At 41.7% G+C, this 232,258-nt stretch overlaps 1 protein-coding gene and 1 long non-coding RNA gene across 4 annotated transcripts; one reads left to right on the top strand and one right to left on the bottom strand.

Moving 5' to 3' along the window:
• Positions 1–630: 630 nt before the first annotated feature.
• On the bottom strand, positions 631–62,452 carry ACVR2A (activin A receptor type 2A). 2 transcript variants are annotated; one of them, XM_013189235.3, is made up of 12 exons: positions 60,742–62,452; positions 29,624–29,831; positions 27,392–27,501; positions 25,861–26,015; positions 18,257–18,280; positions 13,268–13,411; positions 11,854–11,997; positions 10,383–10,528; positions 9,822–9,936; positions 7,983–8,121; positions 5,508–5,638; positions 631–4,488 (listed from the first exon to the last, which is right to left on the bottom strand). In XM_013189235.3, the coding sequence occupies exons 1-12, from the start codon at positions 60,794–60,796 to the stop codon at positions 4,294–4,296; spliced, it is 1,566 nt and encodes a 521-aa protein (XP_013044689.1). In that variant the 5' UTR covers positions 60,797–62,452; the 3' UTR covers positions 631–4,293. The 2 variants fall into 2 exon arrangements, with proteins under 2 accessions (XP_013044689.1, XP_013044690.1); XM_013189236.3 differs by lacking the exon at positions 18,257–18,280 and having other exon boundaries at positions 60,742–62,450.
• A 976-nt stretch (positions 62,453–63,428) lies between these two features.
• LOC136791127 (uncharacterized) lies at positions 63,429–169,925 on the top strand. Of its 2 annotated transcripts, none has more exons than XR_010832473.1 (3): positions 63,429–64,368; positions 65,872–65,964; positions 165,623–169,925. It is a non-coding gene; the product is annotated as an uncharacterized lncRNA (long non-coding RNA). The 2 variants fall into 2 exon arrangements; XR_010832472.1 differs by lacking the exon at positions 165,623–169,925 and adding an exon at positions 94,583–95,423.
• Positions 169,926–232,258: the final 62,333 nt, after the last annotated feature.

Here is a 232,258-nt window from a genome sequence, read left to right as displayed (position 1 = left end):
CTGTGTAGCAGAGCAGCATTTACATCATCTCCACAGCTTTTTTAAAGGCCTGGCTGATGAAGTTTGATGTTTTTAAGAGGGAGAGCAGTGACTGACTTCGAGTTCAAGCCGAAGGCCAGAAGCTTGGTAACGTCCTCAGCCGGGAAGCCAACGCTTCTGAGCGTGTGGTCAGCAGCACGCCCTGCAGACACAAACCCTTGCACTCGAGCAGAGGCAGCCGCATGCTCGTGGCGGCCCTGCGGCAGGAACGGGGACACAAAGGGACACGGCCCTGCGAGCGGGTCCTCGGCGCGTCTCTGGCTGCTGCGCTGGGCTGCAGGTAAGAGATGACCCTCGAGCCTCTCCCTGAAGGTGCCCTGGCGCTGCTGGAAGTCAGCTCAGCCCCTTCCATGCCCACCACTGCTGAAAAGCTGCAGCCAGGAGCGGGGAAGGCCCCCGTTCTGAGACATGAGGCAGGTTCTGCCTCTGTTTCACTACCTGCATTTCAACTACAACATCTTTCCCTTTTTTATTTTTTTCCTTTTTGCCAGAAAACGTGGCACGTCGCTTAAAAATTACCCCATATGTAGAAATAGGTACGTGTCTCTCCTCCCCAGGTGTTACAACTTGAAGAAAGGCATATGCAAGTCATAGTAGTCACATTTTTTATTTTAACTTTTTGGGGAAGTAGGGGGAGAAAGAGCATACATTTTTATTTGTACAATATTTAACAATCACTTTATTGAGGGTGGGGAGGGGTTGGTTTGTTTTTAGTACTTGCAGGAAAACAGCAAGTACGTTTTGACAGTAGTACAACAACCTGTGCCCAAAACACTGACGAATACAAAGAGTAAAGTTAAAATAATTGCTTACCAAAATCTCGAGAGGTAACGAATAGTATATGGACTGAAACTGCATTTAAAAGTTTAAAAAAAAAAAAAAAAAAAGTACTGCTGGTTGAGTATCTGAGGTAAATGATGTTCCATCAAGGATGCTACTTGAATCATTTTGCCCATGAGCCTATGTTACAGCTTTCTGCTTTTTGTACCAAGTGTTCCTAATAAAAGTAAACATTAAAAGAGGTTTAAAAGAGAAGCTGGAAAAAAAGAGCAAACTGGTAATCTACTGATTCCGTCAAATGCTAATATGACCAGGAAGTGTCTTATTACCCTCTGATTAAACCTCAGGTAGCACACCAACAGTCGGTACTTGAACCTACGCTGACTTTTACAAACCTCAACTAGCAGGTCCACGGCGGTGACTTCCCATCCTAAGGTGTAGTTTCAGACCACCACAACTCCAACAACTACGAGGCACAGGCTCTGCTCCGAAATGCTGCGGTGCACATAGCAGTGAGTACAAAGCCATGCAGTATGGGATAGAAAAACTCCTTGCCTACCAACACAAGGGGGAAAGTGGCGTGGGGCTTAAACTTTGGGTGAGGCTGAGCCCTGGCTCCTTTGTCAGCCCTGGGGCCCGCCCAGCGGTGGCATTGCAGCAGCCCTCAGCTGAAAGCGTGGCACAGAGGACGGGGTTTTCTTCCTGAGCTCATGCACGGGGTGCCCCTCTGGAGTGCACACCCCCTGGCTGCACTGCTAGCGACCGTAAGGGCCGCTGGTCACTGGCTGCTAGTAAATAATGCCAAAGAGGGCCACTAGCATCAGTCTCACCAAACCTGCTGCTGCTTTCACTTGTAAAACGCTGGCTCAGGCCCTTTTTCAACTTGTATACCCAATGCTCTGGAAGCAAAGCCAAATGCCCTGTGAGAGCAGCAGTACTAGAACAGCTCAGGGGATGGTAGTTGTTTTTAACCAATTAAATAGCATTTATGCTATGAACAGCCTTCCTTTTTGTATCCGTACTACGTTATGCTGTTGAAAAAAATCAGGAGCCTCAGCGTAGTACAGTGCTTAAGCCCTCGGAGACACCCAGCTGCAGTTCCAAACCACGCAGGTAAGCCAGCTCAGTTTCCCTGAGCGCCCGCGCAGCCTGCACTGCCCTGTGTATTTTGGCACCCCCAGCGCCTTGCTGCCAGAGCCCGCAGTAGCTGAACTTTAAAAGGATCCAAGAGAGGTGATGCACATTTTACACAGGACCAATTTTTGCATCAGATCTTGAGTAAGAGATTATTAAATCAGCCGCATTTATTCCACGTTTGCCAGTAATGGGGTTACAATGCCATGGGAGCACAGAGGTCTTCGGTAAAGAGTGACGGGATCCTGCTTTGTTCAGAACTCAGCAGCTACGATTGTGCCTTGCTGTGTGCGTAAAATAGCATCCCTGGCTTAAAAATGGAAGCAAAATGAAGCTGTCAGTTAAAGAAGTGGCCACAAGCTACTTTTTTTTCTTTTTATAACCAAGCAGACCACCACCAAGTTGCACCCTGCGGTGCCAGTCACCCTTCAGAGCAGGGTTCCTCTGGCTCTGTGAAGCCTTAGGCAGAAACACGACGAACACCAGGACAGGGGGCGGTGGGTGGATGTTACACGAGCACCACTACGACACCTTTCCTTCCCTCCCTACCAGGAGCGTGCTGACCTAGGTCTTGTTTTATCTGTAACGGCTCTTATTGTTCCCAGAGGTTAAGTTCATGCACACGTAAACCAGAGCGTCCTGTGGCTGGAGGCTCAGCTTCTCAAGATGACATTCACAGCAAGCTCCTACTCGCAACATTCAAAGCTTCTTTCGAAAGCCCCTGACTGCGTGGTGCAAAACCAAACAAAACACAAGGGTAAAAGCACACAGCATACACTAACCAAGGGTGGTTCTGTACTCTAGAGGTTTATAAAATTTATTTTACTTGGAAATTAGTGTAAAAGATCAAATCAATGTAGTGAAACAGTACTTCGGAGAAGCACTTTGGCACCTATCTACCAGTCAATTTGGAACTTAAATATAAGGCATGACTTCCTACACTTGAAAATAACATGGGAGTTGTGAAAGCAATTTCAATGTTTTTCCATATTTTTTTGTGAGTCTGTGGTACGGAGATCGGTATTCGTTACCTCTTACTTGTCATTGCATATTTTACATGTAACTAAATTATCCCTGAAATTTTTAAGCATTTGTAATCTGAAAACTCTGGCTCTAATTTTTTATTACAATTCTGGGATAAACCTCTGTATCACAGACATGAAGTACATCTGATCAGATGGCACCGAGCTTTAAGTATAGTGAAGTTGCAGAGAGTAAAGAGTTTGGGGTTATTGAGCTTCCTGAGGTGATCCTGAAACAGTGATACAGAACCCACTGCATACTGTTTAGTGAAACAGAAAACACACTAGGCAGACCTTGTCACAAACATAAATAGGAGAAAGACTTTAAAAAAAAAAGAAAAGATTCAGAGCTTTCCAGTGTCATAGCTCACAGAAAATTAAAAAAGTCATGCTTAAGTTTTCAAATATTCCTCAGACACAGCAAACCTAAATAGTATTCCATTAAATAAATGTATGAGATATTCTGGGAAATGGAGGTAAGAGAAAAGCTTTAAACTAAAACAAGAAGGAAAATTTTGTTTCAATAAACAGCACTTTTTTTTTTATACACAACAAGCTAGTACAAGAAAAGGCTAAAAACACTGCTTTAGGAATGGCCATTTACTGTTGGCATGAAGCATAGCTTACCCTTTTTAAATAACACAGTGAATTTGAAATACATCATTTACAAAACATGGATCAATTTATTATTCAAATTTTGTTAGTGTTGTCAATCTCATAATTTAGCAGAGGTGGAACTGAGGTATACCTTGTTGAGGGAGGTTAAGTAATACTTGGAAGCCTCTTTGCTATATCCCACTTGATTACTTTTGTTTATGTACACTGAACAGCAGCACACTAAACATTCACAAGCTGTGTCATATTGGCATTACAATAGTCATTTTTATAAACAACAGCAAATGCAATAAAAACAAGTTACCCTTTTTTAAATCTGAAATGAAATGTTTGATTTAAAAAAAATAACAGTAGTTCATTTAAGGAATTAGTCTCTTCCGACAGGTATTAAGAAATCTGATGTCAGTTTTTAAAACAGGTGATTAGCCAGTACAGGTCCATATTCTTCATTTAAGTTCCTTAACAGCGTGTTATCGTTCCTCAGTCCCGTGTCCTTCAGGTGTAAGCAGGGAATGCAAAAAGTCTCATGGATTCCTGTTTGGGAGGAGGAAGGGGAAAATAAAGGAAAACCACCTCTTGATGATGTTCCAGAGAGACTTATCATTCGGTTCACACAGAAAACAGTGACGACGTGAGCAGTCCCGTCAGCTTTAGCAGCTCCAGTGAAGAGTCCTGTTGGTCAGTGACATGACCAGTGCAACTATCATAGACTGGATTCTTTGGGAGGAAAGTCAACATTTGTCACCATTGTGACCACCGTCACAATGTCCTCTGTCGTTATAATGTTAGTTAGTTTTTGCATCTGGATAATCCGTTCTTCTACGCATCCCGCTGACAACCTGGCTTCTGCGTCGTGATCCCAGCACTCCTCGATGGTTTCACAAAGCATCGCCATGCCCTGCAGCAAACACAAGCCCAACAGTGAAGGAAGAGTCACGGCGCGCAGTGATAGCAGGTATCAGGTCAGGTTATCACAGATAGCTTTAGGCAGGTGAGGTCGCCCAGCAATTCCCGTTAGCAGACCATGTTTTAGGGTGTACCTGCCCAGTTCTAGCCCTTGTGCTAAGTGGGAAGTTGTGCCGTGTTTGTTCTGAAACCTGGCAAGCCATGGGACCTTGCGCCTTATTTGTTTTTTACCATTTAAACCATGTATGCAACAGTGAGTGAACGCTTTTCGCTACACGGTGCTGCAGTCTGCTAGTGAAGTCACGGTGATATTTTAACAGATCTCACTCTAAGAGAGGGTGAGCTCTTCAGTGACTGAATGGAACTGCACTGAAAATCAGGGAGCACAAAAGGGGATTTCTATCTGACAGCAGCGAACTTCTCTCCAAGTAACTGAGCTAATACAGCAATATGCTCATCGCAAGGAGCAGAGGGTGGCATGCACTCATTTTTCTTGCAGAATGTCATCTATTGTTTCCAATAACCCATTTTTTGGAAAAAAAAAACACAAAACAAACAGACCAAACCAATAAAACCAACAGTGCTAGAATACGCAGCGTGATATCAGTGCAAGTCTCCATCCATAAAGCAAATCAGACAGGCAGCTATCCTCCCCTAAAAGATCCTAGAAATGTCTTGTATGACACTGCTTACCCTGTTACTGCATTCAGTTAGTAGCTCTCCTTGAGTAAATCACGACAAGTATTTCTTAAACATATTATTTGTAACGTGCATTTTAGTTTTAGAAATAAAGCTCAAGAACCAGTTCTTTAACCAAAATCGTACTTTCAAATCACTCAAGGTGAAAGAACATTTTACGATGGAAGAACATACTAGTTCATAGCCCATTTAATTCTTACTACAGTTAAATTGTTCCTAAAAGGCAGTAACATGAACACAACACAGGATTAACAAAATCTGAAATTCAAATCATGGCAGAACTTTGAAGAACTTGGTTGCATAACTACTTACAGAATGTTTTTGCCAGCACTCTCTTAAAACAGGTCTCTTCTTTTTATGAACTACAACTTCCTGCATGTCTTCAAGGGAGGGATGCTGGCCAATTTCTTCTTCAAATGGCAACATGTACTCATCCACTGGGCCTGCAGATAAAAAAAGAAGTTAAAGCACAAGTTCTGCTTAAAGGAAAAAAGACTGGTATCTTAGAATCATCATCCTTAGTCAAAAGCTTACAGCATAGTTTACTTTCTGCTGCCATTAAAAGCTCATCCTGTGACAGGTTAGCAGCACGCAGTGACTCAGACTTTAATTAAGCAGCAGTGGCAGCTGCAGCAGCTACAAATGTTTGCTCTCCTGAACATGGCAGCCAAGTGCAGCTCCCAGCCCAGCTCCCCCATAACTGGAAGCTTAAAACACGCGGGTGGAGGGAGGCTCTGGGACCCAGTTCTCCCAACAAACCAGAGCCAAACGAGCATCATTCTTTCAGCTCTGCTGGCTCTCTCGGTATTTGAGCACCAGACAGGCACCTGACAGCCAGGTGTGGGTGTTTCCAATACCACCTTCCCTCTAAAGGGCAGAAACTCGCAGCAGCAACTGCTGCAGCCTCCGAGAGTGTTACATCCTTCCTCCTCCAATCCGGACAGCCTGGAACAGAAGTACCCGTGTTGAAGGCCAAGCACCAGGTATCGTCCGTCACAGAATCAGAGTGGCAAGCTCTAAGGTGAACAACTGATCAGGCAGCTACAGGTAATGTGCTGCTGCAGCATGTATGTTGTACTCCCAGATCAGAAGCCTGAAGACAGGTATGTGCACAGGAAAAAGAAAGGGGAAGACAGGAGAACTGTGCAGCAGGGTACGCACGAGCCTGCTGAGGCTCAGTGAAACACGAGGTACCTGCTGAAAAACTCTACTTGCAGAGATAAAAACGGCAGCTGTGACTGGAGAGCTGCACAAAGCTGCGAGGCAGGAGAGCTGCTGCCTGTTTTGCTGCCTCCCTTATTTCTGGAATAACCACCCTTGCCAAAGAGACCTACAACATACTTCTAGTACGATTTAGGTAAATATATTTTACAGTACAGCAAGGCACGAAAAATCAAGAGGGAACGTGAGTCTGCCTCAAAAATTTGTGCAAGAGCGCGCTGATCCTGTTAGTAAACAGCTTAACATTTTTCAAAGGGTAAAGTCTCCCTGGTGGCGTCTGCTCCATGAGGAATGTTTGGAGCAGGAGAGCAGCGTGTGGCGATGTGCTCATCTCCAATACATCTCGGCTTTTTAAATCAACGTCTTTCAGCTGCATTGGTCTAGGAGAGCTTCATGGCAAGCAAGATCACTAGCCCTGAAACCTCCACGTTTACTTAGCTGAATTGAAGACTGTGCCAAAAACTTTCTCCCAAGCATTTTTGAGACTGGTCTCTTGTCTTGTCCTCCATTAAGTCCAACTTATTCTGCACACCCTACAACTTCTGTTTACAGAATTTAAGAACGCTATTCACGCTTGAAATAAAGCATCCGAAATCTTTTACGGAAAAGTAAGTGTGACAAACCCATAGCTGACAGTGTCAGAGTGCTGCAGGTTTCTCTGACAGGACTGCATTTTCAGTCTGTAAGCTATCAGCAATTCATCAGATATTCCTCTGAAATCCTGAGCTCTATCTGAGGTGAACTAACACTACGCTAGTGATAGTGAAGAAATGGAGATGATAGAGAGGCCCCGAACTTCCATTGCACAGTCTCACTCTGGCACCTGTCGTTAAACCAGGTTTTAAACCAGAGACTTTTCTATTTCTCATCACTGGCAACTGATTTCTTGATGCACTGGAGAGCAGTTCACAGCGATTCAGGAAGGGCCAGGGTGGTATCCTGTATGTGTTTGGGAGCAGCTAGAAATTAACATCTGCGTCAATGCTCTGTGTAACAAAATGTATGCTGACCGATGAAAATTACTCATGTCTTTTAGCCACGTATTTCCCAACTACACTGGTGTTAGTAATCGCCAACACACCTTCCACAGGCAGCACTAAAACACAGGGCACGCTGTCCAGGTGCTAAGCTCTACAGCAGCAGACACCGGCTTCCCAGCAGGTGCTGGTGGGTTGGTTTTGTTAGGAAGACTAATCTAATCCCAACTTCTGTTGATGAAAAGAAACTGTACTTAAAGATAAATCGGCTGGCACCAAGAACGTCAGGCTGAACTCAGAAGAAATCAAACACAGAGTTAGGAGTTCCACAGGAATCCTCTCTTCCTTACCATGACCAGGAGAAAACACGCAACAGATAGTTGTGTATCAGAAAATGCGTACCTGGAACGTCAAACACTAAAGAGATCCAATTACGATGTGACTACGTGGTGCTGGTGGTTCCTTCATTTGCTCACAAGACTACCATCCTCGTAAGTGTTGTTATATACATAGAATCTACCTGACAATTTCTTGTTTTAAAGTGCACTCTCACAAATTTAACCAAGCATAGATCGGGTGTTCTGCTCACCATCTGAGGCAGTACAGCGTGACGCCAGCTCCCAGAGGACCAGTCCCATGGCGTACATGTCTATTCTCAAAAACGCATCCCTTTGGAAGTTGATAGCACCTTCTAGTACCTCAGGAGCCATATACCTTCGTGTGCCAACCTTGAAAGACACAAACGTAACAAACATAAACAACTGTACGCAAAGAATCAGCATGACCACAATTACCATTCTATCTAGCTGATTCTAACCGTACTGTAGGGCAGTGCTAATCTTTGACAAAGATTAAAAGCCAGCTTTGTTATCTTTGATTGGGACTAAATCTCGGAAGTGTCTTGTACTGCTGTAACATACAAGGTAAGAATTAGAAACAGAATTTTTGGACTAGGTCCTAGAAAGGATACTTATGAAGGAGGAAAATCTGTATATATTTTAAAACAAGACATTTCTGTGAACAATTCAATGTATTTGTCACCACTGTTCCTTATATTCTTCCACGTTACAAGAAGGCCATTGTTCTTATTTTTTCACGTCAAAAGAATTATTACAGTTCCACATAAAGACATGGAACCTGCTCATGTTTCTCCCCATGACAGAAGTAACAGAATACCAAAGGAAAGCCAGCTACTGAAGTGCAATTTATACTTAGAAAGTTATTTGAAATCACTTACACAAAACTAGACGTTAAATGAAAACTCTGGGGCTACCCATTCGTTCTGACCACAATTAACGATGCATTATGTAATCTGAATAGATCAGAGCTTATACGATGTCCGGACAAGATCTACTCCACTACTTAAACCTTCACAATAATAGCTATGTTTCTCTTAAACACTGTAATTGAGGTTTTATAATCCTAACATACGGATTTTATTTTTGTCCTTCAACCAGAAGCTGAAATTCTGCCTAAAACTAAATATATTTAGTTTTCCAGGAACCATAATGCTCTAGGCTCAAGCTTGTTATTTAAAAAGTACATGATACTAAAACAGTTCCCTGTTCCAGGGCAAGTACTGAATTAGTATTGTTTTCATTTCAGGAAAATGACTGTTGCACTCCTAGGTCAGAAAGTTAGAAACTGGCTGCCAGCATCAGCACTCAACTTCTGAAGAGCAGCTCAGAACGATTAATAAAAATCCAAGAGCTCTGTGTTGTCTGAGTTCTCCAGGAAAGAATGAAATCAAGGGGCACGGGGCCGTACTGGGCTCAGATGGCAGGGATGGGTAGCAGGGGTCTACGGCAGATCTCCACGCTGCGGCCCATGGAGAGGAGCAGCGGAGACAAAGCGTCAGGGACTGACCGCAGCCCCCATTACCCGTCCCTGTGCTGCTCGAGGGGAGGACACAGAAGAGGGTGAATAGGGAGCAGGTGGTTTTTAGGGGAGAAGGTGGATTTGATTTGCTTTTGATTCTCACTGCTCTAGTTTGTTACCAATAGGCAATAAATTACACGAATCTCCCAGTGCCGAGTCTGTTTTGCCCGTGACAGTAACTGTTGAGTGATCTCCCTGTCCTTATCTCACCCCTCAGCCCCTTCCATCGGATTTTCTCCCCATTTGCCTTTGAGCTGGGGGAATGAGAGAGTGGTGTGCTGCAGCTCTTTGGTGTGAAACCACTACAGGGGGAGAGGGGGCCACATAGTGAGATAGTTGGCCAGCAGAGGAAAGACATACCTATAATTATTAAACAAACTGATTAATATTAACTGACTCTGTGAGAAGAAAGATAGAATTTCCATCTTCCTTAAAGGTCAGAAAATATGGCTGACGACACAGTATCCTTTGGATGAAAAACGCACAGACTACCGATTCCTGTTCACATGCAGTCAACAGTTCATCATTTACACAATAAGTTGGTCTTTACCTGTCCATGTGTATCCCCTGCAGACTTTCCAGCCTCAAACTTTAAAGCTAGACCGAAATCAGCGATACAAGCTGTAAGGTTATTTTTCAGCAGCACATTCTTGCTTTTGATGTCCCTTTCAAGTTAAGGAGAAGAATTATGAATGTAAAACGTGAAATACCACGTAAAGTTATACGATATGAAGAAATATCATACAAAGACATCATTTACAATAAGTGTTTCTGTGTGAAGGCATTCAGTATTACTTAAAAGTTATATAAAGTGTTGGAGATGTTTCAAATAGCTATAATATCAATTATCTTATATACCTCATAGGGTCCTTATATAATTAACTGGGTAAAAAAGGTTAGTTAACCACAGTCACCAACCAAACTGCATCCTATAGAACAGCAGCTAGCTTTCTGCTTAGGCTGAGCAGATTTTTCTTATTAGGCTCTTGATTACTACGGAAAGATACCACAGAGCAGTTTTTTGAACGCTTTGTATCTATCAATATTTCATGTCCCTTAGCTCAAAGATAAATATTAACGATGGTCTGCAGGTATCGTCCATATACTGTACCTATGCGAGATGGCAGGCTTATGTCCATCTTTCAGCCCTGGTATGTCCTCGTGAAGATAAGCCAAGCCTCTAGCCATGGTCTGAGCAATGTGACATAGCTCATTCCAGGAAACCACATTAGCCTTGAGAAAGTCGGTTAACGAACCCTGCACAGCAAAAAAGAAAAACAATTGTAAGATAAATTTCTCTCTCATCTAACCATAAAGAAAACTTTAAATAGCCTCCATCCTAAAAGGACACGATATGCTCCTCTGCCTTTCTCTGCCTTCTGATAGACTCTGTAATTATAGAACTGCATAAACAACCTTCTGCTGGCTTAAAACAACAACAAAAAATTAACCTTTGCTTCACCTCTGTCCATGAACAGAATCAAGATGCGCCTAATGTCACCTCGATAACCCAGCAGCGTAATTAACTCAAGGTCAGCAGCACACATGCCAACGAACTGCACTTAACTGGGGATGTCAGAAAGGGGAGCTAGGCTTACAGATGTTTGAGTTCTTTATAAAGACAACCCTGCTTTAACCAGGGGGATTTGTATCCTTCCAGGCGCAGGAAACTGCAGGTCAGATTCACCTTCAGGAATCCTGCTGAATGGGGTATGCTCATTCCGAGACCTTTCATTGATAGGCTTTATTCTCTTGTGGACTAATGACAGTGAATCCCAGCTTTGCAGCAGTTTCAGAGTGAAATACTTTGCATAAAGAGACAACGTGAAGTAAAATCTAGCCAACATGAAGCACTTGTCTCAAACTCCCTTCTATACCCCACTCCATACACACGTTCCCATGGATTTACAAATGCTCCAGTTTGACGTGTCACCGTGTCATGGTACTTAAGCCAAGAGAAAAGGGAATAATGAACAGAAAAGGGAATAATGAACACAGTGCTGTTAAAACGTAGCGACTGCATTTTAAAAATTCCTACTTTCCAGTCATCTCAGATACTATCTTTCTAACAAGCTTAAAGCACTCAAAAAATTGGCACTATATTTTCAGAAAGGCAAATTTGTTTGCTATTATCTACTTGACTGTGAAGAGCTGTCAAAAATGTAAATATTTGGATAGTTTTAATCTAAGTGATTAAAGAATAGGTATAAATGGGACAAAAATACCAGAATTGAAAACACAGCACCACAACCTTTGCAAAATGGAGACTGTTTAATCCAGGCAGACTTAGAATGGGGACATGCAAAAATGTACATGTTCTAAGAAGCAAAAGGCAGAAAAAAAATTCTTCATTTGTTTTGTAAAACTTCTCTATTAAGATTAATGACAATTTTATCAGGTGGCTGAAAAATTTAAAAAAATTCATATCCATGAGAAGAGTCAAGCTAATAAGTGAAAGCTATTTTAAATTTTATTTCTTAACTGCCTAATATTCACATTTGCAACAGATTTTTAAGGCTATTCTTCCTCCACCATAATGATGATTTAAAAAAAAAAGATGCTACTTTGAGAGTTAAACATACCTTTTCGTGAAATGCTGTAATTAACCAGAGATCGACATCAATGCTAGTGCCTCGTTTCTCTGCACCAATGAACTGTAGAATATTGTCATGCTTCATTCCAGGTAAACTGTAAATTTCATATTCATTCTGCCAAGACTGTTTGTCCTTTAAAGAAAAACAACAACAAAAACACAACACGCCAAGTTAATACCACAATTATGAGCATAAGAGGTACTTTCTCTGTCAGACATTTCCTCCTGCAATTTACTGTGCATTGAAAAATGGTCTGTCGATATGATTAAAACCTAATTTTTGGTCAAATCAGGATTTACTACCAAAAGGAAAGCAAGCATGGTATATGCTATTAACATTATGAGACTGATTATTTTAAAATTATGAATGTTTAGATTAGTAGCAGTATTTGTGCTACAAAATACTGACCTAAAATATATTACACATTCACACTTCCCAGAGAAGTGTCTGAAAAATTAAATATGTTGTATTATCTGAAAACACCACCAACTATCAGAGATATGAACCATGGAAACACAGAAAGCTGTAGACAGGAATAGAGTCTGCATACTGGAAATCATTGCAATGCTTTTGTTTTATGAGATTGGTTCCACCTTAAAAAGACCAAAACAGACCCTCTAAGAATTAGAAACACGTTTTCCTTTGTTAAAAATAGCAAAGTAAAAGTCTCAGTTTTAATGTATGTTGTATTGATGACTTAAACCATCATATATGTGCCATTTCTCCTGGAAGGCAAGGAACCCGCAGATGTGTTTCTTCAACAATTTAACCACTGGAAAGTAAAGGTACATTTCTTCACCTCAACTAGCATTGGCTGTTTTTAATTAATGTAACATCTATCCTAGTATCGTTGTATGCAATCATTCTGGATTCTAACTAAACCAGATTTTAAAATTATGAGCACAATCTATTTTGAAATACGGCTTTCAGAGCCATATGCTGGGAAGTCAGCATTATTACCTTTAATTGAGGCATGTTTAACTGGAACCTTACAACAGGTTTGCATTTCAGGGCATCTATTTATCAGCTTACATTCGTTCCAAGTACATTTTAAGTTGAAAAATATCAACAGATTCTTCTCAAACGATGGAGACGTGTGAGAGCTGCAAACAGTATTTACGTGCTTCAGACTATTCATGTCAAGCAAGTATCTTTATGATTAGAAACATACGCTGTCTTAGGTATGTTTCAATGATACGTTTGCTTCGTTAAGGTAAAAACCCTACCTGCACGTTCTCTGGCTGAAGATACTTCCTATATTTGAGAATGTGTGTGGGGTATCTAGGTTTGTAGTATATATCATAAAAATTCTCTAAAATAAAAGCCTCTTACTGTGACTGGAAGACATGGTTTACATTGCAGTACTTTAAACAACACAGGACACTTCAGAACTTGTGCCTACCTGAATGGGGAATATTTTGACCGCAACGTATTCGTTCAGGAGCTGAGCTTTCCACACGCAGCCAAACCTTCCCCTAGCTTTGATCTCTAGCAACTGCAATGGCTTCAAACCCATCAGTGGTGACGGCGGTGGTGGGCCGGGATCCTGAAAGCAGGTTAACACCATCAGTTAACTCAGCCATCATGCGCGTGATCTGTGATGACAGCACTAGAAATAAAGGCTCGTAAACCGAGACTTGGCATCGTGTACCCACCCTCTCGCAACCAATTCCCCCAAACAAACCAGAAACAAAACAGCAACCCTCGTCCACAGGAAGGAAAAAAAGATTGTGAAACATGCTCAGAATTATGTGCAAGCGACAGCATGACAACAGTTACAGTAAAAATCTACCCAGTATAAAAGCACAGCACAAAATAAGGGATAGAGATGATCAAGCGCTACTTGTTGCTTTTCAAAATGACAGAATTAAACCGAGCACCTTCGATACCGAGGGGGTTTTTGTTCGTTTCACACACACGTGATGTGCCCATGTAGGCCATGGGCGAACAGCCCGGCCACGAAGCACGCTCCCGCCCTGACACCCATGCTCATCGGTGCCCCAGCGGGATGCAGAAGACCCCTGGTGGAGCCGGGTGGCTCGGGGAGCCACACAGAGCTGCACCAAGTTCCCTCGCATGCCCGTGAGCTGGGCCAGGAGCTGCACCACAGGCAGGAGGCCGTGAGGCGCTGCGCAGGCAGGCCGTGCCGTGCACGAGCCGGCCCTCCTGGCCAACAGTACAAGCACTGGGCCGCAGTGGAGCTTTGGAGGACGTCCTGCTCTTCGTTATCCCCCAGTGCTTGCACTTCACTGGTCGGCTAGGGAAATAAAAAGCCCAGCACTGGCTTTTCAAGTACAACACGACCAGCTGGGAAGCACAACTGCGCGAGACGGAGCTCCCACACAGTTATCCCCATGACCACAGATGTTAACGTGGTTTTGAACAACTTCCCTTTCTGGCAGAAAAAAGAAGTGACACCATGGGCTATCTTGTATTTTACATTTTGTATCGCTTACATATTCTGTGTGGTACACGGCACCTGAATGTAACAAGTAGATTTTCAACTGTGGGGATGGCGAAATTGGGCCACAGGTCTTATCTTACACATGAAGGCAAGAACCTACAACTGATAGACTGGTATTGGTTTTAAGTGACACCCACCCTGCAGAACGCGATGAAAAAAACCAAAGTGTACTGTTCAAATCCACCAAAACATACGCTTGCCTTTCCTGCTTTGTTTTGTTTTGTCCCCCAGCCAGTCACAGCTGTAATGCTGTTTTAAAGAGAGGGAATGGAAAACCCTGGAGTAGTTGCTTGAATGCAACCAGCGAGCACTCAACAGTTAGGTGTCTGAGCACTCCAGCTAGTGCCATAAAGATCTTGTGCATGTTAAAGACATTTGCTGAACAGCCGTGGTTGTAAGCGCACTTCGCTGCTGGGAGAATGGAGACAAGTGCTGCTGCAGCCACTACAGGCTCTGTGCACTTTAAGCACAGGAACGAATATCCATTCTCTGTTTCTTATTAAAAATACATATACCCTTCAGAAAGAACCAGCTTCACAGATAAAGAGATTTGTATCAATTCAAAGGAACTGTAATCTAACTCCACAGAAATGAATACCTGTAGAAATACAACTTTAGTTAGAGGCATTGCAACACTATCCTCAAAAAAATATGGGGCTCTTCTGTGAACACAGGTGAGATGCTTAAATAAAGCTGTTACATCAACATCACTGGGTTCAAAGTGGATAAACAACGAAAGAAAATGAAGTTTCAGAACTAAAAGTTGCTTCTAACACAGGATCAGATTCTTGTTCTCAGAACCGCCGATACTTCTCACTTCTCACTCCCGTGCTGCCTGTCATTCCGCGCCCAAGCCCTCTGTGAGTATTTCAGGCAGCAGGGCGATCGCTGTCCTCAAATTGCCATAGTTACGGAAATGGCAAAAAAAGACATGCAAAAGTAGAAACACGATGCCCAAATTTACTCACAAGACTATCTTAAGTAGTAAAAGCCTGGTATTTTTAAGAACCCTGAGCACTGTGTAGCTGGGGATTGAGCATCAGGCAGTTGGAGGACTTGCTGAAGTTCTGAACCCAGGGACTTGCCTGCAGTGAGAGCGCGATCTGTGGGAAGGAAACCCAAACCTCACCTCGCTCTAGTGGCTGAACAACCCCGTCCTTTCTCTACCCTCTGTCCAAAAAACCTACCAGTATTTTGAAGGATACTGTGTCATTTTTTTCCTTGACCATCAAGCAAAAGACCACTGACACTTCTCAGAGATCTGATGAAAACAGATGGATTACAGCATCTGCCACGAGAGAAGGCATCACTCCTGAGTAAAAACCAGCCAAAAAAACCAGTGCTGCTAACTCTCACATTAGACCAATGGGATACTTTTCATACACCTGAATCTTGCTTTTCCTAGAAAATCCTGGCATTTCAAAATATTTCCCCGCTGCATTACACAGCAACCTCCTGCGGTTCCCTGTGTGTTTCTTTGGGTGTTGAAACATTTCTGTGAAGTCAGAACTTCCTGCTTGGAATGAAGAAGTTAACACACCCACACACAGAGATCAAAACAAATCCTGATTTAAAATGGAAAGTATAATTGTCTTCTGTTAATGTAAATAAAGTTTTTACACTTTTTTCTATTTTTTTTCCTAAACAATTTTGCTGAAACCAACAGCCATTTGCTCTAAAATTACCGATCCTGATTTAGGCAGAGCCATTCCTTGACAGTATTTTCAACCTGCTCTACTTCTAAGCAGAAATATTTACTGTGCCACAGGCGTAATTACTTTTGCATGGCTTTCGAAAACCATATCTCTGTGGCGCCAAGGCAGATGCTATAATGTGAGCTGCGGTATAATGGGGCTGTATCAGCCCAACAGCCTGCCCCAGCTGTCCGAATGCGAGGACGCAGCCTCCCTCCCGCTGCCCAGCCTTCCCCGGCCCTTCCTCCCTCGGACTGACTCTGCTTGCTGCACGGCAACTCAAGGCAAGATGCTGTGTTGTCAGAAAGCCTTTTTTCCCCCCTTCTAATCACATTATTTTTCTAATAGTTGAGCAAATTGCATCTGCTTGCTACAAGGTCCACGTTAATAGAAGAAGCTCTGGAAGGCAGAGGGAAGCAGGACTCTCTTCGAGAGTGGCGAGCCAAAGGTCCCCGTTCACCATAGGCAAGTGGCATGGTGAGCACCACTGAGCGATCCTCTGCCAGATAAAAACAGCCTCAGGATGCAGAAGAGGCCGCTACGCTTTCTTCTTCCTGTAGCTCAAAGCCTCTGGCCATTAAAATCATAAATTCAGGTCATATGGCGATCTCAAAACCACGCACACCTCGCTGCGCTGTGCCACACTGTACGGCGTTTGAAGGTCAAACTTTTTGGTTCTGATTTTTACAGGTGGGAGTTGCAGGCAGCTGTAGATCACGTGCCAGATTTTTTTTTTTAAACAAAGGAAAAAATAATGATTAAAGTTTAAGAATGGTATCTTAACAGGTTTCCCTCTGTGACTCAAGAATGGTTGTCAAGCTCAGAGAGAAGCTTAACTGTGAAACCACGCTTCCATTAAGGATGTGCTAAATGGGACAGGGCGTCCAGAGACTGCCCCAACACAGGCCGCCAACACCTGAGTTCACCTCCAGCCATTTCTCTCATACGGCAATTGAATCAGGCGATTTATCCCATATAAAGGGACTGATTATCCAAATGGGGTTGTACGCAGACACGTTTCCTTTTCCTGACTCCAAAATATAAGCAAGTCCTTAAAACTTCCAGAGCCCATGCAAGTTCTCTTTGTTAGATTTTGCTTTGTTTCCCCTTGGTTACATTTATACTACAGTTTATACAGTGAATATGGGCAACGAGTTCCCCTTTAAAGGTCATGCTCCTCCCTTTCAAGTTTGGGCTTGGTTCATTTTCAATCAGATGATGGGTGAAGTTGAGACAAGAATAAAAGGGGTCAGAATTTGTAAATTCTGTAATCTAGTCTAAAATTGACTCTATGACATGTATCCAACTTTCAACCTTTAATTCCGTTTTTCTCTGAATGGTGACAATTCTTCTCTCATTTGCCCCACAAATTCCCCTGTATTTCTCAGTACATACATTACATACTCCCCTAATTAATATAAAACAAGGTAGTTGCTTGTAGTCAGAATGCTTCTTCCCTAATAGAAATTAAGTCACTTGAAGCAAGACAGCAATGGGAATAGAAAGCCCTCTGACAACTCTTTACAGGTGCAGGATACTCTGAATATTGACAGAGCAACATTCTATTGTCTTCTAAATTACAGTTACAAAGCATCCCAGCTATTAATTAGAAACCAACATGGACAACATAGAGACAACAAAAACCTGAGCATTCATACCGCAACTCAAATCTCGACTTTTTCAGTATTTATGTAAAAAGCCTACCAGTAATGACCAGTTTCTGAACGAACAGTTCTCAGTTACTTGTAGTTTCAGGCGAAGAATCAGTAACCTAACAGAAGTAAAAACCACTCCTGGCCAGTGAGAAGGTCACGGCAGAGACTTAAGAAGAAGAAGAGCCCTTCTCTCCAGGGAGTGTTTCTCAGACAGGAGGGAGCCGGGCAGGACACGCTGCTGCCTTCGGGGCCATCACCTACATGGGAGGGCCCCTGCCCCTGCTCATGCGATGCAGCACGAGGGTGGGAGTGACACCGGCTGCTCTGAGCTCGTTTGTAGCTGAAGAACCACAAACCAGCGATGCCTGGCGGATTTCTTCATCAATCCCTGCAGACGCAGCTCCACAGCCTGAGAAATTGTAGTCAACTTTAAGAAAAGACTACAGCTGCATTTTCAAACCCCGCATGCTGACAAATTTCTGGTCCACATTATTGGAAGAACGGAATTCATACCAAAACAACTTCTTACAAGTCCACAGAAAGTTCCATAACCATGAACAAACATCAATGCATCTTACCTCAATCATTATATGAAAGGCGTGCTTGTAGAGAGGGGAAAAAACACAGGCAAAAGAAATTACTGTTTAGATCAAGAATGGGATGAAAAAACAGCTTATAAGAAAAGAGACCAAATAAATTGCTTGCGAATCAACAACAAAAATAGTCATGGGGATAGCAATACTTTCCGTGCTAATAACAGATCATTTAAAATAAATAAAAAAGTCATTGATATGTTAGCAAAGAAAAATGGGCAAAAATAAAGATTTTAATACAGACCATTAGCTGAATTGATCATTGATAATTAAAAACTGACTCGTCCATTATAGGTGCCTAAACAGTCACATTAGTACAAAGCAGTATACAAACACATGCAGAATGTTATACGTACACAAGTTGTGCAAAGGCATCTCGTTATGCTCACCACTGTACAGCAGAGGGCAGCGTTGTATTTTTTAAGTTAAGACTATAGAGTATTTAGTAACTAGCTGTGGAAAATGAAAACTTTTAAGCGTCTGAGTTACAACTAAACGTCACAAACAAATAGGTCTTCATATATTGGATCTTCAGTGCTCAATTTCATCGATAAATCTGGCATGCTTGAGCTGGAACTAGAACAAGTGAACTTACACACTATATCCAGCATACGTACGATTACAGTATTTAAGACTATTTCACCCAAATCACGAATTTACAGACTGTCAAGTGAGATCTATTACTCGAATATGAGTCCCAGAGCACAACTGCTGAAACTTAAAACACATTTCTATGAGACGAGCCTGTTCGTGCTGCTTCAAAGCAGGGCAGCTCAGACACCTGCACTGCTTCTCCGTACTTCTGCCTCAGCCATTGTCTTTTATAATTCGATCAGATAGCTGGTGCAACAGCAGGAAATTCAGGCGCTTGAAGCGCTCAGCTGCCACATAATGGCAATCATCCCTTTCCTCACCCCTTTGTCTTTACGTTCTTAGGATTCGACAGCGCAGAGCCAGCAGCCTTCTCTCTGCGCTTGAGAACCGTCTAGCACACACTTAGCGTTATCTGAATAATTAATAATAGAAGGGCTGAAGTAGTTGTTGAAGGCTAGGCTGGTTGCAGTCGGATTTACAGCTTGCTGTCGGAGCACTGAGCAGACTCCCCGGCAGCCAGGGCCACCGGGATGGGGCCAGCGCCCAGCCCAAGACTCTGGGGCAGATTCTGGCAGCGCTCATCCAGCCTGCAAGTATCTTTGGAAGGGGAAACAGAAGTCATAGAAAACCCCAAACCTTGAACTGATTTCCATTCTGTGACCTGGTGGTTCCAGAACAATGACAGCCACTCTGAGAGTACTTTAACCCCCCCCCCCAGAAGTAAGCCACAGCAGCACAAACTCCACAGCGCACAAGCACAGAGGTTCCTCCTGCAAGCCTCCCGTGTTCCTTTGCCTGGAAGAGCAGCCAAGGAAAACAGGAGTGTTGCTCAACCTGGGAGCCCGGCGGGGAATGGCTGCTGAGCAGGGCGATAGGTACATCTCTGCGTGCCCAGAGCTACTGAAGCAGCAGCAGAACAAACAAGAACTGTTGGAGGAACTTAAAACCACTGAAACAGCTGTTCAGAAAACTTCGTTCCTAAGGCTGTAAAAAAAAAAAAGTATTAGAATAATTTTACAGGTCTGTTTGCTATTAATATTCTCCGTTTACTAAGAATTCATTAAATTCCTTAAAAACAAGTAAAAAAAAAAAAAAATACAGACTTCTTGTTCCTGTGATAATGGGAAACCACAAATCAGAAACTCTGAGAAGTTGGGGTCCTGCTCCAGTCCCCTCACTGATCCGAAGGGGATCAGCTCCCCCCCAGCGCTAATACACCAGGCACACACGATAATTTTCAAAAAGAGATGTATGCATATCACAGACCTTCTAATTTTAAGATCGCTGCCCTTCCTTTCAGGCTACAAACCGCCATCCCAGGCTTTTCATTAGAAATCCAAGTATCAACAGGTTAAGCAGTGTCTGGCTATTAAGGAAAGCCAATATACTTATTTCAGGGATCAACACAACTCTTTTATAAAAGCTGGGAGTAATTCCCACAAAATAGCCATCATCTAACGCAAACATACGTAAACACACTAACTTACTGTTTATACTGCCTGAAAACTACTTCTAAAGGTTTTATCTGGGGTTAGGGAAACGGCTGCAAAATTTGTAACGACCTAGGACAAAAAATACTGTCAGTGTGATCTCTCCCTAAATCTGGGCTATCCAGAAAACCCATTCTGAACTTTAAATGTATCACAGATCTTCATAAACATGGTGCTCAAAATTATTGTATTTCAAAGGTATTGCACCGATTCATTCGCTTGTTCCTAACCAGTGCCTAAAACATGATACCTGCCTGTCCATTCACAGTCCCTTGATCTCTTCAGAGAATGCGAAGTAAAATGCATTATTTTTGTACACCTTGTGAAGGGTGAATCTCCTACTAGCGATGTAAAAGATTCCCTGAAAGATGTCAGCCTCAAACATTCAGGAGAGCACATCTGAGGATCCGCAAACTGGACTTTAAGGAAAATGGTTAAAAAGCTCCTGAAGCTCAAGTACGTGGCCGCACACCTGCAGAAATCAGCGCTCCAGCCCTCCGTGGCTGTTCCTAGCACAAAGACCATCGCCGCTGAAGAACCACACCAGAGCTGGGCACCACAGCACCAGGACCCAACGACGGCACCAGCTCTTTCCCCTGTGTCATTCCAGCTGCTGACTGGAATCGATGCTAGGAGAAATTCTTATTAGTCCTGAGGATATAAATGCATCATTACAGAACGTGAAGTCATGCACACTTCCAGCAGTCCAAATTTAGAGCTCATTCACTTTTTCCTTTTTAATACGAACATTGCCACTCATTGTATGTTAATGATTCATTAACCACTGATACATACCCAACCTTAACTCCTTCCGAGCTGGCCACAAGCCCTAACTGTTTTCACCTATCTTTCAAAAAAAACAAAAATTCTTCCTACTTCCAATCTCTAGCCACAAAAAATTATCCATTAGTAACTACTTTCATGATTTTTTTAAAACAAATCGTTCAAGTTACACACACACTTACCAAAAACCTTGGCACAGGCTTAGTGGCCTACACCAGATGTCTGAAGTCAAAAACTGCTGCAAAGAGCAGTGCATGGTTAGGTACGTATGTTCCCGCCCTATTAGTTTCCAGCACAGAATTTATTTTTCCACTGGTACCCGTGCAGTTGCACTACGGGCAGTTCAGAACGTCTTGCTTCTGCCACTGCTACAGATTTTTCTCCTTCATTGCTATTCATCCCATGTTATGTGAAACTGCTTTCAATTCTGACTTCTTACAGCTGAAACTGAAATATCGAAGTCATGATGTAGCTACAAAGGGCTATTTGTATTTAGGTGTCCTCAGGAAGAGTTGAGCCGAAGAAAGAGTATCATGGTCTGGTGGGGATGGGAGCCACCATCCATCAACCGTAACTGCACAGAGCGCCTTTTTGATGCTTGAAGTTTTGAGACCAGGGGTATGATCTCTCTGTGTTTGATGTATGTGCTTCAGTTAAGACTAATTCCTGGTTTATCTAGCACATGACTGTGAACAGTCAACATGCCCTCCATCAGCAGGACCAATGAAGTTACATACGAAGGAAAAAAACCATACAGGACTACAGTGCTGAGTATAGGGAGTAGTGGGTGAAAAGCTACAGGAAGTGATATATGGGCTAAAAGCACGAGACGTGGTCCTGTGTGATCCTCCTCCCTGAGGAGGAGAGGAAGAAATGGTAATTCCCAGGAACCAAGCTTGCTTTAATGGATGCATATGGAAGCAAGAAGCTTTTATGCTACTGTTTAGCACATAGCAGCAGTTTAAGGAGATGTTTAAATAGATCTGTCCATTAGGAGCCTTTAAATTCCTGGTAACCCCAAACAGGCCTGGATCAGGGCTTTCTTGTGCTTAGTGATTAAACACACGAACAATCTTTGACCCAAGTCGTTTCAAACGTTTCAGAAGAAAGCACAAAAATAGGTTAAGAGAACTGACATTATGTGAATCTGCAAAGCTTTTTTCAACCCTCTCAACAGATGACTCTTATTTTAAAAACACCACAAAACAAAAAAAGCAACTCTGCGATCCAGTAAGATATTCATAACTCGGGCACTTCACAGAAAGTACAAGAGGTTAATTTGCCTTTGCACACTACGGATGCAAAGTGTTGGGAGCCGCAGCTCTGCGAACTGATTAAAAAAAACCAAAGTGTTACTTGTGTCAGTTATGCTATAAAATAGGTTATGGTCCCATCTATCAGATGACAGAGTGGTAACACTACAGGAGCAATTAGCATTGACTGACAACCCTGGCCCAAGCTCAAGAGATGTAAAAAAGAAATGAGCATAGCAGATCAGCTCCCTGCCATCCACAGCCTTACTTCTACCAGGAATGTCTGTAGGGTGCTGCAGGGGAAACCGACGTGCACCTGATTTTGAGAGTGGAAGCCTTTGTCCACAAAGACCGTAGTGTGTCATCTTCTGCATACTCAGTGCTTGTAATGGAAATTAAGTGAGCACGAGTAACTCTAAATAAAAATATACCCAGATATTTTAAATGCTAAGCCATTATTCTGGTAGATTTGACCAGACATATGGAATATATGGTTGCCGCGTGATACGATCAAACCTAACTAAGGGGATTAAATAGTTCTGTCAAACTGTTTCACATAAACACACACATATTTAGCGAACCTACACTTGCTAATAACTCACTGAACAATCTGAAGAGTGCTAGATGTTTGCAAAACCTGACAGTCAGCTTTAACTGGGCTCGAGCAGGAGGCAAGGCAGAAACTACCGGCAGGGATGTGGGCTGGAGGGGCGCTCGGGTACCGGGGGGCAGCATCATGGTGCTACCAAGCCCCGACCTCTCCACCCAGCACCTGAAAGAAAACGGGGATGGAACATGCACGGATTAAGCAAGAATCGCTGCTGCTTTCCAAACTTAACCCAAATATTCGAATGACTTCTACTGCGTGATATTAGACTGATTACCTGTGCCTTCCGAGGGGATACAGAATTATGGGAATCCACATAGCTGTGAACTGCGCTCAGCTTGTGCAGGAACTGCCTGCTATATACACATACCGTCCAAGTTTTCCTTTCAAAAAATATGAAGTTGTGTGCATTTTCTCAGATGTTTGTCCTTTATCTTTCATTTCAAACATTTCTAGCATTTTATTTTTATGTATCTTCCAATTTCTTTCCCTGTATCATGACTTAAAAGATTAAGTTTTTATTTACTCCATCTTTCTTCTCCTAATTATTCCAAAATTTCTTATTCTTCAGGGTTTCCTCATTTTTATCTTTTGCCATTTCTCATCTGTTTTAATTTCTGCTGAAAGAAAAATTACTGCCAGGACACTGCACCTCAGCACTCCCATCACCTTCCAGGAACAAGGTGAGTAAAATGACATAACCTTTTATTAAGTATCTCATACAGAAATCAGTGCATTCTAGTGAATATTGATCCACATCTGATTAATCCATTCTATCAATCACTACAGCAAGACTTCAAAGAACCCATTTGCCTACAGACTCTACTCAGGCCCTAATATTTAATATATTAAAATATTTAAATATTTATTCCATGGTTATAAAATTACTAATACTCTTCCCTCTCTTCCTGCTTCCCCTGCCTCCCATTGAAATCAGCTGTAATCAAATTTTAAGTGGGAAACACTGCTCTGCTGCATATGGGAGAATATTTATACGTCCCATTTCCATAATAATTTCATTTAGTTTTTCAGGCAGAAGTAGCTTTTCCTGACTTTCCACATCAAGCCTTAATGCCTATTCACCACAAGATAAGAAAATGTTATTACACCATAACTAGCTCATGCACCAACATATACTTATCCCAACAGATACAATCTAGGCATTAACAAACAGGTTATTACCCTATTTATTAAAAATTTATGACGTGTCCACTCCTGTACCGAACACAAACCATGCAAGAAAAGAGCTACAATGAAAAGAAGGACGAAAACCAGAACTGAAGTTTTGACATACAGCAAGTATTGTAACATTTGCTTTTCAGTCACTTGATCCAGTGCTTGCTTTCTTTAATTTCTTTAAGTCTAGAAGAGGAAATACCCACTAAAATTATGCACACAACTAGCAATTATGAATTTAAGCTTACAATGAGGACTGCTAGGATGACACAAAGCCCCAAAGACAGAAAAGCTGACATGGATGCAGGAGTTATGCTAATGGATCTACATGAAGCTGGTGCATCTGCAACGCTTTCTGCAAGGTCAGGAAATACACTTTTTTTTTTTCCTCTGAACTATCTTCTTTTCATTTGTCCAGTAGTTATGTCCACCGCCTCCCCCCAGATTTTCTTACCTCTTACTACGAAACTGAAACCAAACCCATTTTACGTATCAACCACAGGTAATAACGCTTCCTCGAGCACCCTGAAGTCAAGCACTAACACTGAAAATGTCAGAGCAGCTGGCAGCACAGGTCTAACCCACGTAACCCCTTTTAAATGCAATGCTACCAAAACCAGCGAGTGTTAAGAGTTTTCTTTAATCCTGAGCAGCATCGTCACTGTCCAAAGGGGGATGTATTCCAGCTGAGTGGTCACTGCACTGACCAGAGCTCAAGTTCAAACCTGACCCCAAAAAGCCCGGTGTTGTGGGACCCTGGGCAAGTCGTTTCTCTCTCCATTTCCACTCCTGCACTTTGTTCATCTTTCCTACTTCAGTTCTGAGGATTTTGTTGTCTTAACTCTTCACAAACAACCTCCTAATCTCAACTGAATCTCTAGCCACAACTGAATACAAGAAAAGGAATTCTGAGTTACTTCTACAGGATCAGCTGGAGCCTGACGGCAGCAGGCACTGTGCATTCGCAGCCAGAGAAGGTTGTTTTGATGCCACCCAGCCAGTTTACATTTCAAATTTCAAGACAACAATCTCAAGGTAGTTCCCAGGCAGAACAGAAACACCGGTAGAACTGAAACACATTTTAAGACAAAACAGAAAATGCACAGACAAGTAAGAGGAAACAGATGACAGGAACAAGAGTGAGTGTTTCAATTGAAGATTTTCTATACATTCCCTTTAGCTGATACCTGGAGTTCAGTTCTGTGTTTGTTTGCTTTTTTCAAACACAGCTGTGCTTTTCCTAGTTGCTATTTCCTATCCACTGCAAACTGCCATTATGAATTAGCCTCTCTCCTTCATTTCTGTCCTAGGCTAAGCATCAGGCAAAGCTCAGGCTCTGTACGTGAGAGCAGCTGTACACACCTCGTGCCCAGGGAGCAGGACGCTTTTGCCACCTGATGTTTGCTGGTTTTGGTGTCCCCCTCCCACCCCCCAAAAAATCCACAGATGTGTACAAATATTTAGTAGCTCCTCACATATTCAACAATGGTCAATTAATTAAGGACGTAAGGCTGTTAAAGTAAAAGCTTTGTTTTCTGCTTTTGCTGACAGCAAGCATTCGCACCTTTAAAGCAGGAAGGTAACAGAAGACTTCAGCCACCCGACAAATGCATGCTGCCTTCTCCCCTCTCTGCCTCAGGCATGGCTGTACCATTCAGAAAAATAAATCACAGAGCAGCAACTTACTTGGGTTGGAACAAGCACAGGAGGATATGCTAGCTTGTGATGTCTGTACATCCAAAATGAAAAGAGCACGATCACTGCAATTCCCATTATAGGCACCAATGAATATAGCAAGGTATTGAACAGAGGTGGCTTCGGTGTAACTGGGTTGGAAGTTGCTGAAAGAAGAAAAAATACCTTTTATGAAACAAAACATAAGACATAACTTCTAAGAAACAAAACCGATCCAGTTCTGGAAACATCTGTCATCCTGAATTACTAAAAACCCTTGCAATCAGCACAACAGGCTAGAAATACTTGATTAAGCAGCATACTCTAATAAACAGATACATATTTAAAAGATAACATTTTTGAAAGTATGGGGGTAACTCAGATTTCTGTATCAGCACATCTTTCTTGTGCTTCTATCCTCACTCTATCTAATGTGGGTGAGACGTGCTTGTATTGCAGAAGGATTGCCAGAATGCCACCATTTAATGAATGAAAAAAGGATCAATACAGAGGTTTAATCTTTAGAATGTAAATAGTACGATGTCATTAGTAAGCAGCACAGGCCAGAATAATCTGCCAATGTTTCTATGCCCTGTTGATTTGCTGAAAGTAAAAATTCTCTAGCAGTAGCTGCTTCTGTAAGGACCTCAGGAAGGGCTCTGGAGAAACCCTGTTTCGGGGAAGGCTGGTGCAGGAGCAGCCACAGACCTCTGGGGCAACCGAGGTTTAATGAGAGCAATGCAGAATGTCAATTATTGCGTTAGCAGTATCACTGACAAACCTGACAGGCGTATGTCATGGGCCGACAAAGAAGTGTTACTTAAATTCAAGCACAACTTCCTCTGGCTATTTGGTACACAAGACATTTGGTGTTTTCACTCCAGTTATTACCATTATTCAGTTTTCCAACAGAGATTAGATTCCTGACTGGAAAAAGATACTGAAGAATAACCTAATAATCTTTTTAGTTATCATTTTGTACCATTACTTGCCAAGTCTGACTAACTGATTTTTCTTTGTAACTTGGGAAGAAATCCTTTCGCACCTTTTAAAGGTTACTGTGTTGATATGCAGGAAACTCAAAGGTCCAATTAGTTTAAAGAAATACTGAAGCATGTGCAGGCTTATACATGCATATAAAGATAACACTGCTTATAGCCCAATAATTTATCAACACTTACGGAAGCTTAACTACACAATTAAGGTAAGATTTGACAATAACTCCTGTATCTTGAAACGTCCAATTATTTCAGATTATCCTTTCTTTTTACCCCTAGAGAACAGCTGAAGTACGTTTTATCCATTTAAATTACTTTTTCTAGTATAGAGAGCTTTCAAAATTGAAGGAACGAACGTGTAATTTTCTAGGTTCTATATATGGATGCACACAGCTCTCTGTCATTCAGGAAAGGAACCAGAGGCCTCCTAGCAGGGAAAACTGACCAGAACATTCTGAGAAGTCTCAGCTCCTGAATATGTACAATATTCAGCGTTTTGGAATTCTGTTATGCAGTTTCTTCATAAATGCATAAGACCTACTTACGTTGTGTGACCTCCATCTCTGGGAAATAGAAAAAGCGTTCATTGCACATGTTGCCTTCACAACAACAGAAGAACACTTCAGGGCTGTCTTTTTTCTCTATGCAGTCATTCCTATAAGAGATAATAATAAAAAACCTTATTAATCTTATGTTGTCTATTTTGCTCAAGAGAAAACATATGCTCCAATTTAAAGAGAACTTCAGCAAATTATCCAGGATAGCATACTACCCTAATAAGAGTTAATGTGAAGAAACAAATTAATATTTTATTAATTTATATTGCAAAGAAATACCATTAATATTTAAACTGAAACAGCACATTTTACTATTTCCAAAACAAAGTTCAAGAAAATCAACAACAGAAAGTTAAAATTGTTTGATTTCCCCTGCATACGTTATGCTCAGGGGCAGGTTTTGTTCCACACAGTGACTTCATGGCACGTAAGGAGTTGTATTAACTAATGAGCTGAACTACTAAAGTACGGAGAGTAAAAAAAAAACAGCAGTCATGCACAGAAGGAGACAACTTGACAGCGGATAAAGAAGAATTTGAGATTTTTCCTGCAGAAATCATTGAGGAATTTATCTATCACTAAAGATTTCCAAAAAAGTTTTGTATTCTTCTTTAAAAATAATGTTACTTTACCGAAGCAGCTATTACAGTTAGACTGTGCTGCAACTTCCATGACACATTTATTCTTTGGCACTCGTAATCTGCTGCAGTTTGGAGTTGAGCATACTGTAACTCCCTGTTTACTAAACTGCTCTCCACTCCCAAGATAAGATTTTGTTTAATGGCTATTTTAGACAAACAGGGCAGCAGGCGTTCTTATGACAAGTTAATGAGGTCTCAGAGCCAGACAAGCTCAACTATTTCCTTACTGCCCTTCCTGCATTTTATTCCTTCTTCCAGTTTATTTTCTTAGCTCAAGGGAGAACTTAATGCCTCATTTTTTTAAGTTCAATGTTATATGTGGGACTAGTGGGACAACAATGGTACAGAACCTAATTCTGTTTCCAACTGGAAAAATTTCCATCCTAAAAGTTCAAAATGTAGCATAAACAGTATCAGTTCAGGAATTGTAAATACTCCCACTTCTTCTGCAAAGCTACATCTAAGAAGATGGTAAAATAATCAAAGTACTTTCCCCATCCTGGGTGACTTACTGTTCCTAGATACTAGTAGTAACAAATAACATTTCTTCAGAAATTGCCCTTTGTCTTCCAGCGTAGCAGAATGTCAATTATGCCGTGCAAGCAAATTTGCAGATGCTTTGCTACTTCTCTGAGAAACAGATAATCAGAAGTACCATTCAACCTAGCTTTAAACTATCAGTAAAGGGAGAAAACATCCCAGTCTGTGGGAAAACTTTTTATTTGGTAGAAATGTCTACAATGATTTCTTCTACTCATACAACATTTGAGAAACACAACAGGAAAGTTTTTCAAAATATGGCTAAAAATAATTTCCAAATACGTTTTAGTGGTATCTATTATGCATTTATTTAATTCTCTTAGTTCTCCCCATTTCCAAAGAAAAGCTGTTTTGGACAAATAAAGGTTAGTACAGCACTTCAAAGAACTATTAATACTATTTCTTTAGAGCTGTAATACTATTTCTTAAAAGAGTCACGACCTCTATTCAGCCAATAGCTAACAAAACTCAAGTCCTGCTGTTAATGCTCACAGGTACTTGCTTGACCATCTGTTATACAAAAATGACTGGAATTTTAAAATAGTCAGTGCCTCTTAGAACTGTCACTGAGGTGAGCTTTACAATAAATACACAAAATGCTTCCATGTTCAGGTAGGGAACCCACACGATGCGTTGACTCTCCTAAAGACTTTGGAAAAGTGAACTGTAGATATCTGCAGTGTGGTTTCAATAACTATATTTGCATCATTCAACAATAACAAGTTGTTGGGAAAAAAACCTATTATTAATGACCTCAACAAGTAAAAATTAAACACCCATTTTTAGTACATAGCAAGTAAATATGAGAAGGCAGCACGTGCTACTCTGTAAACAACTCAAACTACTTAGATGAACTTGGGTCCTTACGTGAGCAAGAAAATTGTGTGCACACGTGGCTAAAAACAAGATTACAACTATTTATAGGCTACTGTACTCATCTTTTGTCCCAGGTACTGCTGGCAGAGGTGATATAAATTATGGACAAGCAAAAGAGTTATGTTTACAAGTAAACTTAAGGTTTCTAGGAAAACTTCCATACCTGTCATAACAATTGATGTCATCTAGCCAGCAGCCTTGTTTCACAATTTCAATTGATCCGGAAATATTCTTCCACGTAGCAAAACAGTGTCGTCTTTTATCTTTATCGCCATAACAAGGTTCAATGCCACTGCGATTTGTTTTATCTTTTTCCCAATTAGCGTTGTAGTAGATACACTCTTGTGTTTCTGATCTGCCGAGTATGGCACCTTAGGGGAACAAAAGGAACACCACAGTCAGAGAGCACCGAGCACGGGGCACACCCCAACAGTCAAACCTGGGATACACCCGAGTATCGTACAGCACTTGTATTGATACAGCTTCTTCCCTCTTCCCCCACCCAAAGAAAGTGAGCTGAAAGCTCACACGCATTCCAGCTAAGTTTTGAAACATAAACCAAAGATCTTCTGTTAAGTCAAACGCTGACTTGGGCACGTTATCAAGATTTGAGGAAACAAAGAACAAGTTACGGCAACGCTTTTCCCTGAAGAGCAACAGCAGAGAAGTCTGAACGTACTGAACAGCAGAGCTATAGGTATACTACTAGCCAAACAAGAAGTATTAGCTAACCGAATTTACCAAAAGGCTTTTTTTCCCCCCTTATGTTGTTACACATGCCAAAACGGAGCGCGTATGTCTTAGGAACCTAACCCCGACTGGTGACTGAAGTTCTCCACCACCACCATTCTTTCCCCCAGCTTTCCTCTGCAACGTAGCTTCTTCCCCCAGGGCCCTGAAGTACAAGAAGCACTGTGCTAAAGCTCCATCTTCTATCTCACGAAGATTTGCCAAGTGAGCCATGGAAGTGAAACCAGCAGGTGGGAGGCAGCGGCCCCTCACCTCTACGGGCAGAGCTGGCTTTTGCTGCGCGGTCCCACCCAGCGCACTGGCTGCAAGGCGGCAGGCATTGGGACTTTGCCACGACCCAACATCCAAGCCCTTCCTCCCCCTCTCCCGTCCCACAGCACGTGCCCTGGGTGCAGCGGGATCAGCCACCGAGGGCAATAAAAGCCAGGAAGGTTTCGAGGCTGAAGTGCTGGGGGAGCCTGTGCGAAACACACGGTGCCCTGAAGGGGCTAGCACACCGGTAACTTCTCTTAACAGCAGGTGGTTATTTTTTTTCCTACCACCCTAGTTTTCTTAAAAATAAACATTTCTGCACTTCTGATTGAAGTTTGTCTTTTAAATTACCAGTATAATGGATCCCATGATGCCTACTGACAGCCTACCATAAAAATCAAAGCATTAACAGACCGAGGCACCTCTAAGTGGAGCTAACCTCGTCATTTTATGGTGATCTGAAGCACCACCCTGGTTTCTGCAAAGGTACAGGGCTGCCAGGATGTAAAAGCACCCACAGATAACCAGGTAACAGAGAGCTGACAGCTTACAGTTTGAGACGTTTCCAGTGGATACTGCATTTGCATGTATCTGAAAGCACCGATGCACTTAGCTGAGACAACAACTGGCTTTTATTTCTGTTTTTATCTTGCAAACACTGCCAAGAAGGTGTCATTAATCTTCGTCCAAACTTCAACATTTAATGTATTGAAAAACATAGAAAAACAGAGAAGGCTACAGAGGAGCTACAGAGTCAGAGCTCAAAACCGAGGCACGGCCAGAAGCTGACAAGGCACGTTTACTCTGCTGGCACCATCCAGACGGGCAGTTACTGAAGATCTGATGTTACCAGATGTTCTCCACAGCAGTGTCAGTCAGTCAGATCCACGCACGTTTACCTGTACCTCTCCTCACCTCATCACACATACTCAAAACAAGCTGGATACCCGGCCATCACCCTGTAGCTGCACCAAACTCACCCCTTCCCCGTGCCCTGCAGGACAGGGCGGCTGCAGCCCCGACCCCAAGACGAAGCCCTTGGTGCCCAGCTCTCCCCAGCACCACCTTTCTCCCAGGCGTTCCACATTTCCACCTTCACCAAGTTCTGACTTTGACACGTTCCCAAAATAGGCAGAGGATGCTGCTTATGCTTTTTGGGACAGAGCCTGGATGTTCGACGGGAGAAGCGCGCTAGCCAGCTGGTGACACCGCGAGATGCAGCATGCGAACTATTACGTTCTTTGTGCTGCAACCGCCTGACCTTTACAACTCCCTGCTATGGCAAGAAACAGATGAGGCAACAGATTGAACAATTTGGTTCTGTCAGTGCAATAAAGCAGAAGTCCTGGATGTATCTCATACGTGCCATTCCTTTTCTTCCGTTGCCAAGCCTTGCTCGGAAGGACCACGGACAAGCTGAATTTGATGAAATCCTGAAACTGCAGTAAAATTAACTTTGCGCAAGTATTTTCCTTCCATGTCTTCTCTACAGCCAGGTTTTCTTATTTCTTAATGCTGTGAATTGGTTCAATCTGACTGACCTGCAACTGAGGCACTAGGTTAGTGACTTGGGATCTGACCGGTGTGCCTAACCAGAGCGCCTTCTCCAGGGGCTTTGTGGCCGTTTGCAACACACTGCAGGGATGTACGGACACGCTAGGGCACTCCTGACTTATCATTCAAAGTAGAGAAGCGGGAACAAGGTGAAAGCAAGGGAAGAGGAGGAGAAATGACACAAAGAAGGCAGCCCTGCGACCACAGTGCAAGGAAAGCATCTGCTTGTAACAGCCCTGCCGCCCCTCTGCAGGAACCAGCTCCTGGAGGAGAAGGGCAGCTGGCGCTGAGATCAGAAGCAAACCTCTTCGGGTCCCAGCTGAGGCCCAGTGTGCCCATAAGGAAACTCCTGGGCCCATCCTGAGCACTGAAAAATTGTTTTCTCATGAAATTGTCAGGTCCTTGGGAAATCTCTTACTGCACCTCAAAATGGACGAAGCCATGAGCAGAGCTCTAGGATGATCTTACAGGCTGAACTTAAAGCCTGAAAGCTTGTGAGAGGAAAAAACATTAAAAAAAAGAATATTCAGATACATTAGAGTTTAGTTTCAGTATGTTAAAAGAATATATTGAACATCGTTACAGTGCAGTTCGCATGCTGCTGTGCCAATGGACACTTGTGTCCAAACACATCAGCTGCAGGAAGAAAAAAGAACCAGCGTTGGGTAGTGAACTTCTGAACTGCTGTTAATAGAGGATACACTGGAATTGTCAGCGGTACAGAAAACAACTTTATTAGAGCGTACAGGAGCAGTCTGGAAAATTTCACCTTTGTAGGGACTGGAAGGACTGACTTCCATTTTTTCAAGCAGGACTGTATGAATTCCTGAAAGAAATTATCACCGGTTTGTGGACAGAACTGGAAATTTGTTTTCCATCTAGTACTCCTGTGGTGCACCTACCCAAGGCCAACATGGAAATGGCAACGGTGCAGTCTGGAAAGAGTAATCCCACCTCTATCTCATGGCTGTGTGACCTGGCTAAATCCATTAATTATGCCGTACTTGCAGGTGATTCTACTGTAAGCACTAACGACACTGCTGGTAAGGATTTATATGCAGGAATACCCGTGTGAGAGAGAAGGAATTTCTTGGGACTGCTCACTGGAGAACCTGGTGTATGAAAAAAGGGAAGAGTTGACCTATACTTACTGTAGGAAGGTTATTTACTATGTGTTACGGGCTATGTTTGAGGTGAATCTGAACTCGTCGTGGAGGTGCACCACGAGCTCAGCAGGACGGCCAGCAGCACCACAGAGCTGGGGTGCAGCAGCGTTCCGGGCGAATTAAAAAAGGGCAGAAAACCTAATGCAGCCAGAGACAGCATCCTGAGATGACTTGGGTTACTGTACAGGTACCTCGTCAAGTACCTGTCCGCATGCATTATTCTAGTTGTTTCCACAGCCATCTCACGAATGCCCTCTAGACCCACAGACAGCTGGGACCAGACTACAGAGCAGCGTGACCAAGGGCCCGCTTTGATGTGTCCGCAACCAGGAAGCAAGTTTTTATCACGCTGTACTTCTGATAACACCCAAGGCAACGTTTCTCAGCGGAAAAATAAAGAGGTTATTTTCAACCTAACACAGCAAACTGAGTTACAATGCAGACGATCTGCTCTGTCCTCCTTACGCTCGATGAGATGCCCCAAAAATATTTTGTGGCTCCTTTGCACAAGCATTACACCTATTATCGCCGTTGTTCTCAACGCTCGCAGGTCAGACTAACTTCTATAAGCTGTGCCAAAGTACATTCATTAACTCCACGCACAGCAGCAATTAACTTCAGCAGGGCAACGATCAGGAAAAAGATAAACAAGCCAGGAAAGTAACCGGCCACCTGACCTGCTGCCATGCTGCCTTGGACAGAAGATGCCAGATCTTTTCAGGCAAGAATTTTTCTTCAACCTCCTCCTTTTCACCACATTCTACCACGCCTGGGTTGCAGTTATCAGAAAGTTACTGGTGGTGTTTCTGCATTGCTCCCCGAAGTGCTGCACCTCAGCACAGAAACCCATCAGACTTCAGATCGGTTTTTTTCCTGAACACTTCAGTTTTACAGTGAAGTTTCACTCACTATTTCCAGGCTCAGCATTGTTCTAGTAGGAAAGGGTTGGCAGAGCTGAGGACTACCCGCAGGTGACCACAACAATGCGAACTGAGATAGGATCAGAGGAAAGGATTAAGGTTTGGGAATCCGTAGCCGAGGTGACCTTAACCATGCTGAACATCCCAGTCAGGAGGAACTCTTCGCTTGTCGATCCCCGCGCAGAACCAGCCACTTGACCTTTCGACGTTCAAGCCCCAGTAAGTAGCCGTGCTGAAGGAACCTCTGCATCCACAGAAGCGAGCTCACTGCTGACTCTTCCAGCGGAGTGTTTCGGAGAGGCTATTAACCTTTCGGTTAATTTAAACAAAGAGCTGCAGCTCTCAGAGACCTGGGATTTAGGAAAGGCGGCAGAACTAATAGAAAGCCTCTCTTACGGGTGAAGCCGCGGTCCAAGGAAAAGATGCAAGTGAAGGTGAGGAACCTCTAGGCTCACTTGGGAGAGCCCCCAGAGCCACCTGAAGGCAGGTCTCCACGTGCGTCCCTAAAGGAGAGGGGATTACAGGGCAGCTGCTGTAACGCACTGTACCCGCAAATCTGCTGCAGGAGGTGTAACAGAGGTACCCGAAGCTCTCTAGGCTCTTACTCAAAGGGAAAAAAAAAAGCTGAACTTACTTCTGCCATGTGTTCCTCCAAGCAGCCAGACCTACTATTAGAAAATATTAGGAAGTCGTACCAGGACTTTGGAGAGAACTTCTGTTTTCTGCCCTGTGCTTCCGAATCCCTTACTTAGGACTTGATGTAAGGAAGCGGAGAAGAAAAGCTGCGGTGTCCAAGCCCAGGCAACACCTCTGTTCTTCAGGTAGCGTTCGAGGTGCCAGCGATGGCTGCTCAAGGGACACCACTGGTGTCTATAGCACCTGCAGCCTCACCGACACAAAGACCGACATCCTCTGGGAATCTCTAGAAATTTCAAGTTAAGAAGTGTGAAAAGTAGCACTTCTCTTGACTTCAAGGGAACACACCAAAACAGAGGCTGATGTTTTCAAGTTCAAACATGCCGCTCCTGTCACCGCAAGGTACGAGCAGCACAAAACAGAAAAGCCCTCTCATCTACCCTCTAACGATTCTGTAGGGGAGAAAAGGCTTGAAAGACTCTGCGAGCTGTTTGGGTTTTTGAAGTGTGGCTTTGGGACCAGACTCACCTCATCCACGCTGGTAGCTGGCACAGACATCCCCAGTCAAACGGTCCTCCCCCCAAACAACCCAGAAGGTATTATAAGCTGATAAAAAAAAAAAACTATCAAAGAATGACACTGGGCACAGCACTCAGAAGTTTAAATCCACAAGATTCAGAGGCTGAAAAAAAACAGATCAGGGACAAACACTCCTTCCCTTGGCACAGCCCCCCAAACACACCCACGAGCAGTCCCTAGGAACTAACCACAGGAGCTGCCCTCAAAGGAAAAGCTCTTCGGACTCAGCCCCGGTTTACAAGTGAGAAAAAGGAACGTGCCACGCATGGAAGGGATGGGGCTGGCTTTAAGGGGTCCCTTCCCATACTGTATGCAGGTTTGAACGGATAAAAAACCTCACGTAAAAACTCAACTTTGTACTTGAGGTTAGAGCAGTGACCACCTGGGGCTGAGGCGCACCCTGTTGGTTCGGGTGCTACCACCCACAGGTGTCTCCAGCTGAAGGTCGGGACGCAGCCAGGGATGCTTTCCCACTGCCAACACGCTTGTGGTACCGTTTCCACGCAGAGCCTTACATTTATTTATTTATTTTTTTTACACTATCAGCCATGTTCTTTTGCTTACGCCTGCTCCAGAGACCTCCCAGCCTGCCGAGCTCCGGCCAGGCTCGGCCAGCAGCCGAGGAGCAGCGCGTGGAGGCCAGCAGCCCCAGACCGGCACAGCTGTGTCCAGACGGCAGCCGATCGGCAGGAAGGCAGGCTGCGCACCTGTGCAAACACGGGAGGCAGTACCTCCGACACGCACGCAAGCAGCAGGGTGGTGGGGAAAAGGCAGGGTCCAGTACTGGAAAATTCAAGCCCTTAGTGGTTCACCAGAGCTAGAAACCCTTCTTTATTCCTCCTCATTATTTCATGTCTCCCAACGTATTTATGGAGAATCAGCTTCAGTCCTCATTTCACACAGTCGATGATACGGGTTTCTCCTGTATTTTCCTTCTCATCCTCCTTTTCATTTCACCACCTCATCACAACACAAGGCCTTTCCAAGCTCATCTTCCTCGAACAGGCTGCCCACAATCACTATTTGCGATGAAACACTTCCCAAGACTTGTATCCTATCAATGTTTCTGTTTGCTACTCCCTCAGAAGCCTTTTAGGATTGCATGCATCACAGCCAAATCCCATCGGTAGCTCACGGTACCTGGTATAATACAAGAGCACAGTCTGAAATACATTTCTTAGTTGTAGTGGAATCAGAAAAAGCAGACTCTGCTGTACAGCCTCCCGAACAGCTGAACTGGCACAAGCGACTGGAAGTAATTCCTTCCTTCAGCCACTAAACTTAAATAAATGTCAAACTGCAGCGTTACACACCTGAGTAAATACCTATCAGCATAAAATGCTAATAGGTTTGACTGCTCAACCCTTGTCCTAAAGCAAAAAACTGTGCAACCTTGAACTTTGCTGTAGTTGTTTAATTTCATTTCTACTGTCCATCCCTATATATAAATTATACATATTATGTTATTTATATTTTATTATAATATATATAAATTCCATTTACATTTTTCCTTTATGTTCCAAACTTGCTGTAGATTATATTAAAAAACCACAGCAAAACCGCCCCTCTACCTCTAGCTGAACTGGCTGTCACCTGGAGTGGATTTTGCTTGTGCCCTCTCAGGCTGCCTCATTTTTCTCACTGTATCAGACTGTGAACCTGCAGATTATGTAAAGGTTCCCCTTTCATATAGTTTGAAGTGACCTGTGTTTGTACGGACAGGAACACTGCTGATGTGGCTAGCACGTACTCAAGCTTTCAAGCTCCAAAGTCAACCCCATCTCCAAGCCATGGGGTGCAAGCTCCCAGCTCGAGGTGGGTGGCTGTGGCCATACAAACCTGGGCTGCAGCTCGGCCCCAACACCGCTCTTCCACCAAGATTGATCAGGGAACTGAAGGGGGAAGACACGAGTGCTCTGCTGGAAGCACCTAGTCCTGCAGCTATTTTCTTCCCTGAGAAAATCAGGGAAATCCAGAACCCAGCTATCAGAGTATTAATTAAGTAAACATTTTCACCATATGCAATGCTCACCATTTAAATACCCTAATTACTTCTAACACCCATCATCACCTTCCCATGCTCTGAAGGGAGCAGATCAAGCTGAGCTTTCCCACAGGAAGCGCGAGCTGACAGGATCTCAATACAGATCATCATTATACCGGTTTTTATGTAGAATAAATTCTGATGTGAGTGATTGAAAAACTGTCAAGAACTTCAGGTATTTGAGATTCGCAGCAAGATTAAAAAAGAAATGGAACAACAAAGCAGTTCCCTAATGTATCTCAGTATTAGGCTATTTCTCTGCTCCTTTTTTTGGGAAGCTCTGTGTATTCTCATTAAGCGGGTTTTTCTCCTATCCACTGGTCAGTTTTTAATATTATTACTGAATAAAGCCAGAAAAGCGTAACTGACAACCAGAAGAACAAAAGGAAGTATTTCAAAGACCAGAATTAGGTTATTAACATCAGGGTACTAAACACTAAAGCTTCACCAACCCATTACGTTGGGTCTGTCTGCAAAGCTTTAGCAATAACCGAGTGGGAAGGGCACAGTTTAGAACTGCTTTCCCAAGTTGGCGCTCTGCAGCTGAGCTCCGTGGCAGTGACTTCATGAACACGCTGCGCGTTGGAGAGCCGGCACGCTTCTTGCCATTACAACTGCTGCCACAGCTGTCTGAAATAAATCACCGCTGATCTAGCATGAGAATCCAATCAATACAGAAGTAATCCAAGACAGTGGCTTTTGTTTTCCTCACCTGCCCAGAAGCACTTACAAATGGTCTACATTTTCATGCTGAGTGGTTTTCTTAAAGCAAAAAGCAGAACAAGATGCCACGCCAACTTCTTCTAATGCTGTTTGACATTCGGCGTGAAGCAGGGCAAGCAGACATCTGGAAAAATTCTCAGAACTCAGTAATATATGAGTTAATACCAAATAAATGTATCAAAGTTCCTAAAACCTAAAACTAAAAAACCTAAAACAAAAACCTAACTATGCACACGCTTCTAAGTTTGGCCCTGTTAGAGTGGCAAAAGAAATATTAATGTCTCCAGAAAGTTTTCTCAAAAGGAATCCCAATGGGGATGAAAATTGCCATGATGCTGCCACCAACAGAAAAGTGCTTCTGAATCACTGTAACTTAACCTGTATGGTGGAAAAACCAGAAGATCAGGACGGAATCACCACCCTTTTCCCTTTTGAGTGAACACTGATAAAATACTTGTCAGCTGGAAATCATCTCCCTATTCCCCACAACAGACCAAAATCAAGTTATTTGAAAGATCAATTTAATAACATCAAGTAATTCAGAAAAAAATCCAACTCAGGAAGAATGCTGTGGTCTTTTTTCTTCCTATTTGTGACTATGCCTGACCAACAAAAGTTGACACTTCCCCCTGATCTAATACCTTTGAGAAATTCATGATTATTGTTGGAATCATCTTCAAGTATGAAGGTACTGAAGGTGTGTTATAAAGGTTTTAAAAATCTAAACACCTAATTATTAAGACATCAAATCAAGTTCCCATTCAGAACCATGCACATATGCTTAGTAAAAGCGAAGTCAACAGGACCGTGCTTCACTGTGTCTGTGATGAAAAGTATTCAAAATCACAAAAAAATCCTTACTATTGGATTTGTTTTAGCAAATCATGTTTGATGACATATGAGTGAGGCGAATTTTGGTAATACGTACCCTGACTGTACAGCGCATACCTGACATGGTACAGTAATCCTAAGCTATCTGAAGAGGTTTATAGCATGCAAATTAATGAAAAAATGACTTAAAGAAAGAGTTCAATTAAGCCAGTTTTGCTTCATTTAACTTCCTAAGAAAGTCTTAAAAATCCATTTGTCACAAAATGTTGCATAAAATTTTTAGTATTAACTTTTCAATATGTTAATTCAGAGTATTAAGGTAAATTACCAGAATTTTATTAAGAAATTACTCTCAGAAAGGTTGGTCTGCATACGAGAGCCCCGCAGAGTTCTCAGCTACGGAGCTAGAACGGCAACTCCGGTTCAGCCGGTAAACCAATTAAGCACTGGGTAATGCTTTTAAAATAGGGGGAAATGGAGATTTGCTGTGCCAGACTCGTATTCAAATCTTTTAATTAATTTTCCCCTGATCATTACGTCAGCTGCAATCTTCTTGCTTTGAGCTTTCGGGGTACTCCCGAGTTGCAGCAACACCCCGCAGTCCCGCCTGGGTAGGGAGGAAATCCTCTCCTGCCCCTCCGAAGCGGGGCTGAGCAGGTCGGCCTCTCCTTCACCCACCTGGCTCCCGATGCCATCCCCTGCACCTATCCTGCTGCCTCTGCTCACCTTCCTTCGTGCACCTCGTGTCCTAGAAAAGCCTCCCAGCTGAGCGTGCCCGTCTGCTCCTGCAGAAGAACTACGCTCCCTGGAAGCCTCTAGCTGACTAACAGGAAAATAGCATACAAATAATTTTAATATTTAGTGTATAATGTGCAAATATTTTGTCTTGATACAGAATTTTAAATAATCGTACGTCACTGCAGATGATGCAACAAATCCTGAGCTGTTCTGGCATTTTATAGTCAGAGATTGAGAAAAAAATCGGTTAATAGCAAAATCCAGAGCAGCACACAACTCAGTGCCTCCTGCCATGTTCTTACAGGAGTCTTATGGGTTAAGGGTTATTTAACTCATTACCCAGTTACTTCTCCATTCATTTGGTGCACTTAAAAAGCAAATTGTAACGGAGCCATGTTCCCATAGTAGATTTAAGACACCACTGTGGTCTAGAAACTACAACACACAGACATTTCGTAACCAGCTTCAACCAACAGACTTACATAAAGCACTCGGTGGCAACAACAGAAGTTGTAATGCAAAAATAAACCCCATCTGCTTTAATATTTAATGGAACTACCCAAAATGTTTTACTAACTCACCGTCAAATAATTTATTAGTTTATTTATTAAGAGGATTCATTTAAAACTTCCCCATACAACAAAAGGTATCAAGTTCCCAACCCAGTCCTGTACTTCACTCGATAAATAAGCACGGAAAACAAACAAAAGAGAACCGCTTGGGAAGTTTAATGATCTGAATCTTGAAAAAACACATATCCAGGTAGAGAGCATGCAGAGGTGAAGAGCTGACCATCCCACAGCAGCAGCAGGAACACGTCCTAAGCGTGCTGCTGTCCTGTCCACCACGCAGCTCCGCTCCCCTCGCCTGTACAGCCCGAAGCTGCCGGGTTCAGCCTTCCGTGGGCACTGGTTCGGAAAAAACTCGGTGTTTTAGCAGAACAAAGCGGGTGTCAGAGAGCACCGGGATACCAGGCAGGCCACAGCAAGACAACTGCAGAGTGAGGGCCACAGCGGGCGCCCCCCAGCTCCGCACCCCGACGCACCGGGGGTAAGCCCACACTCGGAGCCTCGACCCGCTTCACTCCCTGCACATCGAACATCGTGGTCAGCACTGGCCGGATCTGAAGTACGGCAAGTGACAGTTTCAAGGCTTTCAGGATAAAAACATCTGGTTTTGCTACCTGCTGAACGTATCCGAGTATATAACTTCTACCGTCCTCAAGCAGAGATACCCCGTATCTTTCTCCGTAAACATATATACATACAAGAACAGTTAAGATACTCTCTGGTGTTCAAAAAAGGCAGATGATAAATGTGATACAACCGGTTTTAATCAAGATCAAAGCTGGAGGAGAATGCAGACAGACAGTCTAGACTGCTCTACTTCTGAAAGCCTAAGCATATAAAGCAACATCTGCAGAGAGCATTAATCACATTTAGTCTCCCATCTTATCACCTCCCAAGCAAGCAGAAACAACTTTTACTTAAACATCATATGCTTATATATGACAAGCATTTTTAATTATCTTTAAATTAGATATTTATCACTGATTACAAAGCTGTTACACTGACTTTGAAATATGCTAAGGCAATCTTAAAAATACTTGCATGGTTCCCGGGATAAAGGGTATGGGGGCGGACAGGACAGAAGAAGTGCTGGGAAGGGAACTTACTGAGCAGCAGCAGAATTATTTTCACACTCCGGGTAGGAAAAGGGAATTTTCCAAACATAGAATCAAGTTCTGATTTGCTCACCTGCATTTAGGACCGTAACTCAGCAGGCAGCAATGAAGTGTAAGATGTTTTCTATACGCAGTTTTCTTAGCTAGCTCTGGGAAACGATCTGGGAATACGGATTATCAGCTCAGCTCCTTTTTGATTTTTGTCTATAAAAAAAGATCAGCTTGCCGATACAATTACGAGGGGAACTAAAAATCAGGGAGGTGGTGCATATACAGATAAGGAATATCTGTGTGATTTGATACGCGCCCCTTAATATAAAGATTATCTATTCCTTGTGCACCTTCGTTTACTCTGCCTACATTCCGCTCCGTTCTCACTTATGGTTTTGTACACTCACTAGTAACCATTTCATTTCTTTTATTAGGGCCTTGCATCAAAAGTTTTTCCTTCTGCCAGCATTTTCCCATACTCCCTGCTCCAATTAACCTTCCATTTAGGCCAGTATTTGTCATCAAAAGTGCTAGGAAATTCTTATTAGTGCTACCTAGAAAACTCCCTTTAATCTTGCAGGCCAGTCTCCAGCTTAATTATGCGAGTTCAAACTTTTTGGAGCCGAACAGATTACCTGCCTTTCAACAAGAGCTTGGGAGAGACCTGTCCACAAAAAAAGCATCAAATTATCAATCTGTGACAACGGCTGTGAAGATCTACAACATTTTAAAGCCAGAGGAACGAGGAACCGCAACCAAGCTCAAGTTTTTAAACAACCACACAGCCCAGGGAAGTCTAATATAATACAGCAACCAATTCAAAATTTATGAGTTTTACTCAAAATCTCAAGTCTTAAATTTCTCAGTTAAAAATAGACACTGTCTGTGATCTCCACTTCTTCCAGATTGACTGAAAATACTGATTTTTAATACTGTTTCTAAGACTTCTGATGCCAGAAACCCCTTCTCCTTGTAGATACCTGCTGGTCATCACGCTGCTTCTTAAACATTTTGCTTAAGATCGAGATTGGATCGAGATTTCTTAGCCCCTCATTAACAAGATTTGCAGATGAAAACATTCTGGGAGGTTTTTCCAAATCCTTCCCCATCTGTCTACTTCACTTCCAAAGTCAAAGCTTCAAACCGGACGTTTTCTAGCAATAACCTCACCGATACTCCAGGAACATACTCCCACACCGAAGCAGTTGACATTTCATCGAAGGGAACATCGCAAGCATCAGAGCTTTATTCTTCCTGCACATACAGGAGCAGCAGCAGCCTGAAGCTCTGCAGCATTGGAGGAGAGTTGTAACTCATCTGCCCCTGATCTATTTGAAGAATTACCTATCTTTAGCGCTAACTCTGACCTCCTAACCATGCAGTGTAACAGAGGGATCCTCTGCACGCCTTTTGAGGCACCTTCCCCTGGGGAGAACAGGGTGCTCTGAGAAACGTCCTAATACACCGTGGGTTGAGTTTAGCCCTTCCCCTGGAGGAGATGACAGTCAGCAGGACGTCCTGCAAGGCTGCCAAGGCAGCAGCTGGGTGGAAAAAAGCAGCAAGAACAGCAGATCAGAGCAGCACTTAACAGATCAGGGTGGCACATGCAATGGGCGTGCAGAACAGAAAGCCATGTGGGATGCTGTTACTTCACCTGCCCACCTCACAGCACCACACCAAGGCAATCTCATCCTGCTCAGCTGTTTCACTTGCCTATGTGATGTGTTCCACCACAACAATGTCAGGAAAAAGAGAAGTATTCATGTAAAGCAGGAAATTGTACACACTGACAGAGCACTGCCGAGGCGCTCTCAGAGCTCAGCTACTCATCTTCAAAAACACGGAACTGGTTTTGGCTGCAGAAGTTCTCACCGTGCCTAATTTTAATTAGATAAACTCGACAATAATTAGAACTAGACAGACCACTTTTGGGTTGTATCTAGAAGAGAAAATTTAGTTTCTATCATACTGCAACCATATAGAATCCAATTTCTATTAGCTGGTCAATATTTTTTCATGTCAGAACAATACGGCTATGCCACTGACATTTACCCCTACGAGTCTCAGGAGCATCTTAACCTCCACACGTTCCTGGGAAGAAAGAAAAGCTCATTCCTACTGGGAACAGCACCCGATGCCCTCCCGGGGAAGCACGAATAGCCCCGGTGCAGCAGGCGGCGATCCCCCCAGGCGGCCCACCGCACCGCTACCCGCCAGCCACCCATCTAGCTGGGTTCATTCACAAGTAACAATTACCTTTTTTTTTTCCTTCTTTCCAGTGGAATAAGGAACGAACCACCTGCCCTAAAAGCAGTAACACCACGGCTACATAAAGAAAACTCGCAAGTTTTGACACTTATCATCAAGCTGCAAATGGAAAAAAGAAATCCAGAAATCTGTGTTTGAATCAGGCACGTACGTGGCGGAAGAAAACACCACCACACCACTAAAGGCTTCCAGCTGGAAGCACCAGAAGTGCTACTAGAAGTTAATTCCTCTTCTAAATTAACAATTAAGGAAATGACATCTCTTGACCTGAAATCCTGAAGGCACTTTAGGATATGATTTTGACCTTATTCTTCTTATTCAAGCACCCAGCGAAAGCCAGAACATGAATGTTGCCACTACATTAAAACTCTTCCTTCCACACTTTGACAGGTCAGAGTCTTAAACTTGGCCATCAAACACCAAGTTCCACACTCGGAAAAGACTCGAGCAGGATTCCTTGAACATGTTTTCCGTACAAACTCCCCCTGCCCAGTCCCTCCGGTGCATCACAGACAGGAGGACAAAGACACTAGTGGGTATATGCCACGGGTTTACTTCTGGGAGCATCTACCTGGCAGATCATCTGCTAAGAGGTCTTCAACTGCACTTGTGAGAGGTTACAAGAAAGTCAGACACTTCCAGCTGGAGAGGAAAAAGACAGTTCTGAAATTATTCTGCACAAAGGGATACAAAAAGAAGTTTAAATTGTAATTCTGCCTATTAATGCCATCTTCTAGGAAGCACAAATTCAGTAGGACTTCCCAATCTCTACCTTAAGCCATGGTAGGAGTTACATCATTGCTTGCAAATAATAATTTCCCTCAAACTTCCTTAAAAATAGCATTCCACCCACTGCTGATGGAGGCAGAGAAGTATCTCTTTACGGACTACACCGTGAGCTAATGCTAAGTAACTGTAAGGGTTTCTGGTTCCATGGCATTTGGGAAAATAAAGACTCGCCAAGACCACTGTGCATCAGCCACGGCTTTGACCAAGCTGGCAGCAGAGCTCCTCCTTGACCTCAGGAGTTACACCAGCACACAGGATGAAGACCCTATCTCTATGCATTAAGTAATTTTAACCTATTTCACTCAGACTATATTGGCAATAAAGAACCAGCAGAGGCAGAGGATTCAGCATGTTAAAGGAATCTAAAAAGAACCCAGGACGTAGCTATTTTGGATTACCCTGTATCATTTGCAATGTCTTCGCTGCCACCGTGACTGAAGTCACCTCAAAGCAGCAAGCTAAGAGCAAGCAGCACACTCACTGGATATTCTGATGGTGTTTCAGACACACAGAGTCTGAAGACCATTCAGACACCACCCCTGCCAGGATCTCCAGCACACCCACAGGCCAGGCGAGCTGCCCAGCACCAGCCCTACATCCACCCTCGGTCCCCTCCGTGCCCCGAAGGCCCCTTCACAACGCCACAGCCGAGCCCCAGACGAAGCACGAGCTACAGTTTAACTTCTGCCAACACCCAAAGGGAGGCAGGGTGAACTTTGCACAAGGCCCTGGCTGCTGACCCAACTGCTGCAGCCACAGGGCCCGGCCCGAGGCCGGCAGGATGAGGAGGAAGAGGAGGATGACTACTCCCCTTCAGCAGAAGGCCCGTTTATACGGCACCTGTTGGGAGGTGGAACTGAACCTCAAAGCAAGGAGGGGGATGTTTCAAAAGCATCGGGCAGCCTTAACTGGAGGATTACCCAAAGGCTTTGGGAAGGAGTCTTCAAGGATCTGGAGTTACTTCACCTGGAGGCTGCCTCCAAGACCACGTTTCAGTACCTCAGAACAAACCACCCTCCATCAATTTGTCCATCCCTGAATCATTTTCGACTTCCGTATGTTCTGAAGCAACTTCTGGAGTTTAATTACCCATAGTTAATAAATACATGGTTTTTTGCATACAGGATCTTCACTGAACACTTCACTGGAAGCGAGGTGAAGCAGCTGGCCAGCAGGCTGAACAGGAACAAGAGCCAAGCTCTCACGGTGCTTGGCCCCCAAAGCACCCCGAAACACAGTTACGTAGTTATCGGATTTCTGGTTGTTTACATTTAATTTGGATTGGTTTATACGTGTATATACACACACAGGCTTAACTTGCTGTTCCTAGATGGTATGTTTGTTTTAGAAAACAAAGAGAACACATTTCCTTCACAGTAAAACAGAGGCTCTGCAGGTACTGAGGGGCAGGAGGATGCATTTCGGGTGCAGTGCTTCCTTTGAGGTAGCCAGCAATCCCTGTCACACCGGTGCTTACCTTCTTAAGAGACCTACACTTCCAAAGCCGTGTTAGGAGTACCTTAAAGGAAAAGGGAAGCCATAAGCAGTAGTTTAAGGGCTTATAGTGCCAGATGCTCTTTGATGGAGCAGTTCGTCTGTTCAGGCAAGAACAGGTGTTTCTCTTGTCTCAAGTAAGGAATTCATTCAGCAGTAAATTCTCCTGGCAGTCCAGAAGAACATCAAAGCCTCACAACTGCCAAAAAGGTTACGGGAGAGCTCTCCTGCCTTGCCTGCTCAAGCTGTTTCTTCTGCAGTAGTGGAGGAGTACTTAGTGAGATGGTTTCTTAGGCACTTGGTTATGACTGACAGGAGAGTAGCCTTTTTGAATGAGAACAAGAGCAGTTAGGTTTTTCTTTTTGGTTTTACAGGATAATGATTACCTGCAGCTAGTCAGCACAGTCAACAGATACTTGGTAAATCAGTAGCTGAACAGTAACAGCAACTACTCTTCTGCGTAACGCTCTTCACCAAGGAGAGACTGACACCTACCTTCCTCTTGAATGTGTTGACTGGTGAGGTAACAGTAAGACAGACGCGACATTCAGACCGCCTTTGTTTCTTCTCTGGCATTATTTGATCATTTATGCAGAGATACCGAGATGGAGCCTTTCTGCTGGAGGTCAGAAAACGATCTCAGTCTGGTGTGTTGTTGTTCAGAGCGAGACCATGGGGGCCTGGGGCCGAGAAGTGCCGTGGCAGCGTACCATTACAGCTTTGAAGGTTCCCAAATATCCTCTGTAACGCGATTTAATGCCATGAACTTAGGTATCCGAGTTCCCGGTACAGTCAGCAGAGGAACATGGCACTCTTAACTGCAGAGCGCTGCCCTGAGCAAATCAACAGACAACTTAGAGCACGAACACAAGTTCCTGCCAACAACAGCTGAATTCCTAGGCCTGATACCTCCATCCCCTCCATCCTTTCCAAGCTTAAGGCCATCCCCTTGAATTATCATGTTTTTTTTTTTGTTCTTTGAGGGAAAGCACATACTAGAGAAGAGTTCACCCTCCAGGGGAAGACACGTGAAAGCTCTGGAAATTGTGCATAAAAGCTTACTGTTTGAGAGCTCAGCAGCTCAGAAAAAGGGGGCCCAGGCATTCATCACCTCACCAGCCTCAGAGCAGTCAGATTCCACATGAGGCTAATTATTTGACCATGGAAATTTACAGTCACGCATCTCCATTTGTCTCAACCTCTGTGTCTGTAGGTGCAACCCTCTGGCAGCCTGCAATCAATCTGCCTCCTTTCTTGCACAAAAGAGACTGCTTCACTGTCCCAAGCTGGCTGAAGACCAGTGTAAGTAAGGAGGTAAAGCATTGCCTGCCCATTTAATGTTCCGAGTCTGCTTGGAAAAGGATCTCACCAGTGCCTTGTCTGTCTGTGCTTCCAGTGCCATTATCTCGTCCTTCCTCCAGAACTTACCAGCACCATCCGTAGCTCCCCAAATTCCAGAAAACCCCAGCAACAAACACTGCTCAAAGGGACAGGGGCAATCCACAGAGATGAATACAAAGGTATAAATAAGATTATGCTCCCAGGACCAGGAGAATAGAGGGAAGGTGAACAGAAAACATACACTGAGGCTTTCACTTTATGGTGGCAGAAGTCCTTATGTTAGCTCAGATGTGCTTAGCAGAAGCCATCACCTCAGGAGAGAAAGGGGTTAAAAATTCTGCTTCACACAAGCAGAAACTTAAACTTCACTGTCAGTTGGAAACAGGCAAAGGAACAGATGTGGACAGTAATGGCCTGGGCTCAGGACATCAGCTTCATCCTTCCCTAAAAGGAAGGCTGGTTTTGGGCTCAGCTGGAAGAGACCACAGATGGGGAAAAATCCCACAAAGATGTCAGGTTTCAGATCATACCTAAGGTAAGATTCCTCCATGCTTCTGAAAGTGACAGGGACTTCTAGTCATGCTTTATTCAGAAATTGAGAACACCGCTACTGGAGGCCAGTTTATCTCTTACATCTGCTGCTGATACTTGGATTACAATATGGGAAAAGTCATCACGTGGCCTTCCAGAGAAGGTTAAAAGCCACATGATGCTGAACAGCCATAGAAAAGCCTGACAGTTATTCTCCCAGACAGAGAAACAAAAGGCTGAACAGTTCAGGTAGCTGCCTCAAAGCCTCGGTGAGCAGCTGAACTGCAAGTATCTGTGTCTCCCCACCACCCTGACTTCTCATGGGGCCACATCTGTCCCTTGAAGGACGTGTGCCCTGCTGCCTAAAGATTTCCCTGCTTTATGGCTTTTGCCAGCTCAGTTACAGCTGCTTTGCATGCCCGATCACCCTGGGGTTGGCGTGTTCATCTGCCTCAGGGACGCTCCGGGTCAAACAGTACCAGCACCTTGCTTCTGACGAGCGGCCCCATGCTTATGGAAGCTGGGAGATGCTCACAGGTCGGGTGGTTACGGCCAGGATCTCCACGTCCTTAGTCCGACAGGACTCGCTGAGTGTCAGGGCTGCTTAGCTGGCATGAAGAAAAATAAGTCACCAGATGAGCTATTCTTCTCTAAGTGCGATTACTGTGCTTAGTGTTTTGAACTGCGTGCATTCAGTCATTATAGCAAACGAGATGCAACACTTTAAGGACCTCTACTGTATTTTTCCCCATCCTTTGCGGATCTTTGAGGGCTGTCCGTTCTCTGCTTGAAGCCAATCTTTACCAGACTTCTTGCATAAAGTTTGTGCCTGCCTGCTGAGGGTACGTGTCTAGGACAACTTGTAGACAAAATTCAAGGAGCACAAACTAACACTAAACACTAACACTAACTGAACGCTGCTAAGATTGTGTGGCAAACAGGCTTTCAGAACTGTTTGCCTAAACTTGAGCTATAACTAGATTTTAGAGCTCACTGTAGCCTGCACCTCTTACTTGGTTCCTACCTCGCTGTTACCTGTGAACCTGGGAGATGGAAGTGAATTTTATCACCAGTTCCTTCAGCTCATGTTGCCCAGAGGCAGGCTCCAGCTCCACCAGTTTGCACCACTCTGGAAGCACGGGAACGGTGCCCTCCACTACCTGTGAAATGCCTGCCAGAGCGATGGAAGAGAGCACAGCTCATTTGAAGGACGACCGTGAGAGCGTACACTGCTCCAGTCCTGCCTGCTCTCATACGCAAGCCTAACTCGTCCACACAAGGGAGGAGAAAATCCTGCGACAACAGCCATGCACTGTGGTTCGCAGAACCACTCCAAAAAAGTGAAGCAAGTTCTTTTTAAAGTTGTTATTAGCAAAGATAATTATTTTTGTCATTTTTCCTTTCTTGCCCAGTCTGTATAGAGAACAGTCCTATTGAACCCTCACATCATGTCCCTGGACAACTCATTTCCTAGGTCGATTCGTGCCGAGTCACTGCCAGCCCTCGTCCCACCCATCTCCTTCCACACTCCTCTTTTACCCCAGCTCTGGTCCTCATTTCATACTGCTTGCAGAAAGCCATTTACAATTCTTCCAGGTCACTTCTGATGGTTCAATGAATTTCATCAGCCCAGCACAACGTCAGAGAGCGATGAGGGCTGAACCAACAGCAAAGCGCTCCGCCACACAGCAGGTACGTGGCTGAGGAAGAGGACCTGTTGCTCTCCCAGTCCTCTGATCCATTTTCAGTCCACGTCCTACATAAATCGAAGCTGACTACCACAAGACTCCAACACTGAAAGGACTTACCATGTGATATTTTTTCATTACGTAAAATTCGTGAAGTCTTGACGCTATGTCAAATAGAGAAGCTAGCTAAAGCTAGAAATGTAATTTGGGAGTGCCACACAATAGAAATTAAGTAATGACACTTCAGAGATGCCTGGGAAAAGAAAACATTTAACTTCTCATATATAACTTCGTACCACACTGAGCAACATGGTCTTCTCAGAGGCAAGAAAAAATATCCAAATTGATTTTGATTAAAAAAGGACAAGTGAGCCTGAATGGCTACATGAAGAGATACTGGCTGTCAGCACTAACAGTTGGAGCAACTGGAACAAGCCTTTTGGACAAGCAGAACCTAATTAGCTGCTTTATAGAGCTGACTGAACTACTGGAGGAGCAATTAAAAAGCATCTACTTTGTTGGCTTGCTTTTGCAACTCGTTCCATTACCGAGCCTCTGCTTCCAAATGACTTTTTCTACTTGGCTGTCCTGCCTAATGACGGCCCGAACAAGTGAAGTCTGACACATGGGAGGCTCGACTTATCTGCAACAAGGGTTTGCAGTTTATTAGCAACGTTCCAAGAGTTCTCCAAGTCTACAACAGACTGCATGGTCAACGTGTCCAGCCGTACTTCATAATGGTTTTCTTAGACAAGCACTGAGTTGCAAACAAGCTGCTCTCTTGGCCAAGTGTTGGGCTGACTGTGGCTAGAAAGATGACACAGGGAAGGAGAGCATGAAGTTCAGATGACCAACTCAAGCTCCTCTACAACACACCTTGTCAGCACGTAAATATCCTGAAGGTCCTTCAAAACCAAACTCACAAGATGATTACACTGAAGTGAAAACTACAGATCAGTTTTCTGCACAGATACCATTCCTTGTTTCCACTGCAAATGAAAGAGCTTCCAACACCAAAATATTTACAATAATGGAGAGGGCAAAGCTTCTGGGATTACTACATTTCAGAATAACTGGCAAAGCAAGGTTCTAGAAAATCTCCATCAATCAGCCACCCAACTAAAAAAAGCTCATCGCAATCTATTAGGCATCAATCTCCTTCCAAAACTGTAGGATTACATGTTCCACCAAATTCTAACATTTACTCATCACCGATTACATAAAATCCAAGGATTATTCCATTTCTGTTCTCGCAGATCCTTCGAGTAACATCAATACCACCATTTAGCACTTTGGGTACATATTCTCAGCGCTCGAGATGAAAAAAGAACACAAAAACCGAATCTGTTTTTATAGCTGAATCCTCCTGACAGGCTGCTGAAGATGGTTCTCCTCAGGATATGCCACAGATGATTTTCCTTCTGATCATAACTGTTCCCAACTCGAGGAGCAGGATTACTGATTTAAATCTATTTTTTCGTAAATTATGTATGTACAGCCTCTGTGTAGATAGTCTCAAAAGCACAGTATGGGGATGCTAGGTATGAACAAAAGCTTCTGCCCTCACATTCTGGTGGGACACAAGAGGACAAGGACTAACTAAATCCTTCTTCCTTCCTCAGACAAAAGCTCCTGAACATTCGTCACCAGATATCCCAACAGCATTCAGATGTGTTTTCTGAATCACTGCAACTATCTTATTAAAAAAATATCATTAAATCAGCTTTAAAAATCAGTAGTTGACAGGAGTCATTATCCATCTCATAAAGTGGACAAAAAGGGGATTTAAGTTCAACCTGTCAAAAGCACGACTCCCGCTTTGACTGGCCAGAAGCCAACTGAAACGAGTTCTGCTTTATTGCCATCCACCGGAGCGTTTCCAAACCACAGGGCAAGGCCGTTTGCACGCTGAAGGGTCGCATTTTCGACGATGGACCCGCTCCGGTCCCCGTGGAAGAGGAAGCGAGACCTGAGCGCTCTCGGCTTCCCTGAAAGCCTCTGACCTAGCAGGGCGCGGACTCGGGGTTTTGCCACGTGAGCGGGGACAGATGACTTTGGGCAAACCGCCCCACACCTCGGGAGGCTGTCCCACGGGTGCAGGCTGGTTGTTCCGTTTGGGAGAGGGGCTGGGGGACAAGGGCAGGGCTGGGAGCAACAACAGCTTCTGGTTTTACTAACCACCCTGCAGGTTATTCGTGGTTTCAGATCCTTCTTGTAGTACATAAGAGCTAATCAGGATCTATATGGGTAAGGTTAAATGAGGCTCAATTTTTTTTTTCCTTCAGCCCAGTATATGCCACAACCTGCCGTTAAACAAAAGTTAATCAAGCCGTAACATTTTCAAAAGCCTTTTAAAAGCAGCTTTTTGACAGGCTTTGTGCTAAATGAAAGGATATACAGCAATACCTAAGGATAACTCACAAAACAGACTCCCTCACTTTAAAGAGCAGATTAAAATAAAAATATTTGAGCAATGGTCTTCTCTAGGCTACTTCTAAAGTAGCCTGATGAACAAGTGAAAAATAGCTGGTCTAATTTCGTATAAAAAGCGCACTGATTCAAACAACTGCATGCAATTTAAAACTATAGCAACTTTCACAGCCTTATTTTTTTTTTCAACCCTGAAACATGGAAATATTTGAAGAAAAAACTTCCATCGTGTAATTGCTCTGAGCTGGAGAGAACTATCTGTACCATCTCCTGACAAACACTACCAAAAATGTCTAAAATTAACAGTTACTGCAAAGTTTAATTTTGTCTCATACACTTAACAGCATAGCTGAACAACAAAACTCAGCCCCGTCCCTGTTTATGAGCAACTTTCCCGTTCCTCGAAGGAAAGCTTCGCATGTTAACAGGCCTGATAAAGAGACCAGTTATATTTAAACACTGCTTTTAAAGACTGATTCAAATTCATCTTAAATGCTGATATTGAAATCTGAGTATTCAAAATACAACAGACCAGCTGAAGACCGCTGCTATCATTTAGGTGGTATTTAGAGACTAGAGATTAGTGCTACGGAGATGAGATTAAAACTCTGGACCTGAAAAAGTAAGAAATAAGGTCGTGCTGTCGCAGCTTCACCTACCAAAAACCACCTCCTCACCATCAGGCTGTAAGCCGCCACACAGAAGGAAACTGCTGCAGTGAATTTAAAATCAGCTACGCAAGCTAGTAAATGAAGGTCAAGGTCCAGCTATAGCGTGTGCTTGGAGCAGAAGGGACGCACCCGGAGCGGGAGGCCAAACACCGAAACACCCAGAGGCAGCCCCCAGGGCCCACGCAGCACCCACGGGTGCTCGGCAGCAGCGATGTCCCCTCGGCAGCCTGCAGGGGTGGCCAAGCATGAGCCCTGTGAAATGCAACAAGGACAAAGGCGAAGAGCAGAGCCCGGGGACACAGCCCCCTCAGAAAGGGGCCTGCAGGTTCGGTGGACAAGGCACTGCTTTGAGCAGGATGCTGGAGGTGACCCCCAAGGACCCAAGTTAACCCACACCCCTAGGATTTTTCTGAAGTTATTTCAAAGAGGAAGCTCCCGTTTCCATTCAGAGCCACTGTGATGAAATTACCTTAAAAACAACACTAAACATGGCTCTGTGAGTGTTCTTCTGGCCTCAAAGCGCACGGGCTTGCGTTGTGCCCCCCGTTACATTTGCTAAGCAGGACTGTGGCTCAGTTTGAACACTGACAGTGATCTGGGGTTTGTGCTCGCTCTGCAGCCCCATGCACTAACAGGTTCAGAAACAGTCACCAGACAAGTCGCAGACCGTCTCTAAAACGCTCTTCAGGGCTGCCGCCAATCACAGTGAAATCACCACGTTGCCTCCCCTGCTCCATTTTTTCCAGGATACAAGCTGCACGTTTACCCATCCTCAGAAAAAGCTTGGTACCTTTCAGAAAACACAGAAATCATACCACAAACACTTTGACCACCTTTTTTCCCCCCCTTTTCTATTTCTAAAAAGGATGGAGATACCCACCCAACTTCCAACTCCAGCTGGCACAAGGAACCGTGCAGCTGCAGGTTCAAAGACCAACTCCTTCCTGGTGAAAGGGCAGCAATACACCGAACGCATACCACTTTGCGATGGAAAACAGAGCGTTAGAGCTAGAGAAAAGCAACCAAATTCTGAGCGAAGATTCTGATCCCGTTTAAATAAAGTCAGACGTTTTCTGAAAACAAAACCTTCAAACGAAACTGGATGTCTCAAGTCACTTCTCAGGCATCAGCCTCAGAGTGCATCCGAGTTAAAAATTAAACCAGCGAAACGCAACTCACCTGCTGTCAGCACTCTGGGGACAGTGGAATTTTCCCAGCTGAGAGAGCCTCACTTGGGCACGCAACAAAACGAGATCAGAGCACGATACCTAGCTCTTGTAAGTGCCAAATGCCACGTTCGTTTTCAGCCCAACTGCTGACCATCTCAAAGCTAGGGGAACAGAAGAATTTGGGAAATGTTCTTCTGCCTAATTTTACCCAAGACCTAGCATTCCTAAAGCACTGACTCTTCCCAACTACCCTGCCCTTCAGTCAGTCGAATTCCCTAACTAGAGACAATGTTTCCCTCGTGTAATGAAACACTAATAAAAGCATTTTGATGTGTTTTGGAACTTCTCACATGCCCATCACCGTTAAAAGTGTACATGGGGTTTCTTTTACAATTACAGCATTCCCAACTGAATTACCACCTAAGTACAGCTTCATACAAATCCTTAGAATTTAAGCTAGAAATTATACCTTAACGAAAAGTGATACAAGTGATAGGACGATAGGGAGGGGAAATGGCCTCAAGTTGCACCAGGGGAGGTTCAGGTTGGATATTAGGAGAAATTTCTTCACTGAAAGGGTTGTGCAGCAATGGAATGGGCTGCCCAGGGAGGTGCTTGAGGCACCAGCCCTGGAGGTCTTCAGGAAACGTGTAGGTGTTGAATTTATTAGCATGGTTTAGTGGTGGACTTGTCAGTACTAGGTTAAAGATTGGACTAGGTGATCCTAGAGGCCTTTTCCAACCTGGATGATTGTATGATTCTGTGGAAATAAGGAAGGTGATAAGCAGCTACTTAAATTACTTCAAGGACGTGTGACCTTCTTTCCTACTAAAGGTACTCAGCATGGTATGAAGGCCAAGTCAGTGAAGTTTAACAGTTCCTAGCAAACCTTCTCTGTGAAGAACTCAAGAGTAACACTGAAATTAGTGCTACACTGTGAAGTCACCAGGTCTTTAGGTTACACAGCCGTCACTCACACCGTGGCTGGCATCAATACAATCTCAAGTACGTCACTTGCTCATTTTTTCCGTAACAGAGCTTCTACCTGAGAGCAACAGTGGCCCGCTGCATTGAAAGGGTCAGCACAGAGAGCCGCAAAAGCAGAGTTGAAGGCTGCCATCCTGCTCATCCTTCCTTCACCGTGACTCTGGAAATGGAATTAATTTGGCAGAACCACGGAACAGAAGAAGATAAAAACAGAACATGCGTTCTTTCACCAAACTCTTTAACATAACTCAGCTTTTTTGACAGCACCCAAGTAGAGGTGGGCACGGAGACGTTCCTCACACCTCCAACACCCAGCCTCAGCAGATCCCACCCTAATAACAACACCAGGGCTACCTCAAACTGCTTCTGGCCGCAGCAACAGGCAGCCTTCCCACAGCTGCTTCTTGCATTTCCACGTGTTTTTCAAATACCTCTAACCACATAACCAAAGATTTATGCCTCCAGTTAGTAAGCGAATTGTCTTTTTCTCTCCCTAGCCAGACTCCTTGCTTCCAGTTCCTACTCTAACTAAAAATTCAGAAGAAAACCATGAACGCTGACCTTCCTCACGAAGAGCTACTTCACCGTGGAAGCATTAAGGAACGGTGCCTTAGCAGTAATTACTGCAGCAGAGAAACCCTTCTCCTCTGCTCTTTCCATGAGCGATTCAAGTATTTGGTGCATCTAACATACGTTTGGGAGTCCTAGCCACAAAGACATGACTGTAAACAGTATGGCAGTAAATATTCATCCTCTGTGGGATTACGCCTAAATACGCTCTGCTGCTTGGCGCTGTAGTTGCAAACTGTTTCTAAGAAAAAACACCACCACCACCCAGACACTGTAGGGGAGAGAAGAGATGCCACATAAAGTCACTGGCATCCAGTAACACTTCAATTTCCATATGGAAATCAGAGGAAATAAGATGTGCTGAATTTTAAGCACCAAGGCAACAAAAACACATTAAGATTTCATCACACAAGAACTTGGCTGTAAAATTTGCAATTTTCCTGATCTTTTTTAAAGAGTTCTCATTTTCAGGAACATCAGATAGCTAACAGACCATGCATTCCACCAACCAGCTAAAGCAGGCATTTGCATTAATCTGCTTTCTGTTAATTAAGCGGTAGAAATGCATCCCCCTTCACCCAGGAATCTCTCCTACAACCAAGTTCCTTGTCAACCTCTATCTTTTTACAGCCTGCCTTGTAACAATTATTCTCTAGATGATTCCCAAGGATAAATGCCGTGGACTTGCTAAGCCTCTGAATCACAGGTCTCCAAAATACTTACTTTTACATATTGTATCCATCTCATTTGTCTGTATTGTAACAAAAACGTTACTACCACCTCTTAAGATATCTAGGGACTATACATACAAACTTGGCAACGATGACTTGAAAGAGATGTGAATTCCAATTTCAAAGAGAAATAGGCTATGGGAATTGGAAGCCAAGCACCATCAAAACCAGAAGCATAAGAGGCAAAGGCTGGAAGAGAAGGTGGAATCACCAAGAACAAAAAACATTGGAGTTGCTGCTATTTTTTCCCCTACCTTAAACTAAATCAGGATATGATAAAAATGCACTGCTATAGTTAAACAGGGAAAAAAAAAAGTTATTTTTCTATCCTTGTTTACAATCTGAACATATCACTCTAAGGGCTTTTGCCCCTAAATTGTGGCAAGATAGGGGAAAAAAAAGGCATTCAAATACTGTCCATTAAAACCAACTGAAAACTATTATTCACAACAGCAATAATTACTTTCTTGCACTCCTATTTAAGATAAAACAGCCTTTCCCTCACACATAAACCTCTCTCCCTCCCCTCACATTTACACAGCACCTAGCATTAAATAAGCATTAGCTTATTATTTACTTCTCTATGAAAAGAAGGTTTGTATCTGAAGGATAAGCGTGTTAGTAAAACCAAGACAGCAGCACCTCTCTTGAAACATTTGTCAAGTGGAGTTCTACTAGAACCATGTTTATATGTTCCAAGGCAAAATTAACACCATCACACGTATTTTTCATAACCTAGAAGGTTTAGGGTTTGTAAACTGTTAACCATTGGCAGATTATACAGCATTGGTTATAGATCAAAATTCTGTTACTCAAGGTCTAATATCAACCTGGAGCCAAAACGTTTTGTGGACAGCATTACGTTCACATCCATGGAAATGGATCCACGCGTGGAAGCAGCATTAAGCAGACTTACAAGTCCTGCTCTGAACAGGAGCATCAAGGCTGTTGTCGCTGGGAATACGCCAGCACACTTGATACAAAAAAAAAAAAGAAAGCACACACTGATTAAAAAAGGCAACTTGAGCAGGACTTTGTTTTACAAGTCGTACTAAGTCTGAAGTGTTTTATTGCCCTGCCTTGCAGTCAGGTTAGAGTCCAACCGCGCTCACGCACGGCTTGCAGAGAACCTACCAGCAGAGACAACTCCACAAACACTACTGCTAACCTTTGGGCAGGATTTTCAAGTGCTGTGAAGCTAGCAATGAAGTGAATGTAAAAAAAACATTACAGTAGTAAAATTCAGCAATGGAAGTCCCATCTCCCACCCCTCGATTCCTCCCGAGTACCTGAGCACTCGGCTTCCGAGCCTGTCGCGGTATCTTTGGCTCCAGGAGTGCCAGCTAGATGCCTGGGGAAAGGAGTAATTTCCCCTACTAACAGCTGGTGTTAGACAGGGAGAATAAAAGGAAAATCAAAGAATAAAATGTTCCCCATGCAGTGAAAACACCACTTTAGCTACAAAGGTACCTCTGATTTGTCATTTCCTCTAGAAAAACTGCTCAAGGCCCTCTGAGAGGCTCGAGGCTGACCTGGTGTTGGGGGGATAGGAGCAGGATGTTTCTGAAGCATTTCCTTCAGCTTCAGCGACTGCTAGCACGAGCCCCGCTTACATGAGTTTTAACAAACTGAGGTCTGGTCCCCTGGAGGAGACTTAAAGCTGGCAAACTGCTCCGCTGACGGCCTCCCAGGCCCCCCAGACAGAGCAGGACACTCAAACAGAGGAGAGGAGGTTTAGGAGATACGAGGTGTAAGAGCAACAAAGAACCAGGAGGAATTCACAACTGGAGCGCCCACAACAGCAGACCTGGGGTAAGGACAACCCACTGCTCCCACCTCGCCCAGCATTTTCAATACACAGGCTGGACAGTCCGAAACAGCATGGAAAGCTGCCGAGGCACACACACACACTCTATTCCCAAAGTTCATAACGAACAGCTCAGCGATCACGGAGGGCAGGACACGGCAACACACTTCCTCGGGGTGGGGAGAGCCCAGGCAGCATGTGAAGGGAAGCGTTCCTCACCAAACACCACTTCATTTACTGGGTTTCTTCTCAGCTCACCTACTGCCTTGCCTCAGCAGAGGCACAGGAAGCACATTCAGTCGTTCAAAAGTATTTTATTACTTCAGAGTTGCTTTTTCATTGTCAAAAATATAGAGAGATATAAAAGGTATATGAGGGGATGCACAGGGAACCGATGCACAGGGGCACTTTGGTGTTTACTCACTGCGCGTTCATCTCACTCTCTTCAGTTAGCACAAAGGCGTGCAACCCTACGTCCACGTTTATGGCATTTGTAGATACCTGGATAAACTCCCGTAACGTCATACAGGTGCTCTTTAGCAGTATTTCCCCTTTCTGACTATGATATTTAAAACTTTCTCAGCAAAGATTATCAGATGTAATTCCCTGGGCATTCCTATACATTTGAAAGACATTCACAGCGTTTCATGTAGGAGTTTATAGGTAATAAAATAAAATGCCTTCAAACTGAGGCCCACTTCCACGCCCACCATAAAGAACAGACCGTTTTCACCCAGTTAAAGAACACGGGTATTCACGGGCTGGGGAATCAACCGCAGAAGATAGCTGCGGCACACGCAGCGAACAGGTCAGGGCAGAAGCCCAGCCCCGGGCCCCGAGCACCCAACACGCACACGGCAAAGCAGCTGGAGGAAGAACCGGACCCCTTCACACCTGAACTCCTGGAGTTCTTCCACCACTGACAATGCTCTTACATAAACAATTCGAGATTTTTTTTTTTTCTTCCAGGAAACTTAATTCTTCCGATCACGATGTTAGAGTGAATCGATCGGATGTGATTTTGAACCTCACCGAGTCACAGTGACCAGAAGAAACACTACTCCAAGCGCCTGTGCTTCACGTTAAAAGCTTACATAATCTTATGATTGTGATCGCAAAAACAACAGCTCCCCGGGAACTTATTCATGTTTACACCTACGGCAGGACTGCAGAAACTAACACTCCAAGTATTAGAGGAGAAAGCAGTTTAACAATTATTAAATACTGGAATACTTGGCGTGTAACACTGGAGCAGCCACCAAAACAATGTCATTAATAGGAAAATCGCAGTTCGAATTGCAGCCAGTTCCTTGGTCATTTAGCAACGATTATTTCTATCTTCACAGGCAAGAGAAACAATCGCTTTGTCTTACCAAGATGAGCAAGAAATCCTAAAGAAAAGCCAGGCTTTGTTGCTTAACAGCTCTTTTTAATACGGCAATGTCAACAAGATCGCTATTCTATGCTCTAGGCAAAAGGATCTTAATAGAAGGATGTGGAAGGGAGAGAGACGTGAAGAACAGATGGCACCAAGCCTTTCAGAAACTGTCACTGAGACGAAGAAAAGTTTCCCTGTAGAGGATATTCCTGATTTAAGAGGAGTGATGTTATTTAAGTTACTTAAAAACAAGGTAAAGGGAAACGTGAAAGTAAAGGGAAACATGAAAGATGTCTTCTAGGGTAGAACAAAATTGTCAGAAGTCATGTTTTGTCTCACAAAAGCAATAAATGGTATGCCCTAACCAAAAAAGAGCTGTGTCCTTCACCTGTTCTGCTATTTCTCTGTCAAAACAGAAAGGATTTGGGGGGTTATTTCTGGCAGCGATCGCCATTTCACAGCACATTTAAGCCCACACGGAATTGATCAATAACACTACAGACATAAGACTAGACTATCCATTTACTAACCACAAGAAAATGTACCGTTCAGCAGAATCCTGCACATTATAACGCTGAAATTTTAAAAGCTATTGTTACACAGATCTCATTACTCCCTGAGACCAGTTACATCGAAAACCTGAGTACTTGTCTGGCAGCTGGCGGACTGATCAACAAGTACACCTTCAAACGCCACCGAGAAAGCCAAAAAAAAAGTGTAAACACACAGACGACTCCAGGGACATTCAAAATGTAAGCAGAAAGTAGCAGGTTTGCCATCTAAACAAACATTAAGGCCGTTACAAGGCTCACAGCAGGTTTTCTGTGAAACTGACGAGCTCTGAGTGGAAATACACCAGCAGTTCCTCCAGCCACTGGTTGCTACCAGGATTTCCCTCCTCAACAAGCGGGCGGGAGCTCTCACCCCACGCTTGGTAGCTACCAGGCGGCATCTGAAACCCAACTTTCACACCCGAAGACAGCGAAATATCGAACAGCGAGATAAAAGCGTTACAAATCACTGCTTTGAAACTGCAAGCGTGCCTTTTCAGCCTCTTTCTCTGCACGCACCTATACATGTGCACACCCCTTGCTATCAGCGAAGGACGAGCGAATGCTTTCACAACAGTGGCTATCCTAAACTAAGGAAGCAGTAACGAAGGTGGCCATCCACCACTGAACAGTCCAGAACAAGAGCTCTAAATTAAGGGGTAAGAGTATTTCAGCTTGGTTATCCTCATTTTGGAAAAAAAAAAAAAGAAACTAATAACCGCATTGCCAGGTTACCAGATGTGACACTAGGTGGTTATGTCTCCACGTTTGTTGCTGACGATTTCTCTGAAATCCCAGCGCTGCACACGTCTGAAGTGTGCTCGTTAGACATTTTTAAGAACCGCGACGAAAACAGCTGCTGCCTTCACAGTTACTGCCATCCCCAAACATTTGCCGTTCGGAAAAGTGATTTCTCCCACCGCATCCTAACCAACAAAATCACCTCTGGCTTTCCAGTGCTGACCCCAAAGCCTTAAATTTAAAGCGACAAAAACAACTTTTACTTACCTGAAGAACAAGAGATAAGAAAAACAGCAAACGCCAACTTAGTAGCAGCTCCCATTTTCCAATGCTGTTAAAACATTTAAGTGACTTTAAGTATCCAGTTTCCTGGGTCCAGCAAGCTGGAAAATCCCCCCTTCTTGCTGAACAGTTGTAAAGCAATCTACAGCAACATCTCTAAAGAGGATAATGTTCACGAAACAGTAAAATCAGGTTTATGTAGAGACTGACGATCTCCCTCCGGCTCTTTCGAGCGAGAATCCGGGTTCAGGGCTGGATATATTTGGAACCGTGTTTCAAAACACACGTGTCATTTGGCTTCTGTACAAACAGTGGCAAAATTTAATTCATAAAAGTATGTTACGAATCCACTAAGAAAAAGAAGTCAGCAATTAAGCCGCCGGACAAGACGAAGTCTCCGAAGAGGCTCCAACTCTGTTCCACATCAAGCTCCGTAAAGCATCCCCGGTGGGTGCCGAGCGCCGGGAGTCGTACCGAGACCAGCACACGGGTCGGGGCTTTCGTCCTGGCTCCCGTTACGCAACATGTAGTGTTTGGGAGAAGAAGAGCAGCTCCATTTCGCCTTCCAACGTCCAAAGCCTCCGAGGAAGAGACGGGTCGGGAGTCCTGCGGGAGGAGGCCGGCGGCTGCACGTGGGCCAGGCTGGGGTCGGGTGGCGGTGCTGCTGAGGGTGCCGAGGGTGCCGAGCAGCACCAGGGCTGGGGCTGGCACCGGCAGAGGGGCAGCCCCGGGGCTGGCACCGGCCCCGACACCGGCTCCCCGCGTCCCCAGCCGCTCAGCCCGAGCTCATCGCCCCCCTCCGGGCCGGCCTTCAGCCCGGGCTGCGGAATGGGGAATTTTTCCTAAGACACCTCCATCCCCTTCCCCCGGGGGCGGCGGGGGGGGGCTGTATTTGGTATTTAAACGAGGAGAGGGCGAAAAAAAAAATAAAAATTAAATTAAATTAAAAACACGCCGCGAAAAGCACGCAGCGCCCGGCCGCCGGGGAGGAGGGCGGCGAGTCCCGGGGAAGCTCCTGAGGGAGGAAAGGGGCTGGGGGGGGGCACACGGGGCTGGGGCAGCCCTGTCCCCCTGTCCTGTCCCCCTGTCCTGTCCCCCCGGCCGTCTGTCGTGCCCTGTCCCCCTGTCCCTGCCGCCCCCCGGCCGTGTGCTCGCCAACCCCTCACGGCCGCCTCTCCTCCTCCCCTCGCCCTACCACAACGGCGGCTGTCTCCCCCTCGATCCAGTCAGGATTTTTTGAGGAAAAAAAGAAAAAAAAAGAAAAAGATTAAAAAATATATATATTAAAAAGGGAAAGAAAGAGGTCGCCGGGGCGGCGCGGAACAGCCCCGAGCCCCCGGCCGGGCTCCCCTGGGCCCTGCCCTAGCCCTGGCCCCGGCCCCGGCCCGCTCCCGGCTCGGCCCCCGACCGCGACCCCCTCGGCTCCCGGGCGGCGGCGGCGGCGGCGCGGCGGAGCCCAACTTTGTCGGTCCAGGAGCGCGGCTCGGGGCTCGCCGAGGCGGAAAGGCCGAGCCCGGGGGTTCCCTGCGGGCGGCGGCGGCCGCCTCTAGAGCCTGCCGAGGGCGGGCGGCAGCTCGGAGCAGCCCTCGGAGCGCTGCTGCTGCCGCCGCTCCCCTGTGGCTCTCTCATAGCGACCCATTCACCGCGCGGCGTGCGGAGCCGGCCCAAGATGGCGGCGCCCGGCCGATTGTTTTTGTTCCCTCTCCTCCTCCCCTCCTCCCCCCCCCCAGCCCCCCGCCGCGCCAGGCCCCTCGCGCGACGCCGGCCGAGCGCGCGCCGCCCCGGATTGACAGCTGCGCGGGCCACTCGCCGGACGCCGCCCGCCCGGCAGGCCCCGCCCACCCCCTCCCCTCCCCTCCCCTCCTCCGCTCTCCTCTCCCGGGGATGGGCGGAGCGCCGGCGGCGGCGCGCTCCCTCCGCCCCTACCTGCGCGCGTGCGCGCGGCCCGCTCGCGTGCCGCCGCGCCCGTGCGCGTTCCCGCCCCGCCTCAGGGCGCGGCCGTTGGGCGCCGCCCGCCCCCTCAGCGCCCCTCAGCGACCGCCGTGAGGGGCCGGCGGTGGCGGCGGCCGCTCCGTGGCGCCTCTCCGCCCGGTACCGCCGCCAGGTGTGAGGGCAGGGCCCCGCCGGCACCTGCTTCTTGTGCCCGGTTGTGCCCCGGCCGTGTGCGTTCACGAACTGGTGTGAGCACACAGCGCACCTCCCGGCGCTTGTGTGAGGTGTGAGCGCGCAGCACGCCTCACAGCACCCGTGTTAGGTGTATCTGCACAACACATCTCACAGCACTTGTGTTAGGTATACCTACACGCCATATCTCACAGCACTTGCGTTAGGTGTTCCTACGCACCATATCTCACAGCATTTGTGCGTTAGGTGTACGCGCCATACACGCATTTGTGCGTATCTCACATCTCACAGCATTTGTGCGTTAGGTGTACCTACACGCCGTATCTCATCGTTAGGTGTACACAGCATCTTTTGTGCGTTAGGTGAGATGCATCTCTCCCACAGAACTAGCTGCTTCCTGCCGCTGGCAGCTTGCTCGGCCTCCCCCCCCCCCATCGCAGCAAACTTCTGTTTCCTATCGTTGTGCGCCCGCTGGCCGCCGCAGCACAGCGGCCTGCGTTGCTTTTTTGTAGTGAGGCAGCCTTCACAAGTCCCCGAGATGAGCACAGCGCTACCTGGTTTTGTGTCCTGTGCAGGAGCAGAACAAGCTGTCCGTGCTCCAAAACGTGAGCATAAAGGAGCAACACCTGTGCCCTGCTCAGAATAGATGAAGGAGAGAACAAGAAGAGTGAATAAATCCCAGTTTTCTCACCTTTGGGGGGAAGATGTGTGTGTATTGGTGCCACTCAAGATACGACACTCTCTCAGTAAATTATCACCCTTAAGGACAGCAGTTCTGTGAAAGTGCCTACTTATTTTTTTTCCATCTTTTTAAATGTATACCGTAAAATATGTTGCCTGTTTCTGAGTGAAAAGGAATACACGTTTCGTTCAGATCTGTTGAACAATGTGGGAAAGCATAAGGGCCTCATAAACACCTGTGCTGGTGAAAGCAAGAAGTACCAAGCTCCCCAAAAGCTGGTACGTTGTTTGCTAACCTCAGACGTGTATTGAATCGCTTCAGATACCTTCCTTTTCAGACTGATGGCATGGCTTAAGGTTTTTGGTGATACTGCGTGGTACTAAATTGGAAGGAATGTTTTTCACATACGTGAATTTGCAACCACGTTAAGACTGAGTAGCACTGCCGAGCTGTGTGAGCTCTACTGAGCCGCAGATCAGCAGAGGTGTTTGGTAATTAGACCTGGTGAGCCACCATTAGCACCTGGATTCAGAGATGAAGAGATGTAGATACTTCAGTCTATTCATATTGAGGTACCTGCTGGGGTTCTTGACCAGGATTCGGGCATCCTTGGCGTTTCTCTGCCGTGTTCAAACACCTACCAACACAAAGTTCATCCTCCAGTGACATTTTTGATTTCAAACATCCAAAGAGTAAAACGAGATGCATGGGACTGTGCACATCTAGAAGCATCAAGACATGTGGCAACGCTTTTTATGCCATCTTTTATCCAGGTAGTTCAGAATGATTTACAAGCATTAATTAATGTAAGTATTACAACACTCCTACTTAATCTGTAGTTTTTAATATTCTTCAATAGCAGAATATTTAAACGTGACCTGTTCTGCAGGTTGTATTTTCCCTTGGCTCAGCTTCTTCAGAATGCTCGTCATGTTGCCACATGAGCAGGAAATTATAGCTAAAAATATTGCTATTGTATGTATGTGTGTGTGTACATATTTTTTTCCATTATAGGCATTAGGTTCACTTTTTTTTTTTTTACTGACAGAATGTAATTTATGTCCCATATTCGCATTTTACTGTTTATATTTAATGCAAAATAACCTAAATGTGTCATCTATATAACATCATTTGCATGAGTGTCATAGTAAGGAAGGAGGTGTCTCTTTCTCAAGTAGCTTATTATTTGTAAGCATGGGTGGTTATTTTGCTTGCAGGATCAGTTCAGCAGAGCAAAGCCTTCTGGCCATCCAGTAAATACTACAAAAGTGGTGACCTTCCGTGTACGGTTGGTCTTGGCAATCGCATGTTTATCAGGTTTGTAGGAACCGCAAATGAAGCGTGTGCTTCTTTCTTTTCCTTCCCCGTTTTGAGGCCTAATGGGACCATGTCAAGTTGTATATGGATTACGATGACTGGTGGTGACTAGGGTCAAGGAGCCCATTCAGACTTTCATACCAGTCCAGGAGCATTATTATAGGTGTTGGTCTGTTCTCAACTCCACTGGTGCTGCATGTAGGCCTTGCATCCTTTGCAGAGCTACCCACTGCAGTATAAGAAAAGAAACAAGTAAGGAGAGGCACAAATATGCTCATTTTTGGTATGCAAACAATAGAAAACATTTTTGTTGCATGGATGCAACACCTTTCCATGGGTTCAGTTACATTGTTAGAAGCACAATATCGATAGGGCTGTATCTTTATTTGCTTCCACTGAATTATATATATTTAAAATAAATTAGGTAGTTTGGTGCAAATAACGTACACACCTTAGCAGAAATTGCTTACCATTTTTGTGAGGTACTTGATGCAAAATGCTTTAAAGGCTTTGTGCTTTTTCTAGGCTCTTGCTTTTATTGCTAGTAAAAGGCTGAGTTTTATCCCAAGTAGACATATTAAATGTCAATACGGTTGCCATCTCCTCTTTCTTTTTAAATGTCTTTTTGCTTGCCTTTCTCATGTGAATTTCAGGGGTGTTTCTCTTTTCTACCTTTTGACTTTTCATTTCTATTTCCCTTTTCCCTTAAACTCCAGATCTTTTTTCCCTCTTCTAAGATCACTCTGTCTATGCATTTTTAATGAATCATTTACTGTGACGTACGAGCACTGAAGATACAATATCAGGGACGTACGCATCTGCAGAGAGCCTGCAAGCAGGAGTAGCAGCAAGATGAAATGGATGTGATCATAGTTCCGTTCTTTTGTTCATATGGGATGGTGCTTGGCCTAGAGGCAGCACAAATATAACTTTCCTTCTAGGGAATAATGAGAAGAATTAAAAAGCTGCAATCTCTCATTTTTCTTTTTCAGAGCACTGCTAGGAATAGAGGATTTCATCTGTGCCTTCGCTGTTCTCACACTTACCACTGAATCGATGCTGTTTACACAGAAGCAGCATTATAGGTAAGAGTCTATTGTGCAAGACTCATTCATAGTCTCCATACAAGCAGTTTAAAATCACAGAATGGGAAACATGGGGTTTATAATATCAGCAGTAACGTTAACAGATACAACCTTTGTCATTACCTCATTAATCTTCCCACACAGTCTAAGTAATTCTTCCTTTAAAACTGGGAAGCAAGAGAGAAGGGTGTTTCAGACACTGACCTTATTATAACCAAAACAAAAATGACCAGAACAGCAAGAAATTAATCTCACTTGCAGGGATCTCCTCCTTACCATTTTTCCTGCTTTTCCAGGCTGTGGGAAAAAGTGCAGATACCGGAGGACAGCTTCATTAAAAAAAAAAAAAAAAAAGTAAATAGCTGCCTCAAAGTTCTTCTTAATTTCATATGAGTATGCATAATTTATGTAAAACTCAGTCTATTTTAAAAGAGTTTTAATACAAATTTTCAGTTTTAGTGGACTGATCAATGAAATCACTATGAATTATTCATTATTTTGCATTTTTTACTGTTCCAGTTGAGATACTTTACAGTTACATAGGTAGCACAGCTTTAAAACACGAGAAAATGTAGAATTAATCAATATTTTAAAATGCATAAAATCAAAAGCTCGCCTATGGTTTGTTTTAGGCTTGTGTCACGGTGTATACATCCATCAAAATTTTCTCCTTATAATCAAACTTAAAAATTTTACGTGTAGCTCTTCAGCCAAGCTGATATCTACAAAGACAAAATAAAATGCATGTTGAAACCGTAGCCCTGTTTGGGATTCAGGTATTTTGGTGTTTAGCTATAGCGAACTCGTTTTATTCGTGTGAGCAGTACTAATAACTACAAATGAATAGGATTTAGCCTGTTGTGTGTTATGTAAAACTATTTACATAGCGAGTTTGTGGGTGAGACAAATTCCCTTTTTAATGTAATCAGATGCAGCCTGTAGACCTACACTAAGATGGATGTTTCCCTGCTTCTAGTTTCAAAACAAACATGTAGATAGAAGATTTTACAGAAATTAACGCTTTAATACAATCTCCATCAAATCACCTTACCAAAAGCTGCACTTATACCAATTAATATATATATATATTTTAATCTGGTATCCAGGGTTTTGTTTCCATTCAATACTTTTGTCGAGATTCAAAAATATCTAACCTATTTTCTTGGAAGACCCAGTGATATTCCTTTCTAGGATTTGCACTATCTTGTCAGAAAAGATCATCTGACCAGAGCTTCCTGTTGCTTTCAGACACTACAATGTCTGTTAGAGTCAGTTTCTTGTTTCACAAGTTTTTATTACTATGGCATGTATCATGCATGATTTCATACTAATTTCGTAGCATAATGACTTTTTTCTAAATATCGTACTATATTCCTCAATTATACTGTGCGATCGTTTATTCAAAATGCCAGTAAGAGTCCGAGATGAATTCTTAAAACCCTAACCTGTATTATGAGAACAAGGTTCTTTGGATCTGTGTAGAAATTTTCCTTGTCAGAATATGGTATCATAGTTTTTACGCCCCTTGGTAAAGAAGAATCTCTGTTCATCGTAGAAACCAAAAGTGCTACAACATTGTAATGTTTTCACTATTATTTTAGATGAACTCTTAAAATGTGTTGCAACTTTTTTCTTTGCTACAGTGACCTGACAGTGGTACCAGATTTTTAAGAGTATCTCTATTGTACATACTTAGTGCTTGTATAATATGAATTAATAATTGCATATTTTAGACTGACAATTTGTAATTAAAAACTCATAAGAAAGTGCCCCTGCTATTTAGAGTATTAAATTGTGTGCTGCTTTTTCACATTATTTTGATAATACGACTTCTGTTTCTTTTGAAACAAGGGCAATGCTTGAATAACTGTAATTACTCAGGGTGTCAAACCGTACAGAAGCTGCCTATGATGACTGAGAAGTGGGCAAGATCAGGACAGTTGGCTAATTTTCCAAGCTGTGATGTGGGATTTAACTTGAGTTTAACTGCAAGTAGGATATGTTTTGGGTTTGCTAAACAATACTAGAGGAGTGTAAATGCACTGTCACAGGCAATGATGCAAGTAACTATATAATGTATATATATTTTCATAAGTCAAAGGCGTTTTATCGAAAGGATACCTGGCATTTTCATCTATGTCTTAGCATCAGAAACAATCTACAGCATCCTGATGAAAAGTGTGGTGCTGGTGTTCAGGTATAGTACCTGGTTCTAAAGAAAATTGGATCAGTTTAGCTCATGAAACCAAAATTAAACACACCAAAAAGTGTCCCCGGGAGCAGGGGAGAGAGAAGAACTATAAGAGTGGGCTAATTATCAGAGCTGTGGTGTGCAGCTGGGATTCAAGGTTTAGCAACAAATTGAATAAATGCACAGGGTTTCTTTTGTTGTTGTTGCTGGATTTTTTATTTTCTTTAGAGAACTGACAATGGAACTTGTCCTTTGAGTTCTCATTTCAGCCTAGAATCTTAGAGTTCTTTTATAGCAGGAAATCTTACTGGATATTAATAGTTGTCAAACTTCAAATAAAAAGACGGGGAAAAAAAGTTACAAAGATTGAGCTGAAAACCTTCAAAGTATGGCTTCTGTAACTCTCATGTGGAACAACGAATGTATGAAGGTCTTGATAGGTTAGTAAACTGAGTTGTGATGCTTGCAGTTATTCCTCATAGCTTCTGAACAGTGTTGGGGTAGATTCATCTACAAACTTTTTTATAATAATTACAATTCAATCACTGATTAAATAATATTTTCATGTCTGAGATGAAAAAATTGCATTTACTCAATATAGTGAGAAGTAACTTTGGTTCAGGCTATTTTAAAATCAATAAAAGCTAACCTTTTTCCATTTAACTGTAAAGTTTTGTAAATAGCAGTCAACCTTTTTAATACAAAAGTTCATTTTTTTCCCCTTCTAATTCCTTGGGCAATGACAGCATACTTCTAAAGTGTTTTCTTTTTTTAGTGACACCTAGTGAATGCACCCTGTTTTAGGGACATCAACTAATTAAGTTCCATGATACGCCAGAGAGGACAATATCTTTGAAATCAATATCTAATGAAAGTGGGGCCTTTTTGGATTCTTACACAAACTGGGGTTGCCTCATCCAGGAGACCTTTCTTCCTCTGTTTATCATGGCTACTAATGAACTAATTAATGGCAGAGCCAGTAGAGCTGGCAGTCTGTTGTAGAGGCTCCTCTTTCTGTGCTGCTTCCCTAATATTGTCTTTTTTTTTTTTTTTCAAGAGAGATTTGTTTCACCATTATTGTAGTCTGTTCTTTCCTTTGTTTGTTTGTTTGTTTTTCTTTTTTCAAAGCTCATGAGAGATTTTTCACTTCCAGTAAGGTGTTTCTTGAGGGCCACAAGCACAGTAGTGAAAAAGTTCAGCTAGCCCTGTTAGAATCTTCAGACAGCCTGTTAGAATCTACCTTGAGAGAACAGAAACTCAGACGACTCTTGACCAGCTATTTGGAAGTCAGAAGATGGGTGCCAGACTGTCTAGCATTTCAATATCAAGGTGGATTAAGAGCATTAAGGAAGCTTAAACAGCTCTCGGGAGAGAGATTCCCATGGTTTTGAAGGCTCATTCTACCAGAACAGTGGTTTGGCTGCAATTTGGATTGAAAGATCTCATGACTTTTCTCCTGGAGTTGTGCATGGCACTACCAAGTTTTACTTCATTGTTAAACACAGCCAAAGTTTGAGCATTTGGGTCATACCGAGTGCTTCACAATTACTGAAGACCAAACACTACTTGCCAAGTTTAATGGGCATTGCCATAGAAGTTTCCAGGCACTGGCTAAGGCAAGTCTCAATCTATATTGGTGTCGAAGTTTTACTGTCATTAAAATATAACTTTATCCACTGAGCCATGTAAACGGCTTTGCTGTTGGAGGGAAGAATGAGCAGGTTTCCTCTGTATTAGCTAGCGTGGAAGAATTTTATCGAACCACGTTGCCTTTTGTAGCACTCATGGGAGAAAAAGTAGAATTTCAGACGGAACACTCCCCCCTCACTCTCCATCTAGTATGGAAGTATTCAGTTAATCATAGCTTCTGAAGCAGTTTTAGTGAAATTAATGTAACTGGGCTGCAGTAACTTTGTTCAACTGGAGCAATTTTCAGCTCATTGTATAATATACGTAGTAAGCTGTTATTGTTTGCTTTTTTTTTTTTTCTTCATAATTTTATAATGGAAATGATCCAGGTATATGTAGGAATTGTATAAATAACTGATTTAGTTATGAATCTTCTTAGCATCACCATCATTACACTTAATCTTCTAGCAGCTTAATACCAGTTATGTATCATCGCTGAAAAACTGCTTTCATGCACAAGTTTTGCTTTCAGGAGCAAGTGAAGGCTTATTCTCAAATATGTAGCAAACAAGCTTCAAAATATTGAAATAACCTTTTTTTTTTTTAGTATTATTTGTAAATAACAACATGCTGTTATCTTTAAGCCCTATTGGCTGATCCCCACCTGAGAAAAACTTCTCTGGATGTGCACAATATGTAATACATGTCTGTATGTATGTTAGCAGGTAATTAATCTTCTACATTACTGCTTTGCTTAAATTCTAATTAAGACATATACTGGAAAAAAATATGGGCTTTTTCTGTGAAGATATTATTTAGGTAGAATCTAATTGCAACCTTTCTATCAAAAGAAGTCATACGCTGATCTGTCTAAGCGTATTCAGGTTGTTTGTGGCTACGAGTATTAACAATGAAGTAGTTACAGAAAAATTGGAGCGTCATCTCCGTCTCGATTCTGCTCTTAGCCCAGCTGGATCCTCTGTTACCTTTGGAGCATTCCTGGAGATGTTAAGAAGCACCGAAAGGCTGAAAAGTGGCCGTGTTATAGATCAAGAAGGTTGCAGGCTGCAGCCCGTTTTGAAGAGGGCCTAACGATGGCAGGATAGGGTAGGGTTAGAGAGGTGGGAAGACTGCAGTAGGGAAGTCAGCGAGCAGCATTCTCACAGAAGCCACGATGGGAAAGCCTGCTGAGTGCATTTGTCATGTTATCATTGATCATACAATTGATGTTTGATCTAAGTGGCTTGGGAATCAAATTTTTGTCCTTGCTATCCAGCTACCTCAAAAGGTGTGTGTTTTTCTGGCTGTTACAGCAATTTCTAAGCTTTCCTCTGTTAGGCCCCTACATGAGGCACATGGCGAGGCCATTTATATGCTTTAACTATTCCTGTGTTCTGGAATGGCATGTGTGGATTATTAGGAGTGTTAGGCTATAGCAGATCTTTGGTTACACTCGTGCTGTACTTCCACAAACACTTTAAGCCAGCATAAGCCAAAAGATGCTGCCCTGCCCTGCACAAATGTTCTCGCAGCTGCACACTTAACTGATCGTGGAACTGGTTTGGGTTAAAAGTAGCCCAGCAAACAAACCAAAACAAAACATTAGCTTTCAGCTAGTTCTGAACCCAGCTCATTCCTAGCCTCACAAATATTTATGTTGGCTTGCAGGTCCTCACCTTGGTGGTGTTAAGACCAGAACAAGTGTGTGAAGAAAACCGGGAGCCACTTTTTCATTGCAAGGGCTTGTTTAAAGGGCTTGTGGAATTGTAGTTGAAGCTGTGGCTCCTTCCTAAAGGAGCCAGACATTCTAAAGGCGGCCCAAGAGACAGCCTTTACTCCCTGGCTCCCAAATCAAACACTCAGATAGAGCCCAGGGCGTGGCCTTGGACTAATTCTGTCTTTATCACCTGCCTTTATGTAACCATTTTTCTCTAAAGAACTTCAAGTCCTCTCTTCTGTGATCCAAACTGTCTAACCAAAACACATTTCCACACCCACTGAAATATTTTTCTGCTCTCTTATGACTTCTCACAGCTGATACTTTCTCTGTTGGGTTTCATATTTATGCAACATCTTTTCACATTTCATATTTATGCAACAAAACAATGGGAGAAAAATACGGGACTTAGATGAATTATGCCTGTTGATCTTACTATCTGATGGTTTAAGTAGCTCATCTCTTTCCTCCAAAACTGTGCTGCTCTTGCAGGATAATTTATGTATTTCAGAAGTCTTTATATCTTTGTATTACAAAGAATTGAGTATTCAAAGTTTCATTCATCCCAAATTACATACTAGAAAACACATTCACGTCTCACTTACTACATCATTGGACATGAGAATAAAACTACGGGTCATGGTTAGTTGCATCAACTCCTTTATCTAGTCTTACAGGTCTTGCACAGTACTTCTGCATACTTCTGTATTGCTTGGAATTCCTCAAACAATTACAGCTCGATAAATGTTAAATTCCTTTTTTTTGAGAGAAATTCCTTCTCCCTTTAAGTAATCATTTTGTACAACGCAAATACTAGTTATGTTATTTTTTACCATCTTGCCTCTATAAGCCTGCCAAATTTAGTGCATTATGTGCAAGAGTTATTCATGTAAGTCCCAATTTGTATTTGCCTGCTTGGCACTTTTATCTAATCATTGCAAGGCTGCACCACAGCTGCTGCTTCTCACTGACCCCAGATGCTTGAAGCAAAGGCTGGGAAGAGGCAGTGATGCTGCATGGCCGTTGGGTATAGCAAAACGTGGTCCTTTGCTCTGTGGAGCTCCACTGCGAGGTCTTTTAATTCCCAGCTTCATTCTTGCTTCAGAGGTTCTGTTGGGTGACCTGATCAGTATAGAATTTTATTCTATTTTTTAACATTATGACATGGGTAGGAAGAGTTGCACTGCACAGCTGAGTGGTGGTTTTGTTTGTTTTAACTGTTAACTTGCACATCTGGTCAAGGATCAATAGATTATTCTGAGTTGCCTGAGTAAAGCACATCATGTCTGGAACTGCAGAAACGCTACAGAAATCATTCATTTCTTCAGCTGATGTTGAGGAATCTACAGTCTGCAGAGCACAGTTCAAAAATGTAGCTTGCCATGGGAAATTTAGAAGTGACAGAAAAAGACTAACAGAGGTTGACTGCCAATTCTGTTAAAAGTGTAACTTTCCTCCTCTTCTTGAGAGTAACTGGGACACTGCATTATACAAACAGTCTTAAACATTGCATGGGGGGATGGCTGTTAGTAAGCTCTTAATGTGCTTTAAGTTATTGCTGTTTTTATCAGTCACTGGTTTATTTCGGATCGCGCTTTGTCTTCGAACAACCAAACTTTTTTTTGAAATTTTCTTAAGTGTCATTTCATTACGTAGTAGAAGTTGAACAGTAATGGAAAGATTTATAATCTTGAAAATATTTGAAAGAAAGGAAAGAGTTCTTGAACTGTATGAATTTCCAATCCATTCTGATTGTTCTAGAGTTTGGGCTTTTCTTTCTCTAAGAATTTGCAATCAAAGAGCTGCTTTCAGTTATAAAAGCCAATAAAATCATTGACTAATCCTCAGGTGTAAGTTCCATTAAAAACAAAGAAAAAAGGTTCTCTAAAATTATTTGGAGTGCTGCTGCTGTAAAGGGAGTTCAGCACATCGAGATAATACAGATTAATATTCTTTTTCTTTTTTTTGCTATTTTCTCTGTACTTTTTTTCTAGTCTACTCTCCATCTTATTAGCATCTACATTATTTAATCTTAACAGTATACCTGGGATCTTTAAATAAGAGGATGGTAAAACCATTGACCACTCCAGCTAAAAACCTAAATCACAGTTCAAATTGAAGCTCTTTGATCTGAATCAATTAAAACAACACCAATAACTCTTAAGATACAGAATGGAGTATTTCACATTGAAATAGTTGACTTAACACATCTGGAAGGTCAGCAGTTTTCAGAAGGGAGGAGCATGTAGAACTGCTGCTACATGGGGGTACAGGATGGCGTGGACCTTCCTGCAGAGATACTGTGAGTGCAGAGTGCCTCCTTCCTCTACGATTGTTCTTTAGCTAGGGAAGAAAAACACAAAAGCCTTCTTATGTTGAATTAGCTAATGTTACTTCATTTGTGAAGTGTGAAAAGCTAGAACAGAGTTCTAAAAAAAAAAGTTAAAAAAATCAGTCTGGGCTAATTTACATTTTTTTCCTAGTGTAAAAATATTAGTGTGGAAATTCAACTAGCTCTAGTTTAGAATGTCTTTAAAACTTAAAGAATTATTATCTTAAGTTAAAAGTAAAGATTTTTTTTTTTGATTTTTAATTTGTGAAGTAGTAGAAGACAGAATCTGGATGCTTAAATTACTTTATGATGTAATTTTAAACTTCTTATAAAAGTGTGGTTTCTGATAATTGCTAGAGCCTAATTTTCATGGAATGTTTATAAATGGAAGGTTGGAAAAATAATTTATCTTTTTCATACCTGTAGTGCTGCAGCCTTGTTAGAGGTTAGTTTCTTACCAGTATTCAGGTGATGCTCAGAAGCAATGTGTGAAATTAAATGCTGGTACTGTTTTTTAGTTACCTATAGGTATTGCTGTGATTTAACAAGTGTTGTACCAGAAATTGCTCTTTCTCTCTGTACCATGTTGTGATCTATAGCTATAGGGTACCGTACGTTTATTTTTGCAATACGAATGCTTTTCTGTGTCTGTCATTCACCCGCCTACTTCTTGTAGTGTGTGTCATGAGTTACTGTTGATCTGCTTTGCTTTACGAGGATCTTTTATTATGGTTTTCTCAGAGTTGGCATTTAATCTTAGTAGATGCTTAGGAATTAATATCTTGTAACGATCTGAAGTTTGCTACTTTGAAGTCAGAATTTTTAAACAAGAGACTTGGCAATGGTTGTACTGTAGCTGCTCTTAACAGTTTAATTAATGCTGTGTTATGTATGCATTTTTTTTTAGCATATACTATTTTGAAACACTGCTTGATATATAGAATGAAAAAAGTGTGCACACTCACTAAGTGATACATGTTGTTGTGTCTGTGAACTCTGTACATTTGTAATGTTCAATTTGCCAAAGTTAATGTGTTGAAAATTAACAAGTTACTTAAGTTAGTTAAATGTCTCTTTCTTGAGGAAAATTACCATAATGGTTACTTTTACTAAAATGCAATTACTGTCATTGTAACAATCAATCATATTTTCTTGTAGAAGGAACTTTGCCTAGTTCTGAATGCATTAAAATGTAAGATTGCTCTGATCAGTGCTAAAATGAGCCGCAGAGGCAATATACTTTGGGGAGAATCAAGTGGAAGTTCCAGTCATACGGTTGTCTTTAAGACTATTCAAAAATAGAATTTAACTTTTAATAGGAAATTGAGCCCAGTGACCTGCAAAACACTAGCCAAAGCATTATAAATTCTGAAAAGCTTTAAAAATAATTCAGAAAGATTTTGTTAATGCTGAGCATGACTAAGCCTTCAGGAAGAGGTTCCCATAAGCATTTACCACTTGGCTGACAGAATCTAAGAGCTTTTCCACAACAGTCTGGAGGACAGTGTTGATTTGTCTGCTATGCCATCCTCCCACTTTTCTTCTCGGCAGCCTCTTTTCTCTGTCTGCAAATTACACTCTTCATTTCCCTAACATTTCTTTTCCCTAACCTCCTTTCCTTCCCCGTTGTGAATTTCAAGTGTCTTTGTTCTCCTAGCTCCTGTACTTCCCCCATCAGCCCCATTGTCAGTTACCAAATTAAAATAAAAATTCATGAGGGGATAAAATCTTCTGCAAAAAGTAGAAGGGGCAAGAAACTGCATTTTCTTCTAGCTCGATTCCCAAACTAGCCTATGAGAGACGAAGAAATAACCAGGTGTAATTGTTGGTTATTGACCTCTCACGCCGTGCATAGATGTAAGCGACAGGCAGGCAAAGAACAGGCAAAGTTGCTAAATGGTCCTTTGAAAATACTGAAGTTGTAGTGATTTTCTCATGGTATTGCTGGTGGCTGCTCTTTACTCGGACTTTTATTTTTCACCGAAGCATATGAGGAACAGTGCCAGCAGAGAACGGTTTTGATACCAGTCGCTGCATGTGTACTCATTGCCTTGAGGTACTCATTTCCAAAGACGCCAAAATCACATTTTATAGGAATATAATGTCAAATATAAGGTAATAGTACCTGTACTGATCCTTAAAGATAAACGTGATTCTGTAATGATTCTTGGAAACCAAGTCCTTCATGGTACTTGCAAAAAAGAGCTGTACTCCAGGCTTGTTTTGCTACATACTCTGTGGTTATTCTATGAGATGTTGTTATCTTGAAAATAAATGAGGAACGTTTCAAAAATCCTAGATCAAAATCACTAAATCTGTAGTAGTTATATTGGATCAGGTATTGACAGTTTGAAGCTATTTTTTTTGTATTTTAGTTTTTCAGGTATTGTTTTCTTATACTATTGTATAAACAATTATATGTACCATTTGTGATTGTTATACAATGATATAATGTGTGTATAGAAATGGGCTTATATTTTCCTGACCTTCTTTTATAGGAAATGTTTTTACTTTTACAACACACTTCTATCTAGTCTGTCTGCAAAGTAGATATGTACTTAAATGCTCATTGAAACTAAATAATTACGGTACTCGGCTTGAGAGGTCCTAAAGGAACATATATATTTTTTTTTTCAGACAGAATTGATTACTATCTTGTGGAAATTTGACTCAAATTGTACGCAGATAACTTGATTCACAATTAATAAACTCTTGAAAATTCTGACCTATGCTAGAAATTTAGGCGATTTGTTCTAAGGTGGTAGACCTAAAAGGATTTTTGTAATTTTATTTTTTTATGTCTATATAGAGGCAAAAATGCCATCATTGAAAAAGTACTGCTAAAATATGCACCATAAATGCTTATGCACTTACAGTTTCATGTTAATATGTGAAACTAGTATGATAAATGTGTTATGATAAACAAGTCTGTTTCATACATCCCCTTTTTTTGTTGGTTTAGTTAGGTTTATTTTGTGCAAAAAGTGTCATGGATTTCCTTAAGTATATACACCTGTTGATAATATACATATTTAAGACATTTTTTGTTTAAAATCTGAATGTTATTTTAATTTTGCAGTTTGCAATTAGGTAAATTACTACTGTAAGAGTATTTTTAATATTGATTGCAGCACATGCTTTTCAAGTTCTGTTCAATACAAGAGATTGATAATAGTATCTGATTTAACTTGCAGTGTTTTCTTGTAAGTTCAGTAAGAAATTGCAATTTTTGCATTAAAATTCTGCACCTCAGTTTTGGTTTTAATTTTTTTTCTCTTATGTGAAGAAAATATTCTGCCTGGTATTCTAGGGCCTTTGGTGGCTTTTGGAGAGATCACTCACCAAATAACTGCGTTCTGCCAAACTTACTAGTACTAAAACTCTTAATATCTCAGGGTTACGGATCACAGGGTAGTATGAAATACTGTATAACTTGATCTAATGGCAAACTGGTCTGATCTAATCCAAATTTGTGCTCAAACTATTGGTTAAGCAGTCTCAATACAGCTTATAATGTTAATCCAAAAAGTGCAGTCGTGAAAACTTAGAAGAAATTGTAAAGGTACATGCAGAGTATGAGGGAATCCCAGAATCTCTCAGAATGGTCGACTTTGGAAGGGGCCTTCGGAGGTCCTCCTCATGGAAGGGAGGCAGAGATGGGAGTAGAGCAGACATCCACCACCTAGATTAATCCAGAAATACTAGAAAAAGAATACTTCATGGAATGACATGCAAAGTGACATGAGAGAGCAACGGTACCAAAGTTTGGAATACAGATTACATACCTGATCATGTAAAAGGAAAGTATTTTTAGGCATGTAATATATTTAGTCAGTGGGTAACTAGATTTTTTTAGGGTATTTATATACAATATCCTTCTAGCTAGCTCTCCATTCCATATTCCATTCCACTGCATATCCAATCTGTGTGTGTTTAATGAAAAAAAAAATGCTGTTAATGAAAGATATTTAGTACCTTATTTAAACAATAATGGTAAGAGACTGGTTCTATATATAGAACAGTTGTGATCATTTATTTCAGTAATATGCACATACATTAAGCACGTGTAACCTAAGTGATCTGATTCCTGCTAAAAATTGAATTAATAAAAAACCAGCAATGTGTCATTCTTAAATCAGAGACTGAAAATAAAGTATTTTTCAAGGCTGAGAAAGCTGTTCTCCCTTTAGACTAAGTTATGATATAGATGGTAAAGCTATAAAAGGTGAATAGAATAGTATCGATAACTCCTTGCCCACCTAGAAAGATTTTTTACTAGATTAGAGAATATATGCTCTTGTATGCACCTTTGTTTATCAAATTATTCTTGGCTATGAATGGCTATCCTTTTACTGCAATTCTACTAATCTTTTTTTTGATTAATATATAGCATTCCAAAGTAATTACCTATTAATAACTTCTGACAACTTGTTCTAGAAGTATTACATTTTATTGTTTCTATCTTGCAATATATTCCTAGAATAGGCAATTATTTCACTGATATAATCATAGAAATAATTGTATTGTACTTGTGCTAGAAAAATGGAGATCTAATACAAATGATGTTCTCATTAGAATTCAGAAGACTGGTTGGCACACAGTTGATTTCGCTGGCTCCCGGCCTAATCTTGTTAGGTTGTTTTTAACTATGAAGAGAGTGGGTTTAAAGATCTCCAGCAGTGCAAATGAGATGAGGGAGTTATAAAGAGCTTAAAGAATCAGAAAAGTATAACTCATTCAAAACAAATTATGTAATAGTTATGACATTTCAAAATTTTGCCTGTGTCCTTTAATATAATATGGATATTTCAAAAAAAATAAAAATCTAATTTTTGGTGTTGTTAAATGGAAGGTGTCAACATCATATCCTACTAGTGTACTACGTGTAGTACTACTCTGTAAAATAACTTTTAAGTAGCATATAGGTGTAAAACACCAGCAGTATACTATGGTTTTCCACCAGCAGTATGTTACATTTTAGAAGTGTAACAGTACTTCAAATACTAAATAATCACTTTTATTTTTACAAATAAATGTAACATTCATATTACATGAACTCCGCAGATCTTCTGAGTAAGGCTGTTTATAGCATTAGCTTCCATGATTTCCAAGACATTTATTTCAAACTTTACACGTGGAGTTGACTGCTGACACAGGTGATTCGGACCTTTTTGTCCTTTTTTTTTTTTAATTTTATGTGTGTGTGTGTGTGGTAAGAAGCAGCTTACATAAAATCTTTACCTTCCTTGGCCATCTGACCATACCTAGGCAATTAAGATTTCATTGCATTATGTGGATAAATGCAGTTGCTGAATACGTCAGATAAAACTAGGCCCAAGTACCGAACCGAGGACCTACCCAACCCAATTCCAACCCAACTCATGTAACTCCAGAAATTCTATTTATACAATAATGACAAATACTTCATATGTACAAGACAATACTTTATATATGCAAGGTGCTTTTCTGTACATTTTCAATTTTTTGCATGAATTGGTTCATACACAACCGTTGTAACTTTGTCCTTGTTTCCACATCCGAGGCCTTCTGACCGTGAGCTCTGTTCTTTGCCCACAGCCTTTACTTCAAAGGTCTTTGGATCTGTTCTTCACCTAATGCTGATAGTATTGTTTAAAGAAATAGTAAACCTGAAATCAGTAGCAAAAATAATCTGGGAGAGATGTGTGGATCTTCTGTTTCCATAATTTCAAGTTCTGTTGAGTATCTGTAGCTATATTAAGAAGCGCGAGGAGGTTTTATAAAATAAGATTCTTCTGGATGAACTTGGAAGGCAAATTGTGACCTACCCAGCACACACATCTTTTATTCAGGTGTTTCAAAGACCCCAGTGGATGTGCTTATCAAAATAAATAGGAGGGTTAAAGTTTCCCCATGTATTCTCCACCATTGTATAAATCATTAGATTTCAAGTCAGGTCAAATTATCACAACAGAACGAAAAACTGTAAAATGCTTCAACATTATTTGTTTTCAGTAAGATTTTATTTTTACCTTTGGTCATGTTAAAGATTCAGCTGCTCTACAATTAACCTGTTAAGCTCTGGGAGGAGAATGGTGACTACGTTCACTCATTTTGTAGTCTTTGATGCAGACAAAGAAAATCATTAGTCTTCCGATTAAAGTATCAACAAATGCTTTCTTTGGGGGTTACTCCAGGGTATCTTACAATAGTGAGCATTAGTGAGAACTTGCAAATGAGACAAAGATGAATGCCTGGGAGGATATAGCACAATGGTAGCAGCCCAGATGATTTCAAAATTACCGAATCACAGAATGGTTGGGGTTGGAAGGGAACTCTGGAGGGAGACTCCTCAGCCTTTCTGGGCAACCTGTGCCACTGCTCTGTCACCCGCGCAGCCCAGAAGTGCCTCCTGATGTTTAGGTGGAACCTCCTGTGCTCCAGTTTGTGCCCAGTGCCTCCTGTCCTGGCACTGGGCACCCCTGGCAGGAGCCTGGCTCCGTCCTCATTGCACCTTCCCTTCAGGTATTTCTCTGCATTTATGAGAACCCCCCCTGAGCCTTCTCTTTTCTTTGCTAAGCAGCAGGACTCCCAGGTCCTTTTCTGCAGAGATGCTTTCCAGCTGGCTGGACCCCATGAATGACTGAATACCAGGCAAATACTTTTGTGACTATTGTTAATTTTGGGCCTAAGAAGCAGCGTCCTGTTCAGAAGTATCATGGATCTGTCTGCCATGACAGCTGATAAATCTGACTTTCAGTTTTCAGTAAGCACAGAATCAAACCATCTAGTCATAAGATGCAGTAGTTGCTTAAATGCACGAGCATTACAAGCAGGCTAACAAGGGGGATGAAGAAGCATGCAAGGTGTATGTATTTTCAGCCTTTAGAAAGGCTGCAGAGCTGTACAATTCACTTTCTAAGGCTTCTTGTTGTTGACATACATAACTGCAGGATACTTTCACCTCTATGTGTGTATGCACTTTGTCATTGTATCTCAAAACATATACTACCACCCACATACCAAAAAAATAGTGTATGTAAAATAAAACAGAAAAATAAACGGTAGCAAGGACTTTCCTGTCTTTATGAAACCTAGTTCACCTCTTATTTGAGTAACACAAATTTTGCTTTCAGGGGTTACTAATTTCTACATAGTATGCTTTTTTGTGTTAAGGTTGATAACCTTCCTTGTGTGAAGGAGGAGTCATCAGCATTTTAAAAGAAACGTTTTCTCTGATTATAATGGACAACATCCTGAAGTATTCACCTTAGTGGCTGAATTTCAGTTCGAGTCATTTATCATGGTTAAGAATGAATGGCAGAACTATGCTGTGATTTTATCTTTCTTCACATAATAGACCAATTGTAGAGCTGGAAAGCAGGTAATTTCTATAGGCAGAACTTTCTTTTGTGTGAGAAAAAAAAATCAAAATGTTTTAATCAGCTACTATCTTGAGGAGTTAGCATGATATTTATTTTACTTAGCTCCTTGTTTTTTCATCTTAGAGCATCTTTGTGATAGGTGGGAGCAAATTCAGTATAGATCTTTAATATGCACGATTTGCTCATTCTTAAAACCAAACATCTTTTTAGACGTTCAGTTCTCTCATCTGTAGTTAGCTGACTCAGCATTTGATTGCCTTGGTGGTGGCTGTATGACTGCCTTTGAGCTCTTTGGCCTTTTATTTTAGTGTTTCTGTTCTGTAAGTTTTTAGGCATTCCCATATGTTGATAACACCCTATTCCCCCCCCATCACCCTTTTTTTTAATTTTCGTAAAGTTACTCACCTTTCAAAGATCATTCATATGAATTCCCTCAGATCTTCTGATACAGTTTTCATTTAACACTAATTCTTTGATTCCGTACAATACCAATTCAATTCTGATTCGCTGAACTGATTAAATTTGATGTGCAACCAAACAAAATCATCCTACCATAATTTATAAATTTGCAAATTTCCACATAGCATTTCTTTATATCTGTCTTTATTGAGATGATCAACATTTGTTGATACATACATTTGCAGCAGAGTATGTAAATCTACGCCCTTGAATGGGGATGTATCTTTCTAGGAATTCCCTGCAGAATTGTATCAAGTACATCAGAGCAAGATACCATGAAGCATGAGCACCTAGGAGAAAAACTAGGTCAATTGAAATGATTACCGAGACCATTCAAGAAGGCCTGTGAAGGAGAATTCTGATTTCATACCTGATCACTTCGAACCAGATAACCTTGGAAAGTAAGCCAAGCAGGATAAAAATATTTTTACTTGAGTGTTGCAGTTCAGGAGACTATGATAGCAATCCCACAAACTGAACTGAAAGAATTGAGCTACTAAAATCTTGAACTGACTTTTAAACAGTAGAATAAACCTAATTGCTCTTCATTGTTTACTACAGATATTAGAACAGTTCAGAGAAGGCTATTTTACAAGTGACTCTCGCAAATTTGGCACTCAGGAATTGTTTTCTGTTGAACAAACTGCCTTTTGCATAAGCAGTGTCTTGCATTGTTGTTGCTCTTGTTATCTAAGGAGAAGACGGCATACAACACGAGCTCTGTTTGTTCATGCCGTTACCAGCACTACACACTGGATGCATGTACTCGTTTTGCTATCAAAATAGCAATCTTTTTCTCTGCCTGCATTTTTACCTTTTCCTTCTGTCACTCCTACAGTTTATTTTAAACTTTAATTTATACCGAGCTTCTGCTTTCTCTATCAATATCACATCATTATTCTTATCTGATTCTCTTGATAATTTGTTTGCACTGGAATTCTTGGCAGTGAACTAAGAATTTCATTGTCTACCTACTCTCTTTTCTCTTGGAGAGTATAATAGAGTGGGAGGGAGAAGCCTCATGGTAATATTTTTATATTTGAAATGTAGCCACACTTTATATGCTCCTACACATTCTGCTACTTATAGATAATGAAACAAGTTTCATCTTGTGGTCTACCGCTTCTCTATTTTGTACTATTTTGTGCTAATTCTACTCATTTCATCTTAAACATTCCTATTAATGCTGCTTCTCTCTTCTTTCCCTTGCTCTGTGATATTATTTAGAAAAGGACTGTAGTATCAGGAGCTGGGAAAGCATCACAATAATTCTTACCCCAAGAAATGAGAAAACAGCCAGTGAAATGAATAGGATGGTGCCACAGCTGTAATCATCGCACAGTCTCCCATTGCATTAATGTGCATGGCGAGTGCATCCTGCAGAAACACAAAGTACTTCCTCTGCTCCACCCAACCGGTTCTGGTACGTGGTGGCATCTAACTCTACTTTTTGTCTTCTTTCCCACCATTTTGGAAGGTTCTTGGGGCCTCAAAGTTCACATAATCATTCCTATAATAAATTCAGTAGTACAACCGTATCTTGTTAAAAGTAAAGGGTATTTTGCAGAAAAGAAAATGCAGTGACTCTACTGAACAAGTACTAATTTCATATTATAATACTATTTTTTTTTTGCATTGTGCATCTTTATAAGCAATTTTAAGTAAATAATGATAGCATGTAATGGAAGTAAACAGAATTTAGTTTACGAATAGGTTATCATTGGCAGAATCTGATTTTTAATCTGTTTCTTTTACATAAAAAAAAAACATAATTTGATGTATTTTTAAAAGGTACATAGGGTAGTATAAAGAGAGCTTTTCTCATGACAGATCATCGATTTCCACATCCATCATCTTCTGCTTAAAAGATTATTTGTTCTGCAATGAAGCTTCTGTTTTCAAATAGGTTCACCATACATTTCTCTTCTTACAGAAATTCTTTTAGCTTATTTTTTTTTTCTGGTTGCTTAAATTTCTAAGTAAACTTTGATAACATTTAAGAATTCAACTTTACCTGAATTTAAAAGATACAGCAACGAGAAATCCTGTTGTGTTGCTAATCTTTCTCAGTTAGCACCTGATATAAAAGATAATATCATGTGATTCAAATAAATCCTGAAAAATGAGTTTCAGAACTCTTAACTTACATGCTGCTTTATTATGAAAATTCAGTTAAGCATTCAGAAACATTAATTACAGACCAAATAAAATATACATAGAGGATCATTTTGTATGTTTGACTTTGTTATTTCAGTTTGTTTTTTGCAAAAAATGGATTAATAGAATGCTCAAGGAAAATTGCAGTTCTGAAATACGCAGTGCTTAGTGGTATACAGAGATGCTCTCTTTAAGTTTCTTTGCCATATCTTAATATTTTCAGTCATTTAGATGCATTAAAACAATTTGAAGGCCAGGCTAGAGCAGATTTTGATATTCACTTTAAGTTAATTCCCTTGAATTCCTTTTCTAATTATAAATGCAAATTAATAAACTTTTAAAAAAGTTTTATGATGAATTTTAACATGTAACTGACCCTACACACCATCTTTTGACTTGTTAAGTCCTTAATATTGTTTTTGCTAAATATGGAAATATCCATTTATTTATTTCTAAACATAGTTGTACTTCTAAAATACCCTGGTGAGATCAGTTCAGTGTAGTTGGTTGGCATAAACAATTCCAGCAACAAAATGTCATTAACAACCCAAAATTGCACAGTTAACTATGGGGTTTGAAAATACACCGTATAGTATCTTGGCTATTTTTTTTAGAAAGCAGCTTTACACCATTATGGTTTTGATACTTAGCTCTCTTGTTCTCTTCTTCCTCTTTAGGGATTTCTGGTATGTTTTTAAGAGTTAAAATTTCTTACTTTATTTCCTCCTACAGAAATAAAATAGCATAAATATTCTTAGGGCATACCACCGAGTCTCGATATTATAATTAGTCTGGAGGCAAGGACTTTGTCAAAAAGTCTGGCAGAATTAATTAAAACCTAATCAGATGTCTTCAAATAATGCTCAAGGTAACAAGGTGATGGCTAGAATGAAATACCTATCCTTCAAAAGAATAGGGTACAGTAATGAATTCAGATGGATAAATTGTAAATCAGGCTCTACTTAATTTTCTTTTACTCTTGTCGGAGCAGCAGAAACGTACTGCTGTGGCCAGATGTAGCATTCTAGCTGCCACTGAGGCTTTGTAAGAAGTACTTCCATACTTCTGCATCTCTCCATTTATGCCAGGGGCTAAAAAAGCCGCTGACAAAACCGCACGGATTTTAGTTCCTTAATCCAGTTCTGTTGAAATGACCGAGTTAAATTCAAGTGAACTATTAATATGCAGTGTACTTACTGTATGGTAGGCTCAGTTGGTTTGACACAGGTGGATCAGGGAACGTTTGCCTGTGTGGTTATGCACATGGTCAGAGAGGATCACAGTACAAACCTTTTTGAGGAAAGACTGTTAAGTGGATGCCTCCAGCCAGAGGCAACCCTCTTTTAACCCAGTCAGCTGAATCCAAAATACATCTTCTTATAGGCCAGGGGTTCGTACAATTGGTCTTAATTAATTAAGATGCCAATTCTGCTTCTTGCCCAGTTCCGTGCTGAATTTGCAGAGTTGTGGGATGTATGCTGCCACATCCAGTGACTCATTTTGGTGGAAGTGCATTCTGCCTCTACACCTCTCGCCATCAAATTCCGTGATAAGGGACCATAATGTCTAATTTACTGTACAGAAATTATTAAGGACGGAGAATCTCTCATGATACACTGGTCCTGAGCGATGCAGTGCCAAGCTAAGCCACCCAGGCCAACATTAAAGCCCTCTCCAGAACCAACAGTGGTATAGCGGCATTAGGATGATCTTATTTCTCGTGAACCGACTTGTATAATACCAAAACAGCTGTACCACGTTAGAGACCTGCCCTGGTACTTAGGCACAGCTATGTTCTCTGCCACGGAACAGCGCAGCCCCATACAAAGTTTGAGTCATGTATGTCAGAGGCGCACTGCATCGCGTAGTGCACGCAGAGCTGCAGAAGGGCAGCTACTCGGGTCTTTGCTGTAGGCGCTCAGTGCCGTGTAACACAACCTGGTGTGAAACGCAGTGCCTGGCACTCAGTGCTTGATATCAGAGTTATCCTCTTCACGTTGCTCATCTACATTTTCCTTTCTGAGCCAAAACCAGTGTTAAATACTGGAATGATGCAGAATTTTGGATATTTATAACTTGTTTATCAAATAAATTAACGTGCACTTTGCAGTTTCCCTTACTTGCCCTGCTGTTCTCTGCAGAGATATTGGTATCGCTGCACTCAGGAGGTAGTAAATCCATTTGTTCTGCAGTTTCCTGGGGCACAGCTGTTTCAGCTTGCCGTGTTTTTTTGCCTGGCTGAGATCTTCTTAGGCACAATGGCTGATTTACTACCCCATATGCTCTCTTTGGTATTTCTCCGTGGCGTATATCTACCCGGAGTGACAACCTTATACTGCTGAGGGTTTACCTGTGTGTAACTGCTGCTTTTCTCTAATTACAGGCATGGGCAGCATCATTCTCATGCAGTCTCTGCGTGATTGATAGATTGAAGCTGTCATTTTATAACTCTTAGATGCTCTGCTCCTCTGGGGTGGCGGTAAGGGTTTTCATTCTGCTCTACTTGGGCGCTCTGAGAGGGCTAGAGATGAAAATTATGGGGCACTCAGAACAATATTTTTATTTTCTCTGTCATGTAATAGGAGATCTAGTTGGTAGCTGAAAAGAAATTATCAGCTTCCACTCACAATTTTCTAGTGCTGAACATTGACTCTTTCAAATTTGAAGTTGAAATCTTTGGATAGGTTAGGAAAAATGTTTTCTGTTCAACATTAATTATGAATTTTGATTTTAAAGCAGTGCTTTAGTGCCCTTAGTCTAAAACTTTTTATATGACAACTCATTGGTCCAACATCTCGTGTGTAAGTGATACAGTGCTCTCAGTCACTTCCGAGTGCTCATTTTCCCCAATATTTATAAATAATCAAGAACTTTTATTTATTTATTTATTTATTTTAACTGTGGCTGTGATTTATTTTTTAGCTGTAACTGTGATTTTTAACCGTGACTAACCAAACAATGGTTTATGTAAAGCAGCACCCTGATCTGACAAAGGTTAGGCAGTAACTTGAGAAGGTGTGGTGAGGAGATGTAGTGATCGGAATTGTGAAACAACTGCTCTGTGAAGAGAGATTGAATTGTCTAGGATTTTTCTGCTTTGAAAGGAGAACACTAAATGGAGAGTTATGGAGGGGCCTATGGATTCATGAACAGTGTGGGAAAGGTGCACAGAACATAATTTTTCATAAGACAAGAAATAGTATATGGACATGAAGCGTTCTTAAGTAGCGCAGAATTCAATTTTGGAATTTTCTGCTTCGGGAGATCATAGAGGCATGAAGAGATTTTTAAATCACCGTCAGTGGCTATTGAAGAGAAGTAAAACCCCCAGACACGTACAGAGCAACTGTTCAGGGTATTAACTGCTGTTCAGGAGGATCCAAATTGCTGATTGCAAGAGTCAGAGGCGTCAGGGGCCTTGCAGCCACCCAGGTAGCACGTTAGAAGAAAGTTATTCAGACCCAAATGGCCATTCCTATGTTCATACGCAAACTACGTTGTCCTTTGGGGACATACTCGTGTTATGGTTTATCTTTGCTTGCATTACTAGAATCAGGAAAAAAAAAATTGAATTTTTGTTGCTTTCAGTCCATATCTTAAAAATCTCCCCCAAGGCCTCAGTCTTCTGCTCATTGCTTTCATTCTCCCTTTAAGCTGCTCTTTGCCTCCTTAATGTTATAACAAGGGAAATGACTTCAAAGTAGCAGCAGAACTGGGAGAGCTTGGGGAATGCACGTAACATGGCTGCAGAGTTCACCTCCTCGTTTGCTTCCTCTGCAGTCAGGCATCGTCCCGTGGGGGAGCCTCATCACAGCGGCTCGCACCTCCACTTTCCCCGTTTGCTTCTCTATGGCCCTTCCCTTTGCTTTCGGTGACGCCAACCCCGGAGAGCCCTGCTTGATTGAATTTGCCAACAGGTCAAATAGTTTGCTATAGCTGTAGTGAAATCTACACTTAAACTGGACTCCTACAGCCCCGTTGCCAAAAATAACAAAGATAACAGGTGTAAGGAGACAGGGGACGTATAGCCAAACACTCGACAGTCACGCTTTGTTTTTTCAGCAAGTGGGAGTGTTTTCATGCATGAAGCCAATTTCAGGACTGGAACACCAGTGATACTATGAATGACTTGTACAGTACTTTTCATCCCAAGAGTTTTCCCTATTGTGCAAGCTCTGACTCACAGGCTCGTTGCTGAAATGCAGCCACCTTTGGCACTGAGAGCAGCAGTTGTGTAATAGTCCACGAAGGTTGAAAACTCAGGTTTGGCTGTACTTGAAATTATTGGAGTACTTTCCTGATACACGTCTTAATGCTGAAGCCTGCTGTTGCTTAGTCAGTGAGAATTTGGTAATTTAGAAACTCTCTGGGACCCTGCATTACTAATCCAAGGGTGTTATGATTAAGTATTGTATAGAGATCGTCAGTGGGTTTTTTTTTTTTTTTTCTAATTGTGCAAAATTTCGTGGTTTTATGTTATTTGTGGTAGTGCCTCTGTTGCTGGCATCGACATCCTTCAGGATAACAATGCATTGGTGGTAACGTTTGCGTCGTGTTTGTACGAGCACTGATTCGTCTCTGGTGTCGTGTGTTTGTGACAGCGGCCCTGTAGGTTAGAGGTGGTGGCTGAACTCATGGTCTGCTGTGTTGATACACAGCCCACAAAATCTATCACGTGTATCTCAATTTTTCGTGATATTTAAAGATGATGAAAGCTCGGTGCCTCAAGAGATCCTATAAATCAGGATTAAAAAGCCTGCTTTTGACCTGAGTTTTTGATGTATCCTTAGGCTTTCGCTACAGCTTCTGCTGCCAAGCCTAACTAATTGAATAGGCTACTGGCTTGCTGGTTTGTGTTTCTTTTGGACAGAGTCGCATAAAATAATTACCCTGACTAAAAATGTCCTTTCTTTGATTCTGGCAAGAAATTGTGTTTCATTTTTCTAAAAATAGGAAGAAATTTCCCAATCCTGTAGTAGGAGTAGTAGTTCACTGTCCTTCTCGTGAGGTCTCAAAATAGGAGGTTGCCTTTGTTCGTGGGGAGCAGTTTCCAAGGGCTGCTCCAGGCACGCTGCTCTAAGCAGAGCCGTAGCAGATTCTCCTGTTTCCTACTAAATATTTTTTGGCTGCTGTGCCTACCTAAATAATACTATTCGTTGATAAGAGTTTCAAATTGAGAGGTGGGAAACCTGAATTTCAGTTCTACTGGCTGTCTGGTTTTATTCACTGACCAACATCTTAGCGTCGAACTGTTACACCCGTCTGTGGTGCATACTGGTTCGCTTGTGCTTCGTGTACGAGCAGGGCTTTGCCAGGTAGGCTGAGATATCAGTTTAGCCCTCCAAACATTCGTATTATTTTATTACATATAATGTCATGCCTAATAAATAATTTGTCAGAATTTGTCATATTTCAAACTGTTAAACTCAAAAATCTCATCTTAAATGACATAAACAAGAAAAATACACTTTTAGCTATACAAAAAGGTCTACAGCATTTTTTCTTCTGACCTGACAAAGGGTTCTGCACCCAAAAATCTGTCTCTATTTTTATGAATTATATCAGTTGTTGTAATATATATTTTGTTCATTGCAAGTTGTCTAGATTTTTTCTTTTTTTTAATGTGGGATTTAGGGTCACTAAAATCAGTGCTTGCTGGTGCAGGAAATAAAGAGCTAAATAAGAAATGTCTTTGAACCATTGAAAAGTAGCATAATTATATTTATTATTATTTAATAATAGAATTATTTTGTGTTATTAAATAAGGGATAAGAATATAATACAAATTCAGAGCTATCTTATAGGAAGAAAATGCAAGTCCACAGCAACATTTTTTTCCATTAGATTTAAATAAGAATACTGTACAACTCATCATCTGTTAAGTGACTCTTAGAAAATGGCAGATAAATTCTGCTATGAACCTGCAAAGAAGCTTTTCTGTTTATCATGGCTTTTTCTATTTTCATCGGAGTTATCCCTGCATAAGAATGTTTGTCATGAGCCTGCTGTGTGCTGCTGTAGCTACTGTAGAAGCTCATCAGTATTCTACCTTCTTCTGGAAAGAGAGATCTGCAGAGGGAAAACAGAAGTACTTGTTTAGAAGCTGCTGCCTGTTGAGTATTTTACAAAAGTGTCGTTTGATCTTGGGCTTCATTTTGTGTTAGATATTCCAGGCATTTCAGAGACTGTGTCTGTAGAAAGAGTTCACAGTTTAAAAAAGGCCAAAACACAAAAAATAAAGGTTATGTCAGGGTCTCACAGCAGAGCCTGCTATCCTGCACCTTTTCCATCCTGAAATGTTGTCTCTGTTGGCACAGGAAATGTCAGTGAAGACAAACAGTACTCATTATGGGTAGTGCATGCCAACCTGCCATGCCTTGTGTTAATGATGAAATATTTTTTTATTTTTTTTATTATTATTTTTTTTCCCCTGAGCAATTGGAAAAATTACTTTGGAAACGCAAACCCTCTTTTCACATCAAATTCTCTTGTAATCCCATGACTCTAGGATTTGCATATTTAAGGAAAAAATGCTTACTGTTGTGACATTCCTTATAACGCGTTGAGTTGGTAGCAGTACTTGCATTTAGATTCCCCGAGTGTGTAGAGTTTGGAAATCCCACTACAGTCAACACAAATTCTAGCTGTGGCCACGTAGCTATGAATATTTTCTGAGGTGTCAGCTTACAAAATAGGGCAAACTTCTGCCATATGGACCCTGTTCTGTAATTGATAGCATCTATAATCTGTTGGAAACAAAAATCTATGTTGGGAAACAAACAAACAAAAAAAGGATGGGTTACCGGAAGCGGGATTCTCCAGGATCCTTGGGGTGTTTCGTTTTTCTACATTTCCTCATGCAAAACTCTAGACAATGATAGCAGCAGTTTCCTTTGTGTAGCACAGAAGTCCCATTAACCTGGTAGAGCCCCAAAGCCCCCATTCTAAATAAAGCTATCCTAGATAAAGCTATTGAAGCGTTATCCGCTGAGAGTTTCTTGTGGGCAGCTTGGGGAGAAATGGATTTTAAGTGGGAATGTGAAGAAAAAAGGGTTTTCAGGTTCCGAGTAAGGTATTTTAACTGTAGAAAAATAGGTAGGGAATAAAGCGTGAAGACATTTATGTGAGTAGTGGAGAGTGGAAACTGTTGCCCGTGGAGCACAGAATCCTTGCGTAGGAGGAGGAATAAGAAATAATTAAAACGCAGGTGTTGTTCCTGGGCATTCTTGAGTATCAATGTAAATGAGGGAGACTGAGCAGCTTTGCTGTAATTCTGAAGTTAGGCTTTTCATCAAACATTTGATATTGGATGCCTTGTTTAATTTCGTTTTAGAAGACCCCCCAGTCTTATAGCTAGAACTTGAGAGCTGATGATACGACAATAAAAATAACACTTTCCTGTGGCTGTGCTGGTCTGGTTTCCCTGTTGTGAAAGGGGTCGCTGTGCTGGTCATCCACCAGTCCTGGGTGGGGAAGAGAGGAAAGGAGGGTACAGGGGCCACATGCCAGGGATCCCTGGGTGCAAGGGCGGTAAGTACTTTGGTAACGTAAGCCAGCATATGTTGCAGCACACCTGAGTTAGAGTCACGGTGGGATCTTCCTTGACCAGTAGAAGGGAGATGCAGTAATGGACATGTAAGTTCCCTTTCCGTGCTTCTGAGCTAAACCAGACCCAGCTTCAGATACTTCACCCACACCAAGATATCTTCAACCCACTTCACAGTGTAGTTGCAGATAAAATACTTCATGTTTTTGTAATAAGTGGTAGTACTTCAGTGAAAAATTTTAGCTTATGATATTTTTAAGTGCCGTGTGTGTGTATGTATGGGGAAGTCTGGGGAACTATGAACACAGATGGTTTTTTTTTTTACATTTTATTGAAATCTGTTTGTTTTCACTGCAGTGAAGGCCAGATAGGACTGTAGGTAGATAATGTCAACTGTCTGAAACTGAGGTCCTGAATGAGTGCTGTTATTTGCTTACCGTGATACAGTTTCACTTCAAAAGCAGTGTGGCCATTTTTAAAGAAGAGTATTTCCCTGTAGACAGCTAACCAATCATCTGTGCATAGCTGAGGCCAAAATAGTCCTAATATTCTCTTTACTGCTACTACAGTATCTCTTAAAATGAAGGATGAGATCATAGCAGCGTTTTGGTTATTGGTTCAGTTTCCTATTTCTTTCTCGACCTTTTTTAAGCTCCTACTGTCCTTACAGAGTGACCTCCTGTTTTATGGTGCGCAGTGATGTGACCACTTGTTTGCTGCTTCGCTATGTCCTAGGTTGCGTCGCTTTGATAACCCAAGGCGACGCTTTTAGGATAACCCAAGGCAACTCTTTTAGCTTTACGGTGTATCAGGGGATTCAGCAGTGATTTGCTTGCACACTCGGGAGGAATCCAATGCTAGGCTAAGAATGAAGTGTGGCAGAAAGCTTCCGTCAGAATTGAGCATCATATCTGATCATTGTCTAATAAATTAATGCCAGTAGCATTCTTCTCCCTTGTTGGGCTATCAGTTTGCTACTCTTCAGCTCAGAGAGCTTTAGGTAGAGGCATACTGGTGGATCCCAATGAGGAGCAGGTGGAAGAAATTTATATTTGCTGATTGGTGCCTCCTGGTAGCAAATACTCTGCTTAATAGTATGCTAAGTGCCTGATAGTATGTTTTGTTTTCTGCTATAAATGAACTTGTTTTCAAATGTTTAATATTTGTTATCATGCATCGTAATAATGTTGTTGCATATCTAGAGTTTTGGAGAATACAAGGTGCATTTTGTTTTGGTCGCTGGTGTGAGACTTCCAGCTGATTTTTCATGTACTTGAGTTGCAAATGCCTGAGTGTCATGAGATCCTTTATTTAAAAAAATATAGCATACTGTTCCTATGCCAAATATTCTTTTGGAAAGCTATTTTTGTTCCCACCCCCCGATAGTAACAAGAAAATACTGCACTATGAGTTATTTTTAAGTGGCTGGAAATAGCATCCAAATTATTTCAAGCCACTGATGTATAAAATCTTTGTAAGAGAAGAGCAACTACTTATTTATTACACCTTTTTTCACATTAGTTTGTTCTTAAATTTTAGAAAAGTATCGTGAACAAATATTATCATTCAAGATAATTTGCCAACATCATGCATTCTCACATGTCAAAATATTATGTAAATGAGGATGACTTTATTCTCCTCTTCTATGTTGTAATTAAGCAACAAAACGACATCCTTGATTCTTACAAGTTGTGATCTGTCTGTTAGAACAGGACAGCTCTCAAAAACTTGCATAATCAATCCCACAGAATAATCCTTCCACTCTATTAACAGAAAGACATGTGAATGGTAGAACTCGATGAAAGCAATGAAGATTTCTTTATGTACTCATTAAGTTTTACAGGTACATAAAATATTACATCAAAAAAGGTTTTGTTGATTATGGGAAGTCAGAATATGTAGAATATGTCACTGACAGCTCTTCAGTAAATAGGGTTGAATTTTCAACTACATTGTAAGGGGTATAACATAATTTTTCCTAACATACAGTTTTTAATAGTTGTGTAGGAGTGGTGGTACATATAGTAGATGAGAATTTAATTCCAGTGATACAATTATTTGCTATTATAACACCACAAATAGGTATAAATAATTAACACAAGTCACAAATAACCGTTTTTTTTTCTAGTGTTTTGTGCTAAAATTTAACTAAATCGTCTGTATACTTCCACTGCTATAGTAAGCTTATGCCTTTAAAGGTGCCGAATTTGTACCATATGTGTCAGTGGTAGCCTGAGAACTTGTAGGATGACATCATGAATGTGGTTACACTGTGTATTTCACTTTTTAAAATTATATTCTTCAAAGGAGAGATTTTTGGTAGGTGCTGTTACACTCTTCATTTCAAGAGTAGATGCTCCTAAAAGCATTAAAAATAAATGGTCAACTGTCTTTAGTAATGTTTGCCTGTGAATTTTAATTCATTCAATGGATACTTTTTTAATCTGTAATTACCTTCACTCCCAGTTCTATGGACAGAATTAATTACTTCTATAATAATCAGTGAAATAGTTTTTGGAATTACCCTACATTTGAAACATGGGAAAGAAAATAGGCTGTACGTCCAGAAGTTAACTTCTAAAATAGCAGACTGTTTATTTGATGGATAACATTTTTTTCTTACCAAACTGTATCTAATCAAATCCTTACAAAGCAATGCCATGCATTCAATGCATGTCCCATAATTCTCTTTGGAGACAGTGCACAGCTGCTGCAGTTAGTATTAGCTGCTTCTTATGGCTTGGTATTTTCTTTCAATAAAAATCACAGATGGCAGGGTGTCTTTCACACCATGATTGTAAATATGAGCCCGGGTCAGGTGAAGAGGTGATGTAAGTACATGTAATTCTACTTTAAGTATAAAAATCCCGCATTGAGCTCAATTACTGTCTGTTTTTCTGTAGTCCCTGAAATGCCCCAACTTGATCCAACGATGGTAGCGACATGAAACAGAAATTGTTAGTGTCCTTCGCCTGTAAAAATAATACTGTGGCTCGAAAGGGTTTAGCTTCTGATGAGGTTACCTCTGTGTTTGTTTGTAAATGTAGTTAGCACGTTTGTTCTTTGTCCTACTGCTTCTCTGAAGTGTGTTTCTGCAGACAGCTTATTTCCCTTCTACTCACAGCCATATGTCCAGTGGTGGGTTAGGGGAGAGCCTTGTCAGTCATTGGGATAGAGCTTATGGCCTGCTATTTTACAGGAGTTTTCTTGTCACTAATTGTAGGGTGAAAGTGCAGCGATATGAAACACCACCATAGATATCTCTGTATCGAAACAGAGGAATTAGAGCACATCTGTTCTGAAGAGAGGGGTATGATGACGGCTTGAGTCCCAGGTGAGTTAGCTCCGGTGTTGGAAGCGAGGCAGCTGTGCCCCCCTGCTTTTGTAGCAAGAGCTTCTCACAGAGCACCCTAGCTTGAACACAACCCTCTGAGGATGCCGTTGTGTTGCTGTAGAGGCCCAAACTCAAGCTGTGCCTATCGTTTGGTCACCATTAACTTGAAGACCAATGCACCATGTACACCATGCTTCGTTGTGAGCAGTAGACACGTCCCAGTAAAAGACTAAGATCTCGTAGAAGTCCCTTGCCGAACTAACAAGCATTTAAGAGTTTCCATCGGGTTGTACCATGTGTTGCTGTCTAATACCAGCTCAATCTACATCCAAGTTAAGCAGGAGGATATAGAAACAGAATCTGATGGTGACTCAGAGTCAGGGGAATATAGAATAGGGACTGACACAAGCACAGAGCCTATTATGGGCTATGTTTATTATTAGAATTAGTGCTGGTAAATATGAACTTTCTTTGTCTCTGGACAGTCTCTCTATTGACTTTTTAAATTATTGCTGCACTATTGGTGAATTTGCAAGCCATAGATGTTTCCTGAGAATGTTTAATAAAGCTGACAGTGTAGGACTATACCTCATATGTGTTTTCTAGGCTGTTTTTCAGGCTATTTTAAGGATCGCATGTGCTGAAGCTTCCATCATTTCTTCTAAGTAGCTTTCTCAGTTCGAAATACTTTCAATAAATTTAACAAGTCTAACTTGAAGCTAGTTTCTGATTTTACCTTTTATTTCTCCCTTCCTACTTCTCTATGAGTGAACTCGTTGACACCATAAAGGCAATGGCAAAACTCCCATTGAGTTAAATACAGCAATTTCAGCACTAATATTTATACCATTTAAAAATGTGTAGGCAGTCCTCATTTCCCCCCAACTTATTCGTAATTGTGTTAAATTATGATGTATATATCGGAGTATTTTTTTTTTTTTAAGTTCTAATGATTTTTCATTTGTCTCTGTTCACTTACCATTTTTATTATTCTTCCATGAATCTCATGTCATTAATTTAAATCATTCTGGTAATGAAAAGCCTCAGCTGGAGTCTCAGTGTATGCAAATGCGTGTGTCACTTTGGCTTTTCACTTTTACTGCCAAACTCAATTGCTAACTCAGAGAGCTATTCACTGTTACCTTGCTAAATATTTTTTATTTAATTTTTCTTTTTTCCTACTGTAAAAGAATTTCTGATAATTGTGTCTCTGCTTTTGACTTTTTGTGGTTTTTTGAAGCTGAAGGATTTTTCTTGCCTGTTCTCTCAATCTGCTGTGTCTCTGATTCCTTTCTTTTTAATGTTTTTATCATTCTTCCTTAAAACCACAACATCTTCTTAGGGATTTTTTTTTTTGTGTGTGTTTATTTTTCATTTTTATGTTGGCTACTTTTTATTCCATGGTATATAATAAAGGAGCTGAAAATTCAGCCTATTGCCAGTCGGTGGGATAGTCTATACATAACACTCCAGTATGTTTGCTTTTAATTATTTCATTTTTTCCATTCTGTTTATTAACACTATGTATTTGTTTTCAGTCTGTGTGTGTGTGTGTACCTCTGGACTTTAGAAGGACGTGAACTTGGTGTTGGTTAGATATCCAGGAACCACCAACAGGATGGGGTTTCTCTAATGCAATTGAGATTGGAGGTGTTCAACTGCATGGCATTGGAAGACATTTTCATGGCCTTCATTTCTGTTCAAGGGAATAGAAGAGTTGCATTCCAGTTATAAAGCTATCAAATATGATTTATGTCTGTGAGATTTTCTATTCATCACTGGAAAATTTTAATTTTTGGCATATTTGATGTTTTGATGTCAAGCAAAGGTGCTATTGAGGAGGTGTACAAATTACTCACTGCTTACAGACAAATGTCTTCAATAATGGGAACAGGCAGGAGCCCATTTATCAAATTGCTTTCTGTTCCCTACTAGTGTCTTAAATAGGTAAGTAGGAGCCAGCTGCTTATGTCTTTCTTTTAGCTTGGTTAGCTAAATGACAGCATTATGTTCTTCTGATGAGAAGATATACAGCTGTGCATTTCTGACATCTTGTCAGCACGATAGTCCATAACATCTAAGGATCCCACCTCATGTTCTGGTTACATATGATCTAAATGAGAAAGAGAGTGGAGCTATTTTGATAAACTTCTGAAAATGCTTAACATGTTCAGCAATATAGCTCTCAAATATACAGTTCATAAAAGTATCTCTGAATTCACACCTCTGTATAAAGGTGCCAGACAAAACAAAGTTCTGCTTCTTCTCTTGTTCCCGTTTCCTGTTAAGATTTTGACAGCAATCTTCAGTAAATTGAAAGGGTTTCAAATGGAGTAACTAGCATGACTTGGGAGTGGGCTGATTGGGTGCACCTATACTGCTAAATACAAGGAAGCTGGGCAGCAGTTCCCAACCCAAAATCCAAATGGTGCAAAGACTTCTGGTGGCTCCCTCTGAACAAGGTTGGTCACATCGATCCCCCGACCTGGGTCTCCTTATGGCAGCATGTGGTAGCACTGTACACCTAAGATACAACTACTGCTTTGAGAAGGGGACAGGGTTCAGCTCACAGCCTGAAATCATGCCATCTTTGATGCAGTGCACCAGAACGGTGTTTTAATTACATTGCCACCAAGGTTATATCTTCTGTTTGTGGTATGAGGACACAGAGACTTCTAGGACTGTGCTGGCAGGCTGTTTTGGGTGCAGGGAGCCAGCAAAGATGTGGTGTTTTCCTTGCTGACTCTTGCAACCATTCCTGATGAGAACTGTGTCCTGAGCCATAGCCTGGCTTTGTCTTGGGGAGATCTAGCTGGATTGCTTCAAAAGCAGGTCTACAGGAGAGTTAAGAAATGTGGACAAACAAGGTACAGTGCTTGGGCTTGTACTCTTTAATATGGCCATGCAGGCATAACTATAAAACTAGTTTTTATCTCATCACTGTGTATTTACGGAGACAGAAAACTCATTTCAACTGCTGACAACTTTTCTTCAGGCCATCTGTCAAATCCTGTGGACAGCTTTTTGGAGAAGACCTTGGCTGAACTTCAGGTAATAGATCATCCTTTTTCCTGTGGATCCCTTAGAACCCAATAGGGTTTTTATTTCAAAATCAACCAATGCAGCATGAAGTTTTATTCCATATCATCTATGGCCTCTCTAGCACAAACGTGTGAGGGCTTTGCCAATGTCTCTCACATTCTGGAAGATGATCTAGGAGAGCAAGGAGCAAGAGGAAGATACAGCGTATGTCCCTGTTTGGAAAGCTGTAACTCAGTGGATTTTGCTGATGTGTAGACATCAGAGTTCTTGTGCATTTTTTCTCTTGAACCACCACCCTCACTACTCGAGAGGGAGAGAACTGTGCGCACTACTTCGTTACATACTACGTTAACATCTAACGTGGAGTTCTCTTGTATTATGCATAACCGTACTTCATTTTAATTCCTCAGATTTGATGCCTCGCTTATTTGCTTGTTCCACTCTTGTCAGTATTCCACATCATCTTCTCCTATAAAAAGGTTTTTGCTTCTGTTTCATTCTTTCATATTTTCATTCATCCTTTCAAGATATTTTCTGTTCATACCATGTCTGAAGAGATAAGCCACAAAATACAAAACAAAACACACAAACATGTATGCAAGCAAACAAACAAAAAATGCATTAGTTATTGCCTTTCTGAAGGAGGTATTGATAATATTACCAGAGGAATTTAGCAACAAAAGTTGAAAATTTATTTCACCATTCAAAGAGGAATAACCAGAATTGTTTGGTCCATTTTGTGCCCAGGGAAATTTAGCTTTTGAGTCTTCAGTGTGTAGATGCCTGAAATTTAATCTACAACAGCTTTTGTTTGGCTTGTTTTTTCCAGTGCTGTTATGTTATTCTGTAATTTGTAATGAAAAGTTCAAAATTTATAATTTCTAAAACTTAAATCTTTTAATTTTGAAACAAATCTCTTTTTTTTTTTTTTTTTTGGGTGGGGGGCAAAGAAATACATTTTTTTTTTCCAGTTTTTTCACTATGTAAAGGGATAGTTTCTGAAGTGTGAGTGCTACCTATGATTTCCTCTATTTCTTCCATGTCTTATAATATGGGAACTCAATTGTCCATATAATGCTGCTCTGTTCATACATGTTTTGAATTTTGGTAAGCTACTTAAACTCCTTTGCATATAATTTTTCCAGAAGTATATTTCCTACTTAGGGTTTTTAGCACTGAGTTTTCCTTTTCTCTTTCCCCAAGCTCTATACATCTCTAAGTAGAGTTGTTTATGAGCAAAAAATGTTTGGCAGATTCAGTATGGGTGGAGTGCAATTTAGATATCTGTCTTGAGAAACAGGAGTTTACATAAATCTTACTTAGCTAAATTGTTGGTTCAGAGCCAATTATGTATAGTAGAACTGTGTTTTAAAATCTTATGCCTAAACTTGTCATGTCTCATGGAAATCGTATAATTCTGTTCCCCTTTCTCTCATGTTCTCCATGCTCTTGCATATTCTCTGCAAAAATTCGGCAGTGCCTGTAAACAGAAAACCTCTGACAAGTAAGATCGCTTAAGCTTCCAGTCAACTAATGAACGTACACCGTGGCGTAATTTTCCTTGTTGTGCTTTGGAGATTGCCTTCTTTGATCAACTTCTGACCAAGTCCGTTGAGTCTCTATAATGCAATGAGAACAGGGGGTTTTGTTGTTGGATTTTCCCTACTGTATGTCCACTCTGAACCTCCCTTAGCTTTATAGTGCCACATAGTTTTCCTTGTTTGGTCTCCTCTGGCTTCTTCACCGGTTTGCTCTTCTTTCGTCACTGCCCTTTTTGATGACAGCTCCCTCAGAAAAAAATCTCTGAATTATTAGCAATTATTTTGCCCATTGCCAGCAAAGCCAGTTCCTATAACCCCTGATAACTGCCAGTTTATTTTGGTGTCTGCACAGGAATTTTGGGCTTTGTGCTTGTGTATGCTGTTGTCTAACCCTGTAATTGTCTAGCTGTCTCGTGGGTCTTTCCTCTCTGTTTGCTTGTTGGCCTTTTTGAGCAGTGGGCAACAAACAAAATTTCACTGTTAACATTTTTGCTAAAGTGGTCCCCTAGTGTTTGTTATCTTCAGGAAGGAAAGCAAGATCATTCAAAATAAATATCTAGTGCCTGATGCTACTTAATCACTTGTAAATTCATGATTTTAGACTGTACTCAAGGTATGTTGTGCCAGGACAGTAGCCTACAGGTTCTGAATATAATTTTATTAGCTTCTTTGAAGCAGTCTATTACCTATTTAAAAATACTTCAAAATGTAATTATTTTAATTATTTTTAATCCTACAGGATACTTTGCTAATTATTACTGATATTATAGATTAATTTTATTTTATGGGGTGAATTTAGTCTGTCTAGTTTTGAGGTTTTAATTAAAAGTTCTAATGGATTTATTATTAATAGCTTTGGGCTCTATTAACTGGAATGCTAATCACCTTTTCTCCCACATTTTTCTGTGGGAGACAGTCAGAAAAATGATTCAGTCCATCTCCACTAGCTGTTGAAGTGGGATGATTTACAGCCTTCCTCAGAAGGCTGTGATTTGTTCTGGCTTCTGCAACGTGGAAGCTGTGCTTGATAATCAGGGCTCTCATACAGAACTAGCCTACAATACGATGTTCTTCAATACATCCTTGCAGTTATGTTTTTGAATATGATGCTCCTTTTCTGATTCAGAAGTGACCAAGCCCATAGGCTTCACACGTGAAGATTCAGGAAATGCAAAAAAAATCTTGAAAACTATGGGAAATGGAGGGTGGAGAAGTGGGTGAGGGATCTGGGTGCAAGCGAAGCAGAGGGTCAAGGATCTTCAGGATGCAGATCCCAAGGTGCTCCAGGAGCCTTGGTGCTTAGGTTAGAGGTGAGAGTGGAAAATGTGGGGGAGGCTGGGAGGGGCTCGCAGGGCCATGCAGGACGTGGGAAGCAGGAATTCGGCTCCAAGGGGGAGAACCGGAGTGCAGGCATGACGAGAAGGCAGCGCCGATAACTGCGGTGCTGCGGCAGCTACTCGTGCCCAACGCCAAGCCCAAGAGCTGCGTGGTTTTTTTTGGACAGGAACAGCAGCTGAAGTTTTCGTATGGCTTGGAGCGTGGGAGGGCAGGCAGATAGCAGAGGAGTGAGGGCTCTGCTCAGGCAGCAGCTCCCGGGCACAGCCAGGTAGTTGTGAAACACCACGGAGCTGGTGCTGGTGCCTAGCCCAGGGCTGCAGGGAGCACCAGGAGAGGGGCGTTAGGACAGTAAGGCATTGGCTTCTCTGAGGCCTTACATCGCTTACATCGCTGCGCTGTGTTTCCATATAAGTAGTCCAAGAAAATAACTTAAGTACTTTCCTACTTGTAAAACTGTGTCCATTCTAAGGATTGTGATCCTTGAAATGGTGAAGAAATGGTGAAGAGGCACAGGCCTGGAAGCAGGGAGGAGGTATGAAGGGCGGAAGGTAACTAATGGCTGCCAGGTTTACTTGTAAAAGGTTGGAAGCCATGGTGTAGCCTTGTTTTAGACAAAAGTTGGGGGCACAAACCAAGCTGTGTAACGCTGCTGTGAAAAATGAGTTACTAAAATATTGCTCGTGCTGAAGATGAGAATAGTTTGGCAGCCAGCAGCCGTCTGGTTATAGTCAGAATGTCCACTACTAAGGCCTTTGGATTATCCAACGACCAGAGATATTCCAATTCTTTCCATTCTTTCACCTCTTATGTACATTCCCGTGAAGAAAATAACTTTCAAAGAAACGCTGGGAATTCTGACATTTGCCACATTGCACAACAATGATGATTAAACAAAAATCAAAACAAAAGCCCACAACCAACAACCCAGGAATTTACCTTATTAAGATATATTTTAAGGCCTCCTGATAATTTTGTAATTTAGAGGAGCACAAGAGGGATTTAGATGTCCAAATCATATTAGCTGTTCACAGGAAAAAGAGGCATAAGCATTCCCATTGCCTACTTTTGAAAATTGCAGGAGGGGTCAGGCTGCCTGGCCTAGACAACCAAATGTGGCAGCATGTATTTGCCTCTCTCTTACCGTCCCTGTTTGACTGCAGTTGCAATGTTTCCTATAACTGTGTCTGAGATGAAGCCCGGAGTTTCAATCACCTACATATCTGAATTCAGGAATAAGAAGATGGCCATACGTTAGGTAAGTTTTTATGAATAAAATCGTTCTGTGGTGAAAGTCTGTTTGTTGTACATTGCTCTAACGTTGAAAGCCAATTTAACAGAAAGTTTGCTTCTGTAAACCAATTTACTGATTAAAAATCACATACTCTGCCTGTCACCTGCATTACAGCGTATTTAACCCCTTTCTTGATTTCTCTAGACAAATGCAAAGTGACATCTTAAAGGAAGAGCGGCTATTACTGGCGCTCAGGACTTAATGCACTGACCTAGCGTGCCCTCCGTGACCTTGGTGGTGTAAGACAGATTAGTAGTTTGGTCCATCTTTCTGTTCGTGTTTGTTTCCTTGGAGGTAGAGATGTTGTATTCGTGCACCTTACAATCTGTGAAGTTAAAATTAAACAATTTGCCATCATGTCTTGCAGTGAGAAACTGAAAATCACACTTCCGTGTCTATGTACCAGACAATGTTTTGTGTTTGATGAAAAAAATTTAGTAAGAAAGAGAAAGGTGAGACTTCTGAAGAGGCTGAGTAAATGTGAGGAACTGAGTTTACACCTTTTAAAACAACTCAATCCTAAGTATCAAAGGAATAATTAGAAAATAAGGTAGCGTTCATATGGCTTCAAAATCTCAGTAAAAGTGTTTTTGAAACTATGAACTGAAATGCTGCTGTACATGCAGTGTTCTGATTGGAACAATCTCCTGGATGAGTCTCTTTCCAGTAATAAGTTCAACAAATTTCTTTTTAAGCCAGTGGGAGAAGTGAATTTATAGTTATTCCCTGCCAACTGCTTAAAAAACTGCCAGCTAATCTGTTTCTCTGCTTTTTGTGTCAAAGTTGAAATCTATCTTGACTTGAGCTGAGTTCTTTGTATAAAAGCGTGGTGATTGCTGGCATTCTCCTATTGTAAAAAAGCCCTCTTAACTGAAAACTTCTGAAACCATTTTTTATAATCACGCAATTTGTAGTGGAGCCTGAGTATTGAAAGAGGTGGAATATAACAATTACTGAAATTCAAACTGACCTTAGGTTCAAGCTGCCAGGCACAGCAATTACTGCTTTTTGTTGATTTCAATATCAAAATGGGATTTTTGTGTAAGAGAATTTACCCTCTTACATTATTGAACAGCACCTGCTACTGTGATGAGAGGCGCTGCACTGTTACACGTGGTGTATGTAGCATGTATGTGGTGTATGTTTGTACCATATATAAGCCCATCTGTGAACGTGTGGACCAAGACAGAACGGGAATTCAACCAGTGGAGCTCTGTCAGTATTGCCTTTCCTAGTGGGGTGGTCACTGCTCATCAGAGGACTTCTTCCTCTCACCCCTTGTGTGTTCAGGCTGCTGGTCCTTCTCTTTGACTTCTCGTACAACTTTGCCTGTACTTCTGCATGTCCTGGAGCATGTTGTTGAATTTTCTTCTATTCTCACATCATCATTGCTTTTTCCCAAGAGTCATGCTTTCTGATATTGATCCACCTGTCTTGTTTTCAAGCATCTTTCTTTTTGTCCTTCTGACTACACCTGAGACACAAAGGGTGAATTTGGGACACATTCTGGATCCTGTTGACACTTGACAGATTCAGAAAATAACTATTTGCTCCTTCTGATTTGTTAGAGACTTTCTTTCTAATTTAAGACAAGGCTCTTTATATTTTGGTATAGAAAAGAGATAAATACAAAGGTATTTTTAATAGCACTTACTGTGGTTTTAGGAATAGTTATTAAAAATATGTAAATATATAGAAGGCAAGAATGGTCAGAAGCCATGGCTTCATCTTTCATTCCAGTGAACTGAACTGTTCAGGAGTATTACAAGAAAGGAGAAAGCGTTGTAGCATAAAGAATAACAGCATAGCATAACATTCCCTTGACCTCCATAAACCCATCTGGGTTTTTCATGTGTGTTCCACACATCTGAACACCATCACTATGAAAGGGCAGCTTGAACACTTCCAGCCCTCGTGACCAATTGCCCCTCTGAGAGCACTCTCCTGTGTTGCTCTTGGCACAGGCTTATCCTAACGGGCATAATCTTCATCAGAAGTTTTTGCAAGGTTAATTTTGAGGCTCTATTATTTGCTAGTATCTTTGTCTTAAAAATGTTCTCCTACTTCCGATGTGTCTTCAAAAATTTAAGTTAAAGTGTCACAGTCAAACTAACGGGCTCTATGTCAAAGATCTGTTCAAATGTATAACTACCTTTTTTAACAGAGTTTAGAAGAACACATGGTAAAGTCAACAGCATGGTCACTGGTTTGGTCTTTGCCTTAGAATTTCAAATCACAAAGTCATCTACCCAGCGTGTCTCAGGACTAGATGCATTTTATTTTTGAGACTGTTACCTGAACTCATCAGTGTTCCTACTTGCACGCCTGAGAGACATGTCACAGTGTTAATCACATATTTACAGATGTACTGTGCTTGCGTGAACTGCTGTCTGTAGGTGACATAATTTGGAGTAATTGTTGAAAGAATATTTTGAGTCTGAGCTGTAGTGGGCGGCTCAGGAGGCAGCATGGGATTTTGGTTTGCTCCTTATCTTCAAAACAGAGGATCAGTCTGGTTCCAAGGTATGTAAAATCCTGTGGGGAAAGCTCATGAAGAACTATGCCCTGTCCTTTAGGGCACATATGAACATCTCTGATTTCCCCAAACCTGACACCAGCAGTCCTGTTTTCACACAGTACTGAAATAAATATCCACATAGTTTCAATAGTTACTCTACAGAAAACATTATTATTGGTTATGTACCTCTCTGACTGTATGATAGATGTGATCATTTTATCAGATAAATTATGCCTGATTGGACTAATTTCACCAACAAAGCTTTAGATTAAGAAATATTTTGATGATTGGTTGCAGCGCCCAACATCACTGTATGTGGAAAGAACCATTACTAAAACTGGAAGTGTGTGGAAACGGTGCTCAGTATTTACAAAAAACATTTCTACCCTCTGCCCTCAAATCCGTCTGATCTAAAGTCTCTTCCAAACCTGTTTATTTATTTATTTATTTATTTAATTTTTCCATGTCATGGTTAGAAGGTCTTCCTTTTAGCCTTGCCTAAGGCAGATTGTGCAAGTTTTTCCTTCCAACAGTGAAGGAATTTAACCTTTCCCAGACTTTTCTGGACAGAGTGTTTGCACATCCCATCACATACCTATCGTTAATAATGCACATTTATTCCTCAGCTGACAGTTTTTCATAGCAGTCAAATTCTGAGTAGCAGGAGATGGTTTCAAGGCAGCATTCCTTTTGTTAAAAGCCTCAATCATATCTGGTGTTATTAAGGATAATAATTACCTCTGGAGTGTTAGAATAGTGCCACTGCTTCAGAAATTTAAGGTATGTTTTGCTACTTCATTTCTGATTTTATTTTCAGCTGTTTGGATTCAAGGTGCAAGTGTGAAAGTGGGGATTGAAGCTATAGCGACCCAATTATAGTTATTCCAGATATTAAGCACCACTAATCTAAAGATAGGTGTTTAGTATTGGGGGAAATTAATGAAATCTCTTTATTGAGAATTCATCATTGCAATGTCTTCATAAAACTCAACACTTGACCATTTTAAAAACATGTTTATTCGTTTCTCTGATCAGACAGCCACTGCAGCTCTGCTCACTGTGGTTGGAATCGTTCTCATTCATTGTTAAAGGATATGTTCAGTCATATTCGTGTTTCTCTTGACCATATGACCATATATACACCTAAGAGACATCTCCTTCAACTCTTTAATTTAGCCTTCAGGCTGCAAAGGTAACCTCTAGAATATAAGCTGATATAGTGCAGTCATACAGTATGTGGGTACAAACCAAAGTAATAAACGTTCCTGTTCATTTCAATGGACTGTTAGCTTTGCAGACAGATTATGGTGATTTAAATGTCAACAGAGTTATTTTACTTCTGATCGTTTTAGTAAAAGCATCCAGCTAATGTGCTTATCCAGCATGGTTGGATATTCCATTCATCTGGAGGGACATTCCAGAGGAATAAGGCCGCAAGTTTTAAATTGGGGATGGTTTCATCATCTAAGCAGCAGGTTAGATTTCCTAGACTAACATCTAGACTCTCTGGAACCACAGGTTCAAATCCTGGCAGACAGTCCTGCCAAGTGTCACACTTGACACTCATTTGGTCCCCAGTGTGTTTCCCCATGACATCTCTGCTGAAATCTCGTGCATACAGCGAGGAATAAACTGTGTTTCATCCCCTGCCAGTGGGGCACAGAGTGACAGCTACTTTGTAAGGCCTGCAACTGCTTCTGCTCCTGTTCATCCACGGATCCTGCTCCTCATCCTTTTCACATCAGGAAAATCTGTGTTGATTTTTACCTGCTTGTTTTGTTAGCCTAGGCAATGACACCCTCATCTTCCTGAGCTGGTAAAAGAGGGCAGGGGACTGGAAATTGAGGAATGTGTGAAAGCCAAGGGTCAAGAAGAGGCTATGGGAAGAGATAGGAAAGGATGGACCTGAGAGAAGACATTTTGAATGGTGAAGAATGTGTGGGGGAAAAAAATGGAAGAGGAGACTGGTAACTAAGAAAAGGCAGGCTGGAGGATTGCAGAGGAACAGGGAGGAAAAGGAGTGAAAACATAACAGTCTAAAAGGAAGGTGAAATAAATCCAAAAAGAAAAGGTGACTTCAAAAAGAGAGTAAATGGGAGAGAAGGTGAGAGATAACAGGTATTTTAGGGTTTGGGAAATGTACATTCAGGAGATGGTAAACTTCCCTCTCCTCCCATAAAATATGAAAAGTGGTGAGAGAAAACAGAATGCTTGCTCCAGAACTGAGTATCTTTGGGTTTGGCAGAAGAATTTGGAAGTTCCCGGGTGACTCCAGTCATCAACATCAGGCTGTTGACCTGTTCTTGATCATTTGGTGATCTCTTCCTAAAGCATAGAGGTCATATGTCCATATCAAACAAAAAACCACTGTCCCCATTGACAGCCTGTTTAGAAATTGGAACAGAATGGAAATACAGTTGTGCTAACACCTTTGTAGATTACAATTTTTGAGTAAACATTTTGACAGGGAAATTAAGTATCTCCTTTGATGAATTGAGGGAGATTCCTGGACTGCCAAAGTGACGTTTCATGAACAGCTTATGTACAGGTTTTAATCTCCTTTATCTCATATTTTTGAAGGAAAATATGAATAACTGCGGAGAAGTGCAAGGCTGGCATTCCTGCATACTGAAGTGAAAGCAGGTGGTATTTACTGGATAGCAAGGTGTAAATGTATGTCTGCTTCTGTATCATTGCTCTTTAATTGAATGGTTCTGTTCATTCATGAGTTGATTGACATTCAGTAAGAATTTGACTATACTTATCAGTTCTGTGCTTGAGTGCCGAACAGACAGATTTCACATAAATATTTTAATGTATCAGATATGTTAGTTTCAATGAGTATTTTGACAGACTAAAACAAGAAAATATTTTAACCCTGCCCCATCCCTGATACTGTTACTGCTAACACACAGTTTTTGTAGGAACTGCAATGTAACAGCACTTCAAATCATCAAGTATCATTCATTTAAAAATAATAAAGACTGGAATATAACCATCTTCAAGACTGGGTACAGTTATTATAAAGCATACTGGATAACAGTGAGTGGAAAAAAGCCTCAGAGACCAAAGACAGCTTAATATTTCCACATAGGAGAAAGAATTTTTATATTTTTTTAGTCTTTTTTTATCCCACAGCAGGTCCCTAACCCTACTGATTAGCATGATACTTTTTGCATATACTTGAGATAGCTGAAGGGCTGAACACACACTGATGAGTCTGAAACTAATAACAAGGCTAGGTAACTTCATGCTAGGTCTTTGCATGGGCTGAAATAAGCAGTGAGTCGAAGATTAGAGAAATCAAAAAAAGTGTGTGACAGCAGCTTTCCAGAACAGCGGGAACATCTTTTTAAGAACTGTTGCTATTGTCCAGATGTTTGTTTAGCCTTAAAATGCTGTCGCAAGATGTGTGGCTGTTCTCTGAAAGATTTGGTGATAGTGCTACAGGCTTGCTCAGTTGATTTCTGTTTGAATATTGGATGGGAAATGACCGAAATCAGTTATGTTGTCATTTAGTTTGTAAGGAAAAATTTTAAAAAGGCTGCCGTGATGTGAGGTCGTGACTCACTCCTGCGGCAGTCTGAGCACAGAGCTGACACGACGTGGAAGCAAAGCGGTGCATGCAGGGAGCAGCACGTGCTGTGTGCTGCGTTTGGGGTAGCCTGCACCTGAATGTCTTGCTGAGCCCCGAAGACAGACGAGATCCTGAAGTGCTGCAGTGTCAACCTCCAGTGTGCGAGTCCCGCATAGGGGCTTATGCGGGAGGGAAATGAGCACTGTATCCAGGGGTGAAATGCATACAAGGAGGTAAAACCATAGCGAGCACTGGTTTCTAGCTAAATAGGCAACAGAACACAAATGAATTTGGAATAAAAGAATAATGCCATTATTGTGAGAGGTGCTTGGCAGCACAGTGTCAGTCACTACCAGACTATGTGCTAGATGATTATGTTCGAAACTGTGATATCCAATTGTGTGTATCTGAGTGATCCTCACCCATGCTCAGATGTAAGTTCTTGTGTGTCTTACATTCCAAAAAGTTTATTTTATTAATATAGATACATTTTTTGAGAGAGTATCATGCCTGGGGAAAAAAGTCATTCTAAAGAAAAAGCAATCTTACCTTTCTATTAATACAGCCTAATAATTTAGGCTTTTAGATTATTGCTCCTGCGCTTCACTAAAATGAAAATTAAACAAACTTCATCCTAACTGGAATCGGTTGCCACAAAAGTAAAAACCTAAGGAGAAGAAAAAGCTATTAAGAGATTTAAGCGCACAACGAACAAGACCTTTTAGAGGAGATTAAAGCGTGTGACAAGCATTAGTATTTCAAGGTGCTGCGATCTACTCATGGATTGATGTGCCTCCGAATGAGATGAGGCACATTAAAAGCTGAAATCATTCAAGCTGGTGTGAAACGGAATATGAGCAATTACCAAATAGTTAAGCATTAAATAAAATGGATGATTTTCTGAATATGCAGTATAGAAGACTTCTTTGTGTGATCAAATGCTCAGTCTTTGAACCTTTCCCTTGAAACACAAACTTTGAGACAATGCTTATTGTGGAAACTGGGGTGTTTAAAAGGCACAGTTCCTATTTTAATGTTGCCGTCTAGCACTTTGTGCGGTGAGAAAGCATTACTCACTGAGAAAAAAACATTCAAGTGTTTAACTTCAGCGTTTCTGTAAGCATTAGCCATTTGAAAGTCACAGCCATTAGCATTTGCAGGTTAGGAGTGCTGGCGTAAAAGGCTGCCAGGTAGCCTGTGTCACGCGTGTGCAGTAGTGAAGACTTACATGCAGACTCCATTAGGAGGCTTCTTCTGCATTAAAGAGCCTTATTCCTTCTGAGTATTAAAGCAGAATCCTCTTAGGTGCCGTTCAAACAGTTCGTCTGGACTGTAAATCGGGCATAGCAGTTTTACAAAGGGTTTTAGCCTAAAGCGTGTATAACTGTGATTAAATGGCAAACACAGCTTCCCACTGGTGTGGCTGCGGCCTTCATTGGGATCCAGCAGTGGGGCAGCCACTAAAATAGGACGATAAGTGTCAAGAGAAGAAGAAAAATGATAATTAAGAAAGTATTTGTGAACAGTTGTAGATGAAGTACCAAGTAAGTGACAATGAGGGGAACAGTTTCTCTTAGCCTTGCTCCTGTGTTTTCTTCCATCATAATCAGAGGAAAAGCAGAACCTTATAATGAAGTATGACTTATTTTTTTTTGGCCGATGGATTGATTTGCTTTCACTGAACTCAGCCAAAGTTTTGATACTGACCTAAGTAGAAGCAGGCCCAAATCCTATAAACTCATTAAAAAGATACAAATATGCAAGTGCATTGAAATGTTAAAACAAAAAAAGAATTTCTTTAATTACGACTGCTTGAAACGTCACTTACAGAACTATGGTGGATGCCATTCATCAAGTTTGGTGAAAAAAATCCTTCTACAACCATTAAAACTTCAAAACATAATTCATCATTACCGGTTTTGGTTTCAAAAGAGAAAAGGTGTTTTCTGTAGTTTCAGTCTTTGTTTCACGTGTAGTGAACTGGAAGGCAGATGAAGCTTGTTTCCTGAAGTGTCTCCCTGTATAACTGTCTACCTTTGACTTTGGGCAGCGTGGCCAAGGTCCTCGTCTTCCCCAGTGCATCCACATCGCTGCTCCTCAGTACGGGCAGGAGCCTGAACCTTTGCACTGGCTATTCTTTGGTTACTCAGTCCCAGCTTCCAGTTTTTAAGCAAACTGTTACAAACCTCAGCAATTTGAGGCTTCCTCACTCAAATTTGACAGAAATTTGGTGAGCACCTGCATAAGTTACAGGGACTGATTAGTAGACAACATGATGGGCAAGTAAAGAGTAAAGTAGTAACTTTTATGAACCCATAAGTATACCTTGCAGGTAAAGAAGACACACTTTAATATCAGGAAGGTGTTTTTAATATAGAATTGTAGGAAGCATACGTCATTTTAACCTCACTGTCAAGAGCTGGCCAGAATAAAGTCTGGTCGAAAGGTGTATAACAAATAAATACTAGTTTTGTTCTGACCTTTAGAATTGTTTTAATCACATTAGGTACCAGTTTGATCTGATTTTAGCACTGAAACTTTATTGGGTTTCTAAGTTGACTCCGTTGTTTGACAGTAACTTTCTGTGCTAAAATCTTGCTTGGTCTTCTACATTCATTTCTGTAAGATCTTTGAACAGCTTAATTCTAAAATGCATTAACAAGTTACAGAATTTCTTGTTATGTATTTATTCAGCTGTCATTATGCAGTACGCTCATACTCCACATGCATACCCTCGAAAATGAAGTCCCCCTGGATTTCATATCTTCAGCCTTGGTGATCTTGATCTAGAAATTGAGTTCTGTGATAGTGTCACATATTGACACGGTGCTTCGTGAGCTAGACTAGATACCACATCTGTCACTGCACATGACAAGCAAAATGATGGAGAGCGCTAGATTAGCGTTTAGTTACTCTAACCATTGATTCTGATTTAACAAATAGCTCTTTTCTATTTGGCTTGCCTGAACAGAGGAAATACCTGTGTATCTCGTAGAACATTTTTATATCTTTCTTGCTTGCAGGGACATTTGGTTAGGTGAGCTTAGTAGGGTTGGATATATATTTTTGTAATATTGTTATTTCAGCCTGGTGGATTCCCTGGGGAGACAAACCAGAAATGGCATAAGTTCATAGTGACATTTTAGAGTTCACTATATATCCCGTTAATGAGACTCATGCCCTAAAACTACATTTATTTTGTGTCTAAAGTTAAAAATATCAGAGTGGGTCTCAGGACATGCATATGGCATTAATCTCAATGTATTTATCAGAGTTGAATAATCACAGTGTATTTGAGAAGCATCAAGAAATCCAGGGTTCCTTAGAGCCCCAGCAGATCGCCGGTTTTGCTTGAATATATTTATTGAGCAACCTGAGTTGAACATTTGAAGCATTTGGCTGCAAGGGCTTTTTGATGTTTTTGAATATAACCAATACATTGATCACATCACAACCCATCAAATTGATATGTGCTATTAAAACACATATAATAATAATAGTAATAGAAAATAGTAGTAATAAAATAAAATAAAATAATAAAAAACCCACAACCAGCATTAGTTTAAAGTTGCCTTCATGAAAAGTTGCTCAGGAGCATCCCATCATCACATGAAATATATATATATATTTTTTTTTTGGATAAACTCAGAATACTACTGAATTTTCTATTCTTTTGGTAGTAGGCTGAAAGTCAGAATTTGTCATCCTTGTTACAAACATTTACTGTTTTATGTCCCTGTCATGTGATTTTGATACTCATTTTTAAAGGCAGTTTCAGAAACTCGTGAGGGAGTTCTTTGTGGTACTTGGCTTGTAATTGGAATTAAGAATTTGTATTATTTTAATAATGCTTTCTTTAGTAATCTTCTGAGTGCTATATTGATGCTAGCTATGGGATCGTGTAAAAATCAGGTCCAGATTCAAAATTTGAATATTTTTGGGACAGGTGGCCTGGGTTAAGATTTTAGTTACTTTTTTTTTTCTAGGAGACATAATAAAAAATTTGTTCAAACTGAAACTTCTTGCTATGGAATCTATGTATTCCCATTTCTGCATCAACAGAACATTAATATTTCTCTAGCAGTGTTCCCACTGCCAGAGGAAGGGCAGTATTTAAGACTATATTCCATGGGAAAGTTTTCAAAACATCAGAGACTGATTTTTTAGAGAAATATTTTATGCTAATTTCTTTTTTACAATTCAGTGAGATAACTTTTCTATTGAAAAACTCACTCCAACCGTTCCCTTTTTGAATACCTATGCAAAATTTTAGATGTTGTTTTTCTATTGCTGTGTCTCGCACTGGTCTTAGTAGAATAAGGAGGCTCAAGGAGACCTACCAGTGGAGGTAGATGTCAGTATTTATTGAATTTTGCTGTTAGCAGAAGATGTCTGAAATAGGTGACTTTTATTCTAGAGGAATAATGGGTCAGACTCCTATTGGTGAGAGAGAAAGTGCAACCCAGCCTTCAGTTTGGAAGGCTGTCTTTATACCACCTTTATTTGCAGTGGCAAAGCAGTAGCTAGATTTGAATGATGCATACCTGTCTTTAGCAGGTGTTTACCACTACACTAAAACCTTGTTTTGAACAGGGACACCAGATTTGTTTCTTACGTTATCGAAATGCAGAATATTATAAATCATGTTTAAGTTCAGTACAAATATTATTGCTGTGCGTTGATGAAAAGTGGCATTGCTGTGGAATTCAAGAACAGCCTTCAACAGATTGTTGTGGTATCTTCAGTCTTGTATTCCACGTGAATAGATAAAACATTATTAATCACGTGCAAAGAACATATGATCATTTTCCTACCTCCAAGCATCAACACTACTTCTGTATTATCACAAATGACCTTTCTAGATAGGGGAAGGATGTTCCTGTTTGTTTTTTCTGGTGTTGGCTTTTTTAAAAGCAAATATCATATCTTGATTATTCTGTCAGAGCAGGTAATATTCTTTACCAAGTATATTATAGGAACATTATAACAATATCCATATACTGGTGATTTATCATTCAAAACCCAGCCACTTTTAGGTGAGAACGAAGGTTGCACAGTACAGTCCATTCAAAAAAACTAGACCTTTGCATGAGTTCACACTGCAGCAAAAGTCAGAATGGAAAGAATGGAGGCAGGCTGTGTTAGAGCAGTTTTTTAAGTGAGAAGAGAATAATGTGCATTTATTCTGACATATTTCTTTATTTATGGATTCATTTCAGAACTTGAAAAGGAGTGTTATTTGTGATCCAAATCATCATTTCTTTGGCACTTTGAATAGAGCTTTTGAAAACAGGAAACTAAAACCCATGTTTGAATTCTGTCCTTGTGCTTTGATCTGACGTGAAGTCAGTAGAAAAGCTCTTCTGGATATTATGGAAGTAGGTTGAATCTGTGAGAGAAATCTGAAAGAAAAACTCCTTTATTTTGTAGCATAAGATATGAGCTCTAGAGTTATTTGCAAAATATATGACATTCAGAGAATTTAGTGCAACAGAATTCAAAGAATTTAGTGCTACCTTTAGGATTACATACTAGTTTATTAAATTAGTTGATAGAATTGCCTCTGGCCTTCAGCTGGATCATATCGTTTAAGTATGTATTAACAACCTGACCCCAAAGTTCTTGACTTGAGAGAGAATACCTTAAAAGTTGCTGATATAGTAGTCTTCATAATAATATATATAAATTGCCAATATAAAATAAATGTTTCAAACAACATTATTGCCTGAAAAATAAAATTGAAGACTGTCCTCTTTCTTGAGGGACTGTAACCTGTAATTCAACTGGTAGGACCAGAGGGAATGGCCTCAAGTTGCACCAGGGGAGGTTCAGGTTGGAAATGAGGAGACATCTCAGAAAGAGCAGTCAGGCGTTGGGACGGGTTGCCCAGGGAGGTGGTGGAGTCACCGTCCCTGGGGGTGTTCAAGGAAATGTTGGACGTGGTGCTTGGGGACATGGTTTAGTGGGTGACATTGGTGGTAGGGGGATGGTTGGATCTTGGAGGTCTCTTCCAACCTTAATGATTCTATGAATCTGTGACTCTGTTCCAGAAAGCAAGGCACTACCTTACACAGGAATGAAATGCTGTTTCATTAATACCTTTCATAACTGCTCTTCCAGTGCCTTGTCACTGAGAGAGCATCTGCGGTGAAACCAGGAGCCTTCAAATGAAACCGCCACCATTTTGTTGACAATGACACATCTGAATCTTTCTGTGAAAGTGTTTCTGCACTGATTGTCTATGATTGATTAGCTACAATATTATCAAAATGCTATTGATTAATAACTTTGATTAGTTTTGTCTCTGGTGCTGAGGTTTACTTAAAGTTAGTAAGTGTTCCCTGCCTCTTATTCATGCGGAAAAAAAATCAATAAATTATATAGTAGATATTTTAAAACATAGTCACTGCTACACAGCCTCACAGGGTTAATTAAAATAGTGTGAGCAAAGGTGTTTGTCAGGTATTGCTAGTTTGAGCAGCGTGTTTTGGAGGCTTACTTAAGTAGGAGAGGGAGGAAGCAGAAAGGAGGTGCTATGCACAGCCCCAGAACCTTTGGTGGCATGCGCAGAGGAACGGCTCTGATGTTTAATTCCTTCTGTACTCAGGGAAAAAGGTGTTTGTGTGTTCTCGTAAACAAACCCGGCTGCATCAAAGCCAGAGCCGCCTCCATCAGCAGCTCTCTCTCAGGATCAGAAAGAAAAAGTGAAGGCTTATAAATCTTAGCTTAGCCATCCCAACTAAAAGGGGAAGAGTGACTTGCATGTGTGTTTACCTGATTTAGGACGTTTAGCCTTTACTGTGTGTTACGATGCTCGCAGTGGAAGTGTATCCATCTGAAAGCGTTGTGAGGGGTCTCTCAGAAGGGCAGTCTTTTCTCCACCGTGGCTCATGGCTCAAAAGCTCCACCTGGGAGAGCGACACCTGCTTCTCCTGGTACTTGAGCTGTCCTCAGTGGCTTGGGGTAGCTCTTCAGCCATTCCCGAATTTTGTTGCAGGAGCTCCAGCCTCCCGGCACAGCCTCAGAGATGAGAACAAACCCGCAGGGAGCAGGGCTGGGCTCTCCTCACCAGTGGATGCCATTGAGCTGACACTGACGTGTCTGGCTAAGGAGTGTGGGGTTGGCCTGCTAATCTGTTTAGCCTTGGAAAGTAGAAGGCTCCAGAGTTTCCCTTTGGTTATTTGCTCTGCCAGCCGTGCTTGTGTCATTCTACACAACTGGTGCTTCAGGAGCGCCAAAAATACCTCCTGTGGAGCTTGCCGAAATAGCCTTTCTCTCACAAACTGCCTGAACATCTTTTGGATGGAAGCACACTTGTGCTTTTGAAAAGAAGCACATTTTCCTTGTAATTTATTTCATTTTTACTCAGTGTATTTACTGAAATATCATGAACAAAATTATCAGTTACTTTGAGTCAAGACAGGCTTGTTTGTGCGAAAGGATTCAGATCATTGTACCTTGTTGGGAGACTTGCCAGTGCAAGCGCTTGCTTTTAGAAACTGTTCTTCTGACGAGGATGAGGTAGGTCCTTCTCTCATCTCAGTACCCAAAGCTCTACGCTGAACTCAGTGCCCCCTGCAAATCCAAATTGCTAAGTGTCCAGCAGGGGATCCAAACGAATGAGGACGTGGTGCCACCAGAGAATGAAAAGCAGAGGACTTGTGCACCCTCAGCAGCTGCTCACAGAGGCAGCTCCAACGTGGAGTGCACAGATGAGGACCTGGGAGATCATCTTCCTCCTGTATGACTGTACATCCCCAACACCTCAGAGGAGGAGAGGGATTGTAAGGAATGTTTGCAGAAAGTCGTCTTCTGCCCTTCTTCTCATCTCTTTGAAAGGAGTTCAGGCCAAAAGACTCCAGATTATAGCAAAGCCATATGAAGAGAAAGAATTCATATGGAGTATGGTGGCAGAACGTAGAAAGTTATAGAATACAGAGAGGCTATATTACATGAAAGGCTCCAGGGTATAAATTTTAAAACTACATAAAATCTTTATTTATAGTTTTTGATTTTAGTCCTCAAACTCTTCAACTCCACAGACAACAAGATAGATGAGATTACTCTGAGAAAATGCTTCTAACATCCAGCTCTTTATATATAGCAGATGGCTCTACAAATGTACATGGAACTTCATATAAAAATTATTTTTAGGATTTACCAATTACTAAATATATCATTAAGTCACATTTGTTGAAACCATGTTTGTTAACCTGAGTGTGGTAGATTAAAGCCAGCACAGGAACATCTGTATTTATTGCAGTTCAGTCTTGGGTGATATTTTACTTTTAGATGGACTTTTGTCTCCTTTAATTCCTGCAAAATCTGGGTGGGAACACAGTATGTTTTATATATACCAGACAAGACTCATGAAGAGCTGAAAGTGGAAACTCAGTGTTATGCAACTTAAATGTTCACCTGTATTTTATAACAGATCACACCTCCTGACTAAGAGTCTTACTTTTTTATATTTTGCCAACTGGTGCTAGCATATGTAAATGCTTCTTGTCTCAGTTTCTGGCTACTGTCGTTTATTTGTGATGGTGCAAGGTAATGTCTGATCCTACTTGCAATGGATATAGCCCTATGCGTCTTTGTATTTGTTCTGTAGCTTTGGACATCCACTCTTCTGTAATGTATAGGCAGCACTCGTGCTTTGGTTAGTTTTGAGAAAAATTCTTGAATAGAGATCAGTAGGTTTTGTGTAAGATGTAAACATGCACAATGTCTTCTCAAGTAAATGGAGCAGAAATAAATAGCAATTCATAAGCTTAAATATGTGCTTAAATACTGTTAAGCATCTTCCAAGTCAGTGGGACTATCTGTGTATTTCAAATTAAGCACACTGTTTAAATTAAACATATATTGCTGCATGAGGCCCTCACAATATAACAGACAATGTGAACAGAAGCATGTATTTTGTCATTTACAGTTGGACTTCATGATCTTAGAGGTCTTTTCCAACCTAAATGATTCTATGATTCTATGATTGTGGTCCCTCCAAGTCCCTCTGTAACACTGAAGTGAAAAAAAAATCCTAGAGATAAATATTCAAAGAGCAGGCTGACAACTGTAATGAAGCTATGGGTTAAAACTGGAGAATAATGACAGTTCTCGAAATGGCCTTATATAAAAAGAGGCAAAATGTGTCTAGTTGTTGATAGAAAGAACATTAAAGAGAACAGCTGAGACCAGTAATTTCTGAATATGTGCAGCATGGGTATTTTATAACATAACTGTATTATGCAAAATATTTAAATTAAATACAAAAGATATATTGTCGTATGGACAAAGTTGGCTTGATGCTTAAATATTTCTGTATCTGTTAAAATTATGATGATTCTTTTCTGTCATACACGATATTTTATGAGACTGAATTGTCCCTGCAGAACAGAAGAAAAGAAAGGAAATGTATTATTTATAAAGAATGTTCATTATAACGGTTATGTAAAGAAAACATTGACACAGTAAGAGGACCTGAAGGTACTAGGTGAGGGAAAAGGGTAAAATAACTGGAAGAACAGCAGTTCTGAATCTTGGAGAACATCTCTTGAAAATTTTCAACATCCGTTAGCTGAAGCAAAAAGTGAGCAGAAAATAAACAATTCATATTATCTAAAAATGTTATGTTTCTTTTAAGCCCTTCTTTCATTTTATATTTGCATTTGAGAATCTTCTGCCTTTTGAAATAACTTTTTTATTTGAGGAAATTGTGACATATATCAGAGGTATGACGCATCACTAATGGGTAGGAGCTTCGTATGACTAATTTAAAGGTTTGAGTTGTTTCATTTCCATATAATCAGTGAAGCAGATATTTAAACACAGCAACTAAAATGTGTACTAAAAGTTGAAAGACTGCTTTTTTGAAAGGAGTTTGAAAACTGCTTTTGAAAGCAGTCTTTATCTTCTCAGGAGATGAGATTCTAGTTTGTCCCTTTGGGAAAGGTGTCATTTTCTTCCGTGCTTGTTTTTATTTTTCATTCTTGCTAAGCACTATATCTCTAGTTCAATATTTTTACTAAAAGCTAGGTTCAAATGTAAGTTTTACTTTGTCAGTCTAACTTACCTATGAAGAATAAAACAGTGGTGTTTGCTGTGCCAACAAGACCTTGGAAAAGCTTCCAGATAAATCCTCAAAACTCCCCAACTCTTTGTTTCTAAAAGAAAATCTTACAAGAAAGTAAAACAGACTCCTTGCCTTCAGTATTTTTACTAGATTCTCCTTTAAAAGCACAGATAGCATTAGATAAAAATCACCTTAATGAGATCTGCATATCTTTTCAAAGTATTTTACCTTCTAGAAGCTGATAAGAGGTTTTCCAGAAGTACTGCATGGATCAAAGGTCCAGAAATAAATAAGGTTTTTGTTTGTTTGTTTTAACTCAGTACTATGAGATCTGAGCCTTCAGCTGCTGTTACAGAAACAAAACTCTTTGCTGAGCTGTTACAGATCTCTGAAATAACTGAAATGTTGAGAGGTGCTGGCTTAGGCACTTACTAAAGTGTAGCAGAGTCTAAGGTGAAGATGTGTGCCTTTGGCAGGGTCATTCACTGTGATCTACTTGGGTGCTTTGGCTTCATATACAGTCACTGAGGAGAATTAGGTGTTGCCAGAAGTCACCTAGGAAGATTAGAGAAATTTCTAGAGATAGCCAAGAGAAAACCCTTCTCAGGTTTTCCCTGGATAGGCTCCCTTGGTGGCTATCTCAGACACAATTCACTTGGGGTCATCGGAAGACTCATAACTAAAGGCAGTAGAATTTCTCCTTCTTTTAAAAACAGTGGAAGTAGCTTGTTGTAAACAGAAACAAGTGAAACAATTTTATTCAACTTTTCAGTTGAACTTTGTTGTAAAGTTTATTCAGGCAAGTTGCTAATTTTTAAAACTTTCTTGCCCTTTTCCTATCATTTAGGGAATTTGAAATTTTGTCTCTTTTCAAAATTTGCTTTTTGAAAATAACAGAGCAGAATGAGAGTGGAGATTTGAAGGAGGAAGATTAGAGATGCAGACACAATGCATTGGCAAATTTAATGGCTACAGTGAGGACAGGAAGTTTTAGTATGTCATAAAAATAAATTAATGTTAGTCAGCACTGAGATGATAGGAATTTTTATTTTTTTAAAGTTTAGAGGCCTTCAAATCAGACCCTAGAATAGCAACAAGTCAAGAAGAATCAGCAGGTTATGTGGTGTGATTGGGAAAGCAAAAAGACAAGAAAAGGGATGTCAGAAGGGGCAGAGTTCTTCAATATTTTAGTGGTAAAGATGAGGAATGAAATACTGCTTTGATGAAGGAAGATGGAAATTTACTTCTGTTTTTAGCAAGACCAGCCTTTCACAAGGTACATTATCGAAACATTGTTCCAGCTAATATTCCTTAACATAACAGTGTTGACATTATAGCAAGATAGTCATAGCAAAAGCTAAGTTTAAAGGTAGTCTCCAGGAAAAACTGTACTCCAGTAGTACAGTCTAAAGGCAAAGAAAACAAACTTTGTAAATTGTGATGTCTGTGTTTGAGTGGTAAGACTTGTGCCCACTTGCATTAGGGTGTTTCTTATAATACAGGCTCAATACAGTTACTCAGGTACCCATGAATTTTTACTGTATCTTAAGTATACTTATCTTTTAATTGCTGATAATTGTCCATTACACTTTGTTGTATTCATTTTTATTCTTGGTTGCACTACTGAAATGGTCTTTGGTACCATCAGACACAGTAGAGATGATGTGTTTACATTCTCAAGGAAATTCATCTATGGTGGAAAGTTTATTTTTCCATGTGACATCACTGCTTTTCAGGTGCTGGTAATTGTAAACATCCCTTGTTTTCAATTCTTTGTCCCCTTAATCTCATTAGAAGAATATCAGACGTTAAATCTTTTAAGTAGCATTAGAGTGTGTGTTCATCCATAACATATGAGAATGCCAGTCAGTTCTTATCACCTACCTTTTACAAAATGTTTGCTGTTTTGCAAGTTACTGTGCTGAAAAATGAGATTTGATTCTATGAAGGCTTTGCTGGCAAGGGTTGCTGTGAACTGAAAAAAAAAAATCAGTATTCAAAATCAGACTGACAGTATAAATTAGAGAGGGAGCGAAGATGCACATGGGGGAGGGGGAACGAAGCCATCTCGCACTGTTAGATTATCATCCTTTAGAAAGAGCACTTCAAAACAAGTTTGAAGTCTTGTGTGCAAGACCATCATCATGCAACTGGCATGATCACTGTACACATCTCTGTTATATGCAAGGTCACAGGATAGAGACAGTAAGTATACAAGAGAAAGCTTTAAAGCATTGTTTGTACAATTTCAGACTTTTCAGCATCTTGTATTATTAAGAGAGCTTTCATATGAACCCATTCAGCCTAAATTGAATATAGCAGCTTGTTTTTCTTTAGGAAATAGCTCATTTCTTACTCTTGTCAGTTTTTACTAGCTGTAAAAAAAAAGGTTTCTTGTATTGCCCTTCATGCTCATCTCTTCTTCTTTTTCTCCTCGTTTGCTTTTCTCTCAAACCTATTCACACATCCATCCTTACTACCTTCCCATATTCAGTCTCGCATAAGAACATTAATTAATAACTTCTAAAATATGAGACAAAAGTCTTATGCCTGTCATATTTCCAGTCATATCAGACCTTTACTCTTCTATTCATGTTTTTTTTTTTTTTTTGCTTTTGAAAGACTAGTCTACTTGAGGCATATTTCAGAGCGTAATGAAAAGGCAGAGGCTTTTGGCTCTACCATGTGTAATTTTAAAGTTTCTGTCTCTGAAACTAGCTATATAGTCTGCTATTAGTGAAAAAATAATCCCTACATGAAACAAATGACAGCAATAAAAAATCTCTGTGTAATTGTCTCACAGAGGCTTCAGGACTGGTGGTCCAGCATTGGACTGGTGCTCTGCAGCATTGGTGCCAAGGTTGGTGTCAAGCCTACCATAGACAAACAGGGAGAGGTGTGTTCTTGCTGCTTAAACATTTTAAGAAGTATGGAGTGTGATGGCTCCTGCAGCTCTTTCAAAGGAAAATTTGAGATTATGCTTTAAAGAATACTAGAGGGAGCAGAGGTTGATCAAGTGGGGATCCCTTACTGAAGCCACTGAACAGGTAGGGTGGATCTGTGCCGTGTAGGGGTATCTGGTGCCTTTGTTTGTAGGCTGAGTGCATTCTGCACCACCTGAGTTTTCCTGAGGTTGAAAAAGGTTATTATAACGTGGACTTCATTCTACAACTATTATAATAGATCTTTGATCAAACAAAGACTAAACAGTAGAAAGTTTATGCTCTGGCAAATCTCGTAAATGCCTTGATGTTAATTTAGTTTTATCCATAAATCCATGGTTTTATGTTTATATATAAAAACACACACACACACACACACTGTATTTTCATAGATGCAGAGCACTTCGAAAATAATTTGATATGGTGGCTGTTTTGTGAAAGTAGTTTCAGATGAGAGTTGGTGTGTTTAAAATCACAGGCTGCACTGTTGTTCAGGGGCACGGATAGTTCAGGAATTGCATTCCATGGACTAAAAAGCCAAAATTTTGTCCTGTAAAGCCACCTGGCTGCAGTTGATAGTAAAATCTATGGTTAACCCCTTTTCTGTAATATAATTAAAACACTGCTGAATTATCTGTTTAGTGAGGCCTGGCTGCTCCCTGCAAGCCTACCCCTTTGTGTCCAATAATCCCAGCCTTCAGAGATGGCTGTCCATGACTACGGCTGTGAAACCTTGTTTAAAGATTTTAAGATCTTCTTAATCCCTTCCCTGATGAGACACCCATTGCTGAAAGCTGGGGGGGAAAGGTCCATCTGTCTTGCAACATATGTGTTTACACTGTAAAATCAGTAAATACAGCAGTGTGCTCAGGGTGCCAAGAATTTCCTTTAGTCATAAATTGAGATATATTGTTTTGTTATTGTTGCTCGAGTTTACACACAGCTGAGAGACTAGTATTACTAATTACATAAAGCGGAAAAAAACCTGCAGCTCAAAAATGACTCTGAAAGTACAAAACACACTCCCCCACTTTGAAAACAGTGAGCGCAGCAAAGCGCTGTTAGGCCTAGCACAGGAGCGGCCTTCTGGTTTTCACGTCACGGCCTGGAGTCATTTCTCTGTTTGCACAGTTGTAAGAAGATTTGATGTGGTCTTCACACCATCTACTTTTATTTACGTGGTTTATGTACACGAATCAGCAGCCAAGGCTCCCTGTGGGGCATTGAGCTCCCAGTTCAGGCCGTGTTCAGGTGCCGGGACGGGGCTGCCCTCAGAAGCCGCTGCTAGCACCAGAAGCATGGGCAGAGCAATGTCAAGTACCAGAAACTGAATTGTCTGGCATGTTACGTGGCCATACTCTTAATCTGTTTCTGATACTGAAAATCACTTAACTTCTTGGTACTTGTGCTTGGAAAGCTGATTTAAAAAGCCCACTCTTTTTATTGTTCACCAGTGTTCGTGTGACTAAAGGGCCTAGGGGGGCAAATTAGGCAACATGGGCTGCTCTGCAACGTTTTGTTCATGTTTTAGATTAAAAGAGTCCTCTAGATAGGACAATTCAGTTCCAAGACAAGTTAAGCATGAGGTCAGTAGATCAGGGAAGCCCCTGGCAAGGCCATGCTGCACTGATCAGTCTGGCAGGCAGTGGCTGGGTTTTCTAATAGGGGACATGCAAGGGACAGCTTTCAACGGGGGCTTGAAAGGGGGTGACTGGGTAACTCTGGCATGTTTACAGGAAATAGTTCACACGCACTAGGAATAGCAACAGAGGAAGTGTAACACTTACTTGAAAATGTGAAAGGCAGATAAATTCTGGGTAATGGGCTTCTCAGCACTGGAAGTCAGTCTTGTACATAGTGAGTAGGAGGTGGGTTTGTAGAGAAAGAGTGATGCGGAGTACCTCTGAGGAAAAGGCACCTGTGAAGAGCTGTATGGGCATGCTCCTGTACTCCAGGTGATGGGCGAGGAGGATGGCATAGGGAAAGCTGGTGAGCGAAGCCCCAAATAATGACAACTGCAGTGCTGACTTCAGGCAGAAATAGCTACTCGACTTAGATACTGCTTCAGTGTGAAGGCTTTAAGAAAGATGACTCTTGGAGATGACATCCATTAAAACTGGTGATCCTGTCTGTGGTGGTTAAAGCTGGAGAGTGCAGGGCAATGTGGGGTGTTAATGCTTATGCAAAGCACTTTAAGCTTGATTCGTAGCTCTTCACAAGGAGGTTTAAGAGAGAGAGGCTGAATTTAATTCTGAGATGAGTGAGCAATGAAATAAATAGATTTGTGAGTCATTAATATACAGAGTGTAGATCAACCTAGACAGATCAACCAGACAAAAGCTGCAGAAAGAAAAGACAAGGGATCCATGGGCCCACTTCACTTCACCTAATTTCCACAATTCTTACAAAACATGCTAATTTTCTCAGGGAATGTGTGTTACAATAATGCAGTATTATTATGGACTACAGAATAGAATAGTTTAAATTAGGTGAGAGATAACAGTAAGTGATCTGGTTCATACGAAGGCAGGCAAGTACATGAAGATTGGATTGAGATATAATTATGATCACATTTGCAGATATTTATTTCCTGGGTGAAACAGGGAGTTTGGGGATGTTCAGGCTATGAGAGTTCATATTATGCTCATTCTGTGGATGTAGAGTATAAATCTGGTTCTTGTCAAAAGCATTAAATATTTGTTCTGTTTGAATGTTGTTTGTGTTCTTATATTCATCCTTAATTGTTGAAGTAGATTGTGGTTGCTTGGAAAAGTATTGCAGAAACTTGGAAAATCATCTTCTTGCTGCTTCACATTTCTTCAGAACTGTTTTCATGTGAGAATCTCTATCACACAAGACTGTGGTTATCATCTAGTATTCTTAGATGGTCTCTGTTGCCTAAAAAAATATTTTTGGCAGCAAAACGTGTAATCTGTCCTAAAAGAACAGCAGTATGAAAACAGCAAAGGGAAGCTAGAGGAGCAGAGCTGGGAATGATCAGTTGTGGAGTAGGCTGGGACAGGATCTTGAGAGACAAGATCGTTCCGTTAGATTAAAACCGCTGAAAGAGTTGAAACTTGCACGGGCGCTCGTGCCTGCAGAAACACTGCCTGGGCAGCTGGAGGAAACGTCTCGCAGGTCGGTGGCTTCCAGTGCAACTGTCACCTGGGTACTGCTCCTTCTGAAATAGCCATGAAGAAGGATTCTGTCCATTCTTAGAAAGCAGAGAAAAGAAAAGCAGTCATAACTGTTACATTCGCAACACAAGGCAAAACCTCTAATTCTAAGATTTTTTTTTCCCTACCTCTAATGAGAATTTCTTACATTCTTGTTTTTTCTCACATTCTTAGATACATTTGTGTTATCAAGAGCAATGGAAATTACCTGGAAAATTCCTGTTTCCAGTAACATGATTTTTTTTGGAGTACATATATATATGTTCGCGTGTCAAAGCATGGAAAGTTTGCTCCATGTGCTGTGCAGGGGAGAGGAGCAAACAGGTTGATAAAACAGACTCCCCTTTGCAAGAAGAAATATAATTTAGATTCAAACAAACAAGCTGATTCTTTACAAAGTAGTGTGCACTGAGCAGGGAAGGGCACCCGTGGATGGTGTTGAAGGATTTCTGGTTCTCTGAAACATGCATGGCATTCTTCAAGGGGTGAAAGGAAAGAAAATAAATCCACTAGAGAACAACTACTGCTTATCTTCAGAGGCAGAAAGATGAGAACATCTGAACCAGTGGGTAGCGAAGAATGTCAGTTATGTTCTAATCTAGATTGGTGAATAAAAAGATAATCATCAGTAAATTAGAAGAGGTGTTGAAAGCTCAGTTAATTATAGGAAATGAGGAAATTAGAGTGCTGAGTCTGACTGATTCACTTGTTAAATTTAAAAAAAAAAAGGTTTTATCATCTGTACTTTTGGTTCAGGTATACAGTGAGATCAGATGAAGGCTGGTTGTTGTTAAATCTCTTCCCATTTAGGGTCGGGGTGCTGGGCTGGGCACCCCCTGGTGGTGTGGTTCGATCGGGTGCTGCTGGTGGTCTCTGCCTGCACCTCCCGAGGCAGCAACAGGACCAGGGATGCTCCCCTGTCCTGGCACCTCGCTTCCCTGGCCCTGTCCTTGTGGAAGTCACGAGGCAGCTGCGTAAAAACGAAGGACTTTCTGCAACTCGGAATTTGTAGGGCTTTCCTAACAAATGTCAGCCTCTGCGAGGAAATAGGCTTTTTTTTACAATTTTTGTATTGATTCTGGTTTTATTGCATCTTTATGAAGGTCGTGAATTGTTTTCTGCTGCACCAAGTATGAGTGATTGCTGCTGCTGATCATGACAGCTGAACACATAAACCATGTTGCCTGGTAAATTAGAATGTGTTGTTTTTTATTTATTTATTTTTTACCAGTGATTTTAAGAAAAAAAAATGCAGCTTGAGACTCTCCATGTCTTACTTTAAATCATGATTAAATTCAGTATTCTGGCAGTGCGTGAGAGGGAGCAGTTGTACCTTAGGAGCGTTAAGAAATGTCCCCCTCAGCTTTCAAAGTGATTGAAAGTTGTATGTATCCTGCAGGTTGAACAAGTGCTTGATATTTAGATGGCCCTTTAGTCTTTACAGTGCCTTTGAACGGGCTGTTCACCACGGTGTGCTTGGGTTGCACACTTAAAGCTGATTTTTGGTCTGTATCGGTGACGTGGCCCATGACCTATCCAAAGTGGAAAATTGGATTTATTCCATATTTAGGTGATTCTTGGCACCTCAGACCTTACCACAGCAGCAGACAGAAAATACTGAGGGCATCTGCGTCCTTTGGAGGCAGTGGGACCGGCGGGTGCCCTGAGGCAGCGAGGTGTGGAGACAGCTAGCCAGGGCTGGGGAGGTCGTGATGGAGGGCCAAGCATCACAGGGGGTCTGTAGTGTTTTGGCAGAGACCTTATTTAATAGTTTTGAACCTCTGTGATGGTTCCCCCTTGCTTAGAGAGGTGACTTGGAGAAACAGGGTGGGCTAGGGCCTCTTTTGATTAAACTCGTTATGTTTCGGCCAAGTTTGGTGCCACAGGGGCACAATTTATTTTTGTATTTATTTTAGGAAATGCTTTTTTTAAGATTTTTGTATTCCTACTTCGAGTTCTTTGCCAGCAAGTTTATGCACTTAAATGGCTCATCTTGTTTATTTCAGATCTGAAACAGGTACCTCGAGTTAACATTACCTGTCAAGTTTCTGCTTTTTCGCAATCATTCTCACAAGTAAAAATATGTGAAGATAATAAGAATTGTTGATTTGTTATACTTGCTTATGGTACGGGTTTTGAGTAAAATCAAATCTTCCTTGCAGTGCCTGTTGCAGTTTGGAAATTGGTTATGAAACCACTCTGGACAGTTTACAGAAAATGGAATATTGACTGTTGGCAGAGGAATTGGGTGAAACAGGAATCTAGCCTACCGCTGGGACTGGGAAATCAGCAGTAAAGGTTCCCAGTAACTTAGAAAGTGACTTTCTTGTTTCTTTTTTAGGGGACCTACTCATATGTATACCATTTCCTGAATTTACAGAGAGGATCTTTAAATAGCAACAGTAAGAAGTATTATGCACAAATAAATAATTCCAGATGTGACAGATATTAAACAGATTTTAAAGGGCAACATTTCAAGACCTATGTGCAAGTTAATAGAGAGAATATTGTCCACTGCAAACTCTGTCTCCTTTTCTCTGCTGTCTTTTAATCTAACCCCTTTTTTCCTTGGCATATGCTCCTCTGGGAAGACTCAGAAGCAGAGTGATTTTTCACCATTTTGTGGGTTTTTAAATTTCATACCCAAAGGATAATCCTCATGATTTGACAGTATAAATTCTGTATAATTCTAGAACCTTTTGATAAACAGCTTCTAGGTCCAAATTCTCTTTTAGCTAACCTAGCGATTGCAAAAGGTGTTCTGTCCACAGGAAAAACGAAGAGAAAAGAAATTACATCCCTCAGCTTTCTTGTCAGCTGTTTCCTCCCATCAGTAGCTCAGATCCTCCTCAGTGCTCCTTCACTGGCGTGTTTTATCTGAGGGCCAGATCCCAGCCAGCCCAAGGCAAGGTAAATGACGAAGGGAACGTGTGACAAACATTTTCCTGACTGCCTGCCCTCTGCGAGAGGTTTTCTTTGAGGCAGGTGAAGGGGGGTTAAGCAAGGCAAGGTCCCTGAGCAGTTTTGCCTTTCTGCAAAAGGGGAGGTGGGAGTGGGGGCGTCTGCCCCGCTCGGACGTGCTGCTGGGAGGGATTGTAGGGCAGAGCATCGTCATGCTGGGCTGTGCCTTTAAACTCCAACCAGCAAAAAAAATAGTTGGAATTAGGACACGGTGATGACTTCAGTGGATAAAAATCTACCAGAATTAGCCTGGAGGTCCTCATTATGCAGAGGATAGGGAACAGTAAAAATCAAATCAGCAGAGATAAACTGCACAGATCATTTCTGCTGATCAATAACAGCCTTGTGCAAATAACCCTGCTGTATTAGCAGCCCATCTTTCTCAGAGTCAGCAGGGAGCGAAGATTAGATAAACTGCAGGCCAGTGAGACTTTTACAGGAGCTTAACGCATAGAAAATGTCCATCTCTCCATGATTTGATCATAACGTAATGAACATTTGCTTTGTGCATGTGGGCTACAGGAGTTTATTACGACAATCAAGTGTAACCAACTGTAATAAAAATAAATGATATTATCTCACGTTGTACTTCCTAATGTGACATTTGCCGTGTCAAGATACAGCAAATATCAAGCTGCAGGCTGAGTCCTGAATTCCTGCATTCCTAAAGCGATGGGGTTTTGGTACACCGGGGCAATACCAGTCCCCTGCGTCAGTGCCACTCCTTGTGCAGGACAGATTTTTGCAGGATTAATTGAAACAAATAATGCTGTAGAAAACAGCATGTTCCAAGTAATGCAGAAAGGTGATTAGATATGACACCAAATTGTTCTTGCTGATATCAAGGTATCAGAACTTGTTTCCAAATAAAACTGTCATAATGTAGAAATATTGCTGTCATTTCGATTCACGGCAATTTCTTCTCAGGTCAAGCTTTTCCAGTGCATCTTGTTCTCTGTTTGGTACCTCCAGGCTCCTGCCTCACAGGTCCCTGTGCCAGGCAGCTCTGTTCGCTTCTCATTGTCTCAGTGTCTGAGCATTGTCACGATCTCAAATTGGTTGTTCGTTCATTTTAGATAACGCTAATGCATAGAAAATAAGCAAATACTTTGTTGCATATTTTTTTTTTCTTCTGTCTAGGAATTATGGAACCAGGATGCTTTATTTGATGTAGTGTTATTACTATACATTTTAGCTAAGGTTAATAAAACGGAAATTTAATAGATACATTAAAATGTCTGGGATGGTGGCTGAACATACTAGTGAGCGGGAACATTGACCTTACTGCACTTACAGGCTGCGAGTCAGACTCCCGACGCCACAAGACAGAGCGAGAGAGGGAATGCATTTATGCATGCGTGCGGGTGTGTGTGTGTGTAATTTGGAAAGGTTTTTCACTGTTCAGGGTCTTTGGGCCCTCTGGTGCACTAAAAGTTATTTCAGGCACTGCTTCAGCACGTTCACTAGCAAACTCGAGATGAAAACGTTAAGTTTTTCTGGTTGATTTAATTTTTGCCCCTTGCAGTTTTATTCATTAGTGCTTAAAATACCAGCCTCAATTGTTTCTAGCTGTTCACTTACAGCAATCAATAAAAGCATATCAGAGATGAGGAAGGCAGCATCCCAGTAATAATTAATCTCCCTCCTCTCTCAAACGAGCGCCTGGATGTGGGCCTCGCTCCCGGCTGGCGGGGAGGCAGGGCCCTGCTGCTGCAGCCGCCTGAGGTGGCCGGGAGGCAGCGGGCCGGCCGCGGCTCCCCGGCCCTCCCGACGCTTGGACCTGGCCCTAACACCCCCAGGTGATACTGGCTTTGAAAGCTTTCCTCAGGAGACGGGTGTGCACCTCTGCCACTCGGCTGCTGTGGTGCTTTTGTTCCGTAGCCTAGCCCTTATTTCGGATTCTGGTTCATTTCGTAAAGTGGACGTGATAAGTCAGTGACAGGTAACGCCTCGAAGCTTCCCTTCAAGTTGAACCAAATGCCATTGCTGTCCGTGTTCCTCATGAGGAATTCCAGACGAAATGTGAGTTAAACATGGGAAGGTGTCTTTCTTTAGAAAACTCTACGCACGTACAGCTCTGCTTTGTCCGGATCACAGCCCTGACTGTAGCACTGGCTTTGTCCTGAGGAGATTTTCCTCCCTGAGCTGCCGAGTGGATTTTTGTGGATGAGGTGACCGCTGGCCGTGCTCTGCGGCTCGAGAGTGCCTCGTGGCTCAGCGGGGCCTGTGCTGCTCACACGGGGACCGTTGCGATATGTGTAAGCATAAGGGAACTTAAAATCAATGGGAATGGATCCTAAGCACCGCTGGTATTGCAGGATGTCTTTAAAATGCTTACATGAAACTTAAGCACCCTACATTGCATGGAGCTCTCTAGTTAGACAAAATGTAGAAGCTGCTTACCATTAACCTTATGGTTACACTCGTTTCCTCGCGTCGTTTCCTCACACAAAACAGTTTAGCTTTCCTGAATATTAAGCTCTCCTAATTTAAATTAAATTAAATTTATATTCATGTACATATTTATGTTTGTGTGTGAAAAAGGAGGTTAAAAAAAAAAAGAAAATAAGCACCTGTTTGGCCTGTGGCTTTCTCCTTGTTTTTCAAAGAGGAAAACGGGTAAAAAACGGCAGCAAAGGTGAGACATGCTAGAATAAAACTACAAGCTGGAAACAGTTTTAGCCAAAAATCCCCTAAAACTTTGATTCAGAGGGTATCTCAGGTAAAGAAGACTCTTGCTAATCACTAAATACATAACGTTGTTTCCTGACTGAGGTACTGAATAGGCAGCCAGATAAGATGTGGAAGCAAAGTTATTTGAGATTTTGTTATTATTTTATTCTCGGATATAGTAAGTATTTAAGAGAAGAATGCTTAAACTGTTTGTTTCTGGCTCTGTTTCATGAGTTTCACAAGAAAAGCATCAAACATAACAGACTACTGTTTTTATAACATGGTTATCAGTAATAGGCTAAAAATATGTCTTGTGATTGAAGTGTTAAGTGCTGAATTGATTATTTTTATTAGCATTCGCAGCTATTGCAAGTCAACTTAGTAAAAGCTTCATTGCAGTAACAATCCGGAAACATTTACAGGGATGTGCACTTGTAATGGCATAGCTGGATTTTGCTCAGGTCGAGTGTTGGTTATTACTGAACGTCCGATTACCTGCAGTTGTCCCTTGGTTGTTCAGAAAACAGGGAAGCGCGAAGGGTACGAGCTATGGAAAGTAAAGGGTCCCGGGTCCTTTGTGGCAGAGGCTTTTGTGTGTGTGCGGGGGTGTTTGTGTTTATTGGCATTGCTGAAATTTGGGATTTTGGTTCAGGAGGTGGTCCAGGTGTTGTGCCATTCCCTGGTCCTGCCCTCAGCAGCTTGGCAGCTTGTTTCATCATCAGGACCAGCCAAGGGGCCTTCCTGTCATTGTTAGCTTGGTATGAGTGAGAGGAGCCTGGCATCTCTCCCTGGGAGTCCTCCACCTCTTCCCAGCCCCAGTGCAAAGCTGAACATCTGATCGTGAGCCCGCGAGGGCCGGTACCAGCTGCCTCCTCCCACGAAGTCATCAGTGGCTCCACTGCTGGGGATGGGGCGAGCGAACTTGCCTGACTTTGTTCTGACTGGAACCAATTAGAAAGTTGGTTGTAAGGTCTCCTTCGTAACCCAGTCATTAACACAGGAGGGGCGAGCAATTTCCTAAACTACTTTTCTGCTGTTAGTCTCCTCCTTAGTTGAGTTGTCAGCTAAGCATCCACGTGGCGGAATGGCAGGGGCTTGAGGGCTGGCAGGCTTCCTCCGGCACGCTCCTCAACGTGCACTCGAGCGGAGCATGGCTCTGCGTTAGGCTCTTGGCTCTACGGCTGCTCGGAGCTTTAAGTGGCATCTTCAGGCTGCACCAACTTGCCGTCTCTTGGCCTCTCTCATACGGCAGAATAACGCGGCGTAAGAAGCAGGCCTTTTGCTTTGAACTTGTTTGCTGTTTGATTGAAGCAATTTCCAATTCCTTCTTCCAGCAAGGGAAATAATGAGTTTTGTCATTTCAGCATTGAGTTAGAAAATCATTAGCCTGTGCAATACTATATAGGAAAAGAAAAGGAAACTGTATGCATATGCGGATGCAAGCATCTCAGAGAATCTCCATTAACTTTCTGTTTAAAAGAACTGAATTGGTGCAATGCTATATATGGAAGCTATCGGTCTATAGCAGGTGTAGTGAATGCACATTGCTTGTTTGTTTCTGGAAGAACTATTAAAAATGCTGGAATTTATACACGGCACTGTTAAAAATATTAATTTCCTCCTTTTTTATTGGGAACTCCGGATAAATATAGAAATTATGAAACATCTGCTTTTAAAAAGTCATTTGTTTGCAGATACCTGTTTTCTCCTCCTGTTCCAGCCACCTAAGCAAAATTAGAAATCTTTCTTAAAAGTGGGAGCAATATTGCGGACTGAAGTTTTAAAGGCAATTAGGTTCTCGGTATTCTGGTTGAATTTCTAAAGCTGTCAGGCAGCTTGGACATCCTTCCGCCCAGTGCAGCTGCTTTGGCACTTCTGGAACTCCTCTATGTGCTTGTATGTAAATCAGAACAAACCAAAGTGTTTTAACATTAGTTTTTATTGCTCTGTGTTTTTTCAGGCTGAGATCTGATCGGTTTACCACTGGGAAACAGCGGTTCCGTAGTTAGCAAGGAACTCCATCATTGCTGGAGCTCCCACCATTCTTGGTCTGTGTCCTTCGGGCTATCGGATTTATTATGGCAAAAAGATGATGGCTTCATTATAAGGGTTTCTGAGTGGAAAGGAAAAAGAAGAACCTCTTTTTCTTTTCTTTTCTTTTTTTAATTTATTTATTTTATTTTTTTTTGTGCAAGGAGATAGTTCTATGAAAGAGCAAATAGGAGAGAGGAACAGGCTTTCTGTAACTATCCCCCCAAAAAGCTTTTCGGTAGATATTCTATGCAACTAATAACATTGAGAAGGTAAAAAAAGTGGGAAATGACACAAATCAAAAGAAAGATGTAGTAAAATGAAGTCAGTCACTGTATACAAATGCTTATTAATTAAAAGAAAAATTATTATGAGAAAACAGAAAACAGCCTAGTACAGGTGGAATCTAGCTGCAAAGAGAAGCCTTTAAGCAAAGATATTAAAGGAAAAATATGGACAGAAAAAATATACATGAAGCAAAGGATTTATGTACTGGAAGTACTGTTAAATATTTTTATTTTGAAATCACTTAGAAGATATCATATAGGTAATATGTAGGACTAGTATGGAACTTGAATGTGTGTGCTTAAATAAAAAAAAAATAATGATAAAAAGAAAGAAACAACAAAAAAACCAAACCAAACCAAAACCAACAAAAAAAGAGGATATATTTAAACTTTACCCTCCTGCTAATGAAGGGATGCGATAAGGATAAGAGCAGAATCTCCTTTTCCAGTCATATCCACGGCAAAGAAGAATTTTGGATATGGGATTTCTAGGCTGTTAGTGATTTCTAAAACTCATTTTAAAGGACCTTGGATATTATCTAGTGAGCTACTGGTTTCCTGGCTGTCACTGAAGTCTCCTGGCACCCAGGCCATTGAGCTCTCCAGGGCTGTTCGTGATGCCATCGATTTGATTCATTTCAGAGCTGATCCAAACCTCACGCCTTTCCCTGGCCATTGCAATTCTGGGTAAGTGCTGGGGAGCAAACATGGTAATTTCACAATTGCCACGAGGTAACAAGAAACCAGGAAAGGAAAACCAGAAGTACTGGCTTTGGCAGTAAGAGCTGTGGTCACCCTGTACTTGGAGCCATTGGTCCTTAGTGAGCTTCTAGTGCTGCCAGCTTTCATCTCCGTCAGAGAGGGCAAACAGGAGAGGACACTAACAAAGAGGTTGACCCTTTTACAGCTAATGAAGTAGCTTTGATATGGTTAACAGCATTCCCCAGGGGTGTGTGAAAAAAGTTAGTTTTGCAAAGGAAGTGCATCAAAACCAAGCGGTGATGTTTAAAGTAAACCAGCAGAGCAAAGAGCAATATAATTACTGCTTTAGGATAGCATAAAAGGATATGTACTGTACAAAATCTGCAAAACCTACAGGGCTTACTCATGTAGGAGGAAGATAGTTTTGATTTATTCCTTTATTAATTAAACAGATAATCTCATGACCTCTGACTTATTTAGGAGACTTGTGATTTCCTCTCATTTCTCTTTTTGTAAGGCTTCAGTAAGCCCATCACACCCTACAAAAGTAAGGTTTTGCACTCCTGAATGCGGCTCAGATGAAGCTTTTGTGACAGAAGACAAATAGTGAAATGATTTTTTATCACATTGCTCAGAGTGGAATAACTCTGCTGTGTTACAAGCCAGTTAAGGGCAAGCATAAGGTTTTACATGCAGGTAATTTATTTGATGGCAAATTATGCTACTGGGAGATGTCTTTTCCATTTTTTCCTTATTTTGTATGCAGTGAATTTCAATTCAATATACATAAATACAATACCTTTTTTACACCAAATACTCTGATTTAGCTCATGTGAATCCTTCTTTCATGTAGCTGTAGCACTGCCCTTTTTGGAATTGTCTTGTGGAAGTGGCATGTCTAGAAGTGATGAGGGGAAACTCGTCACTTTTTGTACACTTCTTCACTGTAATTTATAAAGCAATCTGGAGTTTCCAGTGTGAAAGCTAAGATTTTTCATTGCATTGGGTGTAGTAATTCAGGTGGATATCTACACCACAGCCTGGTGAAGTAAATGTTGTGAAGGTAAAGTACATTTTCCATGCAGAGGAGACAAGAATGTGAAATGTTGTGAAATATTTTACTTCTTCTATTCTCTGTATTTAAAATACAACACCATATAGTCCTTCATCACCAGTAATAGTCAAATAGCATTAATTTTTTACTAAACTGTATTAAAATCTTTAGAAGAGGAATATCAAGAGCCCAAACGTGCACAGAAGTTGTGCGGTCATTTTATATGGTGGAGGTTTTCCAGTTGTTTTGATTAGTTTTATTTTGTTTTGGCTCTTTTTATTTATTTTTTCCTCCTCCAAAGCCCCACGTGAGCTCCGTGCAGCTCCTTCTCAGCGTGCCAGCTCCTAGGCATGGGACGGGGAGGGAGTGGAGGCCGGGATCGAGGGCTCTGGATTTCTTCCCTGGAGTATGGCGTCCTGAAATAGATGCTCATTTTAGCAGTCCCACATCGTCAAAGTTAAATCTTTTTGTGGGTTCAACTAAGTGTCGAAACCCTCTTAGGAAATGTCAGGGTCCTAATGCCTGTGTGTGCTTTCAATGTTTTGCTGAATTTTACTGCTGAGGACATGAGGCAACCTGAATTGTAGGCAGTGCTGTCGATTGTTCATATGATTGAAACAAACTTTTAATAGCTTTTCCATGTAGTTATTTATTAACAAATACTCGTGTAAAGGAAGGGAAGCAGTAAGAATTGCTTAAGCCTTGCATGAGATTCTGACCAGGGAATATTCCTGCATTTACCACACAGTGCTCTTTCTCTATTTCAGCTAATAATAAACTTAGAGCATAAAAGCTGTTTCCCAATGCCTCTTTGCTCCAGCTAAGGTTTGCCTAGAGTGTCCAGAGCTAGCAAATCCAAATACAATGACGAGCAGGTTGGACCTGAAGTCTGTTTTCCGTGCATCTAATTGTGATTTTTTTCCTCGTTGAATCTCTTGCACTCCCTTCTTTTGCTTTAAAATCCTGTATAGTATTTAAGCTTCCTAAGCACCCCATGGGGATATAATCAAAGAGCAAAGAGGCTTGGGAAGGAGCCAAGAGTGTTTCCCATGCTGCTGTGTCGCAGCCCCAGCGCTCCATCCGCAGGGAGGTCAGCTCGCGATCGAAGGCCTTCTGTCGCCTTTCAACTTTTAGGGCACTGCCATCAATAACGGCACACGAGAAAAGATTTGATGGAGACAATAATTTGTTCTTTAAAACTGTGCAAGTTAGGTAAAAGGAAGTGTCTTTCTGGCAAAGTTAATACTTTTAATGAGGTTTACTGATATAGAATTTTATTCAAATGTGACCTTTGCAGAAATCAAAATCTAGCAAAAAAACCCTTAAATGCCACTTTATTATGGTGACGCCCACTAGTGTCGCTATATTTTAGGGTCTGCCAGAGTTTCCATTATAAAACTTCAAGAATTTTTAATTTAACTGCAATAAAATCTGTTCTGGGTTTGAAGCATGTTCTGTATTTTAGTTTAAAGAAGCTCTCTCTCTATTTTTTTTTCCTGTCCTTAAACAGTATCTGTGCTACTGGAAGATAGAAATAATTACTGTTTCTGCCATAGGACTAACAGCTTTTGGAAGAATTATGTGTTAAAAAAACACTAAAGGCAACAAGATTATAGTGAAAGTTACGCTCTTTCTCTTGAGAAAGAACAATGCTGTGATGCTTCTTTGCAGAATTTATTCTTTGTAACTCGTCTGTTGTGGTACCACATAGCAGCAAGGGGAATTTTATAGGGTTGCATCATACAAGCTTTGGATGTGGGGTGCAAAATAGGTGTGAGCATCCAGTTTACAATTCCACTATGTGGCAATCCTAGGATGACAAATTTCATTTAGTGCTTACTATGCTCAGGTTCCCTCTGTGAAGGGTGAGCAAGTAATTCATAAAGAATTAGTATTTGCCAAATTTAGCTTGCCTTTCTGTTCAGAAATCACTCCTGAATAGATGGTAGTTAGAATTGATTGCTCAAGGTTTTCTTGGTAGACTTTCTACTCCTACTCTACAGTTTGTGCAACACTTTTCTGTTCCCCATATTATTAAATCTCTTTCTATACTGTTATTATACAATCTATGTAAACGTGCATAAATATTTTTCAAAATGGTTTAATTTCAGTGATGATAGCATGGCCTCATTTTATTCTGTGGCTCATGCGGATGCAACACCCAACAGTAAGCTAATCCCTGGTAAGTGACATTATGATCCACTCTCAACCGTGATCTTTCTTTACTTTTCAACATTGCTTAAGGTCTTTGGACTAATTTCAGAATCTCAGTTTTAAGAAGCAATGTCAGCACACGCATTTTTGTTGGCTTTTCTATTCTGTGGTGTCCTATCTGTTTAAAATTAGAGTAGTTAGTGTTACAGTAGCTTGGTTGAACATTTGTCTGCCTTATTACTAGTTTCCAAATAATTATCAAATTAAAAAAACAAAACAAAACAAAAAGTGAATGTTATTTCATACAGCCACTCTACCACAAAGCACAGTTGGCTGTTTCAAGCTGTATTGGTGTGCATCTCAACAGGATGAAATGCATCCTTCCTGAAGGGCAAGGAGCCGTTCCAGAGATGTTGTTATGTACTTTTCTTTATGTTTCTTAAAATAAATCTGATTCATTTTCTTTTTCCTTCTGTTTTTCATGAATAAAGTTTCTCAGTAAGTGATTTATTAGCAAACAGGATATGAAATACATGAAGAGATTCTTGTATGTTGCTGCATCATTTACTTTGAAATGTTAAGTATATCTATATATAGTGAGCAGGTGTATTTAATGTGTGTGTGTGTATATATATATTCCCCTAAATCAGTTTTTCAGCAATATATGCTGATTAGAGAAAAGATAAGAAAATCTGATGATCGCTGAAATAGATAAGTTTGTGTAAAGAGAGCATTTCAAGGGCAAGAGCATCTTCTAATGGCTCTCCTCATGGTGCTTGGAGTGCACTGGCAGTTCAGCAGTGGGTTTGCCTCAGTAATGATCTCAGTGTGGAACTGGCTGACTTCTCTTTCTCACCAGTCACCAGTTTTGATAGTTGATATAGGTGAATTATCCTACTATGATAAGCCACTTCTTAATATGTGTTTCTCTTTCAAAATGTGGATATAGCTTCAATTAATACTAATTGGATTTATGGAAAAAAAGGCCCTTCAGTACTTTCATGCTAGGTTGGTGTAATGATGCTATAAGAGCCATGCATTGTTAATATAATCCCTGTATACAAGATTGTCAATAATAGCCCCACAATTACCAAATTATTTTTCATTGTTTATTAAATACAGAGAAAAAATAAGATTTTGTAAACCAATTTTTGTTCAACAGAGTAAGGGTCCTGGTCTATCTTAGCCTTAACTGTGCAAGAAACTGTACTAAAATATACAAAAACGGAGGAGTAAGGTTTTAGCGAGTATACAGTGCCAGCAAGTGTGGGTCCATAAAGATCATTAGCTGTCCTAAAGGATGGCGAAAAAAGCTGAATCTTTAAGTAACTATTTATAAATGTACTTACACGAAGCTGTGAACAAAACCTGATCAACTGCAGAGTGGAGAGCCGCTACCTGTTTTGGATAGGAGTTGAAGATGCAAGAGAGAAGTGAATGCCTGTATATTTACCTGGCGTACCATTTCTGGTAGGTTATTAATGTCGTGAGTGTACTCTTTAAATGTCAAATGCGGAAGTGTGTATGTATCTTTTGTTTTTCGTAAGGGACGTGGTTTACTGGTGGACCTTGCAGTGTAGGTTGATGGTTGGACTTGATGATCTTAAGTGTCTTTTCCAACCTAAATGTTTCGGTGACTCTACAGCATACTAACTTTTTTTTTGGTTGGGATCTTTATAGAAAAAATCAGTGTGCATATTCGTGGGTGGACTTCGCATTGAGTAAAATGTGTTTGTATCCCTGCAGGAAGCTGGATTTTCAGCAGAGTCAGCGAAAGGATGCTCCACATCCACAGTTTAGTTTTTAGTGCTCATATATATAGTATCAGTTCTGGGGCAACGGATGAGACTTCTCTCAAGCGAATATCTGCGCAGGCTTGTGAGCTGGATGTATGTGAACAAGTCTGCGTACTTTTGCAGTACAATTCAGTCACCTTGCAAAGCATTAGCATTAGCATTGTACCATACTTGTTTAGGCTCTATCACCTTCTGAATTACAAGAAGCAAAAAAGCGAATATGTTACAAAAATGGAAGTATTTATAGCTCTTATCTGCTTCCTATTGTGGAGGATGGTGATGCGTGTTCTTTCCACAGCAAGTTACATATGCTGTACGCATCCGTAGGTGTTGTTCTTGTTTTATATTCAGGGATCTGTCTATTAACTAGTTTAACACAAACTGATGTAGTTCTTCTGTTTGTTTACAAAAGCTGAGCCAAACCTGGATAATGGTGAAATGGATATTTAAAAAATCTGTTTTCCTCCTGGGGACAGCTGGGCAGGGTTATGCTGTGATCCTGACATGGCGAGTGGATCCCCTGTGCGCATGCCGAGAGCTCCCAGGTGTAGTAAAATTCACAAAGGACGTGTACTTCTCCCTCTGTGTCACCTCAGAATTCATCTCCAATTAAAGAGTTTGTGTTCCTTCAGTAGCTAATGGCAGTGGTCAGCGGCACCCATGAACTTCCTCATCACTGCCTAGCAGAAATGCGCTCCATACATCTCATGGTCAGAGCGACATCTAACTTCAGAGCAAACTAGTTAACAGCATGGGTTCCACACTTGCGGATTTGCAGACCACGGCTGTCATAAACGTATTGAAATCCTCACCCTCGTCAGGGCGAAGCTGCTGGTACTCTGCTTCCTTTTCTCAGTGCCATTACGTACTTTTGCTGGATGCTTACAGATTCTGGAACATTTTTGTCTTAGCAATGCAAAAGCCTATTTTAAGTTTTTATCTTTCAGTCTTCTGCCAGGAACTTTCCCTCAGTGCCTAAATGTTGGGTTTGTAAGGGCCTAAATTGTTCATGAGCTCTTCTGCGTATGGTTCGGTGTCGGTATTCCCTCCCGAGCTGGAGGGAGCAGCCTGCTGTTTGGCCAGCAGTGTTTGTTTTAAGGGTGGTGAGAGCTCCGAGGGTCAAAGCTTAACCAGCTGAATGCTGACACGGCAGCAAGAACCCCGTGTAAGCGTTAAACCTTCACAGTCATGATGTGATTTAGGGAAACAGAAAATTTGGAAATACGTATGCTAAGGACATTGGAACATTTTCTTGCCTTAAAAGTTAGGCAAAGTTCCTTTTCTTTTATTCTGCATATAGGTAAAATTATTTACAACAGCAGTTCACTGATCTGTATGAATATCTAATTTTCTGGAGGCATTCAATTATTTTTGTAATGTGATAGGTGAACTATTTTTTTTTAAAACCTGTTGCTAGTATTCCAGTTTATAATTACCTGCACAGTCTGTCTTCAATTGCACTGAAAGAAATTGAAAATGCATTAATGGTTTAGAAGATGCTTACTTACATATTTTGTTAACCAAGAGGATTTTATACATTTTTTTTTTCCACTGGGCTATAAATAGCCTCTGTTGAAATAGAAGCAATGGCAAAATTAGTAACATATTAAATATTGCTGCATTTAACCTTAGAATTCAAACAATAAACCCCAAAAGGTCATTAGAGAGCCTAGAAAAAGTAGGAAATGTGATATTTTGGACGAACTTGTTAAAAAACTGATGAGATTCGATCAAGGAAAGCAAGATGGGTACTGATACGAATATCCAAATATCTCAAGGAGCGGCACTAGAGCCCTTAAAGTCATTTTGCCTTTACTCTGAATTAGATGCAACCCGTATCTGCCCAGCAGGGACCATTTCCTTTCGAGTTTGGTCCTCGAGGTCACCCTGCTTTTCCTCTCAGGACGTGTAAGGCTGCTGCAGCCGGCAGTGGCACGGTCAGAGCCGTCTGAGAGCAGAGCGCGAGCTGCAGCAGTGGCAGCCCTGCTCGGCAGGGGTGGTGCCCGTACCTCTGATTTCCTTTGGCTGTCATATCCTTGGTCATATTTCACGTTTTTTTTCTCGTTGCTTGGAAAAGCAAACGTTTCCCACTTAAGGAACTTGTTGCCGTTCGTGGTTTCCTATGGGAATCTATAGATTTTTTTTTTTTTACTCAAAATATTTTCCTACGATAATTTCAGATTGTAAAGAATGTATACCAGGACTTTCATGGAGCTATATCGCTGATCTATCGCTTAAGAAAAACTTCTTCTGAACACGTTCTAAAGAAAACATCACTTCAGTATACCAGGCATTTTTCGTTAAGTGCTAGGAGCTCACATTTTTTGCAGTTTAATCCTGTTTTACTTGATTCTGCACAATAGTTTGGTGCTGCAGAGGGTTCATATGTGTGAGGACAACACCCACCGAACAGGTGATTTCTTTTTCACAGTGAGCAACAAGCAAGCTTAGACGGGGAAACTCCCAGCGGTTGTCAACCAAGCTTCAGAAAAGTTATCTGATTATGTTGGAGGTGGAGATATTGGCCATTAAAGAAAGTCTCACTACAAAAAACCTGATTCATTCTGCAAAATAAATGTTCAAAACTCAGCTGTTTTCCTTCTGATATGATTTTTTTTTTTGCAAAATAGCCTCAAATTATACTGGCAAAATATTATAGTGGCTGCTCTGGTGTTGTGATTTCATGAATTTGGTCACTGTGAAGAGGAAATACATGCCCATGATTAGCTGGGCGATGGCCTGATGCAGCTTGCAGTGGTGGGAGATTTGTTTTTTTCATAATAAATTCGTGTTTCATATTAGCCTTAAGTGCCAACAGCCTGCTGCCATGTGGAGCCCCTGAAGTCGGGGGGAGTTTGGGACGCGCATTTGATAATTGGGGTCTAGTGCAGATAGCTGCACAGCCTGCTTCTTACTGCCTTGCGGCTTAAAGGCACTGAACTTTGAAATAAAACAAAGCCTACTACTAAGTGCTCTCCATACATTAGCCTTTATGAGCACTCATTTTGAATAATTTTGCAGTCTCTTTGGTGCCAACATCTTTGTTTAACTAACACTCTATATTATTGCATTAAAAATGTACTTGTGAAAGAGAACGTGTTTTGTGTTGCTGTTGTAGCTCCAAAGTGCCATTATTTAACACTTTCTGTGGCTGATTTTCCTCATTACAATTTGTGCAGAGTTGCCTTCTAGTTGCGAATATTCCAAGACTGTAAACAGCAGAGAGGATCCTAGCTAGCAGGAATGGCACGGAGCTGCGCGGGGAGCACATGTAGAGCCCTGTGAAGGACGGCACAGTTTGAGATCTGGTCACACTTCATTTTTTTGACCTCAATTTATAACAAAATGATGCCCCAAACTGGGGACTGTACTAGGAAAGAGCCAGTTTGGAAATGGCTGGAATAACATAATGTTCTTTCCTGTGATCTGGCAAAAATGCCCTGATGGGAAGTTTCTAGGGGAGATAGAGATGTGCTAAGCCTAACCGCCGCTTCCCTTTGATTTCTTATCAGAAAAGAGCAGTTTGGGCTATGAACATTTGAGGGTAGTGCTTTGCAGGTCTTGTGACTTTCAACTTAGGGTGTAAACTCTCTAGAATCAAAATCTGCAGATTCATATCTTCATGCCTTGAAAAAATCCGGGGAAAATATCAACAAGAAATAGGATGGGATTTTAACACTGTGCCGCTTGTTATGAAATATGTTGCTATTTTTTGGTGGTTATTTTCATCACAATTATAGTGGAAGCAAAAATAGCTGCATACTTCAATAATTTGGAATCCATAGATGCTTTTGGTTTTAGCATCGTGAATACAATATAAATGGCACTCATTTTCTTTTTTTAGGTAGATACAGCTGCAGTTGCCTTTAGATATTCAAAGGCACTAACCTCTGTAAGTGACATTTAAGGAACATATCTAACAATGCAAACTGGAGTCTTGTAAAGCAGTAATGAATTTCAGATGTCATCCGACAGATGAAAATGCCATATATGAAGCAACTGTAAAGCTTGCAATAAGAAACTGGTTTTTAAAGCCAAACAGCTGAGGGCAGCTGCTCTGACGTTAGACTAGATGTAAGGATTGCACTACCGCTGTGATGAAAAATTTGTATTAATTATAATAGACTGGAACATAGGAAAAAAAAAAAAAAAGTTCCTTTTGAGGAACAACAAGCCAAACTTCAAAACCTGCCTGTTTTACAGAGGACCTGGTGGTGCTGAGAAAAACCTAGACTGGGTTTCTCTGGCTTGTTGCAACCTATTCAATAAGCCAGGGCTCATGCGGGGAGGTTGGAGCAGGCACATGAAGGCCGGGAGGGTTTTTTCTTCTCTGGTTGCAGCAGAATGGTCTCTTTTTGCCCTGGTAACAAGGGCTCAGGGAGAAACATCGCGGAGTTGCTCCCTTGGCTCGATGACAGCTGGGAAAGTCCCCCGTCCGGAGGTTATTCCTTGCGAATCTCGTTCTGCTCGCTCTTCGTGTGGCTGTGACAGCACGGAGCACCGAGATCGGGGAACTGGATTCCCGATTTCCATGTCTTTGTTCTGCAAAATATGTACACAGGAATAGATAATGGATAAGATACGGAGACCTACCTGCTTGAGTCCCAGTATAAAAAGAAGTCAATCAATGGAAAAAAAAAAAAGAATTAAAAATATTTTTCATTTACATAATTTGCATTAATAAAACATTCTTTTATCCCAGGAAAAAGGGGCATTAGCTGCATTTTGAACTGGGGATTAGTCAGAAAAGTACTGGCTATTAAAAGAAGCCTGTTTTTTTCCCTGCAGTCTGACAGGAAGCGGCAAGTGATTGCAGAGCAGAAAACTGTGCTACAACAACCACATTCCAGCCATTCCTGCACCCACCAAGCTCCTGCCCTGAGCGGAGGGGAGGCACGGGAGCGGAAAGTGCCAGGGCAGCTTACATCATGGCAGCTTTTGCAGCGAAAAGTAAACACATGCACACAAAGCCTTGTCCAACGTGCACTCCGTGGCGTTCTGCGAAGCTCGGGATGTTTATCCTCCGTTCGTAAATCAGCCTCTGGTGCAGCCCTCAGGCCTAGAAGGGCTGCAAACACTGGCTCCGTACCAGGCTGAGAAAATTGATTTGTTGCTTCGTATGCAAACATTTTTCTCCTCTTGGCTAAGGCAAGATAGGCAGAGGGGGCTAAAATGTAATCCGGGATAAGACAGCATCTTTGCGTGTCGGTTGCTTTTCATGGGGAGAATGGGATCCTGCACAAGTCTTTCAGCTGGCAGCACCACGGGGCCCGGAAGGCAGGAAAGGTGCCGCCCGAGTCCCAGTGCTTGAGCTGCCTGCTGCATGCAGCAACCCCATCCTTATAGACAGCACTTTGGCTTTTCATGCTCCTGTTGGTGATTCTGCAAAGACAGGTTACGGGACACAACTTTCTACTGCAGCAGGCAGCAGCTTTCTGGTGTGCTTTCTGGGTGTGTGTTCTGATTTTGCACCCGACTGAGACTTAACACATAGGCGCAAGTGGCTGTGTGCAAAACAGGGATTCCAAAATAAGGCATCTTCCCTTCTCCTTGCTCTAATCTTGCTTGAAACCTACAGTTTCCAGATTTGATGGTTAGCAGATTTGATGATCTTAGAGACCATCACAACGCAGCATCTTTCACATAATTTTAGGTGAATGGATTAAAAGGTTATGTCTGCTATATGCTAACCTTTCTTTAGTGCAAATGGCTCAGCATCACTATTTCCTTTTATCGGTAATAGGGTAAGGGGATGCCTGATGCACATTTATTTACCTATTTGCAAGTTTTTTGTAATTTCTAGAGATCACTTACAAGCTTTCCATTTTACTCTAGCAAGATGTATCTCTGCTTATGGACTAAATGGATTACCTTAATGTGGAATTCAATCATTTCTTAATTTTAATCTTTTTTATTTTATTTTATTTTTTTTTTAAGCGTCCTTCCTTACTTGAAAGGTTTGTGTCTAAAAACTTAATGCGGGTTTGTTTTTCTGTCTGCATGATGGTCTTACCCCAGAATGTTCCTCCTCGTCTCAGCTGACCTGTACCTGAGCAGAGCGATGCTCTGCTGGGTGACTTCTGTTGTCATCCACGAGGAAACTTTAAACATTTTAATATGTGGCATCATTCCCACAGCTGTCATTGCTGTCTGCAAGTTTATTCTCAGCACAGTGTGAAGCTTTCAGCCATGCAGAAGGGCAACACTTTCACTTAAATTGCTAAGACAGGAGCTTTATATTCAGTTTTCTCTTGAGTGTAATAGAACTTGTTACCAGGTCCTCTTATCTCCGCCAAAGTAAGATTGGTGGTTGCTGTTAAGTGAATTCTGGGCCAGTCATTTACAGGCCTGTATGAATATGCTTTTTTATAACTCTGAAAAGATTTTCTGGTTAGAAAATTGTTGCATGTAGATAATGAACCTTCAAAGGCCAGTCATCTAAAAATATAAATGTTTATTCCTTAACACAGGAGGCTTGTGTTACCACATGGACTAAGCTAATTCCAGGGGACAAAGACGAATGCTTCTGTGGCACTCTAAAAGGCAGCACTGCTTGGCGTATCCGTGGGTACTAATCACAGTCTGGTTACACTCACCTTGTGCAAGTACGGTTTATGTACACAAATGTATGTGCGCATGCACCCGCGTGCTCGCACATTTATGTATACACGCCACATCAAGGGGAATAATTTTCCAGTCCTACCAATGCATCCCATTACAGGATGCATTTGGGAGTGCAACCTAACGTGGGGAATGGTGTTGGAAACTGGGAATTATCTGAAAGCATCAGCTGGGATATGAAAAACCCGTGGCTCCACAGACATCAAAAAAAATTTGGTCAAGAAGAGGAAGGAGGAAGTAAATGGTGGTGAATACCAAATGAAAGCATTTGTAGGAAAAGTCAGAGGGGTCGGTGGCATACGGTGAGCTCCTGGGTTTGGCGGCTGTGATGGTAGCAGCAGCAGCTCGGGGCCCTGTGCTCCAGCTGCCCACACCAGGGCGGTTCCTATCTGCCCTCCTGTTCTTTTTTCCAGCTCTTTACATCAGGGCTCAGATTTGTCTCTTCATCCTTTGAGTTATTCTGCATTTGCTGAAGCTCGTTCTTTCCCAGTGTGATGTTTCCTGCCCTGTGTCTTGGGCCTTGCACCCACCCGCGTGGTCATCTGCGAAAGGCCAGAGCCCGCAGCGGGCAGGGCCTAGAACTGCTCTTGCTCCTTCACTTCAAACGGCAGAGAAAGGAGAATATTTGATAAATTCTTATGAATTTGGAGCAAAAATGATGTACTGATTATCCATCAAGCTGCAGATGAAAATTTCCCAATCTGTAAGTGAAGAGGATAAGTGGCAGCGTCACGCAGAATTAAACATTTTCTAACCTATATCCTGGTGAATTTGTAACCAGTAGACCTGAGGAAACCCTAAAGTGGAGAAATTTCCTCGACCCACTGCTATTTCTGTTTTAGCAAATCTTGCAAGTCTGCCTTACCAATTGGTACCTCCAAGAAGGCCAGTCAAGAAGGAAGAAAAGCCCTAGTGCGATTTTTCTGGGGGATAAGCATGAAGAGAAATTCTCATTTTGAGCATGGAGTTGACTTTGCCTGATTTTGCTGATTTTAACACAAAGCAAGAAAGCTGTGTTCATACTGGGTGGCAATTTTTAAAGTAGGGTATGGCTGTTGATACAGATATTCCAGAAAAAATAAAGAATACTAAGACAGCTGTGAAAATATTGCATGAAAGAAATAAGGCTTGGGTAGCTCAAGTTTTCAGTTGGAGTTGTGCTTTGATGAAGTTGGCACGTCCGTGATTATCAGCCCCTGGGGAGGTCAGCTGTGCTGGTGCGCCTGTGAGTGTTGTGCTGGCAGAAAGTGGGAATTAGTGGACATAAAATACCAGGTCTTCCAGACTCACACTGATACGAAGAGTTTCAGGCCACGGCGGGTTCAGAAAAGGGTTACTTTTTTATTCCAACGTACAGTAATTTCACTGAAGTTATTTTTTCCCGGCGGGCAGTACTTCTGCATTTTTGAGGCCCAGCCACCATGTGAGGTGGCAAGGATGCTCCCGGTCTCAGCAGAGTGGATGCAAAATGCAGGAGCGTGACTGATGCAAATGCTCTGGGCTAGGTGGAAGAGCTGGAGGAACGAGCAGAACAGGACCTGTTTCTTGCAGGCTGACCTGCATTTCTTATATAATTCCTGCTTTGCCTCTCTACAGAGATCCCTTGCCAGTTCCAAGCTGGTCTCCTTGCTGATTCCCAAGTTAAATATTTGTTCCTGAACGGCTGCAGAACGAACAAGTTTCCTGGATCCTCGCCATCTCATGTTTAGCGCTGACATCACCGTCTTCTTCAGTGAATTACTCCTCTTCAGAGGCTGACCTGAGACACCAGATTGAGAGCTTCTAGCATTTAAGAACGCTGTCTTGTGTTTCTGGAAGGATTCACAGAGGCAAAAGGCTTTGATTTAAGAGATTGCTCTGTCATTTACCATTTGTTTTCCTTTAGAATTTTAAGAAAAACGTGAGTGTGCTGGACAGGCATTATGTGCATAGTCACTGTTGCTTGCAGATTCTGTCCCAGAGATTTTTGAGCTGTTTGGCTGTGTATTTTTTCCTTTTTCCTTTTTCTATTTTTATTTTATTTTAGGCTTTTTGAGTGTTCAAAGGAATCTAGTGAAGGATGAATCCCTTCCATTTCACATTTGTGGCATAAGGAACTGATCTGCTCTAGTGATTTACTTTTATGGTAACTCCTATATCCTACTAAAACCAAAGTAACAATTTCTGTGGCTTAAAATTGCACACTTTATATTAATTGCTAAGATTCTCAATGAAAATAAATAACCAGTTACTAAAAGGGCAGAAGGGATTAATGCTTTTGCTAGAATAACTTTAAAGCATAAATTTGCTAGTTAGTTTGAATGCTCACTGTCATTCTAGTTCAGGGACAATAAGGTCAGACAGGAGATGCATCTTCCACTGAGAAGTTTGCTCACCGTGTCTTATGGAACTTCTCTTCTTCCTTCACCATTGGCATTTATGTAATAGGGAGTTGTAGAAATTCATAGCAGTCAATAACAGCGAGAGAATCTTCCTCGAGAAGCGATGAGAAGGCAGTCTGAGCTAGTGGTCAGTGCCGGGCTACGTGTTTCCACCACACTGCCAGGAGAGGGGAGGAGAGTAGGTGTTTTATTTGTTTATTTTTAACACAAGTTTCATGTGTAAAAGTGTCTGTTAGGGTTTAAAAGTTGATAATTGATGTTAAATGGAAGAAACTCTTTGGTAGTGCTTAAACAAATAAATACTGTTTGAATTGGTGGAACCATGTCCACAGCTGCATTTTATCATCTTAGGATCATTTTGTTTTATAACTGGTACTGCAGTGTTCAAAATACACATTCCTTGTAACTCCAGTAACTCTTATTTTAGAATAATTACTAGAAATTTGTCCTTTGGGCTTTAAAATATTTGGAAATATAACTAGACAGTAAAAAATGATTATCACACTGCTGAACAGTCGTTGTCTTGCTGAGTGCGTTTTAGGGTCTGTAGGGGAATATATGGAAGTCCACATGATAAAAGATACTTGGTAGCTCGGATTTGGGAGGAAACTGTAGTGAAACAGCTGATTTTGAATTCCAGAAGCGGTTTGGGTGGTCACCCTGATGCAATAACTGAGTGGTTGGGGTTGTGTTCTCCACAGAGCTTGAACTTAACCATGATTTACAGTCATTTCATACGTATATTTTATCTGGGATAAGTAAAACCTTCCAAATGCTTTCAGTTAACAGGTCTGTAATGAAAAGATTTGACCAAGTAAGGAATTCTGTCTGTCAGACAAAGACTTGCCAGCATTTGTGGTGAAATAATCTGCTCTGTTTGGAGACTGCAGGAAAAAATCCTTTCTGTACAGCTGGTGAGTTTTTGTTTTCACAGTCAAAACAGACATACTGAATAGGGAAGCCGTTGGTAATAGTTTGATTTAACTCATGCCTGAACCATTAGCTATTAGCCTCTGTTGAATTAATAACAATTTGTTTGCTATTGAAATGTGCTGATTGCAGGTCAGCTTTCCAAGGAAAAAGTTACACGTTGTTGAAGCTTTGCTTAGTTGCAAACTCACCCAAAACAGTAAGAATAACAATCAAAACAAAATCCCGTCCAATTTCTCCCTTCTATTCTACTTTGTGGCCGTTAAAACTTGGAGAAAATTTACAAAGAGCACGTGTGCTCTTCTTTACTGTTCTATTTAAGTCCTACAAAATTGTGCCAGTTAAATGTACAGAGAATGCAGGTCTTTGTGGCTCTTAGGTGCATTCGTTCTTCTCAAAGCACTGGCTGCAAATCCAATTTCATAGATTAAAGACTTCTAGCATAATGTAGGCACCTGTCACTGTATGGAAGCCTAAAATATCTGCCTGGATATAACATGTTTTTCAGCAACTTGGAGCATATGTAGGTTTTTTTTTTTCATACCTTTTAGCTTTTTTTCCAGTACTTGTCTATCACCTTAGCCTGTTGTGCTAGCTGCGGTAGAAATAATAAAGTATGTGCTATTCATTGGCTGCCTTATTAATATGCAGTGAGGGCTTGCCATTAGAAGTTAATAGCATAATGTACTTCCACTCTGCAGAAAGAAGCCAAAAGGCAGCACTATGGCCATGCTGGGAAGCCGACAAGATGGGCACTGTTAGCGTGAGCTGGGTGTGATTAGAGGGGAGGCCGACAGATGACACTGAAGGTGAAAGACTCAAAGAGGGAACCAGTTTTGTCAAGAATACATGAGAAGTAGTCTTTATGGTGTGGAGTGTTACGGGATGTGCTGGTACCAGTGTAGATGGCTGCTTGTCTTTATTTTGTCTGGGAACTCTGACTTGCTCAAGAACCCTCATCCTTTACTGCTTGCAGTCTTTGCTTCAGGACATGGCTGTAGGAACATCCGTGTCGCAGTGAGTCTGCCCTTGAGGATTACTGTCTTGTTAATGGCAAATGCTCTGGTTCAAGGCATTGTGGAGCTTGAGGTAAATGGAATAGGTTGCCAGCTAAAATTTCTGAAGACTTGCACGTGAATTGCCCATTCCTGCCTTGTGACAGCAAAGGAAATAAGCACGGGGTTTAGTCCAGAGACCTTAGTAGTCCTGCCTTGCTGCCTCTCAACTCTTTGTCATGGCTCCTTCATGAAACCAAACAACTGCCTGAGTGCTTTTGGTCCTTTTCAGGATAAGGTTGAAATTGTTTTTCTGAAACAAAAGGAATTAGCACTGATTACAACTGTGATTTAGGAAACTTCATCTTAGCACCTCCAACTTGAGTCTGATGCCCACAGCAGGGTCAGTGTTTTGGGTATCTCTGATTTCCCCTCCAGCTGCCTTTACTGGCATTGAGATATCCATCCTTTCATTCAAAAGGTTTGAAATTGGCCAGTGGTTCAAAAATTATTAGCAGAGTGGGAAAACAGGATCGTAGGCATACCGGTAACTAATATATTTACATTAGCCTTGTTTTTGTAGGAAACCATGCTAAAAAGCCCTCACCACGTTGATATAACCTTTGATGGTGTTTGGAGGGGGCTAGCTCATTCTTTAAGTGCTGATTCATTCAGCACTGTTTTTAACTGTGTTGAAGAGAACTATGACAGGGTTTACAGATAACATAAAGTCACTAGTTTGAAACTTGGAGATGGGAGTGAAGAAACAGGAAGGAAATCTGAGCTCTTGTAGGTCAATTTTTTGGTTACATTGGCATTAAATCAAGAAGAGGAGGAGAAGGATTGTGCAACAAAAATCTGAGTCTTTTTTTCCTGGCTTGTCACTTTCTATTTATGGGAACCCAAAATGACCTGACTTCCTGGACTGAAAACAGTAGTGACATATCCTTAATGATAGTCTTTCACTTTTTGAGCCAGTCTCCACTACTCACCTGTGACATTTTTTATCAGATGTCAGAGCCCAGGCTGCAGTTGGAAGGGTGCTGGGAACTGTGACTGCATCCTGCAACAGGCAGAGCCCCAGATGTTAACAGAATTACTGTTGATGTTAGGGCTGACTCTGACACCTTCCAGTAAGTCAACATTCGGTGTTGCTCTCAGGCTCCCCCTCAACCTTGGCAGGAGCCGTATATAAATATTGTCACCCATTCTTCTTTTCCCAGTAATGCCTACAGAAAAAATAAAGCAGTGATGGTCAGCATGGGAGGGATTAGGGAGAGACATCATCAGTCCAGCTGCTGAGGTTTTTCTCCTTTGGTTGGCTCCTAAATTTAATCTGTCCCTGGAACAGCTCAGAACATTTTTTTCCCCCGTTCTGTTTTCATGCAGGCTGTACTGTGAGTGGTTCTTACCTATGCCCAGTTTGTATTGCTACAGGAACAAAACTATGAGCATGAGACATCAGTCGGTATTCTTCCTGCTCCTTAAAATTCATAGAAAGGTCCCCACTGACTTCAGTAGAACCTCATCAGGAGAGGAATCACTTTGAGCTGCTAAGTATTTTTATTATTTCAAAGGAGAGGAGTTTGAGGATGTATTAGCAAAGCAGAGGTTGCTAGCAGAAGACTGGATTTCTAGTACCTGAATAACCTGTTGAATACAGCGGTCTCTTGCTGAAATATGTAGTTTGAGGGAAAATGATTAAGCTCACCTAATAGCATGTGCAACAGACTCCAGGACCACTGACTGTATTTCATGTAACAGTACGAGAGGCTTTCCTTGCCTTTTTGCTCATTTTTAGGTAGTATGGAGATCACATGGTTCCTATTTTTTATTGCAGTGCCCAAGCAATTACTTTTACCATGGTTCACATTGAGTGCCTGCTGTAGGAAGCTTTTTATAGTTGTTCCGAATGTCTTCAAAGCGAAAACTTAAGTAACTTTCTTACAAGTCTTGACAAACTCCCCTGGGAAAGCAAAATTTCAGTTAGTAGCTGCCTATAAAACACAGTGTGATGGCATCAGCCATCTATCACCTGGATTTTTCAAAAACATAGTCGTCCCTCAGAAGTAAGATCTATTCCATTTCACATTCTTGCTCTCCTATCTTCTGGGTAACAGCAACCTGCTGGATGATGCAAAAAAGAATTAAGATTCATTGCTGTATTTTTTTGTGCATACAAATAATATACACGTAGGCATGGGATTATTTATTCATAGGTGTGAGGAAATCAGCTAAATATTTCAAGCAAAATTAACATTTAAAAATGCATGAAAAGTGATTATAATATTTAGTCCTACCAGAGGCATGTAACTCTAGTTTTCTTCCCCCTGAACTTTTTGAAAAAAATCCATTGCTAAAAGTGGAGCACCTACATATACAAAGGATAACTGGATATTAAATTGAAATAATTAAATATCCATTTCCATGGAAAAATAGATTGGAAAAAAAACACTGGTGGCTGAGCGTTTGTCACTTTCATGACCATTGAATAATCTGGAATAACTGAGGAACTTCGTAAGTCCTTGTGATGTTCCTGGTTATCCAAGAGGACTTTGCAGACTCTGCAGCAGTGAATTTACTTGAATCCGGATCTCCAGTGCCTAACACAACTATCGAGTTGTATGGCTGCACCAGTCAGGCTAAAGCATGGCTGAGTGCTTACAAGATTTTTGAGTCTTTTGCCTTTTACCAACCATCATTTGTTGCCCAACTTTCTGTAGGCATCAACTGAAGAAATACATTTTAAAAAGGAGTTTGAGTAAAGCTCATACTAAGTTCTGAGATTGCCTCTATTCAGTGCTCTATTGCAAGTGATATCTGAAAGCACTTTTCCGCTTCTTTCTATTTTGCAGTTCAGAAGTAAAGCCATTTCAAGGAAAAATGACTCAAATAGTCAACCAGATACTGTTATTCACATCAGTTAGGCACAGCCAGGAGACGCTGCTCAGGAAGTACAACACAGAGACTCAAATACCTATTGCAGTTAGAGGTCTGTCTGGGTCAAGAAGGAAGGAAGAGCTTTTCTTCTGCTTGTCTATGCATAGCCAGCTGCAAATAGTATATTGCAGCATTTTCATTACTTTAAGTAGCAGGAAGAGATTCATTTCTATTAAGTGAGTCTTTTCTGGGTGCATGTGACGAAGGTTATAGATTTTATTTGAACTGGAGATTCTTAAGATCTCCAGAGAAAGGTCTCGGTGCTTCAAACTTTTGCCTTACAGAAAAAGAGGCAGAAGAGGTACTGGGGATTTTTGAGGAGGATTTCTGTGATAGAGATTGTCTTCATGCTGGGTGTTCTGTATGACAGGTGATAACGACAGGGGACAACAGAAACAAATGAAATCAGAATAAGGATTTAAGAGAAAAAGAGGTCAGACAGCTCTTACATTTGAAATTGTCCGATTATTTCACCTTGTCTGATTATTTGTTCTGAGTTATTATCTTCTGTGTGCATGGGTAAGGATAATAAAGGGGAAATGCAGGCAGAAGACTGCCTATTTTTCCTTCTGGCTGGAGGCAAGTTTGGCCACAGAACAGAGAATGGGAAGTAGGTTGGTGAATGCTGATTGCAGCACTAGCAGGGGAGTTCTTCTGTTGGCTGGGGGCAGGAAGTTCCTCAGCCCACAATTGCTGGATGACAGCAATGCTCCTTTGTTTCCAGCTGAGGAATTTGCTGGTTGTACCACAGGCAGAATTTCTCAGATGAAATTTGCAGCTTCTGTGGGTGGAGAAGAATGTTTCAAAGGGCTAAACTGAGCCTTCTGACTTGTGACTCTGAACGGAAGGAGGGCACTTCAGGCCCTTTTATAATGCGCTCACTATATCTGTAGGCTTGTAAGGACCTGTCACCATGGAGCTAGCTGGTACTCCTTTGACAGATTTTCTTGAGACAATATACATTTAAGGTCCTTGGTTTTTAATAATCTCACATTTTTTTACATTATAGATCATATTTGCTAATTGATAGAAAAATTGTTGATTTTGTACAAACGACCTTAATACTCTTAATAAAATAAAATCAAGAAACTGTCTTTCAAGGTGAATGGATGCTATTGGTGTTGGATTAGCACTGTCCTCCTAACTATGGAAAAAGACTTTGAGCCCACGTTAATACTGTCCATGTTATGGTGGGGAGGCCTGCTTTGTGCTTTTGAGATCACTAGAGTGGCTGACACAATGTCTTCTGGTGGTGGCATACCCTTAGGCATAATACAGCTAAAGCTGGTGCTGGTGACAAGTTTTATGTAGGGATCTGAGCACTGTTTAGTTATGTCAACTGGAGATTATAATAGCTGTCCATTATTTGAAAGCCATATTTTGGACGTTCAGTGTCTACTGGACCTTGAGCTGTAGGCTGTAAGCTCCTGCAGAAGCATCCAAGATCCTGCTTATCCCATCTGCTCTTGTAAAGGTAAATGTGACAGTTCACTCTGGGGACAGACCTGACTTCCTTTGTCAGCTCCAGATTAGCCTAATGCGACTCATTTTTCTTGAATCTACATGCCGGAGGTGCACAGAGCGTACAGTTAGTTGAAGCAGCACGGCCAGGTCACTTCAGGTAGCTTCTTGTGGGGAGCACGCAGTGCCTGCGGCCTACAGGTTGTGCTTCGTGTCGGCCTGGAGCGTGGCGCAAGGCACTAGTTGCTCCTCTCATACCCTGAGTGATTCAGGGCTGGGTTCACGAATGCCTGCTTCCTTCTTGGCTTTTTGTTTATTTTATGCTACCACAGGATCGGTCCGATAGAAACCCACGAGCAGAAGCCAATACGAGTTGCAGGAGCCAGTCTGGAATGACTTCCTACTGCTGTGTGCCGGAATCATGAATTCCTGACGTTCCTGCCACCTGAAAAGGTTCAGCGGGGACTTCTGGAAGGAATTGGTTCAGAGTTGATTAAATGTATTTAATTAGATTGTGGTGATCCAGTATGCCTGCTATTCATGATCAAATCAGATGGCTTCAGGAAGACTGATGGCATCGAGTGGCTTGCATACCTTGGGACTCTCAGTGCTGCTAATAACTTCCTGAGAAAGTAACCATTCTTGATTGACTTTAGGAGGAGCTTCAACAACAACAACAAAAGACAACAACCACACCACCACCACCCAGCTGAATTAATCCACAATGCAAAATTTTACTTTTTTTTAATGAGGCCTTTATTTAAATTTAATTGTTCCCCACTACAGAAAAAATACTGATTATTTTATAAATGCCTGTAACGGGGCAGTCATTTTTTTTAAAAATAAGATTGTGTTCATGTCCCCTCCCCCCCCAACATAATGGGGTAATACCATGTGTCATTAATGAAGCCATGAGTAGAGTGCTTCTTTCATCAGTACACTACTGCTAGGCATGAAATGGTCTGTTTGGGATTTTAAGAGCCAAATGTAAATGTGCTTAATGAGACGCAAGGGGCTTGGTCTGTGGCGGGGAGAAATGGCTTTTAGCAGTAGATGCAGACAAAAGTATTGTCTTTCAGTCTACAAGAAGTCAAAGAGAAAAGGAAAAAGAGACTATGGTCCCAGATGGAGGAGGTGTCAGAATTTAGAAGGCTAAACAGCTGTAGCCTGTTTATGTGTTTTAATTCATTGTTAGAAGAAAGGAAATTAAACAAAAAATGGAAAACATTAAATCTTTTTTTAAAAAAGATCTGCAGTTGACCAAGACAGGCTACAAAAAGAAATGCAAAGTTTGTCAATTTATTTTATATAGTATAGATTTCAATTTGTTTATATGGAGTGCATCTAGAATACATTGAAAAATTCTTCTGAGTGGGTGTTGTAGGATAATACTCCAAATCACAGAAGGAAAATAAAATCATTCATATATCTCATGGTATCAACAATCTTGTGAGTTTCTGAAACTTGTTTTGAAGCTCCTAACTTACATGTGAGAAACTTCCTGCCATTGCCCACTGTTTCAAGTACTGATCTTTAGTTAGGTCAGCATTTTTTCTCAAAGTGTTGAAAAGTGGCATATTGCTGAACTTTAACAATGATGGTATTTGATACTGGCAAAAAAAAAAGGAAGCAAAAAGTAATTATGAAATATTTTTACTGGCTTCAACAATAGTTCTGCAATTCCAGTGGTTTAAATTGTCTCGTCATCTACCTTGGGGTTTGAATGTAAAACACATATCCACCTCGACAATTTTAGTATTTAAAAACAGGTATTGCTTTGCTGGCCTAGATGTTGAAAGCAGCATAATTGCACTCTTAAAAGCTGCTAGCTTTATCTTATTTTACAGGAGCCAACAAATCTTTTTTTCCCCTCCCTAGTTCTTTGGCAGTAAAGTTACTTAGACTCAGAAAATGACAATCTGAAGAGAAGGAACTGTTTTTCCAAACTATTCTGTCTTTAAGCAGAGCAGGCATCCTAACAGATGCAGTGATACTCCACTGTCTTGTCTCCCTGCTTGGTGGCTGAGGCCCAAAAGGGGACCTGGTCTTCTTCCCCTCTCCTCTCCTTTCTGCTTCACTTGCTGGTGACTGGGTGCTCCTTCCAATCACCTCTGGCACTCACCTGAGCCATGGTAAGCCAGGTCTTTTCTTTATTTCTATTTAATGAAGCTTTATTTTGGTTTTCTGAACTGATTAACTCACGCCAAAGAAGCACTGTGCCCCCTTGTCTGTGACCTGCTAGCCAAGATGGCTGTAACATCTTAGTGGTGCTATGTCAGCTTTATGTTTAAGTACAACTTTTTGCTATAGGCCTTTGTACATACTAGAAGATAATGTTGCTGAATGCCCAAAAACCGTGGCTGGGTAAGACACTGTGAGGCCGTTTTACTTCAGTGTTATGCATGCTTAAACCTCGTGAGAGTGCTGGGGTTGAGCGGAGTTAACCAGGCCGCTTTCTGCAGAAGTGTCTCTGACTCAGTAAAACCCTTGTAAGCTGTGCGTTCCTCGATGGATTTTCAAGAATAAATGTTAGACAAGCACCTTCCTTCCTCTCTCTGTGAGGAACTGAAGACAAGGCAAAGATCTTTCGGTGTATACCAGCAGAGTATCTTCCACTCCACAACCAGTGAGGACGGAGCCAGCCCCAATCTCCTCTAGTGCTGTTGACAGAAAGCTCCCGGTTAGGTGTGCGACATTTTCTCTACATGGCACAGGCGTGTGTCAGACAAAGAGAAACAGCGAGGAGAGCCGACCGCAGCTTACGATGGCTCTCGCCAGGCTCGCAGATGCCGTGGGTCTCCTCCAGACGATTGTCACTCACTCGCTGTGAGCTCTGCAAACCTCTGCCAGGACCGGGGCTGGAGCGGGAGCTGGGAACTCAGGCTGGAGCGATACTTCATCCAAACGTACACACAGAGCACTTCAAGCGTAACAGAAACCTCGTTCCCTGCTTGGTTTTGTACAGGAAAAAAATACAATTCTGAAAAGCCTCTGACTGTTGTTTTTCTAACAAGTTAAGCAGATGGATTGGAAATAGTATTTACTGTTTATTTCCTCGACATATCAATATGTGAGGAGCCAGTATAAATTATGGTTTGACTGCAAACAAACCAACCCACGCCAAAGCAATAAAGTAAACACTGTTGTATTTTGTTTCAAGTCAATATTATGGGGGTTTAGATGGCTGTTGTTTCTGTTTTGCCTGGCTATCTCCGACTAGCTGAATTTCAGGCCCTATAATTGAAAAAAATTACGGTTTAAAAGACTTAGTGGAAAATAGGTTTAGTAACTATTCCACTGAATATTAGAAGCAGTAACTTCAGAAGGTATAGGTGTTAGCAATGAAAACAGTATTTCTGTCAATTTCAGAACTATTTAACTTTTCACAAGAAGAACAAGAGTGAAGTCATCACCAGGCACACTCTGACGATGAGGTTTTATGATACAACAGTCTGCTCCTACCTCTTTTCCCTGGCTTCATGCTCGTGTTTTTTCTGCCTTGACCATTCAGGGAGCCAGCTGAGGGCCCTGAAACCGCAAAAGGTTGACACAACCAACAAAATGGATGGCTTCTGCCCGTTTAGCACCCCCAGCTGGCTCATTCTGAAGGCAGACCAATACTGGCAGGCAGCCAGGTGCCAGGGCGAGGAAGGGGATGGGGACATCCCATGGTGTGCACGCAGCGGGATGGAGTTGCACCTTTGGGCAGAAATGGGCCATTAAACTGGCTCAACTGAATTATGTCCTCGAATTGCTCGAACTCAGCATACTAAGAAATAACAAGCAGAGTAAAAACCAGCGTAGCCTGCATGTTACTCATTTAACATGTAGCTGGGCAGATTAGCTAAGATGTTAGACTTCTTGACCAATCTGTCTGACCGGCATGTACTTCCAGCTGTAGTTTTCCAAACAGCATATTGTGGAAATTGAGAACAGATGAAACAAGGGAATGTTAAAACAGTGAATTGAATATGCTCCCCAAATTATTCACTTATTTCAACAAACAAGAATCACATTGATGTAATATATGACTGGTTTCAATGCTAAAAGCATATCAAGAGCTGGAATGTACTTACGTGGCTAGACAGTAAATATCTTTGAGTCCTTATAATCCATTAAATTGTAAGAGTATGTCTGCTTGTCTAAATGGAAGGAGACACATCTCTTCTCTGTACCACTGTCATTTACTCCTCCACTTCCTGATTCTTTGGCCTTTTTTTTTTCTTTTTTTTTTCTTTCTTTTTTTTTTCTTTTTTTTTCAGTAGGGCTTCTTTTGTGTTTGTGAAACTACTGCTACTCCTGCTTAAGTTGTCCACTGCTCCTGAAAGCCGAGTTAAAGCACTGTACAAATTCTTGTACTGATGGATATAGCTTTTTCTCTGTGAGTTGCCACTTCCAGAGTCAGAGGATGGCCTACTAAAGATGGGGCTGAGTGATGCGAGGCTGAGCTACTCTTGCTGTACATTGCACTGAAGCTATTTGTTCCACTTTTGATCACAGATTTTGATGTTTGCCTTCCCCTTGTTGCCTAGAGTTGCACATGAGCTCCACAGAAACGACTGGTTTGCAAAGTAACTTTCTGTAAGAACATTGAATGTTCTTATATCCTCATCTGCCAAAAGTTTTATGACCAGGTAGATGCAGTTCCAATGTGTTAGCCCTCTTGTTAGCTTCAGATAGTCATCATTTAAACCAAAATGCAAGAAAAGGATTTTTTTTTTTTTTTTTTTTTTCCCCAGTCTCCCACAAACTCCAAGATTTGAAATTATTGCTCTGAAATGTATGATGTGTGATGCTTTCTATCAGGTGATGCATTACAAGATTGCTTGGGATTTAGAAAGCCTTTGTCCTATGCAAACATTGTTTCTAGAAAGCTAATCAACTGGCTAGTGAAAATCAGTGCAAGGCTTGTTCCTCAGGCTGACCGTGCAGTGCAGAGGGTGTGAACTTTAGTGAGCTAATGGTGCTCAGCGTTGCTAGGGAGCTCTTGTGATCCTGTTTCATGAGTAGCTGTTTTGAATGACTGGAATTCTTTTATCTTAACCTCAGCTAAGAAACAGAAAAGAAAACCAGACTTTTTGCAAAATCCTAAACAATGGACGTGGTTGTAGAAGTTTGTCATGACAGAGATGACAGAGAAGAAACTCATGTTTCCTCTATGTTTCCAAACCTGTCAAACCCCAGTCTTTCCCTATGAATCTGGTTCACTGGCTGTCTGCGATTATTCATTGCCTGACAGTTTTTGTGTCCTAGCACCTGTCCTGTGCTGCAGTTCTGAAAAGGAAGCTTAGGCAGGAGAGGCGTGCTGAATGCCATCCCTTGCTCGTTGGTGTGAGGTTTAATATCAACATTTCTGTGCCCCTAGCGCATGTCATTCTTTACCTCTAAGAGAATGGAGTTTGGATACGCCTTCTGCAGGGCTCCTAGCTGTCCAGTTTTTGGAGCCAATCTCTTTGGCTCTTTGACAGGCCACATGCAATCACCTCTTGTGCTTGATTGAAATATTAGAAAGTCATTAATCCAAATAGCAAAATACTTTTAAGGCCACGGCCAAATCTGAAGTCTGATGACTTTTTACACCCCTAGTGTTTAAATTTCACATAAATAATATGAATTGACATGTATTGTTAATGCAAAATTATATATGGGATTAACATGTGTGGTTTATTACAAACCAGACATCATCTCTCAGTCACTTGGGTGGTTAGTAATGTTATGAATTGACTGACCACTAAAACCAACTGTATGAAAGAAAACATGTCTTATGCATAAATGTCAAGGCAACATACTAATGGTTTATATTACCAAAATTGTGAAAACTTGAAACTTCAGAATGGGCTACCTAGTGTTTACTTTGAAGTCTGGAAGAATTGAAAAATACACATATTTGAAGTTGAATATCAGAAATCTAAACAGCTTTTAAAGTAGTTTCATAATGGAGCTGTTTTAATTTTCCCCTGCCTAAATGAAATCCTAATACCTAGGGCCTCAAGGCTGTGTAGCTGCTATTTTCAGAGGTGCTGAGTGCATACAGCTGCTGTTGACTTCCCTTCATGCTCTGGGTGTTCAACACTTCTCAAAATGAGTGCATACAGCATCTGCTGCTACTGCTGAGTACCGGAGTTCCAGTAAAAATGGCTGAGAATTTTCTGTCACATTTCTATAGTACCCAGTTGAGTTGTCCGGCACACGTAATGCTCTGCTGTGGTGGTTAGAGGGTACTTACGGATTCACTGTGTATGAGTACCGTGGTCAGCCTTGACTCTCAGACCCCTCTTCTGCACCGTGACGTATCTGTGCAATGCGTACCCCTTGCGGCCTTCTCAAGAATGTTACCTTGTTTTCGCACTGATAAGTTAAAAGTTTTGATAGAAGCTGGAAAAAATCTGCTAAACTTTGAGAATTTTGCTCCAATTTGTTTGAATCAGATGCAGAACTTAAACACGAGCAGGGTCAAACCTTTCTCATCCTCCAAAAACTAAAGTACTCGAAAGACAGCTCCCAGATCTGTTAATTCAATATTTATTCTTCAGCTGAGGTGCTCAAGTAGGTCTTAGGTAGATTACTCTGTTGAGCTCACGAAACTGAAGGTTTTGTGTTTTCCATGATCATTCCCTAACATCTACTTAAAATAGGTTTCCATTTGCTGAAACAGCGACTTTTAAGTATTTCACTCCAGTCTGTCACTAGGACTTTGAAAACTCCTGAATAGTGGGAATTGCTTTACATCAAGGGAGAGTGGGCAATTATTTCAAAGCTTTCATTTTCACAGGCTGTTACACTGCTGCAAATTAACAATTGCTGCAAGCTGACTTGTAATTTAGGATATATGCTATGTACACTTGTAGCTGAACAAAACTCACCAAGATATATGAAAACGATCATGCAGCTATGAGTGATGTGTATGTCGAGACTAGAAAATGTTGGGTTATTTCCATCCGAAATACCACTGTAAATGTGCATCGGTAGTCTCCAGTAAGACAAGGTGGGTTGAACATTAGTTGCTACTTTCAGAGCTGCTCAAGAGCTTATTCGGGCAAGAAGACATGAGCAACTGTCTCCCTTCATAGCCTTTGAAATATAAAACTGAGAACTCAGACCACCAAGAAGCATTAGGTGCGACAACTAATGGTTACAGCAGTATAGTCTTCACGCTTTCCGTGCATGAGTTGTGATTCTTCATTAAATATCTGTCAAGTAGCAGAGTTTACTTTGATACTGCAAATTTGAATACCTTAGACTTTTTGTTCTTTTGTTTAAACAGGCAAGTAATAAAAATAACTGCTTTCATTGTTGGTTCACACCTTGGGGATATAGTGCTAAAGTCTTTGTTATCGAGAGGCAAGAGAATTTCTTGCTGCTCATACAAATATAAAAGAGCAAGCAGAAATTTATTTATAGAGATACAGTATTGCACATTTCTTAACAACAGATTAAAGGGACTGTTGGTTATTTTGTTCTGCAATGAATGTTTTACTAAGTATGAACTATCTATTTTCTTTCCAAATATCAAAATGTGGAGAAAACAAATGTTTAGCAAACCAAGCCCTGAATTATATTTCAAACAATTCTGTGGGAAAATGTGTCTTGCATTCACAGCAGGCTCTGCTTGCACTGCTGTATTCATGTATCATGGGAATCCTAAGCAAGCATGGCAAAACAGGCAGAATAAGTGCAGATTTGTAGAAAACTACCAGAAAAATTGAAGCATCACTCTACTAACAGTGAATAAAATACATCATACATAGCAGAGTTGTAGTTTTCACACCATAGGATCAGCCAGTGAAGCAAAGACCTACAGTCCACTTCTTTTATCACCACTTTATTTTCCCACCAAGTTGGTAGGAAAAGTGCTGCAGCCACTCCTAGACAGGACAGGTACACCCAGGCTGCTGTAACTGCTGCGCTCTGTCCTTCCCACTGAGCTTCCCAAGGTGTATTTTTTGAGGTTCTGTATCACTCCCGGCAAAGAAAACTTGCACTCTGATGCAATAAAGTCTTTCTTGAAGTTCCAACACAGTGGATTTGCTCCAGATTGTCCCAAAGTCACAAGAGCAAAACACTAGCACAGCTGAAACCCAAGTTGTAACGCCTTGTTGGGTGACTTCAGGCACTGTATCTGCCTGAGTCTCAGGTTCCCCATCTGTTAATCTTTGTTCAAGATCTTCTTATGAAAACCATTGTCATGCTTTCTTCTGGGACTGTGAATGCTTTTCCTATGGGAAATCCTGCAATGTTATATATGTATTCATCACAAAATAGGAACAAAATCCAAAGAGATATGCATTTATTTTAGTACTGATAGTAGCATTATTGGTTGGAAAGCACTAGAGTCTGGTATTTTCAAAAACAAATAAAAATAAAAGGGATTGCTTAAGAAGCTTGTGTTCAAAGACTACAGCTCACAGGGCGCCTGTGCGCTTTGAACAGTTTGCTTGTAAGAAAATCCTCTGAACCCATTAGACTGCTGCTGCTTCAGAGCACTGTGGAGACTTAATTAAAGGTTCAGGAGAGAAAAGAGGATGATGAAAGTTTTATAACCATAGGCTAATATTTTTGAAAACCATTACTGTTTTTTAACTTGTGGAGGACTTGGAAGGTGCAACTAACTTCTCGATCACTGCCAGGATTCACCTGCAGGTTCCTGTGGGATTTCCATGTTCACGGAATGAGGTCCTGAACATTTCAGCTGCATGGCTCATACATGTTTGTGTATATTAAAGGGACTGGGTTAAAATGAGCTTTAAAGCTTAAAAAAAAAAAAAAATCTAGGTAAATCTGTGAGTTCTACCACCAAAGTACTTCCATTTGTTTCTTTTACATTTCAATCTATTGTTACATATATTTCCTATTAAAAAAGCGTGGGTATAGCCTAGTTTTGTATTCAGTTCCATAAATAATCACCTTTTGCATGTTTATCTTGTAGTATCAGTGCCATAACCCTTACTTTTCCGGGCGCAACTTGTGCTGCTGTGTGGATTTGGGGTACTTTGTGGTGCGTGCTGCTCGATTACTCTGATTGCTCTGCGCTGCTTTGATCTGCCAAGCAATGGCAGGAAATAGATGTCCCAGTTACATTTTGTATAGGGGAAATTTTGTCTGCAGGTTGCATTGTGCGCTGCATGTCCGCCCGGGCCCACGTGTAGCCTGAACGGCCAGTGGGCAAGATGTAGTATGTCCAGAACCAGTGGCTTGGAGTTGTGGACTTTGGGACGGAAGAGGAATTCAGCCATGAGCCCCGCAGTGATCTTGGGTGGTGCTGGGCTCAGCTGCCCCACACCGAGGGGAACGTGGTCATGGGCACGGACAATGTTTAATATTTGTTATGGCCTCCACGTCCTGTCTTAGTACCCTGACAGAATTTCAGCCTTCGTTTAAAACAAAGCTCTCAGTCTTCTGAGCTGCAGGAGGCAAACTTGGAAACGTGGGCCCAGCTGTCGAAGTGCCAACCGCTTGTCACTTGCAATCTCGCTACCTAAATGCGGAACAGAAAACAGCGTTAGTTAGACCTGGCTGGGCGGTGCTTTTGTGTTCCACCGCTCTTCTCTGATAACAGAGGTGTCCTTTTGTTTCCACACATGAAGTGATGTGTTACTCAGCCGTTTCTGACCCTAGCGAGATGAGGAACTAGTCGGATCGGTGTGTGTGTGAGCGCCTCATGACTATGTTCCTTCCAGTTGGGTCAAACAAGACAAATTTTAGCTCTTAAGCGCATGGCTAAATTTACCCAGTTCTGCATACTTGATTTGGCAAAACCATATGGACTTTTTGATACATTCCTCAGCTCTCTTCTGAATCAGTTTCCAGAGTCTATATTCACGGCTCGTACCCACTGTTCAGTAGGAGGTGTAGAAGAGCGGCGCCTATTTCGGGCGGCAGATTTCCCGCGAGCGTTCTTGCCTCGGGCCAGCTCCTGCCGAAGCTGCCGCCTGAGCCTGCCGAAAGGGCCGGCCCCGTCCTCCCGCCCGCGCTCCCCGCAGTGCCTCGGCTCGGCTCCGTGCCCCAACACTGTTTTTTTTCTCTCCCCCTCACACTGAGCTTGTTGGAGCCGAGCTCTTGGGCCTGATCCGGAATCGCCTCTGCGATCAGGGAGTGCGGCCGGAGGTGAAAAAGAAGAGTTGAGGCACCAGGGGGGTCTCGGGTCATCTTTAGCTAACTGCAGCCACGCATTGGGTTTGGGTTTTGCTGTGGCTGGTACAGAAGAATGGAAAATTCCCTCTCAACCAGTTAGGCAGGATTTCCACAGGAAAAAATTATATTTGCTAAACAGAAGCTGTGAAGCAGCTGACGGATCAATCCCCAGTGATACGCCTGCAAATCATCCTGTGGGATGTTGGGTGTTTAAAGCACATCCCGTCCCTGAGCAGTTTGCCCTGAGGATGGCAGCTGGGGACGTCTCCACGCTGCCAGGTGGGACACCAGTGGGACCCGCGCCGAGGCCGTGGGTTCCTCGCTCAATAACGCACAGCGCTTCGCACGCGCCGGTCCCCGTGAGTAGTGGAGCAGTAGGAAGAGGCTGGCAGAGAAAGAACAACTGTGAACTGTTCAAAAAATACACGGCCTCTATTTTTCAGATGCTGTGACTGCGTGCAGATCCTTGTAATTGTTTAAATATATTTTTTACTTTTTTAAAGACATGTTTATAGTGCAAGTATTTTTTTTTCCTTCTATCGGTGGCTTTAAGAATACATTATTTGTATCTGAAAGGAGTGAACTCAGCCCAGAAGGTACAAATAATATATTACTCTTAATCCGAGGGCTGCTAGAACTCAGTAAGGTTTTACATTAGAGCTAAGACAATCCAAAAATTAGCTGATAAAAAATAATAATATATATAGTCATCTTTTTTTCTCCCGTTCCCCTGACCGTGTGATCCTGCTGCAGGCTCAGTGGGTCATTTGCCCTGTGGTGAGCTGATTCAGGGACTAAATTGGCAGAAGAGTACTTGGTGCTTTTTGTGGAGCTGGTTCTCTGCTATCTCGTTTTCTGAACTGATTCACCACAAAGCGAGACAAACTCCAGCGCCGGGAGGGGAGAAGCAGAGGGTGAGCAAAGGAGGGGAGCCAGCATGACGACACCTTCCAGTTGCAGCGAGCTTTTAGATTGACTTAACTGTAATTGAAAATAGCACTCCTAAAATTTTAGAGTCTATTAAAGCCATTTTATAATTTTTGGTGGTAAGGCAAATCTGCAAAAATACAATTTTCTTCATTGGCTAATTGCCTAAATAAGTACAGAAAATCTAACTGAACTCGTGGGGGTTAAAGTTGTGCATGCGTCAGTGTTTTGGCAGGTTTAGTAAGAACACTGATATGCAGGTCTGTTTTTTTCTTTTAAGTCAGAATTGTCGGCATTTTTTCAGTTCAGTGTCTAAACTGAAAATGTAGACACAATTAAGTTAGAATTGAATGCAATATTTTGTTTCACATAAAATATTTTGGTTTGAGCTTTTAAATACTTTCCAAGTTTCAGGTCTCCTCTGCTCTGCTATAAAATTCAGTCTGAACTCGCAAATACTTTGTTTACTCCAGAATCTTTGTTTTTGGAATATAAACTATGCATTTTTGCTGCCAGCTATAGCTTTTAATGCAGGCTTATGAAGCTAGGCCACTTCCCCTACCATACGCTCGCAGTGAGTCAGGACTGCGGGTGGAACTTGAGTTTTGTCATTGCCAAGAATAAAAACACTCTGCTTTATCAGAGCAGAAAACATAAGGGCATCGTTTTTTATTACAAAAAGTGCAAAACTGTGGTTCAGCATTTTCGCGTTTTCTTATTACCGACGCTTCTTCGTTTTTCAGATTAAAAATATTCAGTGCACACATCAGCTTAAAAGCACTTAAAACCCATCGAAGTGCAGCTTGATATCCCAGCGTGCTGCCTGCTTTGGCCTCATCCAACAAGACACCAAGACACTCAACCACGTTAGTCATTGCCGTGGTTTCAAAAGTGAGTGCCTCTTGCTTTGTGGGTTCAAACCCAAAGAAAGCTAAACTTGCAGAAGATCTCAGAGAAGTCTTGTATCCGGTTGGCTGAACTGACAAATTTTCTGGAAATTCCCCCAGAATCTGGGCTAAAATTATTTCTTTTTGATGCTGAAATCACAGCTGTGACAAATATTCAGCCTTATCTATGATTCATGCGTTCTCTCAGAATGGGAAGTGTTAGAGTAGCACAATTTAGTAACTTTTGTTTACTTCCCCCTAGTTCAGCATTTCTAATTTAACACGTTTTCTCCAGAGTAGGTTATCTATAAAACAAACCCATTTTACCTACCTGTAACTGAAGCTTTGCCATTTGTTCAACCATTCTTTTCTGGCTAGTTATAAAATATTCAGTTTCTTGTAATATCACCAAGTAGGGGAAAAAATTCTATATTAAAGTTTGCAAAATTCATTTATAATCTTGTATCTTTTTTTTTTTACATAGAGCGTATTTTCTCATTTCAGAACATTCTGCAATTTACCTGCAAAATGGAATTACTGTTTATGGCTGTTAGCAGTTGCAACATTTCTTTACGCCCGGTGACCCCCATTTCCATGTGCCCAGCTCCCAGAAGGTAGGACAGTATTTTGTACTTTTGGTTGTACGCTTTCAAGTCTCATATCTGCTCCCCACTGATACTGAAAGAGGGTTCGAGACCTGTGTGCCTATTGTGCCCACTTGTCCCTTTCTCCTTGGATTAGAAGCACATTGTTCATGTGCAGCCTCGTGCCCTGCTAATAGCTTAATTTGTTAACTTTTTGATCTATCAAAACGTATAACCCCTTTCTGCAAGCACTTGAAAGTCATGCTTCCTGTAATTTTTTACTTTTTGGTTTCTTCTAAAGCATTTCAACATATTAGAAAGTAAAGATTGATTTTCTCCATGTAATAGTTGTTTCTTTGGTGATATGCTTTTGATATGTTTGAGAAAGAAATCTCGGTGGTCTTTCATGCAATTAAATTCAAAGTAGCTGTGGGGATCTTGAAATGAAAATATATTTCACTGTGAAACTGTCATCCTAACCAGTCACTTCAGATAAATGCTTGCTGTTCTCTCTCCCTTGGTATAAAATATAGTATATTTTAAAGCAGAGATTTTTCTTTTCTGTCTACCCTCATGGTCATTAGAAAATTGTAAATGAAAACTTGTTATGTTGAACAGCTGGTAATTGTATTTAAAAATACCATGTTAAAGCTAATGAATTAAGTAGGTAACACGATTAAAATGTATATACTGAGAGGGCAAAGCGGTAACAGAGCCACTCGTGTCTTTGCAAGAACAGCTGAGTACACGCGAAAATGCCTAAGAAAAAAAGAGTTTTGCTTGCACATCCTTTCCATAAGTGTGACTTATTTTAGTAGCTTGCAAACCTACGCTGTTAAAAGTTATATGGTACCACTTGTAAGAGATTTTTCAAAACGCTGTGCATTAGAGGGATTTTCTTGAATTAAATCAACTCTTGTTCTCCTGCGTACAGCAATGTCCTTTGTCCTTTTATTTAAGTGAATGCACTTCACAGTGGAGTACAATGCTGTTCATCAGTATTTAGCTGAGGTATTAGCACAAAGAACAAACCTGTGGCTGGTTTTATGTGGGACGTATCTTTTATGTGAGGAGAGGAAAAGAAAATAAATAATTTTCAAAAGGGTAGTTTATAAATGTTGGTCCTTCTAGCGAAATACTGAAAAGCTCAATCAGAGGTGAAGGATTCAGGTCTTCACTTCGTGCTGTGGTGCCTCAAGCTTGCACCCTGTAGGGTTCCCCTCGGTGAAGGATTTTTAGGAGGGTGTCATCACCCCAGGCAGCAAGACTGAGAGTTGTGCTTCCCCATTCCGCTTGTCATTCTCCACCAGAGCAGAATCTGGCTCCACGCTCTTTCTTTTTGATGTGGAACTTGAAGCTGCTTAGAAAACATGTTATTCTACATTTGACTTTCCTTTTTTGGGTACTGCAAACTGTGTTTTTACATGCATTTGCATGAAATTTTTAGTCGAATTTAGATTTTAAGGGGAAACTTTCAAGGCAACTTAGTATTTTGTGAGTCAAAACTGAGTTTGAAACTAGTTGCGATTGGAATGGTTGAGATCACATGAGATTTTTCAAGTCAAAGATAGCTTCATTTGTCCAAGAAATGTTTTTATGTGGTTTCTTGGGGGGAATGGTAACTTCCGATGAACTGTTTAGAAGGGACCCAGGGTCAAAAAGGCTGATGTTCCAGTATTGCAGCCTCCAAACATATTTTCCAGCTGAAGTAAATAAGTATTGATGATGAATAAAACACCTTTGCAAGAAGTGTCTGGAACAGGAGGCTTCAATGCCTAGAAGTTTGATATTACTCCCCAGCACAACCTCCTCTGCTATGGCTTCAATGGGGCAGGGACGAATTCTGCTAGCCCAGACACAGTGTAGAGGAGCAGGTTGCCCGTGAAATCTTCTCATGCTGTAATGTAGAGAGTGATGAGCTGAGCCAAGAGGAAGGGAAGCAATTCAGTTTCTGGTCAGTCCTGGGTGCAACGCTCTTCTTGGGGCTGCTGCTTTCCTGAGCTGCTACACTGGGGTGCACCAGGTGCCCAGCATCGGATGTCGCAGAGGTAAAAGCTGTTGGGGTCTCACTCTCTGCACACATGAATACAGGGTGCTGTGCTCTTTCTGGCATGGCATGGGCTGTTCTCTCACCTTTTGGGTTGTCTTGTAAGGTTTTGTTCTTGCTTCTGATATGCATGACTTCTGTTGTATGAGAGGTGACTGCTTTTTGAAAATCAAGCTTTATGTGGCCTCCCTACTTAAGCACCCCAAATCCTAAGCTAATGCAACTAGGTAAGGAAGTGACATTAGAGTGACTCTAAAGCCACTCAGCCAAAAAATCATGGATGCTGTAAGCAGAATGACGTGGATCCTTTTGTTTATATTCAAACTCCAAGGTCTGTATGGAGAAAGCAGTCTGTTTTTTCATTGATAAGACCCATAAAGATTTCAGATACCTTACAGTGGCTCCTCACTTTCCATTAGCTTTTACCATTATGCTGAAGTCTACTGAAGGTGGCTAATTGGTGTGTGTGTAAAGAGCAGACTGAATAACCCAAATAATACCATAGAAACAGTGGAGACCCGCAGGCTCTTCGTAAGCCTACAAACACAGCAGTTGAACTCCTAGGCTCTGGAAACTGTTTGGTAATGATGTTCCCTAGGTCAGTATCAAAATAATAAGCTAGGTGTGGTGGATTTAGATTCTCTCTCTGCTATTTTTTCTCACAGTCAAGGAAATGCTCTTTTTTGTACGTGAATACTTTTTTTTTTTTTTCTCTTCATTTTAAACATCGGGGTGTTCGTCAGTCACTGATATTATTATGACTACTTTGCTTCAGTCCGCCTTTAATACATTTTTGACAAGCTTTTCTTTGAAGATACTGTCAGTGGTCTGTCTGTCAGCTGTAAGGTGGGCAGTAGATGGCATTTGCTGTGTCTGATTCTGGACTAACATTGTCTGAATGGCCAGAGGCAGGCCAGGCATAGGGGATGAGTGATGAGCTCCCATTTAAGCCTTTTTACCAGTGACAGAACTAATTTGTGTATTTCTTTTCTCTTCCAGCCATCAGTTTTTATTAAGCTGATAGAAACTCATATCTGTGAGATGTCTACCTGGCTTTCAAATTTGATTAAAATTGGTCAAAAAGTTATTGGACAAAGGAAAGATGGACAGTACGATCACATAACTCTTTTTCATTATCAATTGAAGCCAAGATGCTGCATTATAAAACTGTGTCATGCATTTGTGGGAGATACTTCTATCTCTTATAAAGCATTTGTCTAGTCTATATTTGCAATTAATGGCAGCCATATAAGCTATTAGCATTACCAGTAGCTTGCAGTGATATTTTACATCACCTGAAAACCGGTGATGGAAAATAAAGAGGAAAATCTTGCAGAAGTAACGGGTTCTGGGAGGAATAGGGACAGTGTAAAAATTGTAAGGCCCAAATGTTAGCAAGGCTACTAAACTTGGAAGACATTAGGTAGTTTTCATACTGTTATGCACAGAGCTTCCTAATAGTTATTTCTCATGGATCTGCAAAATACAAAAGACTTTAGGTTAAAGGAATAGTAATGAATCATTTATGAGATATTATCTACAAAGATGGATTGGTTCCATCTGTTACAGTAATAAAAATAATAATGCTTAGCAATTACATAAATGCTTTACAGGTTTTCAGTGTGCATCACAAACATTAATCTAAGATCTAGCCCATAGCACAGTCTTTAAGAGCTTGTAAAATGGCTTCAGCTTATATATACTGGCTTATTTCTTTATTTTTAACGAGGAAATTTGTTGTATTAGAGTTTTTAAACTGGTTTAGAAAATTGAGTTGTAGTTTCTTGGTCTATGATGCTATATGAAGATAGCCACAAAATTAGCTTCTTTTCCTTCTGTTAATCTAGGTTGCTGCAAATGTCCATTTAAAATACAGCTCTGAAGGCAGGTGTTCATTAACATACAAATGATAGAAATGTCTTCCAAGATGCACTATTTGCATTATCTCGTAGTTATTTGTTAATCTCATTTTTTTTTCTGTCTTGTAAGCAGCTCACTGATTGAAGGCCGCTGTATTCTAAGCCACAGTGTAGTCTGATAGAAGTTGTGCTATGTCCATGTGTTATATTTCATTTCACATAGGATCATGTTACCTGAAAGAAATAACAGCTTTTGTTCAATCCAGGGTGAAATCGGATATGTAAGGTAGTGGTTTCCCATAAAACATGTTTTAGATGCAGCCTAATTCATCTAACAGTGTGAATTATTAGCTTTAATTTTTTCTCTCAAGTTTCTAATTTAAGTTCTTGAAAAAAAGCCATGATAAGTTCAAGCAAAAAGAAGAAAAAAGTATGGTTTTTTTTTTTTTTGATGTGCTCCCTAGCAGACAAAGGTCTGATGAAATAGACAAGATTTATGGCAAATGCAGTTTAATGGATAGTTATCCTTATTGATATTTTGAGTATGTCTGTAAGTCATATAAATACATAGATCAATGTATATTACACCTGGGGTAAGTACATATGTAAGTGTCTTGAAGTTGGACTCTTCGCTGTGTAACCTGTGACCTTGAAAGATAAGGTGCCATCTAAGCTACTGCCCCGTAAATCTGTTTATCTATATACGTCATAGATTAGGCATGGGCTTTACAGTAAGACTTGACTGAAACAAGTGACATTAATTCCATTAACTGTGGTCAAAAGTAGTGTGTGTACTGACGGATCGAATGAGGAGGATCACATATCTCTACCTAGCCGATATTGACTTTGGAAACATGAAACACATTAGATTATGCTGGGTAATAGAAAGGTTTTAATACAACTAAACCAACCATTTCCCAAAACAAGATATAATTTCCTTAAACAATATTCTGTTAACTCATACCTAATGAGATTATATAAAATGGACGAAAAACCCCCAGCATTTCATACACGCAGAAAGCGATGGGTTCCGTTTAGTCATGCCCGAGTGCCGATAATCATTTATGAAACAGAGCAACAGTTTGTTATCAGTGCTAACTCTGCCCCTTTAATCATCAATGGCCTGGAAAGCAGTTCCCTAGTCTCATTACCCAGGCTATCTGGGTTAGTGTTACAAAGCATAAACTGCGCACGGAGGAAGCGATTAGCAGTGCAAAGTCGATCTGGCTGGGTAACTCCCAGGTGCCGCGGGGTGTGCTCCGCTGCTCGCCCTCTCCGAAGCTCCCCGTGCCGCTCCACGCTGCCGCTGGCCTGGTGGCCTCCCCTGCACCTTCCCCTGGGTATCCAGTTGCCTCTCCAGCCCTTCTCTTGAGGTTTCCTCAGCTATCGGAGAAGGATGACAATCCTCCAAACTGCTGAGGGAGCCTGCCCAGAAATGTACCTGAATGGGGCTCTGGAGCAGGATGGAGCTCCCGTGGTGTGAGTGTTGCGATGTGTTTTTAAAACCATGCTGATAAGAGTTAATTTTCAGTGGCGTTCCTCTAAACTGGCTTTGTTTCATACAGTAGGGCATTAGAATAAGTGCTTTCAAGTTGGTGGTGCACAGGAGCTTTGACAAACCAGTTCCAGCTAATCTTGCTTTGAGGTGCTTACATCTCCTGGCCCCAGAAGTCTGCCCTGTTCTTCTGCCAGAGCTCACCAGCCCATGCCAGGCCTGGCAGGAAGGAAAATGCGCTCCTGTCATAACTGGAGTCTTGGCTCAAACCCCCTCTCATCAGCAATTTAAACCAAGATGCCACTCTGTGAACAGGGTTTGCTGAGATATCGCACACCTTCTGGTTCGTTGCTTCTCTTGGAGGTGCTGTACCTCCCAGAGGATAGCAGGACAGGTGATTAGATATCATAATAGCAAGCCAGTATTGCAAAATATTCCAGAAGTCTTGTTCCAGGTAACAATTACCTGCAAAATCTGTAGGTAGTCTAGTTAATACTGGTTTGATATTTGTTTTTTTCTATTATTTCTTTCCTTAGAAACTGGTAATTACAGTTGAGACTGTTGTCCTGAAGTCCTAACATGTGTGGCTGAATTCCCCTGAGAAAATGGCCCTAGGCCGTTTTTACTCAGATGGGATCTCAGCACATAACAGGACTTCGGAATATTTTGAAAAAATGAGCGACTCGATACCAATACAGTTTGCCTAGACTATGTAGCTGTGTCACACAGCGGGACGATACAAAGAGCTGAGCAGCAACGCTCAAGTGCAATTTATGAGGTTGATTGTCTTGCAATAGTGGCATGATAATTGTGATAACTTCAGAAATTCATAGAATCACAGAATGGTTTGGGCTGGAAGGGACCTTAAAGGCTATCCACTTCCAACCCCCTGCCTTGGGCAGGGACCTCCCCCAGCCCAGGCTGCCCAAATCCCATCCAGCCTGACCTTGGGCACCTCCAGGGATGGGGCAGCCACAAACGTTATCATTCAAATTGTTATCATTCTTTGCTGAGAAATTGCTTGTTACCATCATCTTGTTTAAATATGCCTGTGATAGTTTGGAAGTGATTTCTCACTCAGCAGTGCTGTTACAGGGCTATTTGGAGGCTTTTTCTCATTCCACTTTGAAGATTCTACTTTTTTTTAAAAAAAAAGGCATGTGTATATGTATGGGAAATTGTTGGTTATATCTTACTTGGGCTAAGTTGTCGTTTGTACATCTTTCCAGCACTTTGCAGACATAGATAATATTGAGCTTTTTTTTTTTTTAGTGTCTTATAAAGAGCCAGTAAAGCATATTGTAAAAAAAAAAAATATGTATTAATGGCTAATAAGAAATAACCTCTTGATAAAACAGCTCATCCCTTTCTTTTTTCCCTCTGTCATGATCAGAGTGTATGGTTTAATTGCTATTGAAGGTTGGATTATCAAACTGCAGTACTTGAGGTGCTTTACAAAAACTGTTTTTACTCATGTCTGAGTAAAGAAGAGCCAGTCTCCTTTAGCGGGATTCCCTGGGGAAACGAATGCCACCTAGGAAGGACCTCTCCTCCAGTCCAAGAGCACTGAAGTGTGGAGCGTTCATCCAGCAGCAACAAAAGTGTTTCTGTAGCTTGAGAGCCTCGTAACACCAGTCCTCATTGCTGATATTTTGCACTATGTTCAGAAGGTAGAAAAAGGCTACTTTGGGGAAGTTAGGGATGGAAACAAATTCCAAAGTTACTTCTGCTCTGCTCCTGCCTAGGTCCTTAGGGATGATATCTCAGGTAACCAGGCTCTAAATTATTAGAAGCCCGAAGACAAACTCCAGGGACATCTCACAAGCAACCAGGCAGCCAGTATTTTCCATATCGTGAAGACACATGCTACTGTCTTTTCATGGTGACCTTGAACTGCAAGTGAAGCAATGTTAATTACTTATCACAGAGAGACAACTCTTTTTTTTTTTTTTTTTTTTCAGTAGGCATCCACAGAGTGTTGTGTTATAACTACAAATGAGGAATTACTTGTATATCCTTCTGTACTTCGCAACATCCCTGTGATGTTGCAGTTTACTTGATCTGAATGGTACGTTCATGTGGAAAGTGTGGAAATTGAGGTGAAGGATCACAAAATGACATTAAAATTGGTGTAGAACTCCAGGTTTCCCAGCCTCTACTTTCTTCCTTCAGTTGACATTGCCAAGAGAAAGCATAACAGAAGTTGCTAACATGATAGAAGTTTCCATTAGATTCTCTTTCAAAAATCAGAATAGGGTCATTTGGAGAATAACCTTTCGAACATAAAATGTTAATGACTACTGAGGTCTGGACAGGACCGATATGCTCCATTTACACAGCTTTAGCTTCAGGTTATGAGAAGTATATGAAACATAGGCAGCTACCAAATAACTCATTACCCCATGGAAACAAAACTGTTCTTTACCTTCAAAATTTAATGTAACGTTCATCAGTGTTAAGGACAGGCCTTAAAAAATGTTGTTTCCAGAACATTCTTACCATCATCAGCGATATTGTTTGACCAGGTTTACAATCGTGTAACGACAACCAGTCCAAATGGCTATTAGGAAATTATTCATCAGGGAAAGGGAGCGTTGTGGTTTGGAGTGTATGGTTGGCTGAGTTTATTTTAGACAATAACATTTCGGCTTGAGGACTGTGGTCTTTGCCTCTCTGTGCTGTTTGACTGGTCACACAAGTCTTGTTTCTCCTCTGTGGAGGAGATAGGATGATTCGAACCGTTTAAGTAGTGAATGAAGAATAGTGAATTCTACCGTGTAGGTGTGGGCAAGGTTAGTCATATTTGTGCAGTGTGGGAATCCATGTAAAGAAAAGCCGAGAGTCTATTTGTTGTGTATTTGTCAGCAGGGATTACTAAGAAGTGTACAAGCATAAAGGATTGGAGTCTGTACATTGTGCAAAGGTTTTTAACCTAATCAGTCTGAATATCTCCTGGATATTCAGCAGTACCCTGTTGAATACGGGCACTTCCTGAAGTCACGGCTGCTAGTGAGTCTGTGGTGATAACACTGCCCACTACATTCCTCTTAATGAGGGTCTTCGAAGGCACGTGTATATTAAAAGGCGAGTTTGCCCTTTGAAAGTGTTTTTGGACTACTAAAAACAACAACAACCAAACAACAACATTTCTCGAGCCTCTCTGCCTTTTTTTTTTTTCTTTCCTTTATAAAATAAATATATAAAAGGTAGAGTGAAGGGGCAGATTCATTTCCAGAATGAATTTCTGATTTAGCAGGACTGAAAGAGAGTTTTGGTAGTGCATCCTCAGCAGCAACCAAGAGACTTTACATGCTGATAATAATCACTGGAGACTGCGATGGACACTGAAGCCAGATTATCATGGTAATTTGGCTGCCTGCCATTCTTTTAATGTTTTTTTTGCTTATTTATGTAAGGTATTGCATGACAGTTGTCCAGAAAATAGACAGTTTCATGAATGGTGTCTTTATTACAAATGTGACTGTCAGATTTTGTTTAGTTTCCTTAAATACAATGCTTACCCCTGATACTCACATGACAAACACCGTGACCTGTACTGCATATCTCTTGGGTTAGGAAAAGCAAAAGGAGTCTTTCTTGTGTGTGTTTGGGCTTATTTGAATGTGTTTTCCTCGAGGGGAAATCCCACATTCATAGAGGTCCCAGATAAAACCTCTCATTTAAGTTCCCATAAGAAAGGCAGTGAAGGCACGAACAGTTATTCCCTGAAGACTGAGTTGCAGCAGGTTCTTGCTCGATGACAGTGCTAATGCTGGGTGCTAAAATAAATGCTCCACATTAAATTTCAGTTGGAAACACAGCATTATGAGGCTGCTTGAGGTAGTTAGCAGTATCGAGGCAACTTTCTAAGAGAACTAAATGAAAGAGTCAAGAGTAAAACATCCATTCAGGAGCGCGCTGCGGCGTGGGAGTGGGGAGGGACAGATGGAAAGGGTAAAACCAGCTGAAAGGAAGAGAAATGTTCCCAGGAAAAAGGATCAATGTGTTTTCAAAGAACAAAAGTAGAAACCCACGTTGGATATATAACTTACTTTGTAGAAATGTTAAATTGTTATATAATTGGACCTTTACCATGACATTCACAGTGTAAAACTTCATGTTTAGTAGGCTTTATCACCTGCATGCTGTATGCTGTATGCTCCCCTTCTGCATAACACCGGCTAATTTTGCTGTTACACTTTGTGCATTTCTTCATTTCTAGTGAGTTTGGTTTTTTAAATATCTGCCAGCTCTGTGAATTCCAACAAGCATTGGCATGAGTAATGAGTCAAGCCTTAGTGCAGTATTATTCTTTGACAGTTCTAAAAGGATTATATAACTAGAATTTTAAATAATATTTTTGAAATGTGTAATTTAAAAGGTCCTCATGTTCTGTAAATGGTTTAATTTTTCATACCATTTAATTGACATTGCAAAAGAATCATTAAGTCAATGATGATTAAACCAGCACTTTTATGGATCAAACTCTCTTTGGGGAGAAATTTAGTCATCACAAAAGAGATATAGACATATATTTTGAGGGAGCTGCACTAGAAGCAGGGTCTGAATAGGCTTTTCAATAAATCTGTTGCATTACATCTAACCTAGAACCCCCTTCTAGTTACCCAGGGCCAAGGAATCTCTAGTCACCAATGGTTGAAAAGAGTGGTGGAAACAATGGTGGAAAAATTCTGTTGTGCTTCTACATGACATTCATTTGAGAATTAAAGTCTTATTTCACCCATCTTATTTCACCTTATTTCACCCGTCTTATTTCACGTGTGGTTTAAGCCCAATTTGAACCAGATTCTGAAGAAGTGAAAATGTAACTAAATTATTCAGTGGATTCTCATGTTGATATTAAGCTGCTTCATTTTCTGTAAACTTCTGCACTCACTAAATGCAGGTAATGAAGTTTTGCTTGCTTTTGTGGTGTTTGTTTTCAGAAATCTGCATACCTGAGACAGTTGCTGCATGTCAACTTTTTTTGTTTGTTTGTTTTTAACTAAAAAGTATAATACTCAATTATATGGCAGGTCCCAAAACAGGAAAAGTTAAGAATAGCACCTATAAGTGTTTTGTCTTTCATTCTTTCCAATTCCTTTAAACAGTGTGCGATTCAGAGCATATAGTATTTTTTTTTGTTGTTGTTGTTCCTTCAGAAGGCAGCTAGACTACATTATCCCATCCTGTAAAGAATAGGCATGGTATTGTTGCAGTCAACTGGATTAATCCCGTCTAAAATCTTGTAGTATGTGTAACAGTGGTTGCTAGATGCCTCTGATTTTTATCATCTTGGAGAGTTTCTGTGTAAGATGTGAAGTTTACTGAAAAAAAATGTCCAAGTTATGGGTAGCATCAGTTATGGGTTGCATTTTTCTTATGTGAAAGAATTTCATAAAGGGAAGAAATGAAGGAGATGAGAAATTTAGGAATGCTAAAGACAGGAAAGTAAGTATTACTATATCAGGTCAGGAAACAGGGATACTCTTAACAGGGTTCGTGATAATGGGGAATTGAGATAGTGTGGGATTACAATAAAAATGAAATCAGTAAAGTTAGGAGTTGTTCAGAAAGGATAAATAATTGGAACTAGGTGCAAGTTGTGTAAGAGCAGAATTTGACTGATCTCTGTTAGAAAAGTCACTCTACATTAGCATGTAAAGTATGTCTCCCACGTTTTCAATTTTATGATATTAAGTTCCCTTAAGTAGTATTAAGTTCCCTTAAGTAGTATCTCTGTTCAAAACTACATTCTGCCGAAATCTAAAAATTCACTAAACCAAAGGTTAAAAGAATTCATAGGAAAAAAACCTCCAGAATATGATTATGAAATATAAATTGGACAACAAAATAAGCTAATATATCTTAGTTCTCAACCCCCTCGATGAAGCAATTTAGCAAAAGCTTGGAAACATATGCCTCGCAGCATTTTTCTGAAGATCAGTGAATTTGAATCGAACCGAACGTGACCCTAATGCTTTTCTGAAAGCAAAAACCAGGAGCTCATCCATCCACATCCGTGTTAGCTGAGGGTTTGCCACTAAGCATCATGGTCATTGGTGCTAAAGAAATTTTCCAGACCTAGGAAAGTTTCTGTAGAACTTACTGGTTCCCATGCCACATTTGTTCGGTCCGTGCCATTAGCAATAATAATAAAGAAAAATCACTGGCTCCACATACACAGACTGTTCCCAGATTATACACACAGCAACGTATAAATCTGAACTAAATGTCAGCACTTAAAAGGTAAAAAGGCTAATTGCAGCTAAAGCAAATTAGTCCTTCCCCTAAAGATAAGGAAACCAGATCCTGTATATCTCTCTCATCCCCGGCCCCATGTCCCCACTTAGTCACGCTCCCTAATACAGACTTCTGAGTTACATTCCCCGTTCACCCTCTGTTGAGAACTTCCCCTAAGTTTTCACTCAGCCCTTTACGAAGGAATTGTTCCTTCTCCAGGCCTTGGGGGCTCCTTTTGGGGCAGTTTGGGGGCAGCTCCACCGGGTTTTTCCCCTCGAGGCGGAGCAGAGGGTACGTCAGCAGCGCCTCACGGGGTGGCGGGGCCCTCCCTCACCTTCCTCATTTTCGACTCTTTCATCTGAACAGAAATTGAGAAATCGCAGCAGGAAATTTCTGCAGCAGGAGCAGATTGGGAAACATAAGCAAAGAGTGGGCCTTCGGTCGTTTTGTTCTAGCACCAGAAAAGAGATGAAAAGCCCTATACGTCGGTCTTTCAGTTATGCTGCTTCCCTTAACTTCATTGCTGGCTTCACTGTCAGATGCATTTATTTTACGAGCCAGGCCTCCAGCCAGTCTTAGTCAAAGCAGAGCCCTTCTGCCCTTCCACAGACACTTTGCAAGAGCAGATCCTTCGGCTGCCTCTGCTGATGGTCTGCTGGTGCCGTGCCAAACCGTCTGGGAGGCGTCTTCCTCTTCTGCTTATATACGAAGCATCATAGCACTTATGGGAGGCCAAATAAATTTAAATAGTGGATCAATCTGCAAAATCTTAATCTGTGGCTTAAATAATTTCTTTGGAGGAGAACAGATGAGTCCTGGGAAAAATCACAGGGCTTTTTAAGGCTCTTTCCAGGCCTTACCAGCAAGGTGGGAGGCACAAGGGTTTGCAGAGCAGGTGAAGGATAATATGTTGGATATGTTGTTTCCTCAACAGCTGAGGGCAAGGAATTGCACAGGGGATTTTCCTGTATCTTGATGGAGGCCCAGGCCCCTAATGTGACGCTCTGTTTGCAATATTCTTTTTGTCACTTGAAAAATCCATCATTTTACCTGCCAAAGTTCCCCCCTTGGCTAACTTTATTCTTTCTTTGCTTTGTACAAGTTTGTGATTGAAGAAGTGCTGTTTACTTTGCTGCTAATCCCTACCTTCCAGTGGGGGGCTGGTGAGGCCAACTTTGGAAATGCGGACAGTTTAACAGCTTCAAGTAAATATAAGTAGCATGTAAGTGCAGAATATTTTAGTGCATCCGGAGTAACTGGCAATTATGTCTAAGCTGGACTCTGCTCTGGAGCACAGGAGCCTCAGGGCAGGAGTAGCTTCTAAACATGGCTCTTGTCTGTCTGTGCTGTTTGTGTGCTCTATAACCATTGTCCTTGAGTACAATTTTTAATGTATTTATCTGGCAGCATTCCTTGTGGAGTTTTACAGAGTCTGAAAGATTCAGTAGTTGCGGAGAACTTTTTTAACAGTCCTAGGGTTCAACCAATACTTCTGAGGTCTGGAATCGCATCGTGAAATGATGGCTCCTCACTACATCATTGTGGTGGTAAAAAAAGAAACCCAAATCGCTAAAAGACTCCACTGGGGAGGCTTAAACGATCCTCCAGAATGTGCCGGCAGACACGGTTGTCTGCCTGTGGGCTGTGGCTGCTGCCCTTGTAGGGTATTGCTCTTACATGGTGTAAGTATTTACTCGTCCTGTAAAACTTTGAATAAACCAAGCTCCTGTATAACAAGCTGCCATTGCAATCAGGCGCAGCGGGTTCAAGAGTTTGTGCTGAGGAGATGATTCACTGGCTTCCTCTGCCTTATGGTGTGGCCCCTTATATAGTATAACGTGGCTGAAACAGCTTCGCTTCAGATTGCTTAGTGGCTCTAATAACTTGACTTAAAAGGCACAGCACAAGCAAAGCAGGATTTGGGAAAATTTAAGCTTTTTTTTTATTTTTTTTTTTTCTGTTACAAGAATGTTAACAAGTTTGTATTTTTCCCCTATTTTAAATTCGTGCTGTATTTTGTTATTATTGATTTGTAATAAGTGGTTGTCTTGAAATTGTTATTAAAAACACAAGTAGCTTTCTTTTACTTTCCTTCAGGGTCCTGCAATGTCCAAAATATTTTCCATTACTTGAGTGTATGAGATGAGATGCTGCTGAAAAATCTGACTTCCTTTTTGTTCATGCTTTTTGTATTGTTTTGATGTTTAATTTAACAGCTTCTTTGCTCCTATTTCTGCTCATCAAATCAGAAAAGCTTTATTTTAGCTCCATGATGAAAATTCTATCTAAACACTTTTATTTAAGGGACTTTTTGGTAAAATATTTCCTGGAAGAGAAATTTGGAATACAAGCACATATGGCCTGCTCAGGATCTCATTTCGACGTTACTCAGAATACTTACATAAGTAGATAGGGAGAGCAGGATGAGAGAAATTTTGTGACCATTGACTTCCTGTCTCACCGGTGCTGGTACATTAGCCCTTATCAAAGTTGGAAGAGCAGCTACAACATAGCCATCGTAGGGATTGGATCAATACCTGGCAAAGAGCCTGAAGGTCAGATAAAGTACTTAGGCAGGCAGTATGCCAGGCTAAAGAGATGTCAAGAAAATCAATTAGATACTAAAGAAAGAGCAGCAAGCTAACTAAAAATCCAATCTTGAGAGGCTCTTTATATTTTGAAGTCAGCTTATTAGTGTTAGCTATATCTTTATCTTGCTAATAAAATTATGTTTGTTAAGCAATTAAAACCAGACTCGGGTCATACAAGGCTAGCACAAAACTGAGTGTAAACACCTGTACAGTACTAGATTAGAAATAGCTACGAGTGGTGGAGATTAGATCAGACTGCTTTCAGGGTACAGCATTACATAACTCGTGATTAATCTGCTCTCCTCCTCCCCACATTGATTACTTTACCTAGGTGCATTTGGCGCACATCTTAGATGCTCTCTCCTTTGAGTGGTAATGGAAAGCACAGACTTTGAGTTTGTCTACTGGTGCCAGGTAGTTTACTTAGTAAGTTATAGCTGTCTGAAGTCCATAAACAGGAGAGAAATTCAGGTGGGATGGGTCGTCCCTGAGCTTTCCTCTCGGAAGCGATGCATCCTCCTGGGAAAGAAAGCAGAAACACAAGTGCCGGGGGTAGGTGCGCTGCAGCAGCACCTCTGGGTGCCCAAGAGCCCTGCCCTTCACTGCATGTTACTACCCAGAAAGAAACTTGTAATATTTGTTCTATGCTGAATTCAGTAGCAAAAATTCATAAATGAATTCTGCCCACCCAATCGATCGGTTGAAAAGAAGCAAATTCTAGACAGAACAGAGGTATGTGCATTTTTTTTGGCCGAGTCATTTGAATGGCAAACCCTTCAAAAAGACCCCTGGTAGTTTTTCTGCCATATGACAGTTTGAGTAAACTCTGGCCTTGCAGAACTCGAGGGCTTCATCAACTTTCTGTACTCTGTCGTGTGCGATTGAAAATACCAGTTAGAGGTAGTTCGCCTTGCTGCTTAGATTGACACGATGCATGGACGTCTGATGGCAGGCTGGTCTTATTACCTTGTGTTTGGGTAGGTGCTGAAGGCCATTCCCTTCCCAGCAGGGAACGGCACTGCTTCCCCCGTTGTTATACGTGTGCTCTCGTTGGTTTGACAGCTGTGAGCGCCGTCCTGTGCCCCGCGTGTCTACAAGTGTGGCGGTGTGTGCACACACGTCTCCTCCGTGCGCAGCCTTGTCAGGTTCCTAGCACTGAAATAATAATAATTCCTTTTTCATTTTGACTTCATGCGAAGACACAGAGTTCAATACATATTAATGAAACAAGGAAAAGTTGGCTGTACATAATTAATAAGGTTAATTTATTTTATTCAGCTTTAATGGATGACTGAGGAATCAGAGTAAAGAAGCAAAATGGGCATAAATAATGACAACAGAAATTTGGTCTGATGCTGAGGAAAGGGCTCAGGTTCTTTCTTAATTTTGTGCTCATTTTCTTGCTCAGATCTATTTTGTGATAACCTCAACATACAGTTTCAGCACGTGGGCCAGGCTTTAATTCATTTGAACCTTTTAGACGCAAATTGTCTAGATAACAAAATTTTGTAGGAAATAAGCATTGTAGGTCTTTCATACCTACATTTTCTTTCCAAGTTCTTGATCTCTATGCCAAGACAAATCCATAACATTTTTCTCAGTAATCAATAAGGCTATTTTTTTGTTTTTAAAACTCAGATCCAGACTTCATTGGCTGGCCTATAAACTATTCAGTCTCAAAGGATATGAAATCTTTCAGAACCTGAATGTTGAATTTTGCGATTTCAAAAATAACAAACAAAACCAGGAAATTTCCGTGAGAGTATGTATTGCCAGTTTTGGTGTGCATTGGACAAAACTTCTCAAATGTCAAACTTTTAGCTAAATAAATAGTAATGCAATCAAATCTTCCCTTCCCCTTTATCTGCCTCTTCAAAATTCCTGTGCATTTTCCATAGGATGAGCTTTATTTAATGAATTTTTATTTCTACAAAGCTGGTAAGGAACCCCACATATGTAAAAAATATATATATATGTATGTTTTTGTGTGTGTTATCTAAAGACTACTGCAAGTAGCAGACAAAATAGTAGCTTTGAAGAATGGTGGCAGTGATGTATGCACAATAAATTAGGAAGATTTGTAAAAAATCCTTTGTACTGTTCTGGAGATCAAATATAAATCTCTATAGAGACTGAGAGTTACCTATTAGGGACATTAAACAGAAACTAAGCCTTCAGTCTGAAATAAGGAGAAGGCAAGTAAACTCTGAGTAATCATTTAATTATGACTGTTCCTTTTTTGAACATTAATAGATACTCGGGTCTTATTCAGACTGATTTCTAAACTCATGTCAGGGATTTTTATAAATTTTAAGAGTCTGAAGACTAGAGACATGATAGAGTCACTGCCATGCTGATCTTGGCTTCATCCCTAAGCCCCAGAGATTCGTGCTGGGACAGGACCAGAGGGTCCCACCTCGCTGCCCCATTGCCTCTGACAAAATGAGTCCAGGAGTTGGACTCGATGATCCTTACGGGTCCCTTCCAACTTAGGATATTCTATGATGCTATGAAAATGAACGGCCCTGCCGGCTGGGAACACGTAGTGAGTTCTGCATCGAGCGCCGTGTCCGGCAGCCCAGGCTGCTGGTCTGAATGCACAGCGGTGGTGCTTTGAGTTGCTCTGCTCTGTGACCTGGAGTGGCCGTTCGGCTCATCCCTGCAGGGGGACACCAGCATCTTCTGTAGAGGAGAAAGGCGAGTCTCTATGGGCCTTCCCATCACTTGGTCGGGAATTACCCAAACCCTTTAATCTTTCAGGGAACATCTCGTTCTCCAGGTGTCTGGCCTTGGCTATGGGGTCAGACGACGATTTCCTTAAATTGCAGTTCAGGAGGTCATTTTGCGTATTCTCACAGCAAAACTCCCAATGTTTAAATAGCAAAAGTGCAAAACTTTAAGTCTCCTGGAAAACAGTCCTTGTTGCTTATGCATATGTCATGAACACAGTATCGCTAAGGAACATTTATTCTATTCCATGTTGTCACTTTCCAAAAAAAGGATATTTTTTTTTTCTCTTAGCAAAGGAAGCAGGCATTTTAGAACTATAAAAACAAAGCAAAATGGGAAAGTCTGTTCTGGGATCGACAATCTGATTACATCATCTTAAAAAGTGCGTGCACATAACTGGGCTCCAGTCAACTGGTATCCTAAAAATACACCAACCCTTTCCAACCTGGCCTAGGATTACGAGCAGGAAGTAAAATGAGATTACTGCGTATATTTGTGGTTTTCTGACTTCTGTAGATGATGTGATCTGTCAGTGTTCCAAAGCTAATTCTTTTTTTTTTTTTTTTTCTATTCTGTGAATGATTTGGGTGCTTTGACACAAGAATTCACCAATTAAGTAACAAGCAAAAAGACTTTTAAATAAAACTTACCACATTTGTTTGTCATTGAAAAGCAGGAAATTACTGTTGCTCTCCAAAAAGCAGCTGTGTGTATACAGTGACTTTTTAGTTAATGATTCAAATTATAGCATAAATATACATTGTATTACTCGTTAGTCTCATTTGTATTACAATACCGCAAAACAGCCTTCAGCACAGATGAGAGCTGTAACAACTGAGGCTTTGTGCAGGAGCTGTACGAAACTCAGACCTCGCTGGCATGAAGGGACGTGAACTGTCTTTTAGCTTCTGACGGTGGAAGAGTTTCATGTGCACTTTTTGAATCCCATTGTATTACCTGCTGCTCCATTTCCTGCTTGGTGCGACCGGTGTGAAAAAATAATAATGTTTTAGGAGTCGGTTACGTTAAGACTGCAAGAAGAAAAAATACCCCAGCAGCAGAGATGATCGCATAGAGCTGATGAAGTAATGGATCATTGCAAAGTATCTACATGAGTTTGTAAAGGATATACCCTCCTTTTCCAAAGACCATGTGGTGGCATTTCTGACCTGCATGTGATGTCCTCAAGTGTTGCTGTTTGACCTGAAGGATACCACCGTCTCCAGTCCCTGGGTTGCCAGAAGATCTCCCAAAGATGTCCTGGATCTGTGCATGCCCAAATCTCTCCTACCTGCTGCTGTGGTATTCGTGTGGCTTCTCAGGTAACCTGCTCCTAAGCCACTTTAGTCTATTAAGGTGTTGCAAACTCCACCATGGGTGAAACTACTGAGGTGGCTCCTACAGCACTGAGCCTTGGTTTATTTAAATGGATGGTGAGCACCTCAGAATTGTGCAACAATTAATTCCCTTGGAAAAAATGTGGCTGGGCAACTTGCAGTGTTTCATGCCTAGAAAGGTGTCTGGAGAAGGGTCTAGGAATAGATCCCGGTTCAGGAGAAGCAGCAGTTCAGCAGGAGGCCTTACAGTGCCTGCTGTGAGCACCCGAATAGACTGGAAATATAAAAAATAGATGGCTGACATTGCTTGAGTGATGGCTGCTGAATAATGAACTGTGAACATGAACTGTGGCGTTCAGGGCATCCTGTATTTTAATTATAGAGTGGACTGTAAATTATCTAATTACCTACATTTCCCTCTTTCGGAGAGCGAGCAAGAAGCCTGCGTGCAGAGGCGGCCGGCCTTGGTTTCACCGGGGGGCTGGAGCAGGGCACGGGAGCTGGCGGGGCTGCCCTTGGTTGCACTGCAGATTTGTAACTGTTCCCCTTTCGGGTTTTAATTTAAACTTTTTGGTTTAAAAAAGGGGGCTCCAAACTGTGCTTTATCCCCTGTGAGGGATAAGCCAAGTCCTGCGGCCGGCATGGGAACCCCGGCTTAGAGACAGGGAGGAGAGTCTGGAGCATTTGCTGTCTGCCCTAGTGCTGATACTCTCACAAGATAATTCGTTTCTTCAAAGCTAGGCAGCAGCTCGGTTCAAAAGCATTTATATGAAAATAGCTTCTTCAGGAAAGAGAATGTGCTGCTATTGTGCTTTTATAATACAGCGATACTTTGTGCTCTTGCAAGTGAGCTCTGACGCTCAGCGCCAATTGCTATTTGAAATTAGTGTAAGCAAATTTGGTAAGGAAAAAGAAGTCCTGAAGAGAGGAATGCATAAATACATAATATCTAGCTTCATTTAGCTTTGTTAGGATTCTGAGTGCTTCAGCCATGCAGCTAATAATAATTAAATATACTTATCCCACTTAAAAGCAGTTTATTTTGCTGACAGTTGCTTCTTCATGATGAGATCTCAAAGAATACCTGAGCAAAATTTTTTTATTTTTTATTTTTTTCCAATTTGTTGAAGAGTTTTGGTCATAGTTAATGCGAGGCAATATATGGTAAGGGCTATTAAACTAATAACTTTGTTGAAATGAATATTTAAGATGGACATATGCTAGGAGCCTGGCCAGCTAACAGGAATTTACTAATTAATTCAAGTATATCTTATTTATTTTTAAGAGCGAAAGTCTTGTAAACTTTGATTCTACAAGCTTTTGAATGTTTTGTCTTCATATTCTAAATGCGGATAAAATCTCTTGCCTATTTTTTAATGTAGACATTCGAATCAAATATATTACTTGTATTTAATTTTCTAGCGAAGAGAAGCTCAGCCATGTGGAGGAAAATGACACCGATTTTATTCAGTCCATCAGCACTTATGATGCGCTTGTAGAGTCATCTACATTGATGAGACAGTGTTTGTGCACAACTGCACATAAATCAAGCTGTTATTTCCCGAATCCCCACTTGGGGAGCGTATGTGCTTTTTGGGGGGATTTGTGATTTTTAAATTTTTCATTGCTTTTCTAAGAGGTGTGAGATAAGTAGTGGTCTGTAATACTGCAAAACATCAGTTTTCTTTTAAAATGCTTAGCTGGTCGGGGTTTCAGCGCATATCTGAGACAATCTGAATTATCATGTCTTGAAGATGGGCAAGAAAATGATTAAGTGATTCCATTTGTATGCAGATCAGGGCGATGCAATTAAATACGCACTTACAGACAAAAGCAGAAATGAAATTGCTTCTTCAGTTTCAGAAAAAAAAAATAATAGCAAAGAGTACAGAACAGTTTGAATAAAGAAATAAATGGGAGCAATAAATGGCCAGTCAATAAGGTGTTTTGGAATTAGAGAAGGTCAAGCTAACTCAATCTTTTATTCTATTTCTAGTTTTTTCTGCAGGTTGGACTGAAAAAGATAATGATATAAACCTAAACTTTAATAAAACATTTGAAGCGAGTCTTGTTTGAAATGTTGATTAAGAAATATAAATCATTATCTGGCATATATTAAAGAAGTTAAGAGCTGGCTACCTGGCTTCAAAGGCTAACTTAAATAGGTAATAAGCAAAAAGTAAGTTCCTAGTAGAGCTTCCTAAGTTGGTTCTTGATCCAGTGCCGTTTCCTGATCCTATCGGTGACCCAGAAGGAAGCAAGAAACCATTACCGGTTGCGTACTGGTGCATACAGGGAGAGGGGTGGCTCGTGCTGCTGGGGGGAGCAGCGAAGGCGAGGGCAGATCTTCAGCTGCTCCCTGCCAGGGGCCGTACTCAGCAGAGGATATTTTCTGTTTATGTGGAGAACGGGACGGACTGGTCTTATCAAAGTAAAAGCTGTGCAGTGACCTCATCTGTAATAAACTATGCGGTGTATAAAACATTATTTAGCAGACAAAGAGATCCAGGACTAGAAGCTGAAATGAGAAAAGCTTGCCTGTATGCAGGGGCACTTTTTACAAATAGGTGTGATGGAGCACTATTCCTACAGCCTCGGTTCTGTGCCACATCACTTCTGATTTTTACCTAACTGCTCTCTGCTTTCAAGGCAGCAGGATCAAATTCCCACACCTCTTGGTGTGGTTACATCAAATTAAATGTAACGTGAAGCTTTGTTCTATGCTATGCTGGAAATTGAGCTAAACAAGTGCAATAGTCTTCACTGCACATCAGTAACCCGCTCCTCCTGACTGTTGCAAAGTTTCTCGCTGCGTGCAGGGAGCCCCTGGAGGTCTCCCCAGAGTTTGCAGTGGATCAGCGAGAGAGGTGCGGGAATCCGGGTGGGCAGGTCAGGCTACAGCTTTACAGTAAGTGACGGATAGGTTAGCATTTGCCCAAGTCACCTAAAAGGCATCTAATGAAGCTAAGATGCCTTCTGTCTGGCTGTGGGGAAAGTGAAAGGTCTGTAGGTGTTCTGTCCTTTTAAACAGGCCGCGTTTGGTTTTTGGAATACACACACACTGGCTGATTTTTGGGGAGCTGGGCTATGGGGACCTGTGTGCCCTGTGTCCCTTGCTCTCCTTTGGCAGCGTGGGACGGCTGCTTCGGACTCTGGCTCCATCTCCCCATGGCTTCTGTGTCGGCACAGCACATAGGTGGGGAAAAATCCTTTAATCCTAGTTTCCCCTCCTCAGTAAAAGCGCTGAGCAAACATCTTGTGACCAGCTATCAGCCCGGCATCCCCCCCGATGCAGAGGGCAGACGCTGGCTGTGCGCCTGTCTGAAAGCTGCCTTTTGGGCACATGGGGCTAATTCCGCTGCTCTCATACGGTTGCTTTCCTTCTGGATCATTTGACATATTATGTAAACTGCTTACTAAGATATCGTGTAGTCTGAAGCTTGCATTGTTTCATGGAGAACACTGACAAACCCTCTGAATTTATAGCCCTGCTTTCCAGACAAACGCTGAGGCTTTTTTTCAATTGTAATTCAAAGTACTGCCCACGTCCCCCTGCTCGGAGTGCAGTGCAGGGAAACTGTTTATGTTGTGGAATTACTTTCTGACATTGATGCATGGGGAAATTATTCCACAAAACCTGAGAAATATGGTGCATGCTGTAAGAAATTCAATGAACTGAGCAGCGAAGGGTAACCTTCCGGACCGGCCAGAAGTATGGACGCCTTTCCAAGGATTTGTGTCATCCAGAGGCAATTGTGTGGTGCTCTGCGGAGATTCCTCCAGGACAGTCACACTTGAAATTCCTGCAGATTAGCCTATCATCAAGTCATCAGGATACTGCTATTTGAATAAACACAGCTGTTGTTTTCCAAGAAATGTGGCAAAGAGCAGCAAGGAAAAGAGGGACAATTAGCGTAGCTAAATGCCAAGAAACTCAAGCTGGCACAGTTCTATTTAGGAGAGTTTGGCTTTCTGAAAAGCCTTTTTACAACAATCTCATTTAACAGGAAAGGAAAAAAAGTAACCTACCTATCCCATATCAGAGCCTCATTCATGCTTTTATAAACTGAACATGATATGGGAATAATTTCTTTCCTTTTTTTTTTTTTTTGACTTTTTGAAATATTTCCATTTCTCGCAGCTATGTGCTCTGATCGTAATCATGTGCAGGAGGTTAGCTGTGTGGGCCATGGCATTTTTATTTCATGACATGATGACGATTTTTGCAATGATGTTTGTTAAAACGATTTTGTCCTGCAGCCAATTGATTTATTTTCCCTGTTACTTCTGCTCCTGTTCTCATCTACATTTTAACCAAAAAAAGGAACACTAATACTAAAATACTTGATTCCAGTCGTACTGATTGCTTCTCTCACATCACTGTGTCTTCTGCTTTGTTCTGTGTTGAGCTGAGTCTTGGGAGAAAACATCATTTAATTATCATATTGTCACTGACACGCAACATAGCAGTTTAATCTGTTTTGTCCTCAGTTCCCCATAATGTGTTTTCTGTCGTCTCACAGTAACCAGCAGCTGTACAGATGTCCATCACACTCTGGACTGAGCATGCATTAGGTTTCTGGGGCTGCAGGCACAGGCGGTTTAAAGTCACCCCATCAGAATTTCCCGTCGTCTCGTATTGTGCCAAGGAGAGGTCAGGCAGAAAAAGCTCAGAAGCAAGTATGTATATATAAAATCTCTTTGGGAATATTAAGAGGTAGGCCTGAGCATACAGACATGATGGGATAGAAATGCATTAGACTTTGTGTTTCAGGTGGATTTCTTTTTAAAATGAATTATCCTAACTTGAGTTCTTCTGCATTTTTTCCCCCAAATATAATAGCATATTGTTTATTAGTGTAGCCAGTGGACCAATAAAGGACTTGTCTTAGACATGGAAAATTATAGTTTAAATAATCCGTTCTTTTTTGACTTCCCTGAGGAACCATGCTGCTACCAGCTCCTGGAAGCTTGCTGAAGTCCAGACTGTTGACGTGTAAGGGCCTCAGTTTCATCCTGATAGTTCAAAACATGTCCCACTCCGTCAAATTTTGTGCAACGGGAAAGCTGACCCCTGTGCAGCACTCCAGCCTTCCTCTTTTAAGCATGGTGCACTCTTGTCTACCAAATACCCTACGTCAGAGAAGCTCTCCCCTAATATTTTGCAGCTGGAGGGTGGTACTGGAGTCTGGACCGCATATGGGCTCCCCTCTGGATAGGAAAGGCTTGGCTCAGAGACCTGAGATAGTGGGAAATGAGGTTAATTTGCAAAAAAGAGGAAGCAGAATAGTCTGGACCTCATTAAAGGAAGACAGCGGAAAGAAAATGAGGGGATAATTGTGCAATGTACTTAGGACAACGTGGTGGTCTCATGACAAGGTGTCAGCATTGGCAATCAGATAAGATACGGGCAATTGAGACAAGTTAATTTCCTCTGTGTCACCGAGGAGTCTCATCTCGTACTCCTCAGCACTTTATTTATACCTGCATTTTGGCAATATACACCCAGCAATTTCCTTAGGATTTCATATCCGAACTGGAAATCATCCTGACCGTATCCATCCATTAACAGGCAAACAATGCAGAAATGTATGGGACCTGGAAAAGAGACCTGAGAAGTTTCTTGCAATAGCAAGTGTCAGCACTGTCACGGCGATGGAAGGAGTACAGCAGGCTTCTAAAAAGCACTTAGCCAAGGCCTAATTTGGCTGTCCAAAAATCGTGGTAAAATTGCCATGGGAGACTGAGTTATTCCACCAGAGGGACTTCTGGAAGATACCCCCTGAACTATACACAGAAATGAGAAGCTTTTAACAATATTTTAAAGTCGAAGCCTGAAATGCGTTGTTTATTTGGGGACATTAGGTGACCACAGTAAGGTGCCCCACCTGCTAAGCAGTTAATGCAGGCTGTCCTTTGGGGCACAGCTGGGTGCTAGCACCGAGTGCTGAATGCAAAGAAGAGCAATTGAATTATTTTTCTTGGAAACGTCTCAGTTGACCTTCCTCAGAAAAGCCCACCTCTTGCTTCGGCTTTTAAGCTTATTAATACAAATTTCCAACTTCTTTATTCCTGATAATATCAGAAAGCGCAGAATAAAAATTCGTATGGGTAGTGGAGTCCAGACTAGCTGGCTAACTTGATTCAAAGTAAGAATAGGAGATCTGATAAAACGAGCCATTCTGCTCTAGCCACAAGAAGAAGCTCTGTTACGTGCCCAATTGTACAGTACAGGTGTAACGTTGGATGCTCTGGCGCTGGGATAATGCTGTTTGTGAAGGTAGATAGAAATGCCCATGAAATCTTTTCAGCTTTCTTTTCTGTCACTGTACATTGTAGAACCACGTATTGCTGTTGGTCTGTGCTTTTGTCTCGATTACAGCAGGAATCAGTTTGTAAATATCATTGCATGGCCACAAGATCAGAGAACCTGGATGTTGATAAATTAATGTATTGAAAAAAGCTAACCTATTTTCTATGAAATTCCAGAGTTACTAAATCTAAGCCAGAGCTTAACTCTGGTTTGACTTTTGTGTGGAATTACCAAGTGAGAATGGCTAAAAAATGCCGTTTTGTTTGGCATGTGCATTTTTTAAGAATGTCCTCGCTGAATATCACTGTGGGATCAGCTGTTTTGATTCAGCTCCTTGTGTTGTGGGTTAGCAGCACATAACTTACGTGGTGGGAGAATACCCGGGTACTCAGGCATGGCAGAGAGAATCCTGTGTCCATTTTTACCAGCTATATCAGGCCTGATCCTGTGCTGTCCCATGCTGGTGCTTACGGCGGTTGTTGCAGCTCCCCTGGTGCAAAGATTTACTGCAGCATGGTCAGTGGTCAGCTGTGCGGAGCGTGTGTAGGATGCTCAGCAGCAGGGATAGCCCGTGCATTTTTTTTCTGACCACAGCATCCTCGTAGGAACTGGGTGCACACGGTGTTTCCCCCAGCTTTTCATTCTCTTCCTGGCCGATCCTTTACCTTGCGCAGGGATATGCCTCTATTGAACCTGTGCGGCAGGGATCTGTCCTTCGTGCTTTCCGCGCACTTTGAGCCATCTTATCTGAAACGGAGCCTGCGAGTCCTCGTGCAAACAATAAAAGGAGAGTAACAACATGAAGTTAAAAGAAGTAAGGGTAACAAAATGCATTCTGAAAATATTTTTGAAAATAAGATAAGTGGTACACACTGAGGTAGAGGGAGCCAATTTTGTGAGTCTAGGCTCCAACAGTAATGATGTGATTTAGATTAATTGCAGTGTTTTATTGCTTTGAATTGAAAACAGCATTTTTATAGGCTAGACAGCAGGTGCAGAATATCTCAAAAGCAAAGATCCAGTTTTCCTGAATGCTTACTAAGTAATAAAAAGGGAAAGGAAAACAAGACAGAAAATTCACTACACAGAGTGATTTTTTTCCTAAACAGAATGTCTCCTCCTCCCCCTCATCTTACTTGAAGCATTCACAGGTCTCCAGGGAGCATATTTTTATCATGATTCACCGTGCACCCTGAAGAGTTAGATTTGGGTCTGATATTTCCATAATGTGCCATTTTGAAGCGTTCAGTTGTGCGGATGAGATTTATTAGGGGCTGTGGAGTACCTAGCTGTAGAGGCAAGCGCTGAGCACCACGTCGCAGCATTCACACGGAGCACCCAAACGCGCAGCGAGTCCCGTTTATCACCAGCCCGCACAGCCGTATGGCTAAGGGCGTTGTGCTATCTCCAAAATAAAAGGAGACTTTATGAACGAGGCACTTAGATGTGCAGCAGCTGCCCTCCCAAAAGCACATCATTATTCGTTTGCAACAGCAGTGCTCGGCCTTCCCCTGGAAGTTGCTGTTTGTTAATTCTGGGAGGGGACGGAGCTCGGAGGCCGTCGCGGGTACGCGTTATGTGCTCAGCGCTGCAAGCGCTCCCTTCCTAATTTAGCCAAGAATCGTTCGCCCCGACGTTGCTAAGTGCTGAAAGGTACAAATTTACAGTCTCTTTCTTTGGGTAATTACAAGTGTGTGGCGCTCTGTGGTCTGAGACAGCGTTTTGGTTTGTGAAGGCCAAGGGAATGTAAGCCGAAGGAGTGTGGTGTGGTGAGCTGCCGGCTCCCCATGCACGTGGCTCGGGGAAAGTACAGCTCCATCGCTACATACTGCCTCTGCAATCCCCCTGGGGAACAGATTTAGAAATACATGCCATGTCAGTGCAGGACGGGCTGCGGGTGTTAGTTCAGGGATCTTCTGGCTGGAGGAAGGTCGGGGAAGCCCCGGGCTGTGCTGATGGGGAGCAGCAGCACAGCTGGTGGGGGGCAGTCTCCCCAGCAGCGCTCTCGGTCTAAGAGATGCAACATCGCCAGATGCTACCCAAGGTGACTGGTTTTCTCGCTCCCTCAAGGAGTTTTCATTTTGTTTCAAGAAATGAAACAGCAAATGCTTCTCACTGTAAGGAAATTTGCATTTGGAAATGCAAATTCACCCTTAGTAACAAAGGGAGAAGGCATCTGGGCTTTATTTTGGCAGCAGAAGCTAGAGAGACCTAAAGAGAAGGGAAACAAACCTAAACATAAACAAACATTTGTTATTTTAAATAGCAATGTGACTTTGGTATTTTCCAGGGCTGCCTAACCAATTAGTCCCTTTTATTTTCCTCACCATTAATTTCCAGGTTGGCTTTCTGTATTTGGTAAGGGTAAGGAGAGAAATCACTTCTCTCGGAGGCAGGAATCAGCCTGAAAGGCCCGTGCAGGACTATTGAGAACGGCTGGCTCAGCGAAGATGTCGAGACCTTTTGGTGGCTGGTAATTGAAGTGAGTGCTGAGCAGGCAGCTGCCTGGGCCCCGTGTCAGCTGCCGTGGGCACGGTGGTGGCCAACAGCTGCAGAAGCCTCCTTGGGCTGTAGAAAGCCGTGGAGCTTTTTACCTGTTCCCCGCAACAGGTAGAGGCACAGCGGCCCTGGATATACACCTCATTCCGGTGCAAAGGGAAGAATTCACATCAACGTGCATTTTGCACAAGACAAAAGGTGGCCAGAGGTTGGCCAAGCAATTTGCTTCGATTCCTGCCTTTTGCCGTAGGTGCAAACCCTCGGCACAAGGAAGGGAATCCTGGCAGTGGGGTAAAAACGCTTCCCACTTTTATTCCTTTGCTTTTAATGAGGTTTCCAAGAAGGCAGATATTACCCACTAGTTCAGTGTACTTGAGAAAAGACAGCTGGGAAAGGGCAAGCAACCTCTTTTATTTTAGTGTTTATTGCATAAGATAAGCACAGGAAGCAACAAGAGATAGCTGAAGAGGAGAGATTTATCCCACACAACACTGCCAACGGAGCACAGTCTGCTCAGGGCACACAGGGCTCGCTTGTTCCTCCCCTTCTATAGATAGGTTCTCCTGACTATAATAAGAGATTTAGGTAATTTTGTACAATTTTAGATGTAAAATATGAAGATTTGTTTGGTGTAGACGATTACTGCAGTGGCTGGAAAAACAGATTTCATCTAGCCGTGACACTCCAAAATATTTGTTATGTGAATGATTGAAGTCTATGTCATCATTTATTTTCCTCATAACCCTGTCCTTATGCTAGTCCTATTTACATTTTTAATGTGCTTGTTTGTGTAGCAGCAGAGTGAGAGTGGGTCTCATTCAAGGCAAGTTTTTTCTCTCCACTCTTGGTAATTTTCTGTGTTACAGATCAGGTTGTAGTTGTTGGCAGTGATGCATGCAGAGAGGCAGAAGACCCAGATTTTTGTTTAGCATTTTTCTGGGAAGAAAAATATGTTTGGCATTTTAATTTTCTTAAAACATTCTATAATTTGTTACATCTTGCTCATTCATAATGTAAAGCTGGGGAGAGATTGATACCATATAAATAGTCTCTGAAGGCTCGCTGGTGAGGAGCACTTGTGGAGTGCTGGAGACCGTAGTGTTTAGGTTACGATGGAGCAATCAGGAGTGTTCAGGAAGATCCATCACACTCCACGAACTTAAAACATGAAAAATTTTGCATTTTATGAAGCAGACTTTTTGCACGTGCCAATTGCTGCACTTCTGTCGAGCACAGCCTTTTGTACTGGCTAAAAACCTGCTGCAGTATGTACAAAACTTGGGTTTGTACCCCGAAAAGGCAGAGTATTTCAAGTTGGACAGAGGACGCTGCCCCTGCGGTGAGGCTGGCTAACTTCAGTGTTGGTTTGAGCTCTGTCAGAGGGAGACTGGTAACAGGCAGGCGGAGGGCTGGAGAGGAGACAGGCGGAATAAGGAGGAAAGTGCCGCAGCAGTAAGGCAAACCCTGCTCTGATTTATTCACCTGCCCACAAATGAAAATACTTAATCTGAGGGTACATGGCACAGCATCCAAGTCCCTTGAAAGTACCATGAGATGAACTATGGACAGGAGCAAGGAAAAGCAGCGGGACTCTAGTTTTCCTTCTTTATTTCTGCCCCCATCATCACCTTACAAGTGAATACATTTTTTACAAATACGTATTGTAAAGTAAGTCTCCCAGTGGAAATGCCATTGTCTGGTTTTAATGCCTTAGTAATGCTTTTCACTTCTCTGTGCTGCCTTTCTTGCGGCTCTGAAAGTGCTTATAGAGTAATCGTCACAGCAGCCTGCGTGAGGCGGGGAGGAACCGTCTCCACTCGACAGATGGGGACTCGGAGGCACAGATGGGCTTCGGGACTTGAGCAGAGAGGTAAAAGCCACACGCGGCGACATTGCCGAACCTAGAACATCTCGTCTCCTCCAGAGCCTCCCCAGCCCTGAACCGACACCACAGTTACAAGTGTTAGGGCAAAACTAAGTCGGGAAAATGTTGAAGTAGAGCCCGTGGCTGTTGCTGATCCTCGGAGCTTCTGTGTGACTCCTGCTAGCAAGTGTGCAGCTTGAGCCACGAGGAGGAGGGTGGCAGGGCCGCGGGAACTGACAAGAGCTCTTCAACGGTAGACAAGTTTTCACCAGTTTCGTGCTAGAATTTTTGCTCCTCTCGAAGAAGAACATCAGATGCCTAAATGTGTTTTATTCCTGTACAGAGTAAAGGCGTCTCTGAGATGCTGCCTGGTAGCTGTCAAGTCTCGGGGAGGACGAGATGGTTGGATGTGAGGCAGGTTGCCTTCAAAACCCCTCCTGGGTCTGGTCGTACTTGGCAAAAACTGAACCTTGCCTGTGAAGTGTTCTCATTTCATGGAAGTCTCACATTTCCCAAATTTCAGCTTGTCATCTATTAGACATGGAGAGAGGTTATTTCTGTGCCACACGGGGTACTGTGAGAATAAGCGCACGAACAGCTATGAGAGTCCCAGAAACTGAAGTAACAGGGGAAGGAGAAGGCAGCGTCTATTTTAAGTAGGCTGGATCCAAAAAGTAACCTCTTAAAGGTAGATAAATCACTTCCATCTTTCATCAGCAAACACGACTTCCAGTGGGCTTAAGAATCTGTTAGGTGGGAAGAGGAAAACATATCTGAGTGCAAAGTCACCAAGAAACCCCGGCGATTATATTGTCATTTGTGATCCTTGTACTTTAACAAATTTCCTTGTGGAGGTCAGGCCGGGCTTCCTTGTCGCAGTTCTTACTGATGTGAGAATTAATTGGTAAACAGATTCGTGGGAGGGAATGGCATCCAGGCCAATTCATTCTTCAGTGAGCATTCACCACAAAATGGACAGAGGTCTTCTCCGTGAGTGATTGCCATCTCATCTGCTTCGTTCCCTGGGAGGTATTTTGCTGTATGTGTTCAGGAATTAAGTGATTTTTAAAATGCGTTGGTGTAAGAAACACATGCTTTCTATTGAGTAATAGCAGTTCTGTATCATTTTACAAAACAAATGAGAAATAGTATACTGTAGAAGTAGATTTAGCATGTCAGGATTGAGAGCTCATTTTATATTTTAGTTTTGAGATATTATTAAACTTTGCATTGCCGTGAATTATATATCAGTCAGCATATTATCAAAATAGCAGCATCTTGAAATACTTATTGAACAAACGTGAAAGTAGCTTCTTAGATTACTTATGAAGCATCTTTATCCAGAAAAGGAAAATACAAGCTTTCTATTTTTCGTATAATGAAAGGCAAACAGATTCAATAAATAGCTGCTTTGGGGAGATGTGACAAAATGTTCACGAAAGTCAACATTCATGAAAAAAAAATAAAAAAAAGGAAAAAGTCTAAAACTCCAGGTCTCTCCTCTGCCCAATAACATGAACCGTCATGGAGCCCAGTTGTGATACAATGAAGTTCAGGTTTTTCAGGCAGGATTTTTTGTTGTTGAGGAATCTCAGGAATCTGAGATTCACCAAGTGCTTTGGGAAATGCTCTGAGTTCATCAAACGAGATGGTGATGGAATCAAAGAAAAGATGATAAAACAAATGTGTAATTATTTTCATGAACTATATTAAACATTTTTCTTTATCATTTTTGATGCATTTTTGTTGCAATGACCTTATTGGATATTCTGTGAAGATAATGGGACAATTTAATACTAAACAAAATGGCAAGAGCATGAAGTCATACCTCGGAGACCACTGGACCGAGTCCTAATGCTGTCATCATTTCTTCCTGTTCATTTCATTACAGTAACCTACACGTTACCCAGAAGGAGGTCCCTGATTGCTGGGGACTGTGCAAACACAAAGTAATAAATGCTCCCTGTCATGGAGAAACGTGTGGCGTGTGTGGAATAGGTGGAGGAAAGGCAGGCTGAATGAGTTAGCAGCAGTGAGATGTTTTTTCCGTGCTTGGGGGACAAAAGGTCTTAAGTCACTAGTGAAGGTACCAGTTAAATAGAGGGAAAAGAGCAGTAAATGAAGGGCAGACAGCAGGGAAAGAAGAAAAAGGACCCTCCTCTTCTGATGCTGCCATGGGATGCGATGTCGGCTGGGGTCCTTCCTGCACTGCTCACTGGTGCCACATAAGAGAAAGAAAGAGAGGGTGTCGGAGAGTCTCACCAGTGCTCGCACCCTCACGGTCACCCCTGACCCTTGTAGCTAGCTGGTGACCCTTGTGGCGGCCTCGTCCCCACTGCCACGGATGCAGGCACAAGCTCTGCGTGCTCTCTAAAAACCTTTTGGCTCAGTGCAGGCATCCCTCAGCTTCCTGGCAGGGTTTCGGAGCCCGTCCAAGGGAGGGTAGCTTTGTCACTGTAATTATTTCTAAACTTAGCCTTTGCAAGACAAAGTGATGTCAGGACCAGTCCGTCACGCTTTTCCAGTAAACGTAAATATGGGAGACTTCCCTTCCTGCATATTTACATGCTGGAATATGCCTGAAAAAACCCTAGTTCTGTAATGATTGTTATGGATGCTTGTTCTAAGTAATGCTGCTAAGTGCACCTGTTTCTGATGCCACTCCTACCAATGAAATGTGCACCGGCCTTGGTCAGTCGATGTCGACAGACTTGTTTCAGCGGTAAAACCACTGTAAACCACTGGAGACAGGAAATAATCTTATAACCTGATGTTATCTCACCTCTGCACTTATACTGCATCTCTCATTTTGCATTTGTAGGAAGCAGTGCTAACAGCAACCTCGGTAAGCATGACTCTAGGTACCAACAACAAGAGTGTGAAGAATTCCTTCAGCTCATTGCTGACCTATGACTTTGCCCGTGCAAGGAGCCTTACAGGCACTAAAGCGAACGTAAACAAAGCCATGCTGTCATCTGGTGTAAACCGATCTGACAGTACTACAGCATTTGGAGCTGGGCTGATTTATTGTAGCAGCTGAGGATCTGGAAACGGCAAATTCTTAATGTTTTTAATCATTTATAACGTTCCCCTGACTGGCAGGAGCAAAGTCATAAATACAAGTTTCTTGGTAAGATGCTTCCGTCTCTGGGGAGGCAGCAGGGAGGCCCCTGCATGGTGAGGACCCCCAGTGCCACGGCACCCTTGGGCCCTGCAGCACCCCTGGGATCGGAGCAGCCGGACAGACCTGTGGAGGCTGCTGCACACGCTCCGGTCAGGACAACCCACATGGTGGTGAATGTGTCCCAATACACATGTAATAAAAAAATCCCTGGATTTGCATGAAATCTTTCAGTACTCTTGGGTTAGCCCTGGCTTGCTCATCTCCGCTGCTATTTCGCCTCAATAAGAGGCACAAATGTTCCATCCGCTGCGTTTCAGTGACTGATAGATCCATTGACTTTGATCCAAAAGCAATCGCAAAGCCCTGTAAACACTCCTTTCACGGCAGCCATCATCACTATTGCTTTTCAGCACTACATCCTTACCTGCTCTAAAGCCTCCTGGTTATCTAAAGCAGCGTTCAGCATCACGTCTATATGATTGTAATCAATGGTATTTATGGACCAGCCTGTACTAGTAAGACATCCCAGCAATTTTCAAACATGTTGCAATACGGAAAGGTTGCATTTCAGACCTTCAATTGTTACACTGGACTTCTAAATTTCACCCCTCCAAAATGATAGAAATGCAGGACTGAGTGCAAATACATCCAGAAATTTAGCATGACTTTCTGTAGGCTGGTAGGAATATTGATGAGCTTAATCAGTGTCTTTTATTGTTTGTCAAAAGCCTTGTGACCTTGTTAATAACACCAATTAGGAATTGGTGATTTCCTTGTTAATATTACAAATAAGTTATTGCTAAATTAAGAACATTGATTAGAATCTTTTCCACTGACCAGTAATGCTAGTTGATATTTAGTGGGTCACATTCTTTTCCATTTCGCTTGTGATCAGCAAAAATACATTGTCTAAAATATTATTTGTTCTTGCCTAGGTGATATGTACATACAGGACCTAGTCTGTGATCCAATTATAGTCATTCTTTCAAAACATTAAGAAAATATTTACACATACAACGTTTGTCAACTTTTTTGTTAACTTTTTTGTTTCCTTTAGAAAAGCATGTGAAATGGAGTTTGAAAGAGGCCTGCTGAAGTTCTTCATCTCTCATTTAGGAATCAAAAAAAAAAAATATTTGCAAAAATAATAAATCCCAAGTGAAGTCTGTTGTTCGCTAGATCAACTTTCAGGGAAAGTAATAAATGCAAACACAGCTTGCCATTTCATGAGAGGGGCTTTTTTTCTGGGTCTCAACTCTTCCCTGAAGCAATAGAAGTAGGGAACAGGATCCTGAAGCTTCTTGACATTTGTAAATTCACTCTTATTCATCTTTGTATCTAAGATTTCTCAGCTGGATGACAAATGTGTGTCATCCATGGAGTTATGTTTTTTAGATGTCTCCATTTATTGGATGCTCCAGGGTGTTTGGATTCAATTGGAACTTACAGCTTGTCTATGTTTTATTTGCATAATAAGGTTATGAATGACAGAGCAGCTACAGCCAGACGTGTTGGCTCCAAAGACTGCAATTTAAGCTGGAGTATTTTGCAAGAGTGAAAAAAGAATGAGAGTGAGAGAGAGAGGGAGAGAGAGGGAGAGGGAGAGGAGAAGGAGAGGGAGAGAGTCTGATCATGTGTAAAAAAGTTACAGAAGGGGAACGCTGTTCAGTAGTATTCCCAGTTGTCTGACATAAGTTTTTCGGACTGATGTGGTTGGAAGCACCCTGAGTCCAGGTCATCTGCATTTGGATGCTCTCTGGCGAGCTGTGATCCTGCGTAAAGAAGTTCAGAGGCACAAAACGTTTTCCAGATTTGATGAGACTTCGAGTGACTGCTGTCATCTTTGGATGAAACTAAGGAATGGTCCTGCTCAGGAAACTTCACTTGTAATCCTGTATCACACATTAGCTTGGATATGAAGTGACCTTTGCCTTGAGAAATCAGATAAGAGGAGGGCCACAGCCTCCCGCCCCAAACCCAGCGTGTTTTTGGTCCGTCTGAGTAGTCCCATAGCAAACGCCCAGCACATCTGTCTCCCTGCTGCCTGCTTCATTTCTATGAGGATAGAAAATAAACTCCCTCCCCTAAAAATTTAACCCTTGCAAATACACACCCATATATATACAGCATGGGCTTCAAGTAGAAGAGGTATTAGTCTGTATTTTTAACTTAAAATGGGGTCAGGATTACATGTGTGTTAGATATGTGTGGAGAATAGTTTTCTGTATATTCCAAAATACCTTTTTTTTTTTTTTCTTTTTTTCCGCCATAAGTACCAGTCTGTGGCAATTCAGTTATGACCCTGAGGAACTCTGGACATTCGCACATAATGTTCCAAGAACCTTTATTGACTGGGTCTTTAAAGTTGTGTTTCGTGTCCTTCAAAACTATCAGTTTTGGAGACTGTCTGTTTGAGAAACAGCTTTTGCTTTGTATGAACTGAATTATGGGGACAGAAAAATATGCTTCAGCTTCAGCGTTAGTCATTGCTTCAGCCCGTGCGTTTCACTGTCCTTTATGGGCTGTGTTGGCTGGCGTCATCTGTAAGTATGCATTAACTGCTATTTGAGATCACTGTTTTCACAGTGCAGGAATGCTGCAATTAAATTTTAAAAAATATTTTGAAGGCATATCTATAAATATGAATTGTAAAATTGGCAAACATTATATGCAGGCATGTAGATGGCTGATTTTTTTTTCGTATTTACTCCCAAGAGTTAATTCTGGTGTACAGAGCCAATCAGAGCTTCTCTGGGATGATTTAGAGATTTATTGAGCCATGCAATTTTATTTCTAAAATGGGTACTTCTCAATCTCTGTCAAGTAAGTTCTCCAGTTGTGCCGTTCTGATAATGGACATCTTTATATAAAAACAAGACATCGATAGAATAAAAGATTTTTCTTAATATTCTCTGATCGCAGAGGCTATTGATTATACACGATGGTCACGTCAGGCAGTGCATTTTTAGATGACTTCATGCCTCAGGTGATGCGAGGTACCATAAAGATGATGGATGGCGCTTTGCTCTTCTAGTACCTTCCAAGTGAAGCCTCAATAACATAATTCCCTGTGATTTTCTTCCTTGCTTTCCACTTGTGCAACTGCAGTACTGAAGCTGTTGGCCTCCTCCTGAAACAAGAGCAGTTGGCCAAGTGGTCTAAGCTGAGGGCTGTCTCGCGTAGCTCCTTTTTCTAATAACTACTGTTATTTTTTATTGATTCTTTCTTGTGCAGCTTCTTCAGGCAAAGCAGCATGTTAGCAGACATTATGAAGTTAGTAAACACTATAAAGTGTGAAAGCATTTGCTGCAGGAGCTGTAGTCTAAACATTACAGAAGAAAGCAGGATTCCAGATCTAGTCTTGGCTTTGCCTCTGAATATGATTGTAACCTTGGGCAAAGCTCTTAAATTTGCCTTTCCTTAGTTGATTTAATTTGTGTAGCAGGATAATGAGACTTAGCTAGTCTCCTGATCCTTTATTTTTTGCTAGGAAGGTGGTGGGGAGAGGGTGGAGGGGAGCAGGAGAAGCTGCCTGGAGGATGGGGACGGGAGCGTGTGCCGCAGCCGGCACCGCGCCGGAGGGGAGCAAGGCAGGAAAGGGCTCCATGCCTCGCTGCTGGAGCTGCCTCTAGAAAAGTGCATTATGCAGACACAGCCTTCGTTAAGCTGTGCTGCTTCTTACTGAGCTTAAGGGTGGCTTGAAGAAGAAAACCTATGAAACACCAACAGAGCATGATCCAGGGAGAGAAGTGCTGCTGTACACTGAGGCGCAGCTGTTTGGAAACCTCAGGGAAGCAACCATAATGATGGCTGGCGAGATGCTGAGCTCCTATCCAGGACTTTTATCCCTCTTGCTAGCATCAGTTTTAATTTCTTATATATTAACATTAAGGCATTTGCTCTAATAAATCTGGTTAACTGGGAGTTTAAGACTGGTCTGCCTCCCATCCATCTCTTTTTTTTTTCGGTTTCACCATTATGCCCTCCCCACTGGGATGGCAGATTCACAGATATTAAAGAAATTAAAGGCTTACCTCATTTTCCAATCCATCTGTTGGCAAAAGCAGCAGTGTTCTCCATTCTGCATGTACGCGGGCTCTTGCCCAGTCATGTTTTAAAGAGATGGGGATTAACTGCTTACTTGGGAGATTGTTTGAAGCTGAAACATTTCACTGTCAGGAAGTTGTTCTTCGGATTCAACCTGAATTATCTTTCTTAATTTAATCACATCACTCCTAGCTATGCCCAGTGAGTTGTACTAAATCTTTCCTCTCCATTCTTTCTGTTTACATCCTTCATGTGTTTGTTGACAGATATATTGCCCATAGGTATTGCTTGGCTTAACTGTATGTATTTAATTGAAACGCTTTTAATTATTCCTCCCATATCCACCTTTACAGCCCCTGCTATGTTTATCTTTTAGTTTTCTTTTTTCTGTGCCTAGTTTGTCAGTAGCTTGCTACTTAAAGTGATTTTCAAAGGTGTGTTCAGTGCCCAAGTTTTGGGAGAACCAGAGCAAGAGAAGGCGGCCTCCTTTGCGGTTGACACAAACCGATACTTGCGATTTTCTAAATTTTTGCAGAAAATGCAAAAAAATTGAGCTTTGGTATATATCTGAAACGGTTATCCTCAGTTTTGTTTTCAGTAATCTTCTGGCTTGTCTGCGGATTGTTACTTGATGTGTTTATTGGCTAAAACTAAAGGCTTTCACTGAAAGATCTCAAAGTGGGTTGAAATCTCTCACTTAATGCATGGCCCTTGTATGGCATTAGCCACAGCAGCAGCTCCTACACCTGGAGCTCATTTCCAGTCTAACATTTCTCTTTTTTCTCTTTGCCAAGAAAGAGACTTAGAAAAGTTACCCTACTCCCATGTAAAGCCAATTAGTAGCAAACTTGATTATTTCATTGTCACTGCTTGTCCAATCCCTCCCTTCCGTAGGCTTGGCCGGCCATTGCCGGAGGCAAGTTGTAGGACCCAGCACAACTTGTCACGCAGTTCTAGCATACCTCAAATCCCAGAGGACCTGTCAGTCAATAAATTAGGAGTAAGTAAAGTGCTATGGATGGTATGAACTTTTTTTAATGATACGGTTTGGGAAATGATAGTTAAGGACTGAATGTTCTGCAAACTATTTTAGCTTATATTTATGCTTTGGTAGCTGGTGGCAGCTGCCTTTGGTTGTACATGGCAAGCTCTGGCCAACAAAATATGTGATAACTTTCTATTGCATCAAAAAATTACTGCCATTACCGACTGAAATTCAAAGATCCAAACACTCTTTAAGGTCTTTAAAATCCATAGCCTGTTACCTCTGATTACTTGGTACAGGTCTTCGCCAGAACCACACAAACACAACCATCGCCGCTCTGGTTCTCCCCACTATTTTCAGAAATCACTCATACAGTGTGCCCAAAGCTATGTCACAGAAGATGCTACCTTGGGTTGAATGAAGACAAGTATTTGGAAAAACATTTTATTTCCCTGCTTCATACCGAAAATAACACAGAACAGAAGCTACACCACTGCCTCACTTAAAAACGATAGAGGAGAAACCATGCTATGAAACTACCCCGAGTAAAGCAGGTCTGATAACTCACGTCCAAACTTTTACTGAGTGGTATTAACAAACCGTAATTAATCATTTTATTGTGCACTCAGCAAGTAGATAAATACAAAATCCTCAGTTCATTTCAAACTATCACACAATTTCCTCTGCATTGCTGAAAAACGAATCCTTGACACAACGATTTACTGACAGTGCCAGTCACTGTCTAGCTGTGGGACTGCTTGGACATCCTCTCCTTCAAAGTGACTGATACCCTGCAGCATCTACAACAGAACAAACAACTTTGCTAGACAATGCAAAAATATCTTGACAAGTTCAGGCGTTTTATTTTAACCCCCTGAGCACCTGTGCTTCGTGTATTGTGCATTTGCAGGCTCCGCTGCAGTGCAGTAGGGTAAAGATAGCAGAACCTGGTGTGCCTCTGGAGGTGCCAGTTTTTAAACATATGCTCTGTAACTTCTGAAGTTGGGAAATTTGTTCGGCGCAGCAAAATCACACTACTTTTCAGCTCAACTTTTAAGTTGTCAGGGAAGGAAAGTGTGCTAGATTACTGACAGTTACTTTGAACTTGCTTGAGGCTTTTAATGTTTTTAAATTGAAATTATACAAAAATCTGGAGATTTGAGTTTAATGTATTGCAGTATTCAACAGTAGACAGCTCTTTCAGGGAAACTGCTGTTTCTGTCAATGTTTTGTTCTATGCAATGGATGGAAGTCTTAATCTTGATTAAAGTTCTGCCTGGGTTGGCACCGAAAGAACACACAGAAATTACACATCCCAAAGAAATCAGGGCAGATCCTTAAAAAATCCTAGATGATTCACTCGCATGTGTATCAAGGCTTAACATTTTTAATTCTTCTCCAGCAAGTCCACGGCAAAGTATGAACACATCTATTAACACCTGATCTCCAGAAGGTACAGAGTTTTCCACTTTTAGGCATGAAGTCTAAAAATTAGAGTTCAGTGCGTTCACAAATGCAATATTTTTCAATAATACAACACATGTAAAGAAACAAATAACGTTATTACTTGGCAGATACAGTTGTCCTGAAGGGACCTAAATGTCATCAAGGCCCTAGTCTAAAGACAAAAAGGTGGGGATTTGGGATTTGGTAGGGGTGAAGGAGGATAGAGATGGCGTGTGGCAGATATGGGGAGTGGCGTAGGTCACCCCTACTTCCATCGCACTTGAAACTGAGCCCACGGATCCCCCTCTACTTTAAGGGCATCATGAGGTGCTGCCTCCCACCTCAGGAGCTCTGGAAAAAAAAAAAAAAAAAAAGAAAAAAAGAAAAAGAAAGATCAGTAATTCCAAATCCAAAACAAACTAACAAAAAAACTTCAAGTAGAAGCCAGCAGAGATTTCTGCCAGTGGGAGAAGCTGCCCCAAGACACCTGGAGAAGCCTCTTTTGTTTTTCCTGGACTACGTCTGATCTGAGCTATGCTCCAATCCCATTTTTCTTTCATCTTCTCTTCTTCACCTCAGGTTCCTTCCACCCCCTCTGCTCCTCTCCTCTTCCAGCCTTTTCTTGCCATTGATTTGCAGAGCGGTGCCAAGGCATTTTGGCACAAAAAGGGAGTGCAGATGCCTCCGAGATGCAGTCAGGAGGCTGCAGCGGGACGGGAGCCGTGAGGATCTGGGCGCCTGCCTTGGGTAACCCTGGCGCTGCAATTCGGGTGCCAGTCACCTGGGCTAATTGTGTGCCGTGGACTCAAACTCAAAGGCATACTTCTCCCTTGGTGCCTCCTATAAATCATTTGTATGTGTATATAGAAAAACCTCTGCGTTTAATCTTGTCTCTTTACTTGTGCCTATTTGTTTATTTATCCTCAGGCTCTCAGCTCCCTGAAGTAAAAACAGCCATTTCCTGAAAGTCAGGTAATATGTAAATGGTGCTCGCTTTTCCTTTCAAATTAATTCATTATTATTTTCATTTCATTTCTCTAAAATAGAAGCAGAAGATTGCTATCAGTGACTATGAACATCTTAGAGGAACTCCGTAGGAATTTAAGCCTACAAATATTTTTTTGGTCTACAGCCTGAGAGCTTGCTCCCCTGCTCGCTGGGGACCTTTAGGTCCTGGATAGAAGTGAGCAGGGGATTTTTGACAGTCTGAGGGCAGCCGAGCAACCTTCCAGCACTTTCTAGTCAATGCTGCTTTAAGATCTACGTGAGCTGCTTCCTACCCAGAGTGACAGTCGGTGGTGGCCAGGGGAAGACAGTCAGCCCCTGATCACCGAAGTGCTGCTTTGTTTGGCTGTGTTGTGTCACGGCATTTGTTCTGTCATGTCTGATGCAACGTGTTCAAGTGCAGCAAAATGCGACGCGACAGAACGCTTCGCGGCAAGCTGGGAAGCTATTATTTCTGCTAATGGGAGAAGAAACATTTGGGGAGCAAAAATCACAGAACAGATTGCTTCCTATCCTGGCAGATCCATGCCTGCGAAGACTAGAGGTCTTCTGCAGTGTAACATTTGTCTGAAAGGATCTCGGAGGTAGCTGATTGCTCAAACTGTGCCTTAGATAGCAGGGGTACTTTTGTCCTAAGCAGAGAGCTCCTCTGCATTTCCATCCCGGGTTGTTCCAGAGTCACTTGAAGGCTTTATTTCAGCTGTGCTGTCTGTAAACTGGGCAACATCAGGTGGTCCTCATACAGATTAATGAATGAACTAATGACTGTAAACTGTAAATAATCTGTTAGCATGAACCTGAAATGTATATATAATCATTTCTCATCATTGTCCAGTTCTACCCGGCACCCAAAAACCCATCTTGGGGATTAATTGAGGTGCCACAGTCACTGCTTGAAAACTACAGGTAATACAAAGATTGCACCTTTTAAGAAGGTGAAATACGGTTCTCTGTTTTATACACTGAGATACAGATGGGTCAGTTGAATTTTTCCAGGTCAGATGGTATGTCTTTACTGTACCTCTTTATTTAGAGACACCCGAGTTGCAACGACCAAGCAAGTCTCAGCTGAGGGGTGCTGGAGCAGGTCAGCCTTGTGCTCTGCCCAGGCCGAGGAAAGCATCCTTCACCCAGATTTTTACCCTGGCAGAGAATGATTTCCATTTCAGTTCTCCACTGGCGTGTGAGCTGACCTAGTTCATGGAGGCGTCCGGGAGGCTGCGGGGAAGGGAAGGCAGAGGAGGGGAAAGCGGGGCTGGGGAGCTCCGTGCTTCCGCAGCGCCAAGCTGCTAGCTCAGCTTTGCTCTCGCATCGCAGCAGGACTCATTAGCTGAGGAAGGAGCAATTACTGCTCGTTGCTTCTGGGACCTGAGCTGTGTCCGGCCATTTCACAGCCCTGCACGGTGTGGAGTCCCTCGCACGAGCCAGTGGTGGAGCTCTCTTGACACCTGCTGAATTCCCAAGTGCCCCAGCCTGCCTTCTGCGGCTTGGACACAGAAGTTTAAAGCAGAGCACCACAGGAGAAGCACAGATTCCTTTTTTTTTTTTTTTTTTTTTTTAATTCTATCCTTCTAGCAAAGGCTTTATGACTGTGTGAACTTTTTCTGGATGCTGGGTAGAAACAGGTCCCACTCCACATGGTGGGTGAGTGCGTTGCGAGGCAATGGTATTTCTTTACTAATTTGTGGTGAAACTTTTTGCTTCCTTTCATGCAACATTTGAGACAGAAAACATAAGTAGCCATGCTGACCAGAGAATTTTTTTTCTTGGCAAGATGCAAGGCCCAAAATGTAGGAGGGCAAGTAAACCAGGAGAATAAGTAACCAGAAAAATCGCATGGTGCAGGGATTGATGGGTAAACGAAAGACCTGCAATCCTGTAAGTTTTCACAGAAAGATAGACTAGGAAGCAGCTGTCGACCTCCCTCCTTCCAAGCCCCAGCCCAGGCTGAGCCCCCGAATGGCTCAGGCCGCAGGCCGCAGGGAGCTTTGGGCTTTGGCACAGGGCCGTGTCCGGCCTCTCGGGGCTGGGGGCTCAGATCCGCAGGCGAGTGGTGCTGCTGGGCCGGGGGTACAGGTGTGTGCTGAAATATCTGCCCGTCGGGATGATTAACGACCAGAAACCAACAGCATGGACCCAGGGAATGACAACAGTGGGGTTGGGTGGCATCTACGGCTGGGCTGATGAGTGATCGAGTGACTATTTCAAAACACCTCAGGTGTCTCCTTGCAACCACCCGGCCTTACTAACTGGGCTGGCCACATGAACCCATTGTAAAGTTTTTGCTTTAGTGCTCCCGTGTTTGACCAGCCCCATCTGCCTCAGTGTAGCGATGCGTGGGTCTTTATTACAATTGATCAGCGCTAATTGCAGCAATACCCCAAATGCGTCCTTGCGAGTCTCAGCAGTGGGAGCCGCTGGCAGCTCTGTTCCAGTTTACTTTGTTTACAGACTTCCAGAAGCATCATTTACAAAGTTCAGAGGCACATTGATAAATCCCCTTGCTGCTTCAGTAGTGCTTCAATCAATCATCAAACTAACAGCATCAACATTTTTCCTGGGCTATTATCATCACTTCAATTGCTGCAGCAATAAATTCTGCACCAATAAATCACGAGTGATCATTTTAGATGGGCAGAAACATAAACTGCATTTTAAAAAATAAGTCTTTCAGCAATCTCCCTTCATCCTTCCGTTGGTTATTTTTGTGATATAAAACTAGAAGAATTTTCTGTTTGTCTTAGTTTCCTCATCTACACAAAAGACAGTCTGATATTTTCCATTTCTTTTACCAGCCAGTCAACAAGCCCCTAACTAGCACGTTCATTTTTCATTTACCTTTTTCTTCCGTGCTGCTCATTTCAGTAAGTGTGGAATGTCCTTGCGTTAAGAAATGGGTTGTATTTCCTCAGGCAACAGGTGCTTATCTTTTCAGTTACAACATAAAACTGACAAAGCAGCTCACATATTTAACAGCTATCGTATGAGAATCTGAAACCTTTCTCCCCTTTAGTGAGTACTTTACTCTTTTATTTATTTTTTTTTTTTTAAGGCCTAGTGCAGCTGCAGCACCTGAATTATTGCATGGCAAGACTTTCTGTAGGTTATAGTTCCCTGTTACATTTTTCCCATTACCAATGCAAGAAGTATATTTATTCTTTACATCATGTGCACATACTGGTTTTCATGAAAGATTTTAATGTGCCGAGCCTTGTGTGCTCTCCTTTTCAATACATGTGCATAGTTAAAGGGTTTTTCTTAATTTCCTGTTTTAGACTTCCCTCGGAGATTGCTTGTTTTGTTTTCCCTGCCTTGTAGTATACAAATACGTCTGCTGGCTGGAGACTGTAAGACTAGTTTTCACTGCAAGTTGGCAACTCAGGTGATGACTATTGGCTCCCTCGCCGTGTTACCCAGCTGTAGTGTGCGTTGACTTCGGTGCCAGATGGCACGCCATACACATAGAATAAGATCACATTTTATGTTTCTGGATGAGTAATATCCCACTTGATGGTGGTGGTTGATACTTCATCCAAAATGATCCATCGTCTTGCGAAGCAAGACCTAAGTTTTGGCTCTGTACCTAGCGTGTCATGTAGGTATCCGCCTTGCACGATTTTATCAGATTGCGGAGCCATTCAGTTGTTCAGCACGAGTTGGAGCAGGGACTTAGGAGGGGGGCAGTTTGCAGAGGGCTTGCTTGCCTGAGAACAAAACATTGTTTCTTGGTGGCTGCCGAAACTGTTTTTTCAAGATAAAACAAGTTGGCAAGTGGAGTTATCTGCCCAATCAGAAAAATCCCAATTTCATGCAAAATGAAAAATTTTCATTCCATTTTCCAACTTATATGTTTTTTTCTTCAAATAAAAAAATATTTTATTGGGTTGCTTTAATTATATTAGAATCAATTATAGTAGCATCTCGACTCAAGCCTTAGTGTAACTGATAAAAAATCAACTAAAATGTTAAAAATGGATTGTCATCATAAAAATAGTGACAGTCACCTGCAGGCCTGAACTCACAGTATTCGAGTCAACTGGAACTGCGCTGGAACTGGAAGCTTGGGATTTGCTGGAAGAGGAGTAGGAAATATGCTCTGTACGTTCCCATAGTCAGCGAGGACATCATGGCAAGAAGCAGGAACCTGAATAATGTTTGATCTCTCATTGAGAATAGGGGCACCAAATACTCACAAAAAGATTTATCCAAATTCCGTGCAATTTTGTGCTGTTGTATTCCAGACATTAAAATTCAGAATAAGCAGCGAGAGAAAGTTCTGTAACCTTTCCTACCGCCTGGATTTTGACTTAGGAAACAAACAGTTTTCTAATCATCTGGCATTTTTGCACTCAAAAAGCTCTGATCTATATTCAAATTAAAACCATGGATTGAAAAAAAGTCAGCATTTTTTTGCAGGCTCCTGAGTCAGCCAGCTTGGCAGCTACATAGAATGATTTAGTTTTTTATAATTCCAAATATGATAGGATTAGTCCTTCATCCTGTTGTTTCAGGATGTCTACATTAATTATTTTCAGTCTTCTTTAATTCAACAGAAACCTCACCTTTTCAGTTCAATGGAACAGCCTATTCTTAAATCATGTAAATATTATTCAGGAGTAGGTGATACCCGTATGCAGTCTTGCCAAAGTACACTCATTTATTTTTTAACTTCTTTAACATGCTCAGTCATCCAAGGAGCAAAACAATGCATGATTTATAAAAGGCCTTTAATGAATTTCATCCATTTCCCATCGGAATTTAAATGTTGCTGAGACACGGGCAGAATTAGTCAGAACAACAGCAGAAATCCTTAGGAAATGATCATCCTGCAGCCTGGGGTAGTTCTCTTTGTGTATGTAAGAGCTAAGCAACTGCTCTGCTGTTAAATTGTGGCCCATGGTGCCAAGAAGTTTTGCTTCCTAGGACAAAACCAACCCTTGGAGGGACGTTCAGCTGCTGAGCTGACCGTCACCTCTCGGTCTGGCACCGCGGCGTCAGTTGGTGCCACACGTAATCCCCCACTGCTGCCTCGCAAAACTAGTGGTTTGATTCGAGCTGCTGGGGACCCTGAATGTGGTCTTTGTACAGCAGTATGTGAAGCGTAGCTGTGTGAGTGACTCTTTTTTTTGGAGGATTATCAGTTAAATTATGACTCCGCGTGAAGTCCTCCAGTGTCAGCTATACTTCTTGGTTTCTGCAGTTGGCAGCAGAGTTGACAACATATTGCACTCTCCAGCTCTAAATTTGGTTTGTTTGTTTGTTTTTTGCAACCTGTGTGTGGATCTCATTACAAATAGCACCTTGTCCCTTGAAGCAGCCAGCGGTGGCATTAAAGATGATTTCTGTTCAGAAGGTAAAGTGTTATCTTGGTACAATTTGCAAGTGATTAATATTGCAGTAGTATTTTCTCCTCAACTTGGAGAAATCACATGGCAATGCAAGCTATGTAGATGGTATAACTGTTGAGGTGTACAACAAACAATAATTACAGATCATAATATTTATCTACAGTAATAGCCATTCATAGGATACAGCTTACTGCAGCTTCTCTTTCTTGCATTTGGAATTGGAGGCACGGCTGTTTCAGATCAAATCCTGCTTTATCATGCCATTTTAACATTTTTCTATTATCTCTTAATTATTGATGTTAGCCAGACCATTACTTTCTGTGGATGGCTGTTTTGAAGATGTCAGCTACAAGTCAGCAATTGCTCTCGTCAACAGTGCCCTTAATCACACACTGGAGCGCCTCTTTCTCATAGCATTATATAATGTTATTTGTGACCCTAAGTACACTAGGAATTCAGAATCTATATGTAAATGAAAAACACGGCTTCTGTTAATAATAGCTAAACAGTACTGCACTGGCAAGCAAAGGAGAAGCTTGGTTAGGAACAGGATCAGTGTTTAGAGAGCCCCAGTGCCCATACCAGGAGCCCTGCGGGCAGCCAACGGGGCCAAGGTCCTTCAGCAGCCAGCTCTGGCCACCAAGGGCTGGGGTTTGGCAGCTCCAGAAATGTGTCTCGGGTGTGTAAAGCTGGCTGGGGAGTGGGCCTGGGGAAAAGGCCCAGGTGCTGGAGCCAGCAGTGTCCCAGGCTGTGGGAGCAGGGACATGGCCAGGAGGCCAAGGGACACACTTAGTGCTTGGCGTGGGGTGGGAGGAAAAGGGACAAGAGATCAGCTTGGAAGTGTGCAGACAGTGCAGAAGGGGTGGCCCAGTAATTCTGGTCCCCCTGGATTACTGTTTTTGTTCTCCAGAATTCCCCTTTTCTGATATATTTTTGTGGGGGTGTGTAGCTCGCAGATGCATGTTACTTGGCTGCTGAGAACTTTTTAATAACTTAACGACGGACGTGTGTTTTAGATGGAAAAAGAGGTTCCAGGTATTGCTGAATTCACTTACTTCATGGGGAATTTTGGTCAACAACTTGAAACATTTTAATGACTTAGCATTTTTTTTTTTAATTCAGACAAAAGAAATGTGTTGATTTTTTATATTAGCAGTAGTTCTGCTTTCTCGAACAAGAAAGACAGCATAAAAGTGCTATTATATGACACCAAGCAAAGCAAAAATAATCAGTAGAACAGAATCTGTTTAGAAACGTTACGAATTTTATTATAAACCATATAAATACATTTAAAGCACCTCTTTGTAATCTCTGCAAGAGCCTTTCATACCAAATCAGCCAAATACATGAAAAGAAGAAATCTTTTAAACCATATCCTCACGATCAAAGAGTCATTACTGTCAAATGCTTGTAGTCTTAGAAATACTGGCATGTTTCAAGTGGCTTTGTTAAGTGCAAGCAGACAGCCATTTCATATTGCATATACTAAATTTAAAAAAAATTAAAAAAAAAAAAAGGCTTTAAAGCAAACTCTGTAGAGTTTTCTATTCAAAACATGAAGGTGTGTGACCTGCACACATTTGAGATCTAGACAGTTTTACCCTTCGGAGCGATACTGGGTCCGTTCAACTTTAATGTCAGATCAGCTCTTCCATAAAAACTCTGGTCCGTTGCGTCATTTTTGTATTTAGCATCTAACTGGAAATTGTGGAATTGTGTTTTCCTCTGGGGGGGGGAAAAAGACTTTTTTTTCCAGGACTTTGAGACTTTGAGATCCTTGAACCCAAGAAACGAATAACAAACTGGCAACAGAAAAGCATGTGATGGTAAATGGAACTGAGGCTGCTTCATGAAGATGTTCTTAACAAGCATTTCCTTCATGATGTCTTTTGAATGAAGAAGCATAGAATGCTTAAGGCTCAGTGGGTTTTTTGGCTTTGGTGTCCTGAAGTTCCTCCTGAAAGAACTTACATCCTCACAAGATGATGATGGGACTCAATGGCTCCTGGTAACTCTTGCCTTTGCTGACACTTTTTAAAGCAAGAGGACATTGCTTATTAAAAAGAAAAAAGAAAAAATTAAATACTTAATTTGTGATATAACATGTACCTTTTCTGAAACTATGGCTTTAAGACTGAATTTAGAAGTTGCATCACTCAGCTTTACATATTTTCTCTGTTTAAAATCTGGTAATCGTGTGTATTAAGCAAATGCAAGGATGGTGGAGCATTATACTTTTAGGTTTTCCATTTAATTGCTTGTCCTGGAAATGATTTTAGCTGTTCTAAGATATTCTGTACAAATGATTGTCAAGGTAGACATCTAACAAAATCAATACAAATATAATTCTGAATTTATTTCCCTTCCTCGTCTTCCACAAAAGCAATAGGAAAGTGAATGGTACTCCTGAGTCTAAAAGCAACATGAGCTGGACTCCTGTATTATATTTAAATTAGATGTTATTTCATACCAGGACAGTTTGCATTTATTTGCTATCTTCCATTCAGAGGCAAAAAAGTATTTTGCCTAAACAAAATTATCATTATACTTGTACTGGCTTCTGGAATTTTATGGCAATTTGTAGTTTAAGCAATTCAGGATGATAATTATACTCACTGCTTCGCTAACTGCAGAGTTACTATTCGGAGTACCTCATGTATATTTTACTGCCATGTATGGTCTTTATCACAGCAGACCTTTTGCAAATTGATTCATTTGCATCATTATGTACTCTTTCAGAAGTCATTTTCTGTTCGTGAGGAAGAGGCTTCTGGTGGAATCAGAGAGCTAATTCCTAGAACTCATCTTTATAGCTTAAGAAACCAAAAAAGAAACCAAATAAGATACTAAAATATTTTTTCCCATTTTGTCTCATTTTTAAAATGATGTACCACTGCTGAAATGGAAAACTTTGACAAATACAGTAGTTAGCAGAAAATTTTGCTTTTGTTCATTCAGATGGGAAAACTCAAAAAGAACAAGTTATTTGGCTCACTTTTTTCATATGGAAATGATATCCGTGTGACAAACTTGAGGGCTGTGTGGGACATGTGACTGTCATATACCTTGGAGCACTTCCCTGTCCTCTGCCCATTATCTCTCTCTCCCAGCCACTTACTTTCAAAAGACACTAATTTAAAAAAATTAACCCACTACAGAAATCCATTAGAGTTTTTTTTTTTTTTCCTCCCTCGCCTACACAAATTGCCACTGCCTGAAGCTGAAGAGAAGTAAAAATCCTGGATGAATGACAAGTACCACGTCTTTTAAAGTCTGCTATCCAATGGCCCTGCAGGGATAGAAGAAAGGGGACAGATCCTCTGATCAGTCAACTTGGTGCAGCACAAACAGAGCAAAGTTGTTCTAAAATGGCTGAAGAGGGCTAATTCCCTCGTTCTGCTTGCGCAGAGACCCGGGGAGGCGAGACTCCCACACTGGCAGGGTGACAAGTTGCATTCATCTGCAACATCTGAGGGAACCGAGTTATTTGATGTTTTGTTTTGAAAAAATTATTGAGAACTATTTTGCATGCAAAAAGCACGCAATGCCTCGAAGTCCTAGATAACTGAAATTACGGTTGTTGGAGGTACTGCATTTAAATCTTGTAAAGTTCTCTGGAGAGATACTCTGGTACATGGAAAGGACACGTAGCAATGCATAAGTGGGTGTGTCTGTGCTCTGAAAAGTCATTATTGTAATTTGTTCTCAACAGAGATGGGCAGCTGGCAAAAAGTTAAATCTCCTTTTTTTGCCTTCTCCTCCTGATTTATGATAAAATCAAATGTGTGTGGGCATATCACTTTTGTTTAAGCCTCTTTCTAGTATGTGGCAGATGTTTTGGTGAGAAGCAGGTAACTGAAATTGCCAATAATTATTTTTCTTTTCTATTGGAAAAGAAAAAGTCAGCAAAGAAAGCTTAGGATGCTAACGTAACACAGCATAGGTCTCCAATTAGGTATAGTGTGTGAAGGGAAAATGACACTGCCACTGGTGTTTATGAAGAACATGACTATTTACACAACTACAAATTCTTAGACAACAAGATGGGTTTTCCTACTGAACTGTATGATTAAAAACAAACACATGCATCCTACACAGAACAGATCATAACCCAAATGATACTTTATCCTTTTTCTCAAGGGAACAACTTCCTAATATCTCATTTGCATAAAAAGCTGGGGACTCAGCCTTGTGCTATTGAGTGCTTTCTTTTGATAGCTGTAGTTTTAATAAGCAGCGTATTATCTCATCTGTGTGTGTACAACAGCATATTTCAGAACACAGGTATGGAAGGAGTAAGTGGAGCTGGCAGCAGATGAAAGCGAGATGAAACGCTTCAAAGGCCAGGCAGACAGGCAGAAGGCAGGGTCTGACAACACGCTCGAGAAAAGGGTCTGTTAGGTATTAGGATGGGAAGCTTTTGAAATATAGATAACCTACAGCAGAGCTGAGCTCTGTTCTTCTGGCACTAATAATTAGAAAGATAAGAGGGTAAAGTGAAAGGAAGCCAGGAGATGTGGACAAAGTTGAGGATAACCCCTCCTTGAAGGATGAAGCTATGGAAATTTTATTCTGGAAAAAAGAGTCAATTGAAGCTCAGGTTGGAAATCATAAAGAACAAAGTAAAAAAACAAATCTACATTTCAAAATGTTTGTAGCAAACTTGGGGACATAGCTAATTAGATAAAAACCAGTTATGTTTTTATCTAAAGACCTGGAGGTTGCTGTAACAGGATTCCCAGAATTTTTCCAGGAAGAAAGTAATCACGGTAACGCCGGGATGCAGGTCCCTGGGAATGACAGAATACGTGGCTCCAGCGGCAAAACACCTGCGGAGTCCCAGGCGTGTGTTACCACAACTCTCCTGGAACTTCTGAGCACCGCGGTGCTTGGTCTGCTTCAGTCAGCGTGTGTTGAAGAGCCAACCCAAAATAGTCGTAACAAAACTGAACACCCTTGTAGGAGGGATAAAAATTGATGCACCTATGGAGGAATTGCCTAATAACGAGGAAGATAATTAAAAGGAAATTAAAGGAGCAGCTAAAAGGGGAATGTGTTTGTAGGTGGCTAAGATGCTTTAAAAACAACCACTTATTTTACTATTCAACACAAATATGCACAACATAATACTTTTAAAGAGTATCAACCAAAAATAAAATATAAACCAACATACAAAGGAGCTATTAGATTTTTTTTTTCTTTAAAGGAAAAAAAGTCAACTCTCAGTGCAAACGTAAAAGGCAAGCCAAACAGATTTTGAGCACTTAGTGAATGTGGAAAAGCTAATAATAAAAACTTTTTCAAACACATCAGCGGCAGGAAGCTTGCCAGAGAAGCAGTCAGACTGATAGATGATCAAGGCATAACAGGAGCATTAAAGGAAGATAAGGCCACAGCAGGCAAGCAAGATGGATTTGCACTGCTGTTCACTTCAGTGGAGGGTAAGGACGGCTCTTTGCTAGAGCTGTGCTCTGGGAGGGACAAGTTTAAGGAAGCATCTCAAATTGAAGAGTTCGCTGGGAGAAGTTTTGGAATAAATAACAGCGAGAAACTGGCAGGGCCTAACAGCAGGGCCTGGCTGGACGAAGCCCTGAGCTGAGGTATGGGACGAAGGCAGTGGGTAGAGGCCTCCCGCGGCCCTGCCCGCCTGAACCATGGTGAGGGCCTGGCTCGGTGGGCCCGGGGGGCTCCAGGCCGGAGCTGCTGCCTTGGGCTTGACCGTCCCCTCCATCAGGAGCCGCACACCAGAGGCATCCCCCTGCTGTCCTCTTCAGAGAGGGGGGCAAAATGAGAAACGATTGCAAATCCCAGTTAGACGTGCTGGTGTGACTCCCGGTCACATACTTTGGGAAAGATAAGCACAGAGGTCGTTCATATGCAAAGAAAGTCTCATATATGCTCTGTTCCTTATGCTGTGCTTGCCTGTCTTTTGCTGACCACTGTCACTACTGATATTCCCTTCTCGCTCTTCCCTGGCCCTTCCAGACGGCCTCCTTGTATTTGGGCTGAATTACGCCAAGATCTAGGCAGTAACAATTCCAGATAATCGCTCTACAGAAGTCAACAAATCTTTTAACATAGGCAAAATCCCAATTTAAAATGATTTCAGTGGAGTAAGCTCAAAAAACAATTGCTATAATTATGCAAATGTAAACATGTGAAAAGCCTTAACACAATGTATACAAAATAATGACTTAAATAAATTAGCTTTAGGAATTAGCAGAAATTGGTCATTTGTATGTAGTAAAAGGACTGGAAACTAATGATCCAGGGGGGAAGAGTTGTGCCAGTAGATATTAAAACTTAGGTAATGCTTTGTTCAGTATCTTCACACTTGTAGCTGGTTTGGATCGCAGCCTATGCCAGTATCACGGTATTGGAATTCCAGTCACTCACCAGTTCTTAATTAGACAATATGCCTGATACAATGATTGTGGCATTAATTGATTATTAACTAAAGTTTGTGTGATAATAAATAACAAAGTTGTTAAGCATAACATAAATAACATAAAAGTAACATAAATGTTCCCAGATTGTCATTATTACATGGTCGTTGTGAGGCACAGTTTTAATTGTCGATATGTGTTTAAATTCGCTGCTGTCCAGTCCAGTGCTTAAAATCTTTACAGGTAGTTGCCAATAAAAGAAAATTTATTTCGTTACCAAGGCTGTTTTTTTCCCAGCTGTGGAATTTTCAGGTGGCTTGCCAAAACTGTCTGTGTTCTTCAGGGCTGGTAACTGATCAGAGTTGTCTTCCATTTCTTGGGTTCTTTCCTTTGTACTACTTAAATTGGGAACAGAATCAACAGAATCCTTTAAGGAGTTCTGTGCTTGGTATCCGCGTTGCTATTGTAGTATATAAGTTGTATATATCTAGTATATTCACTTGCACTGATTGTAAAGGAAATAATATCCTGGAAATCTTTAGCGGTGATTTTTTGAATGACTGTATTAAGAACAAACCGTGGTATGTAGGAGTCTCATGGCAGAAGCTGATAAAAGATGTGTCTGGTTACTGGTGCTGTGGGGCTGAGGACCTTCTCTACCAACTGCTGACCAAAGCTGCACAATTAGGGACAATTGCTGTCCGGGAGAACTTAAAATCCGCATGTAGGATGTTGATAGGGAAATGTCTACAGAATCAGATCTTTCGTTGTAGTCCCTAGTTTAATAAAGCAGAAAAAGTGAGTTCTGGAAATAACACGGTAAATGACAACTGCCTTTTCTTCTCCTCCTGGCGGCATGCGGCGAGCCTCACCTCCGTGTCCCACGCTCACCTCCGCGGCGATCAGGGTGGAGTCCCGGCAGCAGCACTCGGCCCTGTGAGTCACGGCTAATTAACCTGCCTTGGGTTTAATGCGTGCCAGAGCGGTGGGGAGACCCAGAGAACCTTGTTATTGTGTGACAGAGCGAAGATTACAATTTCTCTGTCAGAGCTGAAACTCAAGCTAATTAAAAATAATGAGAGCAGAGTTACCTGGTGGCGGGAGCTGCTGCGGCTGGAGGCCCACGTGTGCCTGCCCAGGAGCTGCTCGGGCACTGCCGTGCGATGGCTCAGGCAGCTGATCGTGCTGTGAACTCATCCTTTCCTCGTGTTTCTTTCCTTTTTTTTTTTTTTTTCTTTTTTTTTGATTTTGTGTTTGGCATGATCAGCTGCCTAAACTGTGCTACACACACGCACGTGCTGGTGCGAGGGAAGGATACTTGGCTGTGGCTGCTTTGCTGTGGGCAGCAGCTGAAGGTTAATTCTGGAAAAGAGGGAAGGGAAATTTCAGCTGCGTTAAAGGACTGTATTCGTACTTTATTTTTTATTTTTTTATTTTTCCCCCAGTAATGCCTGCTGTTCCGCTCTTGAAATGACTCTTCCAATTTAAACCATTTTTTCCTGCATTATGGTATCAAAGCGAGTCCGTGATGTCTCAGCTTTTCGTAAAAACAAGGGTCTTTTATTCATCGCGGAGTTTGGTTAGATGTGGGGAGTTTATTTTGTTTGGAACTCAATCAAAATGTCAGAATCCTTCCAGAAATGCAACATCTGTCCTTCAAGCAGCTGTAGCTCAAACCAGCTGGAAGTGTAATTTTTCCAAGATTTACCTGGTAATTTAAGTTTACATTTTGAAAAGGTAAACAGGAGGCACAAAACCAGGCAGGTTTATTTGGAATTGGAAACGACTTTATCACACAGGCAGGTCTAAGATAGTTCCTGCTTTGAACATTTTTGTGGAGAAATGTTAATTGCTGCCTGTTCGATGTGTTTGGCAGTTTGGGTGGTCAGTATTTTCCCTTTCGTTTTTCTTATGCCATCAGTCTCAGAGAAAATACAGCCCTGTTTTTTGGGGAAAGACAGAGGAACAAAGCTCCTACAATCCTTAACTCTTCCTTCTTTCACCCTGATAAATCTGTGGCTGGTTGTGAATATTTTCCCTCTCTCCTTTCTCACTTTGGGAAGAGTATCCAGGTGTGGCTGCTCTATTATCCTTGCAATTGTGCAGCTCATGCCAATGGTACTGGCTTTATTGTGCTTTGTAGTAAGAGGCTTTTCCTCAGATTTATGTCATATTAAAATCAGATCTGTAATTACAGGGGTGAGATTCGATGGCAGCGTGCAACAGGAAGAGGGCCTTTCATTTCTTTCTCCTTTGGCACTAATGAGCTGCGGCGTGGATTCCCTGCAGCTGCGTAGCACCCGCGGGGCCGCTTGCTGCAGCTCCTGCTGCTGTCCCCGGGATGCCCGGGGTGGCTCGGATGGCTTTGTTCACCTGGCCTTGAGCACGTGTGCACGGTCGCGACCACCCCTGCTTGTTTGAAGGCAAAACCTTTATCGAGGCTGAGCATACTGGGCACTGCGCTCTGACCGAGACGCTCTTGAGATCAACTAATTGGGTTATTTCTAGCTATGTGAGAAATAGGTGCCAGCTTTGTTAGCCGGTTGAAAAGCGCATTAGATGCTCAACACTTGGCTTGATCTTGAACAAATCATGCTGTACTCGCAGGAACACACACATGTGCTAGCAATCTTCAGGTACACTCGAGAAAACCCAGAATGTCCCAAACCTAAAGTTCACTCCAGCTATGAGTTCTAGCCATTATTACCGTCTGTTAACAAACATTTATTTTTATTAAGGACTTCAGGAGAAAGTATTCTACTCCTGTCTGTACAAACAGCCATAAACTGAATGCATTTTAATAACTTTTTCCAAGCGCTTACAAGGTATTTCATTAAAATGTCAACTTTTTCTTTCATATACTTTATGATTCTCTTTCTTCCTTCTGCCACAAATATGTTGTTGCCAACATCATCATGACACAGTTTGCTGCCAAGACTAGGGAAAGTTATAAAAGGAAAGAAAAATGAATTTCTCTCCACTCTTTAGGTAAAATTCTTCCAGCACTAGAGGCTGAGAAAGCACTCAGAAATATCTGAAGTGCCAAAGACAAACGTTAGTGTGCCAAAGGGGTGGCACAAAAACCTGGAAGTGGTACCGGGGGATCAACTGTGCCACAAGAGAACAGCGATCAGCTGCGGACATTTCCGAACCCGTTTGCCGTCTATAGATTTCACACAGTTCCTATTAACGTTTCTGCACAGACGAGATAAAGCGGCACGAGCATGCACGCACTAGCTTTCAGAGGTTTAGCAGAGCAAGTCAGCTCCTGTCTGCGAGAAACTCCGCGTCTTTCCCACCCAACTCCCTCCAACTGCTGCATGAAATCCTTTGTGTCCCACTCCATCCCCCGAGGACTCTCACTTTCAAACGCATCAACCCGCTGTCACTCAGGAGGTCACCAGATACGGTTCCAGCCAGGTGCCGAGCCATCTGGTGCTGGCTGGTGTCATAAGGAAGGAGCCACTTCACCTGGTTTGGACTCATTAGGAAAGGAAAGAAAAAAAAAAAAAACCACTCAGTTTTGCTTTTGAGAATAGTCAAGACAGGTGACTGCATTTCCTGCTCAGGTGCCTTAACACCTAGCTAATTAAAACCAGCCTAGCTTTGCATAGGGAGTATCCCTGCGAAGGCCCTAATTTTCAACCCTTCAGCAGCGCAGGGCCTCACCGGAATTTCCTCATTATTTTTGCTGTCCAATCTTCACTTCGGGTGGGAGCTGCAGAGGGGCCGCGCAGGTACTGAATTAGCTTCGTGCCCAGGAGTTTTCTGCCTTTGAAAATCTGGATTTGTGCAGCCCCCGTGCAAACGGAGAAAATCCCTGGGGGCTGGGTGGGGTGCTCAGAGTGCGGCGCCGGGCACGAGGCTGGAGAGTTTGGCGTGCAGCTGGTCGAGTTTGTTGTAATTTTTACACGGCACCGAGCCTCTTTCTTGGAATTTGCTCCGCTTTTAGGTGTTGCCCTCACCCCGGAGATGTTCCTTTTTAAAAGTGATTTAATTTTTCTCTCTCTGGCTCATAGGCCACAGCTTGATTTTGCTTGCACTCCTGGGTGTTAAAGCAATTTTACAGGAGAGCCAAGGAGTTGCTGAATGTAGCTGTTTTGTTTACATTATGTAAAATTGGGAATCTGCCATAAGAGAAATCCCACGCATCCCATGCAGCGTTGAAGGCACACAAGGGTGTGTATGCATCAGATAAAGTAGGTGGAGTTTTTAGCAAAGGCCTGTAACTTGCCCAAACGAGTTAATTACACATGCTGCGTCCCACTTTCCCAATACAGAAACATTTGTAATTAAAAAAAAGAAAAAAATTAGCGTGTAATTTAGAGTTGGCCTTGGGCCGTTCCATCTCCTTCCTGACTCTGGGACCCGGTCACCGTCTCATCAGCTGCATTTCTGCCTGTGATGCAAGCGGCACGGAGGAGAGGAACCTGACAATTTGCTTACACCTACTGCTCCAATTTAGTCTCTCATCTTATGTAAATAACAGTGGCAAACATTTCCCTTATTTTACGGAAATTCAACTGATTGAGAAGTAGTGTACATGGAATAGATTTTGAGTCGTTTGAGTCGGATGTAGAACTTGAATTTTCTGGGACTGTCTTATGCAACGCATTGCGATTGTGAACTGCATAGTGCATATAAAAATCCATATGCCTCTACTTTTATTTTTAGCCCTCTCAGCCTCCATGTAGACTGTTTTCTGTGTCACACGCAGCTGGAGTCGATGATTCTCCCATGTATCTGAGACCATCAGGTCTCCCTGGTGGAATATTGATTTCCAGGAAATAATCTTCACGCGGCCATCCTTGCTTAAATATAGCAGAAAGCTAAACTCCTGTTCAAAAATAAGGCAAATTATACCTTTATTTTTATTTTTATATTTTTTTTTTCCTACTGGAAACTGAAAGCATTGTTCCATTTAGCAAAACATTTAGATAGTAAGGAAATTAAAAAAAAAAAAAAGAATGTCTTCGTATTATGGAACATTTTACTGTTTACATCCCAGCCACCATACATGACTGGAAATTTAATGCTTCTGAAGCAGTTCTAACTGTGAAATAGAGCAAAAAAGAACAGGGCTAGCAGCTGTCTTAATGCACTGAACAGCCAGGAAATTGTTTAGACTGTCTTTGAACTTGGCCAGTGCACTGGGACGTGCATCGGTCAGAAAGGGGAGATCCTTTAGGGATCTGTTAGGTCGAGATCTGTTAGGTCGAGATCATTTTGTGACACCAGATATTTAATATTATCTAAGTAAATGAAAAATAAAGGGGCTCAGGGTTAGAATAAAACTTTGTGGCTGGCCTCTTATAGTATTAAAATGATTGTATGTTTTCCAGAGTTAAAGGGGGTTATTTTTCAGCCCACAAGAAAGTTACAGGCCACGGGTTCAGTTTAACCTTGCTGCCTTACTGCTTTGTGGCACTGAGATTGCTATTTGTACCTCATACAATTTAATAAACAGGTAAGGAAAATATTTACTTCCTAATCGTTAGGCGGAGGGTTGGTTGTTGTTGTTGTTTTGCTCTGTTTATATATGCACCTTTTTCCTGTAAAACCCTCTGAGCCGAGTCATGGCATTTGGGCTAAGGGAGGTGTTGCAGAGCTGTCCTTTCGCAGAGGACTACGAGCTAGTGAAACTCTGCTGCTCCTGTCCATCGCACTGTTGTAGTCACAAACCACAAAAAAGTATCACCCAGTATTAAGTGTTAGCCATACAAACACCATAAATCAGGCTCCAGATTAAAAACCCATGGGATTAAAATAACCGTTTTAATTTTGCGTTGTACTTTTCGCCTTCCAAGTGCTGACGAGACCTTTGTCCAAGGAGATGATGCCAGAACACCACAAAGTACAGTTTAGGAGGGCATCAGAAAACTGTACAGTGTATTTAGCTGCATTCTTAGGATATGGAGGAAATGCTTCTGTTCCCTAATGTGCTTTATTTCACATAGGCACTAGAAGTTCAGTCCTTCGTGGAGCAGGTAACCACCTAAAGAAACGCTGTGCCGGCCACTCTGCACTTTTTCTAAATTCCCTCGACAGAGCTGCTGCAGGTGGATAAATGATTGGGTAGTTCTTGTGTACAGCCAGTCACCATGACCCCACTCCTTCTCCCCCAGCCCCCCAAGTCAATATTTATTTATTTATTTAATATGTAGCTTAAAATTTTAACAAGGAAGAGCGGTCTCCCGTCCTGTCCTGGGAGGGTGAAAGGAAGTGTGACCGCTGTGCTTGCCAGCACAGATCAGCCCTGATGCCAGCATCTATGTGATAAGAGTCTTTTTAGGTCTGTTGGCAAACTGGGATATGTTGCATGCTGTTTTGGGGGAAAACACAGACTTTCCCCTGCAGAGCACCGGTTAGCTGCCCAGCTGCATGGTCAGCCCCCAGGGCTGTCCTTTGCAGTGCCTGCTTTGAGATTTTGCCTGTTTTTCATTTCTTTGCCCACAAAAGGCTATGAAACAGAAGGGGAGGTTTTAATATTATATGAAATCTGCTATGGAGCAGGTAAAATGCTTCGTGCCCCTGGCAGAAGAGCAGTTGAACTTGGATCCGGTCATTGTTTTCAGGAGACTGATTAAACTTGAATCTTTACCTTGAAGTGCAGAGTCAGCAGGAATTACCGGTGTCCAGCACTTACCGAGCAATTTCAGAGCCGTGGTAGGTACAGGTTCCAGTTTTGTGTCAATATAATGCACATCCAGTGTCAGAGGTAAAAAGAAAACAGCATTTGTATGTTGATATCATTTGTGATCTCCCTTTTAAAAATCTGAATGTCTGACTTAAAAATAACAGGTCCCGTACGATTAACCCCCTTCATCCCCCCAAACAATGATTTTTTTATGGACCAGTGCAGCTGCTGCAGCAGCCACCCGTAAAAATTATCTACTGCTTAGAGAAATGCAAGACTAAATGACATATTTTTGGATTGTTAAGTGTCACTTCAATGAAATGTACTCATGTATGAATAGCTCCCGTTTATTTTCTAGGGATGGTTAAAAATGAGGAAATTGTGACAATTCTTGAACATTTTCAATTGCTTTTCCTTCTGTTGTTCTTACTGAATGGGGAGAATGTTTTTATTTTTGGATGTTTTGAGGGGAGAATATTCAGACTGTTAGGTTTTGCACTAGTTCACCTCTTCTTCTCCTTCTCATATTTGCCACTGAAAAGAGGAGAAAGTTCAGGAATGGGGAGGGAGGGTGTAGGGCAAAGGGGGGGAGGGACAACAAGAAAACCCCAAATGTGGTTTGCTTTATTCAACTGATAAAATGGATTTTGTCTCAAAAGCGACTTTTTCATTGAAAAAAGCTTTAGGAGAATCTTTTAGAGGGCTGAAGAGAAAGGAGGAGGAATTGAGCCCCGCGTATTTCCTGCTCTTGCTTCGTTCAGGTTTGGGGAGCAGGAGGGATGCCTGCACTGGTGCATCCCAAGGAGCTCCCCACGGCTCAGCAGCTAAGTGCAGGAGCTGCACCAGCCTCTTCTGGGAGCACCAGGGCTGCCACAAGAAGGAGCTGAAGGACGAGGGCATTCCCACCAGCAGGGCTGGCTCAGAGGAGCCGCGAAGATGAAATGAAAATGAAAAAATGAAAAAGGCATAAATTCAGTATTCATGTGTGGCTTTGCAGGAGTGTCAACGAGATATCAACGACACCCCCCCCCCCAAATGTCTTTGAAAATACCAACAACTAAGTAGATAAGAGTGAAAGCGCCGCCTTATTTCAGTCCTTATTTCAAAGGAGCAGTAGCCACCCGCCAGATTGATGGGGCTTTTTAAGATTAAAAATAGCTTAGGAGAAAAGCCATTGAAATGGATTATGAACTGGCTTATGGAGATGAAACAAAGGGTGTCAGCGAGAGAGAAAATTCAGAGTGAGGAGGAGAAACAAGTGGGGTCAGTACTCCAGGCCTTTTTCTGATGAACAGTGAGTGCGGGTGCCCTTGGTGAAGGTGAAATTTCAAAATAGGTTTGCACAGTGCTGATCACACACGGCCGGAGCGCAGAGGCCAAACACCAAGCAGACAGACAATTCGGGAGAGTGGAAGTTAATTAGAAAGAGGAACAAGCTATGCACGCAGTTCAGCGTATGGCTCCTTGTTTTTAAACTACGGGGATGAAACCTTTACCTAGAGGGTAGCAGGGATTTCACAGGACCAGCCCAAAAGGGAACCTCGCAGGCTGGGCTGACCTAAGAGTTACTCCAGAGCATCTCCACGGAGCCAGGAGGTGCTCGCTGGTCACCTTCCAGCAGAGCCCTGAGTCGGCCGGGCTCAGCCCGGAGGTGGTGCCTTGGGGCCACCCCAGTGCACGGGACAGGGAGAGTGCAGATGGGGTGCATTAATCCCTGTTCTGAGCTCAGAGCACTCAGTGCAGTGAAAAGCTGGTGGTCGGATGTGCAGGCACTCTTCAGAGACCAGCAGACGTGTTTCTGAGGAAGAACCGAATTTAAAAGTGTTTTCTCAAAAAATACCGTTTGGAAAACTGCAGCACGGGGGGTGGCGAGAGTTCCTGATTCCTTTTTAGAGTTTGAGCGTATCCCCTGGAATACTTGGCGTATAGAAAATGCTCGGTAGCTGAGGGACATGATGGTGCTCTTTAAAGGGAGGTATTGTGTGATCTTAGAGATGGACTTCATCCAACAGGTCATTTCTGCTAACTTCAGCGACGTGGACAAGATCCCAAAAGTTTGGCTGCCTATTCGAAGCCACAAAGCTCCTCGGGGCAGCCAGACGGGGCTGGGCATTTCATAAGGTGTGTTTTCTCCTGCTGTTTTCAGAGCTTTCACCTGAAAACGCTTCTAGACCCACGTACTCTCCAAAGTGAGCTCAGGGCTGAGTCTGAGCTCTGTGACTTGCTCGTTTCTTGCTGCTGGCCGTGAGCGGGGAGAGGCACAGAGCTTCTCTCTCACACTGCCCGACTGTTCTGGGCAAGTACCTGGAACTGCAGAGCAGTGAGAAATGTGGGAGGTAAAAATTAACCGAACTTTTTTTCAGACCTTAAATTTGTTTTAGTTTTGGCACATTTTGTCCAAAGCAATTTGTCTGTCTCTAATGCAGTGTAAATAGCATAAAGGAGTCGCTTTGTGAAATATGTGACGTTTGTAGAAAAGTATATACAGAGTGGCTTCCAAAATCAATATAGTAAACCCCTGATATTGCATACCGAAGTTCATTTCTGTTTTGACACATCTTCAAAGTAAGACGTAGAGTCCATTACTTCACATGCTTTTTAAATTTAAAGACAGCAATTTGCCTATTGATGAAAGCCTCTAAGTCATCATCGGTATGAATGGCTTAGGGAATCCATTTATCAGAAAACTCTGGCTTGATTTTGTAGGCACTGTTCTGGTTACTTGTTTGATTTAGGGAAGAGCCTGTAGATTTCCATGGTTTTGGACAAAGCGAATTGCTGAACAACCTCCTTGGCGGCTTGGCTCTGTAACGAGAGACAGAGAGCCACTTGTACACGCTGCCTGGCAATAGCTATAGAAACTGCATGTAAGTTTTTTAATATGTTTATTAAGAAATACTGCTAGAGACACCATGGCATTAGGTGGGTGGAAGTGTCCTCTGCTCTGTCTTCTCGTGCCCAGGCCCCCCTTCCAGCCCAGCAGGCCCTGAAAATTGTAGGGAACAATTGGAGTTGTGAGGTTTTGAAGGTCTGAGCTCCAAGCGAGGCTAAGATTGCAAATCCAATTTAAGCTGTTTATCAGTTGGGTTTTGGTGGAACTTTTTTAGCAGTTCTCAGAGAAATGAGAGAGCGAGAAAATAGATACCCCATCTCAGCCTGCTCTGCAGAGTGGTGTTATCTAAACCTGTTAATCAGAATGGTGTCAAAGTATTTGCACCTAAGCTTACAGGTTTTCCAAAACTCATGAAACCCTTCTTCAAAGCAGGGAGGTTGCGATGTCTTTTTTCTTTAACCCGGTAGCAGGATCGCCTCGTAGCGTGTGCCTCGAAAGCCGCGGTTAGGGTTGCAGAAGGATGGTGCTGACAGCAAAGGCGGAGGGACCAAATTTCTGAATTTCTGTGTTTGTCGTCTCTTTAACCCAGGTGACTTCTGATGGATGGATAATAAGTGATTAGAAACCAAACCGAGCTGTTACCTGTGCTACCCACCCAGCTGTAAGTGTCAGGGCACTGGCAGCGAGGAGCGCTTTCTGTATCTGGGAGTCAAGATGTGTATTGCTTTGCCCAGATGTGCAGCCAGGTGATTCTGAGTACATTTGCTGTAAAAAGTATACGAGGCAGTCAGTGGAAGGGTTTGGAAATGCTGAAAGAAAGCTTAGCTAAACCGAGGAAAGTGCTGAGCGGATTTGGCTGCACGGATCCGGGGCAGAAGCTTGTGTTTCTGCGGGGTGCTGGGTTGTGCTGGACCTTGCAAGGGGCTCTTAACACAGGTTTGCCTTGGGGTCTGTGAGTAAATCCCATAACTTCATCACCTCATCAATTCATCCCTCTCCCTTCCACTAAGTGCTCTGTTAGGCAGTTAATTAAGTGATAGGCACGAAGCGTTTTTAATCTTTCGGTGAATTGCTCTAGAGAAAAGTTCCCTTGCCCTCGGCCTGCCTGTACAGGCAGACTTTGTGTACGTCCTGAGAGGCTTCCATAGCCTCGGGTGCTACATGTCCTATTTACCACCTTAAAAAACCACCACCACCAATATCTAAGAAATTTCCAGATACTGAAAAAGTTGATCTTCAGCCATAAGCTGTTTTTCATGGGCAGTTGTGGTCCAGGTTCCTCCTAGAACTAGGGGAAGGTGACTCCCAGGGCACACAGGAACTGCGAGGTGTAACGTAGGCATCCTAGGAATGAGTTTAGTTTTTCCTCCTCTTAACACGAGGGAACCACATCTAGGTTTTGTGTCCCCAGCATGGGGACGTGGCCGGACAGCCCCTGCTGCCCTGGACCCAGCAGGGAAGCGTCGAGGCTGCCCCACCATTTTGTGTCGGGGGAAGGTCTAGTTTTCTTCAGCGAGTGGTTCTCCGAGCAGCCACAGCAGTACAGCAACGGGCTGCTCTTAAATGGTGTAGCCCTACCTTGCAGGATGCCTCTGATGCCTGCTTCAGAGTCTGCAGCTCTTGGGTGGAAAATTCGTTATGTCAGCTCAGCCCGAAATCCTGGAACTGCTCAAAATCAGCCGTCCTTCCCTTCCTGTAACACCGGCAGCGTGGGGCCAGGAAATGGAGTTTGGGACATGGACTATTTTCTGCAAAACAAATTTACCTTGTTGGTATTTTTTTAATTACTAGACATTGCAAGTACAGTGACTGCTCTAATCAGGATCAACATTAATTTCTTCCTAGCTTTCAGATGCTATAACTGCATTTCTCCCGACATGTTGGCATCTGTGTTGGTATTTATAAATTTTCGCATGCTTTGACTGCCATGCAAATCGTTCGAGAGAGTACCCTCTAAGGAACTGAAGCGAGAGAGATAACTCAGCAGTCGTAATAACCCTGCCTTTTAAAAGATTATTTTGCAATTAAAGTTGTGATGTTTTTACAAAATGGATGCGCAGATAGTGACTCGCTGGCGTCAATAGCAGATAAAGCCAGGCTTTGCATTGACAAATAGCAGAGCAGTCCTGTTCCTCTGAACTCACGTACGTAACGTTGGTTCACATTTTGCCATTTTTTTCGATTTGCCTACAAGTCTACAAAAAGGCTCGTGTGCGCAGCGTGGAGGCATCCTGGCTGCTGGTAGCTGTTCCCTAGGGAGTGCGTTCTCCAACGGGTATCAAGCAGAATAATTATCACCGAGGAGTTATTTAACAGAAGCAAATGGGTTTCATGCCTTCTTATTGTACGTGAAATATTATGCAGATTTCTCTGGGAACGTTATTAATTTTTTACACACAGTCCTGCTGCTGATATTCTCATCTCAGGCCGACCCCAACGGCAGCAAGCGGCGCGTGGCACCTTACAGCAGGCGAGCCTTCCTTATTCCCCCCACCCCAATCTTGCCTGGGGTCCAGAAAATCCCGTCGGTATGTGCTCGAGCGCAGCTGCTGCTCTGGGAGGGGCAGGACCTGTTTCGTAAACAGTGCATGCTTGCAGGCCTCGGGAAGCCATGGGGAAAGGTTGGTATTTGGCTCGCCGTGCATCACTGCAGGCAGGTAGCTGATATAGCGTGCCGGTAGCCTGCGAGGGGCCCGGAGGAATGAGGCTCTCTTCTGCCACTCCCTGTGTTACTTGATCAGCCCCGAGCTGCAGATATTCTCCCTCTCCTCTGCTGGAGGCTCCTGTAGGCTGGATGGCATTCCAGCGCTCTGAGGTCTAAACGTATTTAAACCCCAGTGTTTCAGGGTGAAATACGATCTATTTATTTTGCTTTCTAACGTGCTCCCAACCAAAGAGATGGAGACCCACAAAGGGGGTATGACTTCCCCTACTGAAAAAGGAAACAAGGGAGCTGGGGAAAGTCCTGGCTTTGCCAAGGTAATCAGGAAAAGGAATAATATAGGAAGTGGTAAAATCCATGGCTGAATATCCATCATAAAGAAAAGACCAGAAGGCCCATTACTACTTGCAGTCCTCCTCTCCCCGTTGCTCAGAACCTGACCTGTCCTTTCCTCCATCAAAAATAAATTTGCCATAACAAAATTAGGTCTGTCCAGCAGGTTATTAGCCAACAGAATATATAGCTCGGCCTCTGAGCTCAGCTGCTAAAATCACTACAAAATCCTGTCCCTGTTGAAATCGCTGGGAATTTTGCCATTGTTTTCAGGGGAACTCAGATTTCTTTGCAGGTTTTTACAAGACTTTGAAGTTGCCTCTCCAAAATGACCTGTTTACTTTGCTGTAAATGGAACACACATACCTTAGATATTTATATTACTGTACTGTCAAACTGCTCCGAGCTAGGAGCAGTTAGAGGAAACACTGATGCTAAGAGGGTTCGGTATGTTCTCTCTGCTGATTAAAGTTTAAACTGAGCTTAGACCGAAGCAGATACATTAATGCATGAAAAAGTTGAATATTTAAACCTGACTATTTAAACTGATTGCAGAAAAAGCTCTGTGAATAGATAAAGGTGATGTCCCATGACATCTTTTGTCACATCGCAGTTGATGAGGTGCCAGTGGACTACTCACACTTTCTCACTGTGAGGTTCTCTGTCCACTAAACATTCCCCTGTCCTCTTTTTTTTTTTTTTTTTCAGGGAAATGTTAGGAATACAGGCTTTTGGGCTGAATGGGGAAGTTTATTATCCTTTCTGTAAAGTTCTTTCTGCTAGGAGTTACCAAGTCGCATACATGATGAATGTAACCCAGTTGTGCCTGTGTATCTGTCACCACTCCTCTCAGATTGCAGCCTCATATGGTCTTAAAATAGCTCTGAAAAGACATTAGTACATAGCATATACCTCTATACCATATGCTAGGGGTAAAGGAATCTAATTGGACGTCTTTTTTCTTTTTTCTTTTTTTTCCCTGTATTTATTATAATGTTTTACCTTCAGTTCCTGCAAAATATTTTTTATTTTCAGCAGAAACTACTCAAATGTGTGTGACTCCATCTATGTAAACAGTAATTCTCATCCTGCTTTTAGTTTGATTAATGCACTAAAGCAAAAAGCTCAGGGAAAGATTTATGTTAAATCTTAAGCTTTTTTTTTTTTTTTTTAATTTTAAAAGCTATTTTAATCGTGGTATCAACTCCTTTTGGAATGGGTTTGTCATGTGTTGAAATCAGATCTCCTCTGCTACTGTCATCAGTATAATTTTGTTTGAATAAATACTGAAAAGATGAAGATGATAAGTGTCTGACGCGTAGCTTATCTGGCGCTCTCACGGCGAGCAGCGAGCACCCTGTTGACCACTTTCCATGTGTGCTAATACTTTCAAAATGTACAGGCAGAAATGTTTGTGGAAAATTAACTCGCATTTGTTTAGGCTTCCTGAATTTAAAGTGCGTCCTTGAGTGAGAGGCATCAGTGCCACAAGGCAGCACAATGCAATTTGTGCCTGATAGCCTTTGCACAGCAGTGGCTCGCATTCGTATGTGATTATGTCCACTTAGAAATGTTTGCCCACTCAGCTAGGCAGGAAATAAAGCACTTAGATGCAAGTTATGTGTCAGATCACTCCTCGACAGCACAACTTGAGTATCAGATTATGCTTTTCAGTTAATCCAGAAGACGAAAATCTGTCACAGAATGTTTTCTCAATTCTTTTCTCAGTTATAACTGTTATTTGAAGAAACGATCAAATATGAACAGGAAAATCATGAGCAGCATCTGCTTAGAAAATAAGCAGGGACTGTGTATGCCTCAGCAGAATCCAATGAGTTATACATGTTTGGCCTTTTAGGCATTACTGTAATAAACATAATTAAAACAGCAAAGAAAAATGCCTGTAGTACTTGAAGAACATGTGAAATATCTCGTTTCATTTCTTGCTTTTGCGTGTGATGGGTATGAAGTTCCTGCATGAGGTTTTGTGATTTATGTCCAGATTTATGCACCCAGCTGGAACTCTGGAAAGACGTCAGGGCTGGATCAGCGTGGTTGACCTTGCGTGTTACCGACCGTCCAAGAAAGCAGTGGGATGCCGGACGGCTGTAGGACCAGCACAACCCCTAACACCTTTCCCCGTGGCCTCCCCCCCAGTTTTGACAAGGGGCTGGGAAGGCTCTGGCCTCCTAAACCATCACCTCAGGGAAGCTCTGCCTGCGGAGCTGGGGATGTGATAGAGCTGGGGTCTTCTCCGAACTCACTCACCTGAAGACCTTAACGCACTGGTAGGATTTACTCCATAAATTGTTGGAAAGTAAGCATGACAGTTTGTTAAACTGCTCTTATTTCTCCACTCACCACACCGGTACACCACCAGCTATAATTGCTGGAGGCACCTTACAGCAACTGGCTAACCCTTCCCTCAAGCAGCAGCACTGTATAAAGAGGAATGGGCTTTGCCATGTGTGTACAGAACCGGGCACCTCAACCTGCAAACCTAATAAGAAAAAATCTCAGGAGTTGTGGTTTTATGTTGTTGCTTCTCAAAACGCTTGGACTTCGATTTATTTATTTATTTATTTATTTATTTATTGAGTCTTATGTTTGCTAAAGTGATGCCATCCCAAGGTATATGTCGTCTTGCAACACAGAACTCTTCAGTCGTCTCGTACCAATGCATTTCTTTCTGCTGCATTTTAAATACAAGCCAGTTGCACAAGCAGAAGTGCCTTAGCCTCTTAAGTTTTAAATGTTTCTGAGATGTAAAGT

Source organism: Anser cygnoides, chromosome 6, assembly GCF_040182565.1.
Source record: "Anser cygnoides isolate HZ-2024a breed goose chromosome 6, Taihu_goose_T2T_genome, whole genome shotgun sequence".
Classification (NCBI taxonomy): domain Eukaryota; kingdom Metazoa; phylum Chordata; class Aves; order Anseriformes; family Anatidae; genus Anser; species Anser cygnoides.
Note: the sequence above shows the minus strand (reverse complement) of the source record. Positions and strands in the feature narration are given on the sequence as shown.

Coding starts and splice junctions, on each gene's coding strand:
- ACVR2A (XM_013189235.3), bottom strand. CDS start 60,796: ATGGGAGCTGCTACTAAGTTGGCGTTTGCTGTTTTTCTTATCTCTTGT. Junction 10,529..11,853: donor TTACAGCATTTCACGAAAAG/GTATGTTTAACT, acceptor TTTGCTGTGCAG/GGTTCGTTAACCGACTTTCT. Junction 4,489..5,507: donor AGTGCTGGCAAAAACATTCT/GTAAGTAGTTAT, acceptor TGTTTGCTGCAG/GGCATGGCGATGCTTTGTGA.